Source organism: Coturnix japonica, chromosome 2 (assembly GCF_001577835.2).
Source record: "Coturnix japonica isolate 7356 chromosome 2, Coturnix japonica 2.1, whole genome shotgun sequence".
Lineage (NCBI taxonomy): Eukaryota > Metazoa > Chordata > Aves > Galliformes > Phasianidae > Coturnix > Coturnix japonica.
Window position 1 is genome coordinate 122,354,559 of NC_029517.1, and position 288,358 is coordinate 122,642,916.

The 288,358-nt window shown below is 44.5% G+C and overlaps 2 protein-coding genes across 3 annotated transcripts in view; both read right to left on the reverse strand.

The window, feature by feature from the left end:
- Nucleotides 1–81,129: 81,129 nt before the first annotated feature.
- Nucleotides 81,130–229,863, reverse strand: EXT1 (exostosin glycosyltransferase 1). Its single transcript, XM_015856181.2, is given in 12 exon segments — nucleotides 81,130–81,448; nucleotides 83,273–83,444; nucleotides 84,426–84,586; nucleotides 88,868–88,957; nucleotides 91,656–91,751; nucleotides 92,443–92,561; nucleotides 93,825–93,957; nucleotides 98,845–98,964; nucleotides 102,905–103,012; nucleotides 106,729–106,822; nucleotides 228,806–229,658; nucleotides 229,661–229,863. Coding segments are annotated over 12 exon segments (2,226 nt in total). The 5' UTR covers nucleotides 229,755–229,863; the 3' UTR covers nucleotides 81,130–81,262.
- Nucleotides 229,864–246,226: 16,363 nt separating this feature from the next.
- The window catches only part of SAMD12 (sterile alpha motif domain containing 12), a 168,413-nt gene continuing 126,281 nt past the window's right edge, over nucleotides 246,227–288,358 (reverse strand). For both annotated transcript variants that reach the window (XM_015856215.2, XM_032442891.1), the window contains exon 5: nucleotides 246,227–254,725. In XM_015856215.2, coding sequence (XP_015711701.1) covers nucleotides 254,703–254,725 — 23 coding nt within the window. In that variant the 3' untranslated portion in view covers nucleotides 246,227–254,702. The remainder of the gene's footprint in view (nucleotides 254,726–288,358) is intronic.

Consider the following 288,358-nt stretch of genomic DNA (forward strand, 5'->3'; position numbering starts at 1 on the left):
GTGTAAGACCAAAAACATACACTTTGACTTACACAGATGAAAGCAAAGGTAGTATACATAATTCATTTGCTACCACATCCATAAATAAATATAGGATCTGGTCAGAAAGATGATAGGTTTAAGGAAAAGTGGCAGTTCTTTAATAGTGGAACACTTAAATTATTGGTCATGAACATGTGCTGAAAATTAATGTTTTAGTTAATGAAATGATGCTAAATGTAGAGTTTACAAATATCAGCAAACTGTATCTATATAGATCCTTTAAAATTGTATTTGTGCGTCATTGACTATTAGGCTATTTCTACGTTCCAGATTAGACAGAGACCGGATAAGCATGCAGACAGTGCTGGGAGCAGAACCAAAATGCAGGATGGCTCTGCTGTTGGATTATAAAAGGATTTAAGGGTTGTGGTGGGGTTTTTTAGGGCTCCAGTTCTGCCAGGAATGGAAGAGGGGCAGTGGAGATAGACAGGATGTTGAATACTTTGGTGCATGTTCACGGGAGCACACCAAGTTGACACTCTCAACAGGGAACCATTAGTTCTGCATCTTTGTATGCAATATAACAGATACTGAACGTTCTGGTCAGTAAGTGAATTGAACCCAGCATGACATGCTAGCAGTGTGCAAGGGTCCAAGATCTATTTACATACAAAAGACTGAGTGCAGAGCAGGTTTGTGTCATGTTCAGGACAAACACAAAGAGTTTACCTCCTTTTGACTTATGTAGTGGTGGCAAGGCCACATCCAGAGTGCTTTAATAAACCATGACTGTTTTTGTTGTCCTACAGAAAAACCTGTCCTTATCGTAGTATTTCTTACTTAATGAGAAACTGGAGACTGTACCCAAGTGCTATTGAAATTCATCTCTGTAAATAATGGATTTAGGTGGAGAGCGTCAGTCTGATTTCATAAGAACCAAGATTTCATCAGTGTGCTGGTTGGCTGCAAGAGCCAAAAAAGACTGCAGCCAAAGGATGACTGAGAACTGGTGTGAAAAACAAAGTTTCAGATGTAGATTTGAGGATTAGAAGTTAAGGAAAAAATGTCAAAAAAGAAAAAAAAAAAAAAAAGGATGCAATGACAATAAAGGACACCGAGTCAGCTGAGGCTTACAGGGGATGGATTAGTTTAATTACTTCTTGCTAACAAAGGAAATGGGGAATTATAAAGTAATTTACAGATACATCAGTGCAGAGAAATATTTGAGGAAGAAAGTGAGTAGTCCCTTCTCTTATTTAACAGCAGTGAAGTGATATGGTAGAGCGTGTGAGTTTTCAAAGAAAAGCATTTGCTGAGTTGGAAGGTTATTCTATTTTTATAGCAAACTGGCTGATCTACACTGATTGATGTTAATGAAAGTGACAAAGTTATATACCGATGCCAGTTTTTATTTAAGAAAATATAATGGATAAATGGATATCATCTAAGAGTTAAACACAGTATAGTCAAACTTGTATATTAAATCTAGTTTTTAGGTAAATTTTAAGGATTTTTCTTACATTATGTTTAGGGATCTGTTCTGGTATCTGTAATAATGCTATATAGCAAATAACACTACTAGGAGCTGTGAGGAGTGTTTGCACTGATGTGAGTGTGGTCAGGAGAAGAATATGTGTTTTACAGCACTTCTCCCTGGACTAGATCCAGTAACAATCATAGACATATTTGAGGCAAATAAACAGAGGCAGATTTCTGTGTGTGTGCTTAACACTGGGACCATCTCAGGTCACTGTGTGCCTTCACGTTCAACTTGGAAGTTTCCTAATTGCTTAGAATTCTGCTTCTGCAAATGCCCCTAGCAGCTGATATCAGATAATCACTGTTGAGGTTATATAAACTGTGCTCTTTTGCCCAAATCTTATAAGAAGCCTGATGTACTTGACCCTCTTCAGTTCCTCATACTCTCACTTTCCCTTTTCAAATGACTGCCCCTAGTACAAGGCTGTAATGTTCTGAAATAGAACTGAAAATGAATGGCTGAAAAGAGAGTATTACATGTCTGTAATAAAATCAGAATCATTTAAGTTAGAAAGGACCTTCAAGATCATCAAGTCCAATCAACAACCTAACACTGCAAGTCCACCAATACACCACGTCCCTAACTGCTACATCCACATGTCTCTTAAATACCTCCAAGGATGGCAACTCCACCACTTCCCTGGGCAGCCTGTTCCAATGGTTGACCTCCCTCTCCATTAATGAATTCCTCCTGATATCCAGTTGAAATCTCTCCTGGTTCTGCTCATTTCCTTGAGTGAAGAAGCCAACAGTTACCTCAATGTAGCCTCCTTTCAGGTAGTTGTAAGAAGGTGATGTGGTCTCCATTCAGCCCCCTCTTCTCCAGACTAAATAAGCCCAGTTCTCCCAGCTGCTTCTCACCTGGCTTGATCCTTTCACCAGCATCACTGTTTCTCTCTGCTCAGGTTTCAGTAACTCACAATCTTTCTTGTACTGAGGGGCTCAAAACTGAATACAGTGCTCAATGTGTGGCATCATCAGTGCAACATATAAGGGGCCAATTGCTTCCCTTGGCCTTTTGACCATGCTATTTCTAATGCCGGCCAGGATGCCATTGACCTTCTTGGCCATCTGGCCACACTGTTGGCTTATGTTCAATTGGCTGTTGACCAGCACCTTCAAGTCCTTTTCTGTCAGGCAACTTTCCAGTCACATCCCTGAGCTTACACCACTGCCTGGAGATATTATCAAGCACGTGAAGCATTTGGCATTTAGTCGTATTGAATACATACAATTAAATGCAACCCATTGATCCAGCCTATGCAGATCCTTCTGCAGAGCTTACCCACCCTCAAGGAGATCAACACTCCTGCCCAACTTGGCACCATCTACAAACTTGCTGAAAGTGCACTCGACTCCCTCATCAATATCATTGATAAGGATATTAAACAAAATGCTTTCTCATGAAATCTTGAAAAATAAATTCAGATTTGCCAAAATAGAAAGAAAGATACACGAGTTTAAAGTCGTCTAAATAGCAGTGAATAGTAATGTAGCTGTTTTTATCATCATGTAGAGATTTTAGTGGTATTTACAGTGATGGAGAGAGGAAAGAAGATCATGAAACAGCCCATTACTAAAATATGATGTTGAAGTGAGAAGATTTTCAACAATGAGAAAATACAAAGAAATAGAACAGCAATAATGAAAAGTTAGCTGAGCATAAATCGGCCCTAAAATAGTGTCAGGGAAAGAGGATTTGGAAAAACACATTTTAAACTTGCATTAGAGATAATTGGGATGCAGTCAGGGGGAGAAAGCCACTGAAATTCTAGGGTGCATGACCAAATGCTGCATGGTAGGGAGTATAAATGAGAGGGCTCTTGCTCTGAGTCCAGTAAATCTGCATGAAATACTGCATTAGTTTTGGGGTCAGCATGTTGCTAACACAGTGAAAGAGAAGAATACCAATGTGCTACTGTACCAAAAAAAAATCAATACAGTAACTTCTGAAAGCCAAAACAAGGCTCAAATATGGAAATTCTTGGGTGAATGCATAGGGGAGATAATTACTTAATGTGATTTGGAGTTGCTGTAGCACAGAATAGTGAAAGAAGATAAGCATTTGCTTTATTTATTTCATGAAACGCTAAAAGGGGGATGGGGGATGGAGGAACTCTTGATGCTAAGATTTAAAATCTTAATTTCCCCAGGAGTTTAGAAGATGTTTCTTGGGTTACATGGAAATTTTAAAACTAAACAGCACAAAGACTAGCAAAACACACTGAGAAAATGCAAAAAGCTCTTGCACTGGGTAAAGCAAGAAGCAGACTAAACTGACCTTAGTTTTATACCTTTAGGTTCTGCAGCTCTAAAGTATCTGTGCATCAGATGACTATTAGTCACATGATGAGCTCCTGATGTCACCTGCACTGGGTGCCATCTGCAAGCATTAAACAGGTTTTCAAGGTTTCTTTGTGATGATTTGTTGCTGAAATTCTTCTTCAGGTAAAGTTGTTTTCATGGAATTTCTATTACAGAGGAATCAGAGCAGAAAAGGAAATGAAGCAGTAGCTGCCCGCCTCCCTACTCCACATCCCCAACCTCCCACCCTTAGCTTTGGTTCATTTCCTAGTGAAGAACTGCTCTGTGATCTCGCTACAAAGCTGAAGAAGTAACTGATTCCTGATTACTGTGTGTTGACCCAGCAGAACTTGTGAGGTCGTTTACTGAAGTGAAACGTGAGGCTGTTTATCCATCCTTCCCAACTGAGATCAAAAACAACTGCAGCACTTACACGCCATGCAATGTGAGCTCTTGTCATGGTCCACACTGGGAGAGCGTGTTTGTTCCAGTGCAGAGACAGAGGGTGACTTGAGCATGTGTAAAATGTGACTGCATTTGGCCTGGGCTATAAAGCAGCCATCGTGGTATTAATTGCTATGTAAAGCACGTGCTGCTTGAGCAGCATTTGCATATGCCACGTATGTTTTTTTGTTCAGTGTAGGAGGCTTAAATTACTTTCTAGGAAATGACAAGTTTTTTTTTAAAAGGTCTTGAATAGTCTGAGAAACTGCATCTAAAATGCCCTCCAGCCATCACAGAAACTGAGTAAAGGATGAAAATAGAATACAGGTGTTGCACTTTCCACACAGAGAAGAAAATGGTTTTTTACATGTGTTTACTATTGCCACAGTCCCAAGGTCTCATCATAGTCATTTGGGAGCTTAGATTTCATAAAAAATATTAGCCCCGCTGTAGCATTTTGAAAGTAATAAGTTGATGCAAGGTAGATAAGGCAAACACAATTAGATTTATTTATTTTACAGCTCCTTGAAGTAGCAGAAACTACTATATTTTAAATTATCTTTACAAAACCAGAATGGAGTCAGAGTTAATTCACAGGAAGAGATTATGACTTTTAGATTTGAGCTTTTGAACTTGAACAATTTAGCTATTTTTTCCTGCTGAACAGAAATAAATGTAGAGAAACCGTAAATCCTTCAGCTCTGTGTGTTCACGTCACAGAGCAAGGACAACGGGAAATTTCAGCCTGCAGATACTTTGAAATAAAGCCGTGGAGCAGATTATGGGATGTGCTGCCATTTTTCTACCTGCTAATACAGCACCTACCAGAAGAGTCATTATGACAGAACAGAACCCCAAGTGGTAGTGTAAGTCAGTCAGTAGTATGCACTCATGGCCACGTTCTGTTTTGAGGTACAAGTATTTGTTCCTGAAGTTGGTTGGATCCATGCACCATATGTGTCAGTGTAAAAGACCTTTGCGTTATGGTCTCTGTACTTCTTAAAAGCCACTAACCACGGACATGGAGTAAATGAAAGTCTCTTTTGATCAGGCCTATACAGCTATGTCAGTAGAGGTCTCTATCTGCACAGGTGAAGATATACAAAACTGGTGTGTGTCTCTGTTCCTGAGAAGCAAGCTAGACATAGAGGAAGAAGTAATGACAATAACAGAGGAAAAAATTGCTTCTACAAAGACTGGAGGGGCTTGCTTTCCTTTTTTCCAGATATTCTTGTTTGTCAGGCTTTTATTTCAGTATGTGAATAACTCATCCCTTTTGTTGCATGCAGATTTCTACTTGCAGGTCCAAGACAATCTGCATTTGGAGTTTGAATTCAGGCAGTTGAAAAACTATCTGCAGAGTGCAAATCTGAACATGGAGTGCAACTGCCCAGGAGAGCGGTGATACATCATCTCCAGGGTTTGCTGAGGCCTTATATTTTAACAGTGTCAGCCTTCCCACTCTGTTGCAAGCAAAATTTACACCCCTTCTGTCTCCTAAGAGGAAAGGAAATAGAGGCGACAAAGATGTTCCCAGAGGAGTGACTAATCTTTACCCTTCAGGAGTTCTCAAGGATAGCCACCTCTACTAATGATTACATACTTGTTTTTAAAACAAGAAAAAAATACAATAAATGCAAAGCTGTTAATTCCATTTCCCAAGCGTTCTGCAATGCACATCATTATCTGTTCAGCTTGCCATAGTCATTACCAGATAGAAATTAGGTCTAGCAATGAATGGTCAGTGTGATGCTGTCAGCAGTATACACTTCAATTTTAAATTTAAAACGGAGTCTGTTGTCTGAGTATATCAGCTATTAACTTTACTGTCATTGTCACAAAGCCATCAATCTCAGTCTGTCCCAAACCCATTTTCTGTGTAGAGTCAGCCCATCTTCCTCATTTCCTACACATGCAGATTTTAAATCATCCTGTAAGCCTTGTACTGCACCAAAGGTTTAAGGCTGTAAGAGCTGGCAGGCTGCTTTTTGTTGTTGGGGTTTTTGTTTTCAGTTCTTCCCCCCACCCCCCCAACACGTACATTCAGTGTCTACTACCAGATGACAGATTGCAGCTATTCTCTGGACTGGCTCATGCCAGAAACAAACAGGAAAACAGAAAAGAAACCTTATAAGCCGATATAAAGTGGATGAAAGCCTTATTCCACCGAGGCTTGTGGCAAATGCCATTGAACTTAATTTACAATTAATTGCTAGAAAAATTGTTTTAGGGAGAGCACTCAAAGTGGCCTTTGTAGGCAGGATCTTGTACATTTTCGAAATGATGTCTACTTATACAGCATCAAAGCATATGAGATTATCAGAAATGCCCTAGTTGGCTACCCTCTAGTTTAATAAGGGGGAGTTTGTTACCAAAGTATTTTAAAACTTTATGAGTCTTCAGTTCTGGATTTTGCCTGTCTTTCTGATCTAATGGTGTCCAAGAACATTGACTTTTATGGCCCATAAATTTCCTCAAACTTGCTAGAAGGGCAAAGCTTAGGAAGCATATATATGATTGGAGAGATACAGCTTTGATGGATGGACTATCAGAGGGATGAGGAATTGCTAATTCCTATGGGTGACCAAATTCATTGCAGTCAGTGGCTGAATGTCCAAATGGAAACCTGTAATGAGTGGTGTCCCTCAAGGGTCCATACCAGGACCAATACTATTTAATGTCTTCATTAATGACACAGATGGGGGGATTGAGAGCATTCTCAGCAAGACTGCAGAAGACACCAAGCTGACTACCACACCAGTATTATATCAACTGAAAGAGAGTAGATTCAGGTTGCATATAAAAAGAAAATTTTTATGTTGAGGATGGTAAGAAACTGGGACAGTTTCCCTGAGAAACTGTGGCTGTTAGGAAAAGGTCACACTCCAGAGGGTGGTGGGCATGGAACAGCCTCCCTAAGGCAGTGGGCATGGCCTCACACTGCCACAATTCAAGTAGCATTCGGACAGTGCTCTCAATGACTGGGTTTGAATTTGGGGTGGCTCTGTATGGAGCCAGAAGTTTGACTTGACTTGATAATGCTTGTGATTCCCTTCCAACTTGGGGTAGTCTACAGTTTTACAATCCTACAGTGGCTGTGATAGGAAGGGTCCCTTGGATAGAAACATGTCCTGATCTTCAGTTTATTCTAAACACAAAATCCTTCAAGCAGGAGCCTCCTTTAAAACTGCGACAGGTAAGTTTCTGCCTCTTTGTTCCATAACAGAAAGCTGCTTCATTAACCAGCAAATCACAGTGAAAACTGTGAAGGGACAGATTTGTTAAATACAATAATTGTGATGTTGTGTTACATCAGTTCATAACACAGCATTTAATGAAATACGGATAATTTTGGTCATTTACATGTGCAATTACATTGTTTTTTTTTAGCAGTGATTGAGCGCACAGTGCACTGTGCTTTTGTAATGTACTTGAGTGCCAAGCCAAATATTGGGTACTTGGAACCTGAGTGCTCCAAGAGCTCTTTGAGTGCTGCGTCCAACAACTAAGGTGGCAGTATTTGTTATAAATCTTGTGTCCAAATCCCATTCCACCTTGTAGATATTTATATTATTGTAATGAAGTGCTGAGGTTTTGCGTGCAGGAAATCACAGACTTGCTAAGCCTTAATGTCACTGAGCAGTTGTAAGATAGCGCCTTGTAAGTTGTAAGAAGGCCCACTGAATCAAGGTGCACTGAGTATTTGTGCCTTCAAACTCTGCCTCCAGGTACAGCGAACTGCTTCACTGGTAAAAGAGCAGTACAGTTATACTGGCCCTTAAATGTTGCATTAGGCGTGCACGAACACTCGGGATGTAACATGATAGGCCCTCCCCTGCTCGGTTATGCATATGTAGAAGGATGTATGCATATGTAGAAGGGGTGTAGACGAAGCAGATAGCGGCTTATTTAAACCGCTAACACACACAATAAAACGCCATTTAGCTATTCACCATATTGGTGTGAACGTGTAGTTAAATGGGCCCCGGCTGGAGGAGGCCGGATTCGCGGAGGCTTAGCCCTTGAATCCTGGCGTGAAAGGGACCACTGGTAACACTTAAATCTACGCTACTGCTCGCATGGTAGCAAGGGCTTTCTCTACAGTCTTTGGAATATCCATTAGCATTGCATTTGGTCCTGTAACACTGCTTCTACTGTGAGAATTAATCTCCGGTTACGGGCCTGGGCCTGAGACATAGTTGCAACACCTTCTCACCAGATCTTTGCCAAACTGCCATAAAATATTCCATTAGACAAAAGGCACTACACACCCTCGTTTTTACATTTTCTTCACGCACTCCAAACCAACACATAAAAAGCCAAGTTCTGTAACTCTTCATGACAAACATACCTGTATAGCAACAGCTGCACACATAAAATTGCAAACCTAAGCTTCTGTTAGTCACATTTTCTGCAACTGGAAAAAAAAAAAAAAAGAAAAAAGAAAGAAGAAGAAGAAGAAAATATCTTTTACCAGTGGAAACAAGCATTCTTGGCTAAGCCAGTAGACCTGTGATGCCTGACAGGACTCCAGTAGCTGGCTGAGATCCTCCACCAGTCCTTGGAAGGATGAGCCTGCAGTGCCACATCTTCTAGGTCTAAGTAAGGGAAAAAGACAGCTAGGGCCAATTATGACAAGAGGCTCTATGGCAAAACAGAAGGGTCCTGGACTTAGCCTCAGCAAGTTGGGTAGGGGTTGTGGAGTAGTCAGAAGATGTAAATCTCTTGTGGTTTTGTGGGTTTTTTTTGCATCTGGTAAGCTTCTCTGATTTGAAAAACAGCACTGATCTGTCTGTAAAATAAGAAGGATAACAGTACTTAATCGTAGGCCTCTGCATGTTATTGGCTGTTGAAGTCTAGAAGTAGGTTGTAACTGTGCAATGCATGAAGAATGCTGCTGTCTCCAGTGGCTTTAAAAAATGAATTATAAATACAAGCCTGGAGCTCTTGAGTGGTCAGTGTGATATCACTGCCTAAGTTTTAACAGTGCTTGGCCTTATCTGAATGGCAGTGTCACACTGGGGCAGGCAGGAATGTAAGAGTTCATGGTCAACAGAGGAAGGTGTGTTGTGAGAAAGGATGTATGAAAACAGAGGTGCATTCCTTAGTGAGCTGCATAAAAAAGGCATTTCAGTTGTTGAGGATGGTATGGGGCACGGAGGAGACGATAAAGATATCACTGAGGTGTGATATAATGGTTGAGTGGGAACGGGAGGAGGAAATATTGCAGCTGGTGCTATAGGTCAGAGCATTGTTCTGGAGGATCTTGAAAGAAACTATGAGTAGTTTAAATTTAATGCAGGAGGCCAAAGGAAAACGATGGAAGAATTCAGAGGTGCCACTGTTGAGGCAGTTGATTTACTGAGGCCTTTGAAATAGCTTGCAAAAAAAGCAGATGAAAATGAAGAGGAGGATCAGTAGCCTTGAGGAGAAATGATCAGGATGTGACCACAATTTTTGTCGTATAGCTGACAAGGGTGAACCTGAGAGAGTTTGGTAGAGCTCATGGTAGAGTGATGGATCTTGTCTCAAACAGGGAGAGACAAGTCTCAGGAGGTTTAATTAATGTCTAGAAGTCCTTGTGTGAGATTGCTCAGTGTTGCTATGCCCAGAAATTTCTTGAGAAATAGAAAAGAAAAGGAAAGATGGGCACGATTCCCTGATTTCCAAAAGAAATTCAGTAGGAGTGGTATTCTGTTCTTGCCGTCCAAGCAATGAGTATTTGCACCTATTGTCTCCCTGTGAGTACAAAGCTCAGGAGAGATCAATACCTTTCTTTTTGGGCTTCTAGAGGGTTCACTCTGAATGATGTTTGAAAGTGCAATAAATCATTATGGAGAGGTAAAGTATGAGTTCTGTCTTGATTTTGTATTGACTTCTTATTGACAAGCAGTTCTTCCCAAAATGTTCATTCATCTCCCCTTAGTAAATGCAGTGTGACAGTTTCTGAAGAGAACAAAATTATCATGTATTATTTCTGAATGCAAGCAATTTGTGGTTTGCATTACTCAGTCAAAAGTGTGTGCCAAACTTCTGCAACCAAAACTACCAAACCAGGCAAGTTTATTGGGCATATTATAAAGAATAGGGAAGAAATTTTCACCTCACCCAAATAACCTGGCATGTATGGACAGCCTACAAATAAAACTGAAGGTAGAGCAGATTAGAAGGAGAAGAAAAAGAATGTTAATTTAACAAAATATCTGAATTTGATGCAGAGAGCATGGAAAATAAGCAGTAGGTGCTAGAGAGGATACTAAGCAATGAAGTTTATGAACTAGTGGGCATAGCTGAGGGAAGGTGGGCTGACTCTTGTCAATGCTTTAGATGTCAGTAAAGAATAATATAGCCTGCACAAACGATGAGATGCATGGTGACTGATACAGGTGTTTTCTCACCGATGTGGTGTTTGCAATTAGCACAAATATGGACCAGAAGAAGTTATGAACAGGATGAATACAGTGTGGCATTTTTGTTCAGGAGATCTTGGAAATTCCTAAACTCCTGTACAAAATGAATATAAATTTGTGATAAAAAACAATTTCAGCATTTTTGTTAAATGAAACCTCACAACTCCTTAGTGAAGCTACAGAACAGTAGATGATGTGTTTGAATGTCGGCTGTAGTCTTATGAATTTTCTTACTGTAATTAGTACCAGCCATGTCATGGGCCATCCACTTCTCTTTCCCACTTTGGTGCCATCTGCTCAAGGGAAGAACATAAACAGAAGTTGGACTGAAAATGCAAACACTTCTTGAGGTTTGGGCCTCAGTACTGTAGCCCTGAGTCATTGTTTTAAAATTGGCCATCACAAGAATACAAGAAAAAACTATCCTATGAATTATGAAACCATAAATAAGACATTTTAGTCAGTCCCTAGGCAGAACTAGTTTGCTCATTAATGATTTTTGCACTTTTCTTTTGCACACTACATTGATCCTTTGGCTGAATCCTTGTGTTGCAAGCACACAGACAGCTGGGTTTGGATGAAGCAGGTTCAGCTTTCCCCAGGGATCCTAGTGAAAGCTGAAGCCATAGGCATGCATGCAATGCCTGCTGTCTCCAGAGGCTGAGCCCTGAGCTGTTGGTTGCAGCCCACCCCACCCCACTGGATGAGCTGCATGCTCCTTGTTGGAGATACCTGTAGGCAGATAGGTGCAGCCTCCACCCCTGCATTGCTTCTAGCCTCAAGACTGACCACTGCCTCTTATGAACAGCAGAATGCTTTATACCCAGGATACTGCTGCAATCCCTTTCCAGCAATGTTTCTAGCACCCACACGTTCCCAATGCTGGCTGGATGAAGATGGCACTTCAGCTCTCCAGTCTTGTACACATCCTGCTTTCCACAGCCACGAGTTTCCCTGCAGCCTGTACCAGCTGTGCTAACTGCTCCTCACCATTGGTGAGAGTTAGTGCCCCATTCCTCTCCACATAGAATCATAGAATCATAGAATCATAGAATGGCTTGGGTTGGAAGGGACCTCAAGGATCATCAAGCTCCAGACCCCCTGCCAAGGCAGGCTGCAACCTCCATATCTCATACTAGACCAAGCTGTCCAGGGCCACATCCAACCTGATCTTGAATACTGCCAGGGACGGGGCATCCACAGCCTCTTTGGGCAGACTGTTCCAGCACATCCCCTCTCTTATAGTCCTCTCAGAACTGCACCTGCACTCTCAGGACTGCATCTATTGACCCTCCTTCCATTTAGATTAGATTCATTGTTGTTGAGCAGTAAATAAATCTTCAAATGAATCAGTCAGAAGATGAGGAATGCTTTTTTGACTAACCTACCCCTAATGCTTTAACAGCAAAGCTTTTATCTTACAGAACTGGCGAGTGCACTACAGAGGACAAAGGCTTGTTAGCAGAAAATATTGCACTACTATGTTCTCTTTGGCAACTCCACAGCAGACAGCAAGGCTTTATAGACATGCATGTGTCAAAGCAAGCCGTGCTGCTCTGCTGAATGCAGCCTGCTGGGAGTCGGGAAGGAGCAAAATTGGAGATGGGTCTGGGATGAGGTATTGCAATCTGCAACTGTCCCACATGGATTATTAAAACAGCGCTTTTTGATATAAAAACAGTGTGGAATTGTCAACACTAAATATGTCAGTCACAGGTAGAAACTGCCTGGTGTCCTGCCATTACTATTTGCATGAAATCAAAAATAGTAGGAGGAAATCTGCCCACAGCAGACTTTCAATTTACGTCAGCCTGCCAAACTCCTCAGTGACAGAAAGCCGCTGTGCGAACACTTAGTCATCTCCTTCATTTAACATCCAGTGGGTGTAATGTTTGGCAGCCCAGCCCTCAGAAGAGACAGCCCTGGCATCTCATTTTAGCACATTATCCCATTATATTGCACACTGTAGTATCCTGGTGTAAGGAAAGCAATGAATAGCTGCATTCTGAGGAACCTGATCTAGTGGTAATTGTCCCTGTTCATTGCAGGGGAGTTAGACTAGATGACCGTAATAGGTCCCTTCCAACTCAAATGATTCTATGATTCTACAATTCTTTGATTCCATAACTGCGCAAGGGGCAAGCAGTCAACTCTGGCCTGTCTAAGGCCACACGAGTGCCTGTAATAAACAATTAACAAAGGAGCAAGTCAGGCAAGGGAAGCACTGACACTGCCTGAGCAGAATGGGGGCACATGTAGATAGTTGCCAGGGACACTGGCTGGACCACACCATGGCTCACAACTGTCCTGGCTGGTGCAGACCAGAAGCTGCCCAGTCCCTGAGCTGGAGGGTTCTAGGAATGCCCTCAGGCTGGACTTGAATGTCTTTTTAGACATCAAAACTCATTCCAAATTTGACCCTATCTGGAATGAAACACAGGTTTTCAAAGATACCTGGTGGATGCTGGGTACAAGTCCAGAAAATACTGCACAGTACTGATGGGAGATGTTTGCTAAATCATCATTTCTTTTTTAACAAAACCATCTTCAGGGACCTTACTTGTGACCTTAGATGCTTAATTTTTGTGGAATTTAAAACCCAAGGCCCAGACAGACCCTCAAGGGCACCAAGCTGTCACTGAAATTCATGAAGCTGAGAAGTAAGAGGGAGATTAAGACACCTACAAATAAAGTACCACAACAGCTGGTTTCAGACCTCTCTGGTGCAGAACACAAAGTAAAAGTGGGAATATAAAAATCACAGCCACTCCAGTGAATGAAGCACACCCTGAATCTCTTTGTCACAGGGGCTGGCTGGCATCAAGGGACCTGCATTGATGAGGTTGGTGCCACAAGCAGACTGCATACTTGGAAGGACCCTGGTCTGTTCCTGATCCCAGACTTTGGCTGGATGGTCTTTGGCAGACCAAGAAATAGCACAAGCCAAAGAATTTTCCAGAAACCGTTTGGATGATTTTAAAAATCTTGGAATTGAATTTCTGTTTGCCTAGAAGCTCCCTGGCACAGTGTGGTTGACCAATGCAAACACACTCATGGGCACTATGCAGTATTCAGGAGAGAACAGCACTGACAGAGGAGACACGTCCTTCACCTTCACCAGGTGCCTGGTGAGAATGCTGCGCTGGCTCATACACCCTTCTCCTGCCCCAGAAATCATAGAATCATAGAGTCATAGAATGGCCTTGGATGAAAAGGACCACAATGCTCATCTAGTTTCAACCCCCTTGCTATGTGCAGGGTTGCCAACTACCAGACCAGGATGCCCAGAGACACATCCAGCCTGGGCAATTTCACAGCCTTGAATGCCTCCGGGATGGGGCATTTACAACCTCTTTGGGCAATCTTGAATCCTAAATAACTGTGCATGCTGTTAATTTCTTGCTTGTTCTCTCAACCTTGGGCAACTCTCTGCTTTACTGACCATCCCTGCTATGTCTCACTGTCATCTGCCTCCAGGCAATTTACAGGGAACCTGAACAGCATGCAGCAGAAAATCCTGTGAGAGCTTTGCTCTGCTAAGCAATAGTGAAATCCCTCACTTCTGCTTTGTGACCTTTAAAAATAGGAATAAGGTACTTAAAATGTTATCCTGAGGAAAACCGGATGGAGCTGCTGTGGTGGCTTTGAAGCCTTGTGACAGTTTGTGATGATATAAACATCCCTGAAGTTCCACACATGCTCCAGGCAAGGAGGTGGATAGTTTTATTTACAGCAGGCCTACAACCTGGTCCTGGTAAAGCATGTTTATTAACAAGCCTGATTTCATTGGCATTACTCACTGCTCCCCAAAAGACTGAGTCCACTGGGCAGAATACACCCTAGCAGATCAGGTAGCAGATGAGTCATCTTTTCCAAACATAAGACAGCAAGCCATTAAATAAACACATTAGTTAAATTAACTACCAAAGTCTAATTTTTAAAGAACCTGGGTATAACCACCCCCACACGCTCGCATCTCTGGCCTAATGCTGTCCCAACCCATTAGGGACTGCTTTTCTCTACAAGTGTGGCTGTGTGCAGTGGATGGACTGGTGAGCCCTGCAGGGTGAGCATGGAGAGGTCACATCTGTCTGCTCTGCTTCCTCTGCAGCCTGCTCCATGTCCATGGGGTCACAGAGCAAATTAGGGGGGAACTGTGCTCATGGAGTCTGTGGCTTAAGTGTAACACTATGATATTTCCCCACAAGTGTTTCAAATAACTTTCAAGAACCACTACAAAATCTTAAGTATTAAATTAATGAAATAATATTTACACTGGGAATTCATCCCTGGGGAATTATAACCTTTATAAAACCCACACAGAAGTGTTCTCTGCAGGAGTCTCCCAGTGTTTTATTCCACATGTCTCTCTAAAGACCAAGCAATAGGTTTCTGTTAGCACGCAGTCAGCCAGATCTCACCTGTAGGAAAGCCCCACCTACCTTCAGTCTGCGTTGTTCTCATCAGATTATGTCCTGCTGCTCTTTGCTGGCTTCATCACTGGTGGCCTTTGTGGTAGGGACTGGACCCATCAGCAGCGTTCTTGAAGACCTCATGCAGCACCCACTGTGCTAACCTTTCTAGTTAGCGCAGTGTGGCATGGGCCCTGTGGGGCTGTCCGCTGGCCTGATATCACATGTTCATCTGGGGACTTCTGATTTGGGGTCATCCTGAGCAACAGCGAGGGCCCATTCTTCAGCAGAACTGAGGATATGAATATATATAATGTGCTCATTGTCTGTGAAAGTCAGAAAAACGCATAGGATATACACAGATGGTGTTCACGGCTGGAGAAAATAGAGCTGTTGAGGGAGTTTTGATGAACGTGTCGTCGCTGCATATGGATGATGCGCCTTTCAAAAGAGAGAGCTGTGTGTTTTGCATGGACTTTTGTTGCGTAAGGTGTCAGCTTCAAAACTTTAATGAAGCAATTTTTTGTCTGCCTTTTCCCCTCAGCACTGGATTGTCCACAAGACAAATTTTTTTTCCCATTATATTTCCTTCTTAGGAGAAGTCTGTGCAGTTGACAATGACACTTGAGATCCCTACAGCTGTAGCCCAATTTTGACAGTATTGTAAATGAATTACTGGACCAATTTAGGCTGTGCCGTTAGCCACTGGTCCCATTTTCACTGTGATTTTGATACTATCTCTAGTATCCACTTCAAAGCTCTTTATGGGCTTGTTGCCATGCAGTTTGACGGTGTGCATTCCCATTGAAATCCATACAAGTCTAGCACATGGGCAATTTCACAGCATGGAAATGATGCTTCCAAAAATGTGCAGTGTTGATATCTTTCCTTGGGCATGGGGCCCACTCTCTGCCTTCTGAGCTGAGAAACACTCCAGTTGTAGCAGCAGTTCTGTGGAATTTATTTAAAGAACAGATTCCCAGCTGCTGCAGACTTAACAGCTCCGCTGATTTCTGTTTCTACCTGATAAAATTACAGCTTGTTTGTTTGTTGGTTGGCTTCATTTAAGGTTTGAATGGTGCTGATGATCCTCATAAGATACATTCCCTTCTGCATCTTCTGTTGTGCTGAGTTAGTTTGAGCTGTCACGTGGGAACTCTTCATCTTAAAGGAACTGTTTGGTGAAATCTTGGCACACAACAAAGGGAGGAGGGTGAAAGTCTTCGATGGGTCTCCAACCCCAGGCCCCCAGTCAGCTCTCCTTCAGCTCTCTAACCAGTGCTGATAAAACAATTAGTGTGTGTTCTGGGAATAAAACTGCTGACAGAGCTCAGCGCTGGGAGCAGGCACAGTTAGGAGTTGTTACCGACCATTTAGCAGGGCGAAACACACCACAGCAAATCAGATGCAAAGTGTTGCTGATGTTATTCTGTGGAGCCATTCCATACAGGATTCTCCTCCACACAGTTTGACTTCTGCTGTCGAGGGGCACAGCATGCAAGGCAGTGGAGAATCAGACTGTGTCATTTTAATATGAAGTTTTAGCTGTGTTTCACTTCAGTAGTATTTCACAGGAGGCTTCTATGACTGACAAGTACCGTATAAATAAGATATATTATCATTTCAAAAGCATAACCTGTAGATTGCTCTCTTGTGCTGACTACAACATTTGCTACTCCTATTCTTCCTCAGCCATAAATACCATGAATCAGTGAAGCTGCTGGACACGGTGGTTTTAAAACCAGTCTATAAACTAAGCATGTAAAAGAGGTATATAAAATGTAAGGTAGAGTACATATATATATACATATATATATATGTCAGTTACTCACTCACTGTCACATATTCACTTGGTACAAAGCATCAGTTTCTTCATTCTCAATCATACACTTTCAAGAAATGTAAAAACAGATCACCAGTAAAAGTAAATCAAATGACTCAGTTGCCCGTGTTCCATGGACTGTGATATGCTCTGGCTGTCAGTAGGTGTCATGCAACACCACAGTTTTTAAACACCTGGCTTTCGGGAAAATAAAATGCCCCTTAAACTGTTCATCTCCAGATGGGTTTGATTATTTGGGTTTTTTGCTTTATTTTTTCAGGCCACAATAGTCTCATTTGGATGTTGACAAAGTGTAGTGTGAGTATCCACTCCTGAGAAACTGCAGGTAATTGTGGGTATATTTGTTTCTGTATTTGGTGGTATTTAGAAAGGCGGTAGGAGGCAATGCAGCAGACAAGCAGGAGCTCTTGCCGAAGAGTCCAAGCACCAAAGAACCAAACATAATATCTGCTTATCTCTATATTACCTCTTCTTTCCCCTCTTCTCCTTGTGCCCACAATAATCCAATACCAAAATCTTTTGTTTCTGTCATAGCTGCAAATGCAGCTCAATAATGTCATCACACAGATCTGCCAGCTCAAGCTTTCTCTAATCCAATCAATAAAATGACCACGCTATGCTCCCTTTTTTGTTTTAAAATTGAGGATGATAGCCTGACTGCAGTAAATCCCAGTCCACTGCTAAGAAGATCTCAGAGTATTCTGTTTGGTTGCTGATTTCACAGCCTGGTTGTACACAGATCGAACCCACAAATGTGGCAATGAATCTAAACAAAACAATAGCCTAATTGTTTGGGTCTTAGGCTTATGGCAGCCCTCAGAAACTTGCTGGATGCCCTGGCCACAAGTTGTGAGAGTGTCTGGGTGAGTGTCTGCCATGACGTGTTGGACTGATATGACAGACCACAGCAACTTACAATTCTGTGCCCCAGAACCCACATCCACCCACAGCCCTGAGAAGTTTGGACCACCATGAGACAGAGCAATAGGAGTGGTGGATGAGCTCGGCCAGGTGTTTGAATTCCAGTTCCCCCTTGCTAACTCCTGATAACGCTATGAATGTCTATTGATCAGGAAGGAATTTTTCTAGTTGGTCCTGCAATTGAAATCTCATTTGACTCACTGGCGTGAGGCTATCACCAGGTTTTGATATGAAGAGAATGATTTTTCCTTTCTACGTCTATAAAGGAGAAAATTATTGCAACCCTTTTTCTTTTTTTTTTTTTATTTTTTCTTTTTTTTTATTTTTCTTTTCTTTTTTTTTCTTCTTTAAACAGCTTAAATGCCAAAACAGCTGGGGGAAGCAAGTCTGAATTTGTCAGACAGATAGCCCTCATTGCAGAGAAGTGTCTTGGAGTATTCCGGTTAAAATTGGTTTTGATTTGCCAGAGTTAAGAGCTGTTGAGAACTGCACACGCAGTAAATGTTTTAACACTGAGAGTGCTGAGCTGGGAGCTCACAGGGATTCATTCACTGCTGCTGCTGCTGCCGTCACTGTAGTCTGGATGAGTTTGCTGAGACATGGGATTGTGGTAGCTCTGGGGTCTGTTAACCAAAGAGCTGATGGGGCCCTGGGCAAGAAGGCAATTGGAGTTAAAACCCTCTTGTAAAACCCCTCACAGTCCCTGATGACATTGTATGAAGAGCTGGGGGAAATTTGGGGTGTATGGATGAATGGAATCTGAGGAGAAAACTCGGCCTGGTTGAATTCTGTCAGCCCCATAGTTTGAATAGTCTGAAGTGTCAAAGTCCTAGAGAAAAATTCAACGTGACTACTCCAAAGTCCCAGTTTAGTCTGCACTCACCAGGGAAGCTGACCTAACCCTCCATTTTGCTCAAGAACCAAAATGGTGGTTTTTACACACAAGGTATTTTGTTTTTACTCAAAATTCTACCCAGAGAGAGAAAAAGTGCCAAAGTCCCCAAAGGGATGTGACCTCTCAGACCTCCACCAAACACACCCTCAGTCAGAGCGAATTGTTATCTCCTGTGTGAAGGTGCACTGACTTGCGGAGATGCCATGCTGGTGTCACCAGTAAGGCAACAAAGTGCTCTGACAGCGTATTGATTTTGCACAACGTAAAACACTTCATGGAAAGAGAGATTTACTGTGTGACTGATAGACAGATGGGCAGGTATCTGTGTAATCAGGGAAAATGGAGTCTACTAGCAGCATTTTATTTATGGCCTTTTATTGTGCAAACACTGAGCACCCAAGAAGGATTGTTATTTTCTTTTTTAAAGCTCTCAGAACAGATTCCTGGTACCATATGCAGTACTGCAGTTAGAGAGCTATTGTACTGAGTCACTTGGCATGATGTTCTGTTAACTGGTGTGTAGCACTAACAGCATATACGACTTGTGGCCAACTCTTGACTCTAGTCAGAACCTCTGTGGTAGCTACTAACAGCTCAATGCTGTAGCTGTGATCCCTGAGACGAAATCAGCTGCTTCCCCAAAGTGCACATAACCTCCTAATTATGACATTCTTTCTGTGCCCTGTATATGGACATGGCTACCCATCTATATGTCTGTTCCCTGGTGGTGATGAGGGAGAAGATGTGAATGGTGGTAATGTAGCTGTCTGTATTGTTGTCAATAAAATCTGAAGATTGATAAAAGGATGCAAATAGGGAGCATTCCTACAGCAGAAATATATAGAGATGCAGGCGCGCGTGTGTGAGAGAAAGACGGAACTGCCTTCATGTGATGCATTCAAATATATATCTGTTGTATACACCATTTCCAGACATATCACAAGGCAGCAAGAAGAGGAGGGTGGATATGAATTTACAGAGATAACCAGTTCTCTGAGAATGAGCAAATATGTAAATACAGCAAATAGCTCAGAGCAGCAGAACTAATGGAGGCTGTTTTCCTACGAATTTGTTTCCTGGCTTGACTACAGAGCACATAAAAATGTGTGAGCTTCAAATAATGATTTACCACAGTGTCCCTCTTTCATAATGGTTTTCTAGCATCTAAGAGTTAGACAAAGCTGGAGCAGCAGTCTTTCCTTCAATAGAAATGACAGCTTTCTTCTACTTGGCTGCATATTTTTATTAAAATTCTAGGGACTCAGTACCTCTGAGATTGCCATTCCCGTGTCAAATATGGTTGAAATTAGTCAAGAGGTTCAGAATTTATTAGTAACACATATACATATATACATGCACACATGTGCAGCATATGCTTTCATAAGCATGGGCTCATAGGAAGCCAAACAAAGAAGAATACACAAAAATCTCTCTGATCTCTAAGTTGTGCATTCCTGGTGTAAAGCAGAACAGCAGAATGTAATTTATTAAAATTTTTGTCAGTATGCTATTAATTTAAAATCTAATTCTTTCTGCGAGAGATAAAAATGTGCTCCTGTCAGGAGTTAAACAAGAGGCAAACGTGTAACTATTCATAGTCAGAGGACAGTCATGTGCCTGTAGCCCCATGTCCTTTATTGCTCATGCTAAACTATATGCAGGCAAGGTAGTTCTCACATGCACAAGACAAAATCAGGGCCATCAGATAAGACTTTGATGAGATGTATCAGAATGGAGCCGAGCAGGCCTACTAGGATGTTAAGGATTTTTAGCAGTTGTATTTTGAGCAAAGACTAGAGCAAGTTGGCTTGTTTAGCTTAGCAGAATGGAGACGGAGAAAGAATATGGTTGTTCTCTATAAAAGTACCAGAGAGGCAAGCATAAGCACTGGAGAAGTGCTAGCTAAATGTGGAGACTACTGCTGGCATAAAAACTCATGTCTGTCTAAAATTAGACCAAAAGATGAAAGAAGCTACCTAGTGAGCTGAGGAGTTAATTTCTAGATCCGCATTTTAACAGAAGTAGAAGAAAATAACAAACTTATTTTAAGATGTAGCTTAATGAAATATCACCAGGAAGGTGTCTGATGCTGTGGTATGTGACTAGCAGAACTTGAACTGTACAGGGTGTCATTCATCCTCGTGATGTTCTAAAGGGCTTCATTTTACAGTGAAGAATCTGTAATTTGGGGTTGAGCTTTATAGGATGTTGGACAAGCTGTGTGCCATTGGGTAGGTCTGTGGTACAAAAACACATTCATCACTGAAGGCAGATGGGGACATACCTAGAAATGAAGGGGAATTTAGGCCCTTTCACCTGTGTACCATATCAGGTTGTACAGGATGCAAGTGTCCAAGTGATGTGTCACAGCCCCATCACTGCCCCAACTTGGTACCATCTCACCCCCTGCTTAGAGTCTACCCCATTAGCAGCAGGCGCAGCACTCCATCTCATTCCATTACTTAATCATTTCCTTCATTCATGCCCTCTTTGCTGGGCTTGTGAAATGTGTATAGCCTCAAGTAGCAGAAAGAACTTGACTGAAAATGTATATAACAGAATTCTGTACAAGAGAGAAGTGGAATCTGTGGAGGACATTAGCCATACTGACAGTGGTGCTGGACACACATAATTGAATGTCACTGAGCCACCCAACAGCATTCCAAGTTACACGAGTTTGATTTCTTTTTTCTGGATGCAGCTAAACAGATTGATGGGAGCCTGAGGGGAAGAAACCAGAGAGAATTATATTCTGACTTGCACCCAAGATGCTGAGCCTCACCTTCAACCAGACTCCAGCCTGAGATTGCTTATCCCAATGTGTAGGTGTAGAAGAAATCTTATTCCTAATGTGGCATACAGGCAGTAGAGCCTGCTGTATTTCAGCCTGTCTTTACCAGTAGCATAAATCTCTTCTCTTATAGTACAGAACATCTCTTGGAGGCAGGAACTCACTGACCACATGCTGCAGCAGTTGGAGAGGCATGCCTACTAATTACTGGCTCTCTGCAGTACTTACATCAACATTTGCTGTTGCAGATAATAATAATGAGCCATAACGTGGATCAGATTGCACAACCAATAGCTTCCTTCCTACTTACTGGGTTTTTTGTTGTTTTTTTTTACATTCCACCCTGATCACCTCCCTCATCCCTGAACCACAAACATATGCAGGCCCCAGATCTGACAAAAACTTGCAAGTTGGAATGAAGGAAAACCCTTTCTGGAAGTTCATTTGCAGATACACATATTTCCTTTGAATCAATCTCCATTATTTCAAAAGATATACTTGGGTTCATGTTCCACAAGGCATAGCAGGCTTGTCTATAACAGCATGGGGAGATGTTATAGAATAATTTTCATATATAAAGTGAGCAGGAAGCTTTTGTAGATCACAGGAAAAGAAGACTGGTCTCATGTCCTTCTAGTTCTCGGGTGTTACTCATCTTTATTCAGACTAAAAATGTATCACAAGAACTGAGGCTGCACTCAGTTACCAGAGTAAACCAGTGAGATCTGCTTAAATGAATGGAGATCCAATGGAAATGTTAGGAGAATGGAGGTTTTCTACTGTTAGTTCTTTGTGGTGACCTCCTTTACATCTTCTATATCTTTGCAAGCTCCTCGCAGATGGGCAGTATAAGCAAAGGCTGGTGAACTGCAGAAAGCTGTGCTGGGTGCTTCAGAACCCCATGCCAGTCTTCACTGTCCTTGCAACAGATATTTCCCTGTGGATGTTTTGCAGATTATTTCACACTGACTAATGTCTGTGGTCTCAGACACTGTTGTTACAGTGAATGTTCCCTTCATTGACTCACATTTCCATCCATGTGATCTTGGAGAAGTCACCTGTCACAGCATACCAGTATAAGAAATTGCCAACCCGTGTGGGACAAGGCCCAGCCAGCAACAGCTCAGAACCTGCAGGGTCTTCGTGCAGTAAAAATGTTGTATGTAACATCAGAAGGCCCAGCTCTCATCATCTTTTCATGTATTACACCAAGGCTGATCCCCAGTGGGTATTCTAAGCCAAATTCTGGATCCTTCCTCACCAGAAGACTGCTTCCTCATGACTTTTCTACCCAGTGTAACAAATCACACACCCTTCTCTTCACCCATAAGCCTGTGTGGTCTCCCCACTGCCCAGGCAATGTGTGCCAGCAGTCTGGAGGCTCCCAGATGCTCTCAGCAGCATCTCTTTGGCTACAGGACAATTCCACGATGCACGCTCACCTGCTGGTGCTCAAAATGATTCAAAGTACACCATTTGAAGCATATAACTGCTTTATTTTCTAGTCTTGCACATTTTCTTTCTCTGTGGCTTTGATTAATACTTCAAAAGTGCTACTACTACTGAAATAATTGTCAGCATCTTGACTAACAACCCGAGTTTTCAAGCTTACGAAGCTACCACTGGTTGCAATGCACCAGCCTGAAGGGGCATGTTGTCCAATAACCAACTTCTGAGCCACAGCAAGGGAAGAGCACACTCACACACACTGCTACTGCCACAGAACATCCTCCCTGCCTGCAGCAGCTCGGGGAACACACAGTCTGTGCAGGCAGTTTTTGTATGAATGATAATGTGATATATGCTCTCTATTTTTAGCCAGTCACTGAATATAAGAAGCTTCTAGGATTTTAGTTTACTCAAGTAGGAGGCAAGAGGATTCTTAGACATTATTTATTTCTATATATAAAAGTACTGTTTATTTCCCCCAATGTATTCTTATTTCCCTCTTATTCTCAAGGTTCTCCATGCCAGAAAAGTAAATACACCTGTGAGTGAGGAAATCTTTTCAGTTGAAACTGATGACTTGCTGAAAAAACGTGGTAAAATGCTCTCTCGGTTGAGTCTATTGTTTCTTTCCTTTCAAAATGAAAATATGTATTGATGAAGGTTGTTAAATCAGAAGATGGGTGGTCAAGCCACCAGGTGAACAGTCTTAGTTTGCCAGCTGTTTTCCCATATCCAAGCCAAAGCTGTTAAAGGTGACAAAGAGGAGTGTCAGTAGGAAACAAAAAAAGCCTTACAGCACACAACAGGAATTACAGTGGTCCTACCGAGTCCAGAAATTATGCAAACTGCTTTGAGTGTCATTTCTTGGCACGTCTCTATTGATCTGCTATAAGTGCCATAGCATAGTTAAGTCAACTAACTTGTAATACCACTCAGTTTTCAGCTTTCACTGACTTCAGAGCTTAGGCTTATGGGAGAGGGGGAATGAAACAAAGCAATAAAAAAGAAGAGACTTTATTATCTTTTCAGGGGATTAGATGTAGAGACAGAAAAATAAACACTCAAATCCTGGCACCAGGTATTGGGTGACCTATTTGGAGAATTTGTAAGGCTGGAAGGACTGGAAAAATGAAGTGGAAGTCTTCCCCCAGTGTAATAGGACAGTATCTGTAAGCATTTATTATGTCATTGTAATTTCACGAACAATGTGTATTAACTGGTACACAAATCTCCGTAAGCGCTAAATGAAATGTTAAACATTATATTCCAAAAGCTTTATCGCAAGAGACATTTTGTGACATCAGAAACTAGTTTTCCTTCCACTCAATTATCTCTATTAACTGGTAATGTATACTGAATCCTTGCCATGCGTTTCATAATACTGATCCTCATTAACTGAGTAAACAGAAATGGAACCTCATTGGCAAGGCACTCGAGTGACCAGCAAGCACAGATCCTGCTGGCGTGGGATCATCTGTCATCAGCCTCTACACTGTGGCATGAAGCTAGCATGTAATTAATGGGCACACAGCGTGACCAGGGCCATGGAGAAAGTCTGGAGCAAGAATAGCACTTCCACAAAAGCCAATGGCTATCGCAGCATTGCTTTATAGGCAGTGTTTTATGGTATCAGGTGGATTTCAATCCCCCAAAAACCTGGAGTAATTTATAAAGCAATACTACATAAAGCCAAAAAGCGCAGAGCACACAAACACATAACCTGCTTTTGTTTTCTCTCATACAGCAGTGCAAAATTGAACAATTATCCTTCCCTTGAAAGACCTGAATTATAAATGACATTTCTACATCTCTGCAAATGGGTAATTCTCACTTTGTCATGTAGTGGGCCTGGTGCTTATTAACTCTGACCTCATGTACAAAATGCTATCAAACCAAGGACCTGGCTCAGAAAAACACTGGAGCATCTGCTTAGCTTTAAATGCCTCAATGAAGTTGTTGCAAGCAAAGATCATATTTAAGTACTTTGTGAAGAAGGGAAGATGTTACGAGCTGGGCCCTGCTCTGCAGCCATGCAACAGTAAAGTAGGGAATGCAGCTTTGCGGGAGCAGCCCCAATGCCAAAACCACCGACTGGTGCTGCTGGCCCCTGTTCCCTGCTCAGTGTAGCTGTAAATGCGCTGCTTGAATCTCTTCTCACTTCTGTAAGTGTAATTCACAAGTAAGTCCTCCGAGGAGGGGGCCACGCAGTGGAAACAGGAGAAGCCAGGCCAGCTTTTCTCTTTGTAGCTATTCCATAAAACCACACCAGCTCTGGAAATAAAATCTCTGGGAAAAAAAAAAAAAAAGTTTAAAAAAAAAGTTTAAAAAAAAAAATTAAAAAAAAAAAAAAAAAGGAAAGGAAAAAGGCTTCTGTAAAACTGTCACATTCTGCAGCTCAGAATTTCCTACTGTGCTTCTTTCATCACCTCCTGATCGCCCCTCTGCTTTGCAGCTTATCTAATTCTTCCTGAGGTTGCCAAGCTCCGTTCTCCCCGACACCACCTCTGTGTCAATGTGTAGCCTGCAGTTACACGCAATTTACAGCAGTGTGAGTGGGCAAGTGATGAAATGGCCCCTGGTGGCCCCTTCCAACCCAGCAGCAGGCAGCTCTGACTTGCACAGAGCAGGGCTCACGCGTGGCAGCTTGTCCCCATGGGCTGGGTGGTGGAGGCGCGGAGTCCATGTTGGGATTTATTAACGGTGGAGGTGGTGATGGCAGCGCTGTTCTTTCTGCAATTTGCATAAAATCTGTGCAGAAAGAGGGAGAAAAATTGTGAACATCTGGCTGTGCCCATAGCCGGTACAAAATTCTATTATCGGGTTGGCACAAGCCTGTGAGCGTGGAGCCGCTAAATAATTCATTAAATTAGCAGAAGTTACATGTGGAAGATGTACACTAATCTAACGCAGAGGAACACTGTTCTCTATGGCAGAACAAGCATTACAACAATGAGGTGTTCGCCACCTGATGTCAAACCAAAGCATGGAAGGATCTATTCTTCCCCTAGTGAATTGAATTTGGGATAAAAGCTCAGAGGAGGCTTGTTGCCCAGCCTCCTGAGTGCTCATCCTGCATGGAAAGGGACAATGATGGCACAGGGAGGCTTTCAGACGGGAATATCCTCAGTCACGTCATTGCACTGAAGACAGACCCTGCTCCAACAACACCAAGGTCGTAGAATCATAGAATCATTTGAGTTAGAAGAGGCCCTTATAGGCCCTCTTGTCCAACTGTCCTGCAATGAACAGGGATACCTACAGCTAGGGCAGGGTGCTTAAAGCACCATCCAGCCTGACCTTGCATGCATTCAGGGATGGGACATTCACCACCTCCCCGGAAAACCCATTCCTCTGCCTCACCATCCTTATTCCAAAAAATGTCTTCTTTATATCCAGCCTACATCTCCCCTTTTAGTTTGGAACTGTTTCCCCCTGTTGTATCACAGCAGTCACTGCTTGAGAGTCTATCTCCTTCCTTCTTTATAGCTCTCCTTTAGATACTGTAATGGCTGCTATACCTTCTCCCTGGTCTCTTCTCTTCTCCACATGGAGCAGCCCCAGCTCTCTCAGCCTGTCCTTGTAGGAGAGGTGTTCCCATCCCTTGGATCATTTTTGTGTCCCTCCCTGGACGCACTCCAACAGGTCCACATGTCTCCTGATGTGCTTAGCAGGGCTAACCCCCAGCATATCCTTCCCTGCATCACTCTCATGGATGCTCAAGAAGTGCTCATCCAGTCATGCCCAGCTGTTTCTCCTGCCTTGCACTCCTCCATCATGTGGGTTCCCACATCTCCAGCTCATTGGATGGCGACTGCAGCCAAAGCACAAGGCTTGGTAGGGCAAAAAGCACTCCCTGGGGCCAGATCCAGACCACCAGGAGCCCAGGCTGAGGTTCTGAGCTGTCTCAGATGAGCTGAGAGCAGGCCTTGATGCCTGCAATCACTTTGGGTGCTCATGGGATAAAACCATAAAGCAGCAACAAGAGCATAACCAGCAATCGAGCTGGAGAACCAGACAGAGTGGCACAAGCACTGGACACTTATTCAGGATTAATTCAACTGCCACTAATTTGCCCAATGTACAGAATTTGCATATACTCTGGATTTGTTTTATTAGCTTACATACTGTGTGGCATCAGCTCCCTGTAAAGCCCATTTCTCATCTCTCCACAAGATAAATTTTTTAAGCCTTTTTTTTTCCCCTTTTTTCTCCCTTCATTAATTCTCAGGCAATGAAATCAAGTACGGTTCCTTCTATTGTTCTGCAAGCAAGTGTTGTGAAAGAGACCGAAACACAACATCTGATCTCCACACTACCTGGGTGAATGCTGTTCTCAGAAAGGACAGTGCTTTCATCTTAATTGCCAGCCAGCACTGAAAGAGCTGGGGTTCAGCACTTCAGTATAAATCAATGATAAAAAAAAGCAACGTAACAATTTACTAGAAAGAGTGTCTTTTAGTGTGGGTATTTTACAATGCTCCAAAGGTAGGAGAAATACAAAGCCTACTTGCTCCACCAACACAGTGGTTATAAATCCCTATTATGCCAGTTTCCATCATTTTAAACCTTTTTTTCCTATTCCCGAGCAATTTGCAAACAGCATTCTGTTTTCTGATAAACACTGAAATATGGGCACCTTGCAGTACTCAGTGCTGGGGAGTTTACAAATGAGCCGTGCAGAGCACTTGTAATTTAAAACTTATCTTTTAAAATACGTACACAGCTCCGAGACCGTGGAGCTATAACATATCACCCTGAATAGGCGTGTGATTCACTGTAATGCATTTAATGTCAGGACTTTCACTATTTAGCATAGAGCCTGGCCGGTGGGGCTGGCCACACTCCAACGGGGAGAACAGCAGGAATGTTTCTGCTGTGGGTACCTCCGTTCCAAACTCATCTCCCTGCACTCGCGTAGGCAGATTGCTCAGCCCAGTGCAATGATTAAAATGCTAACAAGGGGACTAATGATTTAAAATATCCAACCCTGCTTTGAAATAGCTTAATCTCAGAGACAGGAGAGAAACTGCAGGTCTGCAGCGTGCAGGAACAGCTGGATCCACAGGTACCAGTGAGCATCATCTTTCCCAAGGGGAAACATCATCACACAGAGAGCTACAGTGAGAACTGCTTTTAAAAAATCAGTCTTAAATTTAACAGGATTAGTGTATCTTGACATGAAAGATGAATCTCTCTGGCTGAAACGTTCAGATTTTATAATACACAACCCAGCCTTTTCTGTAAGGTTGTGGTGATGGAGTATTTTGAACGTGTACCCAGAAGCCAATGCAAACCACTCACATTACCATTTGAAGTTGACATCCAAACTTCTCCAGCAGCTGGTCCCTGTATCCAATTAGTTTTCTTGACAGGATTTAAATATTATGTTGTTTTGGTTTTTAATTAAATATTGAAGAATTACGGTGACGTGGTGTGACAGACTGCTGCAAAATAATTTACAATATCCTGTTACATTGTTATTTTAAAACAATTTTCTTAGCGTGTTTAATCTTCTTAAAACCTGCTGCTAAACGAAATTACTGTATTTTGCTATACATCAAATAATGATAAATGGCATCTTGCATCTACATGTGCCTTCCATATCCAAGGAGCACCGATCTCGCTCCCTAGTTACCTGCTTCCTTCTTTCCCTTAAAGAGAAAAACACTGCTTTCCATCACAGAGAACCTGGGACTTTTTAAAAGGAGCCTCAAGGGGATCACATATATTACAAATTGAACATGCGCTTTTACCATCAAAGAGATTAAAATGGACATTAAGAAGACTCTGTACAAGCCTTCTTTGTCCAGCAGCTCAAGTAAAAAGGTGCCAATTCATGTGTCAGATGTCTTGATGCAGCTTGTGCATTGGCTGATAGATGAATCACAAAATCCACTATTCAACAGCAATTAGGTGTGTGAAAAATCAGTAACACAAATTCAGCAAATTCAGCTGCAAAAAACTAGAAAGCACAATGGAATTCCTCATGTCAGTGCAACCCAGCACAGAATTAACCTGGGACAATTCAGAAATAGCAGATACTGTGTGGTTTGGAAATGTCTGTAGGGCTGGGTTGGCGCTTCTTTCCAAGCTACTGAGCAGTGCCCATCCCCTCATTAGCCAGGCTGTGATCCGCACTGCTCATCCTTCCATGCACCCTGTATGGTATGTGTAAGTATACCTTCGTGTGATCAGTACTGGAATACCACTGGTTATCTGAATAGCATTAGAATTTAATTTTTGGACCTTTTTCTTTGTTTGTTTGGGGTTTTTTTTTGTGCTGAACCAAAGGAAAAACAGGAGAACTCAGAGCACGCTGCACATTTTTCAAAGGTTAGGAAGATCTTTTTTCCAGCACGAGAAGGAAAAAATGCAGAGTTAATTTTGACAGCATAGACACTGCTGCCATTGTACAGTCAGAAACTCGAACTTCCCAGCTGTCTTGCTGGCTCAACACTCCATTAAATGTTTGAAAGAGAAGAATACATGCTGGAGAGTTTGTTTGGAGGAATAGCTCAAGGGCTGCTTTGGACTGCTTTACCAAACAAGGTTTGGAAAGCCACATTATTATTATTGTTGTCATTATTTCTGTTCTCCCCTTTATAATCTGCAGCTTCCAGGGATGTAATGACACACTGCTGTTTCTTAGTACCACAGGCACAGCAAGTGAAACTCAGGCCATTCTCATCAATAGCAGCAGCTAAAAGCACACCCCTCCAGAGTCATTTTTTAGATTTCCGAGGGCTGCAGCACACAGATGTCTGAGCTGCCTCCCTCCTCCCCAGCACAGGGACTGCCCAGGCAATGTCAGCCTGCTCTGCTGCTGGAGGGGAAGCTGTTCAGAGTTAGGAGAAATCATTTGTGAGGTGGTGAAGGAGATCCCTACAAAGTGAGATTCCTTTGTGCAAACCCACTGCTGTGTGGTACCCAGCCAGACTGGTCACAGCCAAACATCTGCTCTCCTGCAGGTATCCTCAGCTCAGGATTTAGGATCTACTAATGATGCAATAATATGAAGCCATGCTACCTGCTGGTTTAACAGGTCATAAGGAGGGGCAGAATTGAATTTGCTGTCTGGTTTGGGGTTGACAAGACACACACTGCTTGCTACAGTGAGCAGTTTCAAACTCAGCAATGCAGTTCTAAACTTCAGGCCCAAATGCAAGCAAGACAGAAGTATCCAGGGAGCAGTCTGAAGGCCACCACAAAAAACCCACTCAGTGCCACTCCTATCTAGTGTGACGTAAGTGACATCTGTCATCTACAGAATAAAGTACCAGCAAAACTAGTTATTTCACTTCAGCTGCAAACGCAACAGTACAAAGACAGATCACGATGTGGGAAATAACAACAGCACAGGGAAAAAACAGGGAAAGATAACACTTTAATAATATCTCTCCTGAGCATCATGGCCTTCCCCAGGCACACAGTTCATTTTCTTTGTATGTAACTTCAAAGCATCTCTGCAGAGCTGGGCCATTGCCCCCTGCAGAGCTGCCATCCATGCTAGTGGCAGTACCCTGCATATGGCACAGGTGACATCTTCGTGCTGGGACTGAGAAGAAAAGCTTTACTCTCTCTGTGTGCCCCCTAATATATTCATCTTTCAAACTAAGCGACTAGCATTGCTGCCATGGAAGGGCTTTGGGGAGTCCATGTGACGAAAGCTTTAAAAGCATGAAGGGAGCTATTTGTTTTTATGAATCCCAAAAGGCTGTTCTTAGAGTTGCTCAAAGGGAACATGTGCAAAACTTAAGAAGAAGAAATATTATTTTTCAATATGGTATAAAATATTTATGGTCTGCCAGTGATGGGTGCTGAATGATTTGTAGATATTACCATGACAGTGCAGTGGAGTGCTTAAGGATGCATTTCACCCTACATAGGCAATCATCAGAACAGTATATCAGCCTAAAAATCTCCTGTTAGTATGGATATCAACTGCATCTGAAAACAAATGCCTGCGTAACTCACTACATATAACTTACCTTCGGGTTGTGAGTTTTTTAAATATGTGCATACATATTTAATCCGTTTCCTGTTGGGATAAACTGATGTGTTTTGTCACTCAAGAAAGAAGAATCAAAGTTCTAATTTACACTGCATGCAGAAAATTTGGTTGTCTTTCCCATTCTTTACTTAGTCAAGTGGGTTGTACTCCATCCTGCCAACTGAAGAGTGAAAGCTTCTCCTTTCTATTAATCTTGGGACAGAGGGGCCTGTGAAAGAGAGAGAGATTGAGGGAAAAGATACAGACACATGAAGAAAGGCAAAGGTATTGAGACTCAGCAACATGTCTAAAACCTCTTTGCCTTGTATGTCTAAATGAAAACAGTGCTCTAACAGTAAGAAAATAACACAATAAAACTGCAGTTTTAAACAAAGGCCTCATTTATGTGTTAAGAATGTTGTGTAGAATTGCATATAAAACTCTACAGCAACTCTACAGCAAAGCTGTTCTTATGAGTGCATTGCCCAGTAATAGAGCTGGCCTTCTGGATGCCTAATTACAAGGCTTTGGATTATCCACAGGGGTGAAGCCTGAAAGACCAGGATCCCCTAATGACAGATCACTTCACCCAAACCTGACGTGCAGCCGCCTCTGATATGGCTTGTGGAAGCATTTAACAGTATGCAGCAAGATAACTCAACTAAATTAGGACAAGAAGTGGAAAAAGAATAATGCTGCCAACGGGAACTCCTGAGAGACCGTAAGTAGGCAGATTGTAACTACCCAAATTGTATGCGGGCCAAGGAATCAGGGAGAACTTGTCAGCAGTACAACAGCGACTGCATTTTTGCAGTGTTTTGAAGGAACCAAAATCTGGTCTATCTCTGATGCCTCGTACTAAACTACACAGTCCCCTTACAACTGGCTGGGCTGGGAATAAAGACTCATCTGTGCAGAGACCTGGGAGTCACCACAACAGCTTGTAGCGGCTACTGGGACGTATCCTACGCACCGGATGACCCAGGTAACCCTGTCTGGCTGTGAGCTCTGGAGGGAGGATTTAAAGCTCTAGGAGATAATCTTTGCAGCTACTACGATCACTATTACTTTTCCAGAGCATGCTTGCTTTATGGACCTGTCTGGGGTCATTAAGAATTCTCTGGATTGTTTGAGACTTTTAAACTCTTTGGGTGCCTATGAATAAATTGAGCCCCATGAAATCATAGCCTAAAGGAAATTAAGAGTCTGAGCCTAATACTAGATGCACGTCTGAAAAAATCTATGAGTGCGCCAGCAAGCTTAGATGCCCTCCATTCATATAAAATTCCTACTGAGTATTTGGTTGCTTTTTATCATTTTCTGTTGCTTAGCTTCCACCTGAGAGCATTTAAAATGGCAACAGCAGCAGCACTTTAGCTATTGCGGCTAGAAAGCATCAATCTCAACCTCTCAGACACAGAGAGACTTCAAACCTTTCTGAAATGTCCCTTTTGGCAGCTGTTTGGAGCAGCACAGAGAGCACGAGAAGGAATGTGTGTTTGGCTCCTGAACACCAGGAGTGGTGGTTTAGGCCCCCCACAGTGCACCAGAATACAGATTAACACATTAGTGAGAAAGATCCCTCTAACAAACTTCTCTTCAGCATCAGGTTCTCAGCCAACCCATTTTCATTGAGTCTGCAACTCTGTCCTTCTGTTAGAAATGGAGTTCACTAAAAATACTGGGGTAAAGTTATCTGTGCAGGAGCTGGTCAGCCTGGCATGAGTTCCCTCAAGACCTTTGTTTCTTTAACCTTGCTTTCTTTGAAATAAATACAGAGAACTGTGTGTGTTTCTCAGAGAAAACGAAGCTGAACAAAACCTTAACTGATAAAACTGTACCAAAATAAGATGGCACTCGCTTCTCTACAGAGTAAACATCACATGATAGATCCTAAGCAGTCACTTAAGTCACCGCTACAAAGCTTTCTGATACTTCTGAAACAAACCTATGCTGATTAAAAATCTAACTACTGAGCTATTTAGCTAACTTGTCGAATGGTTGGCTGCAACACTTTAATTCCTGTATTAAAACAAACCACTTTGGAACTGGAAAGCTGCAATGCACTCCCATACTACTGGAGACATCTAGGGAGCTATTGACCTCTGAGCCTGATGCAGATTCCAGATAAATAAGTAGGAATTGTAGTAAAAATAGAAATAATGAATGTTTGAACTCATACAATGAACTGTTGGAAATCAGCAGATTTTATAAAGGTAAATTCCTGCCTTAGGAATCCCTGACTGGTCTTTGAAGCAACTAACGAACATGAGAGTAAAGGGGATCCTGTTAATATTGACTTCTTTGCCAAATATATATTTTCTTTTTTTATCATTGTTTCACTGGACACCTGATAAGTTAATGAGAGAAGTAGCAATTTTTCCTTGTACTGAAAATCCCTGATGTGAAAATGGCTAAAAGCTGCTGTCAGTATTTGTGTAAGTTTGGCTTGTTCCTACAGTCTTCGTTACGGAAATGTCTTCACTCTTCCCTACACACACAAGAAGAAAAATCTAGGTAAATCTTCAGTGTGATCCTCTTTATTTTTATCTAGCTCTTGATCACTTCATCGCATTTCATTGATAAGGGATCATCATCAGAGTATGAAACAAATTCAAGAAAGAGGCTGAGCATCCTTTTCCCAGTTTTTCTTCCCACCAGACTTCAGTCCTCCACCGTTAATGGCAGCTTTCCTGCCTCACTGATGTGAGGTGCTCTGACTGCAGTAATGAGGGACAGCAGACACCCCATTTACCGAAAAGGCAGGAAAAATATGTTGTAGGCATACAGAGATGCTCTGTTCCTAGGTTTTATGAGAGAGAAAGAACAGAATTTACTTCAGCAGAATGCTTTAATGACTCCCGTGTTGAGAGCAAGCTAAAGAAATGCTACCTGGAAGCATAGCGGTGTGCAGTAACACACTGACAATGAATCTCTCTTTTAATATGATCACCCGTGATTCTGCTGACATAGCTCTGTGAGCCATATTTCTGTGAGCCATTAGTAATGGAGGAAAGCCCTGGATTACAATTTCCAGGCTCTCAGAGATACCCAGTCATGACTTGATATGGCTTCTATCCTCCCACTACTGGCATTAGCAGCCTGGAAAGGAGAACGAAGAACCCTTCAGAAGTTGTTTAAGAGAGAGCCATGGGGAAGCGATATCCATGTGAACTCAGCTATAGCTTAAGGTCTAACTTTGTTAGCAGGGATTAAACAATTTGCTTGATCAGTATAAAGAAGAGAAGAATTGCCTCAATTAATTTAGCCACAAATAAACATCTTCTATCCCTTGAGATGCTTTTGGATACCCAGGACAAGCATGTGAGGCTGCCAGATGAGGCTCTGTGTTTCCAGGGGACTCATAACTTTTGGAGGGGTAGCAGCAGAGGTACCAAGGATATCTGCAGTGGCACAGTGAATGGCAATGTCTTTTTTTAAAGCCACTGAGTGTTTCAAGTTAGTCTGAGTTTATTTCTGAGGACCAGACTGACTGTGGAAGCCTGCCCCACTGGTCAGCATGGACAGGGCCTTTGGCCCCCACAGTGACAGAAAAGCTCTTTTCATAGCTGCAAATCATTGCCTGCCGACAAGGCCCTTCAGCTCTATTTCTATTTTGCTTCAGAAGTGTGCTCTGAGCTACTTTTCTACACTGTAGACCAAATACCTTTTATCTCCGGTCCAGCATCTATGTGAAAAAATAACAATATACATGCTTCTCCTCTGGGCTACAGCGACTGCTCAATGCAGCTGTATTTCAAGGAGCACGTTTCAGAAACCAAAGGAGAATCAATGACAAACTGCAAGCAGTGCAAGAGCCGTTTCTGTTGGATGGCCTTCAGCACTCATTGGAATTATTATTTTTTTCTATTTTTACTTGATTTATTGTGTTTTAATGTAAAGGGTTCAGAAAATCACTAGTAGATAAGTGCCCTGGAAATATAAATATAAACATGCATTTATGGCCCTACTTTTAAAACACTTCTTGTAAGTCAAATTTTGTGGCCATGAGAAAGGTTGCTAAGCGCATCTGGGGAGCCTGAAGTGAAGCTGGGGACCTCTGAGAAAAGCTCATAGTAAAAAAATAGAGGTTGGGAAATTTCAGGAAGTTGTAAATACAATTAAAACAAAGAAAAGAGAGTGACAGTTGGATTAAAGTTAATGGTTCAAACCTTCACACTTGCTCATGAAGGATATAAATGATTTTATCAGGAAACAGTGGAAAAGGAGTCGACCAGTCTGCCTCACTTCTGAATCAACATGCAGAGCATGAGCTGTAGACCTTAAATTAACTTCCATTCCGGGCCAAGAATCGTCACCTGAAAACCATGGTATAATAAGGAAAGGGCGAAGGGGAAAAAAGCCTTGGAAACATGAGTTTGTAACCTGAAATCTGATTGAAACGCACTTGGTTTGCAGACTGGCCCAAAAGAAAATATTGAAGGAAGCTTGAGCTGACTTGAGATTTCATTTCAGACCATCTCTTTCAACTCCCTCCTCTACTACTTGGCCATGTCTTACTATGCTGCTGCTCTTCTCTCAGTGATTTCAAAAGCAGATGGCTTTCCTCCAGGCAAATGCTGACTACAGAGCCAAGGGAGAGGCCACTGAGGAGTAAAAGACCTTGTGTGTGCTCTGCATGGGGAGGAAATTGTAACACTGCCCACCTGATATGGAGGGAGATGGGAAAAAGAGGAGGGAGCTGTGCAAGCAGGAACTGAGTAATTCCAAGCCTGGCATGGAATGTGAATTAAAACCCCCAAATGGCAACACTTCGGGAAATGGTTCACAAGTGTAAAGGTTCTGGTTTCTTCAGGGAATTAGTAACACAAAAGTCAGTTTGATTTTGCTCCACAGAAGAGAAACAATACCTAGCTGACAAGATAGCTCCAAGTACAGGAGATGACTGGTTAGATTACTAGGAACAAAGAAAGCTGTGCTGACAGCAAAGTTTCCTTTCTTGTGTCTCAGGCTCTTAACAGATGTTTACTGAGAGCACTTTTTCCACTCTGTCTTTTCAAAAATCTACTTCAAAGAGTTCGGGATTCATGGCCATCAACATAACAAAAGAAGCAATAAACTTATGCACATAAAGACTGGCATGTCAAAAGCTCCAAAGACTGAAGCAAGCACTACAGTTACGCGCTTATACAAATAAAATTCTGTGATCCATTTCAGTAAGTTATTTTTATTTCATAGGCAGTGTCTCCAAAAACCACATCTTATGAAGAGAAGACCTGAAAGATCCCGGGTAATTGCTCAAGGAACTGCTGAGTGGAATCCCCTGGGAAACTGTCCTTAGCGCATGGGTGCAGAACAGTGCTGGCAGCTCTTTAGGGACACCTTTGATTGTGCAATGGCTCTCCATCCCACAGCAAAAGAAGGGGAGACAGGCGACTGACAAGGCTGCGCAAGGACCTGCAGCTTAAACTGAGGGAGAAGAGGGAGATGTACAGGAAGTGGGAGCAGAATTGTGTAGCCTGGGAAGAATACAGGGCTGTTGTCCATGTGTGCAGAGATAGGATTAGGAAAGCCAAGGATGGAGCTGAACTTGGTGAGGGATGTGAAAGATAACAAGAAGGGGTTCTACAGGTACATAGGCAAGAGGAGACAGGCCAAGGAGAGTGTTCCCCCTCTGATGAAAGGTAATGGGCTGGCTTCCTCAGACATAGAAAAAGCTGAGGTACTCAGTGAGTTCTTTACCTCAGTCTTCACCAGTGGTCAGGCTTCTTGTGTCTGCCAGGACCCTGAGCCTCTAGGTGAGGGTGTGGGGAGTGGTTTCTGTCCCACCGTAATGATGGGAAAAGTCCAAGCCCTCCTCATGAAATTGAACACGTATAAGTCCATGGGACTGGATGATATCCATCTTAGGGTTCTGAAAGAGGGCCAGTTTTCTTTCATATTCTTATCAGTGATCTTGACAAAGAACCTTTGGCAAGTTTGAAGACAACAGCCAATTTGCAGGAGTGTTTTACATGAGTCTCTACCTGAGAGAAGGAAGACTCTGTGGAGGGACCTGGTTAGGGAGGATTGACAGGCTGCATTAAATTGTATGGTATTCAACAAGGCTAAGTGCCAGGTGCTGCACTTGGGTCTCAGCAATTCCATGTAGCACCGTAGTTCTGGGAAAGAGTGACAGGAAAGCTGTCTGGCAGAAAAGGAACTAGAGGTGCTGGTCAGCAGCCAGCTGAACATGAGCCAGCAGTGTGCCTAGAGAGCCAAGAAGGCCAGTGGTATCTTGGATAGCATAAAAAGTAATATGGAAGCAGGACTAGGGTAGTGATTGTCCCCTTTTATGTGACACTGATGACACCACACCTTGAATACTGTGTTCAATTTGGAGCCTGTCAGCACTAGAAGGATGCTGAGTTGCTGGAAAACATCCAAAGAAGAATAACAAAGACAGTGAAGTCACTAGAAAACAGTGCTGATGTTGTTTTTGTGGTTAAAAAGAGTACTGAAGGAAGACATTATTACTCTCTACAACAGCCAGAAAGGAGGTTGTAGTGAGCTGAGTGTCTGCCTTGTTTCTCAAGGATGCAAGGAAGTGGTTCAGAGTTGCAGCAGAGGTTTTGATTGGATATCAGGAAGAATCTCTTCATGGAGTGAGTGCATTAGAACAACATTAGCATTAGAACAGGTTGCCCAGAGAAGTGGTAGAATCTCCATCTCTGGGGGTGTTTAAGAGATATGTGGACTTGACACTTGGGAAACTTAGATTTATTGGTGGATTTAGTAAATTTAGATTAATGATTGAACTTGATGATCTAGAAGGTCTTTTCCAGATTAAATAGTCCTATGATTCTCCTCTCCTAGTTTTGTTTGGCCTAGTGTACTTTCTGTTGTAATAAGTAAGCAGATTATTATTATTACTATTATTGTTATTATTTACTATTATTATTTTGCACACATATGTAGCACCATATCTACAAAGATAGTCACTCCATTTTACCTTGGTTTTTCAGTTCTAGAAGCAGAAATACCATCTTCATGAAGATAGACCAGCATTTTCAAAGAGATCACTGCTTGTCAAAATCCCTCACTGATATGAGTTCATTTATCTTTTTTGTTTCTATTTCCACATTTTGGCCTAATTTAGCATCATCCACTAGCTTCACATAAGAACTGACACTAAACAAATACTTCCCAATTTGTTACCCTCAAAAAACATCCTCTATTTTTAATGAAGGAGTGGCATTGAGCAAGGACAGCCACTACAGTGGCAGTACACTTCTAAACATGAAGAGATTTTCGTAGGAAGGGAATCCATCTGCAACAGCCACAAAGACTTGTGAGGGTCATGGATTAACTCAGGTTTCAGATGAGAAATCAAATTATGTTTATTGTCCTATTGTTACGCAGAAAGCTGCCTGTAGCTGCCAATGGGTGCAATAGAAGACCCCAAAATTTTAGTTATGCATTATCAAAAATGGCTACTGCATTTCAAGAACAGAAGTCATCTCTCTGGTACTCACATCCAAGGTTTTGAATTCAGTCTGGTAGGTCACAGGTTGCAGCACAACTTTTGTCCATACTGAAAGAATGGCCATCGCGATAGTAATCTGTTCTGAATCAGACTTGCTTCAATCTCTGGAGCATTTCCAGGATAATGGCACATAACCATGTGAGAGGTACAGTTGTGAAGTAGCCAGAAGATCATTAAAGCAAAGTCCACACTCATTAAAAAAAGGAAAAAAAAAGAAAAGAAAGAAAGAAAATATGCTGCCCTTACCTTATTTGGTGGAAAATTGTATTTGTTGGACAGCAGCCATTTCTGTCCAGTAAGTGCCATCTGCTCCATTACTCGCTATCACATAGCAGCTGCTATGCACACAGTTTGAGCAAAAGAGGGTAAAAAGCAGACCCCCCAAAGTGCTCCATGTAAGGAACATGATAATGACCATCAGCATAGCAGCACTGTAAAAGGTAGGGATGATTCCACCTAGCCTATTTACGTGGATGTTAACATTAGAGAGAAATTCATCCCCAGTAGTGTTCCTCCCTCCCTCCATCCATCCATCCATCCATCCATCCATCCATCCATCCATCCATCCATCCATCCATCCATCCAGACACTCAGGTACTTAACCGACTCTAGTTGCCATGATTAGTTTAGCTGTGAGCACTAAGGCATGCAGACAGAAATATGATACTACCAAGACATTGGATTTATGCCAGTCAGTCGTAAAGGCAGGGGAGTTAGAAAGTATTTTCCAAGTGAGGAGGAACACATACATCTGGGTAAGTTGGTGCAAGCAGGGAAGGATGGGCAGATAGCCACAGCTTCTGAGGCACACTTATTATTTTAAAGTATTTTTCCTTCAGTATGTCTGTCGCAGCCAAATGTATTATTTTCACATAAAACTCATTCCTTTCAAGGAACTGGTTTCAAGCCACCTCTTTATAAATTATCTGGAATTCTCTAGAACAGTTTCACTGTTTGGGAAGTGCACTGCAATCATCTGGAGTAACAAGGTCAACTCACATAGAAGTATTTATCACAGAAATTCAGTATTAAGATGGTAATAAGCCTTGTGCTCAGCATTCCTTTGTCTGAGAGATTCTGAATGCCACCGAAGAGATTTACTCTCAAGAGCTAAACAAATGCCTGCTTGTATGAAAAGTTCAATAGCTATATAAAGGCAGGCTATTGCTCCTCTAGTGCCATTGCTCTTGTGCTGTGCCCTTATCAGCAAACAGTATTTACCCATCTTTGCACCTGCTTTGAGCTCTTAGGGTACAAAACGAATCATCAGAGAAGGAAGAAAACCAAAATGGCAATTAATTGTCATGGTAAACAGTTGGCCAGATTCCTACAGGCAACAGCCTCTTCTGGCAGGCAAAGCTTTGCAGATTTGTGGGTATTGTCCACGTCTACTTTGGTCCCCATACCTGAAAAATTACTTAAAAAGGAAAAAACAGGGTAAAAGACTGAAGAAAAAGCTCCTTGAGAGCATGACTTGTCCCCTAGTAGTGCAGGATTTATCTAGTGACACCTTTTCCTGAGGTACAACCAGGCATGTGTTGTGGGTCCAGAGTCACCATGACACAGCCCATGTGAAGAGTTACAGACCAGGTTCAGGCTCACTAGGAGATTCTCATTTTCCCCCATTACCTGCATCAGGAGTTCAAACAAGTGGCTTAATATGCTTTCATGTAGCTAAAAAAGGCCACTTACAAACCCTCAACCCCAGCTCTCTTGAAGGTAACTCGTTCCAGTACTGCCAGCTTGCTTTTGCATTTAATTTCTGGGCTGTCCTTGACTGAAACAAATAGACATGCAGAAAAATGTCAGTTTTGATACTGTTGAACAATTCTTGGTGTGATACGGAAACCTGCTGAACCAACTGGAAGCGAAATTCTCCTTTTACATATGGTCCTCTTCTGCTGTAGGCAGGTGAGTAATGGCTTTGGGCATCTTTCTGTCACTGGAAAGAGCATCGTGCTGAGCAGCCAGCCGCTTGCTGGGCCCAGCCTCTGCTTTACATCCCAGCCCTCCTCTCCTCACCATGGGAACCTGGAGGAACACAGACCTCCGGGTGCCCCAGAGAGAGACACGGGCTCAGCCCAAGAAGCAGACCTGGCCAGCAACCGCGCTGTGCTGCAGGTCACACACAGGGCAGACACCTCCACCAGCCAGCCAGCATGTGGCTCTCTGGCCTCAGCGTGCCTAGGGAGTACAGCTGGGAAGTGATGGCTTCCAAAACTTCTCTCTTGTCTATCTGGCAACAGAGGAAGCCATCTGTACGTAAATACTGGAGAGGAAAGAATTCTGTAGCCCTACGTGCTGGGGGAGCCCCTGGATGCCCAGCATCCCTGGTAGACATGGGGCCACACTGTGCCCACCAGCCCTGCTCAGAGCTGCCACCCAGCACTGCTATGCCAGCACATCAGCTTTCAGATTCTTGTCCTTGGGTGCAGAAGCTGAGGAAGCATTATATTCAGTCTTGTCACGAGGCAAGCAAACGGGTTAATCCATCACTGCCATGCGGTATCACTGGCTTTCTGTTGTTGCCTGATTTCAAAACAAGACTTAAAGCTTTTCTGACCCGGACCATTAGTTATTACCATGCTCTGCTCAGCAGCCTTCCTCAAGCATTTCTGCAGCACCTGCAGATAGTTTTGATGTAGTGTAGCTACGGTTTAACCACAGGTTAACTCAGAAGCTCTCCTTCCTTCTTTGCAGTCGGTTCACTTGCTTACTACCTGGTCTCATGGCAATTACATTCCTTCCCCTTTTACTTATCAGACCCTGTCCTTTCCTACCTAATAGATCTATCTGCCTGTCCAGAGGTTTCAGAAATAGGATATAGGAATCCTAACCAGCCCTAAATTTTATCTTAAGCCATACTATTTGTAGAGGTCTCTGTTGCTTGACTTGAGAAGGTTTCACAGACGTTTAAAGTAAGGATTGTCAAGATGTCTACTTTCAAACTCCAGAAGATTGTTTGGGTTGGCACTTTTTAAAGAATACATTTTTTAGAAAGAATATAATAGTTGTACAACAGAAAAAGTTGACCGAGGCTTATCACTGCGGAATTACTCTTAACAATAGGGAGCTTGGTTTTCTGTAAGTCCACAAGTCATATTATTTCCTACTCAGACAATCAGTGGATATTCATGAAAATCCCAGAAGTTTTATACATTGCAGGAAGGATGATTATTCATCCGAGAATCCCTGCTGAGCATATATTTTCTGCAGTTATTGTCCAAGCTCCCTACAAACTCCCCATGCATCCTTATAAATCAGGTGGAGGCTGACACAGGAGGCTTCTCCTGATTTATCAGCTGGCTATCTCTGCAATCTGGCAAACTACCTAAGCCCAGAGAATTGCTGTGATTTCCCAAGATCATTTACAGTGTGTGTATCCAAAGCTCCTTCTGAAGCCCTGTACCTTAATTAGAGAAACCAAAGCATTTCTCTGAGTGTTGGTTACTAACGTTTGATTTTCATGTTTTCAGTCAGCAAAAATACTGTAAGCTATAGATGACAAACACTTGTCGAAACAACAGAAAAATGCAGATACCATCAGTAGATGAGTTGGGATCACATATGTGGTCTGCATTGTATGCACTTATAACTGGCTTTCATTACAATGAACATGTGCAGTTTAACGCATTTAAAGATAATCTGTATCACTTGCTAAACACGTTCCATCAGTTCTACACCTATGCAGCTAAAGGCAAGTGTTTAAACATTTGGTTAATGCACCATATGTCTAAAATATTTCGGTTCCATCTGACATGTTAAAAATATTTTTATTTCAGTGGTAGATCACTGAGTGGATTTATTTCTTCTAGACCTGGATATCCCGTATCCCTTTTTGCCACAGCATTCCTAGACCTGCCTGCCATGATGTCTTAATTTTTTGGCTCACTAATCTAATTTAATCTAATGTAATTGGTTTGGCAGCTCTATTAACTTTCTTCTTTACTTCATGTAGGTGCTAAATGAGGCAGAGTGTGTGCATGGGATGTGAGGCTGCCGTTTTCCACTTGCCCATTTTAAAAAATGATGGCAATTTTCTGGACAGGGGCAAGAATTGTGGGATGACATGACCCCTGTTTGCAACCCACCCAGCAGCACACGAGGCATCCTTCACGACAGATGAGCAGCAAAGCCTTCTGGCAAACCATGGCACAGAGTAGATGAGGATCAACTTTGCACAGACTGCTCTGAGTGACTAATATGCACGAAAACCGTACCTCAGGAGGAAGAGGTGTAGTTACACAGCCAAATATAGAGACAAAGAAGACAATACAGAGATTGCTCAGGGACATGTTTTAGTGGAGGGTTGAGTTAGGGTAGTATGGTTAGGTTGTGGTTGGACTTGATGAACTTTAAGGTCTTTTCCAACCTGAGCAATTCTATGATTCTGTGATAAGAGTCTGTCTTGCTTCATACTAGTGAATTTAGGTTTGGTAATGGCTGCAAAACCTCACTACTGCAAGCTGTGCTTTGGGTTCCTCATAGCATATTCTCAGCTGATGACTAGTTCTTCACACATAGCTTGCACTCTGCTTTGAAAAGGTGTAGCTCCCTGGAAATTCTCTGAGGACAATAATGTGATAACACACTAAATAAGATGCAAAAGATATTATAAGAAATATTGAAACAGTAAGTCACCCTAACTGTTTTACAAGTTGCAGTTCTAAAAGAACCTAATAGATTTTCCTTAAACTTCACAGAAATATCCTTCTTGGTTCTGAAAGAAAACCCTTACGATTTCCATTCTGGATCAGTTTTGTAAATTAGAATTATAAGGAAACCAAAATGAGCTTTTATTGCTGAATCATCATTATCCAACCTCACAAGGAAGATTTGTTAACGTGATACTAAGATTGAAACTGGTGTTCTGATTGCGGTGATAGCAAAACAAATCCTGTGCTGATGTAACTTAGCTTAGATCCTGGGTGCCATGCCAAAATGTTGCTTCACCCAATGCCACAATCATGTTACTCCAAGAGATAGATTAATTCAGATTCAATGGATTTATGTCAAGAGAGAATTTAGGCTAATATTCCTCTCTCTCTGCTTTCTAAGATGAATTTTAAGTGGTTTTTGACTGATTTTATTTATTGACTTCCAATAGAAGGCCATATTTACTGGAAAAAGGAGAACGTCAGCTTTTCCTCAGCACAATCCAATTCAGGTGATTGTCAGGACACCATTTGTCCAAAGACAAACAGTTTCCAGAACTATGGGACAGTTTCTTTGTCATAGGTCAGGATGCAACTGCAGCTCCTGACAGGGTGGAATTTCCAAAAACACATCTTTGCTCTTTTTGGCATCAACATTGATTTCATTCATCAGCTTCAGTGGGAAGAATTTTGAGTATCTACAGCTTTAGGCTGCAAAGGAGGAGTAGGAATTTATCTACACAAAAGCCTGACAGACAGGTAAGGCAAGCAGTAGGTCTAAGTGGTTTTGTCTTGGATGGAGGGAGGTGGAACAAACTCTTGGCTCGAACTCCCTACTGACCTCTTTGCGCAGCACTGTCTGCTTTGTTGCCTTCATCTCATACTGATCCCGTGCGAGGAAAGAGTCACGTTGTGTGCTTCCTTCTGCAAGACACTGCTTAACGCAAATGCCAGAAAATGAATCCTGATAAAGTAATCAATCAGTTTAACAGAACTGTGTACGAAAGGGTGATGTGAAATTATTGCCTAACCTATTAAAGGAATAAGCTTGCTGTAGCCCAATTATACCTTCATGATATACAATAGCTCTGAAGCAATTCCTCAACAAACAAATAAAGCTGTCATGAAAAAAAAAAATCATTGTTCATCAAGAGTTAATATTCAGTAAGTAATGCTTCTCTCAGGGTCATATTGGTAGTAACTCAGCATGAGATTAAAGTAAATTAGAGGAAATCTTCAATGCATTTTGCCATTTTCTCCTTGTTGACCTACCAAATACATACTTGAATCCCTGAATTACACCAGCAAAGGGTTACTCAATGGCAAACAAGATTATAAACTGATAAATAGAAAGAATATTCTTTATGCGTGTGCCAGTTTGACTTTGTACTTTATCAAAGTAATTTTAAGAGTTAGAGCAGGTAAAACTAAATACCATTTCTTAAAAAAAGAATCCTGATTTGCACTGATGAACATGAGAGTGGAGTCTGGCGTGTTGTCAATATGAAATATTCAGACTCCAGACTCCTGTATTCATCTATAATTCTGTTTGTAGTCTAATAAAGAAACTGGGAGGTGAAATAGTCCTAATGATTTTCAGCATTAAGAAGCATTCCCTTCTCAATCTTTGCAGAAGAGGCATACTAAAATAGAAAGGGTCATAGCACAGGCTCTTGGTTAGCTAAGCAACAAGTGAAAATCACAGGGAGAGAAGGTCATGAAAAAGGTTTAAATATTGATTGGATGGCCAGTCTCTCATTCTGGAAAGTTTAAGCTGTATATTCCCGTGAGCTTCAATTGCTAAACCTTCTCTAACATATCTTCCAGGCTCTGCAGGCAGCTGTATCTCTCACTAACTACTCATCTAATCAGGCTTTAATTAGCATGGTTTTCTTTAGAGAAAAATTAAAAATGACCCAATAATACATTGTAAAATGTGTATATTTTATGAAAGGATGAAATACAACAGATTTCAGAACTGCCATTTACAAAATGAGTGATGCTTCTTCTCCCTTTGTGGGTTTTTGTTTCGAGATCAGTGGAACAATTGCTCAAGAAAAAATATGATTCCTGAATCATTTAGCATTCGTTTTAAGGATAACAGGTTCTGCTTCTGAGCAATTAGAGGTATGATCAGAAATCACAGAGCTGCTGAGCAGGGAAAGGGAAGCTAGTTATAATTCTGTTCCTTCACAACAGGATGAAGAACTGCTGTATAATTAAGATTCCTCAAGCTTTTATGGAAAAATTTATGAAATAAGAACATATCTTCCATAAATTTCTGGTCTGTTTATTCTACTAAAAAATTGTGTTGAAAAAATATTCACCCAGTCTTGACTGCTCAACTTGTTTGTGAATCAGGCTCAGCAAGTAGTCAGAATGCTGAACATAACAACTGCAGGACATTTTCAGTCTGTGCCTATGACATGACCCTATCAACTTAGGCAGAAGAGACAAAACAATCTGGGCTGGCAGCAAGTGAAATGGGGAAAACGTGCTTCCCTAGCATTGTCTGCCCTTACCCTGCCTCCACAAGGGCTGTCAAATAAACACTGTATGAATTACAGGCTCCCTTATTTCAGATGGAATATTTCAGAGCCACAGGCTTTGGGAAAGCAAGGCAGGTCAATAGGTACAATAAGAGTCTTGGAAACATTCTCCTAGTAGAAAAGTGGCAATGATTGAGGTCATTTACCTGAAGTCCCATTTCACGCACAGGAACCAATTAGCTTAGAATGGCTGCAGTGGTTTCTGTCCTTCAGATGTTGGCTCTGCCCCTCTTGTAATATCACATTTGTGCAACAGTGCTACCAGAGCTGTTTGTAGAGCATCTGAACCCTATGGCACAGGTCATCTGGAGCAGGAACCCTACAGCCAGCTGACAGCTGGGATGAAAAGTGAGACCTTAGTGAAGGCAGGAGGGGCATTTATGTTCTTCCTCTCTCAAGTACACTCCGGAGCTGGAGGTGATAGAAAGGGAATAGCAATGGAATTAAACTGAATCAACTAAAATACAAGAGAAAATTCCTTCCTGGATTATGCTGTGGATGTCTTTGATGCCACAGGGCACTGTTGAAACTAAGAAGGCAAAAAGAATTGGGTATGAATATTGCTTTGCTAAAGGTGATGTAAGTTGACTCTTAATTAAAAAAGTAATAGTCTCGCTCTTACTTTGAAGTCTTATTTCATTGCTGGAGCCAATCTATAATAATTAACATGAGGAGGATGCCTTAAAGCAGGAGCCATCACCAGTGGAGGGCTTCTAACACCTTCTGGCCCTCTGCACTGCCTACTGTGCTCCTTGCCAGACCCACCTGGCTGGTCCTCAGGGTCCTTTCCTCACATTGATTGCAAAAGGAGAAGGATACAGTCACTGGCTGCGTGCAGCAAAGCAAACTTCAACCTAGAATGAGTAAAGAAGATTTCACAGAGGAAGCAGGTCCCAGGGACGCCTCGCTATCTCCACCTTTGGAGAAGGTATTCAAAATGAGCCTGGGCAAAGCTCTGAGCAACCTGGATTAGGTTAGTCCTGCTTTGAGCATATTGGCCCTCCAGTCATATGCACCCTACAATCTTATGTACTTCACCAGAGAGCCAGATTAAATATCAGTACCACTAACATTAATGAGACTTGTCCTTTGAGATTATGGAAGAAAGAAAGAAAGAAAGAAAGAAAGAAAGAAAGAAAGAAAGAAAGAAAGAAAGAAAGAAAGAAAGAAAGAAAGAAAGAAAGAAAGAAAGAAATGCAAAGGAAAGAAAGAAAAGAAAGAAAGAAAGAAAGAAGAAAGAAAGAAAGAAAGAAATAAGAAAGAAAGAAAGAAAGAAAGAGAAAAGGAAGTGAAGGAGGAAGGAAGGAAGGAGGAAGGAAGGAAGGAAGGAAGGAAGGAGGAGAGGAACGGAAGGAAGGAGGAAAGAAGGAAGGAACGAAAGGAAGGAAAGAAGGAAGGAAAGGAAGGAAGGAAGGAAGCGAAGGAAGGAAGGAAGGAAGGAAGGGAAGGAAGGAAGGAAGGAAGGAAAGGAAGGAAGGAAGGAGGAAGGGAGGAAGGGAGATGGCAGAAGGGAGGAAGGGAGGACGGGAGGAAGGGAGGCAAGGGAGGAAGGAGGTAAGGGAGAGGGAGGAAGGAGGAAGGGAAGGAAGGGAGGGAAAGGGAGGGAAGGGAGGAAGGGAGAAGGGAGAAGGGATGAAGGAAGGAAGGGAGGAAGGGAGGAAGGGAGGAAGGAAGGGAGGAAGGGAGGAATAGGGAGGAAGGAGGAAGGGCGGAAAGGGAGGAAGGAGTGAAGGGAGGAAGGGAGGTGAGGAAGAGGTACAGGGAGGCAAGGGAGGAAGGGAGGGAGGTGAGGAGGGAGGAAGGGAGGGAGGGGAGGAAGGAAAGGGAGGGAGGAAGGAAGGCAGGCAGGCAGGAAGGCAGGCAGGAAGGCAGGCAGGAAGGCAGGCAGGCAGGAAGGCAGGCAGGCAAGGAAGGCAGGGCGATATAGGAAGGCAGGAAGGCAGTGAAGTCAGGAAGCAGGAAGGCAGGCAGGAATAGGCAGGCAGGCGGCCAGGAAAGGCAGGCCGGCAGTGCAGGCAGGCAGCAGGCAGAGCAGGCAGTAAAAGGCAAGGCAGCGAAGGCAGCAGGCAGGGGAAGGCAGGCAGGCAAGCAGGCAGGAAGGCAGGCAATGAAGCGAAGGAAAGGATAGAAAGAAAGACAAAGAAGATGAACGAAAGGAGAAAAGAAAAAAGGAAGAAAGAAAGAAGAGGAGAAAGACGGAAAAGGAAGAAACGAAAGAAAGGAAGAAAGTAAGAAAAAGCAAAGGGAAGAAAGAAAGGAAGAAAGAAAGGAGAAAGACAAGGAAGGAAAGAAAGGAAGAAGAAAAAAGAGAAGAAAGAAAGAACAGAAGAAAGGAAGAAAGAATAGAAAGAAAGAAAGAAAGAAAGAAAGAAAGAATAGTAAAAGAAAGAAATGACAGAAAGGAAAGAAAAGAAAGAAAGAAGAAAGAAAGAAGAGAAAGGAAAGAAAGATGAAGGAAAGAAAGAAAAGGAAGAAAAGAAAAGAAAGAAAGAGAAGAACAGAAAGAAAAGAAAGGGAAAAAGAAAGAAAGGAAAGGAAGAGAAGAAAGAAAGGGAAGAAAAGAAAGAATAGGAATGAAAGAAAGAAGAGGAAGAAGAAAAGGAAGAAAGAAAGGAAGAAGAAGAAAGAAGAAAGGAAGAAAGAAAGGAAGAAAGAAAGAGAAAATATGACTCCCCAAAGGGAAAGTCATTTGAATGGGTCCTGGGCTCTCTGGGTGGAAGAAGAGCCAGTGCTGGATGCCACCAGCTCCATACAACCCATGGATGGAGGGAAAGAAAGTCATCAAAATTGTGTGACTGCGCTAGGGATGTCTATCACAATAGCTTGATCCTTGACTTTCTAATGGATCTACTTTAGAGAGTGAATGGAACTAAATAAAGATAAATCTTTGCATTCTTAGGGAAATGGGAAAGAAAGTAGAAACCTTTACCTATTCAAGAATGCTTTCTTCACATGGCGTACNAAGAAAGAAAGAAAGGAAGAAAGAAAGGAAGAAAGAAAGGAAGAAAGAAAGGAAGAAAGAAAGGAAGAAAGAAAGGAAGAAAGAAAGAGAAAATATGACTCCCCAAAGGGAAAGTCATTTGAATGGGTCCTGGGCTCTCTGGGTGGAAGAAGAGCCAGTGCTGGATGCCACCAGCTCCATACAACCCATGGATGGAGGGAAAGAAAGTCATCATTGTGTGACTGCGCTAGGGATGTCTATCACAATAGCTTGATCCTTGACTTTCTAATGGATCTACTTTAGAGTGAATGGAACTAAATAAAGATAAATCTTTGCATTCTTAGGGAAATGGGAAAGAAATGTAGATCAACCTTTTACCTATTCACAGATATGCTTTCTTCACTATGGCTACCAAAAGGCAATAATAATCATCCTACAGAGACTGAAGGAAAGTCATCAGTGTACATTGTTCCCCATTTGACTTTTCATCATTTCTGTCTTTCTCCTGCCACAAATCTCCTGAAAGTGTCTCAGTTCATTAGAGAAAGAATATAATTAAGAATCATATGGAAACAGTTTTTTTAAGAGTGTGAGCTCTGCAAGTTTCTGATGTATCCTCTGGAATATTTTCCAGATCTCAGAGTTCCACTGGAATGAAACTGAAGCTGAATTACTTTTCAGAGACATCCACAAACCTACACCATTTTCATTTTATTTCGATATTTTGCTGCTGTTCCTACTGACCTCAGAAACTCATCCCTCCAGGCCATGGGATGAGCATCTCTTCTGTTATTATTTGAAGAAAAATGTTTGTTCCATATTCTTAAACAGGGATGTGATAATAAAACAGGTTTGTGTGACTCACGGAAATCAGCAACTGCAGTTGTTCTCATAAACAAATAAACATAAAATAAAATAAAATAAAATAAAATAAAATAAAATAAAATAAAATAAAATAAAATAAAATAAAATAAAATAAAATAAAATAAAATAGCTGGATAAATCTGATCGGCAGCAAATTTCAGTCCACATGACTTAAAAGGGTCATCTTTGTCTTTGAGTCTCATGCTCCAGAGCTGCTCAGAGTAAATTTATTTACAACTTTTGATTTAAAAAAAAAAAATTGCCATCTTATTCCAGTCAAGGATCTGTCTCAAATCATATAGAAAAATAACCTATGAGTATTTTTGAGAGAGTTTCTTACCTTTTTTATTATCTAGAAAAAAAATCATTTATTCTGTGACCTTCCCTTAGAAAATTAGTTACCCAGGGTGAGTAATTTCCACTGAATGCATTTTCTCCATTGTGGTCAATAGCAGAAGCAGAGAGCAGATGAAAGCAGATGATAAGATATTGTAGCTATGCTGGTAAATTTCCCCAGCAGATTGGAATGGCTGCTTTATTTCTCACAAATACTACATTTTTAAAGCAGTGCTACATGTTTAACTAGGTTGGGTAGCACAGCTCGCTTAGACCATCACTGCAGAGCCATTCCCGAAGCTCTCTAATGTTGAACCTAATGATCTAAAATTTCACAGAGGGAACCACGGGCTATTTAGTGGGTCAGTGTTTCTGTTGCTATAAAATATTTATACACAAACCAAAATAATAAATATAATTTCATGAATAGAGCATTTACCATGAAGGAAATTTCTGTAGCCTGGGTGTATTTATGGAACACCTCCTGCAAGATAAAAACTGTGACTGGTGGGAGTCAATCTTTCTCTCTCATGTCATTCTGAGTGCATGCATCACACTGGATGAGCTACATTCATTCTACCTCTTGGTTTCTCATGCCAACAAAATCATCCTCGTGACAATAAAAAAGTCTTTCTAATTTTCATACCAATTCCCATAACAGTTGATAATTTTTTTTGTTTCATTTTGAAAAGTCTTCATTAACTTGTGACAAGCTGGAAAGGTCACCAAACAATTCTGAAAGATTTGTCTGATGACTTTTCTATTGTGCTGGAGAGTAACATCTTTATTTTGAATCCATGAATAACAAAACACATGTATTTTTCTTTCCCCACAGGCAGACTCAAGATCATGAGCACTTGGGATTTCTGCTTCACATTGGAAACTTCAGTGATTCATTTCAAGCTCACTATTCACCCCTTCTTTTTTCATTCAGAAATAGAAACAACGTTGACTGAGCAGGCAGCCGTGAAGACCTTCCTCATAGAAAGTTAGGATTTATAAGTACATGACAGAATAACAGTTATTTCAGATAGTCACAACTCGGTATTCAGTTGGTCATCCAAAGCTTTAGGCCAAAAGACATCTGAGACAACATGTTCAGTAGTAGGATAAGCATAAGTTCTGAGGGTTTTTTCAACATCTTGTAATGAGCATTCTGGGTACTTGCAAGGGACATCTCTGCCTGCTGTAGGCTGAGTGGAATGGGACATCTTCCTTCCTGAGATCCACCAGCATCCATTTGACTTGCTCAATGCACGAGTGGGAACCAGGTTAGAAACAGAGAAATCCCAGACTGGCGTGAGTTTATGAGTCCAGAAGCAAAATGCCTGTGGCTGGGATGAGGAAGGGGACACCTGTACTGCCTACAGCACGCTGCTGAAACGGTCACCCACCTGGGAGACTGAACTTGTGGGCTGTCTGGCCTATGCACTAGCTGTTGGTCAGCAGGATCCATCAGTGTCCACAAGGATGCTGAGTCCCCTCATACAGCCACCAGGACAGCTCTGAGAGCAATGAACAGTGAGGCAAGCAGACTCATGTATGGGTAGTCATGAGAAGTGACAGGCCTGGGCATCTCCTCCCAGCTGCCCATTGACTGCTGTAGAGCTACAGACAAAAATCTTTCCTGTTTGAATGCCAGACAATGCCCTTTACAGGAGGCTTTATTCTGTGGTCTTCCTGGGTGGCAAAGAGCTGGAGGGAAAAATACTTGTCTCCTGATGGGAATTATTAATGCCTTCCTTTATGAAATGAGAAAGCCAAGCATAGCCAAACCCTAAAACAAGCTCCATGACCAGATTCAGAGGCTGCCACTGTTACTGGGGGTGCCTCCAGCAACTGCATAAACCCTCAAACTTCATTCCCTGTTGAGGATGGACAATGTGGTGGATTACAGAAAGTAATTGCACTTCTTTCCAGTGATCAGCTCTGCCAGGCCATGAAGGAAGCAGCTACTGCCATTTGGCACGTCCAGAAAACCTGTCAAATAATCGTCTGCAGGAGTGTGGAGTCTAATTCCATCAGCCTGCTTTTAGAAAAAAAAAAGATCTCTGTAGATCTTATGTATATATACACATAATCTGTCTTGCATGCCTGTGTTTATTTGCAAAAAGTATAAAGGTACATCATCAAGTAACAGTTGGGAATACTTAAAGTTGTCATGTCTTATTGTTTAATCATTCTTCTCCCCTAGCAAAAAGAAAACTGGGGGAAAAAAAATTGAATACAGAAGAGAATAGAAGAGGAGAGGAGAACAAGAAAGAAACGAGACACTCCATATCCAACAGCAGGACAAGTTTCTTACTAGGCCAAAGGAGGAATCAGGTTATGACTGTATCTCTAATTTAAGACTAATTGCTTCTTTTTTCTCTTTTTTTGTACACTCTGTGCCCTGTTCTCCCAATCTTTTAAGAAGAACACCTACCAATCCACAAGTATTCTGTGAAGTATTCCGTGAATTAATTACAAGGGATTAATCAAGTGGTTTATCAAATGGTTTGAAATACTCCAAAGAGTATTCTGAAGAGCTTCTGTTCCATAGCATAAGAGCAGCCTTCTACGCTGCAACTAGAATGTCTAAGAAAGGAAGTCATGTCTGAAATAAGCATCACATGGAGCTGTGACCCTAAATGATTTAAATACAAGTACCAACAAAGTTAAAATCATACCAGAGATTTCTTTAAAACAAAACAGAACAAAACACACAGCAAAGCAACAAACAAACCATGAATGAACATCTGTGATTCTTCTCTAGGAAGGAAATTATTCTTTATTCCACTTAAAGTTCAAGAAAACAAGGCTAAAGGTCTGGTCCCACCCTTTCAGAAATACTCTTCAGCCTTTCTCCACAGCTGTCATCAGAGAGAATCACTTTGTCTATGTTTTGGCAAATGCTCAATACGAGCAAACACGGTTTGGTAGTTCAGTGTATTTTATCTGGGATTTTGTTATGGAAAAAAAAATCAGTTGACTTCAGAGATGCTGTCCAAATCCCAGATGAGCTAACTTAACTTAATGCCGTTTTATGATTCTGTGTCTCCTATGGCCTAGATACATTATTTTGCCTTCTCTTCTTCAGACCATTGCTTGAAAAATGGGTGAATTGGTGCTATCCTCTTGAAAAGGTTTTGTGCAAGACCATACCCTGCCTTTTGGTAACTGGGTGATCATATGCTTATAAAATAGACAGCAGTGCTGCATAGTGGTAGCAGAACTTCTGGTTTACTCCATTCCTTCACATTCCCTAAATAGGATAGAGGAATGGTATTAAAACCAAAATGGAGTATTGTATATTTGCAGGTTTCCTAATCCGGTTATTTGATTTCCTGTAGTCAGCATATCTTATAATAGCAATATTAGAAAATAACTTAAAAATAGAAAAATACTGAGACTGGTGCCAAAAATAATTAAAAGTCAAATGTTCTCATGCTCCTGCTAGGTGGAGTGAGGCAAATTCAGATTTAAGGTAATTAAATGTGAGAATTTGAGTATTAAAAAGCAGCAGACACTGCACTGATGATGACACAGAGAACCTGCACCATGTATGTAACAAAACAAACAAACAAAACAACAAAGAAATGGAAACCCCACAACCAAACAAACAGAAATAGATAAGGAAAGGATGAAATGAAGACCACACAAGAAATTCAGGTAAATAATAGAAATTCTTTTTTCAACTGTATAAAGAAGAGGTCAAAAAGGAACCATTACAGTCTTCCAGAGGTAGAGAAGCAGATACCAGATTCCAGAAGAGGTGGGCACTGGGGAAAAATTAAATGAACTTTTTGCTTTACTGTTTATGAAGAAGGAGGATGAAATATTGCCAAAAAGAGAAGTGCACTTTCCTGAGTAAGAAAAATGGAACATAAGAAGAACTCAAGGTCAAAGAATTTAAAGTGATAATGAAAATATATTCTGAAAATGTTTCTGAGGAACAAATCTGTGGACAGAGGGGGAGCTTTGAATGTCATTAATCTCAGCATTAACAAAGGTTTTGATACAGTCTCTAACCATCATTAGATCATTGTTCTTGCATTCAATTTAAGACAAAACGGTCTGAATGGACGGACAATCGGACAGGTAAAACTTACCATAGAATCATAGAAACCTTAGAGTTGGAAGGGAACTCTGTGGGCCATCTAATCCAAATCCCTTGCAAAGAACCAGGATGTCCACAGGTAGATCAGGATGCCCAGGGCCTGATCCAACCTCACCTTGAAAGTCTCCAAGGATGGGGCATCCACCACATCACTGGGCAACCTGCTCCAATGCCTCACCACCCACACTGTAAAAGATTTTTTTCCATATATCTAACCTAAATCTACCTGCTTTGAACTTGAAGCCATTTCCCTTTCTTCTGTCACCATGGACCCCGCTAAAGAGTCTGTCCCCTCCTTTTCTGTAGCTCCCCTTTAGATACTGAAAGGCTGCTATTAGGTCACCCTGCAGCCTTCTCTTCTCCAGGCTAAGAAGCCCCAGCTCTCTCAGCCTGTCCTTGTAGGAGAGGTGTTCCATTCCATGGATCATTTCTGTGGCCCTCTTCTAGACACGTTCCAGCAGATCTATGTCTGTCCTTATTTTGATGGTTGGGCTCAGACAACAGTGGTTAATGAGTTGTACTCTGCACAGAAGATGAGTGGAGTGCTGCAAGGGTCTGTATTCTGGGATTGTCCTGTTTCTCCTGAATTCTATACATATTTCCAGTTTATCCATTACCTGGAGAAAGTATTCAAGTCCACTTTTATCAGGTTTGCAGAGATGACATAAAGGCTTGCTGGAGGGCTGGACTGCCAGAAACCATATGAAACTCAGCAAGTACAAATGCAGTTAATTTCAGCTGGGAAGGCAGAGCCCTACATTGATAGAGGCTGGTGCTGACTGGCTTTACTGAAGGCCCTCTGGAAATCTGACAGACAGTAATGCCCATGAGACAGAATGTGGCCTGGCAGCAGAGAAAGCACACAGCCTTTGGGCTGTGCTAGCAGGGCACTAACAGGAGACAGAGGAAAGGATTATCTGCCCAGTCAGTACTTGTTAGAGCACACCTAGACAGTTTTAACCCCCACAATATAGGAAAGACTTGAAAAACTGAAAAAAAAGTTGGTAGGAGTTGGAGCACTTCTATGTCAGGAACCAGACTTGTTCAGCCTGAAGGATGGCTTTGGGGTTGACCTGACAGCTGCCTGCCATGACCTATGAAAACGTCAACAAGAAGATGGGGCCAAAATCTCATAGTGATGTATTGTAGGAAGATGATCGACAAGAAAGTTTCACACTGGGAATGATGAAAACCTATTTTTTCCCCTGGAAAATAGTCAGGCATTGGAGGAGGTTACACATAGAGCTCCATCCAAAGCAGAGACAGTTTTCCTGAGTTCAAGGACCCGATGATGATAACTATTTTGAAGATACATCGATATATCCATGGGCACGTTCCCTGCAGCGAAGACCTGTGATTCAGGTTTGGAACTGTCTGAGAATTATTTCATACTTGTGGAGAACCCACCAGAACCTTGTGAAGAGCAGCCACCAGAATACAAATCACTTAGAAAACTTCTATCATTTTTACTAGATTTTTCTTTATCCCTGGTCCGTTTCTGCTTGCCATGGAGAGCTACTAAAAGCAAACACATCAACTCTGGAAGTCTCTAACATACCCCAAGTTGCTGAATGCTGTCATAATATTCTGAAAATATCACTACTTTCTTGCCTTATTCCCATTAGGGACAGGACTTCGTGCTTAAGAGACCTTTTTCTCGTTATCTTTTGCAATCATTTTACCAATTAGTAATAGTAATAGTAATAGTAATAGTCTCATGCAGGCTGGAAGAATTATTTTTATTTCTAGCCATTAAATAAAGGGGGAAAAAAAAAACCACCTCAGTTCTGATAGTTTAAGGACTTTTTTTCTGAGTATATTTACTAGAAAAATATTCTGTTAGATCATCAGGTAAATGCATCCCACAAAAAAAAAAAAAAAAAAAAAAAAAAGTGTGTGTAAATAATTACAATTCAAAGCAGCAAAAGAAGATAATAGGTCCATTCCCAACAGATCAGCAAACAGTATTATCCAAAGATTACTATTTAGGTGCGAGGTCATTCTCAATAGTGATTCCATTTACCTTCCAGAGACTAACAACGAACCATGCTGCAAGTCATCATGAAAGTGTAATAAAAAATACACATTCATTAACCTGCAGAAAGGAAACAGGAGAAGATGAAACATGCTGATGAAACAAAAATAAGTAATCTAGCTGATAGGAGAATGCAAGGTGCTCCAAATGGACTTACTTAACAAGTTTAGGTAATAGGACAGCAGCATTCTAAATGAAACTCAGCTGTACATGACAGGGTTGGGAAGGGGGAAATAAATGGTCTTAGAGGTCCCTTCCAACTTAAGCCACTCCATGATACTGTGACTCTGTGCAGTTGCAGTTTGTGGAGAACAGTTTAAAACTACTTGTATGCATTTATAGGCTTGGAATTAGTTGCAACCTCCTAAGAAAAATATAAGGGTATTACTCTGGACAGCTCACTAAAGACATATTCAGTGTGGAGCAGCAATGAAAGAAAGGAATAAAATGCTAGGGGATATTGAGCATGGAACAGACAAAGAACAGTACAGAGAACATTGGAATCAATGAGACACCCTCAGCCTTGCCAAATCAATAGGCATTTATTTTGCATACCACCTCTCCTGAAATCCACAGCCCAAAGCGCATTGCAAATAAAAGCAAAATAATTGCAGAATTAAATAATAGCAAGAGGAGATAGATCTGATTCTCTGGTTACAAACTGAGTAAAGAGCAAAGAGCTGAAATAAAACCTGGGTGAGAGGTGTAGTTCATCACCACTGATGGAGAATTCCTACCGAGAGAAGATCAGAGACAGAACAGAAGATCTAGCAAGTAAAGGAAGATAACCACTGCTTGTACTGCTGAATGTACAGATGTAGATCACAGCATAACAGAATTGTAGAGGCTGGGAGGGTCCTCTGGAGATCATCCAGTCCAACCCTCTGCCAAAGAAGGCTCCCTGCGGCAGGTTACATAGAAAAGCATCCACGTGGGTTCTGAATATCTACAGAGAAGGAGATTCCACAACCTCTCTCAGCAGCTTGTTCCAATGCTCTGTAACCCTCAGTGTAAAGATTTTTTTTCCTCATGTTCATATGAAACTTGCTGTGTCACTGTTTGTGCCCATTGTTCCTTGTTTTGTCACTGGCCACCACTGAAAAAAAGCCTGGTCCCATTCATTGTACTATCACCCTTTACATGTCTATAAGCATTGATTAGACTACCTCTCAGTCTCCTCTTTTCCATGCTGAACATTCCCAGGTCTCTCAGCCTTTCCTTATAAAGGAGATACTCCAGGCTCCACATCACCTTTGTAGTCCAATTCTGGACTCCCTCTAGAAGTTCCCTATCTTTCCTGAACTGAGGAGCCCAGAACTGGACTCAGTATTGTAGATGTAGTTTCACCAGGGCAGAATAGAAAGGAGAGGTTCTCCCTCTCATTGGCCACTCTCTTTTTAATGCACTCCAGTATATCATTGCCCTTCAGGGCCACAAGTGCACACTGCTGGCTCATGGCCAACCTGTTGTCCACCAGGACACACAGGTCTGACTCCACAGAGCTCATTTTCAGCAGATCAGCCCCTAACCTGTACTTATTCTTCCCCAGGTGTAGGACTCTACACTTGCCCTTGTCCAGCGTCCACTGCTCTCTCCTCATCTACCCAGCCATTCATGATATCATAGAAGGCCACCATATTGCTAGAGAATGATTTCCCCTCACTGAAACTGTGTCGACTACTCTTGTTAAACTTATCTTTCAGATAAATATATAAATTCAGATAAACTTATCATCCAGAACATCCAGCATCCATGGACTTGCATGCATTGAGTTTGCCTAGACAGTCTCTGAGCAGATCCACCTCATCCAAGGAGAAGCCTTCCTTTCACTAGACTCTCATAACACGGAGGTCTAGGACTCCTGAGGGACAGTCTGGTAAGTAAAGACTGAAGCAAAGCGGGATTCAGTAACTCCTCCTTCTCAGTGCCTCTGTTACCAGGGCTAGGTTGGGCAGCTAGGTTTGCTTGTGAGTAGGCGCTCACACACAGAGGAAAATCTATAAATAATTAATTACCATGCTCATAGCTCCAGGGGAATCATAGTCACCACTCCAGTGTTTGCAGGGCTAGACCTCAAGCACAGCAGCCAAGGTTCAGAGTCAGCAGTTTCAAATTCCTGTGACAATTTTTCACATCCTAAGTTTTATCTAGGTTTTTTGCTTTGTCTATATGCTTTGGGGGTTATACACTGCTTCTTTATGCTTTCTGTATGTTTGTACAGAATGGGAGAAACTGTTAAACAAATAAGCAGAACAATTCTGACAGGCTTGGAGCAAGATAGCTCAATATCTAATCTGCCAAGGCCTTGGCATACATATGCAGTTTTACAGATAGTGATAAGGTGGATTTTCAAACTCAAAAGAAGGAAAACAGTGGAAGAATACTGCTGAGGTAACAAACAGGAATAGTAATGGAAATCTCGAGTGAAGGAGAGAGTGCTTTAATGCTTCCCCACTCAGACTTTAATAAATTTGGCTAAAAATGGTTAAACTTGGATGAATGAAGCCAGATGCACAGGGATATAATCACACAGAATCCTTGTGGAATGGTTCACATTCATAGTTTTAAAGGTAGAAAATAATCACTATTCCCAGTAGACAGATGATGAAAATAAGAAGAGAGGAGGTAAATAACATCCACAAAATCTTAGAGTCGGATGTTAATACATGAGAGAATCAAACTCATCTTGTAGTGGCCTACCAACAGGTTATGCTGCAGAAAAGTCACTAAAATGTTCTACTGTTGACCATTAATACTCTATAATCGTGATCTGAAAATTTCCAATCAGAGGTGAGATATAAAAAGGTGAATTAGGAAAAAAAAACCACTGTCTGGAAAATGGCATTAAGTTGGGTCACCTCATTCAGAAAAGGTGCAGCAGAAACAGAACTGATCAGGAAAGAACAAGAAGATTGAATGGGCACTGCTGAGCTTTTGGGTTGTAACTCCAAGAAAGGGCACAAAAGTCAATGCAAGAGGGAAAGCTGGATAGTGCGGGAAGGAGAAATGGAGCTGTAATATGCTGAAATCACAACTTCAGTCTAAGGCAATGAAAATCTCACTCACCCTTTTCCTACACATCCTACCCTTGAGGTCAAGTGCTTGCTGTCAGTCTCTCAAAGTACACATTCAGCTCCACTATATAAGCAGGAAATTAGTATAGTGGGTGCATATTTTATTATCACATGCAAAGTAAATTTAAATATGCTAGGAACATCTTTTGTTTTAAGGGAATTTCAGACTGAAATAATTGGGGGGAAAAAAAGGGGAGGGTGGGGGAAACTCCTTATGAAAACTGGATAACAAAACAAACACTCCATTTTTGTTTCTTAGTAAATCTTCACATTTATAGAGAGGAAATAAAGTGGGGAAAAAAAAATGTTGAGAAAAGCTGAATTGTTCCTTAAAGAAAGAAGCCCTGGTCTAAATTAACTTTACATAACAAAGAGCTGAACTTAAATCTTTTAAAGAGGTGGAGGACTGAGACTCAAAAGTCCAAAGGAGTCCTCTTTAAATAAACTCTCAGTATTGTTTACTTCCACTGTCAGTGGAGGAAGAGGACACGAACTTAAAATAAAACAACAAAACAACAACAACCTTTAAATAATTTTTTAAAATAATATGAAATTATTTAAGGAGATCCTATTTAATCAAAGGGAAAGTACCAGCTTGGTCACAGCCATACAGGTGACTGGTCGGGATGAAGCTCAAGAAGAGATATGGATAATCCTTTTCCTAAAGAAAAAAGTCCTATTTATGCAAAAAAAAAGAAATAGATGTTAAAAAATCTTTACGCAGTTGAATTGAAAACTATGTCTTCCCCATCAGATCCTCTGCTTCCATGTTTAACGCTTGTTCTCTGCTTTCAGTGCTGGCGTAACTTCCATCCCAATGCTTCCCTCCTTACCTCTTCTCATAGTAATAGCACTGACCAGATTAATTTAACCTGAAACTACTGTCCAGCTATGAAGTTTGCATTATCTTCAGGGTGGTAAGTTCTTGTTGACTGTCCTGATGGTCCTTTGGGGAGATGAATCTGGATTGTAATAAAATGTTAGTTTAAAGTCTAAAATACTTCAGAGCCCTTTTTTCCCCACACACAGCTATTGGGAGTGGGCACCACTGCCAGACATTAGTGGATAGAGTGGTGCTTGATCACTCATGGTCTCCAAACATCTGCAAGCCAGTTTGACTTCTTGAGCAATTAAAGGCACTTTGCTTACACTGTTGATGCTAAATGGCTCCTTCTTGTTTGGTGTAAGATATCGAAGCCAAGAGGCTCACTATTGCAAACTCCAGTATTTTTCACTGCTGTCTGAAGGCACCATCCTATTATTGGCAACATTGGATACAAGAGGTTTTTTGGTTTGGTTTGTCTTCTATTTCCCTTTTCCTGTCTAACCTGAATCAGACCCAGACCCAGGTTCCTGACTCCTTTTCTAGATGACTTTTCAGGTAAGTGTAACTGCTGCAACACCTTTTGATGCTGTCATATCTGGTACCAACTCCTCCCTAAACATAACTCATTTCAGCTGTATCACACTACTTGTTAAAAAACAAGCAAACAGCAGCAATAACAAAACCCTAAGAAATACGCAAATAAATTATTCACCTTGTTAGTCAGTTGAGCAAGGGATCTGGAGCCCATAATGTGATACTATACAAAAATATTTTCACAAACCAGAAATATAGTCTTAGTGCAGGACCTTCAGCTGAAGTCCCCACCATGTCAAGGTTTCCATTAATATACTTTATACCACAGGTATTCAAGTAAAGAATAAGGACAATCAATGTTTGACTCATTAAGCAGATTCTAGACTAGATGGAGCTAACACAGCTCCACGCGGCCACACCTGATCAAGAAAACACCATTCCAGGAATGCAGACCCAGAATGGCAGCCCATGGTCAGCGTTCTGGGTACTCATCTGCTCCTCTTCTCCTTTTCTTTCATATTAATCCTGATAGATTCCTTCTCATTTCAGAATTTGAATAACTTTCCAAAGAATCAATTGCTTAGGACAATTGCAGGAACAAAGGAAAAAAAGAGAGAGAAAAGTTTCTGTAGATCAATTTCCTTAAATATACGAGATCGTATTTGGGTTTGGAAAAGTCTTGATGCTTCTCAGTTATGCAGTAAAACTGAACAGGGAGGTTGAAAGATTGCCCAAGGTCACAACATGAATCAGTATCTCAGACTGAGTGAGGCATCCAAACATGTGAGCTCTGATTTTCGTCATCAAGCTATTAGACAACACTTTTTATTTCCAGATACTATTGATTTACACCCTTCTACTTCTGGAATCCAGCAGGCATTTTGTTAATTCAATATCCAATAGCTCATAATGATCCCGCTAAAGATAGACTGCTACAGGGCAGCCATGCTCCATGCAATGATTGCATAGAAGTGTGATCAGGAAAGCACTTTTCTCCTGGGACGTAATTCCTTCAGTCTCCAGAACTTTTGCTCAGCTAAGTTTAATACACATGTGGAGAGAAAATTCCATATTCTCAAATTACATTATTTCCACAAGTTTTCATGGGGGTGGTGAAATTTAAAGTGGGATGTTTCTAAGACTCTCCATGTCGCTAACACGTAAATCCTTTCCTCTGAAATAGAAAGAGGGAGAAGCAGCTCAGGTGGCACAACCCAGGGATATCTCCTTAAAGAGAGAGTAATGTAAAAAGAAGGATTTCTTTTCACATTTTTCATTTTCCATATTCTTTGGATGACACAACATGTCAGCCAGCATCGTTCCCATTATTTGCCACCGCGGAACCTGACACGGTGACTCAGAGCCACTCAGGGCATGTGACTAGCAGCCATTAGCACAGCGGAGCTGCTAAAGCAATGCTCTCATTTACACCTGCCTACTGTATATATGCAAACCCTGCAGCTGCATGCACTGCAAGTTAAGACTTTGTTAGCGGATCCAGAAGGAACAATAGCTAGAGACAGAGTCCTTTTCAGCACTCCTATTTCTTTCCAATTCTCATTCTCAAAATGACTAAAGATTTCCATTAAAGCATCAAAATATCTTTCTAGGAGTAGGACCAACTCTGCAAAAGATAAAGAAATAGAAACTGTATAAACAATCTTAGCATTCAAAAGCCTTTCCAAGCCAATTGCAGTATAATGAATTCAGTGTAAATTTGTGCTGACCTTGGATCTAAAATACTCTCCTTCTGCCAACGATTTGCATCATGGATATTGCTTTTGAGTCAGGAATACAGTAAATTGCAGTGTGTAGGTTTTAGAGGATGAAAAGAAAGTAGCAGCTGAGTCTCTGCTCAGTGAGGTCTGCACAGCCAGGAGGAGCTCCACCAAAGCCAAAAGAATTTCCTTCTCCCAGTTGAGGTAAGTCTTACACAGGGCAGAGAAGGCTGAAATGGCATCTGCTTCCCTGATGGCCAAATGTCTCCCTGTGAACCTGTGCACACCTTTGTGCTTAGGACTGGGGTGATGTACATCCAGGCATCGCATTCCCCACACGTGTGAGCAAGTGGTGAGATCCAGAAGCAGTATGCATGAAACAGAATGGAAAGGAGGAGAAAAATGTTTTCCAGCCTCTGCACTGACAAGTTCTGTTCACTGTGCTCTCTGAAAAGTTCACAGCTGCCAACATACCAGTGGGGTTTCTATGATCCAGCCAGCTGCAAAGACAGCACACACAGAGCAGGGCTGCCTACAGCTGCCAGCAGTGACCATTTCACTGGGGGATCTTCCTCCAGCCACAACAAGGTGCTGAATAGTCCTGCTCTGCTGCGTGCTTATCAGTGTTTTCCTCTTTTGTCCTCAGTCTCACACTGTATCCGTTTCTGAGGGCATTTCCAAAAGTCCTTCCCCTTCATAACCCCCATATGAAATAGGTCTTATAAACAGGACATTTCTTGAGTACTTTCAGAAAGCTGAATGTTGCTGCACAGCACCTTGTGCGCACTGAGCACTGCAGCCCTATGGGGAAAAGAATCTCTGAAATGCTGGAAGGACTGAATGCAATTGATAATCACAGTGTCTTGTAAACGCAGTTCCAGAGAGTCAGTCCCTACTGAGGGGCTGCGTATTTCCCGTGCAATACGAAATCAGCCCAGGTATTTCCTCTTACAGGTTGATACAATAGATCATAAGTTGTAGTTGCTATTTTTTTGTCTCTTCTTAACACGTGCAACTATTTAGTGATTTACTCACACTATATGATCTTATCTAGCTCAGCTGTAACAAACATCATCTCATATCTGTAGAACACCTTTGTCCCATAGGAGCTGAAAGTACTTAACAGAACTGTACTGTTTTCCTGGATAGACTTATTTTTATTCAACAAGATCATAACGTGCCTTGTACAGTCAGAAAATCTTAAGTGAATCTTTAGATGTGTCAGTTCTTGCCCAAGAGAATTTCAGTAAATACACCTCGATCGTTGATTCATGCAATTCTGGACCTCTTCCACTTTATTCTGAAAAGTCAATATTTTTGAAGGATTCAGTGTAGGAATGTTAGTACAGTACATTGGTAAAGACAGCTCTTCTTCTGAGGGGATATGAATGCTAGCACCAGTAAAACACTGTAAATATTAAGGCAATATTGCTCATGACAGAGGAGTAGATAAAGTAAAATGAGGCCCTGACAAAGCGCATGCGTTGTTTATTGGGCAGGTGCTTCCAGCAGCATAGATGGCTTTCCTGCTACACAGTGCAACTCAAGGGAAGTCAGCAAACACAGAATGGTTTACAAATCTGTGCTGAACTTGCTAAAGGCAACTGTGCTAAAGGCATACCCCACACCTCTCCCAGATTCTGGATGATCAGAGTGCTGGAGCACCATGGAGGCAAAGCGAGGTGGGCATTGCATTTCAGCAGTGGCAACAGCAGTGTGAAAGACAAACCATGTTCTGGATGGCCAGCACAGCTGTCATGCAATAAAATGAAGAGCATTTCGAGGACATGGGGTTGTTGGAGCAGGATGTGGAGCAAGTCCAGAGGAGAGATACAAAGATGATCAGTGAACTGCAGCCCCTACAAGAACAGGCTGAGGGAGCTGGGGCTCTTCAGCCTGGAGAAGACAAGTCTTTAAGGCAACCTTACATCAACCTCCCGGTGGGGGGCCTACAGGAAAGCTGGGGAGGGACTTTTAAAAAGGGTACATAGTGACAGAATGAAGAAAAATGAAAAAAAAAAAAAGTGTTAAACTGGAAAAGAGTACATTGAGACTGAACATTAGGAAGAAATTCTTTACTGTGAGGGTGGGGAGACACTGGAACAGGTTGCCCATAGAAGTTGTGGGTGCTTTTTTGCTGGAGTCATTCAAAGCCAGGCTGGATGGAGCTTTGAGCAACCTGGTCTAGAGGGAGGTATCCCTGCCTATAGAAGGCAGTTGGAACTAGATGATCTTAAAGGTCCTTTTGAACCCAAACCATTCTGTGACTCTATAATTCTGTGATTGAATCAGTTCACCCGCACAAGTCAGTGGATTATGACCAGGGAATTCTGTATGGAGCTGAATACTGGCTTCAATATGTTGGAAACAGTGATGACAACACTGGAATGTCACAAAGTTTGTGCCAGGTGAGTTTCTGAAATGCTCACACAGAGCAGAAAGAACAGCATGAAAAAAATATTATTGAAATTAAATTTCATTTCAAACAATGAAAGCAGTTCTTTGCAAGAAATGGAACATTCATGTTCAGTTCTCTCTCTCTGCTCCTCAAAAGGATATCTTAGGTGCTAACAATCTTTCTAAATGGGGAGGAGGGCAAAAGACTATCAACTAAGACTTGATAGCTAGGGCTGAAAACACTGCTGCTTCTTCCTAGCTAGCAGGGCCAAAAATCACGTTTTAAAAGCAGGCACTACTGGAATGCATTCAGCAGTGCCTGTGGTTCAACACAGCTCATCAGCACCACAGACCAGGCCTCCAGGCAGCAGGAATGGGATTTACAGTGAGGATGAAGGCATTTGGGAGCTGATTGCTTGAAATAGCCTCTGTGACACTGATATTACAACTAATTAATTGCTAACCTTCAAAATTACATTGATTAGTGACTGACAGAAAACCTAGGAACAACCTCAGACCAGCAGCCCTGGCTGCCTGCCTCTTTTTTACTCCCCCCTACACGCCTGCCTTCTGTTGGTACCATCCTTCTCATGGACGTGTGCCACTCCTGGCAAGGTCCATTCCTCAGCCCCCCAGCAGCCTGCACTGCCTTCAGTGGCTGCACAACTAGCTGGGCCAGAGGTCGGCAGAGCTGCTGGGTGGTGATGCTGATGAGAAGGGGTGTCATATTGTGCTGATGAGCAGCTGGAACTTAGTAGAAAGGTTGTTCCTTCGCCGTAAGACCAGACAGAGGGTTTGAAAGCTTGAGAACTTGCCTGCTTTCTTCTAGATATTTTAATTAGTCTGATAAAAGAACTTCTCCCTCTTGTCCTCATCTCACAAGAGACATAAGCAACAGCAAATTCCAACCATGTGATGATTATTTAGTTTTAGATGCAAATGGATTATGCTGCTTTATATGAGATGCATAGGAAGGCAATAGCACAGCTATTAATGACTGGAATATTCCAACAATTGAATACCCAAAAACGTGATGGAGCTGGTTGTACAGACACGTGGCTTCAGCTCTCAGCTTCATACAGGCTTTGCATGTGGACCAAACAAATTCTCGACTCTTGTATATAAAACAAGACTTGTTCTCATACCATAGAGGCTGGGCAGAACCCTTGGCACCAAGGCGCTGATGTTTGCAGAGTTCTTAGCAGCCACGGGTGCAGAACTCTGCTGTGGTGGGAGACCCTTCTGTGCTGCTGCTGGCTGATATGTTTGAAACAAGCACAGGAGTATTTCAGAGAAACAGCAGCAAAGTGGCACATGAGGAAGGCAGATCAATAATTCTTGTTCAGCATTCTGGAGAGCAGGGCTTCAGGTGGCCCATCCCACAGTAGAAGATGACAGGAGGGCCCCTGGCACCCACCATGGTGGCATTGATGGGACCTGCTGTCCTATGGCATTGGAGCTGAGGCAGACCCCCAGCTGCCAACTATTTTTGCCAGGTGCAATAGTAGCCTGCTATTGCTGTCAGCAAAACCTGAATCTAAACTCAGCAGAGATTTGCTTATTTCAGTCCTTACACACACTCTTTATCACAATCTGGTGGTTAAGAAACTTTATACCTGAGATAAGGAGGATTTCCATCACTGGGAGCCAGAAGGTTGGAGTTTCACTCTGGCAAGTACCAGCAGGGAATTTCCCTGCCCTAATGAATGTACAGACCAGGCAGCAAGGCGAGACAGAGACTACTGATGTCATGGAGAGCATGAATTAATATCCCCAGTCATAGATAATAACTTTATTCATACTCTAAGTATATTAATACAATAGTTCTAACCTGTTCTTTGCTCTCTGTTCAATGAGCAAAGAAGGGACAATCTCAGGCAGTCAGAGTTGGTGGCTGAAGTAGACAAACCCCACTGGGAACCTGGTGAAGAAGCTGGGGAAAGTGTCTCAAAGCAGGAAGCCATTGCAGAGCCTTCTTGGGGCAAGCAGTAAGGTACTTCTTCCCCTCCTCAGGCTGCAATAAGCAGGTGGATCTAAAAGAGCAGAGAATCCAGAGCAAGAGCTTTGGCTCAGCACAGCCTTTCCCTTTTGGTGAAGAGGGCCTTTTTCATGGTCATGGACCATGGAAGTCTTGACTCGTGTTTCCAGATGGCAGCAATTTAAGGGGCCCAAGGAACAAAAATCACAAAGATTTCTGTGCAATCTGGATCTACCACTTCTGGGACAGGCAATGTGTACCACAGGGCTGGACTTTGGAGAGATTTCGGAAAGGGGCTGGGGGGATGTATGTTATCAATCAGTGCTCTGATTTCTGCATTGTCACAGTCACAGTGCAGCAGCAGATCTGCATATGTTAATGCCATTGGGGTCATTGTGGCTGTCTCATCTGCCCACCTGTATGAAAGAACACTGTTGGTTTTCCTGTTGATGCCCCATCCAGCCCAAGGCCATGCAGTTTGGCAAGAGCACTTTCTTTGACAAGCCAGCCAGCCCTGATTTACAGACCCAAAGTGATGGAGACTCCCTCCCACCCCAAATAACCTGTTCTGATAATGAATTATGAGAAGAAAGGGAGCAGTTTAATCAACGGTATTTGTGTAGGATGATTTTACATTTTGAAACAGTGCCCAATGCAGTAAGTAAATTGCCCCCTGGCTTTCATAAACATCATCTGTACACAAACATTATCCAGATCAACGGTATGGCAGGGAAATTCTCCAGTGTGAGATAATGCCATCTCCTCAGCAGTAAGAAAGGTACAGCAGTACATACCAGCTGGGAAAGAGGGAGAGACGACAAGCAGCAGCCAGCTGGAAAATGACTGTGTTAGGGCCACAGCTGCTTGGGTCTGTCTGATTTAAAGCACCAGCCCCAGCAAGGCATGCTGAGGAAACGAGTCCTGTAGGAGAGTATCTTCAGACCTGGGAAAATTACAAAGCACCCAGAGATCAAGCTGCTTCTGTGGGGTGCCTTTATAATATGGCCACCAGCAGGAAAGATGTCGGAAATTAAGTTCCATCTAATCAGATGGAACTGGCAATAAAGCCAGGACTACTCCATCTATTTATTTATTACATTAAGTCCAAGGGAACAAGAGCCCTTTTTCTTTCTAAATTGGGATGTAGTAATAGTCAGCTCTTCATTAGTGCTTTGTAACCCCCATCTCAGAGTGCTTTGCAGAACTGATGGCATCATTCCTCTTTTACTGGCAGAGAAACTGATGCCGAGAAATTGAAGAGTGGTTTGGCCAAATACCTGTAAGAGTCCGGTAATTGATTAAAGAAGGTAACGTGGCCCTGCTGTCTCCTTATCCTTTCCTCGTGTTCTGTCATGCTGTGCTCAGTGGGAGAAAAGCCCTGACAGCCTGCTATGAATCTACCACCACCAACAAGGTACAGTCAGACTGAGTGATGTATTTTGACCACAGCCAACTCCTTGTCTACATCTGTGAAGACAGCAACAGCCTTCCCCAGCATGTGATAAAATCATCATTGAATCATAGATGGCTTGGGCTGGAAGGGACCTTAAAGATCATCTAATTCCAACCTCCTGCTGCAGGCAGGATTGTTCCCCACTAAGTCAGGTACTAGATGAGACGATCCAAGGATCAATATTTTGTTTGTGAACTGTAGATTAATCTAATTGTGTTATAAGAAGATATGTAGAGCCCAAGTGCTTCTATCTTAGGTTATGTGATCTCTGAGACAAAATCACAGAATCACAGAATGACCCGGGCTGGAAGGGACCTCAAGGATCATGTAGTTCCAACCCCCCTGCCTGGCAGGGCCACCAAACATACACATTTACTAGATCAGGTTGCCCAGGGCCCCGTCCAACCTGGTCTTGAACACCTCCAAGAACGGGGCATCCACAACCTCCCTGGGCAGCCTGTTCCAAAAGATAGGACACAACTGCTTTTGGTCATTCAGTCATAGCTTTAGTCACCCGTGTTATTTTCTAGGACAGCAAGACTTATCATCTTGTGGTAGAGAACAGAGCAAGGAGGATGAATGCTTTCAGACCCTCCTGCCTACCACCCTGCTCAGACCAAGGGAATACTGCTTCCAGAAGCCACACCTCCCCCACTGACAAGCAAAGCAAGGGAAAGAATTAAAACCCTCAGCTTGCAAACTGGGACTTCAGAACAGGTGTCATAACCATCAGAAAGATGAGCTTTAAAGCACTGGGTCACTGAGGAGCCACAAGGTGCCCAGCCATCAGCAGGTCTCAAGGCAAAGTATGCCGCAAGGCTGCAGCAGAGCTGCCCTCCCTCCAGGAGCTGTCCCAGCTGCCACCAGCCACCTGAAGCCAAGCATCTGCTCTGAGTAGCCCTGTCTGGATCACCGCAGTAGGAAACTGCCCAGGAGAAGCTTTCATCCTGCTTTTAAAATATGAATGGTTCTGTCCGTGTGAACTTCGAACATCCTCAGATACCTTTAAATACTGACATTTCTTCTTGCAGCATCCCTCTGTTGAAAACAATGGGAAATTCATTTCCACCTGGTTGTGTCAACTGAGCAAACAGCTGCTTCAGGCACTTGAACAGAGCAGTCCTCATCTTCCATCAGCATTGCCAGGAAACACTGAGCGCACTGCTATCAGCTGCTCCATGGTGGACAAAGGGGTTAATTTCATATAAATTATCTGGATGTGAGCCCAGTACTAAGCCTCGTGGTACAAGGTATGGACATAAACAACAGGCATTGCTCCCAAGGGCTCCCAAACAGCTCGAACTTCCGATGGCTTTTTTTTTTCATGATTTTTTTTCCCTTTTTATTTTTTTTATTTTTAATGTGCTATGGAGTGTCCCAGTGGAGACAGCTGTCTGATGAGCACTTCATGAAATTCAGTCCTTATCTGCAGGTGTTTAAATGGGAGCTGAGCCTTGGGGGAGAATCTCACTTCTGCGCAGTGATGGGCGGTACGATGGCAGGGAGCCCATGTCAGGAGATCAGGGATGTGATCCATCCTGGGCCATGGCAGGAGCCTCATGGTGCACCCTGCAATGCTGGAGGGAAGAAGGAAGGACCAGGACCCCACAGCTGCGGTAGGTGGGCAACAGTCCGCCATCCATGGGCATGAATTTGGCCAACATCAAACACATGAAGAGCAAAAAGACACTCCAAAAAGAAAGAAGTTGAAACATTGCATTGAGCTGCCTGCAAAACATGTTCTGTGCTCTGGTAACAGACATGCGGGGGCCAAACGAGGCACGTTCTTCTGTTTGTCCTGCCTCCTCTTTCTGTTCTCTCCCTGTAACCAGACTGATTGTTCGTTAGTCATCAAACGTGAACTTTTCCAAAAGAAAGGGGGGAAAAAGAGCCAAGATGAAGAAGCAGACAAAGAAATGGGCTTGGTGGCAGGGTTGGGAAGGTGGGTGTGGGAGGCCAAGGCTCAGGGACCTCCTTTCTGTCAGCTCTCATATTCTGGAGTGTTTGAGCTACTTATGGCAACAGGGAGAGCTTCTGCTTATGGCACAGCAACAGCATAATGCAGCCTCTGTCAGAATGCTCTAGATGCTTTCATTGAATGTATGATCACAATGGCTATAGATGAAAGACTTTTGCTAGGAGAATATTTCCTTCCGAGGGCAAGATGTATACTCTCGGCACAAGACACATACTAGGCATTAAGCACAGAAAATCCCATTTTTCAGCTGCTGAGAGCAGCTCTGATGTAGCAGAGTACACATAAACCCAGGCAGAGTGGGTTTACAGCTGCTCTGCGTTACCAGGCTGGCACAGAGCAGCTGGAGTATGCCAGTACAATGGCCCCTACGACGTTCTTGAGGCCTCGTCAGACCTCGTTTTATGAGCACACTTCAGAGGGAAAGGGTGGAAAATGTCCATCATGAAAAGAAATACAATGAAATCAGTTAAAGACGATGATGCGCTCTCAATGTAATATTGCACAGTCACGAGTGTTTTATGGGAAACCCTTGGAAGTCGGCTGCTTTGGAGCACAGAGGAGAGAACTGAGGCTCCACAGTGCTGCAGTGATTGTATCCAGCAACACCTCCTCAGCCCAACCCGTGTTTGAACACTGACATTAATTATGGAGTGGAATAAATGGATGTGCTGCCTACTTCTGCATACTCATGTACTTCCTAGCACCATGTCAAAGGGTTTCTTGCTGCCTGGAGTTACATATGGAAGGTTCATGACTCGCACATGATTTGCAAAACCTCCTAATGTGATATGACTTAAATTTGAAGTAGTGTGAATTGGCAACCTGATGAAGATGGGCAGTCACACTTCCATCTGTGGATTAGAAATACGAAGTGAAAAAGAAAAACTCAGCACTCCAGTAAAGGAGGTTGTGTAAGCACTTGAGAAGAAAATAAAAGAAAGGAAAAGCATTTTTGTGCATGGAGAATTAATCCACACACTGACCTTCTGCCCGCTCTGGATCTCACACAGCAATACAAAGGGAAATGCGGCCGCAGTGCAAATGACACAAACAAATTCCTGCAGAGGAAGCTGTTCTGATGGAGACATCCATTCTGCAGACCAAACCCACCCTGCTCATACACTTTTCCTTCGCGCAGCTCACAGCTCCTGCTCTGTTAATGGAAAACTCCCGCGCAAAGCATAGCACAAAATCAATGGGTTCAGGTTTGAATTTCTCATGCACCCAAGCTGCTATGCCTTGGCAATGAGAAAGCCTTTGGCTTTGCATCTCACCCAGCCCACACTCAGCCCTGTCTGAAATATCCACAGCCTTCTGATCTACTGCACTGCACCAGGCAGGACTGATGGCCGTGGGCCTGAGCTATCAGTAAGGCAGAGTTGTGCTGTCGGGTAAGAGAACAGATGCTGCCGCCTGCCTGGCAGAAAGAAGAAAAGGGAAGCCACAATAAGGGAGAGAGACAGTTATTATAAGTTTGACTAGGGACAGAATTAAATCAATGCAGTAAATGGCACTTAATGCACTTTAGTGACCCAATGCATTTACTTCATCATCCCGTGAGTGGTGCAGCTGGTCGCATTTGATTCATAACACATGAAAAGAACCAGAGGCCATGTCTGGGTAGCCTTGGGATGCAAACTAAGTTCTCTAGGCACCTCAGTTTTTCAGTGTTCCTGCATTCACACACACACACACAACTTTCCTGCATGGCACACTGGACTCAATAGCACCTTTCAGAGGTCACACTGGCACTGATTTAATGTTCCAGCTGAGTTTGCCTTGCTGTGATCAGCAGTCGGGGCTCCAGCCCTGCATAAATTCTGACAGTTTCCTTGTTTTGATTTGACTGAAACAGCATTTTATTTTTCTTTTATTTTTTCAGATCAAAATCCAAGACGCCTCGGTACAATCATAGAAAACTAAGTAAGTGTTGAAATGTGCCAGCTGCAGAATGCATTGAGACTTCACTCACTCGCGTGGCATCGGTCCATATACAACCAGGCAGGCTGTCCTCAGAAAGCTCAGCCCGCAGGGCTACGTGAAGGCATGGATTTCTTCGTCTACATGACACCCTGGGGAATACCCTGTGCCAGAGCAATGGGGATGTAAGAAAGGCAGCACAGTCCTAGAAAGACGTTGGTGGTTGGGAAAGCTGAGTTCTTCTTGTCTTGGCATAACTTTGCTTGCTTTTTTTTTTATTTTATTTTATTTTTTTCTAGCCCAAGAAATGAAGTAGTGAGGATTTCTAACCCAGCTCACTGTGAGTGGGCTGTGCTGTGGATACCCCATGGAAGGGAGCCCACAGGGTCCAGCAGCTCTGTGCACCCGCTGCCATCAGCATCCCTGGGATGACATGGATGTCTCTGTTCATTGCAGGAGGGAGTTGGACTTGATGACCTTTAAGGGTCTCTTCCAATTCAAAGAGTTCTATGACTCCAATTCAAATTGTTCTATGACTCCCTTGCAGGGCAGCATGCTGGGACGCTGCTGGTGAATGGCAAAATTCCACACTAGAGCTACGTGCTGAGGACATAGGCAAGCTCCAGGACAGCTGGAGTTGCAGACAGCATGTATCCATAATTCTAATGAACTGGGACTCAGCAGGCTGGGGTGCCCGTGCCTTACAAGACCAGACCTCGAAAGTCAGCCCCTCTGTTACACAGGGATAATGATTCTGAAACATTTTGGTAAGTGGTTGTGACTGTGATATTGTTATTGCTCTGTGTCACCATAAATCATTATGCTTTCCCAAGCCTTTCCTTCATTTAGAGGTTAAATAGAATAAATGAGTGGAGAAGGTAATGCATGGCATGTGCAACAAGATGGGAGTTAGGACCACTCCCCCTTACCAGACCCATTCCAGAGTTCCTTCCATGTGATGTAACACAAATTTACTCTAAAATTAAGTGGCTTTGGGACAAGATACAGTCCCAAGGTGACCTTGAGCCATTATCACCCCAAAACCACACAGCTGGGAAAGGCCTATGGTCTTCTGTGGGATACAGCCTGGGGCTCAGGGCTCGCATAAGGATGGCTACAGCTATTCTGGATCCATTCCAGTTGCTGGGAGCAGAATTTGGTCCTACTGTAGGAGAAGGAGAGAAAAATATACATTGGATTTATTTGCCTTCAGAGCGAACTAGACAGATTTCAATACTTAAGGGGATTGCATTTAAATCATCTGTGGATTTTGAGAACAACATTATTGCTTGGTATCACAAGCAATTCCCAATTTTTAGATCTTCTTGAGCTAGACTCAGTTTTAGTCCTAATGGCAACAATTCTATTACTGCTGCGAAGGAGATGGAATTACAATGAACTGGTATACATTTTCCCTAAAAATTATAAAGTGACAAATCATAGAATCATAGAATGGCTTGGGCGGAATGTTTTATTTCAGCTTCTCTTGAGGATTTGCTGGGTATTAAAAGTAATCTTAATGTAGTCACTGGCTGGCATTAGCATAGCGCTTTAGCTGCTGTTTCAGGAGGAGCAGGGGATTGTGTGTTTCCTTGTCAGCTTCTCACAAGATGCTGCTCACATTGTAAAGACGGTGTTGTTATCTAGTAAGATCAAGACATAACTGAATAAAATATATGGTAATTTCATCCTCTGAAAGTCTAATCCTGGTCATTTTCAGGATGAAAACCATCCACCGTCTTCAATACAAATAAGGGGGATTTACACCATTTGAAGCAGAAATCTGTTTCTCTTAGCTGTATCAGCCCTTCATTATTGTGATTTAAATTTCTGGTTCTCAAAGCCCATCTTAGATATCCCTTCATCGTCCATTTTCCTGTTTTCTTCCCAATTCCCTGCCTCTCTATCAGCAATAGTCACACTGTGGGTATGATGGTCAGCCCACCAGTACCTCACCTCCTTCACTGCATGGCAACACAGTAGCCCTAGGTGATGAAATGGTAAAAATGAGGCAGATCTTCAGAGAAACCCTTGTACCCACACAGCAGGGAGCAAATTGTGGGAGAAGTAAAAATGGAATATTTGAGTATCTGACCACAGTGTTTCAGGTTCGTATCTTCAAAAGAGCAGAGTAGCTGCAGATTCTTCTGTTTTCACTTCTCAAAATCAAGGTGCCATGAGAGGTCCTGCTTTGTTCCTAAAAGTTCAGGACCTTATCTGTCTTCTCTAAGGCCAAATAAAGAAAACCCGTGGACCTCAGGATGCTTAATAAATGCAGGAACTGAATGTGGACCTCCTTCAAAAAGAAACGAATCCTGATATGTGCCCCTCAGTCACCAGCCACTGTTTTGCCCTGTGTTTGTTTTGTGATCACCAGCGTGCCTGATTTTAAGCAGAGAGAATGGGAGAGATTAGAGGAAAAATACAGCCAGGGTCAAAATTCTCCTTTCTGCTGCAACTTCAAAAGAGTGTTTGGTTGGTGTTTTTTTTCCATCACTACCTCAGCAGCTGTTGGTAATGTTTTGTTCTTGAAATACCTCCTTGTGAAATTTCAGGAAATCTCATATATTACTTTTCTAGAAAGATGTTTGGTCCTCAGTGTACTTCACCGCCACCAGCATAACAATGGTTAATTACAGACAGGAGGCAGGAGGAGCTGAGGCTGAACAGAGGAGCCTCTGCAGCAGGCAAACACCCATCCGTTCTTAATGCGCAATAGAAATGCAGGTAATGTGCAAAGCAAGCTGTACTACCTGGAGCAGGCAGCTCATAAAGCTCGTGTACATCCCTGAGTGCAATGCTGGGAAACAAATGTGCAGAATAAAGAACATCATGCAGCGACTGTAATGTCACCATCACACGGCTCCAAATCTTGAGCAAAATCTGTCTCTCTCCAATAGCGCTGAGGATACAATTAGCTCGTAGCTTTAGAAAGGGAAGGCACAGACTTGTTCCTTTTCCTTCTGCTATACATTTTAAAGGGAAAATAAGACACTGATCAGTGCCAACTCTCTTATCTACCTCCATTCAGGAGACAGCGCAATGAGACTCAATGAGATTTTTCAAAATAGCCCTACAGTCAAAAGTGCATTTAGCGTTGAAATGATTATGTACTAAATATTTTGGGCCAGACCCTTAAGTATGAGTAAGCGAAGTCCCAGGGACTTCCTGGCCTGGCTTTCATTCATTCCAGCGACCTGTTTTCATTCCCAGTGTGGTGGCTTAGCACACAAAACTGACACCGAGTGTGGGATGCCCCTCATCCAGCATCTACATCTCCAGTGAAGCCCATCCTTCTTTGTCAGGTTGCTTTTCTCTGTGCCTCTAGGAAGATGAAGTAGGCTTAATAACCTGAGGCCCAATTCAAGTGATTTATTTGGAATTTGATGTCCACTGACTACACAGGCTGCCAGAGGTGCACAGCTATAGCAGAGGTTTGATTCATCTCAGGTTTGCAACTACCTTCATTTTCTCCCCTTACCTCATTTCGGTTCATACCAGAGCACACAAACTGGATCCTTTTCACGTGACATGAAACCACACAATGCCAAAGTACAGCCAGCGCAGTCCACCTTCACTTCTAAATCTTGCCCTAAGATGCTCTTAGTGTGAAGTTACTACAGCTCCACACCAAGTCTGTGCTACTTGCTAACATAAGCAGCAGCCTTCTGGGAGCTCCTGCAGTTGTAGTGCCCTGTATCTAGTCAAATGAATTCCATCCCAAGTTGTTTTGCATAAATAACACAGCTACAAGACAAGAACTGAAGTGTTGAAGGAGTGAGAGTGCTTTCTGGGGTTGTTTTCAGGGTGACATATTTTGCTCGTTTTCTGGCAAGGAAGAACCCATAGCCAATCCCCAACACCAGTGTCTGTTGGGATGCTCTGATTTGGAGGTACCTGCCCTGACCCAGAAAGCCAGAAGCATGATGGACAGGATGACAATTTAAGGATCTCTCCATGTTCAGATATTCTGAACCCCAGAAAGGATAAGGCCAACCCAGGACATCTCTGATGGGAACAAACCAATGACAAATCCCACAGATTACCAGCAGTGATGTTATCAGGACCTTTCCCACTGTGAGAATTGTCAGAGCAGATGCTGGTGCCTATATAGCAGGTCTGCAGACTGTCAGCAGAGAGAAGCCAGCTTGTGTAAGGTGTAATTTCCGGCTACAGTCCGTGTCCAAAGTCTGTGAGGAGGACGATCCCTTAAAATGCTTTGCTCTGCCCCTTGACTATACTGGGAGATGGTGAGGTCCAGCTCTGACAGACCAGAGTGCTTTGTAGGTACCTGAAGTAAGGTGGGATGACTGCAATCTGCAGTGCCAAAACAAAAACCATGGGCCAATACTGTAATACATTCTCAGCCTCAAGAGATCAGCCTTCCAAGGTCTTGGGCTGATGCAGCACTTTTTTTCCTCTACACAATCATAGTGACTCCTATCAAAAATTAGTGTTACCTACCAACGAATGTGTCACCACACAGAGATACTGTCTGACCTACAAGTAGCACAGACAGTTTTTTCTGTCCCTCAGGTAAGACAGTAAACACCCGTCAATCTTACTGGACCAGTTTCCACTGTGTATAGATGCTACATCACGTATATCATCTGTACAACAGATGGATACATACCAGCATCACTCAATTCAAGCTGAGGAGAGAGCAGATACAGCAAAGTGTCATCCATTTCATTATCCTCAACTCGAGGAACATGGCAATCATTCTCCCAAATGTGCATTTTCAACAGCACGAGGAACAACTGTTATTTTACCTTAGCAATAAAACCACACCACAACAGAAATGTACGTCCTTTATTAACAACTTTTCAAAATAAATCTGAAGAAAAAAAGTCTTTGGTGACACTATCTATAAAAACAACCTATTTTAGATGGCAAACCTATGATGTTATACAGGGTAATGAAGTAAACCAAATTATATGGCTTTTTAATTTCTCACTCTCTCTTTTTCTCTCACTCACACACTTGCTTTAGGTTTAATTGCACCATGTTCCAATAGTCACACAAAGAGGGAGAAACACTTTAAAAAAGATGTGGCAGCACTATGAAAACATTGGTAATGCATTAGAAAAAATTTCTCCAAGATGTACATTCTGTACAAAATAAGATTGTATTCCTTTCTTTCCTTCTTCTTTCTTTCTTTCTTTACATTTGTCCACCTCTGAATTCCCATTCTCATTCTCCAAACACTATACATATTGTCTCTCAAAATAAATATACAGGATTATGTACAAGGTCACAAGGCCCATTGGATCATTTCTAACTCACTTAAAAAATCACAAAAAGGGTGGGAGGGGGCATCCTGAAGCCTCTGATGAGTCCCATAAACCCCCCTTTTTGAATTCCAACTTAAAAATGTGAGTGAAGACAGACCAGTGGTATAAAGGCCAACTTGACTTGGTTTTAAACAAGGGTGAGAGGCACAAGACCTGGGGAGAAGTTCCAGCAGACACCAGGAAGGCCCAGGCCCATCCCTGCCAAACCCCAGCGATGCCCATTAAGACAACCCCACAACAGGCTGCACTTCTGGGTCAACCCAGAGCACAGGCAGGCACCGATCCCCCGGTGCTGTATGTTTAACTGGAGGAGTTAGCAGAAGGGCTGTCCATCCATTCAGGTGCTACAAACACTGAGTGGCCTTTCATTTCCAAAATAAGGGGAGAGAAAGAGGAAGACGCTGCATTTTACACTGTGAACATAAAGGTTTAATGAATAAAACTACTTCTAGCTGCTTCTGTCATTGTCTCAGCATCAAATGATTGCTTCCATTCTTGAAACGACACCTTTTGGTAAACGAGTTATTCTAAAAGGCGCTCATTGGTGAAAGATTAATTCCTTTGTCAAGGTTGGCTCTGAGAAAGAAATTGGAATCTGAAGGTGATCAAATCCACCGTGTTTTCAAATGGAAAAGATCAAAGCGCTCGATAGCCGTGCATTAGCACACCACTGTGTTCATAATGGAATTGTTGCGAAGCTTAAACATTCACTTTTGGAAAAAGCTATGGTAATAGCTGGAGTTTTTCACAAAATAGAAAGAGGGCAAAGGAATCTCACACAGGCCCAAGGGGCTGCATGGAGCGCCAGGCACTTTCTATCTTGGAAGTTTGCTCCTGTATTTGTATCTCGTTTTTCTCGTTACAAAACCCTCCCCCAGCAACAGATCTCATCCAAATTATAACTGAGAAGGGTTTCTCCTTTTTTATTTCTATTTTTTAAATAAATAAATTCAATTAAAAAATCACCAGTCCTTCCAAACTCTACTCCCTACTTTTGCTCTGCTTTGATGGTATGGACCCGTTCACATTCATCCATCCATCTCACCCTTGATTAAGTTAAGGTCAGTAACCTTTACAAAAGGCCACATGCGAAACGCTCAGTCAAGTCATCAGGCATTCAAGTACCTGTAAAGTAAAGGCTAACATAGCCTGCTGTTCATGAACAATAAAAAAATAATATAAAAAACTACAAAAGGAGCAACAAGGAGTGAACCTTGTTTCAGCACCATCTGAATTAAGTGTGGAAAAAAAGGATAAAGAACCATTAGCTTGCACGTAGGATGTAATAGAAGGGTGACTGTGCTCACTACAGGAACAACAGGGCTATATCTGACACGGACAAGAACAGGAGGCCTGGAAGCACACCCAGTGTCCACAGGAGCACTGTCTGACAGCACCCACACCAGGTATACCAAGCCGAGCATCTACACTGAATCTGCATCCAGTTCTTCCCATAGGTGCCAGGGCCACTGTCCTAGCAGCCATGAGGTACATTCCTTCCTAGGGAGATGGGTCTGCCTGGTAACGTGCTGCAAAGGGGAATGTGTCATCTATTCTGAGCCTTCTGCAGCTAAGCCCGTTATTGTTTCTTGTTTAATTAGTCATCTGTAAACAGAAAGGACCTCAAAACTCATTCATACAGCTTTAGCACAGTCTCTCTCAGCCACCCTGAAAAGTGATGGTGACACAATGTCTAACAGCTTAAAAGCCTGGCCTTACTTGCTGCACTCCAACACTGACGAGCTGCCCCTATTGCTAAACAGCCAAAATGGCATTAACTGAAAGGAAGAACTGCAATTCTCATTTTATGTAGGGATTCTCTTTCCCAGTCTCTATCCCCAGCAATGCTGAGAACACATCCACACACCCTGCCTGCCTCACTCAGAGCGTGGTCTGGGAAGATATATTCATGTCCCTGGAGGAGCTGCCTGATTCTGAAGAGGACAAAGTAGCATGGGAACCACTTTATGAAGTAGCAGCTCACCATATAGACAGGAGGACAGCCTGCTCACCTTCCCTCCCTGGTCCTGTCTACCACACATCTCTCCATGTGCTGATTTAACTCTCTAAAATGGCATTACAAAATGGAGTCAATCACCAGCCACTTTTTTACCCCAGGCTGGAAGCAGGCACAAGGTGAGATTATGGCCAGGGCAGGAGCAGATGGAACTGGGGAGGTACCTCTTCCTTCCAGCTGCACTCAGCCACTGAGTCCCATGAGTGCTCTGTCCAGTTCCTGTAACGATTTGGTTCAGATTCAATGCAAAATGTCAAGAACCTGATGTTCCTGCCCTAACTCGCTGTGCTCTGTTCAAATATTGCAATACATATGCAAAGCCAACCACACCTCGCAAGTCTTTACATGCCATATTGCATACAAACATCTAGCAATATGTACTTTGCAATTCTAAAGCAACTTTCAGTTAAGGATTTTGATTTTGCCATCTCAGGAGAAATTGTTTAAGCTTTATGGCATCCCCTCTAATACTAGTAGCTACTACTCTGACAAATGAGGACCTGTGCATGTCTTGGTTAAGGAGGTTGCTTAAAGCTGTGCAATATATCAGTGTTTGAGCCTAAACGAAATGTTAACCTTGGTGTACTCCTTCTAATTATATCACAGAAACCTAGAATCATTTCATTTGGAAGGGACCCTAAAAGGCCATCTAGTCCAACTGCCCTGCAGTGAACAGGGACACCTACAGCTAGAGCAGGCTGCTCAGGGCCCTGTCCAGCCTGACCTTGTATGTCCCCAGGAATGGGACGTATGCTACATCTCTGGGCCACTTGTTCCAGTGCCTAACCATCCGTAGTGTAAAGACATTCTCCATCTACTCTTCATCCCTGCTATACAACAGCCTGATGCTGAGGAATGAGGTATAGAAAGGCTTGCTGGTCCTTGCTGGGCACCCTCACTATATGCTTTTGCTCTTGGGGTGGTTATCACTACAGTCCACCTCAGAGAGATGCGAGACTGTGAAATGTTTTTAAAGTGCTTGTTGTTTTAGCAAACCATCACAGCACATTCCTGACCCTTTGTTTTCACTCTTCACTTGAGAAAACACATAAACAAGCAAAGAGTTACAGAAAAGTAAACAATTGAGATATTCCAACTTAAAAAATGCTTCCATCTGAAATGATAAAACCACATTGGAGAGTGAGCTATGCCGGTACTTCCAAGGCAGGCTTCGGCCCAAATTACCCTGCCTCATGCAAGCCCGAGACGACCTGCTGCTGCCAGCACTGATCTCTGACAACACGTTTCACTTCAGGTGCAGAAATCCAGGAGGGAATTTCTCCAACTATTTGCACTTCCCTTTTTGCACCAACAGCCCTTCTGCCCTCCAAACGGAGCTATTTCTGGAGACTCAGTGGCTGTGGCCTAGTGGCAGCACTGCCTGCAGCCATGCTGCTTCGGCCATGGGACAAGGCCTTGCTGCGAGCAACTTGGTGCTCTTGTGTGCATGAAGGCCTTGCTGCCATGCTGCTCCTGGCATGGCTGCTCCTCTCCCTGCCCAAAGCCAGGCCTCAGCCAGCAGGAATGACACGCACTGCAGGCTCTCTGGTTTTCCGCCCATCCAAAGGAGCTCTGCCATAGCGGCCACAACCGGCTTGTGGAAAACGAAGAAAAGAAATATTACAAAAATCAGCAGTTAAGGAGAAACATAATACTTCATTTCTGTCCTGCTTGTGCTCAATTTGTTTCTGAACCCGCTGCATTTTCTCCCTGTGAGATTCAAGCATTTAACGTTGCAGGGGAAAATGAATGTAAATTGCTATGACAATCAAACGCATGAAAGGAAGAAATGGCAGCTTTGAAATATTCACAACCAACACAATTTTGATTAAAGAAAGAACTCTGTTTTTAATAGGTGTTTTTTTTTTGTTTTTGTTTTTTTTTTTATCATTAAAAAAGTTTAAACCTGCATAGCAATCATTTCAAAAATAATTATTTAATGTTCCATAATGAAACTGTACACAACCTAGTCATGAGCGACAGGCCTGCCGGGCAGGAAGCAGTCCGGAGCCGCGCACCGCAGGGTGCCGCTCGCCATGTCCGAGTGTGGCCGGGCTCGGCACAGTCCGGCTCCATGTGCTGGCGGCCATGTGGGGCTGGGGCAGCTCGGCCCCCTGGGCAGCGCTCCTCAGAGTCGTTCAATGTCTCGGTATTTCTTCCTCAGGATGGAGACCTGGTCTTTAAAGAGGACAGGGTCGAGCCTCATCTGAGAATGGATCAGCGGCATATAGCCAAACCAGCTGGCAAAAGTGTTCATGCAGCTCTGCCGTTGGGCGAAGTGGTCGGGGTCGGCCCAGCGTGAGGCCCGGGATGTCTGTGTGGAGAGGAGCAGAAGTTAAACAGAGGCTGGGAGACAACAAAATGGCAGCAGAGGGTGGGCGCCTCAGCCAGGGAGACACAGCATCATGCAGCTGCAAAAGGGCTTGGTAGCTCTCCTGCTACCAAGGTGACACTCCTCGGCAGGCCTCCCATCTCCTGCTCCTGCCAGCCTCACCCCATCTCACTATGTTTTGGGAGAGAGCAAGGCATTAAAAATCAGAGAGAGGAGAGGAGAGGAGAGGAGAGGAGAGGAGAGGAGAGGAGAGGAGAGGAGAGGAGAGGAGAGGAGAGGAGAGGAGAGGAGAGGAGAGGAGAGGAGAGGAGAGGAGAGGAGAGGAGAGGAAAAGGGGGAGGAAAGGTTAAGTGAGAAAGGGAAAGGGAACAGGATAGGAAAGGAAGGAGGAGAGGAAAAAAAAAAAAGACCTGTAGAAATTGATATGTATTTCATGTGGATCATAACTAAGGTCAATTGAAGTCCATACATGCCTAACATTACTTGTTTGCAAATGTCCAGCAGGGAAAAACAGAGTGCTTCCACAAAGCTCACCCTTCCAGACCAGTGCGGAAGACAGTACTGTTTTATAGACAGAAAATAAATGGAAGTTCCACATGATATCACGATAAACTCTGATGTGAGAAAAAGACCACAAATTGCATATATGTACAATTCTATGGACTAATTTTCCAAAGTTGAGGACAGCTATAATTTCAATGAAAGTCTATGGAAACTCAGCATCTCTGAGAAAACATGACCTAGCAGCTTGAATGCAACTATTGTTCTCTATCTTAGACTACGTGTATGAAAACAATAGAGCTATTATTTAAGGGAGGCTATAAATGCTGTGAAACTGCTCCTTTTTGTTTTGTGTCACTTCTCATGCATCTCTACAGCACTTACGTTTCTACTACACGTTAAAAATAAATAACAATTCATAAGCTCAAAGTTTGTTAATTAAAATGTGAAGAAACTGATAAAGTCAGAGAACCGCCAAAGGATTGTTGTATCAGACTTAATCTTTATCCAAGGCCTGTCCGGTTCAGCACAAGAGGTAGCTTATTATGTGCATCGATTACGGACTCTTGATTATCCAGAGTCACTAAAGGCAAGCTAAAGCTTGTTGCTAGAGGATTATAGCAGACATTTTGGTCATTAGCAATGAATTTCCATATGACTATTAATCTCTGTCACAACACTGAGTTTATGTTAATTTTTTATTTGTCTTTCAAGGAATTATGAACATAGTCCATTAGATTTCCCAAAGCTGCACGAACAACTTGTCTTTAGGAGAGAGTTATAGTTCATGGATGATTCAAGCTACCCACACTTAAAAAAGAAAAATGATTGTTCAGCCCTTGCCAAACAGCCAAAGAACATTGCTGCGCAGTGGCACACAGATAATGGATTCTACAAAGTGGCATGGCCACTCTCCTGCCAAAGATAAAGCAATGCTAATAGGAGAAAATGTGAAGGGAAAAAGAAAGCCTCTTCATTCTTCCTGACCCCTCCTCCCCATAGCAAACCTGGAAGTATTGATAATAGACATGGTGGCAGTGCAGACAGGAGATTATTTAGGACTTGTTACTGTTTGGAATCTCTATGAGCAACGTAGTGTAAGAAATTATGAAGCAGGTGAGCCTGCCAGTACTTCTGGATTTTCTTTCATTATACGAAGAAAATCTATAGTCTTCTTACAGCTCTGCCAAGCTAAAAACTGCAAGAAATAGCCATAATGTTATTCATTCTGTAAGTCTAATGTGGAATTCAAAATGTTAAATTATTAATACATCCCAACAGCTAAAATATGCTATGGATACATACCTGTCCCATCATGGTCTCTTTATACTGTTTTTTCTGTGTTACTTTGATTGGAGGCAATTTTGTCACAGCCGACACCAAAAAGTTCATTAGAATGTCCTCACAATTGGCCAGTTGGTCCACCATATTCTTTAGGCTGGCAGGCAGGTAATGAGTGTACAGGTAGTGATAATATCTAAAAAGTAACAGTAGGATTATTAAGAGAAGCCACTGGGCTTTCAGGGATTATGAATTCCAACTGAAGCAGAAATTTTGTCCTCTGCTCTGCATACACCAGATCTGTTCTTCAGTCTGTTCTTCAGTCCTCTAACAGGAAGGGAGAACTGGTTAGTACCTCACCTACCCACACCAGAACTGTAAACTGCATTAATTGAGGAACAAAAGATACAGCTTTTTAAAGAAGAATGGGTTAAAAGAAATAATGCAGACCTATGTATCAAGAAGAAGGACAAAAAGCACTCCTATTGCTATACTGTAGTAGCCAATACTGATGAATTTATCCCCCACCTTTCTTTTCAAAGCTGCTCAGTCACAGAAAACTTCATTATATCAGCCTTCTACTGTCCTCACTGTTCAAACTATTCTTAGGACCTCATGTCATCCCCTATGGTCAGTCTTCTCCTCTGCTGGGATTTGGAATAGGTACTGAAGAACATGTTGACTTTTTCCTAGCATCTAGAGATGCCTTTGGTCTGCGGAAGTTCTAACAGGGTTTTCCTCCAATATGCTGCAATATACTGGCCTATGGCACGTCCACTGCACTGTTTTTTAGAGTAGCCAGAAGACTTTGCAGACTGCAGCTGTCAGCCAACACATATCCAGTGCTGGTCTGGAAGTAAACTCCTTTCTGCTATGCTACAGGCCATTCAGTCGAGCAGCTTAATGAATTTGGGAACTCTTTGAAGTGCGTAATTCCTGATGTTAAAAAGAGCAGTCCGACCGCCTCAAAATACAAGTGACTTCAAAGAGACCCAACAAGCGCAATAATGATTACCAGATCCCCAGAGCTAAACTGAGAACTTAAATTATTACCCCATAAAAAGTAGACCCATTTATTATCTTCCCATTTTTTCCCCTCCCCGGAAGAATGCCTTTCATTCCCCACTACCGCTTTGTTTCATACGCAAGGACAACAGCTGATGCTTTGGGTTCTTACTTGTGGTAAATAGCAGCTCCTGTCAATACCATGGAATAGTCATTAGTCCACTTGGAGGTATAGCCCCACCTCTCCTTAGTGTTGTCCCAGAAGTGACTGCGAGCAGGGTACCCCACAATCCTCTCTGGAAAACTCTGCCAAACTGTAAAGGCAAAATCCACCTGCAGACAAAGACATAGGCCAAATCAACACCAAAACTGTTTCAATAAATGTCAACAAAACAAAATATTACCTTGCCACTAATTCATAATTCAAAATCTTGGAACTGTTGCAAAACATTAATTCTATGTATTCATCAGTAAATTAAACTGACTGCTTGACATTTTGCCCTATAATTATGCACATTCTAATGGTTTCTATTAAGGGGAGTCTAGAGCATCACAGCATTGCATTAACATTTTCAAGCTTGCCCTTTACATATCAAACCTTTTCAAGTTACAGAAAGAACTGGTGTAGGTGCATGCATTTATACGAGGGCTGCTCCAAAAGTAATGCCTCCCTCTTATGTTGTTGGTCCATGAAGCTGGAGGTGGATATTGGTGGTATGGTGGTAGAGTCTGAACCTTGCAATCCAATATTCCATTCCCTATTGTTGTCATGCTGCAGATGGCAGCAGAGGGGCAGTCTGACAAAATGACAGGAATATGAACTGTCAGATTCAACATTAGGAAAAATTTCTTCTTCAAAACTCTGTTTAGGCACTGAAATAAGCTGCCCAGGGTGGTGGTTGAGTCACCGACCCTGGAACTGTTCAAGAAACACTTAGATGTTGTACTACTGGACATGGTTTAGTGGGAAATACTGGTGGTAGGTGGACAGTAGAACTGGATGATCTTGGAGGTCTTTTCCAACCTTGGCTATTCTATGAAAAAGGTGTTTGATACGGAAGTGCATATGAAACAAAGGTGTGGAACTGAATTCCTCCATGTAGAAAAAATGGCACCCACTGACATTCGTCAATGCTTGCTGAATACTTACGAATTTCAGAAGGTGGATGTCAGCACAGTGAGGTGGTGTGTGGTGAAATTCAGAACACTGATGTGAAAGACAAGCCACATTCTGGACAAAATGTGTCTTGATTGGCTCCTCCACATGAACTGGCAGATTACAACCAGGGAACTGTGTACAGGGCTGAATACTGGCTTCAATGCATTGGAAACAATGGTGACAAAGTTGGAATGTCATAAAGTTAGTGCCATGTGAGTCCCTGAAATGATCACACCCTACCACACCCAGCATATCGTCAGGATTTGGTGCCTCCTGACTTTCACCTGTTCAGTCTGATGAAAGGTGGATTGCACAGGCAATATTTTCTCATCAACAACACTGTCACATTGGAAAATCAGGAATCAAATACCTTAAATTATAGGGGTGGCTTGGTGAGATTAAAACAAGCAATCAATGTGGATTTCTTTTATTTTTTTCCACCTGTTTTGAGCCTTTAAGGCACTTAGAGGTGGTACCTTTAAGATTGTATGTATGACCACAAGGGTTAAAAAAATAGCTTAATAAAAGCAGAAGTAGATTCCACGATAGTTAAGTGGCTTTAGGAGTCTGTGCTTTAAGAAACAGATTTTACTGTATAAATCACAAGAAGATATTAAATGCTGACATAGAGTTTCTTTCATTTATTTATTTATCTCACTGAAACTACCTTAGTAATTCAAATATTAGACAATTGAAAGGTTGATACGGGATTGCTGCCCTGGAATCCCACCAAACAAATACCAGCTGTAAGAGAAAAGGGATGGTCGGGGTAGTTTGCAGAAGGCTCATCAGCATTTCATTTGAAAGGCACTTGGTAAAAACACATATGGAAAATTTTTTCTCATGTTCAAGTTGGTTGTCAGTCCTGTCACTTCAGCTTGGAGCTCCAGATAGATTAAAATTTTAACAGATAAAGGCAATTCTAATTGTCTCATTCAAAACCAAGTGAAAGAGAGACTTGTTTCTGCATTGCATAGTTCCCTCTGTTCCAGAGGGACTTAAAACCTTGCTCAAAAATGCTTGGAAAACCTTTCAAGAACACAGCCAAATCAAGGGGGTAGAGGTTAGACAAAGAATAGCTGCAATGAGAACAGTCACATTTTGTGTGATTATTGTCAGACTTCCCTCATTTACAAGCACTTCGTGAAACAGAAGAGTCACACATGTACTGGAGCACAACTAAGGACTGGGTACTTTCTTTCAAGTTGTTTCAAGGAATCTGAGGCCAACTAGAAAGACAATGTGCACAAACCAGTTATCGTTTTGATAGTTCTGATCTCAACCAAATCAGTACCACATGAAAGTGCTAAAGGTCTTTTTCCCTGTAAAGGCTCTGTCCTATAAAGCCTGACATCTGTTTTCTTTCAAGATGTTTGAGAATCGCAAACTTAAATAAAAAAGCAGCAGCGCTCGGTGTCTTCACTCACATATTCAAGTACCTGCCCATGTACCCACTAAACCAACCATCCTAACACAAAAAAACAAACCCAAACCTGTCCTTATCCTGCGTAATTTTGCCGCACTGATACTCAGCTGATCAGCAGGAAAAGCCAATCCGGCTGCCAGTCTCTTAAATCCCTGCATCATTCCTAACTCATGCTGATTTCTAATTACTTCCCACACAAACATCCCCCTGTGCACATGACAGAGCTCTTCTCAAGAGGGCAACCACAGGCTGCTCTGCTGCTAAGGGGAAACTGTTACTCCATAAGACCTGGACAGGGCAGAAGATGCATCTGGCAACTGCTCCTCCCAACAGGAATGCGATCTTGTTTGACCAATTGCTTCTTCTGGTCCCTGAAGCTTTGCCACAATGACCACCCATGAGCAGCCAGTTCTGAGGGAAGTTTCATACCACACGCTTCATGTCAGTGTTTCAAACAGGCTGTTTCTTTGTGTAAGCTACATGATGAGAAGTGAAAGAGTACAAAGAGCCCAGTTCTTCTCAGAGAGCCACCAAAAGCACAGGGGCAGGAGGCTCAGAGCCAAAACCTACCATGCAAACATGCAGTACCGTGCTTATAGAAGGGAAGAATCCCCCCAAAAACGCATACGTTATTTCACACAACAACAAATACTTGCATTTCAAAATATTCACTGTAAAATACGGCCAAGTCAAATGAGAAACACTTTGTTTCACATGCACTCCAGAAGCCCAAATGACTACAAAGTAAGAATGATGATAAATACTAGGCAAAAAAATGAAGTCCCAAATTCTCCTGCAATACACAGGTTGGACTGCTGTACCTACCACTTCAGTACAATGAACCGTGGCAGGTTTGACCGGGAGCAGCTGAGACAGCTCCCTTCATCCTGAACAAAAAGCTGCTTAGGATCTCCAGCCCCAGGACAAAGGTCTTTTTTTTGTCAGCTGTGCACAGCTTTGCACATAAATGACTTGGGAGCAGCTGTACTCTTCCTCATTTTGCAGGAGCAACCAGGATGTAACCTTGCTATCACATAGGTTCAATGCCATTTGAAAAGCAGAAGAGGGCTACCACGACTCCTTCTGAAGCAGCTTAACCACGGCACAAGAAAACCATACTGGGGAGAACAATTGCAATCTCATCCACTTAGAACAAATTCAGTGACATCTTCAGGTAACAGCAGTGACTGGTGGCATTTCCTCACTAGCAGCAATTATATCAGTGAAAAGTCCACATCACCGACAAAGGAAGCACTATTTATAAAGGTGAAATGAGGAGAACGGAATAACGACGGACATGGGGGGAAAAAAAAAAGGGAAAACAAAAGAAAATCAATTTTTTCAAGCTATTCCCTGGCCGTCATTAATAATGTATTTCCCAAATATTGCACTCTATATAAACTGTCATCGGTTTCCCCTGTGGTTCTCAGGAAGAGGTTCCAGAAATCAATACTCATCCCAGTTGTAAAAATTGCTTTTCTACAGTATTTTTCTTTCTTAGCGCTATCTTCCTCTTAGCACAAACACTCCAACACCTCAACTAGCAAAGATCTCCAGCTTTAAGGGAAGACACAACAGTCAGCAAGAAAACAGTCCCCAGCAAATGCTGTATTAGATGGCAACGCTCTCTTTTGGAGCAACAGCAATCCACTGCTGATGACACCCCTTCTTTCCCCACCTACATCCTATTGGTAGCACAGGGGGGAAAAAAACCTACCCTAATCAGAAAAGTGAGAACAGAGTATTAAAGTCGACTGCTCTTGGCTGCCTACACCCGCCCGCAGCTATGTTACTAAAATAATAAAGAACGGAAGAACCATATGCTAATGACGAGCCAATTAACCGAGGTGAAAAGCTCTTCTGATGGCAGGCAGTGGCAGGGTTTCTGAAACAAGTGAAAAACAGAAAATCTGAGGAGTATCACAGGAAACCTCTTAACATTTGGCCACTGGCAAGAGAAGAGCCTATCTGCTGTGCTCAGGATCGGCCATGGAGCAAGGCAGATTCTCCAGATGTCAGAGGCCCTTACCTCAGTGGTCGAAAGCACGGTGTCCTCATCCAGGCTTAGCACTGCATCTGTCACTATGTTGTCGTAGGGTAGGAAGCGACTGCTCATAACCTGTGGGTATCCAAGACAGGTAAAGAGAAGAAAAAAAATCACTTAAAGGACTAATTTCCCTGGGAAATACTCCATTTCATTCCTCACTCCTATGGCCTTTCATCTGAGGCACATTGCATGTCTGTCTGACAGAAAGGACCACTCAGCTCATGAGGGAAAGACTGTCATTTTTGTCACCCCAGCAGTCAGTTTACACCCTCTAGTCGAGGAGTAATTTCTGTACAGATCTCTTTCTTTTGAGTAGGCTGCCTTCCTTATGTGACAAACTGTCATGGTCCACACTGAGAATTAGATGTACCAGAGCTTCCCTGGAAGCTAGGACTGTACCTCTGCCCTCCCATGGGATGTGAGGCTTAGAGCCAACAAAGTGCTGACAAAAATTCTATAGCACTCATAAAGTTACATCTAGGAAGCCAAGAAGTACAGGTTGTGTGTGGAGGAAATTATGCTGCCAGGACTCTACCCCTGTAAGTGGCACAGCTGTATCTCCAGGCACTACTGCTGCATCAATAGGGAGCTGCTACCATGAGATGCAATGCAATCTATCCAAAAAGGAGAGTATACTAAGGAACGTGATAATCTGTTGGGCTTCGTTTGCAGCAAGAATTATGCTGTCAGTGTAGCATTTCTAAAAGTCACATTTTTAAGCTATAAATGTATGAAATCCATGTTTTCTTTTAAAGTATGGCAGGATAGTTCTCACAGCAACAGGAAATGGATGGGAAAGTGAAATAAAAAAGATAACAGCAAGAGATGAGAATCCATACGGTTTCTTTACAAGACTAATTAGCACCTTCTGAGAACTGATGAGTGGTAATAAGGACACGACGCTATTTGTTTCCCTCATTTGCTAAGAAAAATAGCCTGGGTAGATAATAGACTTCCTTTCAAGCTTATTATGCCAAGAAATCACTACAAAAAGCAGGCCTGCTTAGGGGAGATCACTTTCTGGAAACAAGGACATAGGAGTTTTTCATGTAGATCACTATGGACACAGCCAGTTCTGTGTCCCTTGCAGCCTGTTCAGAAGCAAGACCCTAAATCTATGCCTCAATTCAGAGAGAGCTCTGCCTCCATGTTCAGGAGGTTCACAGTGTCTGTTTGAAGAGCATCTCTTCACTGCTGTGATGGTCCTCACTCCAGGGAGGCCATGGCTGTGAGGGAGAGGTGAGCTGGCAGGTGTTGGTAGTTTTTGCTTTGCTTATGTGGAAGCAGAAGACCAAGGTCCTCACCCTATTCATTTATAGACCACAGAAAACAGTCAGAATTACCCAGATGTTTTTTTTAGGTAGTTAAAATTCCCTGTTGTAAAACGACTGTGATAATCTTGATTTCAAGGATGGGAATGCAGGTTAGGTAAAGGCAGACCTCAGTGATCCCCTGCACGTAGTGACTGTGCCTGCCAGTACGCTTCAGTTAAGTCTGAAGATGAAAAAACCAGCTCCTTTGTACAACCTTTGAACTGGACAGCTCTGGCTCTGCACACTTTGTCCAAACAAGCAGCTTTTCTGCAAGAGGAGCCATTGGCGTACGTTGGGATATTACAGAGATGAGACTGTCCACTATAAACACACCTTTGTGTACTCAGGAGACTCACTTGTAATCTAAACAGTGCCCGGGCCAATTTCTACAAATGCAGAGGAATCGGTCAGAGGTTTCCTCTTCTATCTCACCTCTGTGAGCCTTCCAGAAAGGACGAAAAAATGTGCAGCGTTCCAAAGGCTGAGAAATCACTACAGCCTTTCTCAGTCCTGGAGCAACTCTCCTGATACATACATATGGCTAGCTTAAAGGCACAAGCCATTAGATGAAAACTTTGCATGGCCCTTGCTCTCCCCTTGTCAAGGTGACTGGGGCAAAAGACTAAAGATAGGACTATGAAATCTCAATAGGATTGTACAGCCAAAGCAGCTGAAAGTTCTGTTTGCAAACACAGAGCTTGAGAGCCAGATGTTAAGGTGGCAGAGGGGACCAGCACACGTGTGTCAGTCAGAGCCCAGGAGCCCACAGAAGCAGTCCTGCTTCTCTCAGGCCTGACTCTGGAGAGGAATCATCCACTTCAGTGTGGATATTTAAAAGAAGCCTCTTTTCTCCTTTAGGTGCTGTCTGATTCAGCTTTGTGGAATTGCAAACAAACAAGTCTGTTGCACAGCAGGAGATGACACAGTGGTTTTATTTCCAAGAAAGCGACTCTTTTCCCTTCCTTTATTTCATAGTGGGATCCCTGCGCTGACAGAACTATCCTACAGGGCCATGAAAGAAGGTACTTTCTAAGGCAGGTTAGCACTATTCACTCTCATCTCTTCCTCTGTTTTTGAGTCTGTAGCTGATCACCAAGCCTTGCCTCTGACTGCTAAAACCCAGTGAATCCAGCTATATCACCGCTTCCATGCACCTGCAGGGAGGCAGAAATCTCCAAAGACAAGGTCAGAACCACCCACTCTCAGGACCACATTTCAAAATAGGGCCCCAACAGTGAATCTCAGGTTGCTGGCACTGATTGCCATGCTGAGGATTTCTGAGAGCATGGGCCATGTGCATGAAATATGACTCTGTGACCACGCTGACACAAGGGGCCAAGGAAATGGACTGTCACACAGTTGGGAACTACAAAGCTTTCATCAAAGCAGTTGGAAAAACAAATTAGGGTCCCCTCAGAGAAAATATGCAATCTTTTATGATGCTTCTGTCCACTTACCTTGCTCTCTCCTTCAATGACTATGACAGGCACAGAAGTGGCAGGCCAGCGGTGTTTGGCTGGGAGGGGTTTATCACAATTCCATAAAACAATAATCTGAAAGACAATATTGGACCACGATCAGATACTGTTTGTTGCAATGCAGTCCAAGCTGTACAGACTCAGATCTCCAGACTTTGAATGTCCAGACTAACAAGAACCATACAAATCTGTATAAAAACAACACTTCCTGCAGTAATTTTATTCATCCTGACTATATACATCCTCTTAAGTAAATATAATCTGAACAAGACTCAGGAAGTCTCAGTTTAATCCAGGTCACATGAATGTCACTGTTTTACTTTGGTTAAAATACTTGTGATTCTCCACTGTAAGAGGGTGCTCCCACTGAACTCCCTGAGGTTTCTTTAAGGGAAGCCAGAATCTTGGCACTGCACTAAGAGCCACAGTAGCAGGAAAGGTAATCATGCAGAGACTCTTGAGACACAGACATCCTTTTGCAGTTTGCAGCATACAAAAACCCGATCTTCAAAGTGCAGTCATTGTTCTACCTGTCTCCTGAAACAAAGGGGTTTCATTAGTGTCTCTGTTCCAACCACATTATACTCAGAACTTTTGTTTCCCATGCATGCAGGTCACAGACACTAGACGTCTCAGAAAAAGGAAACATGAGAACAGAAACAAGGGTTTGGAAGTAGACTGAGAAGACCTGAAATCAATAGGCTCTATGCTCCTGGGACACTAGTTCTGTCTCCAGTGTAACTGACAGTCAAACAGTGCTGCTTACCTGTGCACAGTACTGGGACTTGGCTACAGCAACCAGGAGTTTCAGCACAGGCTGAGACTGGGAAACCAGAGGAGTTACTGCATGGATAACGGCAGTGAATGTGGGGAGAGGCTTCAGACCTGAAGCAAACAGATATGCATTCAGTAAAGACAAAATTGCCCTATTTAGTAGAGATTAAAGGACTTGGAGATGGTAAAACAACCCATGCTTAATGCAAACCTTCCAAATCTTTTAGGTCATCTCTTTAAGTCATGGATCAGAGATGACACTTCACTTTACCTCCCACCTCTTCTGAAACAGCTGACTCCAATGCAATTACTGCCTCCTCTTGTTATTTCCACAGATGTGCTGTGATCTTTCCTTCCTCCAGTTTGCCCCACAGGTAATACCCAGTTTGCTCAACTGGGTATTTTCTTTTTTGACACTGGCTGCCTAGTTTTGCTGCCTGGCTCTGGATACTTCCTACAGATACATTTCCAGAACTATGTTCTGTTTCCTCAGTTCTATTACAGCCCCTGTAAGGCTTTTACACTTTCTGGATCAATCCTATCCACGTGCATCTTCAGTTACCTCCTGAGCTGATAAGTCTGTTTACATCCTTGCTTTTCAATTCTGATATTTTTGTCTTGCTGTGCTTTACTTTCCTGCCTGAAATAACAGGTCGTACTGGCTTCTGCCCTTCAAAACTGCTCTCAGTCTTAACTACATTCATCTGTGTGGGGTCATAGTCACTTTTCATTAAAATTCCCACAGAAACCTCCTTCTCCTTCTTTATCATGGTAACTGTGAATTTTTAGCAGGTGGGCAGCACAGAACCACATAAGTGGGATGGCACAGCCTGAGCCAAAAGTGGAAGCAGTCTCATAAGCAGGATCACTTCAGACTGCAGTCACATTCCCCCACAGAATTCCTCACTGAATCTGTTTCAGAAAAAGCCCCGGACCTAACTCCTATTCATTCCTTCTACTGGAATCCATGAGAGGACACGCAATGTGGAGAATAAATCCATACCAACTATGCACTCCAATTATAAGTGTCATGGGTAAATTACCACTTTTCCAATTTGCCAAGCACAAATAAACAAAGTAAGCAAAAAAAAACTATCCCTCTTATGTCCCCTTGGGCCACGAATGGGTCAGTAACTGAGGCATTAATTACTGGCAACTGAAAAGTATGAAGGGACCCGATTTTTTTAGGAATAATATTTGCAAGCGAGAGGCACAAGATGCATGTTGATGAGTCAGAGACGTTCCAGTCTGCAGTGAGCAGGGAGCGGAAACAGAAATCATTAACTAGAAATGAATGGTAAGTCACCTGGCACATCCTATTCAAGAATCAACGATATTCCAAATACCACTGCAGTGTAGGAAGAGTTCACTCACCGAGATTAGCATAGTAGTAAGGAAAATCTCCCAGATATGAAGAATACTGTGGCAGTACAAATAACCCTCCAGGATGTTTGTTCCATATTAAGCTGTTACGTGATATGTGCTTAAATATTCTGTCCTGAATAATCTGGAAAACAAGAGAGGCAACGACTGTTAAACAGACTCTAATAGCCACTGGTAGAAGCTTCAAGGACTCCAAATGACTGGAATCATCATTCAGTTGGCAGAAAGTTGAGGCACACAAATTCTGAGACATTCCTGCTTAATATCTCTCAAAATGACACGGAACCGATAGACTTCAGCACCACTCCAGCAGCTCAGGCTTTGTGCAGTAGGCTTTGGAGCACCTCATTAGTCTCTGTGGACGTGGGGACCTTGCAATTCACTGCATTCCGTATTTAAAGTCAATTGTTTCATCTATTAGAGTTAGTTAGTGGTAGTACACCTGATTAGTACATTGTCAGTTTTACTATCCAGAACTCACACAAGATAATTATTTTAGGATGGCATTACAAAGCCACGTATTATTTTGAGATAACAAGAGCATTCAAAACCACAAAGACGTTGGGCAAATCAAGCTGCACTAATTATTCATTTTTGCTTATTATAAAGGGTTATTAGTATTCAGATACATCACTGATTCTATGTCTCAGTTCTGCAACAGCTCCTTGTCTGAAAAAGATATTTTAGCAGCTCTGCTGCCTATCTTTGTGGAGGGCCACAAACAGAGATTCCCAGACTTTTAAGAGCAAACCAGTTGACTAGGTCACCTACTTTATCATCTGGAATACCATAGGCCACAAAAAAGATACACGGACATATAATTAACGTGTATTTATAAAACTAATTGCAGCTACTTCAGATCAGCTGCCACTATGTAAGATCCAGTCTGGCTCTTACGCCAGCAAGAGCTTTCCCAAACGTGCCGCAAAGGCATAACAACATTCAGCAGTGGGAAGTTAAAACGAGACAAATTCAGCAGCCCAACAAGACACAATCTTCTAAGTGCAATCTGCTGTTGGGCCACACGTTCTTACAGATTTGCCTTCCTTCGAAACATGAGAGATTGGCAGGTCTGGCAACAGGATATTGAGAAGGGCTGGGGGATGCTGAAGGGAGAATCCTCTGCTAAGACAGCTAAGCAAGATTTCCTTGCCTCCTTCTGCAGCTCATCTTCTGGGATCTCCTAAGGAGATTTCACGGAATTGGTGGTTTATGTATTGCACAGGGCTCAAATGCCAACAACATGCTGGTTCTCTCTGGCCGTAACCTGGGCTCATCTGGGTGAAACCCTGTGGCTCTGAAGCTAATCTGATCCCTAGGTCCATTCTGGCCTTACAGTCTATGACACCAAAGAAGGTCTACACCTACAGCATAGGAGAAACAAAAGCAAGCCAGAAGACCTCAAATAACAAAAGGCAAAGAAAAGCAGCTGCTCCAGTCTAAGCAATCTAGAAATCTATGCAAACAGTTGAGTTCAAGGACACTTGGTGAGTACAGAACAGCAGATCAGACATCTCCCTGGAATTCCTGATTGCCGTTACAGAATAAATAAAATGAATAAATTAAAGCATTAGTTTTCTTGTGCTAGACAATCCACTGCTGGTGGCCATGTAAGTACAGTTAACTTGGGGCAAATGTCAGGCGTTTGTATGCTTGACTTGATTTTGCCTACAGTCAACTAGCATTACTAACACGCAGCAATTTGCTGACATGTCCAAGTTAATTTAACTTATTTTTGTGCAGGAATAACAGACTTAATGACCATATTTCCATCACTGACAAGAGCGGATCTGGCTATTTGGAAAGTGAGGTGTATCAGTTGTCAGACCTCCTGCATGGTGGGGGCAGTGAGGGAAAAAAGAAATTGACTGCCGTTTTTCCATCTGCAAGTCATACTCCTGAACAAAGACAGAACCTAGAAAGCACGTTTTTGAGTGTTTACCACGAAGCCTAAATACTGCAGCTCCTTCCTCCTTTTTTCTCAGAACAGGGGCATAATCAGATAAGGGGAAGTCTGTGAATTTACATGGTCAGGAGGTTTTCGCAGACGGTGGAGATTTCCACTGAGCTGGTAGCCAACAAGGCTGCAGGGGAAACACATGGCTTGCATTCAGCCCTGCCTCAGCGCACCCAGAGCGTGAGCGGCTCTAACACAGAGCAGACCCTGATGGCACGCAGAGTACACGGCCCTGGGTGCACTGCAAGGAATACAAATCTCCTGACCATAGGAGCTGGCCTGCACCATACATCACGGCTCACCAACAGGGAGTAATTTATCACACTCCTGGTCTACGTAAGAAATCTAGCTGTCTGCAGTGATAGAGGGGAGAAAAGGCAACTTGGCAGAAAGAGAGCAGAAGTGTATAAAAAAAAGATCACATGGGGGATCGATCAATTAGAATTCAGAGTGCACAGTATTACCCATGTTGCAGGGACAGACAGCCGCTATACAGTGTCTCCAATAGTGAGGCATGACAGGAAGTTTAATAAGAGAAGGAAGGTGTTATGAACTCTATTGAGATCTCCCCCCCCAGCTTTTCTTTTCTTTTTGAATTCATTACTAATCCAATATTTCTGTCTCCCTCACCTTCACATTTCAAGAAGTTCCCATACTACCTTAATCGCTGCCTCTTCCTAATATGCCCCAGCCAAGCACCACACATTCCTTGTATGCCTTTTGTGCTGTGCCCTCCCCTCCTCTCTCCTCCTGAGCAGAGCTCTGAGCATGTTGCACAGGTTCTTAGTTAGGTGTGTGTGTCTGGGGATTGTTTTCATAGAAGAACAAGCTGAAAACGTGCAGATTCACTGGCACATCTGTGTGGATGGTGGTGTTGCTGGAACAGACCCACATGAACACCCATCTCTTAACCCATACCATGTGAATGGCACCAGGCATCTCCTCTGTGCCTGCAGGAGGTCTTACTGGCCAAGCACTTCAAACCTCCCATTTTGGGCAATGAGCCCTTTGGCTCAGGTTACTAAATGCTGTGAAAAGGTCAAGGACCTGAAGATGTGATCTCATGTTTCCACATGCGTCCAGGATACAAGGCAGGTATCCTTGTGGACACCTGAGCTGGTGAAAGCTTTTGCTACACTGATAACCACATATGTGGACATGGCACAGCACAGAAGGAAGCTGCAGGTATCATCAGAGCACTCTAACATCACAGAGTTACAAGAGAAGTTGGAAAACATCAGCTAGAAAAAAAATATTCTTGCTGGGAACTTAAAACTTAGGTTTTAAAAAGAGGATAATGCATTGCTTGCAGATTACTGACAGTAAAAAATCACTCTCAGCTGTTTTATTCCTTTCCTAAGGAAAATTAACTCTGGACAAGTTAAAATGTGAAATGAGTATCTGTTCATACAAACAAAGCTCCTTGTAGCAGTCTTTTCAAATCTTAAGAATCTTGAATAAAACAAAACAAAACAAAACCCCAAAGCCCTCAAAGCAAAACCACCCTTGCAAAGAAATGGAAAAACCCAGAAGATAACTTCAACACCAGGTGTACATTACTTGGTTCCATTAAATTAAACCTTGCAGGAAGATTTCTGTTTTTCTTTTCCTCTTTTTATTTTTTGCCTCTGAGCATGAACTCCAGCTTGCTGAATATCCAGCTGCCTGAGCTTTATTACAGGTGTTCCTGTCCCCTGAGCATCTACGTGGGTCACTGTTGTAGCTGGTCCAGGCAGACCTAAAATCACATCTGTGTGCACTGGAGCGTGATGTGATGGACTCCAAGGCCATGGGGGCTGCAGGTGACGTCCCTTGTGATCAGCCCAGCACAGGCAGGAGTGGGACAGTGAGGAGAGCTGTGCAGCCTTGTCCTCCTGGCAATCCTTAATGGGGTGTGTGCAGGGAAGGGGCTGATGACGGGCACCTGGTTATCTCTAGGAGTACTTCTTTAAAGGTGAATTAGACTCCAAGAGCTGTCACGTGGTCCTCCAGCTTTGCTAATCTGATCTTGTTGTGGGCTGTGATAATTGCCACTACTTCATCAGGGCTCATGGGGAGACTAAGGATGAAGAGCTGTTTTCATTATGCAGCATGAATGAAACAAGGCAAGGACAGCTATGCCACAGGCTCCAAAAACGTTCTCTGTCCGATTTTCTTCACCAGCATAGGAAAATCTAAATGACTGTCTTATAGCAGCTGGAAGTGAGCCTGCCATGGGCAACAGCCACCAACATAGCATGAAGTCCTTCACAGTCTGCAGGGGAAAGGGGGATTAACAACCCTGCAGAAAGAGGGCTGAAACTGAATTAGAATTAGCCTAAGACAAACAAACTGGCACCTACAAAGCAAGCCCCTTTCAGTGGTAAGAGTGTGTCAAAAATTTTAGTGCAAAACTGCAAAACAATTAGGAGAGAAAACTGCTTTTGAAACTGTAGGTTGGGCCCTACTTCTGAAGAGCCTTTTATCTTTCCTCCGTCCCTTGAATTCAGAAAGGATTCTCTCCACATTCTGGATCATCTGTCTCCCTGTTTAATAGCAGTCTAATTATGATTATTTATTAATATTTTATAGAAGCCTTTCCCTTATCCTGTGTGTGAAGATAAAACACAGTAACTTACCAGCCCTTATGTTCTTTCAGCCAGTCCGACAGCCCCATCACAAGACATCAAGATGTTATGAAATGGTCAAGAAGCTCCACAGCCTATTTTTTCCAAAATGAATTCTAGAAAGGTTTCTTTAAGAAACATATCCACTACCAATGACAAGGACAGTGATTCGTAAGCCATAAAGCCTTGTGAAGGCAAGATCACACATGACAACTTTTCCGTGTGTTAGACAGCTCCCATTCTTCACTGTGTCAGCTCTCTAATGTGGAGACCAACAATGAAGGAAGTATTTCCTTAGGGAAGAAAACTTATCAAGACACCGAGTGTTTCTCCCAGTGACCAATTGCATGTCATGAAACTCAAGGTCTGATGCTGGCTGAGCACTGGAGCAGCTGCACGGGTAAGGAAACCTCGTCTCTCTGCACAATCCCAGACAGCTTTTACTCACCTCTAGTGTAGTCAATACAATCTTCTCAACTGAAGAAAAATAAGCCTCCCACAAGAACTGTGTCTGCTGTCTAAGTGCTAGGATTTTATCCTGATGGATAGACCTGATTGTAGAAGGAATCTGTAATACAAGATGTAATATAGTCAGAAGCTTCAGAAAACAACGCAGTCCCATCAAATTAATATGCTGCTGACAAGCCCTCTCCTCTATTAGCAAGCTGCACAGCTTCAGCGCTCCCATCCAACACGATGTGTGTGCCAACAGCTAGAGCCCTGATGGAGATACAGATGAGACGCAGCCCTTTACAACCTTTGGTACTGGCACACTAGAATATGTGATTTTCTTTTTTTAATTTGCTTTCTCTTGGGTTTTTGGTTGTTTCTATGGAAGCAAAAACTCCCTCCCCCCATCGCTCCCCAGCACTGCGCTGTGGCACAGTGAGCGGCTCCTCCATAAATCCCTCACACACAGCTTTGCACGGACTGGCAGTTCAGCAGACTGGAACCTGCAGGACTCTGGGTCCAACGATAATCCCTACTCTCAGAGTGTATTAAAGGGATCTGGAATTGCATTTACCACAGCATGGCAGCACTAAGTACCCTGAGGAAAACACAGTGACATCTGAAGCAACACTCCACTTTTTGGGAACCTGAAGATCAAATTGCATTTTACTCATTATTGTGGGTGGAAAGAATAATGTCTCTCGCAACACCTGGTATTCACAAGGGAAAACACTGCTTCCTTATTCCCTTCTCCGTGAAAGCAACATTTTAAGTTGCCTTACAAAGAAAACCGTATTTGTCCTGCTGCAGTGCCTTGTGATCGAAAAACAGGACTGCTGGCTGGATCACGAGAGGGCTTCCCTTCTATTTCCCACCCCCACATCCCTCTTCCACACTGGAAGGAAGCTAATGAGCATACATGCCACTGGTTAACTTCTTAGGACCTTGACCATGGCCTCCAGTACGATACTTTGACAATGCAAATTGACATTATCAAGGGAATTTAAGTGCAATTTGCTTCAATTACAAGGGCTACTCACGGCACCGGAAAGGCCTCTAAAATATTTTGCACATCTGTGCTCTTTCTTCCAGGAATGAGGAGCTGTGCCTTTGCACCCATTCTTTTTGTGATTCCGAATTAGGTCACTTTCAGACAGCCACTTTTCACAGAGCTTTCAGCTCAGATGTGAGCTGTAACAGCGGATACCTTGGCTGTGTGATGCTCCTTGCACATCCCAGCTCACCCTCAAATTTAACTGCAACCCAACACATCTGCCCTTCCCTGGTCAAAAAACCACTTTCCTTATTCCTAAAACATTCTGAGAGGTGGCAATGATTGTTACTTGGTTTCATGTGCTCTGGAATCAAACAATTTCCTATCACACGTTTTGTTTGAGTTGTTAAGAATTTGCATGCAGTGCATTTCCACAAGAATCAGTATATTTTTTACTGCATTGCTTGCATTTGGGTCTGGACGGAGCATCCCAAAAGACCGTGAGTCTGCAGTGCAGTGTCAGATGTGATCATCTTGATTCTGCTAAAGACACTGTTATATATAGGAAAGAATTTGAGCTTCCAAGAAAGTAGTGACTGTAGTCAAGAGGAAATGTTCAGGGTGCTAATGGCGGTTCATTCGCCATGTTCCCTGTATGTCTTCAGGTAAAACCTTCCCTTCAAAAAAGTATGAAAAACAGAAGCCAAACCCCGGCTTTCATACACGTTTTATTTTTTTTTAACCAACCACATCGCTGTTGCAGAATGGTGTTTGACTGCATCTGATTTTATTCAAGGAGGGGGATACTCTTTCTTTTCTTTTCCAATAAGCTCCAGTGAGTACTGGGATAATGAACATAGCAGCTCTTGTCAGCCTGGTCTGGTGGTTGGTGACTCTGCCCATGGCAGGGGGGTTGAAACAACATGATCTTAAAGGACCTTTTCAACCCATCATTCTGTGATTCTATGAATCCATACCAGCTGTCCACAGATACATATTAATCATGCCCATGATCATTACTAAAACAATCATACAATCAAAGCCACTTCACAGTGGCATTACAGCCTCTTTTTCTAAAAACTTAAACATTTAATCACATTATTTATAGCCTTGCATGTGTGTACATACATGTGAGAGCAAAAGAAGAAATCAATCCCCATTCACCACCATGCCCCCTGAATGCCAAGGCCGGTCGGCCTAAGATGGGTACTGCAAGAAGTCAGGGTTTCACAGACCAGCCCACGCTTGCAGTCCTGCAATGCCAGCACCAAGGATAAAAAAAGGCCTTGGTGCCCACTGTCTCACAACAGCTGGAAAGGAAAATCAGAGCTCCTCTTTTAACTGCATTTGCTTATTAGTTATTAATCTACTTGTCCAGATAGACAGGTGGGGAAAATGATGTATTAATACTAATCTGGCAGGATTACACTGGAATTACTAGAACTGGATGACGTCTTAATAAAAGGTCATTTCAGGAGTAAGTCGGGGGAAGGGAACAACCACCTTGCAAAAATAAATGCAGAAAGGCTGGATTAAATTCTCCAAGCGCTATGATGAGGAGAATATGCAAATAAAAACATCCGAGCTGCTCTAAAACAGGAAATGAAAAACTGTAACATAACAAAAACATTTCCCAGAGCAGACATTCAGGCCCTCTGCCAGCTCTTTAAAAACACTGTTAATAATGGTGCAGTAGCTGTTCAATATGGAAGCAGCTGTGAGGAGAGCGAACGGCATGTTACCGGAAAGCATGAAGATCAGCAAATTATTATCATTTAAAGAGAGAAATAATTCTGCACGGAAAAAAACACTCTGTCCACTGAAGCAAAATCCAAACATCTTTCTTTGGGTTACAGCTTGTGCCTCATTATCGACAACAGGCAGCACTTCACAAGGCTTGCTAGGCCAGCTCTTCACAAATATTTACATCTTCAGACAAGTAAAGCGGCATCTAATGAGACTTTTAAAGGTACTTCAATTTCTGGGTGCCAACCCACCTGCACCTCTGAATGCTCCTCTCCATAGATGGCAACAGCTCACCACTTTGGAAACGAGTTAATACTAACAAAACCCTTCTTCCCATGGGACCAGCCAGTGCGCACAAGTGCACAGTGTGCTCTGCAAACAGCACGCTGTACCCCAAAGCTGCAAAACTCATGTTTTGTAAAAAGAGTTCTAAATGTTGTCCTGTCCTCATTAATACATTTTTAAGAGGTCAGGAAGAACATCAGTGGTACTGATGCAGAATGACTACATACGAGATGCACAGCAGCTATTGCAGATCTCGTAGGTCTCAGCTTTGGGCTGGGCAACGGAGTTCCAACCAATGCTGCTTTGAGGAAAGCAATATTTCAAGGACTTTTCCAAATATCAACTTCTCTACATTATTTACAAAACTATAAAGACTTCTAAAAGACCACAGCATCCACCAGGGAAACAAACACCCAGTGGATTTAAAGACAAAAGCAGATGCTGAAGGTAACAGGGCATTTCTAGTTCCTCAGCTCGCTTCTGTTGGAGAGATTAACAATGAAGCGATGTGAGCACTGCTTCAGAAAGAAGTGCTGCATGTTCTGGATGTCAAAAAGACTCAGGATCTCCTTCCCAAAGAACTGCCAGGTATTAACTCTGGCCTGAAAGATGGTTCTGCTGAGGAGGCCTCCAGGCCTGCCAGCCATTTCTGCAGCACTGGCAGAGCCCTGAGGTCCAGCTCTTTCTGAAGGAGGAGAGCAGGAACTGCCTTCGGCTTCTTCTCCTTCCCCACAGTTCCAGCTCCAGACAGCCCTGCTTGGGAGAGGCATCCACCAGAGAAAATGTCAAGCTCTTGGGCAAAATAAAAAAGCCTCCTGCGTTCAAGCATGTGGCCTACTCGCTGCAGTGACCTTCAGGTCAGAGCACAAATGATGTCATATTAAATGAGTTCATCACTGGTGTGACACAGACAGTGCCTTCACTACAACAATTCTTTTACAGCTCTGACCTTTTGGATTCATCTTCCTTGTCCATTTAGGCAGAGGCAGACAACAACCAACTGATCTACTGATGGTTGCCATCTTTTTCTTACCTGTAATAGCAACCTCTCATCCCCGATGACGGCAGCCTGCTTCCAATCAATCACTTCTGAGAACGGCAGTTCCCATCCATTGCTGAGCATCACGGGCACACAGGCAGCCTGCACAGAACCACTGCACTCGTTAGTGGGTGTACCCCAGCCCAGCCAACAATTAGCACAAGCCCCAGTGCAATTACGGTTTTCTTCATGGGTTCTTCCCGATGCTCATGCAAGGTCATCAGAAGGCAAGGCAGTAAGGCAAAGAAATCAGAGACCATATCCCACATCCCCACGGTTTTCCTTTTTGGGATTATTTGAGTTAAGCAAAAAGGGAGCTGGAACGTAGAGTGGCTTTTAAAATGTGGTGCTTATGCTAACAGCTGAGGGCAAAGCTGTTCCAATTCTGTAAACATAACCCCAGAGGATTTAATACAAACCAACGGCCTTCAGTGGCTCTGTGAAGAATTCAGCAGGGACCTGGCTCCCTCAAGTTTCATAACACTGTGTGAGACAACACTACAGAAAGTGCAGATAATATGCAGGTCACTCCTAAAGTAATGCCTCCTATATATTTCCATGGAAACTACAGTAGATACAGAGAACACAATAACACTACTTGATAGAACAAATTCTCAGCTACAAAACACTATTTTTCAACACAGTTACCAACATTAGCTTTACATTTTTGCCAGTGATGAATAAGAGCCTGCATGCCATGCTTTTAAAAATCTACGCCAGTGGAAGTCACCCACTGTCACATCCACTGTTTGGTCTCCACAAATGTTCAACAAGTGTCAAATATATCACTAGGTGCCATTTTTCCACATGGAAGAATTCAATTCCATCCCTTTGCTTCATAGGCATTTCCACGTCAGATGCCATTTTGTCGAACTGCCCCTCAGCTGCCATCTGTCACACGGCAACAACATCTAACCGAGTATTGGTGGGAGGGTTCAACCTCTACTGCTATACCACCATTTGCCCCTGACATCAGGGGCCAGCATCACAGAATAGGAGGTGCTACTTTTGGAGCTGCCCTTGTATTTAATTCCTGATCACTTCTTCCACCTAGGAGGAGTGAATTCCCCATCCTGCTGGATAACAGCTCTCTGAGCAGAAGTGACTGCACCAACACAACTCATTTTCCATTATCTGCCTATAGAAACAATAATTGCTCTTGGTTTTAAAACAAACAAAAATCATGTAAGTTTAGTATCTATTTCTAATCAGTATGGTTTGTCTAAATTATTTTATCTTCTATGAGTTGTGTAAAGTCCTCTACACTGAGAGCAAGTTGGCAAATATTGGGTAAACAGCGCCGTGTTTCCATAAACGATCACCACGACATTCCCTTTAGCTGTATGACAATGTAAGATTCCAGCCAAAAACCTGCTGAAGTGATGAAACAACCTGTTACCGGAGGATCTGCATCAGCCTGTGCTTTCGTTCATTTTCTTTGGATAAAGCAAAGCTTGTAAGCTCTAAATATGGCCCAGACTGAGGTCTGTCCCCCTGTATCTTCTGAAGAATGGCATAAGGGGCAACTTTACAGGCTGCTATACCTTCCTTTTAAACATATACAGAGGATCTTAGACTAGCCACATATCTGCAATACAGCAGTGCTTACAATGTGTAAAGAACTGTGATCTTCTGTGAGAAAATGACATTAGTGCATGAAAAAAGGCCAACCAGAAAACACTTAGCAATGTGTTTTCATGTTTAAAACATTTCACTAATGTGGATTATGTTTTTCAACATGCCCTGGAGCCAGACAGAAATTGGGAATTCATCATAATCAGTGTATACTGCTGCTACCCTGGCAGCAAAATCCTCAATGCCTGCATTTTATCATGGCCGACCTGAAGCCTCCAAGTTCTGAACAGTGAGGTATGCTCTCTTGCTTTCTATGCTTTCTTCTCCTGAGAAGATTTATCTAACAAGAGCTCCATGACTTGTTGCCCACTCAAGAAAATTGCTAAGTGGTGTTTCTCAGAAGGATCTGAAGCCACTTGTCATGCCAAAGAAGCCAGTCTGACTTTTCTCTCTGAAAAAGCTGGAGAGGGAACAGCACTTTGAGAGCTCCTTACGTCCCCTACGAAGACAGGCTGAGGGAGCTGGGCTTGTTCAGCCTGGAGAAGAGAAGGCTGCAGGGTAACCTCATTGCAGCCTTTCAGTACCTAAAGGAAGCCTACAAACAGGAGGAGAGTAAACTCTGTACTTCAGTAGACAGTGATAGGACAAGGGGGAATGGTTTTAAGCTCAAAGAGGGAAGGTTCTTCACAGAGAGCAGTGAGGTGCTGGCACAGGCTGTCCAGACAAGCTGTGGATGTCCCATCCCTGGAGGTGTTCAAGGCCGGGTTGGATGTGACCCTGGGCAACCTGGTCTAGTACCACATCTGGAGGTTGGTGGCCTTGCCTGTGGCAGGGGATTTGGAACTTGATGATACTTGAGGTCCCTTCCAACCCAAGCCATTCCATGATTCTTTGGTTCTGTGAGGGGCTATTTAACTTCACCTGAGTAGAGCAAATAGGGAAATGACAGTCCAGAACCTGGATCTCTGGTAGGTTAGAATGTGTTGATTTTGTAAGCTAAATGTGAGTGTCCAGTACTTCCAAAATACTCTGATATCCAAGACAGCCATCCAAGGCTGGAAGACATGAAAACACCTAATGGGAGACTTGAATCCTTCAGGAGAAGCAGTGGAAAGTTAAAAGGGCTTAAAATACGGCATCATATACCTACATGCAACCTACTCTAGCTGTAGGTGTCCCTGTTTATTGCAGGGGAGTCAGACTAGATGGCCTTCTAGGGTCCCTTTCCAACTCATATGATTCTAGGATTCTATGATTCTAAGAGAAGAGCTGTGATGCCATTCAATAATAGCTTTACTGCCAACTCTGAGGCACTTCTCAAACGGCAGAACAGTGCCTAAAACAGTGCAGGACTCCATACAGTGTCCTCATCTGCCTCCTCTGTGACATCAAGAAATGCCCCAGCCTTCTGCTGGGAAGAAGTGCCTTTTGCTCTGGCTCCTACAAGCAGGCAATCCAGATGCAAATCTCAGAAGGGAGCTACAGCATCTGTACACGTGAACAAAGCTTAGGACTGCAGGGATAAGCTGACACTTGCAAATAAAAACAGGTCACGTCTGCATCCGGTGTAGGTCAGTGTCAGTCAGCCTGGGGACAGAAACCTGATCATCATGCTGCTGAACCTGGCTGCTACAGAGACCCAAGAATCCCACTGCATTGCCCTCTGCTGCTGGTCAACAGTAAAAAAGGGAGACTAAGAACCAAAAACACTTTCAAAAAGTGAAGAGGAATTGGGTGCTGTCCAAAACATGCTGCAAGCACCCAGAGATCAGTCTACATCCATCTCTCCATGATGATTCCATCTGGAGCTCTACAACCTCCAGACCACCTTCAGAACGCTCAGCAAGCAGCTATGAAAGCCAATGCAGGAGCAAGTCTGTTTTGCCTAAGCGACAAGGAAGAGCTATTTTACTGCTCCAAGGCTTGTTTGCAGAGGTCACCATCCCCATGGGAAGTCTCACGGCTTTACAAAATGCGGCTGTAAGTTGGTCCAACCTTTTGGCTTCACCATATTCAGGGAAACATTTTTCCTGGAGGTAACGCAATTCAACCTTCAGATGAACGCAGTGCTCAGACCCTCCTGGGAAGAAGCTGCCAATTGCTCCAGAAGTATGAATAGAGGCTTTCGCAAAGTGGATTACTGTCCATGAGGGAAATGAAAGACATTTCCCTCCTCCCCACCCCCCATGATTGCATGTCAAATTGCAGCCAGCGCAGCCAGTGCTTTAAGCTGCAGCTCTTACCTGCAAGGCTTCTAGAAACCTGAAAGAGCCAAGCCTGCGGCCACGGGGAACCAGACAGAAAGTGGCATTGTGCAGCATTTCACGGTAATCATACCTAACAAGAACAGGGGAGAAATGAGAAAATTCAATTAGCAGTGAGTCCTAGAGTAACTGGGCATGAAAATGCAAACAGCTGTTGAGACACATCTGGATAAAATCATCTCTGCCCCAGGAGCCCACCTCCAGGTCAACCAGCTCCCTGGGTGCATGCGTGCACACGCGCACTTGACCCCCCTCAATCACTCTTGTCCAGCCCCAAGGAGCAGCCTCCATGAAAGAACACTAGGAGAGCAGTAAGGACACTGAGAACCAAGGAAATAATCTTGCTTCTGGAAAAAATATGCAGTATCTACGTACGTAAGTGTGCGTGAATTCTAACAATAAACTCGGATTAAAAGCTTTTATCTCAAAGGCATTGTCACAGCACCCATGCGAACCTGATTTCTATCCAGACTTAGTCAAAGTCATGCACAACTGTGTTTGTCCCTGTTTGTACACAGCAAAAAACATTCCAACTGCCATACAAATCTTCCTTATCAACCAGGCACTGAGAGAGGGGGAGCGATACAATGACTCTCTTGGTAGTTATTGTGAAGGGTGGTGAGAAGAGGAGGGATAAACTGCTTTTTGGCAATTAACCACATAGCCGCAATGACCCCCGCTCCTCTGAACTACAACTTTAAGATTCCTCTGTTTATTTTCCCGACTCCATCAATCACTTCAAAACCACTTACCAAAAATACACATCAAATCCTAACAGTTTCCATCCAGTTATTAGCTAATTGTACTCCTGGCAAACCTGAAGAACTGCAAATGGCACTGACCTTGCTGCAGCGCTCAGCTCGAGACAAAAGGATCAGGACTAAATAACCTTTCCTCCTAAAGGGCTTCCGAGTCTCCAGAGACAGATGTGATTTTGACACTAACTTGTGGCACTGACATTTCCTAACAGTAATAATCTAATTTAACCACAGTCTGCAGGCACAGCAAGTTCTTTGGATTTGTGTGTGTGTATATATATATATATATGTATGTATCTCTATATGATTATACTTATATATAAAAAAGCCCAGATCTATGTTAGTATTCTCACCCAGGCCAGACAGATGGGAGTAAGCCAATTTTCAATTATAAGCTCCGTCTTTAAGAAGAGACATCTTGCAAAGGCCCATTTGCTTAAACAAGCGTGTACAGCTAATTTGCACAAGAAAAGGTCACTGTGAATGGATTAAGATTATCTCCACTGAGAGTAAAATAAAAACCCTCGTTGCATTAATTAAAACTACAAAACAGACTTCAAAGTGCGTTCTTTAAAATCGTATCTCAACTTTGGTTAAAACACATACATACACATCCCATGCGAGTGGCATGGAACCATTTATCAGTGTGGGACACTGATAGTCACCCACGTCCCAGCTCTACAGTCAGCAATTACACAGCATATGGGGCGTGGGGGGGAAATAAATGTCATTTTAAGGAATTCATTTTCACACAGTAGGTCTGAGGCTCAGTGCTTTCACTGTACATTGTATGACAGTAAATTTTAATAAACACCTAAAATAGAATACCCTCAGGGCTGGAATACACCAGTCATAGGGCTTATTCTTGGTGTATTCTAATGATAGCTATCATTAGCAAGTTAAAAATGTAAAATCCTGATAATATCCCAGAATGCAACAATATCCACCAAATGTCGGTGGCAGAATCAGAGCACAAAGGAAAGCAGAGAAAGAGGTCAGTGGAAGAGAGACCTCCATACGTCAGTGGCGTTTTGTACTGGGCCCTCTTACTTTCATATCCGATTTGCTGATGTTAGGACAGAGTTTTGGAAGAAAATAAAAGGATTTTGTTGACCATTTCCCAAACCAAAAACCAGTTAGCATCTTGCTCTCATTTGTGCTTTTTAAAGCAGAACCTGTGATTTATTGCCTAGCTCTGGAATAGCATGGTTCATGGTCATCAAGCAATTTATCTACATCATGCATACAGAGAGAGAGCGCCTCATCCTAACCTTGATGTATGGGCACAAAATTTCCACTCACTTCGGGGAGAACCTGCAAATATAACACGAGCAGACCCAGAGTAAAGCAATATCCATCAGGAGATGCTGCAGCTCGTGCACTGCACCAGGCATCCTCCTCATGGACAAATTTCTCTGCAGTTTCAGCCTAAGTGTTTTAAGGTCACCCAACACCACCTCAAAGTGCAGTACAGAAGGACTCATTTCTGATCCCCCTTGGCAAACACCTATTTCTTTGAAATTCTTAAAACCAACATGCTAATTTTTCTGCTGCTGATTCGTGGGCAGCATGCAAAGCCGACCTAACTGACTGGCAGCAGACAGCCCTGCATGCTTAAGTACAGACTCAGAGAAGACACTGGCTACAAAAGCATCACGCGGGGAAGGATCCTACTGACCATGTGGCAGACACGCAGCTCCAGGGCAACTGCAAAGCAGAGCTGGAGGCATCTGGCACAGAAGGCCAATGGAAATAAAATCAGCAATAGCAGGAAGTATAAAGGCTCGAGTACAGACGGGGCTGACATGTCGATGTGCTGCTGCAGGGCAGCAGGATGCTCCTTCCTTTGGGGCTATCTGATCCAGCTATTGATAGCATTGCACCCACTATGGGCTTGGTCACACCTCTGTCTTCAGTGACTGATCCCAGTGAAGCCTCTGGGAGGCAATGAGCTCCTCCACAGCTGGCAGGGGGACTTAGGCTTAAGGAGCAGAGAAAACAGCCAAGGTTTAAGGAGGCTCTTCCAGAGCCTTCTTTTCTTGTCTCCAGTTCTGCTCCCGGAACCACTCACACCCATCAGCCAGCAGCATTTGAAGGCCATGGGGAGGTTTGGTTGCAGTGCCGTGGATCCTCCCAGGCCACAGATTCTGGCTCTTGAGGATGGCTCCACACAACCACAGGCCCCACTGGCCTTAGCTGCACCATTCAAACACGTTACAATCCAAAACATACGTGCTTTTAAAAATGTGAGTTATGGTTTTAAAACTAAAATAGCTGCAGAACTAACCCACATCCCTCTTAAGGATCGGCGCTGTGCTTTATTAACTTTCAGGCTTCCTTCCACAATGATTAAGCGCACCACACTCACAACTAACACTTTTTTTTAGTCAGCATAAACAAATAGCTCTATTTGTAATCAATTCTAATGTATTCACACTTTAATTGAAAATCCCCTCCCTGCTCCCACCCATAGCTGGGAAATCACAGACGGCCCCATCTATCAGGCAGGTGCGAACACCGCAAGGCCGCATGTGCCGCTGGCAGCCAGGCGATGTGCCACCCAACACAACGCTCCTGCAATGCTGGCTTCTCCATCCGCTCCTTTCTCCTTCTGATGGGCCGACCCCATCCATCAGCATGCGGTCGGGCTGCCTGGGATTCCCGTTTCCCGTCATCCCGAGGAGCTCAGCCGGCGGCTCTGTGGTGACTCAGCCATGCCATGCATTCCTCCGCGCAGATTAAGCATTTCCCCATGTCACTGAGCTCCCATAAACTACCCTGGGAAACATTCGCACTACCAGTTTTAAAATAAACTGTTTTTTCTTTCCCAAAGTAACATTGTCATCACCACTGAGTGAAAAGAAGGCTAAAAAGGCAGCAGGCCGTTTAGAACAGCACACGTGTCCAGCTGCTCAGCCATAACAGTTATTATCCACTGTACTTCACAAAGCAGCACACGCCTTTTTTGACTCAGTCCTCTGAATGCTGACATGGGCCACCACCACCAGCAGGAAAACCTGAAGGACAGATGTGTGCTGTGTATTCCAGCAGCCAGGCCAGGCCATGCCACCACCAGCATCCCCGCTGCCTCCCGCACCTCTGGTGACACAGCACGTGCTGCAAGCCAGCCCTACGGTGCCTCCATCAGAAGTCAGATGGAGGAGAATACAGCAGCAGAAACCGAAACAAATGCAGTGGCCTCAGCCCAGCAGTATCTATTTTAACAGTGCCACATGTAATCCATCTTCTGGAAGATGCTGGAGCTCATCTTGGCAGGCAGTATCAGCGCATACCACTGGAGATGTCAGATGGGACTGGAGATTTTTTTTCCCTCCCTGAGCCAAAAATTGCTATGGCACTTCACCAAGTATGTCCAGGGCTCTCTTCCTGAATCTGTGAACCCATGGACGCACAATGCATCTTCCAAAAGAATCTGGATCAGCAGAAGTGCTATGACAAAGCCAGACTTGAAACACTTAAAACACAAGGCTAAACGGCAGAGCATTCCCTAGTTTTCCAATATATTAAGTTTCAGCCATTAACCAATTGGCCACTTTTCCGTGGGTGAATTCTTAATGCAGATGGCTCTGAACTATTGGCTGGAGAGGCTGAAAAGAAACCCACTTTGTCACACGAGGCGTCTCGTTGCTTGGTTTCCATTAAGGCATGCTGGCTTTTAAATAAACTGTCAAGTAAAACTTGGCACTGGAAACACCAAGTGAGTAACTGTCTTTGTAGGAAACCTGACAGCTCAGCTGTGTGTCAGACTGAGAGCTGCCTGCCTTGGAGCTCCAGGGGCTCACACACCCTGCCTAGAAGGGTGCCGTTGCCGTGATCTGCTTGGTTTGGGATTTATGGCCACACGATGCTTTCAGGTGATCTTGCTGCTGGTTAACAGGCTACTGGCCGACAGTCCATTTCCCCCTCTGCAAGGACTGGTTCTGGAATTAGAAAGTTTGGAGGTGCAAAAACATAATTGGAAAACTTTTTTTTTTTTTTTTTTCCTGCTTAAAGGGCTAATTGATTTCACAGGTGTTTAATTATCATTTGCTGTGAGATAATACCTTGTAGTGCCATAAAAAATGGATTTAATTTTCGAGTGCTTGCAAAACCATTGCCAAAGCCAAGTTAGAGCTAAAGCTAGATAATTATTCTATAAATCAAACACACTGCCTCCTTTCTTTGAAATTTTTAATACTTGGCTATAATGATATCTGACGACCTTGAAACTAACATAAAAAGGATTTTCTTGCCAAGTGCTGACAGGCAGCCATTGGAGTGCTTCTTTCAGCCTGGCTCATTACTGCAGACGCACCCAGCCATGCTGCCCTGGCTGCAGAAGGGATGCTACAGTCAAAGAAGAGTGACAGTGTGCATGAGCAGTGCTCTCAATGTGCAGGTAATGGCTGAGTCCAATTATGAGCATGGGCTGGGACTGAAAACGCTGCAATATTCACAAGAATGCTGCAGATCTCTGTTAGACACAGCAATGGACACCAAACTTTGCAAACATTCAGCAACTCATGTCAAGGTACAAATGCTTTTCTCCTTTCTATGCAAGGAAGCGTGCCAGCATCTCCTTTAGTTCAGAAGGCTGGATTAACCAAGAAGAACAGGCAAGCATAGCTTAATGTAATGACAAGGGAGCTTTGTTGCAGTTAAGATGGACAGTAGCCACTGAAATCTAAATCATCTTTAGAGTCTTCAATAGCATTGCAGTTGTATTCAGGTCACTTCCATGTTCTGCACAGAAACACTAGGATCCGCAAGGTGTTAACATCAGTGTACAACCTAACAAATACAAAGCGTTTTAACGATTCTGTACCATCAGACACTTCATCTAAATATATATGCAGAAGGCACTGTAAATCTCTATAGCTCATGTAAAGCATGCACAAGGTTCAGCCCGTCAAAGCTGGCCCACTGGCTGGTGGTGCAGGGCTCACACCACTTGCAGCAAGCAGTTTTATGTAGGGATACACGTTTTCTCACCAGTGTCACTTTGCGTTTGAGGATAATTGCTTATTTAACAAATGTGCCCAAACGTGTCCATAGCATGTCAGAGCCCAATCCTGGTTAGCCTGAACTAGTGGGAAGTGCACTGCCCCACAGCAGTGGGTCAGAACTAGGTGTTATTTAGGAGGCCCCTTCTAACCTAAACCAGTCTATGACTCTAAGTTGCTGGACAGGGTGAAGACAAGTCCAATCTGCCCAGATCCTCCATCTCTTCAGGTGACATCAGGAAGGCAGATTCCTTCTGACAGAATTCCTTTAACAATAAACTACACTTCGTATCATTATGCGCTTCTACCTTGCCATTTCTCTGGAGATCACAAAGTCCTTTTTGAATATTTGAATATAAAGCACCTCATCGTGTTGGTGGAGAACAAAGCCACACTTCCATCCCACTGACAGGGAAGCCTGCAAAGAGCACTGGCACAGGCACACTCACTGTGGTTAGAGATTGGATATCTCCTAACCGTGGCTTCAGGTTAGGCTTCTGCTAAGCCATCCCCAGCATTTAATACAGAAAAATGCAGAATTAAGTTGAAAGTAATACCTAACTCCTGTCAATGCTTTGAACAGAGAGCTCATTTTTAAAATTAGGGATATCACATTCTCTTTCAGAGTGAATTTATTAGGCTTCAGCCTCCTACCAGTGAAGTGGCATCAAGCACTCGCCCTAAATAGTCCCAGCTGGCCCAATACCTGACCTCAAATGCTCTGACATTCCAGTCACTTGGCGCTGCAAAGCCAGTTTCTTATTGATTTATTCTCTAACTTAATAAAAAAAAAAAAAAAAAAGGAAGGAGAAAAAAAACCCAAAACCTACTGCTGGAATCGGTTTGGATTAAAGACCCAAACAAAGAAAAATTCATCCCACATTTTCGGAACAAAGAAACAAATTTTTGCTCATCTGCCACTCAGTCTAATTTTGAGATTAGCGGACATACCTGCAGGCCTCTAAGCACAGAGAAAAGAAAGGCGCATTGTGAGACCTCTCACCCGCCAACACCTGCATGCTCTGAAGCCAACCATTCCCCACCGCCTGTCAAAAGAAAGGCTTCCAAATCTTTCTTAATTATTTTTAAATAGCTCTTTATTGAAAACTCACAGCAAAAAAACGCTGAAGAGGATCAGTTTTCTAGAGTTTCAGGCTTGAATATCTTGGGTTACTGAGTGCTTTCACTAACTTAGAAATGGCTGACCAGACTGAAAAGCCTGGCAAGGATAAATATGGATAAAATCAGTGCTTAGCACCCATTTACACCACAGTCCAGCAACCAGACCCAGTGGTGTGCTGACTGGCACAAAGAGCAGCTCTTCCCAGCTCCTGTAGGATTTGGACAGGACCAGCAGGACAGCAGAGTACACACTGCTGAGGACTGAATTGGAAGAGGCTACTGTTCTCTATTCTCGCTTTGAATGTCTGGCTGAACCCTTTACCAAACGATTTAAAATAGTCTGTATGAGGCTTATCATTTCCTATTCAGCTCCACAGATTTTCCCATTATGGCTATCGAGCTCCAAAGCGGCTTGTTGGCATCTTTAAAAGTTATGGTCCTCTAGATGCAGCATCTAAAAATGGAAAGCAAAGATGCGTAATACTGCCTCTAATTATGCAGGATGTCATTTCTGTGAATGACTAGATTTATTTCCAAATTGAAAATAAAAAAAGAAAGAGGAACCCTACGGAGGAACTGCTGGCAGAGCCCCCACGGTGTCTAGGAATGTTGACCCAAAATGTGACCAGGCTTGGAGGAAAAATTAGTTCAGCAAATCCATGGAATAACTTTGAATGAAACAGAGAAGTGAGTTATTTTTACTCATAGGAAGTCAGCTGCAGCTTAGTCCCCATGAGCGGTAACACCACAACACGTCCAAATCCTTCAGCATTTAGGTTGTTTATTAGTTGCTTTTTTGCCCTTATCTCAGGGACGCAGAGTGTTTTATTTCTTTTTTTTTTTAATAAATGTGGTAAAAATACCTCAAAAATAGGAGTAGGTCATAAAGTAGGAACAAAAAGAAAACTCTAATTCCATGCATTTAAGTTTTGCAGCACTGAAGTTTAGGGTAAAATCCCAGCACTGCTACAGCCCAGGAGGGTTTCCTGCAGTGGACAGCAGGCCCTGATCTCCTGAACTTAATGAGCAACAACTTCTGCAATAAATCTGTACAGGAGTGCAAACCACAGAAGGGCAGTAAAGTCAGCAAATTTATTTCTTATTGCAGTCAACAGTGACTACTAAAATAATTCACATTTTCAAGCAGAGAGAAAGCAGGGAGAGAAATACAAATGCACTGACAGTTGTTTTTCAGTGATGCCTTCCATTCCTGTCCCTGGCACCAACACAGCACTAAATTGGGCCCAGCTAAGAAGCAGGGCCGTGCTCCTCAGCAGAGCCACAATGTGATCTGCTGCTCACAGAACTCCTCTGTGTTCTCATTTCTGCTGACTTAGTCAACCAAAAGGTAAGTTTTCTACTATTTGCTCTACTCAGCAAAAAGGGCCGCTAGGAGAACACAACCCCTTTGCACCTCTGCATCATCAAGTCCCCCCTTGGAGCAGGATTCGTCTCTCCCTCCTGAGCCAGACCAAAGTGCAATCTGCACCCAATTCGATGCACCTGGAGAACTGCAGATGGCTTTTGTTAGGCTGCTTTGACTTCTCATTGGATTGTTTATGCAACCTCAGTGGTCCTCAATTGACATCACACTGGATCAGGGCAACTTTATTCCAGTTAGCACAGCTGGAGAGGGTCTCACTCACACTCCCTAATGTTGGCACATGGAACTTTAGGGCTCCAACTTGGGCATGCAAGACCACTGTCTGAAAATGCCACATGCATGTGGAAGCATACCTACATGTACATACTTCTACAGTGGATTTTCATCTTTTTCAAAACACAGGTATGACATGGAGGGTAGAGTCAGAGGAATAACCAACTAAAATAACTTGGAAAACTCACTTTGAAGGAGAGAGGGAAGTCCATTTTAAAAACCAGCCCACAGAAGCACGTGGATGGTTGCCCAGTTCTGTGTAGTGCTTTCCATTTGCTTTGTATAGGGAGGCCATGTACCTGCTCAGGGTGAATACCTGGCTGCTGATATCTGAATCTCCAGAGCATCAGTGCAGTGTAAGGAAGCTGAGTTTGCCTGGACGCAGCCCATGTTTCTCACTCCACATTGATGCCTGTTACTGTGCTCAGCACCCAGCACTGTGCTGGATCATCTGCTTTAGGTTTTAGCATTCCTGCCCCACTGGGCAGTGTATGCCTGAACATGCTATGTCTGTTTGCAAGCTAATACATTATTTATACAAACTATTCAGGCATAGCTGCAAAGATATGAAACATTTATCAACAAAGGGGCTAGTTTGTCATTTTAAAATAATTATGCTTCTTTAAAGAAAGCAACAAATTCAGTTGCCCCGGAATTATTTATTAGATTGCATAGACATGAAAGGACTCTCTCTTTCAAAGGGAGGAGTCTCTACCCCCAAATAAAGCTTTCATGGAAGCCAGAATACAGCCAGGCACCTACACCAGCCCTACTGGGATGCATGTGGTGCAGGCCCAGCACCGCCTGGCCAAACTCCTTAGCTCTCTATATGCTCCCTGCACCGCACTGCCTCTTTATTCCTCCTCAAGCACACCAGTCACAAGGACAAATGGAACCAGAAAGGCATCAGTGTGGAAGTGCACAAGTCGGAAGGACCTGTGCTCTCGTGCGCTTTGCAGCTTGCCAAGGAAAACGTGACAGTCCAGACAAAAAAGCTTAGGATGGGATGCTAGCAGTGTCCAGATTAGAGGAAGGAATGACATCTCTTCAGCCAAGTGTTAACAGCTAGCAGATGGAAGGAAATACTTGCCCTCATGATGCTGACTATAGCAGAGACCAAGTGATAACACACAACTTCTTTTTTACCCAGGTGTGTTAATTCTGATATTAATTTTAGAATTTGTAATATGAGCCTATTTCCTTTTTTTCTGAACCTTCCAGAAATAAGCACAGAGTAGGAACAAAGATAACCACAAAGGAGGCTTTTACACTGGGTAACGCTGGCTTACTACCTCTTGCAAGCTGTACCTGTGGCACCCCACTCAGGCTGCTGAGCAGGCTGCCAATTCCCTGCTGAGTCTGGGCACTGTGTGCCATGTCCCCAAGGGGACAGGAGAGCCAGCCAGCTCATACTGCAAACTTCCCTGCAGCTGCTGTTCCTCAGCTCCCTCTCGCAGACTCCAGATGGTTTCTGATACAGGCGCCTTCCTCCAGCAGTGCTGGGCAAGTCAGGAATTTCTGCCAACATCAGAGGCTGAAAATGTGCCGACCTGGAGCAGGAGTTTTTAGGCGTCCTCATGAAGTGCAGACAGACATCTTGCTTATATAGCTTAAGGGACAATAAAATGCAGTAAACCAAAATGCTCTGTAGTGCTTGGCATCTAAAAAAAGGCATTCTGCTTCAGAAAGTAGCAATTCTGAAAAGGATTACAGGGTCACCACAGACAAGCAACTCAAGGCTGTTAGACAGAGGTGAATGAAGAAGCCTTATACACATCAGCCAAGTACAGGGAAGACATATTCCCTGTGTAACCAGAGCTGGTGAGACAGACACAGCAGAAAACATTCAGTGCTAATACCCTGCACCTTAAAGGATGCTGAAAAACCTGAAGACAGAGAACAGGTACAGAAGGATTATTTAAGAAGCTGCAGTACATGCCTTGCTGAGAGAGGCTTAAAGACCTATGCTTGTTCAGCTTATCAAAGAAGAGAGTAAGAAACAGCTTGATTTCGGCACTGAGTGTCTCTATAGGGAGAGAGAGGAGATGACAATTCTTCAACCTGCTGAGTAAGGGCACAGCACCGATCAGAAGGTGGAAGTTAATCACGAAACAAACATCAATAGGAAGCTGTCTTCACATCCCTGCTGCTGGTGGCTTTTCCACAGAGAGATCTCCTCAGATGGGCAAGGACTGCTTTCCTGGAGGATGAGCACAACTCAGCCCCTTTCTGCATTCAGTACTAGGGGTAAACCGGGTGACCCAGAATGGCTGTGATGTGCAGGAGATCAGACAAAGTAATCTCATGGTCCATCTGGCCTTCCGTTTTCTGTAAAAGCTTCTAATATCTTTTGCCTTCTGACTGTCCAGAGCACCAAAACGCTACTTCCAATATTTCAGCATGCAAACTTCATCAAATTAGATTATTGCTGAAATGTGTGGGGAAATAAAAAGGGACAGCAGCTTCTGATAAGCAACCCCTGGATGGCGTTAGCTCACTCTACTGAACATTAGCAGACTGAATTAAATAACAAAAAACCTCTAGAATCTCTGCTCCTTCAGACCAATGCATTCAAGTTACTCAAAAGCTGTTTCTCTGATGAAAGTACAATCCAATGTGACGTGTATGTGGGTCTCAAGTTTGTGCCATCTCAAAAAAGCCCCCTGAAGGAGTGATCTGCATGGATGGTCATCGGGACCAGAGCACTGAATGAAAAGGTTCGCTCTTCAGTGACCAGGTTGGTGAAATGAACTGTGCCATTCATGCATTGACAGGGAAGAAGGAAGAAAAAATGAACAGGAAAATCTGACGACTAGGTGGAAATTTTAAAATGCTCTTTTTAATGGATTACTGAAACCCTCCGGAGCTCATCTGCAGATACTGGAAACAAGAATGGATAAACCTAGAAGCCCAGGGATTAGCAAAGTCATTACGACAATCACATTTTCCTTATGCGGAATATTTTGCTTTCTCCTCCCTGCATCTTTCAAAGGTTTATGATCTCTGTCTGGTAATGCAGCCAGCTTTTCCACTGAAATGCACCAAGTCCTCTATAATTTACTTGGAAATATTGGCATTTATTATCCTTTGCACTGAGCAGTTCTGTTTAAAAGTATTTTCCCCTCACTGAGTAAGGCTCCAGCAGAGGAGGACTGTAGGAGAAGAGCAGAAGGGCAGATCCTGGCCTGGCTTCAGCCTCTCCATGCTTGGAGTGGTGGAGGCCTGCAGGCCACCATTGGGCCTCAGCACCCTTCTCTTGAGCTGTGCTGGCTCTTACCCTATCGAGGAGCTCTGTCTGGGCCAGAAAACTGACCAGGGGAGGAGGCGGGCAGCCCCAAGGCACAGTGTGGAGATGGCTGTGGTTTACAGGGCTTCCTTGCCTCACTCAGCCCAGCACCCTTTGTAAGCCCAGAGCAGTCCCGCAACAGCCAACATGCAGTGCGGGGAAGGAGAGAACAATTGCTGCCTCAGCAGATTCCCTGAGATAGTCATGGGAGAGCTTGGAAGGAATTTGGAAAAAATGAAGCTTTTGACGCGATACATGACTGTACTGTCTGTCCCAGCACTGCCACAGATGTCAAAGCCTCAGCAAACAGTGCCTGAATGAGAGATGGGACAAAAGCTCCACAGAGGAGCTATAGAAGAGTTGTGACAACATTAACCCTTTCTTCTGTGCATTTTATTACAGCCAGCATTTTCTGATCTTATCAACCCCCAGACTCCTGACAAATGTGTAGACTCATCCTGCACAAGGACACCCGCACAAGATGAGCGCTATGGGGAACCACCCATGAGTCTTCTGTTTGCATTTATCAAAGCTGAAGGAGAGCATCCCCCTTGCCTGGGATCTGCTCAGGGATGGGGTGCAGTCACACCCTGGAGGTTTTCAATAAATCTGTAGGTTGGACTAGATGACCCTAGTGGTCTTTTCCAACTTTAATTATTCTTACTTCACCTCTGTTCTACTCACATTCAGGACAGGCTACAGGCAGCTCAGGACAGAGGTGGATGTGCTGGTGCACAGAGCCTGGACGTGGCAGTGCCATGCTGCTTCCCTGGCCATACAGCCAGGTCCTGCTGCAAGCTGTCCTGGACCTGCCTCGTCCAATTTAACCTCCAAGCAGCGCAGAGCCCCATAATCCCCTGTGTGCAGATAAGGAGGTAACGCTGAGGACAAGACAGAGTGGGCTCAGGGGATGGCCAGACGCTGCGTGGGAGCAAGAGCCTCGAGCTGGAGGCTGCAGCTGCCTGCAAAAGGCCAAGCTGGGTGTTTGGTTGAGCAGGATTGCAAGGCCAAGAACCACGCAGGGATATCCTCTTGAGCTGGTCGGTGTCCAGCAGTGGCCAGGTCCCTTTGGGTCACAAAGGACAGGACAGCAGCCTACAGCCTGGCTCTAATCTCCACGCTGCTGAGCCACACCAGGAGTTATATCAAAGTCAGTTTTTGCACTGGACTGTTTGTTTGCAAGAGCCTTGCTAAAGGCCACCTTCAAACCCTGAAAGCATGCGGCTTCTTGCAGCAGCCCTATGACACACAATGCTGGTCTTCAAGTGCCCAAAAGAGAGCACATGAGCCCGGTGGGTTGTTGTGATGCTCTCTGCCAGGGGACACAGCACAGCAGAGCGCATCCCCTGCCACCTCACCCCGCTGGCTGCACAGCTTGAAAGATCTGGCTGCTGTTTTCACACGCTGGCAGCAGAGAGGCTGTTACTTTGTTCTGTCTGCTGCTTAGAAAAACACACCAAGGTCAAACAAAGAACATTACTCGGAGGCTCTTCCCAGCAGCATCAGGGTTTGGGTGCCAAACAGAGGTTACACCAGCAGGAAAAACGCTTCTGCCTCTGACGTCTGTATGGTGACCCCGAACAGAAAGCACAAGGCGAGTTTGTGCTTAGCCCGAGGATTGTTTGCAAAATGATCAATGACGCACGCAGATGGGCTCTTGCTTGCCTTGCTGCACACTGCAAACATTGCTTTTAACAATGAGATTTTGCTGAGCAGTTCTGAACGCACCCAAACTGGAATGCTCGAGATAAAATTGCAAATGGGAAGAGACAAGATCCCCAGCCACCCTCCAGGAGGGACTGAGTGGTGAAAAACAGATGCAAGGAATGTCACCTAGCATCTGCTGTTGCCCTGAAGCTCAGCACCATGTGTAAGCTGAAAATCCTTTTCCACTCAGACTATAGAGCAATCCTGGTTCTTCTAGTGGGAATTCTCTCAATTTCTAAACAAGATCTAATCAGAGCTTCTGCAGGGGTCAAAGTTAATAACAATACACAAGCACCAGTTTTGCTTGCAGATTGCTCCAAGTCTCCAAACGGAGCACAACTGAATTCATGTATCTGGTAATGAGGTGAGGAGGGCTTAGGAAAGAAAGGCCAATGGGCTGATTCCCTGCTTTGAGGTCAGCTGGACGATGGTGGCCAGATTCTGCTCCCAGTTACTCTGGTGTGAATCTCAGCAGAGTTGCTCTGGATTTACACCGATATAGCTGAGAAAACAACCTGTCCTGTCTCAGCTTTCCTTCTTCAGTGATCACTCTTCTAAATGCTGGGATCCATCTTAGACCTGCTTCTCCCCGGGAGCTCCTGCCTTCCCTGCGCAGCTGGTTTGGCAAGTGCTGGGCTCTGAGGGTTTCCACATGGTTTTGCAGATGCATTCAGTTGCAAGTGAAGGAACTGGAGAGGCACGGCGCCTGTTGTGAGCGCAGCCACTCAGCTAACAGGTCCTAACGGCCCTACCTGGGTCCCAGAAAAAAGGCCAGCAGCACCACAGAAATTACAGTGTAATGTTCTGCATTTAAAGTGGAGGGGTTTTAATCTTTGGCACCAGCGAAAGGCTGTTTTTCACAGAGTGATAAAACCCTACAAGTAACACTCATCCCCAAACTATCCGTGTGGCTTTTGCACACATCTGTTTCTCTCCTGTCCTCAAGAGATGTCTAAAATCTAATTAACCAATTAATTTGCAAATGTATTCTAATTTATTCGAGGCAGATTTTCTTAGTGTTAAATTATCTGACAGTGAACCATACGCTGCACACAGGAACAGGACTTCATTAAAATACCAAAGGTTACACAAATGGAATAGAAATTATATTTGTACTACAGTCAGCACATACTTACATCTTCTAATGAGAAAATGTGTTTGTATTTCCCTATTTCTAATTTGTTTTTGCATGTTTGGTGTAAACCCGCTGTTAATACCTCAGCGATACAAAGCTACCACACCTTGTGCTGAAATGTGAATGCTGCAGGAGTCCCCGTATCTGCTGAGCTTGTGAGAGACTTTCAGCACAAAACTAAACCACAGTCAGGGCTGGCACAACTCATCTCAGTCCAAATGATGCCCCGGTTCCTTCTCTATGGAGGGGGCAGAATCACGACATGGATTTGCCTCCCACAGCAGGAAGTTCTTTGCTGGGAAATCTCAAGTCATCACTGACAGCACTTGTGCAGAATGTGTCTGAAGGGAAAAAAGAAAAGCTAAAAGACGTTGCTCCAGATTGCTGCACTGAAATGCTTTTTTTCCCCCTAACTCCAGTTGTGTGAGTACAAATACAACAGCTGGTTCCAACTCTGCCAGCTACTGGGGTGACTGTATCATTCACCATGGCATGGCATCAGTCACAGCCACGCTCCACCTTCTTGCGGGTGCAGGGGATGTGCTGTTGTGCTTGACAAAAAGAGCCCACAACAACAAAAACACCAAAACCCTCCTGAGTGACCAACTATCTGAGTACACGGCACAAACAAAAATACCCTGCCTGAAAACACTGGGCCCAGAATTACCTCTTGAAGACATTAATACCTAACAGCTGTTTTCTTTGCTTGATGAGCAACTTAGCATTTTATTACAGTTTATTACTCTACAGTTCCACCACAGTCAATTAAGACCAAGTGACTGTTGTTCCAGGCGTACATTTACATAAGGAAGTAGGCATGGCCCAATGCTGGGAGATGAGTTAAATCTGTAGCACATTACAACAGGAGGGACTTCTCTCACATCACAGAACAGGTCAGTGGCTGAACTAGGAGCCGCCTGGGCTCTCAACACTGCAAGCATCCAGCTGCCAAGATGCACCCAATGTGATATGCCCAACACGATGCAGCCAAGGAGCTCATACAAACCCAGCATGATGTTTGTAATTAGCCACGTCTAGTCATTAACGGGGCACCAGACTTTGCCTCTGCATAAGCTTCTCTAGCAGCATTAAGAAAGCAAGAAAAACATGAAAGGAGTGAGACAAATGAGTAGGCAAGGACCCTGAGTGCGACAAGTGACAGTGCTCATGCAGCCTCACATGCACCCAACCAGAATCTGATCAGGGTCCAAAGGCAGCTGAGTGATCAAAACAGTGTCACAGTAAGTGCTGAAGTTTGGCAAGGACACCAGATCCGGTCCGATGGGGAGTACACAGTAACCAGCAGTGCAAAAAAGGCAAAACATGCAACAATAAGAACAGCCAATAAAAATAAGATGGGCTTAAAGTGCTAAAACTTTTAAATTTTTTCTTAAGCTGCAGCTTACAATTAAGCTGTGGAACTAATTGTTTCTAAATAGAATTGAGGCCAGGAACTTCTGTGAGATCAGAGGAAGAATGAGCAGTAGATAACGAGAGTATCACAGCTCTGTTATATCCAACACACAGAGAGCCAGGGATGCACAAACTCCGTGTTTCCAGGGTGCACCTCAGCCCAGAGGGAAGAAAGAAGCTGGCCCTGGGGAGAGGATTTATGTAGTCACCCCTTGTGGATATTAACATCCACATACAAGTCAGTGATAAGGGAACACTCCCCAGCTGTCCACACTGGATACCGCTGCCTCCTATTTCCCCAGGTCTTCCCTTGGAGATAAACCCCAGGAGATGAGCAACTCCAAAGGGAATGAAGGAAGTTGTCAGGGGACTGCAGAGCAGACAAAGGACCTGAAACCAGATTTAAGACTTTGTCAGATGTTTGGTTTTTTTTTTCCTGTACAGCTGTATGTGGAACATGCAACCACATGCTCAGCTCTGAGGTCAGCAGCACACGGGCTGGCTTTGGCAGTGAATTGAACTGTTTGAGTTTCCGATCGTGGCTCGTTACGTCAGCAGAACCTGTCCACACAGTCCCACACGACCAATTATTCTTCCCAAAAGATTTATTTATCTTTGCTCATATCCAAACCAAAGAATTAAGCTGTGCAGAGCTATATTTGCTTGCTGTGCTGGTCACAGGCAAAGCTGCCTCAATCCACTCAGGATTGAAAATGAAACTCTTGTGACTTCACAAACCAACCACTGAAACGTCCCCATAAAGGATCTCAGCTATTTCTAGCCTTTGCCTTGAACCTCTGTGGTTGAAGACCTTTGAACCCTCAAATAACAAGAGACTGCTGGGTTTTTCCCCACTTAGAGGTCTTCTTGTCCTGTAAGTTGCACGTATTTATGCATTTGTATATAATGTACCACTTAAAAACCGTGCAATTAGACAACTCTTCTCTGGTTTTCTCATTAGTGTGCTGCTGAAGTGTCCACCACTGGCTGAAGGTGCAAAACCTGAAGACCTTAAAAAACGTTGATCAAAAACAGCTCCTGCTTTAGCGACAGCTTAAGCTATTAAAATATATTCAGCATCATCTGCCTTAATGTCAGCCACAGTAAATTACTGTCCTGATACAGACGATCGCAGAAGGAGAGCACAATTTCTTCTACATTTTTCATACAAAGCAGATGACACTTTCTGCCTTGCTCGAGCAGGGTCTACCGCTGACGCTACATTTCATATGCGCACTGTTCTCAGCTCGCCCCTCAAATGGCAGCACGCGCTCTCAGATCTCCCTGACAAGCTTTAGCTTATTTAATACTCGCTCAATATTTTCATTTTAGCTGCTGGGAGAGGAAAATAAGGAGGGGAAAAGTCTGAAATTGTCACAACACCAAAGGGCATTGCCTATAATCATGCAGCCATGATTTAAAGCTAAGTGACAGTCTATAATTGAATTGTCTGGGACTGCCTACGGTTTATTTACTGAATTCAAACATACTGCGGGGGGGTGTCAAAAGAGTGCAGGTCTTTATTTATTCAAGCAGAGAGGCGGGCACTAATGCTCTGTGTACCTCTGGTATCGAGGAACCTTCTACATGTATCTTGCCTCCTACATCAGCTTCAGCAGAGTGGAAGCAAGGTATCGCCTTGGTAAGGAGGGGGAAAGACAGGCCCACCTGCATGAGACTCCTGAGCTGGAGGCGAACCAATGAAGAGGAGATTCAGGTTGGCTCTTAGGGGGAAATCTGTTAATCGGAGGGCTGTGAGGCACTGGCACAGACTGCCCTCAGAAGCTGTGGGTGCCCCATCCCTAGAAATGGTCAAGGCCAGATTGCATGGGGCCCAGAGCAGCCTGAGCTGGCAGGCAGTAGCCCTGCTCAAGGGAGGGGGGTTGAAACTGTGTTATCTTCTAAGTCCCTTCCAACGCAAGCCATTCCATGATCCTATGAAATCTCCCCACACGTGAGCTTCAGCAGAGCCCTTTCCCAAGCCTTCGTCACTATGCCTGCCTTCTCCTGGGGCTGCAGGTGGAATTAAATATCCTCCCGTAAGCCAACACAGCTTCTACTTGAACCTGCACAAAGCTTTTCATGCTTACAGGGATCGCTTGGCTGCAAACAGCAGTGATGAAGCATCACCGAGGTTGGGTCCAAGCTCTGAGCTGATAGGACAAAACCCATCTCCACTCTTGGGATAGAGGATGTGTCTGCGGCAGCCCCCGAGCCCAGACAGATGAATGAACACACATGGAATGACAGGGACATCTGTCTATACAGAAGTAAGAAGGGAAGCTGAGGCCACCAACGCATTTATCACAGAGGAGCTAACACAGTCTGTTCATCTGAACCACCGCAATATGTTAGTAACCATGCAGGCCAGCAAAGGGCTCTGCTTTTCAGGAGTTGCAGAATAGAAGAAACTGTTCTGTTTACAACACTCTTTTCCCAGCAAGCACACAGCCTAGTACTTTGGGTACTTCTATGATGCTTGTATACAAAACTGCCCTGATAAGTCCTTGCCCAGCCAGGTGAAGGCTGGGACATGAATGAAGGACTTGGCTTGGAGGCCCTAGGGCTCACCCAGCCCCACAGCTGGCGCTCCTGGAAAACCCCAAGGAGGGAGAAAATACCAAGTGAATGAAGCCAGAGTTTTAGAGACTTGTCATTCACAGTGTGGCAAAACTATGAGTGGGAAAAAAATAATTAGGTCCCAAATCTGCATGAGAAGATTTTTGTTCTTGAAGTGGAAAACTGTTCCTACAAGGTCTATTTCTGGAGATTTTCCTTCAAAGAGATCAGAAGAAATCTTCATGTTGAAATCTCTCAGTGGGAAGTTTTTACAGGAACCGCACTTGAAAGGAGTGGTGAAAGAGCAGAAGAAACTCATGAACACCATCAGGGCTGGGAATCCCATCGTGTGGCTGCAACTACGCGTGGCTCCTCCATCCTCACAGCACGGTGTCTCTGTGTTTGGGGATAATAAACTACCTACAGGACTGCTGGCCATTTTAATTCTCATAGAGCCTCACAGCTTTCAGCTCTCTAGAAGAGAAAGAGATGAGCAGTTTCTTTTTTGCCTTTGGGATTATAATCAGGGTAGGAATCACTCCACCACTTTGTGAAGCCAGGAATGTCTATCAGTCCCGTGATAGCAGATGCTTGATTCTGGGGTGTATTTTAATTTCCCAATTGTTTTTTGTTGCTGTTTTTTAACAGACTGCAGGATCATCTTCTAGATGAACTGGTTTCGGTTCTCAGGCCAAAGCCCAAAACTCAGAGGTTTTGGTTTCCACTGGAATGTTTTGAGAATCCCCTGAGAATCCTCCCTTACGCTCCCATAGCATGATTTCTGGAAGGAAATGATCTGTCTGTACCAGAAACAGCTTCTGAATCATCTGCCGCATGCTTCCTCTTTCACACAGGGAAAATCTCGTCCTTATTCCTTTCACCCCCTTCAGAAAAATGTACTGAATGTTTCAACACTCCCCATGGAGAGGAATTTTAGGAGCCTCACGCTCCCAACTCTGCCATCAGCATTCACCTGGTCACTGGATAGAAAATGACGACAATCCAAGATGACTGCAAGAAAAATCATAGAATCATAAAGGCTGGAAAAGGCCTCTAAGATCATCTAGTTCACCTATCAACTCATCACCACCATGCCCACTACAACATGTCACTCAGTGACATATCTATATGGTTCTTAACATATCCAGGGATGGTGACTCTGCCACCCCCCCTGGCAGCCTGTGCCAGTGCCCAACTACTCTCTGGGTAAGTTTTTCCTAATATTCAACCTGAAAATGTAGGAGCATGGCTCAAAGGACACATTTCTGCCCATCAGCCCTCACATGGCTTCAGTTTCTCACACTTGCCCAAGGCAGCTGAGGCAGGCTGTTGCCCAGCAGCATCCCTTGTGCTGGGGACTGGAGTGCCTTGTAAAGATCTGCTTGCTGGTGTCTCGATAATGGCACCTCATGTTGCGACTGGGAGACTGTTCAGAGACGTGTGACATTTCATGCTCTCAGAGGAAAAACAAATACCACAGAAAGGCTCAACACCAACAACTTGACTTTTCACTCTGCACCGATTAAGAAGAACTAAAAAGGTTGGAGAGAAAAGATTTAGCCACAAGAAGAGGCATCACAGGCAGCTCTGCGGCTCAGCCCTATGGCATCACCTTGTGCTGAGTGTGAGAGCTTGGGGATGGCCGGTCCCCAGGCTTTATGGTTCTGTGAAACACCATAATAACCAGCAGTGGGAGGGCCTGGCTCCCAGACAGCCTCCCCTCCAAGGAGAGTATGAACACTGCCTAATAATTCAGCATCTCAGTACTCCTGCAGACCTGCCATCAAGTGTTTGCTGAGGCTCAAGCTCTGGAATATCAGCCTGGTTCTACAGAAAGCATTAAAAGGGATTTAATCCCTTTTTCCAGCAAGAACTTCAGCCCAGAAGGCCAACTATCAGCCCAGAAAGCCAACTATATCCTTGGCTGCATTAAAAGAGGAGTGGTTGGCAGGGATTGTTTAGCTTGCAGAAGGTTCCAGGGAGACCTCATTGTGGCCTTCCAGTACTAGAAGGGAGCATATAAGCAGGAGGGGGAATGGCTGTTTATGAGGGTGGACAGTGACAGGACAAGGGCGAATGGTCTTAAACTGAGACAGGGGAGGTTTATGTTAGATATTAAGAGGAAGTTTTTCACATAGAGGGTGGTGATGCACAGGAACAGGTTGCCCAAGGAGGCTGTGGATGCCCCATCCCTGGAGGCATTCAAGGCCAGGCTGGATGTGGATCTGGGCATCCTGGTCTGGTGGTTGGTGACCCTGCCATAGCAGGGGGGTTGAAACTGGATGATCATTGTGGTCCTTTTCAACCCAGGCCATTCTGTGATTCTATGATTCTGTGAACTCAGCGAGGCAGGGCTGCCACAGTGTGTGCTCATGGCACAGTTCCAGCCCTTCTGCTTTCCCCCATCGGTCGGTCACTGCCTGAGCCCAGAGTATGTGATTTCATGGGTTAGAAAGAAGGGTCCAAGCAAACTAGTTCAGAGAAATGAACCAAAGCAGCAATTTATTTCACACTTAAATGGTTCGCTGCAAGTAACAGGCTTTATTTGGACTTTGGGAGATAACTGGGTTGGTCAGTGGCTGAAAAATCTGGCTCATGCCCTCACGGCTCAATTCCCACTCAGCAGAGGCTCGTTCCTCTCTAACCTCAGCTGTGGTGAGGTGGGGATTTGTGGGTATGTGAGGAAACCCCATGCTACAGCTTACTACCAGTAACTATTGCTCTGTCACCATGCAGGAAGGCCTCACGTTGTGCTGCTTACCACAGGTGCACTGGGGACTGCCAGCTTTTGCAGCTCAGGAGGGGAAGTAACAAACATCTGATGGACTGAAGCTGTTTTTTAAGCTGTCCACGTTCTGAAAGGCTATTTGGCAGTTTGCTGTGTGTTCAGAGACTTGGGCTTTACTTTGCCACACTGATGAACTAATCTTTTAAATCTTCTGTGTTTCAAGGCACTGCCCATTACTACTGATAATGCCACAGATTTTCAAATGCTGCTAGAAAATAAACCTGTATTTCAGGCAGGGTGCTGGAAAACACTAAGAGCGATGGCCAGCAGGAGCCAGGCTCTTCTGCCAAGCCCTGAGATGGACAGCAGGGACATGTGGGTGAATATCTGCTGCATGCCTGGTCCTGCTGGGAAGCAGCGGAGCTCCAAGAGATCCACAGCACTGGGGCTACAAAGTTCCTGTGCAGCAGCAGTGCTGGGAGTTGCTAACTGCAGTGCGGGGAGCGAGGGCTGAACATGACCAAGGTGCAGTAAACACCCCTGTCAGGGCCTGAGCATCACCCAGCACCCCAGGTCAGCCCAGAGCCTCCCAGCAGATGTCAGTGACCAGCTGCCTGCTGACCTTCTGGTTGTTTCTGTGATGGCTGCACCTCAACAACTCAGCTTGGAAGGGCAAAAGTGTGAAACAGCAAACAGAGACTTTAGACGCGCCATTTTTCTTTCAGAAATATGCTTCTCTCATTTTATATCAAGCTTGAAAACAGCATCTCAGTAGGCTTCTGCTTACTCGAATAGAGGTTAATAAATTACTCCGCTTGAAAAATGTCCATATGTTTCAGACAGTGAGCTTCTGCTTGAAAGTTCTTTTAAAATCTGTTTTCACGCTGATGGAATAAAACCAACTGCTTTTTCAGCTTTTTTTTTTCCCTCCTGGCAGTACCTCTTAGACACCACAGAAGCACCCAAACCCATCCATGGCAAGCACAAGCAGTGCCGCAATTAGTTGCAGGCCAAAGCACACTAAGAATGTGCCCTCCCTGGTCTCCTTCCCCAGAGCCTCCATTTCGCAGCATCCATGTGCTCAGGCTCCCTGAGGCTGGAAGGCTCCAGCCAGCAGCACAGCCAGGCATGCATCCCCATGGTACCATCCACTATGGGACAAAGCTGTTCCATTAGGTTACTCCTGCCCTCCAGCGCGGCCTCCCCAGGTGCTCAGGACTTGTCTGTGGAGCCCAGCATCCCCAGGGTGATGGGGACAAGAGTGGCTATGATCTCAAAATCAGCACATACATCCTGAATGGAGCTCATCACGCACAGATGAGGCCCATGTGGCTGAAATCAGAGGTCTGGATGTGCCAACTGCATTTTTCTCGCACATTCTCTAAAAATACAACCCACGGTTCAAAGAATAATTGCTTAAATTGAGAAGAATGCCTTTGTTTGAGTTGATCATGACAAAGCTCCGCTGATAATTTACATTCGTCAGGCACTGATGATGCACTGAAATCAACATTTTTAGTGAAAGTACCGGCTTGGGCATCTTTTGGTGAGAAGTCAAACTCTTGTTCTCTTTGGTTTTAATATTTTAAGTGGTGGAAAAAGTCTGGATTTCTGTTCAAAAAGGCGGTTTTCAAAAATGAAGTTAAAAAAAAGGAAGCAAGAGCTCAGAACCAAAATGGGGTCATCTGGCCTTCTTTTATTTCCTGTTTTCTTCAGCTTCAATTTCATTTCTGCCTCAGAGTCTTCCTATATTTCATGATCATATTTTCCCATTAAAAGTGAGTTTCTTGTTGAAAGACCACTCTCAGAATCGTGGGAGAGGAACTTAGCGTCAAACAGCATTGGATAAACAATCATCTTGACTACACACAGCATCCTCTCACATTTTTATGGTGTAATTCCTTCCCTTTCAAGTGGTCTGATAGGAAACTTAATGAATAGAAAAAATATTCTTTCTGTTTTTCTAATCTGTCAGTTATGGAAGATGTTAATTGCACCACGTTCTTTGTAAAATGCCCTCAGCGTTCAATGGAACGTGTCCTTACAAGTTGTGATTTCTGAGACAGATGAGCCAGAGTCCTGTAAGAGAATTATATGCAGAATACAATGGGCAAAGAGTGTGACTTATGTGCAAACTGCCAAGGACCAAACAGGAGAGATACTGCTGCTAATAATCTGTAAATAAAGGGAAAGTGGCTTTTTCGATTTCGCAATTAAGCAAGATAATACTTTCATCAATTATATTTTTATGTGACATATTCCCAATATGAAGATAATAAATGGTATTATGCCTCTTGGTTAACAGCTCACAGAAAATCCATTTAATTGTTCCTGCCCTTGAAGAAAGTAACACCCTTTGTAAACCATCCCCTACATCATAAACACGAGCATACATTCCTGGAGATGCAGCTCAGCATGGCATGCCATCACTCACTAACTAGTAAAGTCTGAATCCCAATCTGATGACACACCTCTGCACAAAGGACACAGATCCCCCTGGAAAGCAAAGCCAGATTACCAGGTGCCTGGGGGTAGGTGATGACTGACACGTGCAGCACAGGGACTGACCAAGGGGCAGCAGGATGAGGAGATTCTCCTTTTGGGGGAGGTTGGTGGTGGTTTGGTAAAACGAGACAGAAAACACAAGCTAGTGCTGCTCAAGGTGAGATCCCAGGCTCTGTGTTAGGGCACTACTGCATAAATGTGTTCTTTGTATATATACATCAGAGCAGGCTGCCTCCCATCCACCTAGCCCTTCCACTTTGTGTAAGCAACACACCTTACAGGCTGGGTGCTCAGCAGCTATTTCTAGAGCTCCCTTTACGCCATGAAACGCTTCAGCCCTAAATTTCATCCTACGTATTTCGGTTTCATTTAGGTCGCTGTTTTACATCAAAGCACACAGCGGCAGTCAGCCGCAGCCTCATCCATCTTCCCTGCCCAGGGTTTGAATACGACTGACGTGCTCATGGTTTGCTGATTGCCCATTCATTTCAGTGCCGAATGACGCTATTGAATATTCCAGTTAGAACCCAAAATCCCGAATAGAAATCTCTTAAACGTTTCAGAAGCTGGGTGCTTAAGCACCTGAGCCTGCTGAGCAACTCCTGCCTGCTCCATACCTTGTAGTCATCAGCAGCAGCTACAAATGGAACATCTGAGACAAACCAATTCTGATAGTTTCTCCATTTCCTTGAAGGGAGATGCCTGAACACCAAACACGCTGTGCTGAAGGCCGTGCTTGACCAAAGCCACCTGCCCAAGAGCAATGCCACTGCCTGATCTCTCCAGCCCCAGGAGTGAGTTTTCCCCCCCTAGGCATATGGTGCCAGCCTAATGGAAAATCAGTGAGCGCCCACCTGCTTCTAGGCTTTAATTTCACTCAGGTGGGTGATGAGAGAACAGCTCAGAACCAAGAGCCACGACACAGAGTAACAGCAACTGCTGTTCCACAGAGCTTTGTAAAGAGGTAAAAAAAACCCTGTATCTATTTTTTCCAAGGCAGGTTGCTTCCCATAATTAGTGAGTCAGCTCTGCTAATAAAGATTACAACAGGGCATTAAAACAATGCTGAAGATGGAAGTATTTATGCAGGTCAGTGGGGGTTTTCCTAAAACATTTTGATTACAACTTTAACTGCACTAAAACACATGCAAAAACCCTATCATTAAATTTAAACAGCCTGATGATATGCGGTACAAGACTATGAGAACTGCAAATAAATTGCTGTAATCTGCCATGCTGTCACTTACTCCTGCTCCTCAGCAGCCATAATTGACTAATAGGATAATAAGGTGGCAGCTTACAAAAGCTGAAGACTGTACTCCGTTGTTTTAAATGCCCTTGAGGAGAAAATACTCCAAGTCAAGAAGACAAAGTGGCCCGATTGCAATCACCTCCCTTGATTCAACATACCCAAACACTCCTCCGGACTCCTGGATCACTCGGTGTAAAAGGCAATGCCATCCCTGCCTGTTTTGCAAGGTGACAAATGTGCCGGTGTCTAACTTTTAATAGCTCTGTGTTTCCGTGCTGCCCTTGCTCATGAGAACACTGATCCTGGCTCCTACTCCTGCAACCACAGCAGCAGGGAGAACCCAGCCCCATAGCCCTGCAACCTGGCTTGGCTGCTTCAGGAGGAGCCCCTGGTCCCTGTGTCATTGTGGGGCCTGGGCATGAGAAGTCATCTGTTGCTGGGTAGGGAGGCTGATGGATTCACTCTTCAGTGCCACTTACAGAAGAGTAAGGATTTAAGAGTGGACAAGGCATTCTGCATGCAGAGCAGAGGCCAATCTAGCTCAGAAGAATCACCATCTTCCTATTCACTGAATCACAGAGTGGTTCAATATGGAAAGGATCCTGCAGATCGTTCCGCTCTGCCATGCCCAGGGATGCACCTCCCACTAGACCAGACTGCCCAGGATCCCATCCAATCTGGCCCTGAACACCTCCAGGGGTTAGGAATCCACAGATCCTCTGGGCAATCTCTTCTGGATCCTCATAACCCTCTGAGTAAAAAACTTTTTCCTCACATCTAATTTAATTTGCTGTACTTTAAAGCCATTCCCCCTTGTACTACCACTATGTTCCCTGATAAAGAGTCCCTTCACCTCCTCCCTGTAAGCCCCCCTAGGTCCTGGAAGGCCACAACACAATCTCTCCAAAGCTTTCTCTTGTCCAGGCTGAACAAGCCCAAATCTCTTAGCCTGTCAGAGAAAAGTCAGAGATAGGATTCAGTTATCAAAGATGGGATTGCTGTGGCATCACCAAAAGCTAAGAGTTGGGATTAGAAACTAATAAAGGGGCTTTTTTTTTTTTCAGGACTTACTTCCCTTGGTTTAAGACTAAGGATTAACTCCTAATTTGAGCCGGCGCCTTTAACCTCATCTAACGAGAAGGCTGGAAAGGACGGCTGTTTGTCCACAATTCAGACTGTTTACAGCACAGCACAGGTTCTTAAAAAGAAAACACTCCTCAACAGTTTGCTATTAGGTTCATTTGTGCATGCAGTGTCAGCAAGAGAAACGCTATCTTTGACTCTAGGCTCTAAGAAAGTTTGAGTCTCGGTAATAACTTTTCTTTAATAATGCAAATTACCAAAAATAATGAGAACATTTGCATGCTTCCTCAACAAAGAGGGGCATTTCAAAGTCTTGGGGAAAGGCCCTGGCAATAAGAAATGTTCTTGTTCTCATGTGTCAAACTGCTTTGCTTTTCCTCTTTCCTGCTGACCGAGGGGTTTCACGTTGGAAATGCTAATTGCGCTCCCATTTGCCATAGCTCACCCTCTTGTTCTTACTGTCTATAGAAGCCTGCAATTCACCCAAATCCCTGTCAACCACAGCATTCACTACAGCGCATCTATATGCCCACACATGCTTTACCCAGGAATTCCTCCACACATCCAGATGCATGAATCACCACAGAATTCATGGCAAAGGCTGAAATCTCCAAAGTATTGAGCTGAAGAAGATGAATCCTCTCGTTTTTCTCTCTTCTGCCACGTTCTGAGCTTTATGCTCATGCAATCATCAGATTAAAGGGTTGGTTTTCACAAACTTTGAAATGGAGCTTCTTTCAGAGCCAGAAGATCAGAAGGTAAGGGTACCTCCTATGGAGGCACTGACTCTGCCTGGACAGAATAAAGAATCATGAAGGAAGCAGACTCACCTTGGCAACACAAATTGACTCAAGAAGTTCCTAAGAGGCCAACTTTGTAACAGGAGGCTCTATGTCAAACCAGGTATCATCTGTCAGCCCGTACAAACCAGCATGAAACCAGAAACACGGCTTATACTCTATGTCCTGTGCTCGGGCTAATTGAACAGAAATGCAATCAGCTGAAGCTGCCAGACCTAGAAGAAATGAGTCCTGTTGGGTGATCTGGTTGCTCCCGATCTGACAGGACTGCCTGGCACTCTGATGTGAACGGAGAGTAAAAGCCAGGTAGTTCAACAACACTTAAACTACCCCTACACAACATCATCTATCTCTCAGTCTAACTGATTGTGATGGATAATATCTGTGATAATGGAGTGGAGAGTCTTGGAAATGCTGTTCAAAAACTTCTGATTTCCTTGCAAAGAGAAGCAACAAGTCAAAGTAAAGATTCCAGCTTCTCCGTTTCAGCAGAGCTGATTATTTACAACAGGAAGCTCTGAAATACCTGCTAACTCCCAGCGTATCACAGAGAGCAGAAGAAAGGAATGAATAGCACTTTCTAGACCCTAATATAATGACAGCTGGGAAGACACCGTGGGAAATGATTTCCAGGGGAAGCCCTGGTTTGCTTTGTTATACAAGGAAAAAAAAACCCACCCAAATTTACAACTCTATTATGTTTCCCCCAATCTTCACAAAACTTTGTGATGGATAATAGGGTCTTCAAAACGATCCTAAAACATCTCTTCAACAAAAGGTCGCTTGCCTGTACACAGATCTATCTGAATGTATTTATGTTGATGTAATATGCACTCTCCCGCTCCAGAGGAAAGGTTGCATTCAGGGAAAGCACTTATCAAGATTAAATTTACATTTTCCGAGATTGTCAAAAAATGCTTTTTGTGAAGAACAACTGCAGAAGCCGCGTTCGCATTTAGAAACACTGCAGAAAGCCTTTTCTGAAATAGGCTTTGCTACTCCTACAACTGACAGTGCTGGAAAATCCACAAAGGGCCTGACTTACTGTTTGTAAAGAGAAGTGTTGATGGCTGTGAGATTAAAGAAGTCTCAGAATCAATTCCGAATTTAACCTACGTGTAAGACAGGTTCATACGCCGACTGCATGCTCGGCTACATCTCTGACTCAGGACCTGGAGGCACGTCTATGCACACCAGCATGCACAAAACACCCGTTCTGCATTTATGTAGGTCTCAGCCCAGGAGAATACGCATTTCTTACACGTGGGCTTGCCCTTTCACATTAGGAATGTATGCATGCTCTTAGGGACGTGCATGCAAGAAATTCATGAGGTTGCAGGGGGAAAGGAGCTCCCGAGATTCACATCCATTACAACACAGTTTTCTCTTAACACAAAAGGCAAAAAAACAACAAACCCAACAAACCACCAACCAACCAGCCAAAAGAAACGCAACGAAATCAAATGGTTACAGCAAGGCTCAGAAGCAATCTCTGCTGTTCCAATGACCTGTGATACAAAACAGAACCAAACTCAGAGCAGCTCTACTCCTTTCTCCTTCACACTGAGCTGAAGGCTCACGTCCTCATTTCGGATAGGGGCATGTATACTTAGAGCAGGAGCCATCAATAAAAATACTCTCCCCAGTTTATCAAGTTAAGTTGTGTTGTTCAGATGATGTTAGCAGAGTCATTTGCCGAATGGGTTGTTACAGCTCAAAATTCCTGACTACAATAAGAGAGTTATTGGGCAAATTAATCCTTTCTAGGCTGTGCTCTGCAATATCAACATGTTGGCTGGGCTGCAGCCTGCACTGAACCTATTCCGGTGTCCTGTGAGAAATGAGTCTGGTATGCTCAGTCCATCTTCCAGAGACTGAATGTTGCTGCACCGCAAACATGACAGCCTGGTTATTCTTACCCTGGCTGGCAGCGATCAGCAGAGACCTCAAAGACTGAGCACGCCTCAAACCAGCAGCCACTAACCACTGGGAAGAGCCTATTTGCAGTGACAGGGAGCACTGCTGCTCCGCTGACAGATCCAAGCCTTGGATTTGCTCAAGAAGAACTACAGGCAAGCAAAATGCAGAGAGTTTGCTGTATCACTGCTACCTGTGCTACGGCTATAACCCTTTCCTAGAAATGTCATTAATTATGCATTGCTGAAAATGAAAAGCTAAGAGTCATTGCTTAAAAGCATTCTCATTTCGAATATTTTTTTGCCACTTGTAGGCATTAAACATTCAGACTTGAAGTAAATAATTTGAGATTGCTATCACATTGAAGAGGCCCAGTAAGCAAGGAACAGCTTCATTTTACATTGCTTGTTTTGTTTTTGCTAGAAATGATTTCAGAAGTGTAGAAACGTGGTGTGCTACATTGCCAGCATCATAGTTCACTGAGATAGCTTTACTCCTCTCATTTCTGAATGCACTGAGGATATTCTCCTGCGTCACTTTAAGAACTACGTAACTTCACTGCCAAAACCAACAATAATAAACAGAAAGACAAAGCTAGGATATCTGCTTCTGTGCATGTGTGTAAATATACAGCAGGAAAGAATACAGCAGCCTTCTCATCCAACAGCTCCCCGTAGCTCTAAAAAAATGATTCCCTGAACTCTCTTTCTTGGCCAGATTTGATTTACCTTGATGAATATTCCATAAAGCTCTTTCCTCCTTTCCTCACAAGGCAGAGAAAAATCAAAGTAATTAAAGAACAAGAACAGCCTCCTCCTGACTAGCGATAAAGGCTGATTGCTCTCACCAACTCTGTTACTTCTGAACAGAAAGAATTGCGTTTCGGCCTGCGTGAAACTCTGCCCTTGTCTTCGGCAAGGAACAAACGCTGACTTCTGGTGTTATGTCATCTATTGCACCACTTGGAAGAGGCAGGAATAAATGACAGAAGTGCTATGGGACGAGATGAAATCTGTTGTGTCTGGTGGCGGTGGCCCAGGTCTGAAGGTATGATGTGCTCAGTGCCACCACTGGGGCTGCTTCTCAGCCCCATGACAGCACCGCCGCAGCATCGCCCTTTGTCCAGGTTGTGTGAGCAAACACAGGTAGAAGGAATTTAAGATCAACCATGCTGCTGTGCTGCTATCAGCTATTTAGCGTGCAGAAAGCTGGGAGAGGAATTCTGTGAGAAGAAGGTCACATCTGCTTCTTTCCATGGTGGTCTGACATCTCAAAATGATAAATTGGACCTTTCCTCTGCCCTTTCTTCTCCTTCCTTGAAGAGACAGCCTGCCAAAAAATCAAGGCTGACCAGCTCCAGGTTATTTTGCTGTTTGTCAAATCAAACCCCTATCAGCAGCCAAAGGGAAACGAAATTGAGAAAGGACAGAAGGGGTATTTTTATAAAAGTAGTTAATCAGGTAATACACACATACAGACAAAGCAAAAAAGCAGCACTTGTGGCACAGTGCAGAATCCTTCCTCCAGAATCATAACTACACACCATGGAAATGATTCAAAAACAGACCAAGATGGAGTTTGGTGCCAAATCCCGGCTAGCAAAGGTCCATTAATCACTGAAACACTGGTGACACACATGACTTCCCGAAGTATGGTCTATACTGTATCAATATCATCTTGCTACTGCATACATTTAGGCTCCCACATGAGCCCAAAAACACAGCACTCTCAGGAAGAATTATCTCCTTTAATATCCATAACTATGGAACAGGAGAGATCTAAACCCCAAACCCGACCACTTTAATTGCTGTATTGTCTGCAACGCTGCAGTGAGCTGAGCAGTCAGACCCTAAACCTCTGCCATAAATTCACAACAAAAATTCCTTCCCTGTTATGGAAGTATCAGTTGATTTATGGTCATAAGAACCAAAGTAGGCAGGTCAGGGAACTCTTCCAAGGTGGCAAAGCATTGGCACTGGCTGAGTATTGATGGCTGATACCTGACTTCCCTGCTGAGGCAGGAGCTGGTTCACGTGCTCTGGTGAGCACACAGGGCCAGGAAGGGTTCTTCTTCCACAGACACCCAGCCATGTTGCACATAGATGATCTTATAGGTCCTTTCCAACCTTGTGATTCTATGATCCCCTTCAAAAAAGCCCACCCAAAAATACACATTTTGAACCGTTACTGATGAGAAAAAGCTCCTGCCTACAAGCTCAATGTGGCTACAAAATGAGTGGAAAGAAAAAAGTCCACCTCAAAACCTGTATTAAATATTGATGCTGGTACACTTAATCCCGGGATGATATGAGGCATATATGGGTGTACACATGTGTGCTCAGGCACTTTCCAAAACCTCTTGGCAAAGGGTCTTTCCCTGGTATCTGTTTAGAAGAAAGAGACTGAAAATGATGGCTGCCTCCTTCCAAACTAGCGCTGCTCAGAGCGCTGGAAACATGGAGAGACTAGAGGTTAATGTTTTTATTAATTAGAGTACAAAGAACTCTGGCTTGTCCCTCATTAGGGTGTCTTCGGGAGGTTTGTCTTGTCTAGCCAGGCAGCCAATGGAGGACTGGGATGCTGCAGAAGGGCTGGGAAGCTTCTCCAGCAAGTAAGTACAAGGCAAGGTTGAGCAGCAGGGGTTTCAAAGATACGATGTTAAGATAAAGGTGGTGGCTGGGGTTGTCTCACGTTGCTCCTGCAATCCCAGCCTGTCACAAAACCCTTTCGCTTCAGCCTGGCTGGCTTTAACAAGGCTGGCAGGGTGTGAGGGCAGGCAGACTGGAAAGCCATTAGGGAAGCAAGCAGAGGGAGAATAAAATGGAAGTGAATATTACAGATTAAGATATTTAGATATAACCCTACTATCCTTAATATGCCAAATCAAACCTCATAGGATGGACAAGCCTTGAAATACACAGCAATGGGAGTCAGGAAACTGGTTTTTTTCTATTGCAGAGCAAAGTTTCAACACTGAAAACTTAACCACTCAGATGACACAAACATCTTGGAAAGTCACCTGGAAATCTCCAGACCTGACTGAGACACACACTCCTAATGAAACACCCAGACAAGGGGCTGCTTGGCAGCGGGGAGCTGCGTGTTGGTGCAAGGCCGGGCACTGCAGCACGCTCACGCTGCTGTGCTGCGGTTCCTGGATTCTCATTTTTCATTTCTTGTCCTCCTGGGAAGACAGCTCAGACAGGGTCTGGCCTTACCCTGAGATAAACCTCCTTGTTCTTGTCAAAAGCAGCGCTGTGTGAATGACAGCAGAGAGAGAGCAGTATTTTAACTCTTGCTCTTAAAAACAGATTAAAGTACTGGCAGCACAGTGTTGGCATAGCACAGGTTGCACAAAACTAACCAATATCCAGATCGACCAGACCACTGGTACTTAAGCATCACATGATATATTTCTATATGCAGCTCCAACAGAGTACCATCAAATTAAGAGAAGATTAAAAGTAAAACAAACTGCCCTCTGTGAAGTGACTCCTTGCAAAGCACAGCACTGCTGCCCACCACGGTTCTACCTGGCACAGTCGTATCCGATTCCTCAGCCGTCCCTGTGAAGAATGTGTCTGGGATTTTGGCTGTGCCGCGTCTGCCTGAAGATCAAAACACGCTTCTCAAAACATTACAAAATTCCAAATTAAGTAAATAAATGCATAAGTTGAGGGTGGAAGTATCTTGGAAGTACACCCGAGAGTGAAGTTAACGAGCAGCAGAATTAGAAATAAAGCTGATCTCTAGATTCAAATTTCTTTTAAATTGGAGGTATTTTGGAAGTCGTGAAGAAGCCGAGCCACTGGGATGCAAAAACAAGTATCTATTTCTTTAAATTACTTTAAAAGGTAACTTTATACATCAGAGCCCACGACTGTTCAAGTATTTTCAGAAAATTTGCTGAAAACTCATTAGTATGCCTTTTATAGGGCATACTGTAGCCTGATACACAGGCAATAGCCATAGGTACCACATTTGCATTTTCATGCAGACATTTACATGAATAAATGAAGTGTTTTGTATGTCTGGATTCCCATTTAGACACAAATCCCCGTTTTCAAGAACACATTTTCAGGAGGCCGCTGAAAGCGCAGCCTTTAAACAACGCCTTGCTGCAGCAGCCTTCACGCTGCGTGCCACTGAGCTGGCAATTTTAAACTCATTTTTCCTCCCTATCTCCAGGGCTGTTCAAGACCCTCTGAGTATTTTAACCCCCTACAAGCACGCCTCTTTCCCCACGGCAGCACTACAGCTTCTAACTAATTCATTCCTATCAAAATGAATCTCTCCATACTCTTTTTTTGCATTTGCTTCATCATTTCCAGAGCAGCTCCAGTGAGGCCCACAAAAGAATCTTGGCCACGTGTCCCAACCATTAAAGAAGGATGAATGTGGGGGGAAAAAAGGAAATTAACAGAACTGTTCCCATTGCCCTTCTTCAGGAAGGCTTTCTTTAGCACCCAGGTCTCCCTGACTGCGGCTGGGCTCTGCTGAGGGTCTCAGGCCCGCCCAGGGAGGGCTGCTCTGAGTGCACAGGCCGCCCAGAAAGGCTGTGATGTCCCATTGCTGGAGGTGTTCAAGGCCAGGCTGGACGTGCCTCTGGACAGCATGAGCTGCTGGGTGGCACTCCCATGGCAGAGGGCTGCGGCTCAATGATCCTTAAGGTCCCTTCCAACCCAAGCTGTTCTGTGATTCTATGATTCGGGGAGGGTGGTCAGGCACTTAAGCAGGCTGTGCAGGGCAGTGGTCATAGCACAGAGCTGCTGCCAGAGTTTAAGGAAGGATCTGGACCGTGTTCTGAGATACATGCTTCAACTCTTAGGTTACCCTGCATTGTGCCAGGAGTCGGACTCAGTGATCCTCATGTCTATTCCAACTCAGGATATTCCACGATTTTAATTGGAAAAACAGCCCAAATACTGCTTGCACAGTAGACAATATCATCAAAGTGTCACCACTCCTCAGCCAGGGATGGCAGCCCATACTGCTGGCACAGTCCTACTGGCACGGCGAGGGACACGCTGCCCGGAGTCCTCCAGGGGCTCCAGCACTATCATGGCAGCCGCAGCAGGAGCGTGTCTTGACAGCAACAAAGGGAGCGTTTTCCATCCTGTTAGTTCAACCCTATTAGTTTAACGAAAACTAAAAAAGCTCCTTTTGTCCACCAAGACAAAAGCTTCAGACTGGCCCAGGCTGCTGGCTCAGCTGTTTTAGTACCGTCCTCGTTCCAGTGCACGCAAAGAAGGCCTGGGCTCCTTTCTTTCTGCTCCCAGTGTCTATATGCTTACAGTGATTGAACCAAACTCACCACTCTCCCACTCTCTCCTTTCCTTGTGACCCAACTGCCACCACCTCCAAGCTTTTACTTCCCTGTGAAACGTTTGGAAAGCGAGAGAAAAATTTGTTGCTAAAAGAGAAAAGAGCACATGGGAAGAGAGAAATCTCCGGGAAACAGCAGAGCTTCCCTCACAAAATGAAAAAAAACACAAAGCGCCTTCAGATATTTGGCATTAGCCACCAGGAGGCAGGCAAATCTACTCCAGATCCTGTGGACCCAAAATGCAACCTGACAGCCATGCTGCTGCTCAGCAGGAGGACAACTGCACCAGAGGGAAGCAGTGGAATGGCTCCCAGTCTTCAGGCCAACTCTGATTGTAAGCAAAAAATCCTCCCCAGAGGAAGTTACTGGGAACTTATGGGAAATGATGGCACAGCCTGTAATCACAAGAGACTACAGCAGGCAAAGCACTGGGTCCAGCTCAGACAGATCTGGAAGGCAGACCCTGGCCTGTGCCTGCTCCTTTCAGCTGCTTTCTACTGTGAGCTGCACCTTATAGTGGAGAAACTGTGTGTGACCACTTACTTGTGGGCCAGAAAAGGCAGCAGAGAATTATCTGCCCCGCGTCTGGTGAGCTCACCGAGCAGAGCTCCACGATGGCTCTGTGAGCTGAGTGTGACTGGAAAAACCCAGCAGAAAGGAATGGAAGGAACCCAGTGCCCTCCTAGAGCTCACGCACAATGGGGTCACCTGCAAGGTCTGCCCAGGCAAACACAAAATGCACACAAAACCTGTTAAAAAATTAATATATAACTATGGAATTGTTGTGAGCATCTGGATAACTATGGTGCACACATCGTATGTATCTTCTATGCGGAGAGAAGGCACTTGAAGGTAGCCAAGTTATCTTGACACAAAAAAGGTATTTATACATAAATTACAGTAACGTCACCCCTGCTAACGAGGCTGTCATCCCCGCCCTGTGATTTACTGTGATCTTGTAATGGAAAAGCTTCATTTCCTTGACACCTGCGCGGTAATGGGGGTGATAATTCCTCACAGCCTGCCATAGGTGCCGGGCAGGCTGGGTGCACCAGCCGGTCACTGCTGCTGCCCTGGGAGCAGCCAGCGGGCGCCTGCCCTCACAAGGCAATGGGCTTCAAGGAAACACCACCACTGCGGGAGTAATTAAACCACGGGAGGTTCGGCTACAGGCTGCAAGTGGAAATTAAAGTGATGCAGAAGTGAGGTCTTTCTTAACACATGCGTCAAGCACCAGCCTTGTTAGCACTGCTGTGCATTTCCGTTACAAAACAAAGCGCTTTTTGATACGTCTGTCGTGATCCCCACACTATCTCCCCCTGTTGGAAGCGTTGAGACCTCCCACGGGAGTAGCAGCTATGCATGATGGAAGGAAACACCACGGGGCAAGAAAAGCGATCAATGGCTGAGGTTGGCAGCAACCTCTGGATCCATCCTCTCAAGCAAGGGCACCCAGAGCAGGAGGCCCAGAACTACATCCAGGTGGTTTCTGGAGATCTCCACAGCCTCTGGGCAACCTGCACCAGTGCTCCGTCACCTGCACAGCACAAGTGCTTCCCACCCCTCAGGGGGAACCTCCCAAACAGACAGCACTGAACAAAGCAGCAGTAGCCTCAGGACTCGAGGGTCTGTGGCATGCTGCTCCAGCAGACACCATTCCTGGCATTCCTGCAGAAAGGCTTCAGCTTTCCTTTCCACACTGGGTTCCAAACCAAACCTGAGATTTTAAGAATGTGACCTTGGCCCTTCAGGTTTTTTTCTTTCTGTTTATGAGGTAGTAAAAAGATATTTATCTCCATTTCAAAGCAACGCACGTTTTCTGTGAGCCTAAAATTTCCAGCGTGGCAGCAAACTGACCCCATGGTGAAGGTTATAAACTCAGCTAAAGTTATGGGAGTTGGTGTAAAGTCTGTATTTATGCTAAGCTGGAATTCAAACTTCCTTAATTAAAATACCTGATGGGTAAGCACTGGGACCAAGCACCAGCAGTAAGTCGACGTGCTGAGTCTTCTCCAGCTGGACTTCAGCACAGAGAATAACTTGGCTGAAGAACAACAGCAACACAGTTGTGCATTCAAAGTCAGAAGACCAGCTTGATGCACCCAGTCTGGGCTTGCATCTACACAGTGTTCGTAGACAGGGAGTCAGGTAGAACAACAAATGTTCTGCTGCTATCGTCCTCCCTGCAAGACCTGGGTGTCTCACCTTAAAGCAAAGAAAAACAACAAGAAAACTGCAAAGTAAAGAGAAAAAACCCTCTGTTGGAAGAAAACTATACATTCTGATTTTGTGCGAACGTATGTAAAATAAATCTGTCAAATAACCTGACACCTTTTTATTTCTTGGAGCTGTAACGGTGTGATGGTGTAAATGGTGAGGCCAGCTACCTCCAAAGCAACCTTTGCAGAAAACATGAATCATTTTCCACAGCCAGGCTGGCAGTACTCAGAAAGCCACACCTGACCAGGAGTTCACCGGGGCATCACTTGGCTTACAAGCTGCTGCAAAGCAAACTGGAATCATGCTAAATGAGTGGGAATCCCTTTGGTTGCATTGCTAACAAGAAGCTAAGAGAAAATTATCTATTTACACCTCCATGTAACATCCTCTCCAATCATCTAAGCACAAAGGTAATCAGCATTTGCCGGTGATCGCTGTGTTGCAAAGCTCATGGCAACCTCACGCTGGCCTCCTGGGTTATATAATATGCTTCAGAGAAAAAATAATTATCACTGCAAGCCTAAACAAGTAGAATAAACAGGAGAGCTGACCAAGCGGCTGCAGCACTGCCCAGCAATTTTATGGAAACAGAGTAGCTGCTACCACCATGACTTTAAAGCAGATAAAAAGAGGACAAAAATGTATGAAGGTAATTTAGCACAGGACATTGTGTATGCAAAGCAGATGGGTGATTAGCTATTCAAGAACCAAGCTCCTCTATCCAGTAGCCTAGTTGCAAACAACATCTTCCTATTTTGCTCACTCACACCCTCCCATGGCTATCGTGACAGAGGCTTCTTGAAAGCCCTGGCTCTCCAAAGTGACAACTGTAACTGACTGATGGAAGCCTTTGAGAATAGTGAGACTTCACATTTATCCTTCAGATGCACATATGAGACATGAGAACTGCCATTCCAAAGCACTGAAAGGCTACAGACAAGAATTAACAGGGAAATCACAACAAGATGTGGCTCAGATAGGAGACATGCACATCACAGAAGCAGTGCGGGTATGGGGCAAGGCAGGAGCTGAAGGTCCTTTCTAGCTCTGCTTCTCTGGCTGACTTTGCAGTGCTACATTAGTTGTCTTCCTCACAGGCAGCTTCCACATCCACAACATGGAAACAGTGGTACCAATCTCCTTTGTAAAGCTCTGAGATTTACAACCAAAAAGCATTCTTTAAGAATTTCCTTATTGCATGCATATGTGGCAAAAGCGCAGTTTATGGAAGATTTTCTGAAGTGAGCGGTCCCTGTTGTAATGGCACTCAATGAGGGGTGGAGAGCCACTAATTAGTGTACAGCTTTTCAGAGAAGGACTTGGTGACTGCAGTGAATCATATGCTGAGCATAAGCCAAAACATACCCTACTGTTGGGGAAACAAACAAACAAAAAAAGAGAGAGAGGAAACCCCCAAATTCCCCCACAGGCTGGAAGGCACACACAGGAGCACAGCCTGCAGACACATTAAGTCATCTTTCCACTGGTGTCAACAGCTCGTATGGCCCCAGCTGATGGAGCACTGAGTGACGCAGCAATGGAAAAATGCAGGGCAACTGAGCTCCCAGCAGAAGCCCAGGAGAGGCCACGCTGTATGCAGGGGGAGGAAGCGTCCTTGAATGAGAGAACTGTGAGGAAGGTGGTGGTTTGTGATGCTGAAGGGGCAAAGAGAACGAGATGGAGATTAGCTGGCCCAATGGGGACTACATTTGGCTGCCCTGCAGCACATGAAGGCCCACCACAGACAGAAGAGAAGCAGAGTGCTCCTGTTCAGGCAGTACAACAGGTTCCACCTCAGTCAGGTCACCAGAGCGGCCTTCACCTTTCTTCAGGATGAACACTTTGGGTCAAAACATTTTCCTCCAATTCTAGGAAACCCGTTGGCTGAAGCAATGATGAGAAAACACATTTTCCCCCGCTCCCTCCTGCCCTCCCTCCCCAGCTCCTGCAGCTCGATCTGGGCTGCAGCTCCCTCCCTCCCCTGCTCCCTCAGGTATTTCCTCAGCATCAGCTGCAGCAGTTGTAAATAGAAGCGGGTCAGGATGCGCCACCTATTCAATATTTGCACCAAAAGAGGTCAGGTGCCCAGGGAACTAAAAAGCCCATTTCCTCCTGGACAAGAAGCATTAGCACTTTCTTAACAAGACTGCGGCTGGTTAAATTTAGCGGCTCGGCACACACACTCACAAGGCCGCGCTGGCTTTTCAGAAGCCCATCTAGCCTCGAGATCGCCGCACCTCATTTCTCTTTCGTATAGTTGCGATAAACCAATTTGTCATTCATGCCTGAACATCTATCCTGTGAGTCATGTCTAGGCATAAGGATTTTTTAAGAGCAGTGTCTGGGGACATGAACAAAAAGGCCATTAATGGCAGCACAGGCCAGGGACAGTCACGGCTTTAACTCACCCGGTTTATGAAGGTAATTTGTTATCAGGTTATTGGCGATGATGGTGGATATCACACTCACATTGCAAATATGAAGAAAGAAAAAAAATCAGACATTCGAGAACCAGGCAAACACTAAGCTGCAAATGAATAGCCCTGGAAAATGTTACTGAAAAATATTATATATTCTCTTTCCTAGAACGGATAAATCCATGAAAAAGAGGCCAGGGCTGGAGAGCAGCTCTCCTGCAGTCTCTTTTTTTCTCATTTCCCCATTGTTTCTTAATACTTCATATTCACCAAGTGCAATATTAGATTATGACTGGCATTTCTCTTATGTGGCTTATATTAGAGAGGGGCCCAAGCAAGAGCCAGCTGGAAGGAAGATGGGAAAACATTTCCCAAAATTTTTCATTAAAAAAGTATCTGGTAGAAAGTCCACATCTGGATTTTGCTGCTGAGACTTATCTCTATCTTACTTATTTCAAGCCTTTTATTGTTTTTGCATATCTACGACTGAGTTTTCCTTATGCACGTGTCATTATGCACACTCGTGTTCCCAGACACTCTTGTAGCCAATAAAAGCCTTTTCCACATAAAATGGAACTCTGGTCTCCATTTACCTCCAGCCCTGCTCTCAGTGCAATGCCCACTCACTCTTCAAGTCACCAGTTAAGCGGGGCACTACATTATTCAAATTTCATCCTAGAAGGTGCTGTCATTTTAGTAACAAGAGAAGCAAAAAAAGCATACAAATACACTGTATGAGTGTTTAACTATATTTTAACCAAATTTTAAGTTATTTTGTACCAGGGCATATAACCAAACACCTCAGAGGGAAAATCACTATGAGACGTGACAATAATACCTGCATCTGTACCTGTACTTACAAACATATTTTGTATCTGAGCATATATATCTCAAATGAAATGAATGCTTTTCAATATTATAGTTAAATTATTACCCGTTATTTGTGGAACTTTTCCCCCTAATTTTCCATAAGACTCAGTGATTGAAAACAACTGCCCTGCCAAGGTCTCCTTGCTAATGGATGTGTCAAAATCCCAGGGGTAAAAGAAGTGACTGAAGCTAAGCACATTACACTGTATTTCTCATTCATTTCACAGCACAGAGCTGAAGCTATTTTTTAAGCCATATGGTTTTGCTATACTTGCAACCTACAGCTAACACTATACTTTTAAGTGCATGAGTAGGCATTTACATACACAGAATACAAAACTCAATCTCCTGGTGCTCATTTACATATATATCTTTGTACACACATGCGAGATTTATGCATAATGGATGCACTTAAGAAGCCCCTTCTGATCCTTGAGATATTGCCACCTCCAGTAATATGCTTCATGTTGGAGTGCAGGCAGGTATCTCTTCGCTTCCTACTCCTTCCACATACGACTGGAAGACATAAACCGGTCTATATAGGCATTACGTATTCATAATATATAGTGCATTTATACCCAGAGAAGTGCTCCCCATGCATCCATTTTGAGCTGCCTGTGCACAGATTGCTGCATACATCACCGGTATGCATCATAAATCAGTCACCCCTAAATTGAATCTCCGCTGCCACAAGCATATCTTGTATGAAGATGTTATAACTCAGCAACAGTACAATAACCACCTCTCATGACCTACTAAAAATTGTGTGCCCCTATTTGCGACCTTACTGCCTTGAAAGTTGATGGCGCTTCAAGTTGTCGCGTTCAGTTGCATGCTTGTGCTTGGAGTCAGACCATAATGTCTGAGAAGCCAATGACTGTTAGCTGACCAAAATTACCACAGGTTCGGGGGACAACAACTACACCAGCACCTCCTGAAGTCACCTCCTGACCTCCTGCCTTGCCCATGGAGCCCAGCTGGGGGTGTGCTGTCTTCCTGTCTCCATGCTCCCTCTCCGGATGTCGTCCCCCAGACATGGCTGCTGCCTCCATTCCCATGCCCAGTACAGAGCAGAGCAGGACAATCTCTTCCTGTGACTGGCCAGCACTGCTGGTCCTGATGCACTGAGAAGGAAGAGAATCTCAGAAGACACCAAGGAGATCATCAGAAGAGCCAGGCCTGGCACCCAGCACACTTCTGCTTGTTCCATAAAAGACAAGGACAAACGCACAAGTAAATAAATAATGAGTGCTGGCAAGATGCTACCTTTTGTTCTGGTTGTTCATTCATGAGAACAAAGCACCTCCATGTGCAGGCTTGGCTCTCCTGAGCTACAACAACGCAGCCAACAAGAAAAACAATGAGGGGACCCTTCCCAAGACTGACTGCTACGCGGCAGGGCATGGACGATGGGTCGGAATTTGATTCGGCATTTGTCTTCAGCAAGCGGGCGAGCGGGGTCATGGCACACCAACGTAACACCGTGAATATATGCTGGGGAGAATTACAAGGCTGTAAAACACATTGTGGGGCCCAGCTGGCAGCGCATAAAACAGAAGGGTGCTCAGAGGGTTTGCGATGTCAAAGGAAAGCTGTGAAGTGTTTACAACTGGGTTCAATGTCACCGTCTTATTTCTCTTTTGTACAGCCCCGTTACTCAGATGCTGCAGCTCAGGCCATTTTTACATTTCAGGGCTTTTGTGAAAGGGTCATTGCTAACTCGCCACCTTTTCCCTGAACTACATCGCCATAATTTCAGCGTTAATTCCCACCCATTACCTGATCTCACAGACGGCTGTGCACATAAATATTTGTGCGTGCCAATCATGCTGATTCAATGCAATTATTCAAGTATGTAAAGACAGGAACAAAGGTATCAGCAAACAGGATAAGAGCAAATAGCAAATGATGTATCCTGTTCAATACTCTTTAAAAAATAAACACATGATAAAAGATACAGTGGCAGAAGCACTGTTGAGACTATTAACTAAGCACAATGCTACGTGATCCTTTATTTCTTATTGTTATTACCTGACTCAGCTAAGGGAGCACGTTAATTAAAAATATGATGAGAATGAAAGAGAAAAGCAGAGGGAGAAGTGGAGGGGAGGGGGCTGTGGCTGCCCAGGGCACCACTGGAGCGGCCACTGTGGCTGGGTCCCATCACTGCCATGTCCAGCAAGATGAAGCTGGTGATCTGTGCTGCAACCGTCCGCATTGCCAGACATGCGTGTCAGCATCTCAAATAATTACATGTCTGCATCTACGGCTAAGAAAGCATACTTACTGTGTTCTGAAAGCATACTTATGCACTGGTGCAAGGAGAACTTGCAAAGAGAGATCGGGGAAAGATTTTCCTTTTTCCATGTGTCGCTTAAAAAGTAACGTGGAAGAAAGAGCTGGGGAACTGAAGGGGGAGGGGGAGGAAACAAGCATCCTTGGTGGGGCTGCTGCTGGCCATAGCCCCTGGACACAGCGACACAACCTGTGGGAGAGTGGTGGGTTAAATGCCATTTAGGGAACAAATCTTTTTGCAGTTCTCAGAAATAAGGCTGTCCTTTTCCTTTTTCCTTTTCTTTTTTCTTTTTTTTTTTTCTTTTTCTTTTTGGAAAGGAGTAATTCTATCTGACTCCACGGGAGTGATTCCTATTAGAAATGAAAGGCTGTGGAAGGAGGGAAAAGGCTTAACATGTATATTAAATTTAAATACAGACATTTGACATTTGGAAAAAATTAATCTGCAGTATTTAACTGCAGAGCTGTACAAATTGGTGCTTTCTGTTTACACAGAAGGCTTACGCAGTCACTTCTCATAGTTCAGTGGATCTCGTAGTTTAGCTTTTAACTCTATTACGCTTATTTTTCTGCTATAGAGCGGAGGGGTCCAGGGTGTACGGTGTAAATTACACTTGGAGCAGAGTCCTCCAACCATACTGGGAACAGCTTAAGGAATTCCTCAGCTGATGGCCAGGATGTGAGAGCTCTAGAGGAGAAGGGTCCAGAAGGAGAACAAGAACCACAAAGGCTGTGCTGTGAGCACTCCTGTACCCTCCAGATGCTGGGCTGAGTTGGAGGCCCTCTGCTCACCCCACTGCGGGCGCTGCTTCAGATTTAGAAAGAAGTGAGAAAAGTGCAATCTAAACAGACCAACCAACCCCAGTGTCATCTTCCTTGCTCTGTAACTGAAAGCGGATTATCTGCGCGCTGGCGGAAACAGCAAGACAGCATCTCCCCAACAACAGCGCGGGGCGTCATTTATCGCCCATCCTGCAGGATGATCAATCAGGCCCTGTTTTGGCTGCTCATAAATTTATCGCTGCAGATAGCGTGCTGTATGAGAGAGAGGGGAAGAGAGGAAAGGAGAGGGAGAGAAGGCAAGACCACAACGCCACTTATCCCCAGGGCAATCTCAACAGCTTTTGGCAATCTGATACAAATTGTATAATAAAACCCCAACGAGCACCTAATGAAATTTGAGATGTCAACACAGAAAGGTATTAATGTATGAAAGAATCACATCGCTTCTCCTTTTCTTTAAGTAAATATTAGTTAGAAAGCTAAGATCTAAAAAAACCCAACCTGTCCTATGAGCCCAGCACTTCCAGGAGGTGCTCAGCTCAGGGCGATCCGCACCACCCGCATGCAGCAGGCCTCGCACAGCAGGGATGTCAAGCTGTCAGATGCACAAATCTCCACCATCAGTCAGGCTGATTAATATTTGAATAAAACCCCTATCTGTACATACACAGGGAAATATGTGCAAATGAGATATAGCAATGTAAGGGAGATTAGAGATCCTGTACAACATGAGATTACAGATATTGCTTCTGCCTGGGGTCCAAGGTCAACATCACTTGTTCTGCCTTATTTCACTACATGCGGGTAAAAGTGTGTCCTTCGGCAGCACGCTAAGGGCCCTTCAGGGCTTTTTGGTCTCCTTCAGCACCAGGAGATAACACAAGTCCCTGGCACTGACGGTGTTAGGGTTGGGTTTCTTTTGGCCGGGATCCAACACAAGCCAAACGTCAGATGGCGATGAGATGCTCAAGTATTCCCTGGATGGGAAACACAGGGTCTGTAAGACCCCCTGGCAGACAGGGCCCTGCATCTCGCTGTCCATGAGGGAGTCTGCAGCCCTGCACAACAGGTAGAGGGACATGGTCCTCAGCCTTGGAACCCCCCCACAACATGGCTTCAGGGTCTAAGTATAGACGGGGCTCTCAATTTAAGAGCTCATGTAGTGCTTGCTCCGGGCTGCTTGTGAACATAGAGAGGCTGCCGGCACATGTGCCAGCCCTGTGCAAAGAAAGACACCAAAAAATGGCCCAGAGCCATCCAGTAGTCAATAGCTGGCAACAGCTTTAGTTCACTATCAGGCCCCATACCTGCCAAGGCAGTGCTTCCACTGACCTTCCTAATCCTTGTGCTTTTTATACACATTGGAGTGATGTGAAACACAGAGCTGAAGTCAGTCCTGGGAGTCTCCATTCCTCCAAAACCTCATCCTGTTGCCACAGCTCATTGTCTGAATGAGAGTCAACTCTCTCAGTCAACTGGATCCGCTCTGAGTGCGTCCCTCTGACAGAAGGCCAAGGCTGGGGATTCAGGGGAGACGAGGCCAAATCCACCGCCCTTCATGCCAAAACCTTCCAGCTCCTGGCACCACACTGCTGGCCTTCTGCAGGACAAGCGCCGAGGTCCATCAGCCCACATAAGTGGATGTGAGGACCCAGAAACCCACAGCAGCATGCTGGTGGCACAGAGCACCCGAAGCACCACATAAAACCTCATCAAAGCTCATCCATGCGCAGCCAGCCCCAGCTCCACATTCATCCCTTGCCGTGGAACTCCAGCAGTGTTGTTTCCGTTTCCCTCGCTGTGATTTCAGGCAATGTCTGTTTGCAACAGAAAGGGTCTTAAAACAACAACAAAAAAACCCAACCCACAGACAGCACTGTTCTTCTGCAGCTTTGTTAGTGGCCCGCTGGCCTCCAGTCAGTACAATAAGATCCAGAGGAGGATGCAAAGGTCACGTTAAGGGTGCACATCTCCATCGACTTCAAAGAGAAAGGCAAAAGCCCCAGCAGGTTTGGGCAAAGGATTGCCTGGAGGTTTCCCTGCTGCAGGCACTGCTCCTTTCCCAGGGCCCCGGCAGCCTGTCAGCATTTCAGCATCGCACTGCCACGCTGCAGCTCAGCAGCTCCACTCTTCCAGTACTCCATGAATAAACAGATATACTTTTTTAATTGTTCTCATTGCATTTACCAGCATATGCTGGACATATGATGTACAAGAACCTTTCTAGACCTCTGGATATCTGATGTGCACCAACCTTCCTAGACCACAAACCACCACGTCTGCTTCCTGATATGAGCAAGCTCATTGAAAACAAAATATGCACTCGAGGCAGGGCATCCTGTGCTGAAAGGCTGAGGCATTGCAATCGCTTCCTCCCTGAAAAAAAAAAGCAGCAAAGATGAAAACCACTCTGACATGGAGCTGCCTGACAAGGACGCTGTTTGTTCAGGCATCCCAACAATCAGACACATGTGTGCCCGCGCTTACCACAGCTGCAAACCCTGCTTCAGCCACACTTGGCAAATAAAGAGCAATCAGAACCAACTCATTATTAGCATGGCTAATGGCCCTGTATAGCTAATCATACAGAAAGTCAATTTTCAATTATTTTGCATGGAAATTATCTATCACGCTTCACTCCAGTGCCTTTTCTTCCACACAACTTTGAAGGGCAATGGATGGGAAACAAAAACTCAGAAGCATTTCAGTGTCTGAGGTGTCCACCTCAATTCCATTGACTTTCTAAGTATTTAAGACCCTCCTGCAAATCCCACCCTATGTGAATATACAAAAAATTAAGTCCTAAATATAATATCATATAATATAATATGTATATTATATTATATACATAAATATAATATGTATTCAGACAAATACAACAGTCTGAAAAAGAAGCTCGACATGGCAGCAGGTCCCATACTCTGAGCACAGGCTGCCTGTCAGTCCTGGTCTGCCCCTGATGGAACCCTGCAGAAAGGCTTCACCAATTTCTCTGCCTGCAATTTTTGCCTGCATGCGGAGGATAATAATAACAAGGTTTTATCAAGTATAAAGGGGTTCTGTTGGGATTAGCGCTTAAGAAGCACAGAGTGAGCTCAGTGTTACATTTGATTAGGAGCCGGGCTCAAACTCCAACACGTAGGGTACGTAGGAAAAAGGGGATATGTAAAAACCACCATTAGAAAAGCCAGGCTGCAACAGAGGAGCTGCTCCACATGGCCCTGCAGGACCATCCCAGTGGAAAACCTTCCTGCTACAGTTTGGCTTTTCTACGTAAGATTTTCTCCTCCTATCTGTTTTTTTTCATGTGATTAACAGCTTTATTAATTTAACAGCTCCTCACTTAAGAGGATTCCACCAGCTTATTGGTAGGATCCTGCCCGGGAAGCACAGCTTGTGCTGCACACGGGAAGGCAATGTAAGTTCCCGGTAACCTAACAGCTTCACGCAGTACCGCCGTTAATCGAAGACACACAGTAAAAGTATTCTTCCTAAACTCATCGAGCCATTAAACCGTCAGCTCGGCCCCGACACGTGATGTATGGCGCTCAGCTGGCAGGGCCTGATTCAGCAGGAGACCCTGATTGAAGGCGCCCGACCCTTCACTCCCCCCTTGTCCCCTCCTCAGCTTCCAGCCCTGTCTGCCCACTGCGCTGGGGGAGCTCATGCCGTCCTCCTGCTGTAGGAGCATCTGTGACAACAGCAAAAAGCACTGCACCTTGGGATGCAGTGTGCTTCAGTGTGCATTGCAGCATACGCTCAGAGCCAAGCACCCAGCCAGGCAACTTGTAAATAGAAAAAGAAAGCATAAAAGTGAAGAACCCCCTCAAATCAGGCAGGGCCGGCTGTGCAGCACAGCACACCCGGTAGGTCGCGTGCAGGCGGATGGCTCAGCATGAAGGAAGCCACTGCCATGCTCTGACTCACAGCTCTGAAGGCACTCAAGGACGGCAGCAGCCTCAGCCAGAGCTCACAGTGATTGCTTCTAAAGAGCTAATGCCAAAACTATGAGCAGCTCGTTTGCAAGTTTGTGGGAACCGGGTGGCTTTTTTTTCCGTGAGGAACATTAAATGTGACTCAGACAGTGACCTCCTTCCCTGCTCTGGAGGACGGCCATCTCCTGCAGCCAGCTCCATGGGTACCACGGCTGTGATGCTCAGTGTCCTGCTGGGCACCCGCATCCACACAGCACTCATATGCTGGAGCAAGAAGGATTTAAGAAAACCTTTACAGTTTTGTAATGATATCAGTGGTGTGGGGAAGGAGCACACTCCCCACTAAAGCCTGCAGATGGGGCAGAGCAGCTCCACGCCATCTCAGCTGACGCCAGCAGGCTCCCAGGGGCTGTGCCCCGCTGCCTCAACCTAATGGGGTCAGCTCTACTAGGCGGCCCCTTTCCCATCCATCATTCCCCGTACTTAGGGTCTCTGAAACACCCAGCACCGCCACCCTCCCTGCCCTCAGGTTCACATGCTCGCCCCAAACCCTGAGCTCCCCAGACCGGCCAGCTGGCCAGACATCTGGGACTGGATCATCACCACCCTGCACAAACTTTTTGTTTTCCCTGCCTCAGAACATTTCCATGGCAACATTCTGCAAGCAGAGTGTCCAGCATTGGTGAGTGTGACCCCTGGAGCAGCCGCTGACCACACGCCTTCTGCAGGAAGCCCTGAATAGGCTCCTGCATACAGCAGTTGGTGCTCCACATTTCAGTGCCTCCCTCTTGGGACAGCACTGGATGTTGTGAGCTTTCCTCTACCCCTCCTGCCTTCCTGACATTACTCACGCATCCAGGGACATCTACAAGCCCCACCACACCAGCATCCTGCAGCACTTGTAACAGCTTCCTCTGATCAATTTTAACCACAATGACTTCTTACTCACAAGCGTGAATTTATAAAGAATGCCCCCAAATGTCACTCTAGGGTATAATTTTGCTTAGTAATTAGTTTAGGCTTAAAAACAGTACCAGCGAAGCTCAGTTGTAACATCCCTCCCCGCTCTGTCCTGTAATGAGAAATCTTTCTCCGATGCAGGGCTGGAGCTGTTGCAGGAGCCAGATAAGATGCTATCAGCTTCTCCTCTTATTGGGAACTGCTGCGGCCATGCATGCGAAGGAGCCTCTTCCCATGTGCAGCAGCACAAACACACTACATGCTCTGAGGATGCTCAGCAAAGGTGCCCAGGATCAAGCTGCTGACTCACCTGCAAGCCCAGAGCATGCGGGTGATGCCCTGTGCCCCAGGACATGGCCTGTGCCCCCTGGACAGCCGTCCTTCCCCTTCCCCTTCCCAGACGCAAAGACAGGCAGAGCGCAAGCTGCCAGATGGGAAAACACAGGGAAGCACACAGTGCAGACAGGACAGCACACAAGACAAATGGGATAAGGAGAATACACTTTTTCCATGGACGGTGTGATCTTGGCCAAACAAGCATGGTAGGATTTGAACAGGTTCACAACCTGTTTTAATAAACAACAGACTTCGCTCCAGAAGAGAAAATGTGCCTAATAATTAACTTTCAAGTTGCTTGGTGGGGTGTTCTGATGATCCCTTGCTGCCATTTGGCATCTCTGCATGGGACTTTCTGGGCCTGACTCACAGCTCATTATGCAGCTTCCTTACACTGCCATAACTTAATCCACTCCAATAAACTTACCCATGATTTACATCACCTCCAGCATGAGAAGCACAGAGTCCTCCATCACTTCCTCATTCTTAAGCAAAGCTGATTTTTTAATTCAGCTAACTTGTGCTCAGCACAGTTTCCCCATCAGAAAATGAGACGAAGGAGGCTAATAGGAGGATTTTTTTTTTTATTATAGGGAAAGAAAAAGGCTGATTGAAGACATTTATGGCATGCTCTCATTATGCTCTCATTATGGCACGCACTAAGAACACTGTCCAACCCACTGCCAGCGCCATGCAAGGCATGGACATCCCCATGAAGGAGATGCACACACCTGCCCAGTGCTGTGGCACCAGATGACCGGCTACAAGCTCCCCAGTTTTCTCCCATGGTTGTTTATGCATTTTCTGCTATCTCCAAACAAAGCAACTGACTTCAAGCACACTACCCTGGGCATTTTGAATAGCAATAACACCTCAAACAGCTGCCAGTCATTCAGTTCTTTGAGGACTATGAGGCTTGCTTCAGTGATCTCTGCTGTAACCTCCCCATATAAAACAGCTGTGTGTTGGCCCTCCCCATGTACGGGCACTGGCACTTCAACAGCAGAACCAGCTGGAATGTGCTACCACAGGATGCAGCCTCATCTTGCACTCCTCGGGATTAAAAGAAAACAGCATTGAAATAGAACATGCCTAAAATGTTTTTGCTTCTGTCTAGACTTAGGCATCCAGAGGGATTAATCAGCTCCTCCTGCCCAAGCCACGCACTGCAGCAAAACACTGCTGGTGTGGAAGGGATGTGCTGCACCTTGACAGGGGCACAGGCCTGGGGCGTGGGATCCTTCCCCGTGCTTGGACCTGCTTACATAGGATGGAATCACAGCAGTGCTTCCTGGGCACAGGGAAAGACAAACTGAGTGCTCAGAGCAGAAGGGAGGCAGTCCCTGTGTGCTGCTCAGTGCCTCACAGAACCACACAGAAGCACCGAATGGTGGAGAGGGGGAGGGACCTCAGGGTCCATCCTGCCCACCCAGCCCCTGCAACAGCAGGGCAGGTTTTGGAGATCTCCAAGGAGCAGACTCCGTGGTCACTGGGCAGTGTTTGCCAGTGCTCAGCCAACAGCACAACGCATGTTCAGGGGATGCCTCCTATGTTCCAGTTTGTGCTCACTGCCTCTTTTTCCTGTCACTGGGCACCACCGTGCAATCTCCCTTCAAGTATTCATGCACAGTGATGGGTGCCCCTGACCCTATTCTGCAGGCTAAGCAGTCCCAGCTCTCTCAAATTCTTTCCACAGCAGAGGTGCTCCAGGCCCTCCACCATCTTGGTGGCTCTCCAGTATGTCTAGGTTTCCCTTGTACTGGAGGGCCCACAGCTGGACCCAGCACACCAGGTGCGGCCTCACCAATGCTGAGCAGAGTGCAGAAGCACCTGATTTACATGAGGCCAAAATGCCCCCAGCAATCTCTAGAGCTGACAGCTCTCCCTGGTGAAAGGGCAGTTTGGGGCAGCGGGACACCAGAACCAACCAGAGGGGCTGGGCTGGGCCTGCAGCCACCACCAGGATTCCCAGTGAGGGCCGGAATGGTTTAACGTGCTTAACCACGTCTCCATTGGAACGTGTCCCGTCCTAATTGCAAACTGATCTCAGTAAGATAAGGCTATTGGGATTAGGTACTGAAGTGATCTCATCCAGTTAACCAGCTATTAGCATGAGCTTTGTGAAACCCGTGGCCAGGAAGCAGCCCAGCACTGGCTCTGCCAGCCCAGAGCTGCTCTCCTGCAGATGCCTGTCCCTGCTCAGCACGGCAGGCTGAGCAGTGAGAACATGTCAGGGCAAAACGAGGAAAAGCACACACGTTAAAAAGAAAAACCAAAACAAAACAGAGCTGCTCTTGCTGTAAAATCTCACCAGGAACTTTTTCAATAGGTATCAAGAGCTCTCGAGCTCTTTTAAGATGTAGGAAGTGGTGGGTGAGGAGGGCAGGGGGAACTCGGCAGCACGTCACAAAGCATTTGGATTAAAGCCTTTTGGAGGGGTGGCTGGAGAGTGTTTATGAATTCACAAGAATCCCTTGTAAACACAAAAACTCAAAATGACTCAGAGAAACCTGACTTATGAAATTGTGTTAACTCCTGCGTATAATGGAAAACTCTGCGCAAGGAAGACATCTGTGTTGATTTAGGTACCAGCGAAACCGAACGTGTTCTGCAAGTAGCAGCATTCCAGTAACTAACACCACAAAAAAGGGGCTAAAAAAGCTCCCGTCACCTTACGTTGGATTTGGGTCTCGGTTGCACAGACACAAATGCAGAGGAAACACTACTGACTTCAAAGGGAGCGGAGCTCCAGGCTGACAGCAGGCTCAGAGAATAGCATCTGGCCTTTCACCTCCAGCTGAATATGTGAAAGACACACACACAGCAGAAAATGGAAAGACCCAGTGCTACGGGATGCACACAGGTCAAGGAGAGCCCTATTGGTTTGTAAGGACAGCTCGCTCCGAGTGGCTCAGACCCATGACTGAGCAGGGATGCCGTACCACGAAGAGCCACATAGTCCTGCTTCCCTCCACTCTTCTACCCAAGGTCAGCTCTCTTCTGCATCCGAATCAGCCATTTCCGTCTCTGATAAATTTAAATCACAGGGAACATTTCAAATCCAACCCAACCCTCCTCGCAATTGGTAGATGTCCAACATAAAACTACACCATTCGGTTAAAGGACCTCAAGGAAGTTTATGAGGGGCTGTTGTACATACTTAGTGAGAGCAATGGAGGAACTTTAATGGTCAGTATTCTTGATATTCTGGTTACCTGGTTAACATTCATGAATGTTAACTCATGAGAAATCAGCTTTTCTCAACAAAAATAACTTCAATAGGTAAGTACAACTTAAGCATCATCAATGGCAGAAGGTAAAGCGTACATTAGAATGTTACAGGTGCATCAGGTATTTAATACTCCAAGCTCATTTTTAATACCCAAACAATGATACAGATTTCTCACAACTGAACTCAAGTGGGGATCCAAACATGCCAGCCCCACACTGCCAGGTGGGTGCTCCCACTGTACTCAGCAAAGCAACCTCAAAGTCCACACACCGAGCAGCAAATCTCAGCGTGCTGAAAAGTGTGACTTGATCTGGAACAAAAGAATGTAATTAAATGGTCTCTCTCAGCTGACAGCTGTAGATGGCCATCTTCCTGATGTGACAACCTCTGTGACAGCAGCAGTCCGGAATCAAAGAGTAAGACAGAAGAGAGCGGTGTAGGAGAGTAACAGGGATTATACAGTGTTCCCCGTGTAAAAAAGCTTTTTGTGATCAGCAGTTAATGGTGGGAGAGGGGGAAGGGCTGCAACCCTCTGCTATAGGCAGGGATGCCTCCCACTAGAGCAGGTTGCTCAAAGCCCCGTCCAGCCTGGATGGGGCACTCACAGCTTCTGAGGGCAGCCTGTGCCAGTGCCCCTCCACCCTCTTCTCAGCTGGTGGTTCTGAAGATATTCCACATGTTCTCAACGCACAAGTTATCGTACGGAGCTTTTTTGGGGCACTATCTCACAAGGGTGCTTTAACATCCCTGGCTTAACTGCTCCCATGTTGCTTTTGCTTCAGAACCTCTGCAAAGAAAGACGCTAATTAGCTTTGACTAATTCATGAAGAAAAAAGCTAATTAGCAATCCTCCAAACTTTGGATGACCTCTCCTCCTGATGCTTGCTGTAGGAGCCCATGAGCATCCATAAATTCTTGCCTCCGTGTGAAGGACAAAGAGGAACAAAAGGGTAAATAGCAATTCTAGCTCAGGGTCACAATGCCAGCAGCTCCGCTTGGAAGCTCCTCACCAGCAGTGGGAATAAGGGTGGGCCAGCTGAGGACAGCAGGACCAAGGGACATGCACCCAACTGCTGATCCCTCCCTGCTGGGCTCACCCCACTTCAGGTGGGTAAGATGGAGTCGAGAAAGAAGAAGGAAAAACCCAAACTCAAGAAGGATTCTTCCCCTCCCCACCCCAGTGGCTGGTGCTGGTCTGCAAAGCACTGTCCTTTCGGGGTGGGGGGTTCCTGAAACGCAGCACCGGTGTTTGACTCCCAGACAAGGGCTGCATTTGAGAGGTGAGCTCAGTGCTCTGCGAGCAGCACTCAGACACATGAGAAAGCAAACCCCCCCCCGTTACAAATTTCAGCTCAAAGTGAAACATTTACCTTGGCATGAAAAAAGCCCAAACTATTCTTTCCTAAAACTTTCCCAGTACAATCTATTTGCTTCGTGAGACATCTGAAGAGCTTACATTGGCCGATGGCAGCAATGCTGCGGTATCAGACAGCGCTTGCTGAGGCTGCCGTCCACTCGGGTTGGAATTTCACAATGTTTGCGCTGGAATCCGCTCATCCCATCCCAAGGTTTCTCTCTGATAACATCGCAGAAGCCATCTGCTTTAACTCTGCATTTCATGGCTGAATTTAGAACCGAAATTACTGAGAAACGTATGTGTTTAAAAGGCTTCAGCTTCACGATGCCCAGTTAAAATAAATTTGAAGACATGATTAACATTGAATGCATTGATCTATCTATTTATCCGGGAAGATGATGTTTTAATATACCCAGGCTGAACGGTAATTCATGTGCAAACATATTTGAATTGAAAAATGAAAGTCAACTATGAATTATTCTATGATCCATCACATCTACAAAAGCAGCTCTGGCCATTTCTCGCTGCCTAAATCACACCAGCATCCCTAGAAATACAAAGCGATGTGTCTAACAGGGCATTCCAGCTTTTTCTGGCTCATTTTTGACTTCTTTCTTTTAATGAGCTCACTCAATTCACACTTGATTTCTTTAAGAACTGCATGTTTGATATCCGCTTCCCCTGCAATTCTTAAGAATGAAGATAAAATTACCACAGCTGAAAAAGGACAAATAATTGTCTCTCTGCTCAGCCTGTTTATTTTGTATATGCTCTGCTTCCCCGTTTCTTCTGAATATCTGGCAGTTTCTTTGTTTTCTGTGTGTTGTTTTCCTCATAGCAACAGAAGAAAGAGCAGGGATAAAGAGGGAAAAAAAACTTCACACGGGAAAATATGAGCTACTCTTGAATCCCAAGAACTCGGTACACTCAGAAGAGCTAATTAACAAACTAAATAACATACGCTGGAAGCAAACGCTGACGCACAAACACAAAACAAGGAATGAGAATGTAGGGGTCACGGCAAATCAGAACGTAAACATGAATCAACAAAGAAACGGCGCTTCATGAAACAAAATCTTCATTTTTAGGAAAAGGAGTGGCGGACTTAAAAACTGGGAGATAATTGCTCAGCCAAATTCCTGTGTGGGGGCTCAGACAAGGCAGATACAACAGCAGGCAGATCTAAAACAGACCAGCCCCTGAGTAGAAGAATAGAAGTCACAACAGATTCAATAAATTTACCCAATGATCAAAGGATAAGAGAATTAGATGTACAACATCCAAAGTAAGAGAAGGCTGCAAAGTGGAAAAGAAAGCTAAACACAAATTGAATCTAAACTTAAAAGTTCAAGATTCTGATATCCAAACGGGGATGGAGAAAACCATCTCCGGTTGTAACAAAACACATTTTATTTGGGATCCAAGAGAAAAATAGCTCAATATTAAGGGTAGAGAAACACAGGAACCAGGCCTCCTGAACCTGCTGCAATATTAACTACATGGAAGTTTTCAACAGCAGCTTAGACAAATGAGATCAAGGCAGGATGACTTCTTGTCCCAGGGCCAGAAACCGGATCATTTCTAGCACATGTGTGATGTTGCTCTGGGATTCTTATGGAAATGAAGTCAGAGAGGCCAAGGAGAGAGCAGCAATGCAGGTAGCAACATCCCAGGGCAGAACAAAGAAAGCAACAGACAAAGCAACATCACCCTGCCCAGCAGCTCCTCCTGGCATGGTAATGGTTTGTGTTTGACAAGACTTTTATTGCGTGGCAATTGCTGACATTATCCCGCGCCAGGATCCTTGATGTTTGTCTTCACACCACAGAAATGCATTCCTATATTTAGCAAAAACATCCCAATCTGACAAATAAATGTTTCATCGGCCATCTCGATTAGCTGGGATGGCAGAGTGCAGATCTGCAGTGTGGACACCTATCTATTCCTGACCAAACTCCCCAGCCAAACCGCAGGGAAGTGATACTGTGGGTCCCTGCCTGATCCATGGACCAGAAGTGACTGCACAAGTCCCGGGTTCCCACCTCACGGCTGCCTTGTGCCAGGAGGCACCAGGCCGAGCTGTCCTCATCTCACTGCCCCCATCTCACTGCCCCCATCTCACTGCCCCCATCTCACTGCGTGCCACACCTGATTCCCCCTTTAGGCCCAGATAAAATACCCATCTCATTATGTCCACTCCATTCCCGGAGGTGACTGAAATAAAAAGCTGCTCCGGCAGAAAAGCTTAGGAAATGAAACGCTGGGGAGATGGGGAAAGAGGAGAAAAATAGAAATCAAGAATAACAAAAAAACCCCACTCAACCAGGTGGATGGAATGAGTCCAGAACTACTTACAGCCTCAGAACTGAGAGGGAAAAAAAAGAGAAGAAAATGAACACCTGGGCATATTGTGAGATTATAAGTGTATTTAGAATGGGTGTCCTAAGAATGATACGTCTTCAATAGGAACCACGGGCTCTTTCCCACAAAGATGGAACTCAGTTTATAAGTTCAGGAAGAAGCATTTATTTATGAAGATTGCTTTTTTCCTTCTCTGCCAGAAGTAATGAAGATCACACTCAAAATCTACCACCTGCACACGATTGCCGGCTATTTAACCACAATCAAAATACACTAAAAAATGCAAATGAACTATGTTGAAGGAAGCCCTTCTTTCCCCACCTACTGGCAGATGTACTGGTCCGACTGATGGTGACCTACTACAACCTGCCCTTCAGTTTTCAAAGCAGAAAACAATCTGCCCAAGCACCAGGTGACCAGCAAAGCCGTAAGAGCAGGGCGCTGACCTCCCAAACCCAAAGCTGTTCCCCATGGCAGAGCTGCAACTCTGCAGCACGAGGCAGGCGTGCAGGTCCTGCGGTGACCAGCAGCTGGTGTGAAACCCAGCCCCACGAGGAGCACAACGCGTGCTCTGCTCAGTGAGCACTCACCGAGGGGGGACACAGTGCCAGTGTGGCGTGGTTTTGTTATAAACGAGTCGGAGTGAGTTGGTTGAGACAGTGAGGTATGGGTGGTGCGAACAGGCCGCTCCCCACCCAATCCAGGAGCTGAAAGCACCTCTTAAAAAGAGTATAATCTGTTATTAATAAATCTTCAAAGGCCTGCTGACATGCCCAAACACACACAGAAAATTAGATCTTGCAATTGCACAGCGTTCAAGGCTAGCGCCTGCTACCAGCCAGCCAGCATGGAGAGCAGCAGAGGATGGCCCTACAGACACACGGACACGGGCTGCCCTGAAACCTGCCCCATGCCCTGCCCCTTAGCTACCTTGCCAAACTTCTCGCTGTTTTGATATCACATTTTCCTACTTTTAAGAATCTGCTTCCTGTAGCTATGGGAAAGATCTATGCAAACAACCAGGGGAAGCTGACGACACCGGGGGAAGAGTGAAGCTGGCTGACAAGCGTGAAAGACACCAGCTGAAAAACAGCCATCTCTTTCCTTGGAACTCACGCAGCTGCACTAAATTCCTGTAAAATAGGAACAAACCAGTTCACACACACACATCATCTGCTGCTGCTGCATCGCTTCCTTTACCTGCACCTTAACCTCAGCATCCAGAAAGGGCATGGGACAAGTTCCAACATGTTAACTCAAAACCCAAACAGACTTTGTTTCTGGCTTGCAAGTATTACATCATTGAGACTGGTGATGCTAACTAGTGGAGACCAGGATGTACGGTTCTTTAATCCCAGAGGCTACTTGAAAGTAAGCTTGGGTGATGATCTTCAAGAGTCAGCCCCTCATAGCAGCTCAATCCAAGCCCCCTGGCACATCCTTTATGCCAAAGGCTGTAAGACAAACATGTATCAGAGATAAGGGCCACTTTGGTGGTGGGACTGCCTGTTTCTGTCCTAAAAGTTATGAAGAACTGGGCTGCTGCCACTCACCAGGGATGGTCCAAGGTAGGAGCAGGGATATGGGCATGGGAATCAATAGGCGCAACTTCACTGCCCGTAAATATCTTCAGTCACAGTGCTGCTGTCCAACACACATTTCTTTTTCCTCCCTAATAATCCCGTCACAGGATTCTTGGAAAGATTAGTTATAAAGCCCTCTGTGGTGCACTTTGATTTAATCAGGTATAGTTTGAATATTCCAAGGTGTATTAATTACCACTGCTGCACAAGTACAACTGAAGAAGCAAAATGTTTTCCGTATGCACAGGGTGAGTATTTGTTTAAAACATTCTAGGTTTCATTAGGAACTAATCAAAACAGCCTATGATAGTTATGCAGGAAATACAAAAAAAAAAACCCTACCTGCTGCTTAAGTATCCAGTTTTCTAATAATATTGCAGTAATGTCTTGACAGATAATTGGCTTCTCAATAATAATGAAATTCCTTATCTAAGTTAGTAAAATTACCTACTGGTCTTTTAAAAAGACAAGGAGAGCTTGGGAAGGAAATGATAATTCTCCCCAGCACGGAGAGATTTAATCAGGAAGATAACAAAAGATGTATCACCTGACTTCTATTGGAAATGAAGTGATTGAAGGAAGCCTTACAAAGGCTCCCCCACGTGTGAAAAGTGATGCCAGTGCCATTTTAAATTAAAATTTACAACAAAGCAATTCATAATTGCTGGGTTGTTTCTAATGCCCCGTTTGAAGGTCTCTGCTGGTGTAACACCTGAGTTAAGTTTTACTCTAAGGTAGAAGTACATACTACATTTTCACTTTCTTCATTATTAGTATTTATTTATTTGTATTTGGTTGTCCCAAATCCAGGACCCTGTGACACAGTGACCCAGTTTTCCAACTCCCATCCACCCAACCTTTGAGAAGCAAAGCATTTTAGAACAGGGCAGCCTTCAAGACTCATTATTTTGCCTTAGGATGGAAGCAAAACGTCTGTAGGGACTATCAAATGTTCTTACACTGCAAAGAGTGCAAAAACCCAGCAGTGAACAAGCCGCCCATGCAAACCTGCGTTTCCAGTCTTTGTGGCTTCAGTCCTTCTGCAGGTTATTTTCAAGATCTTAGTCTTCAAGGTGCCCTGTTAATTATGATTGCTGAGGAATACAGATAGAAGATCCTGCTCCCAGCTGAAGCGTGCACCCAAGCTAGATTCAACATTTCTCAAGGCTTTTAAAGGAAGCCTTTTTAAAACTTCGGATTTTACAATAAATTAAGACAACACTCTGTATTTATTTTTGCCAAAACATTTCTTTCAGTGTTAGTTCTTTTAATGTGATGGTATTAATTCTTTAATATGAAGCTAAGCCAGGGCTTTAATACTTCTCATTAGAAACACATCCAACTTTGCCTCCCTATTTCCAAGAAGAGCACAGGCTTTCCTCTCTAATCTTTTCTTAAATGTTTGGCAATTTACCCCACCTGGGACACAACAGAAGGAATCCCTGGGTGAAGTCTTCAGTTTTCCTAACAGTAAAACGGGAAGAAGCACAAAGCAGGCACTTCAATGTAACCACAGGAGGGGCTGGAGCTGTGGGGTGGGGAGAAGACAAACCTAACTCCTTAACACTTCTAGGTAATTCTCTGTGTGCTGCGAGAAACTGAACAGTCAGCTAAAACCACCAGCTACTAGCAGAGTACAGATGGTATCAGTAGAAACTACGTAATTTACTAATTGTGAGAGTTGTGCCCTTTCGTGGAAACAAAACTAAACCAGACATACAGAGCTGGTAATTTCTAAGTAGTGGAATTTGTTTAATGTTCTTCTTTATCATGCACTGATAGGAATGGGTTCTAGCAACAGAATCTCACGTCAGAGCCGGGCTGTGGTGTGAGGCTCCAAGTGATGCATCCTCACTGTGCAGATGACAACCACAAGCCCTTTGGAAAGCTCCAGCTGCATAGAGAAACCAGCTGCTTTCACTCCTATGAGTACTGAGACAATCTGAGTCCAAAAGCTTGGTCCAGGTGCATCCTCCTCACCGGCAGGATAAGCAAAGTAAGTCTAAACATGGTAAGTATTTGCAAGTGGCCTAATAAAAAAGACACTTGTAGCTCCTGAGTGCTGTACAAACATATATGACTCAGAATCTGTTCTTCTAGAGGACTTCCTGCCTGGTGATTTCTGTGTACTTTATTAACATTCAAGATTCACATATGAGCATTATCTTCATTTCACAGGTAGGAAACAGAGATATTTATTGAGATAAGGCACAGAGAGGTGAAGCGACTTGCCTGGGGTCACATCAAGGTTTCTGGCAGAGGCACGATCTTTCCAGATCTTCTGAACTCTGGGCCTCTGCTTTAAATTACCAGCCCTCGTCAGCTTTACAGCACCTCACCCTCCCTCCTGCAGCCTGTTTGCTCCGAGCGAAACGCATTCATTGATGAACTCTAACTTGTTCTTAAACATTACTTACGGACTGCAACTTCAAATGAAAATCCCTGCACTGCAGTCATATTTTACCTACCCTGTTATTCTAATTGAGTATTGAGCAAAGTGGCTAATTAGGAGTCTTCAAGGGACTGTTTGTTTAATTTTGTTTTGGAATGTGTGCTCGCATAAATGCCATACAAGAAAAAGTCTGGAGGCCACAATCATCTGCAATGTAAAAATATTTCGGTTTCTGTGAAGTTTTCCCTCCCCTGAGGGTTCTAATTCATCTCCACTAGTTGATAAATCAAGTTTGGAGCACCCTCCCCCCCGCACCGGTGCCTAGCAGAAATATGACCCTCTTCTTGTCCAGGCATGCAGACAAGTGATGAATCAGACTTTCCCCCACAAAATGCTGCAGCTCTTTTCCTAAGGCACGCTGCTGCCTGAATAACTCCGCTTTCCCTACAGCGGGCTGCCTCTGTTCACTGTGAGAGAATGAATACAAGGGCTATGGTCTGGATCTGACCAGAAGGTTACTGAGTGTTATCCAACTGATATCTACAGAGAAACACAGGCTGCAAGAGCACCCGGCGCTGCACGGCTGCTGACAAATGCCAGGAGCTTCCTGGTGCCACTTCTCACACAGTGTGTTCCAGCACCGTGGGTCAGTCAGGCACAACTTGCTGCTGCCTGCACCACCCTGCAGCCTCCAGACCCGCTCCATACACTGGAGAACCTTTTAACTGCAAGCATTAGCATTCATTATGATCTAAATCACAAGTATTTCAAGATACTTTCAACTCAGTAGATCCCTAAGGCAAGTGGATTTCCCCCAGAAAGTTTTTTCTTTCCCTTCAAAGTGGAACAGAGCCAATTTCTCTTTTTCCCTATGAAGGCTGAATTTGATTCAAGGAACAGATTTAGGCTGTTTAGAAGTGTGAAAGAGATACACAGCGAGTTGTTTTTACATATATATAATTAAGAATGAACTAAAAATTGGCCCATGTGCAGCACAGTGTCCTTCCTACACTACTGAGCAGTGTAAAAAGGACAAAGAGCACAGAGGGACGGATGCTGCCCACAAGCTGAGTACTCGGAGCTTCCTCTGCAACATCTGCTTTGCTACTGTGCATGCTTCATAGCACGCTGCAGTCAGGAGGGGGGCAAGATGATAAGGGTAGAGAAGGGAAATAAGCTTGTATATGTTCGAACTTCCTACAGAGTGCTTCCCATTCTTCTCAGTTTGCTCCTGGATGAGGTTTTGAGCTTTTCTTTGAAACTGCCTGAAAAAAAAAATGATTTTTAGGAAGGATGAGCAAAAGCTGCGTGCATTGGGAACAGAAGCTCAGTGCATCCCATGGCTTCACTGGTGTTAACTGCTCATGGACTGTACGCAGGAACTGGTATCTAAGAAATTCTGTACCAAATTTGGCAGCCCACTGTAACATGAAACAGGCTCCCAATCTTGAAAAATTCTTCCACAGCCCTGCTCCCATTTCTTCCTTCTGAGCAGATACTAAGCAGACTCTTTTCATCTCCCCAGAGCTGTGTAATAGAAACAGAGTGCTGCAGGATGTATGCATCTTCAATTGTTTATTTGGATCCCTGTAATCCAGGCTGATTTACACAAGAAGAAGGGTCCCTATTTAAGCGAGCTTGCTTCAGTCCATCCCTACCTCACACTTGCTCCAGAACAGGACTCCTGAGCCCCATGAGCTAATGCAGATGTCTGAGGGATGAACTGGGAAGGAAGACTTAACACAAAGTCTGCAGGCTCTGAGCACAGGGTAGCCCAGCTGTTATGCACAGCTCCCCGTGACAAGGGGAGGGCCGCTGCTGCGGCTTCCTCTCTAGAAGAGCGTAAGCATTGGATTTACACGGGAAGGGAGGTCAGGCTCCCACATGAACATCCCCTGGTTTCGTTGTGTTTGGTGCTGAGCAGTGTGAGATTGCTGGTGTAGCAGCTGCTGTCCCGTACCTGTGTGAGCAGCACTCTGCACGTGGCCATGATGGCATTTCTGCTTCTCAACCGGTCAACTTGGCCTCGATGGCGTTAGCACAAGGAATGGGAAACTTGGTGAAGCAGTGGCCAACCTCACTGAGCTGCATGCGGTGACTGCAGGTGTCCCAAAGGGTGGGTTCTGAGTCTCAAATTGAGTCAATGGCACAACACCGAGCCCACTGTTCTCCTTGCAAGGCCTGGCACAGGAGGTCCAGAGGGGATCTTCAGCTTCCTGTCCACTTAATGCCAACTAACTTCAAAAATTAATCAGAGAAATTCACATTAATACCACTCACAGGGAAATGTAATTACGGTGTGCCTAACATTTAATTCAATATGGTTACCGAGTCTAAAAAGCATGCTACTTTCTGTATGAGATTGCTTTACTATTTATTAGAGAAAAGGTCTCTCTATAAAATGATTGTTATCCAGCTGCTGGAAGGAAAGAGCTGGGGCTGCTCCCATGGCATGGGAACTGCTCCACCATTTGCTCAGATGAGATGCTCTTTCTGAACACTAGACAAACCACAGGCAGAATTACGCCATTGGTCTTCCACTTCTTTAGGCCAATTGCTGGAGGACCGCTGTGGAAGCCTATCCTGTACTGCAGTCCATCTGCTCTTCTGCTCCGACCACAGCTCCATCCACACTCCAAATCGTGAAGCCTGCAGTTTTAGCAAGGTGGTTTTCTTTTTCCTTTTTTTGCTTGTCTAATAAATGTCCTGTTAAATTTGAGGTTGCAAAGCTGTATCAGATGGCAGCGTTTTATCAGTTTGGCGTTCTTGCTTCTCAGGAACTGAATGAGTAGCAGTGGTGACAGAAGACTCACCTACTTGTAGACCTCAGCAGAACTCACTAATGCCTTTTAAATTAATTTGAAAGGCTGTCTTGGCACTGAAAGGCCAGACCTTCCTCTTTTTAATTAAAAAAAGAAGAAAAGCGGAGTGAATTTATGCCTTAATCTTAATCTCCCTTTTTGGTCAAACAACGCAGCTTTACTCACCGCTAGCAAGTGGACTTTTTTTTTCCAAGCCCTGCCCTTCGCTCGTAAACAAAACCAGGCAGAGCTCGGTCTCATTACAGCCTGCACACAGACACATGGTCCTGCTGAGAGGGCAGCCCCATGCAGGGCGCCGCACAGCAGCAGTGGGAGCAGTTGTCTGCGAGTTTCCTATTCCAGCAGAGCCGCCGCTCAGACATGGCTGGGGCTGCTTGGAAATTCCATTTTCAAGTCCCAGTCTGAGGTCTGTAAAACTTGGATGCCAACATTAGCTATGGGGTGCACCAGTGCATGGCAGGCGTGCAGTAAGCAGAGCTGCGCCGAGTGCAGCTGAACTGGAATGGTGGATGTGAGCATCTTCCTATTTGCTCCTTGGTTTTGGATTTTGGCAAAACATGAGAAATTCAGCAAGTGCTTTGCAAGCGGTCTATAAACAAATAAAATCAGGACACAAATTAACTCATTCCTGTGCTAAGTGGTGCCGATCTTCGAATTTTACGACTGTCTTCACAAAGTTTATGGCTGTCTCAATGTAATTAGAGAGGAAACAGCTTTGAACTCTGCAGTAGCATTCACAAAATTAATCTGGATCTGACAGACGTGCCAGACCGTGCATCGGCACAAACATCATTTCTCCATACACGGATCAGACGTTACAGCAGGTCTGCCAGCCACTGACAAGGGCAACAACCCCGAGGTTTTTATGACCATGAAGACTTGGATAATTGCTGTTACTTACAAATAGAGGCTCCAACCACAACCTCAGATTTTGCTGCTGTCGTGTCACATTGCTGCTCATGTGGCTCCATGTAGGATGGGGCAGGTTATAATCCCAATATAGACACAGCTCCCAAGTGCCTCTCACGTGGCAGCCCCCATCAGAAGGGGCCATTTGCCATGAGCAGGGGACTCTGGCCAAAGCCATGGACATCAGAACGGCAGAACTGCTCACTGCCCAATCTTACCCACTGGCTGCTCTTCCCACCTGAGCGATGGGAGGACATTTGCGCAAAGCTGGGCACGTTGATGCCTCCCCGCAAACTTCCTCTTCATTTATTATTAAAAAAAGCCAACAGCCAGGGCATAGAAGCCAGAGAGGCCACTCAGTTTGCACTCCACTGCTTCCCCCTTTTTCATCAGCAACGCAATGAATTTAGGGCTAGCGGGATGCTGGCTGAATCAGCCGCATTGTCTGCAGCCTGAGCTGCCTGGCTTCTGGCTGTGGCACAACCTCCTCGCTATTGGGAGGCATCTGTTTTGCATTCATTTCAAAACGGCTCCATTGTGGTCCTGGGCTTTTCTTTAAACCGCTTTTATCGCAGGTCTTATCAGCTTTTGTGAGGCCGCACAGCCCCAGGAGTAATGGATGCAGGAGGAGGCAGGGGCTGCACCAACCCGGGTCTGAAAAGCTCCTCCTGGATGTTTTGGGATTTGGGGTGAGAAAGGCATAAGCGATGCAATGCCTGTCCTGTTGCTTGGATACTTCCGAACTAGTGAAAGGAGCTGAATGCTGCGCTGCTGGCAGGCGCTGCTCACAGCAGTGTACAGAAAGATGTACGGATATTTGGGAGCCCACAAACACAACCAGCAGTGTTTGTGTCTGAAAAATGTGAAGTGACCCAAATGAAAAAAAATCTCTAGAAATCCACTTGAAATAGAAGTGTTTCAGCTCTGTGCTGCAGGCCATTTCTCAGCGAGATGCCACTTTTTACTTCAAAGGTTAGTCCTTAAAGCTAAATAAAATATTTATGTTATCCAGCACGAGGCATGAAAATTTTGTTTTGCGCATTTCTGCACGCAGATTTGAAATCTGCCTGTAATTTCCTTTCTGCTATTTGAAGGGTTGGCTCTGAATATTAAGTGCTCATTAGTACCAACGTTGAAAAACCAGCAACCAATCCCAAGGCCAGACCCAGATATTAAGTGCTGGGTCATTTCCTGCCTCGCTAACAACTCTTCCCCCAAACTCAAACTATCGCATCAGCTCTCCTTGGGTTCTTTTCTTTCTCTATCAGAGGGCATTGATGTTTATGACACCCATGACACGAGGTTTACTTCAGCCCCACAGAGACAGGCTGTAGGCTGTCAGACCCCTACATACATGCACGTGGCTGATAGGAACACCAGTACCCAGCTTACCAGACAGATTTGTTTTTCTCTATTTATACCAATATATCAAACATATCCGATTTTGTTTTCTTGGTTTCAACCAACTCAGTTAACAGCTCACTGCATGTACAGCCTAAATAAATCTCACAACATTGCCATTCCATTTGTTTAAAACCCCAGCTTCAGAGCCAGCAGCTCCCAAACCAGAAATGGAAATATATGTTTACTCATCCCTTACCAAATTTAACTCTGCTAAATTCAGTGTTATTTTGCTACTAATTTCATTCAGAGAAAGAAAAAGACCAAGGCTTTTTATGTCCCGACTTCAATACTGAAACTCCGGCTCTCATCAAATACTGGAAAAGAAAAGCACCATAAAATGCTATTGTTATCCATCTACTCCCCATGCATTTGGTAGCAAAAACTCACCTTTGTTAAGACTACATTTTCCCGTTGGCTTTTTATGTGTAAATTTAATGCTGTTTACTGACCTCACTCCTGAATTCCATACCTGAGAGGTGACCTTAGCTCTGACAGCTGTGAGCTGTGTGGACAGGAGCAGCACATCCTCACCAGAATAGCTGCTGGAATCCATCAGGTAACAGGTTTTATTAGAACATTATAATTGAAATAAATAGAAATAAAGATGATGAAAGACTCTTATTATCTTCAGTGTAAAGGGCCACAACCCACCTTTAACCTGGATCAGATGAGAGAGAAATCCCTCTCTGTACACAGCAGCTGCCATCCCTGCCAAAGCAAGCCTGGAACTAGGAGACGCTTAACGAACCAGAAACTCCCGTCCATGTCGAGGTAGTGTAACCAAATATACTTCATGCACAACACACAACAGAAACCTATCTGGGCATCGTCCGTGTTGGCATATGCTGGCATGTTAAATAAAACCAACTTGGTGTGACAGTACATGTGTGGGGCCAGCATCGCCTCGTGTTTGCCCAGCAGGCAGACGATCAGTCCCATCTGAAGATAACTCTGAGAGAGGGCTTGCCTTCACAAACTGCAAAATGAAACTGCCCTCATCCTCAGAAGCACAAATGAATTATCCAGTAAGTAAACTGTTACCACTTGGGGGATTCAAGTATTAGAAAGAAGCTACTTGAAGCCAATAGGGGGAATCAAATATTAAGTAATAATGTATTAGAAGTAATAAATTAAAGATGAAACATGCTTTACTATTTCAGTCAGAAGAACTTTAATCTGAAATTTAAAGCCACAGTCTTTAATCAAGAAAAATGCAACTTAACTAAGGACAACCAAGATAGCATTAATCTCTGGATTCGGTGCTGTGACTGGGACAATTACAAAGGGCCAGGTTTAATCCCATGTGAGGTTTGATCTGGCACCATCTCAGCCCGGTGAGCTACTGGAGGTGGATGTGACCTCCCAGCACATACCAGGCTATATGTGGTGACTTGGGGCCGGGGCAGCCTGGTGGACTCGGGCCTGCAGGGCAGCGGCACAGCCCAGCCTGCACCTCCACATTAGGAGATAAGCATGCCTGCAATCTGTTCCACTTCATGCTAATTACAGACAAATCCTGTTTAGTCTACTCATGAGAGTAAATTGATTTGCATGGGATTATTTCCAGGGGTAAAAGGGATTGAGGCCGCTCCTGAGGATTTGGGGCTTTGGGGTGAGACATCGATGAAGTCCCCATTGGGTGGATTTCGAGTGCTTCTGATACCGTGTTAATTGATGCTGTGTTAATACAGGTCACCAAACGTGATAGATACCCTCCCTCCAACAGCCCTACATAATACAACTTTTTTTTTTTAACTTTTTGTTTTTAAACAAGAGGGTTAGTTTTACTACTGCAGAACTTAAGTTTTGGTTTGATTAGCGAAGAGATCTGGTTATGGTAGATAAGTGCAGACATTTTTTCTAAGGTGTTCCCTAAGGGGCTGCCATCTTCAGACCAGTTAACACTTTTGAAGGAGACAGATACAGTACTACCACGGCTTGGCCAAAGCCCTCCCTGTGCCCCACTTACTCTGCTCCTCAGGGACCCATGCATCTCTTTTAAACAAGGCACAGCTTATGTGCCTCATACATTATTAGTGCAGCATTTTCTCCCCAGGCTTTCCAAGCTCTCTGTTCCCTGCAGAGCCACTGTAGACACTTCATAGGCACCTACTTTGTAGCCCCTTTGTCTTAGGACAAGATAATCAGTGCGGGGCAGATAATGCCTCCTGCATGATGGCTGGGGAGTAGGGCTGTTGGCTTCTGCAGTGTCGCTACCATGGGGTGCCCAGTGACACAAGGAGGGACAGCTGTAGATCTCCGGTCTCTGTATTTCAACTTTCTGGTATTTCTCCATTTAACAAGACAGTGTCAGCACTGACAAGAAGAAAAAGGAGGATTTAGTGTCTCTCCTGTCATGCTACAAAGCCGAAAATTTCACACCTGCAGCACCTCCATCTTTCATCAAGTGCTGTATTAGAGTGGCAGAATCAATCCCTGTTCACTTCATGGGTACAAACCCAGTTTAGGGTTGCACTTAGTTTAGCAATGTAGCTATTTTTCTGCACACAATGTTAGCTGAACAACAAGAGGAGAAACTGCACAGTTTCTGTATGTATCTTTCTCCCTCAGCAAGGAAGAACAGCAAACATGGAGGATTTGGACAACTGAGTTTCAGTTGAGGTGTTAACTAAGGTTCATGCTTGGATGAAGCCTTCTAACACAGAAACCTCTCTGGAGCCTCGCTGTTCTCTTATATATGTCAAAATCTTCATTTCACAGGTCCAGCCCTGTGGGCTCCTCCATCTCAAAACAGGTGTCTGAACAGCATGGTTAACACAGTTTGCTCAAAGACCGCTGAATTTCTGCATCAGTGTTACTAGATTCATGGACATTACCTTGGATGATTCTCATTCGGATGTCTAAATGGCATTGAGACTGGCCCAAACCCTGGTCAGGGTGCTGTTAAAACCATTTTGTTTTGGCTGGCAACATTTTGTAATGTTTTAACTGTAGCACTGGATCAAAACAAAAGTCCTGTTGCTCCAGCTCTTGGAGCTGGGTGGCTCCAGAAAGAAGGGCTGAAGGCAGATCAGCCTCCCCTTTAACACTCAGTAAATGTCAGGTATTTACAATGGCATCACTGCTCTCAAGTTTCTAAGGGCTCTCTGATACAGACACTCAACCACAACCAGAGCTTGTACACAATAAATGCTGTGTTGTTGTTTTTTGCCTGCCCCTTACAGCACTCAAAGCTTTTAAAACAGAAAATTCTCAGTCAGTTTCAAAAGGAGGGACAGAATTGCCTTAACCCAGCTCCTCTTCCCTCCCTGTGATCCTTGCTTGCTGTTCCGTCAGTGGCTTTGGCAGTTTTTCATGTTTGCTTCTTGTCTTTGCTGCAGCCGCTCCTCTGCCAGCTGGGACAGGAACCATCTCCTGGGTGAGCACTTGCAGGGATGTAGGAAAGCAAACCCAGACTCCCTGCAGGACCCTGAAAAGAACAGGTCCCCTAGCACACAGGGCAGCAGCTGCAGGACAACATACCATGGTCCAGGCAGGCTCATGGCTCCTGCTCTGCGAATCAGTGAGCAAACAGACACAGGACCTGTAAACACAACCTGGTAGGCACCACCAGCTCAGGATAGGATGCAACTGGGAACCCATCTCCTCCCTGCCTACCGATGCCTGTGGGCAGCGTGTCTGCAAACCAAGGAGCCTCCAGGCAAGGAGCCAAAGTAATAGGATGTGGTCCTGACTCTGCAGGCCCTCAGTTCATGGCAGCTGGGGATCTGGCTCCCTCAGCCATTTCAGTCAGCACCAACCCCCCGCAGCATCTCCCCCTACCAGAGAAGCTTATCTACACCAGTTCAGCCTGACTTAGAAATGCCTTAAGGCATTTGGCTTTGCTTGATGGTGGGTGTATCTGGAACCCATATCACAGACAGTAGTGACAAGTGAAACCCACAATTCCCAAACTTAACTAATTAGAAGAATAAGAAGAATTCAAGCTGGATCAGGAGAGCTCCTCTACTAACTCACTTTATTGCCTGTATTGACCAGCACAATCTGGCCAAATCCCCAGTGCAAACAAGCAGTTTTAGCCAATACCGTCACAGAGCCAACAAGTCTTAATTTGCTACAGGAAATGCTCATTTCACTCTATCTTGTGCATCTGGCAACGGCCAGAATGCATCTAACTTAGTCAACAGTCAGATGTGATGAAACACAGCCAGCATTTTTCCACTGGCATAACGCAGAGCTCAGCAGACGGGCTGAATCCAAAATCTGAACACCACTGAATATCAGATGTTTCTACATTCATTTTCAATTAAATGTTTTTGTGCAGGGCTCAGAGACACAAAGAGGCTGTCTAGAGATACGCTACATGGCAGAAGATACATAGAGCAAAAAAACAACCAAAAGCACCTACATGAAGCACAGGACTGTGCCAGTAGCGCTGCAGAAAAGATCTCTTCTCCTTGCAAATCAGATTTCCCCCACACACTCAGATACTCAGAGAACCTGTTTATTTGTTTATTTCTTAAAATTTCATGCTTTTTTCTTTTTTTCCAGCTGCCCAATACAAGTAATCAAGTTCTATATTAATTAAGTTGCTCCCATCTGAAGCATATTAAAGCTGTCTGACCCACATTAGATCAGATCCCCAGTATTTGCTGTGTATTTGGATAACATTTTGTAAACACACGATATCCTTCCAGCCCTGGTCGGAAAGGAGCATCGTCCTCATAGGTGCCAGAGCCACTGCCAGAACCTCGGCGCGGCAGCTCCTCCCAGACCCTTCCCCACCTCCTCCCTCCATACACACAGACTTCAACATTCCAGGATGGGAAGAAAGGCACGTAAAGACTGGGATAGTTCTCCTCCACTGCTGGAAAACATGACTAACAGGCATCTCAGATGGCCTCAGAACGGACTTGTTCTCCCAACAGAGCAGAGCTGACTGCTGATGTGGAAAGCCCAAACTCCCAGCAATCGTGTAATGTCTGACTCATCCCTCTTGGCATCATTTGTTTTCCCCTCTCCTCTTTGCTTCTCTCTTCCCTTGACCCCCAAAATAGATAACCTTGGGGAAAAACAAACATAGCTGCAATTACATTGTATTTTAAATTCTCTTTAAAATGTTCTCCATTATTCTTCTTGGTCAAAGGAAAAGAGGAAGAAAATGACCTTTCTACCTAAAACAACACTTCCAGGATCATTCAGTACTCAGAAATACTCAGTCTTTCATACCAGTTGGCTAATGGGACTCAGTTTATATGAAGAAGTAATTACCTTCTCTTCTGTTTTCTAGAATAGCACACAGAATGGCATCAAATCCCCTTTGTTTCTTTGTTAGTTGCCTTTTTCAATGACAATAAAATCTGTGTTTAATACCAAAGCATTTAAGTTCATATTAAGAAAAGCATTAGAAAAAGAAATAAAGAAATACAGCTAAATATTTAATTTCCTTAATCAGGGACACAGATATCCATGGTCAAATAAGGGGCAAGAAACCAGGTCTCCAATGGAAGCTGACATCCATTTCTCTCCTTCATGTCACCTCACCCCCTTGCAGGCTCCTTGCCCTGCTTGCTGGCACAGCACAAGCGCCCCAGCACCACAGCTCAGATGCACCCCACCACACAGGCCCACAGGTGTGCCCTGCAGGCCAGCAGGGCTATTAGCTATGAGGTTAGTTATGCAAATAAGTGAAAAACCCCCAAAATCAATGCTGAAGGTAAAGTACAAAGGGGATTAATTTCCAAAACAGCCGAGTATTTGAGCAGTATCCAAGTCAGCAGCAGCATCTACAAGTACTCAGCACATTTGAAAAACCCATCAATACTTTGATGGATTATTTTTTCTGCGTGGAAATGTTACTTTAATGTAATTTCCCATGTGAATTCAGAACGACAGGATACATATCTTTCTTCTGATCCAAAGCAAAGTTTTTTCACTTCTCAAAGCCAGCTAAAAATACCTATAGCATATGAATGCAAATCCGTAGAAAACAGAAATATAACCTCCCTACGTAGCATGAAGCTTTTCCATGCAACTCACCAGGACCGACAGAGGGCTCTGGCATTTTCAGTTGTGACAAAAATGGTGATGATTCTTTGGCAAATACGGGAGGATCCACAAAATTAATCCTTAATCTTCCTTCTGCTTCTTATGCTCAGCGCATGGGACACTGCCTTCCAAGCAGCCTTGGAGCAGGCTGTGAAGGAGAATCTGCCCTGTGGTGCAATGGAAGTTTAAACAATTTAAGTAATTCCCCGCTCTTGTCATGGAAATGGAAGATGGAGGAGAAGGGGACAAATTTATATCCATAGGGAAGAAAGCCAAGAGCTCTCTCCTCCTTAAAGTCATGCAATACTGCCTATGTAAAATGTGCGCTGCAAGAAGGCAGCAAGAGAAACTTCATTTCCAGGGCAAAGAAGTACCTGGTAGGAAGAAGTAGTTGGAATGAGGCTGGCGTAGATTGTGTGAACGTAATCCTCAAAGCTATTTCCAGCTAGGCAGCAGTAATGAGGAAGAATCCTTCAACTAAAGAAGTGGGTTACTATCTAGGTTTACCAGCTTCTGCCCTACACTATAGTGGGGTTTTTTCTTTGTTTCTGAGTCTGATATCTGTTTAGGAGCAACTGTTTCATAACTAATACATGACCAGCATTTGCAAACACTGTTTGCTTTTCAGACAGATGTTGCACTGTAATTCTGTCCAAATGAGATTTTTGTTTTCTCATTTGGGCAAAAGCTGATAGGAGCAAAACAACCGGGGCCACACAAAATCTGTGGGGTTCTGATCAACTGCCCATACAAGATTGGCTGAAAGCAGTGAGACTGCCCAGCTGCACTTGCAGGCCAGACCAAGCAGTAGCTCCCCTCCCTACCACAAAAAGAGGAGATGAGGGGAAAAAAACACCCCCATGTGCCAGAGAAAAGCGATGGGACTCAGAAGGTCGCCTTCCTGCACAAAGAGGAAAAATGCTGCCTCTTACGCAGTATGAGATAAATTAATCAAAGCTGGAGAACCAGCAGCTGCTCTGCAGATGGCACTTTCCACATCTTTACTGCCAAACCGGCCAACTCAGGACTTCTTACTTCCCTTCATCTTCTTGGGCATGGATGGGACACAGCAAGCAATTTGTGTCGTCATGTCCTCACATCCTGGGAGTCTGGGAGCCTGCAGAGACCGACAGCTCTGGGGTCAGCTGAGCAATGGATCTGATGAAAAGCAGATGCCATGTGATTATTTTGGGCGGCTTCCACTAATTGTAACCCATGCAAATGTGCTTTATCTTACACTGAAAATCCAAACTAACAAGAGCCCAAAGATACTACTGCACAGTTCCTCTCACACCATTAAAGCTGTACAAGTGGGAAGACCACTGGGCCATTTCAACACGAAGAGCTCCCATTTCTGTCACTGTAGTAAGCCTTGCCCACAGAGATCAGCACACTGTTAGTTCAGGCTCTTCATCCACCTAACTGACAGGCTTCCTCTTACCAAGAATAAAGACTCTATCAGAAATTCTGATTAAATGTGTGTTCATCCTGAAGTTCCATCCCAAGCCTCCACCCTCATGAACACAGCATCATTCCTTCCTATATTATAACACAACAGCTGCTGGGTTTTTTTTTTAAGCACTGTTTCACATTTTCTGTAGGAGCCCCTGAGTTACGTAACAGGATCTTGGTCAAAAACAAGGAATTTTAAACATCTTTTTCCCCATGTCTGCATGGTGATTTTAAAGGAATCTAAACCACGAGGCTCTGTTAAGCTATGAGTTCCCATTATGCTATGTTTGGAAGAAAATGCTTTCTATGAAGTGATGTAGGAGGCAGTGGCAGATATCCAGGCAAACTCACTTCTTTGCTACATATGTGGTCATTTCTCTGTACAGAGAAATCCAAGTGACCTCAATTTTTGTGTCTAAAGTTCAGTTTTCACAATTTTTTAAACACATGACCAACCCAAATGCTTTTCAGACCTATTACATGCAAGAATCCCAGGAAATTCCATTTGGTTTACCCTTTACTTACAGAGAAAGCTTCGCAGATGAAATTCATTTCTCTTGAATTCCTTAAACAACATGCGAGCAGCCCAGGCTTCAAACACTGCTAATTATAGGTAGCAGGCCCTTTTCTATTTACATGGTCAAGTTACAATTTACTGTGTGGTTTATGAACTACCAAAATTCCTGGTTTAGCAGATAATGCTTGTGGCCCTGCACTGTGAGAGGGGACCACGATGGGGTTAAAATATATGTCAAAGCATAGGATTATAGAATCATAGAACAGCTTATGAAAGTCCCCAACAACTCAGGCTGCCCAGCGCCCCATCCAACCTGGCCTTGAGCACCTCTAGGGATCAAGAGAGACACTTTAAGTAAGGTACAGTAAAGGTTACAAAGTGAAGAAACGCCAGGGGCACAGTCCTCCCAGTGTTTTTGTTTTCACACTGTGGGTTTCCCACATGAAAGCTCTACCTGGGCATCACGAGGGAGAAAGTGCAGAAGCGGGAGCTGCATAGAAATGTAACTTGCTGTCCTTTGCGGGAAGCCAAACCAGCCTGGCTCCTTGGGTATCAACTTGTGGCAGAAACTCTCAGCTTCCCAGGTCAGCAGTTTACACATCACTCACGGTACTGAGCACATCTTTCAAGTCAGGAAAAAAGCCTGAAGAGCTCCTGTGCAAGCGTCTCACCTCAAAGCCCTTTTCCTTTGGGGTCAGGCAAGGAATGACACGGTTTCAGATTCACAACTGAAACTGTACTCTTTCCACACCCTTCCACCTCTAACTCTGCACAATACATTGCTTTTCTACTATCAGAGAACTGAGTCCTGTACTTCCTTATGCTCCAGCATCGCTCCCTGGCAGACAGAGATGGCAAAAGACTACAAGCACAGAGCTGGATGGTTCACCCCACAGACACCAGCCCCCAAGCAGCCCAGGGATGGTCATGTGCACCTGAAAAACCCCAGGAAAGACAAACCCCAATGTGCCAGGTAACACAGAGAGCCTTTTTGCACCACAGCTCTCTCACTGAACACAAGAGGCATGGCAGGGCAGCTCAGAAGCAGAGGGCCAGTATGAACGATTCCAGCACTTCTCCCCTTTCCCAAGTGAGCCCTGACCAGATGCTGGGAGCCATTCCAGCTCCATCTGTTTGAGAGTTTTGAGTTGTGCAAAATACATTTTATTTGAATGTGTGGTAATAATGACCTCCAAAACCCCATCCTTCCTCTCTCAGATACACTAGCTGAAAGCCAGCGCTCATGTATATTAACACGTTCAGTATCATGAGGTTCACCTAAACGCTGTTGATGAAGGCTAATCCATACAAATTCCCATTAGCACTAACAGTCATTTCATGACCTAATTGCTGAGAAGCACAGTAAAATGAGAGAAGCCCGAGGCTCACTCCCACTCTCACCCATCCCACACGCACCCACCCTCATTAGGTCTCAAGCTCTCCAAGTTTGGGGTAGGTCAAGTGTCAAACTGAAGGCTTCTTAAAAAGTTACAAACTGCAACAGGAAATCTCTCTGGTGCTTCAGTAAAGTGAATTTTCTGTCCTGAGGTAATAGCAGATCAGAAAGTCTGAAAGACTTGAACTTTGCTGAGAGTTATTTTTTGGCATTCTTGTGTGTCCATCTGCGTGGCCTGTTTTAACAAACCAAACACAAACGCTGGCTGGGCTCAGTTTCTGTATTTCTCCTTTTCGTCGGCCAACCCATCCCATTTTACCTACTTTTTCAATGGCAAAATGGAGACACAAAAGCTGATGAACCGAGTGTTTTCAAATGTAAATCTCAGTTCTCCGTTGAAAAGGCAGCAAGCAGCCTATTCTCCTCCCACAGGATGCTCCCCCCAATCTTTGCCTCGTTTCAATTCATGTCCTAGCAGACACTGAGAAGTACTGCAGTGCTCCATTCTGGGTGACATATTATTATCGTAATACACGTTATTTGTGTTCACAGGCACATATTTACAGACTTTTCCAGGTGGCACACGTTATTCACTGCATTTTCTTTTGCAAGTAAATACCCAGCTATGGCACGAACCGGCACGGGGGTTATTTCTTTTCGCTCCACAATGACCTTTGCAGAGGTCAAGGTCATGAAGCAGAACCTGTGCGAGCCACAAAATGCATCAGAAACCAGGGAGGGGCTGAGCCGGGAGGTGAGACAGGCAGACATGCCAACAGCATTTGCTGGGATTCCCAAAGGAGCCAGCTCCTTCACGCTCCCTGGCCTCCCTAACCCAATATCGATATTACAATCACACAGCTCCTTTCTCTTCCTGTCGCTGCCCCCCTTTCTCTCCGTACCCCTGAACCTGATGACTGGGTCTCCTGTGCCCGGTTTGCACTGCTGTGGGAGCAGCACTCCGCTGGGGACCGAGACAACAGCGTGTCTCATGCCATCCATCTCAGGCTACAAACTAAGGTCAAGGCAGCCAGCAACACGCCAGACAACGGAGCAACGCAATGATAGGCATCATTTACCAGAATTATTCATCCCTTAAGACAGAAGTAGTGTTTGTGCATCCAGTTACCCACAGAAAAATGCTATCCTCAGGCAGACAGAATGAAGTCACATACTTAGCCTTTGAGGTAAAGGAATTTTTCATGTGAAGTGTCACCGGTAATAGATGAACAACAAAGCACTCCTCTGCTCTTTGATGATGACGCTATTTAACGCATTGCAAGTACTGCACCAAATACTGCCTTTTTGCTTGCTGTAGCAGTGAAGACTGACAGAAATGGAGGCCTAAATACATTCTCCTCTGAAAAGGCATTAAAGAAACTGATGTCAAAAGAAAAGAGGTCATAATTGCATACAACACAATTCCATGCATATCGAAACCTCCATTAATTTCTCCAGGAACTTGCCTTACTTTCAGCAAACCTTTGTCCTCTGGGCAGCCACAGCTCTGGAAGCTCAGCAGAGAATGGCAAGAGACACAAAGCCCTAAGTCGGCAGTGGGCCCAAAGCACTACCTAGAAGGACTAGCCACACCTTTGAGCTGAGATTGCCTGCATTTACTGCTCCGGGCACCTCACACCAGCAACAAAGTGAGGAAAAGTCAAAAGGAGAAAAAAACAAAACAAAACAAAACAAAAAGGATTATTTGTTCAGTAATTTAACAAGTCAGAGATGTAGGAGGCACCAAGTGACTAAGGAAACTGAAGTCTGCTAGAGCAGCTGATAACATGTATTGAAAACAGCTCTCTGCCACGTTTTCAAAGCTCAGCCTGGATATAACAGAAGAGTAGAACCAACTCAGGACAGATCTGAATCCCCGAGATGAATAAAGAACAAGAGAGATAAGGCCAAAGCATGATGAAATCACAATTTATTTTGCTGAGGGCGGGGAGCCCAGTCTTTTCCCACTGGCCTATTTCTAAAATAAATAGGAAAAATTAACTAACAGTCACAAGCTGCAGAAAGTTTGACAAGCAAACAGATTTAGCCAAGGGTTCCAGACTCCAAATTCTAGCAGCTGGCACTGGCATCCTTCATCCCCTTCTGGCTCGCCTCTTCCCAATTCTTCAGTGTCTCTAAACATTCAGAGAGAATCATATTTTAGGCTTAGGAGTTTTGGAGCTGAGGAGAATCCAGACCTCCTCTTCTTTCCCACATAATGTAACAGATAGACTTAATCTAGTTTCCACAGCAGGGCTCCCTGCCAAAATATTTAGTCACTTTTAGTCTGTTTGCTTTTGATACAATTATGTTTCTGTTTTGTCATAGCCTTATCTGATTCATTGTGCTGTTTGTTCAATGTGAGTGTTACCGAATGGGGTTCACCGTTCATGTGCCTACTCCCAAAGCCCCCCAACCTTCACCTCCAGAACGCACCCCCAACCCTCCCTCATCCTCACACACAGAAACGAGGACGGATGTAGAAAACCACCATATGGAAAAGCAAACATGACCATGATACGCCATGAAAGAAGACAATGAGATGTTAAATGTGGAGCAGTACATAAATAGTAGTTTCCAGGCTTTTATTGGAGGAGAAGATCAGATCATCTAGCATTCTGTTTTGGCAAATTTGTGTCAAAATGACAATCCAATTCCAGCAGCATACATAAAACCGCACAATTATTTAGCACTGTACAGACTTTACATAACTCTTGAAGTTACTGACTCGATTCATTTTCCTTCCCGCTATAAGACAGATTAATCTGAAATGAATTAAGACAGGCAACCAGAAGTAATGTTACTATAGCCAGTAAACATTCTTTAAACTGCTCTATCACTAAGCTGCTTAAAATCCTCACTATCATCGTACGCTGCATCTGCTCAATAATTACTGCCTCTCAAACCAAGGATTAAGGATCCACACTGAGTACGGCCACACAATGCACACAGTGGAACAGGTAGCCGGCAGTCCCAAAAGCCAACTTTTCATTTAGTGGAACACTTAATTCTTAACACACAGCATGTCAGCCGCACAGCCGGCCATGCCCTGGCGCAGGCAGATGCTCTGAAGCCTCAGAATCGGAATTCCCATCCCATTTTAAGAAGGGAAAAAAAAGACATTATCTGCTCACCTTCGGATAGGTTAGTTTCCCACCGGAAACCAACCGCAGATTCCCTGGCACCAACAAAGGCTGTGCTCTGTTATAGGAAGCAGAAATAATTCACTAAAGAAAGAAAAAACTACGTTACCAAGGATAGGAGTGTGTATCATAATTACAGTTTACCAAGGTCGACAGTGCACAGAGTGGGGTGGGGAAGGAAGGAATGATTCACTGAAAAAAAAAAAAGAAGAAGAAAGGCTTTACATTTTGACACTAAGATAAGAAGCCCTTTGGGAAAATGTCTGCTAATTCCTGCTGGACTGCGGTGCTGCCGTGGTTTAGTCCTCTACACCTAAAGGAAATGAAAGTGTTTAAAAACAACCCCATAACTCCAGACAAGCCGAGAATAAAAGACAACCTCCACCCACAAGCACTTTAAGTTTAGAAAAGGTTTCCAGCTGCACTGATAATGTGGCAACTGTGAGCTTAGTTTGGATCGCTAGAAAGGAAATCAGTGCCACGCAGTGTGAAACGCCGGGTAGGTGAGGTCAGATTATGGCTGTATGCAAAACTGCACTGCAATAAGCGCACTAACTAAAATCAAATGAATTCCCCAAACAAAAATCCCAGACGGGCATAGAGCACAGCATGGAATAAGAAGAAAGAGAAATGTGTTTAATAGGAATGTTTTCAGTTCTAAGTTTAAAATTAAATTTCTCTCAACTCTCTCAAAGCCAAAGAAATATTTATCTCCAGGATCTTAATTCAGCGATGTCTCAGTCTGTGTAGTGAAAGACAGCAAAGAATCAAAGGGAGAATTAATTGGCAGTGCAGCAGTTCCCAGTCTTGATTTGGTCTGTCTCCTCCAACAGCATCTTGCACATACATGTCCTAATACCTGACATGGAAGGCATGTGAAATTTGCTTTCAATCTGCAAGAATGCGAGAACACAAGAAAACAGCTGTCTGCCACCTGGGCACTTGTTTATACTCTGCTTATCAGATTGTTGGTCTTTAAAAGTTTAAAAAAATTAAAAAGAAATACAAATTAGTCACACAGAACTTTGAGTTACTGAAGAGAACTCCAAGACTACTGGGAAGCTTTCCATCTCTTGGCAGCATTGATTAGAATCAGAATTTCTAAGGTTGGAAAAGCCCACTAAGATCATCTAGTCCAACCATCCACCTACCACCAATACTGTCCACTTTGCATCCAAATACCCAAAGATGGATTCCTTCAGAGGGAAACAGAGCTGTACTGTTAACTCTTCGCTCGCAGGATGTTGTGCAGCACATGGACCCTCTCCTCACAAAAAGGAATGCAAATGTCCCAGAATTAAAATCTCAGGTAGAACCAGAAATGCATTTCAACTACGATTCTGAAAGAGATTCAAAAGAATCATGGGGAACGCAGCCCTACGAGCTGCTTTTTCAAAGGCAACTTGTACAATTTAATATCAAGTAAAATTATGAATGGCTGGGTGTGTTTCAAATATGCTATTTAACAAATCAAAAGCAATGGACCATGCAAATGCTTCAAGAAAATAGGATCAATGAATGATATAAAGTTACTTAGCCGGTGCTCAAAGTAAAAGAAAATTAGAGTCTGCAATGAGAATATTTCAGAAGAAGATAATTGTTTATGAAATAAACCCTCTCTTACTGTTGCCCCCTCTCTCAAATCAATATTTAATTTGGGATAAAGTTCAAAACTCTGTAAGGACTCCCGCGTGGAATACCATTTTGTCATTACCCACTATAAAGAGTATCTATTATACAAAAGCCCCAAAACAGTTCAGCCCCAAGCTTTTGATGAAGTCCTCCGGCACGTTTATCCCCTCACTTCTGTTCCATGGCTTAAGGCATTTCAGAAAGGGCTGGTACGGACATGGCACGGCACAGAGGAACTAAGGAGATCACCCAGTTGCTGCTGGGTGGCCCTGCAGTCGCACTGAAGCCAGCACAGGCGCAGTGGCAGCCATTCTGAAAATGAAGCTTGGCAGCGGGCAGACGGCTGACCCAGTGATCCGCTGTATGTGCACAAGTGTGCTCCGTATGGGCACTCCTGGTGACCTGCTGTGTGAGCGGTGCTGCTCTGCTACCCCAGAGCATCCGCTGATGGCTCTGCTCCTGCCACATCAGTTTTAGGGTGGAAGGATGAGGAAGCTACTTCTCATCTGTGTTTCGTTTATGCTTCCGAAAATCCAGTAAGAGAATTTCACTGCATTATATGAGCAGGCAGAAAATATTCATCTGTGTTTTTTCCTCCAAATATTCAACCGCAAAGCATTAGACAAAAGACGAGTAACTAATCCTTGTCTAAAGTAGCTTGATTTGTCTAAAATACAACACATGCCCTCTGGCATGAACTGCTTCAGTTCTCGGGGGGCTGAAGGTTACTTCAGGTTTCAGTAAGTAATGGAATAATTATATTACTGGAGGTTTAAGTAACAACATCTACATAGTTCAAATATCTTCCTGAAACTGCCTGGTGATAAACTACATTACACATCCTCCAGAAGGCAATATATTCCGAATGCTCAGACAATATTTATGAGTTTCTTTCAAAGGTTTCTGATTTTATTTAGGGTGTTCAAAGTGTGTAGGCATAGTCAAAGCAATACATTTAAAACCCCGCCATCAATCATTCACTGTGCAAAAGCAAACTTTCATTAAAAAGAAAGCCCTTAATTGGTGAGAACTTCCTGAATGTAAACTGTCACTCTGGATACCACCTTTCGAGCCTTTCTTGTAGCAGATGGCCATAAACTTGCGGCAGGGCGGGCACTCGGCTGCCCCAACCATCCGGCTCTGCATGGCCAGCTCTGGCCCTTTACAGCTCTCCCACAGAACCCATTTGGGGGACCCCAAATTCAGCATCTCTGCACCTGATCAGCAGAATCCAAGCCGACTCACTGCAAACGACTGGCAGAGAGACCCAAGACTTCTTTTGCCGTTATTCAGATTTTTCTCTAATGCACGTTCTTCAGCTCATATATTTAACCTGTCCTTGTAAATAGGTGTTTATTAAGCTTATGGGTAAAACAAGAGTTAATAGAGATTTCTAAAAGGCACAAACTGATGGGCGCACCAGAATGTGAAAACCAATTCCCACCACTTCCTTCCCTGCCAGTACTTCTAAAGGCCACTTCACACCTGGATGCAACCATTCACATTTTAATTTACGTACTTTGATTTCACCGACTGAGGTTGATTCGCCTTCAGGTTCCTGGCTGCCCCATCTGAGGAGTCCTAAAGCACTCTGACACTGCCCAGCAAGGCGCCCAGCAAGGAGCCTTTCACATGCACGGATCCCCAGGCCAGCTCCAGGTGAGCTTTCCGGTTGGCCTGGAGTAATTTTGCAAACGAGGGTCAAGACAGGTGCTGAAAATCACACAGAATGGCTGAATTCAGAACTTCTGAAGGCAGGGAAAAGTCTGCAGAAGAAAGACAACTTTAACATAACTGTAATTATCAATACAGCCCCAGCATTATTTGCAGGTGCTCCAGCAGAAGGTGCCTCCTCTCTCCACGCTCAGCTCCCAGAAAAGAACAAAACAGTCTCACCTCAAGGAGCACAGCACTGACCCACCCTCCTGCACATCCCACCTCTTTATGTTCTCTACATAGAGACCACTGTGCTGTAGCCCATGTCCCAACTATCTATCAGTGTCACAGAGCCTTATCATCTGCCAGAGTGGCCATGATGGGCAAAAACAACTTCCAGGGCCAATGTCACTACTATGAACACGGAGGGAAACTTCCGGCTTCCAAATGACCACAGCCCATAACGTGATGTTCACCAGCCCAAAGTACTTGGATATTTTAATATATATTGCAGTTTATGTAGTGCAGGACTGAATGAATATGGAATGCACGAAGAATGGGGAAGTCCAAGAGGACTAACGGCTGTAGACTGAAGACCATTCTGGTGCTAAGTGGAGGGAGGCCAATAGTGCCCAGCTCAGTCCCCAGCATGGCACGTACCAGCAATCCAGCTGGCAGCTTGGCGGTGGCAGAGTGCTGTGGGATGGCCACAGGTCACCCGCTGCCCTGGCTTGTGGAACCAAGAGGCCTGCATGCATAGGCACGGCTGCCTGCCTCCGTGCTGAGGTGGAAAGGAAGCGTATGCAGAAAGCTGACACCATGTGTCATCCAGGAATTCGCTTCATAGCAGCCCTGTGATCAATGGCCCAGGGGAGTGGGCTTTGGGGGAATTATCAAGGAATGCAAAGGCAACCAGAAAGCTCTCTCTGAAGTCTCAGGGCAGTGAGTGACCTGCCTAAATGCCAAGGTGACAGATGCCTGTGTCCGGGCGCCCGGCCACTCCTGCCAGGGCACAACAGGCAGGCTTTCATGCACTGCATGGGATACATTTCAGTGGGCACATACCAGCACTGAAGGGCTGTCAGATAGCTCTGTCAGTGCAGCCAAGCCTTTAAATAGAAAAAATGAGAACTTCTCTTTAACATTTATTTCAAATTCCTGCAAAACCAATTTTGATGATGAAATCACCTACAGGGACTTTGTTTCCTTCCTTTGCTAAAGTGACAGCTTTCAAAATAACATCTGCAGTCAGGTGCATCAAAAGCAAACCTCACTTACTGGGTTTTAGAAAGCCTTTGTTTGTTCACTGGCGTTTGTTCTACATGCTTTAGAATACTTCCTCTCCCTCTCACTTTTACGCTATGCATCCTGCAATGTGGTGACCAATGGCGTATTTACACACCAACCTTTAGATGGCCATGGGGGTTGGCCTGGAACACCACACAGCCCCTGATATACCGAGATGCGATGCTCTGAAGAGACAAGAAAATGAGTTTTCTAGTTATTTATGTAAGCAATTCAGAAAGCACATCACTGGTTTCTCATCTCAGAGAGATTCTAGTTTTTTGTGGAGACTCTCCAAGGACAAAGGTTTCAATTCCAAAACTACACCCAGGAAAAGAATAGCGAAAAACATGAAAATCCCATAAAGCTATTTCAGCAACAAGAAGCACTGCACCAGTTGCTCATGGTGTAACTTCCTGGCATCCCTGGCACAAACAAGAGCCGAGGTCAACCATGTTATGATGGCTGCATTTACTGTTTGCCTGACATCTGCAGAGCTCCTGATGGATGCTGCACTGCCCATGCCACATGGCATCCTACCCCCAGCACTGCAGCCACTGCCTCCAGAAGATGAAATGCTCCTGCTGCTACACTGAGGCAATAATGACACACAGGAAGAGTGGAGCTGCATTTCCACCAGGCAAATTAAAGGTAAGACTCGAGTTCACAGAAAGGTTTGAAAGGAAAGGACACCAGGCAGCACCTCCCTCAGCAGCAGCCCCAGCTGAGCCCTGCCCTCCCAGACATGTCTTGGACCCACCTTTCTGCAGAGCCCCAGCCTTTCGCCTTCCTTGTGAGGAAGAGAACTCTCCCTTTTTCCTTCCTCTTTTTTCCAAAAATCCCCTTGCATTTTGGGCGCTCGATTTACAGCAGTTTGGCCCCATGCCTTTAATTTGAAACCCTTACTGTCTCCTCACAGCAGCTATCCCCATCTCCCTGCTGTTACTTCCTCAGCTCCCAACCAAACATGGCTGCACTTCCAGGAGCCCATAAACAGAAATGAGGAGTGTTAATTGTGCTGCTCGCTGCTCCCTCAGCCAGCACTGCCCTCAGACGTGCCTCCCACTAACAGCATATGAGCCCCTCTCTACGCCCTCTGAGAAAAGGGCTGGGAAGCTCCTTTGCATCTTCCCTTCATTTCCAGTTTCCTGCACTGTAATTAACGCCAGCTATGGCAGACAGATAAGTGATGGGGGAGAAAGTGTCAGCAAGGAGCCGACCTCGTGCCAGTAACAACAGGGTCCTTCCCAGAGCCGCACTGCTTGGGGCAGAGGTTGGCCATTACCGGCCATGTGAGCCATGAAACCCAAAATCACTGCATTGTAAATGTAAAGATTTACAAAGGACACCACAAACAGCTCCACCTCTGTGGTGACAGAAAGGACATACTCCATCTGTCACCTCAGCACTGGCACTAATGGCCTGCGAGGGGCATGCAAATGGAGGCTGAGGGTAGATAAAACCAGTGGGTGTGGGCATTTTCTCTACAAAACCCAAGTCATAAAGCAACAAGAAGAAAATCTTAGCATCACATTTTTAGTAGCAGCGTCTTACTACCGAAACGGTTCCCATTAAGCACAACTGGAGAATTCCAGCACCCAGGTATTTCTGCTCCTGAGTGAAGAATAGTGCAGTTGTTCCCTGAAAAACAGGCAAAACATGTACATGTGTAAAGTAAAGTAAAGCAGGAAAAAAAAAGCAAAGCATTAAGTAAAGCAAACTGAGAGGTTTGCAAAGATTACCAGGCAGGGTAAATGTACCGGATACCCAAAAAAGCAATTAATGGGAAAAAAAAGAGTGTCTGTACAGAAAAAAAATGAGAGGCAGTACAGACTTCGCCCTTCTCAATGTTTCTAAGGAATACCATTGCGAAGTTTTGACAATTATGAAGCACGTTAGCTAATCACGGAAATTCATCAAGTGTGTCATAAGTGACAAGGAAAGAGCACTTGACTGCTAAAATTGGATGAGCCACAAAACCTCCTGACAATCACTTACATAAATCACAGGAACATATCCATCATTTGACACAGAAGGTGTTTCCAGAGAGTAATATTTTCATGCCAAGAACAAGAAAGTTTGTATACCTCATTTGGAATCACAGCATATTTTGATCATTACCATATCCAAGAGCTTCGATGACAAAAATTGGTTACGCTTTTGTGGTTTGAAACTAAAATATGTGCAAATGAAGTGGAAGAATTTCATGTCCACACCAAGGCAGCGGGAGCAGGTCAGAGCTGTGTGCCAACAACTCAAGGCTGTCACTTGCATATAAGTAGTGGGGAATGACAGCAAACACACGTGCACATTTTAGGCAACGATACTTCAATCCAGTAAGCAGCAGCACATCACAAATGTTAATCCTAAATGGTTTGGTACATTACTGGAACAAAAGAAATGTGGCAGAAGGTTTATTGCATTTTGTTTCAAGGGCTGTACATGTGATATTACAACATATGAAAAGTCAAGCACACTCCAGTGAAAGCAGCTGTGATTCTCTGCTTTCAAGCACCAGCTTCTGGTTTTGCATCCATAACTGGAAATGTCCTAGTTTATTTTGCTGGCCATTTTTTAACTCGTATCTCCCCCACTTTCCCCCAGTATTATTCCAGATACAAATTTATAATGTCATCAATATGAAATTTCACTTCTTCCTAACACAAATTAAAAACAGAAGAAACAACTTGCAACTTTTCTTCCAAAAGATGAAGCTCTGGCTCACCAGTACATCCTTTGGTGCTGACTGCAGACAGAACTGCTCTTCAGACACTGGGCTGCACCCAGCCCAGAAGGGACACCCTATGTATCACTGCCATTAGAGCAGCTGGCTGCCTTCTTATTCCATATATCCCAAGTGCGTAGAAAGGAGCAGCACATGGACTAACATGGGTTAGCAGCTGACCTGCTCCAGAAACTGATACTCACACAGGGCATGGGTTTCCCTTCAGAAAGGGGTGGCACAGGAGACGCAGAAGGTTGTTCTAAGTATAAGGTAACAGGAAGATGCAAAGAGCAGCAATAAGACACATACCTCTTGACACATTATCCCAAGAAGGAACTACCTGCCATCCACAGCTTCTTTCCTTGCTTCTGCAAATACTTTTTTGCCTTATTCAGTGTCTGATAGTAGCTCTCAATATCACACCCTGGAACTTTACGTAAGATTATGCTTTGTCAACATCCCATGGACTCTGAAGATATCAATGACAGCTTTATAAATAGCACACTTATTCTGTTCTCTACCACTCTTGAAATGCTGTCAAGAGATACACCGATAATTAAATCTCTCAGTACATGAAAAGACATCCCTCAGCCAGGTACAATGCATATACTCCAGCAGTACAATTAGTCTGAGATGGCATCCTAGATTCTCTAGCTCACAAGGTCAGATGAGATGGGAAGATGGGAAGTAACACCTATTCAGCTGTGACCATTACTGGTACGCATCTGTGAATATGTTTGCTGTGTATCTTTCCTTAAACCTTAAACTTGCATTACTGGTAGAAGGAGATGAAGATTAGATTTTATAAGTTCATAAATGAAATACAGAATGTTTAGAAACAGATTAATAGAACTGTATTTCACACGCCCAGCAAGACGAGTCGCTGTGCAGCAGTTCTTAATAGCTTCATGTAAAGAATTCTACATGGTTGCCACCTACTTGACAATGCAATAAAAAGTAGGTTGTCCCAGGAAAAGTAAGGCATCTGCACGTAATACCACGTGCAAGTTACCTTGGTTACCAGAATCACAGGCAGGTGGATAGTTTAAAAACAACTTATCTGCAATGACTTTAAAACAGTATTTGCCATCAAAAGTGCTCAGCTCCATTACCAGCTGCGTACCTGTGTGTAAGCAGCAGCAGCACTGTAAGCAGCCGCACGTCTCCAGCAGTAGCAGCACTGGCTAAGGCCACACAAAGGAAACTAAGAAGTCACTGATATTTGTACTTGACTCAGTGTATGTGACATTACTTCGCAAAAGTGGATAAATCTGAAATCCCAGATCTTTGGATGACCTGCAGAGAACGCAATATAACACAGCTCAGTAATTTTGCTGTTTACCTCTCCACAGAGAGAGAATTACATTTCCCTGCACACGCTGTGATTTATAGCGTTCTGTTTCGTTTGCACTTGTAGATTCCTATTAAGACCATTAAATCATATGGCCACTGATGGACCTCAATTAGCACTGAAAACACACAGGAAAAGCTTTGTTAAAAATAAAGTTAGCTGACAAAAGACATCCTTGGATCCAAGTTTTCTCGTACAACAAAACAAATAACCTGATGAAACAGAATACAATGGGAAACTAGTTCCAACCTTAACTATAGAGAAACACCCCAGCAGTTCATAATGAGCACGGACTGTCATTTATCCTGAATCTCAGAACAAGGCATTGTCCATCCGCTCCATCAGTTCTTTGTTACCAGTTCCACAATTGTTTGCAAGCAGATTAAACCCAATTAGCAGTTTTTAGGAACAAGTATCCAGCCTTTCCTAGGAAACATAAGGAGTTCTTTGCAGAGAAATCGGAAGGTCTTACTGAATTCCCTTGCATTGAACAAGTAGTCCATGCTCTTTCCTTACCGCTTCCAGCCCCAGAGGATGGATTTTATCACATTCACTTTACTCGGGGTTGAACCCTCATGAAGAGGCTCAACGGACAGCCTAGAAGGAATCTTCGTTCCAGAAATTCATTTGAAACAAGGATGTAGGGCAGGGTGTGTGAAGGAGAGCACCAAAAAACAGAGTAGTTCCTTCTCATTTTGTTTCTCGCAAACAGCTGAAAATCAATTCAGTTTAAAAAAGCTTGCATCAGTTGGCTTAGTCTAAACCCACGCAATATGCTTCTAATTAGCGTAAAAGTAATTCTCCATGTATCTTTAAGAACGGATGAATTCAGGAGTAAAACAAATTAGTGCAGTAAATGCACAAAAGGAACTTATAAAACCAACAGTAAAGTACCAATGCTAAAAACCCCAGCCGCAGGGCACAGCATTTTCCCTCCTGTGCAGCCCTGGAGGGAATGGCAACTTAATGTTCTAAGCAGTGCATCCCGAATCAGACAATGCTGCTCCTTTGCAGAGATTATGGGAAATTAGTAACACAGCCAAGGACCATAAAATGTGAACGTCCTAAATGCTGAGCTGCTTTCTGAAGAGCCAGCAGTGGGAGGAAGGAGCCTCGTGGAATGCCAAGGAATTAAATTTGCCTGTCATAAGAATGCCATAGTTTTTGTTTTAGATGGAAGGATACAAAAAGGAGTGAGGGAACGTAGCCAGGCTACAGCCCCCCAGCTTAGAAAGAGGCCTTGCTAATGACTGTCATTTTTCTTTTTGCATGGAGACTGATGAAACCACGGCCTATTTAGACAGTGAGGGGGAAAAAAACCCCAACATTCCAGAACAACACAGGTACATTCTTAATGCAAGCAGTGGCAGAGGTTGGTGATCCAGCAATAATTAGCAGCAAGGAATTATGAAGAAGAAAAAATATACAAGTATTTGTGTTCAAGCCGCCACAGGGAACTTCTCCCTTTTCACACGTATTCCACCATGAAAAGAAAAGCAAAACAATCAGTGTTTAAATTGCAATAATGTCCTGTCAATTAAATACCCAGTCTCCCTATGACTGAAAGCAATCGTCCGTATTCCACTCATAAGTGGCTGCAAGTTTGCATTTTAATTTCAGTCTTCTACACCTGACCTCTATTTATCAGACATAACACGGGTGTTTGAGAAGTAGCCAGGATGCATCATCTCACCATGAGAAGATACCATCAGGAAAGAGCAATACTTGACTCAGAATTACCATCTCCTTGCAGAGAAAAGGCCATGTCTCCTTTACGAGGCATGCAAATCTCTGTCCAGTTGAAATAAACCAGCTGACCTAATTAGCAGACCACAAACCACAGGACATAGGAGGCAAAAGACTCCCTGGTGCATTTGCCTCTCCATCGGTGACTAGGACCATCCTAGGATTATTACTTTAAAAATGTTCCAGAGAGGTCACAGTCTGACTCAATATCTAGAAATCTAAGCCTTCCCTTTCTGGGTATTTTAATAATATTACACAAATAGTAAAAAGACAGTACTGAAGTTGATTTAATGAAGAAGCAAGAAGTTAATTTCTTCAGCAAAACACCACCATTGGCAGGCATGCTCCCAATGACTTCCTTCTACATCTTTCCACTGATTTAGTGCATCCGTGTTAGCAGACAGAAAGAAGATAAAGATTTATTTGCTCATAAACACCTCTCAAGTCAGCAGCAGACAGCTGCCCTCTGTCTCAGGGAGAAGACTGTAATCTGACTGGCATACTGAATGTTTTTGTCAATACAGATTGGACATATTGATGTGTGCTGTTTCACATCCCCCAGCAGTACCACTTCCCCACTCCCATGGGGCTTGACATGAAATCTGACTTCTCCTCAGGAGAAAATGAAGTTCACACACACTCACATACGTACACGTGTCTTCGATCCGTATAAACTCAGGACACAATGAACGATTTCCCATCTATTATTTTTACCCTAACATTTGACAACTGCAGAATAGAACCTGACCATTAAAGTAGGATGCCTACTGAACAAATAACCCCAGTCAAGCATCTGCCCAGACTTTTCTCCTTTCAGAGTGGAAGAGAAAGAGCTTTGGATTTAAAGTTTGCAATTCGGAGCTCACTCCAGGCCACCTCTTCCATATCCTTCCACCAGCTGTAGCTTTTAATTGAGGCAGGCTACAGCGAACCAAGTCATACAGTTTAGCAGATCCAATAAAATCATCCAGATGGGAAAGATCCTTTCTCAAATGCCTCGTTATCTTAATTAGATAATAGTTTTTAAAGTTGGTTAGTTCAGGCTGCTAGGAGGCAGACACACACACATGACTCATTTGAATGACTCTGGGCAAAGTTCAACTATGTCCTTGCACCTGCATCTGATTTAGCATGATTGTCTCTTGTTCTTTTGCCACTTGCCACATCAGCTCCTTAAGGTTATGCAATTTCCTAAAGTGGGGCAAATCTCTACCCTCCATTTCTCTCCATTACATTTATCTTTGGAAAAGGTCTTCTTTGCCTTCTCTGGATCAAGTCCTTTCTTTCAGCCACCTTGCTATTCACACCAAATAAAAGAGGCTGCACATGCAAAGCAAGCCAAGAAAGGGGAAAAATAAGTCCCAGATGATACAGGAAAGTTTTACATGATTACAAAAAGTTTCCAAAAATTAATAGCTTTCATAGACTAAGCTGCGTCCTACATTAGCAGAACGACTTGTTTTCCATGATCTCCTTTGGTCTTTTGAAGCCTATAAAAGCAGCACGTTTCACATGGCAATTTGCTGTAGGTCTGTTAATTTTTGCTGCATTCTTCACAGAAAATACTGCTCTCTCCCTTCACAACAGACGTTTAAGGAATGTCCTTCTGTTCATTTTCTGTTCCACACATTGTAGATGTTCTTCTCTAAGAAGAGCTCCACTAAGCACAGCAAGCACACACTGAGGCAGTGAGGCTGGGCAAGAGAAATGTACTTAAAGTTGTCTCAGAATAACACATTGTAAAGGCAAGACACTATTGCAGTCACAATATCCACAGTTTATACATACAGATTATCTGATGAGAGACAAAGTTGCTAAACAAAATTCTAGAATTTCCTTAGGGTCCGCTGCTGGAGTGAGACATTAGCCATGAAACTCCTGCCACTGAATTTCAGCCATCTGAAAGCCAGGCACCAGCTGAAGGCCAGCTATAAAGGCAGCTCTCACCAATGCCAGGTTTGGCATATCCGAAAAGGGAGACTACAGAAGCAAAACGGGAGCTGATCTGGTGATGGAAGCATAGCAGCAGGCAACAGAACTGCTCAAACTCACTTCTTTATGTGCAAGAAGATGCTTCCCAGAGGAAATAACTCACTTTCTTCTGTACTGAGGAAAAATGATAGAGCAGTCATTGATGAGTGAAAGGGAGGAAGTAACACAAAAAGAACTGAACGCAGCCCAGAGCCTATTGTGTAAACCATCACTTTCAACTTGAGAGTGCTGTCTAGAACTGCTGCCACTGGGCTAAGTAAGCTGCACCAACTTGCTGTTACGAGGTCACAGTGTAACACAGTGCCATAAAATGGCTCTATGGTAAGTTATGATGAAACAAGACCAGCTGCACACAGCACACACAGAATTCATGACAAGCATCCAACATCAGGTCTGTCCTTTCACTAAAGAACAGTAGTAGGATAAAGATAAATTTACTCAGTGCATGATCACTCATTTTATGTATCAGTCCAGGGCATGTAAATCCAAGGCGCCACATGAACAGCCTGTAACAATTTATCACCCATAATGATATTCTAATACATATTCAAACCTACAAATCCTCCAAAGTAAAACGGAAATACATAAGGCTCATATGCAATCACTGGAGCAGTGCTATCTAGAGACCCTAGTTCAGCTGCTGTCAGGATTCAAAGAAACTGCCCCAGCATAAAGCAGTTCCAAACCTAAGGGTTAGTAAAATAAACAGTATGTGGATATAACCCACTGGGGAAAACACAAAAGGTTATTTCAAAGTTAAGGCTGTCTGTATTGAGCCAACACCGGGTCCATTCTGTGCTCCAAGATACTGTCATCCGTATTTTGGCCTATGAATTTTTGTTGTACCTACAAACAAGTACCAGGCTCAAGCAAATCCTCCATCCAGTGGAGATTGGATATGGGGGTGATGATTTCACAAAGCTCAAGGCACACATCACATCACCGGGAAAGATCTCTGGGTTACAAACACCTAAACCAGAGCTCAATCACAAGCCATGACGACAGCACAACCAGACCCCAGCAATGCATGGCTGCTGCCCTACCACCTTGCCTTGGAGCCACCCCCAGCCACGCTGTGTCTTTGGAGGTACAGTCAGTGTTCCACGCTATGCCCGCACTGCCCTGAATGGCTTCTTGGCCATGTGTCCCAGGCAGGTGCTGCTGCATGCCCTGAAGAAGGGGGACATCTGCTCTGGGGCATCCCCAGGCAAAAAGGATGTGTGACTATCCACTGTCCTATCAGAGAGGTAGGTGGGAAGGGAGGAAGCCTTATGGGGAATTTAATGAGAAAACAAACATGCAGGCAGAGTGAACTGTGTCTGAAATAATTGTTTTTGCCTTTCAGGTGTTAACCTTAAAAATGAAACAACGCTACAACTATATACTGAAGATTTCAATAGAACTGGAGGAAAGGGCAAAACAAACTCATAAACAGAGCAATTTTGGAAAGGGAATTAGCTCTCATAAAACGTTAAGCATGCTAAACTCTAACATGTTGATTTTCTAATACAAATGTAAATTTTACTTAAAACTTAATTTATTTTCTTTGCATTTCTTCCAGCATACATATTACAAGCAAGTTGTTGCTAGTGGGCTTACTCAGCTATGAACACTACACTAACACTATCAGTAAGATCAATCATGCACTAAATTGCTACTGAAAATATACTGTCTCTTCTGGCTTTATTTCTCCACATGGTTGACCTGCTATTTTCCACTGTACATTTTTTATGTAGGGAGTAACTGCATTTTGAAGTCGCCTCCAACTTAACCAGCGGCTTCTGCACAAGGGTCAGCATGAAATATTTTTTCCCATGCTTCCATGATACCAAAAGCAATGGCCAATACGAACCGCGAGGCCTTGGTCAGCCTTTGCTTCAGACCTGGCTGGTTAACCAAGGCACAAACAGCCTCTGAAAAGGGACTGCAGTTATTTGGGTCACTAGTCACTGACAGATGTACCAGCAATATTAATCCTCCTGGCTGAAGAATAGGCTGATTTCAACCACGACTTTCACTTTGAAACTAATTAAACAGTAATTACGCTTTAAAAAGACACAACAAACCACGGTACTATAAGCAAAAGGATCACTATCAACAATCAAAGGCCATCATTTGAAAACAGAAATACGCTTAAGAGCTCACAAAGCCTCTCCTTGGCTTCAATTTACCAGTGAGAAGTCCAGGAGGAACCTGGGTGTCCAGCCCATGGAGCAGATGAGCAGGTGATTGTGGGGCTGCAGGGACAGCTCTGCCAAAGGTGCTTCTGATGCTACAAACACAGGCAGACCCAGCAGCCACCTTAAAATACCCAAAAAGGAAGTTTGATTTTCTAGCAGTGTCAGTCAATATTTACCTTAGCGCTCTAAAGAAATTTTCTGAAGAAAATCTGTTTACCTCCAGTGGGAAACTACAACACGAGTCTTATAGACATCTTCATTTTAGCTGAAGGCTTTGAGGTGTTGCATTCCTTTGGGCTTACTCCTAGTGGAAATTCTTTAGATGCTGAATTTAAATGGGCTTTAAACAAGCTCCTATGCTCTCATTCCACTGTTTTCTCTCCCTGGCAGTTACAGCTGCAGCAACAAGGCTGGTCCATCAGCCACTGCCTGACCTGCTTCTAACAGATGCTCTCCACGACCTCTCCCAACATCAACAGGAACTTCAGGCATTTTAAAATGAGCCCCACAGCATGGTTAACACACAGATCTCTGCCGTAACACCAGGGCTATTCAGCAGCCTACAGAAAACAGCGCAAACCAGAAAAAGGAGAAATAGAGACTGTGGTGGCATCATATCGAAAGCTGAAAAGCAAGCACTGCTACTCATCATTTCAGCTTTGGCTCAGCAAACCCTCAGCTTTCACAACACCAAGCACACGGGATTTCATCTTCTGTGGTCTTGAAGACAGCTGATGCAGAAAGGGAAGCCTCCGTATCACTTTCGGTTCCCCAACTCTGCTAATCCTTACTGTAACCCTGACCCAGCCCCTCACTGCTGCAGCTGGCAGCGTGGGAAACATCACACCAAGTCCTCGGACAGACGAGAGCACTGGAGACCACGTCTGGACTGTATGTGTCTGCATAATGCTGAGCCATGCTTAATTCACCAACCAAAAAGCTGATTAGCAGTTTCAAAGGCCTGCCACAAGGCTTAATTAATCAGCATCTGCTTCTTGGCTCAAAGGTACTGAAGTTACCGATGCAGTCATTGGGTTTCCCAGAAACTAAGGGTGAGGAGGGGACACGTTTTGCAACATACAGCATAGCCAAGAGCGCTGCCATGTACAGGTGAGGACTGTCTCCTTAGGGGAGGGAGAGAAACATCATGGCACATCAGGAGGGAACCAGCAGTGAGCAGGGCAACCTGCCACACATGGGCACAGCCCTTAAACTTTCAGCCTCTGCAGGGGTGGGCACTGACACCTCAATGGCAGATACCTCTTGGAAGATGTGTTATCTTCCGTTTGCAATAAGAAATTACAAGGGCACAAACTTGCAGGTCTAAGTTGACAAAAATTGTCTAGCAGAGCTGAGGTTTGAATTCACTTCCAATCCAGGGCTTTATCTATTAGGCAAAGCTGCCCAAAAAGATTAGCTCTGTTTCTGCGTCCTTGCTAAAATAGGGTTCTCCACGTGTTGTTGTTTTTTCCCCACAGTGACCCAGCTCTATCTCATTACTGTTTCCCTTGGAAACAAAAACGTATTTTGCAGAGTTTCCTCTGGTTTGCTTTTCTTTCGTTTTTTGAATAATTGCTCCTAAAATTAAGTAGGTTTTTTTTTTTTTTGGTTTATTTAGCTCTCTATGGCTCCTTCTGATAAATGCAGAATGAAAACCCAACGGAATTTCTCAGCCACGCTGTTACTGAACAACCATCATCTATGGGCACCAGCACAAGGCACAGACCTGACCCTGGAGCAGAAGAATGTTGCCTTGTGCTTTGGGTAGCTGATGGACCAGCCATACCTTGGGTTATTTCAGGCTTTCCAGGCTATATTTTTACTCTTTCCCCTAGTGCTGAGGAATTCCTTCCTAAAAATCACAAGCAAAACGGGTAGTGTCCTGGACATCTCCTGGACATCAGTCAATAGTCCCAGTTCTGTGCCAGTAAAGAACGTATCTTTGTGTCTGCAGCCTCACTGTGGGGAGGAAATGATGATATATTGGGGAAACTGGCTTTTTGAAGAAAATAATCCAAATAACTTTTCTGTCTGCAGGCTTTAAGTCCCCAGGGCAGGGTCAGGTTGGATATTAGGAACATGTTCTTCACCAGACGGTGTCCAGGCACTAGAACAGGCTCCCCAGGGCAGCGGTTGTGGCTCTGAGTTTGCCAGAGTTCAAGAAACATCTGGACAACACTCTCGGTCATATGGTCTGATTTTTGGGTGGTCCTGTGCTGAGCCAGGAGCTGGACTTGATGAACCTTCTTGGTCCTTTCCATCTCAGTATATGCTATGATTCTATGAAGTCCCAAGGTCACCTGTTATGGTAACTGAGAGCTCTGGCCATGCCACACAGGACACCCTACCTGAATGACAGGACCCGATGTGAAGGTTAGGCAGCTTCCTACAAGGAAACATGGACACGCACAGTAGAGAATGCATCTTACTGGGAGATAACGGCATGCTTACGTACCAGGTGACCTTATTTTGGTAGGACAGGAGCTGCACCTATGTCTGAAGGACACTGGGACCTTGCCAGAGCAAGGACTCCACTGTTGCCCCTTAATAGAACTGCTGCTGGCCCCTGCTCCAGGGCCAGAAGTTATCAGAGGAGAATGTCAATACAGAAGCAAGCTGGAAGTATTTTCCTAAGAATCAAACAGGTTACACAACCACACTCTCAGTCCTTGGCTACTGAACATAGCAAAAGGACAGTGGCAAAACCAACACTTAACTTTAAACAGCAGGCTGTGAAGCTGCAGCTCCCCGACCACAGCCTCAGGTTCCAGAGCCAGGAGGTCACTGAGCCCCAGCCATATTCCTGACTGCTTCGTCTCTTTGTAAGTAATTACTAAAAGACCACAGTATGGTCTCAAGTATGTAAGAAATGAGGGACAGCCTATGACAAAACTTTTGCCAGACTGCAGCATCTGTGAAAAGTACATCTTGCAGCACTGCTTCTCTTCTGCCAGAATTGATACAATGGAATCTATTAGTCCTCACTCGAGCTTATTTCGTTTTACAGCCACTAACAGTTATGAAACCATGTATGAAATTCAATGAGTAACATACTATTTTCCTTTCTTTTTAAAATATAGTAAAAATAGAAGGCAATAAAAGTCTAATTTCAGTGTGTCAAAGTTCTGTACAAAATCAAAATGAAAATTATTGTTCACTTACAATTCATCACTGGTTTGCAGAATGTACATATATCCAAATCTCAATAAACATGGCATCACAAGGATGGTAGAAATGAGAACTGCATGGGACTGGCTAATGAAGAGAGAGTCCAAGCTTCAACCTTTGTCTGGCTGTAAATCTGTGTCCCAGAACCTCAAACCACACGTGACGAATGGTGATGGAAATCCAACGCACTGCTTGAGCTGCAATGAACTGCACAACTAAATGTTTTCCATCCTGTAAGTCTTCATTTTTTTGGAATTAATTTTGAATCCCGTGCTGCTGAATAGATAGGAAGCAAAAATTGAGTTCAGCATACATTGCTTTCCTCTTCTCGGAGATGAAGAAAAGAAAGAAGGGATTGGCAAGACACATTTAAACTCTAAAATAATCCTTTCAAATGACATTTTGCCAGGAAATTCCCTTCAATGCAACACAAAAGAATTAATACAAATAGACTACCCTTGTAAAGAGAATTGAAACATTCCCATTCTCTCTCTGGCGCTAAAACCTTTTAGCAGAACCACTGTAAAATAGTTTCATTCAGGAACACAAGCACAATACACCAGATTTTTTATCTCGTTTCAGAGATACCGAAGCCCTTAGTGCTCTAATCCCCCCTCAGCAGCCCACCGCTCACAGCCCGCTCAATCCCCAGCTCGCACCGCTGCTTCCCTTTCCCCCCACGCTCCACGTGCCCACTGAAGTCTTCCCTTTCACTCTCATTCCTCCCCCAGACCAAAGCTCATTTATTTCAAATCATTCTTGTAGACTCCAGTTTGAGCAGGAAGGCACCTCAAGCCTTTTCTCCTGACACAGGGTGATGGGAGGATGCATTCCTGGGGTTGCAGTGCCACGGAGGAGGGCTCATGCTCTGCATGGGGCCAGACCCCAAGGCACCAACTGGAGATAGGTTATTTTTCTCCCAGTTTACCCAATAAAGATACTGCAGAAAGTTGAGCAACTGGCCAAGTGAAATGAAGGCTCTTAATGTTTCTGCTCCCTCAGGCTTTGCTTGCTTCCCCAGGAGGAAATCCTCACCAGTACAGGAGGTCAGAATGAAGCTGAGATGCTGCTTCAATCCACCTATGAAGTATTTGGGCAGATACATGAGATCTAAGTGATGTCTGGGTCTCACATAACATGCTTTTACTGACAATATGATCTGTCATATTCATATTCATATGCATATTCATATTCATATGCACAGCAGCCTCCCTTGGGAAGATGGGGCCATAGGCTCCATCCGCTTGGGATACTGGAGGCCAAGACTATTTAAAGAAGGAGAACCGGTGTTTGGAAGGATTTCCTCCTCACACCTCCAGTCACCACAGCACAGATTGTCTGTAGACTTTTCAAATCTTATTAAAAATAAAGGAAAATTAATTTCCTACCCTGTAATTTCAGTAGGACTGTCTCATATTCAACACTCTGGACTGCAAGCATCACTCCTAACCGAAAGCAGCACACAACCACTGTGGTCAGCAGCTTTTAGAGATGGGATCCATAAATCAACATGCTCACAGAGCCTGAGACTTGCAGTAGATTCATGGTGCTCTCTCACGCCCACAGGCCATTAGCCACAAGGCCACCTAATAACAAGGACATGGTGGCAATCCCACGGAGAGGCCAAGCGGCCTACATGCACATGGGCCTGCTCCAGCTTCATGTGAGGATGGGACCAAAGCAAACCCACTGGGTGAAGGAAATCTGCAGAGCTGGCATCTCTGAACTGAACTTTACCCTAGTACAACATCCAAAACAAGCAACTGGGAAACACACACATTTTCCAGGCAAACTCAGTATGTGGCTTTTCCACAGGCAGTGGAAACAGAAATATTTGTTCTTCCATGAAAGCACCACCTGTACCTAGTCTGACTTTAAACACAATCCTAAACCCGTATGCAGATGCATACGGTCCAGGTACAGCTCCCAACCTCAACTCTGAGTTCAAGTGGAAGATCTCCCTTTCCTTCTTTTCCTTCCTCTTGAACGTTTCTTCTTACAGGAGACTGAGTCAGTGGGACACCTGGGGACCAATGGATTCTGGCACAGAATCAGAGCCTCAAAGCCAAATCCCACCGTAGCTGAGATGTTGCTAGGTATCTTTGTAATTCTGCCCAACACCTCATGTTTCGGTGCTGTCAAAACGACGGTGTTCCCTTAGCACACGGATGCCCCGGGTGGCATCGTTACTGTGCTCTGGGAGAGCAACACAGGGAAGGTAACAGGGGCTGCTGCAGCATAGCCTCCTGCCTAGGAACCTGCAGGGTGCAAGGAGTAAATAGGGAGATGATACACACAGAAACAGGGACGTGCTACAGTAATTAGATGGGGCAGCTCCAGTGAATATCAACGTGGCTGCATGCAGTCTGCATTTGTTAAAGTGCAGCCAAACAAGTTTCAAGAGAGATTTTTTAGCACGTGTGTATAGTTTGCTATCAGCAAGGGCACAAAGATTACCAGCCTGAGTCCCGGGGACTCATTAGCTCCAGCTATCGACCCACAAAGCAAACCTCATTTTCTGGGAAGAGCTGCCCAGGGTCGCCCATGCTGACCCACACGGCAGTGGGTTTTGGTCCCTGCCCGCAGGCACGTCGGCACCGCTGCCTCCCCAGCCCTCCAGCAACGCCGGGATCTGATCCTCCCTTTGTGTGAGGGTACTCATTTGGAGGGGGGTGATGGGATACTAACATCGGGGTTTAACTCAAGCACACAAAAGCCAGGAAATTCACAGCTAGGGCTGAAAATGCGTGCTGACACGGCAGCATTATCTCCTGCCATTAAGCCTTTTCTGGCTCTTTTGGCACAACCGCCTCACTTAAAGCCCGCGTGTCAGCAGAGATTTTCAGGCTGCGGCGTGAGTTTCTTTGCTCAAGTCAAGCTACTGGTGTTGCTCAGATAGATTCCTCTGAACACCAGACGGACTGAGCGCACACACTCACGCTTTTCCTAGAAGCGAGGTTTCCCCTTCATCCTTCCCAGCGGCCAGAATTCGGCACAAACCACCCCCCAACCCCTGTCCCTGCATGGGGCACACAAAGGGGACGGCTCCGTCCCCACCGTTAAACGCCCCGCCAAACAACAGCGACTCGATCCCGGTGCGCTGCTCCGGCCCAGCCTGTTTGCAGAGCTGAGAAATGACTTAAATTACTGAGAACTACCACGAGATCCTATCTCACCGGGAACAAAATGAGCCAACTTAGCTCTCTAAAGCAGGCACTTTAGAAATTACAAGCTAATCTAATTAGAGACTTTATCTTGTCTGTTACAAGCCACTCGTTATAGATTTACCAGCAAATTAACAAAGGGGAGGTGACTTCCATTGGCCCACAATACAGCCTCGTGCAATGGACTTGCCAGAAGGAGCTGCCATCAAATGAAAGGGCTGGGTTGGATTTTACAGCTTGAAAGACACACAGCATCTATAAATAACTGAAACCGTGTCTCTGGGCAAAAGGGCCCCTGTTCATTTTTATGACAGGTGTGGGGAGAAGCGCTATGGGGAAGGCAAGAGAATGTTACAGGTTTATCTAAGAAAGAAGAAAGCCAAATGAAGCTGAGCAAAGCAGAAGGATGCCTTCAGGACAGCAGTTCCAGGTGTGCAGGGGCAGGAGCTGTGCTGTTCATACACCAAAGGGATGAACCCAACCGCAAAGAGCAGATACCGGTGACAGATCTAATTGCATTCTGAAACTCTACAACGCACCAAAACTAAAGTTCCCGTTAATACAGTATAATATAATAGAGCTGCTTAGGAGGATTTTTCCAGATGAATCTAAGCCATTTTAGACGATTACACTTCAGCGGTTTCACAACCACTCGAAGCCTAAAACTAAATCGGTAACAACACCGTTAGCATCAAACAAGATCAGCCCCAGTTCTGGTTCACCAGGCAACCACAGCAATATTTGTCTTATCAAGAGGAGGCCAAGGTACAGTCAGAGGCAGACACGTTCCTTTTGATGGCAGTGACATCATTTTGACAGTAAAGTGACAGTAAAAATTTGGCAGGCGATAAACTCCTCTCCCTAAATGCCGCTGCAGCAGTAATAGCTGTCAGGAGCACGCAACGTCTCGTGGCTTTACAGCCTTAACCCAAAGAGCTCGCATCTCCGTGCATTAATCTGACTGGCAATCAGAAGGTCACGGCCTGCTTCCCACCAGCTCCATGCAGAATCCATTGCAAAACCCATCAGCGGAGAGAGCAGAGCTCCCGGGGAGGACAGGCCCATTAGTCTGCCCCCGCCGATGAGCTGATGTGAGCCCGGGGGAGATAACCCTGGTCCCAAACCCACGTGAAACCGGGAACCTCCAGCTGAACTCACGACATCTTCCTCACAATTAACCACAAAGAAAATAGGTGAAAATGGGGGTGGGAGAGTCTGCTTGGAGAGAGAACCCCACAACTCGCTGGTAAGCAAGAAAACAAGCAGAAAATAAAATCCAAGGCCACAAGACATCCCCCTCCCCCACAAATATTTTATTCCGTAGATGATGGAGGGCTCAGTCAGTCAAGATCTGCAAATTGGTAGGCAGCACATTCTGTGCTGTCTGTCAGTATTACACATCCTAAAGGGCTGAATAAATAATTGAAGAATAAATAATTGTGCCAGGGCTTTGTCTCATGGGCCATTTTTATAGATTGCTGTCTAATGATAGCACCATCTGCGACACTCTGCATTAATATGGGATAAAATTACATAGCGCTTTGTTTGCTCTGACACTGTGATGTTATGATGTCTCTTAATATTATCTCGAATAAAAGGCCAGAACAATGATGGAAGTGTCCCAGTTGTTAGGAAACTCTCGTTTAGGGAAAACCAACTTTAAGCAATCAGAGATGTTCTCCCGCGGGGACGGGCCAGGGAAGAGTGGGAAAGCCTCGTTGTTTCCAGTGCACATCGAATCAGTGTAATTAAAAAGAGAAGAGCTTGTTAGCGTGTTTTTGTTATTCAAGTCCAATTCAAAGGCAGTAGGTTAAAAGTGCAAGACTGCAAGGAGGCAACCCAGCTCCCCCAGGTAAGCTGCACTCAGGCCTTGTCCCTGCCTAGACACAGACAGAGATAAGCACAGGCTCTCAGTCTCTAATTCCAAGGGAAATAAAATGACTCCAATCAGTTTAATCTGAAATAGAAGCACACCGTGGGTGATGGGGGATCCCTGTGAGGAGACAAAGGCTGTTTGCATGGCAAAGCAAGCAAGCTTTAGCTCCATGATAGGACCACCACCTGCTTTCTAGTAATGTGTTACTCTCCTTAACAATTTTCTGCCCAAGAATCTTTCTTGCTTTTATTTTTGGAAAGAAAAGCCTGAAACCACAGTTAAATATTCACCTGCAATACAGCTTCAAGAGGTCTGAGCTTTGCTGCTCTTCACATCCTCAGGACACAGACAGTTCTCACCTGAAGCTGCAAAGGCGAAACATCCTTCTCTCCCTCCCCCCTCCCTTCCTTCCACAGACACACAGGGTGACAGGGACACCAGCAGTGTCCCCTCCACCCTTCACTGGATGGCCATACCCGCGAGATGAGCAGCTGCTGGACTGCTGGGTCTTCGCAGACAGGAGTTAATTTGGAGCTGAAGGAGGCAGAAGAAATGTATTTGCTGCCTCAGAGCTATCACTTACCTGCGGAGCAAATTGTGAAATTTTAAGTAGGCTCTGCAGAGCACAGCCTCATCACCCTTGCAAACTCCCAAGCCCAGAACTGAGCATTTCAATTTTCACATCCCAGCACAGCAGCATGCGAGAGATGTTTGGCAGATGGAGCTCCCGGGGTTACCATACCCGTAATGTCAGGGCTGCCATAGAAGGCTTTGGGAACCAATTTGCAAAACAAGGGTTTTCAAACTCTCTGTGGATCAAATGCAGCAAGAGACACAATGGACGAGAGCTTGCCATGGGATTTGCAGAATAAAGCCTTCCGGATGCTCCAGTCACCAGGAATCCACTGAAGGCAAAAGCCTCTTGCCTCCAAGCCTTTCTCCTACTATCAGCAAAATCTGCTTAAATCATTCAATCCCGCCCTGCCACCAAACCAGCACAGGCTGGTCTGGCCTTTGGAGGCTGAGTTGTAACTGGATTAATAACTTTTAAAAAAGACCTTAGCAGGAAGGTGCCTGTACCCAGTACAGCGCTTCTCCAGGCAGATCACCATCACATCTGTGCCTCAGCCCTGCAGACGATAGCTGAAATAACAACAGCATTCAGTCCGGTTTCTCTCAAACCTCGGTAACCCTAATGTGACTTGCTCCTAAGCTCACAAATGCAACACAGCAGCGGTGGGAAACCATTTCTGCAGAAGGACCAACTGGGGCTTTCAAGCATAGGTGAGCACCTACACATTGACCAGAATGCACACACATAGAAATGGCAGTTGGTGACTCACATAAAACACCCAGGCTTTAGCCCCAGACTTGTATGAAAGGAAACCTACACCAAGAGCCAAAACCAACAGTGGCAGCTCTGCCATCCAGCCTCATCGATTTGCCTTCTGGATGTGTTTCCAGCACTCCCTGTTACAGACTGTGCAAAGGCGAGATAGCACAGATGCTAAACAATGAGGCCCTGTGATTTATGGGGGGGTGTATCCAGGTCTACAAATCAAGTAAAACAAGCTCAAGCAAAACAAGATACAATTGAGAGGTGTGTTCAGCACGGGTAATGTATTGATAAGCTTCCACTCTATTATTTTCAGAGGTTGCACCTAAACATCTCCTAAAATAACTTCAGCTGTGGGGACATATTCTTCTTCCTGTTGGCAAAAGGCAACTTAAAAACAAGAAAAAATGACATCCCTCTGCATCTGCAGCACAGATAAAGGGGTCTGTGCCCCATTCTGGTGGGGTTTTGGCCACTGAGGGCAGCTGCAGCACTCGAATGAATTCCACCCCAAATTCCATCTGAAAATGGCACTGTGCAGAGCTCAATGAGCCTGTGAAGGACGGAGCAGGAAGGAGGAGGAGAAGGCTGTTAGGCCTTGCAAACTGCAGGAAAAAATGAGGGAGGAAGAGAAAAAAGAATGAAGAACATATTGAGACCTAACGGTATTAAGATGAAATTTTCACAGCTACAGCTGAAAATGGGAGGGGGTGCAGAAGATGTGAGCTGTGCATGCTGGCCGCTGCCTGCTCAGGGTGAAAGGGGTTGCTTTTATCAAAGGAGAGCTATCAAAGAAAATACTAACAACAATACAAAGTACTGCTCTTGGCATTAAATATTCATGGCAGCAGCTACAGCACGGCTAATGGAAAGTGTCCGTAAAGCCTTAAAAAACTTTGTTAATGCACAGAGACTGGCAGAGGTCACAGCACGCTGGGAGCAAATTGGGAGCCATCGAACAAAAATAGTTTGTCCCTTTTCGAAACAGCACTAAAAAGCGTTTACTGCAGTCAGACCAAACCAGCTGAAGGCAGGAGGAGGGTTATACATGCTCATTAACACCGCTCTAGGCAGCTGGCTGGCAAAACCACATTTTGCCAAAGCAAAGATCAAATCAAGACACGTGTTACTTTGTTCTGCCAGGGGATCTCAAAGCTCAGCACCCACATAAAGAGGAGATGGCGTTAAGAAACCAATACGTTAGCCACATTAAGAGTTAGTTTTTCTGTGAAGGATTTGAAGACATGGGGGTCTGTCACCTGGTTCTGTTCATCTGCACTGGGTTATTTATGTCCTACGGCTTGCTCAGCTTCCCAACTATTTGTATAAAACAAGCATGCCCTCTTTAATTTCTTAATTAAAAATCAGAGTGGAGAAAACACGTGATTCACTTCCAGGACACAGAAAAATGGAAAAAGAAACCACCAACACATGCAAACGTTTCCTAGAAAGTCAACAACTGGCCTTTTCAGGTTAACATGCACGGCATTCCTCAGCCTTATTTTACATAGAAAAGGTCACCATCCCTTTTCCATCCTGAACATCATTAACTCTCTCTGTTCTGCAGGCTGCAATATCTACCTTCCACAAACCAGGCATAAACTGTGTCATTCCCATTCCACATGAGGTCCCATTCACCACTTGGCCAACAATTTATTTCCTGGTTTCTTTGTTTTTAATTTCAAAATCTCAAGCTAATTAACTAATATCCCTGCACAGACTTTCCCTACACACTGCTTTCAGTGTAGATACTACATACCCATACCTTTAACATGTTTTGTGACTGTTATTAAGTAAGGCATTATTATTAAAGAAGCCAGACCAGGCGAACAATCTGAAGCCCCAATCACAGCACAGAATTCATATTCAAGGCATTTCCTGATGAAGTTGGGCACACAACAACATTAGATCACAGTGTCTCAAAATAGTGTTTTTATTTATCTAGACTTTACCACAGCAATAAATTAAATCCAACCAAAGCCAGAAAGCATCAGAGATGCCGTTATCCTCAATAGACTTACATCAGGGATAAACATCACTTGCAGTACCCAAAGGAAAAAAGTGCCCAAAATAAGATATTAAGAGCCAAATTAATTGGTGACATAAGCAGGTACAAGTACATTGAGTGGAATGGAATAGCTTATGCCTGCAATGAAAATAACCATAAACATTTAGCATTTTCTTCCTCAAGTCTTTGTTTAAACAAATCTGAATTTATTAGTCTTCTGCTGAATAAATATGATAAATTCCTATTGAAATTATCCTCTGGTGAGCAGCAATAAATACTTGGCAGTATTCTTTCAAGTGAGCCATTATTTTCATCTGGCTAAGAGCAAATCCAGGTTTTCTGCACACACAGATGAAAACCATCTTCAGTGCAATAGGAGAGTGCAAAGCAGCACGGTGCTGCCAAGGAACAGGGAAACCTCCCCAAGCTCCATAACAAGTGGAGTAACTCAGACACTCCTTGACAGAGTCCATGCTGTAACAATACAGAATATGTCCATACATAATGTACAAGCTCCTATTAAATGCCAGAGGTCAAAACTTTCAGGGCTTAATTTAATAGTGAAATATGCACTGAATATCAGATCATGCAACAAGGACAGGGGGGTCAGAATAACCCCCCATGATTCAGATGGAAACAGAGTTTCCATCTCCTCCACCTGGACTGTCACAGCTCCATGGGGTCAGATGAGATTCAGCCATAAGGTGCTGAGGGAGCTGGCAGAGGCAACTGCCAAGCCACCTTCCATCATCTGTCAGTAGTCCTGGTCAACCTGAGAGGTCCCAGAGAACTGGAGGCTTGCCAGAGTGACTCACATCTATAGGAAGGGTCATAAGGAGGATCTGGGGAACTACAGGCCTGTCAGCCTGACCTCGGTGCCAGGGAAGGTTATGAAGCAGTTTGTCTTGAGTGCTATCCCATGGTGTGTGGGGGACAACTGGGTGATTAGGCCCAGTCAGCATGGGCTAGACAGGCCAGATCACTGTGCTGAGGTCAATGGGATGAAGATAACAAAACCAAGTACCAGGTACTGCACTTCGGTTACAACAACCCCATGCAGTGTTATAGGTTTGGGGTGGGATGGCTGGAAAGCTTTGCAGAGGAAAAGGATCTGGGGATGCTGGTCAATGCTCTGCTGAACATGAGCCAGCAGTATGCCCAGGCAGCCAAGAAAACTAACGGCATCCTGGCTTGTATGATATATGGCTTGTATGATAAGGTATGCAGCAGGACTAGGGGGATGATCATACAGTGACGGTCATTAGGAAGAGAAGAAATCACTCCTTGTCAAACTGATCATCCAAACACACAAACACACAAATTGTTCCCATATAGGAGAAAAATAAATGCATTTTAATAACATCCAATTTGTGCTCCGTTACACAAACACAGGTCTGTGCATCACCTCAGCACTTCCCGGTGTCCTCCAGCTGAGGTATTTAACAGATGGGTGTTGTGAGCCACTTAATTCTAGAGGAGATAAAACCCTTTTGAAGTTTCGGCTCAGGAAGTTCAGAGGTCAGGCTGATCGCCTAATGTGCTCTTATACGAGGATCCAAAGCAGGAAATGCCTCCTCTTTTAAACTTTCCACTGAAGATATCATTTATGGCAAACTTTTAACCACCATTGGGTCTGTTTCACGCAGCAGTGCACAGCCCTGCACCTCAGCATGCTCAGGTACGATGGGCACTTGGTGGGGCACAAACTACCAGATGTATCACACTATCACATCATCACACCTCAGGTATTTGTTTAACAAAATGGGAATCAGTGAGTGAGCTCACGTAAGATCTGATCTTTGCATCCCACATGCATGCTGCACTATCCACCAACAGAAGCTCTAGAACTCAGCTCACCTCACTGGCTGGCGGTGCCTCCTCATTGTCCAAACCCAAGAAGTGTAACCCTGCTCCTACCAAACACACGTGGGAAGAAACAGAGCCAGGAGGGAACAAAAAGCTGCTGCACCGAGTGCTGCTTTGCAAATTCTTAATTCTCTCCTTCCTTCAGGCTTTCACACACATTGTTTATCTTTTAATCCAGGAGCCTTACACAGGGAAGAACCATCATTATAACATAATCCAGGATCTGGGCCAACATATGACACAGAGTAGCCCTAAATCTCCTAAAGCCCTTCAAAGGAAGCAAACCCAGCAAGCCAAAGTTCAGGCGGTTCTGCAGCACTGCAGTTTATTTAGTCCCAAAGTGCCACCCTTCTCAGCAGCCTGGTGGTCGCTGGCATCAGCTCCTGCTGCCCACTCCCAGACCTGGTGCCCACCTGCAGACCCAGTGCCCAAACAGCACTGCCAAGCTCTCAGGTTCCCTGTTGCAACAGGGCCTTATTTTAGTGTTTAAAGAAAAGTGTGTGTGGTTTTTTAAGCACTTGTATTTTCATGGCTCATACAACAACCATGTCCATACTTAAGGAAACATTACAACACCCACAGCTTCTTCGCTTTGGCTTTCCATTCCCACAGACCACTCAGGAGATGACCGCTGTTCAGGTAACTGCAGGAACAAGGGCTTAAAGAAAGTCACTGCAGCTGCCCTGCCTTGAAAGCCTCTTTCCCTCCCCCTCCTTCCCATCTGTCTTTTTTCCCTCTGAGTATCCTCACCCAGGAGTTGTAAGGGAAAGCAGATATAAGAATACACCATTGTCATTAATGAATTGGCTCAGTCATGCTGTTAACAGCCCCATTTAATTGTACGATAGTTTTTGCTTGGCAGCTTCCTTCACTATAATGTAGTAACAATCCACTGCACTGTCCCAGATGAACTACCAGGGCTCAGTTTACCATGTCGCTATATTCTTCACACCAACTACCCGAAATTTTATCCATTTGCCTCTTACACTTCTGTAACCAAGCATATAGTCAAGGCTAGAATAGTTAGTATTTATCTCAGCTTTCATGACCAAAGCACTGTAATAAATACTACTGCACAGGGGTATTTACCAGCAGCATCCTCCCCATGGGCAAATCTGCCATTAACCATGTGGTGAGGTGTCCAAGCTGGTGGGTTTGGGTCTATTGATACAACTAGCCTATCAATAGCAAGACTCAGAGCCCAGAGCAGAACCATAGAGCAGTCTGGGTTGGAAGAGGTCTTAAAACTCATCCAGTTCTAACCACTGCCGTAGGCAGGGACACTTCCCACCAGGTCAGGCTGCCCCAGGCTCCATTCAAACTGGCCCTGGATCATCAAGCACCACCCTTCTTTCTCACCACTCCTCCCTGTTCCTGTTACTTACCTTCCATCACTTAATATAACCAGCCTGTCCAAAACAGTAAAGCCCAGAAGAAATCAGGACTTCCATCCTAAATAACCGTGAAGACTAGTTGTGAATGGCTCCGAATGTGGCCACAGAAAGTCACAATCTCTCCTCAGTCTCCCCTTGGAAATGCCCCATGGCAGCAGGGACAGCCTGGTGCCCCAACCCATAGCACAGATCTGCCCCCAGTGCTCTGCCTGCCCCTACAGGGAGGGAGATTTATGTACATGCTGTGCTAAGCAAGGGAGGCAGCTTCATATGGCACCTCTCATCTGAGGCTCACAAAGCACTTCTAAAAATTCAGTATCCCTGTTTTGCAGACAAAGAAACAGCAAAATTACTCAATCCAAGCAGCTGGAGAAAACAAAAGCCACAGATCTGTGTAGCGCTGTAGAGTTTTTCTTTTCTTCGTGCTGTGTCTGAAGGACAGCAAAACCTTTTTTCACATTTTTACTAGACATGCCATTTTAAAAGACTGCATTTTGGAATGTATATACTCTTTTCCTTTACATTTCTTTATCGTGTTAATTGATCCTGCCTGCCAGCTTTGCAGGAATCAATCCAGCTGCACGGGGCAGGCGCGAGCTGTCCCTGTTAACAAGCCACCGTGGGCTCCAGCCCAACCCTATTGGGAATCCATAACAGCAGCTGCTCCCATTGGCTTCAGGGGGAGTGGAGAACCTCCTCTAAGCTGAGGAAAGTGATCCTATAGAACAGGAGATGATGAGCAAAACCAGAGATGGAATCACTCCTGTGCTCCCAGAGACAAGAAATACTTGTAATTTCCAGCTATTTAAATGCAATGAGGTCAGAGTCGAAGAGAAAGGTCTGGTACAATTGATCCCAGAACTAGGAAACAATAACACTTTGGAACCAATATGGATTTTCTTTAACAACAGTGTAACAGGGCACGCTGCAAAAACAGCAAAACCAGATAAATATAGAAGACCTGTCTTCCACTGAAGAGCCAAGTGCTGGAGTCTCTGTTTACATGTACATTACCAGCGACACCATGCACTGTATCAAATTACAGCGTGATTTCCATTTCAGTGCATGCAATTCCTCCCCACTACCCCCACCAGTCTCACGAGGAATCACACTGCCAGGAACAGCAAAAAAAAACATCCAAACACCTTTGGCTATAAACGCAGCTGTCTTGCCTTATTATAGGATGCTTTCCTTTACAGCACAATGCACCCACACACAGCTAACTGGAAAAGATTGGTTTCTTCCTCCCCTCACATTAAACATTTGCCTCAGTATCCCTTTCCTTTTCACTGCTTGGTAAGAGACAGCTACCAGCACCACTCTGCTACTGCTGCACATCCATACTCAGCTGCTGACATAAAGGAGAATCGCAGCACAAAGACAGGGAAGGCAGCTCCGTGAGAAACATGAGCTTTGTTTCTGCTCTGTGCAGCCTTCCTGGGCAGCCCGGTGAGCTGGCTGGGCTGTGGCTTCCCAAAACACAGCACTCATGGCACGGCTGCTGCTGGGCTCCCCAGCCCTGCTGCTGGCCCGGCACAGCTGGGAGCCAGAGGAAGCTGCAGCAGGGCTGGAAATAATAATAAACATCATAAACAACTTGAAAGTAAATAAATAAAACTGTTGGGTTTGTTTCCCCCGCTCATGTTGATGGGAGCACAGCTCTTTAATGCATTGAACTTCCTATAACAAGCCTCGCAAGAGACCTAAGCTGCCCAATGTGAGTCCAAGCCAGACCTTTCTCCTCCACCCCACAGCTCAACATTCATAACAAAAGAAGAATTTGAGTTGTAAGTGTCATCTACATAAAGGTTACCTGGATACTTTGAAGGTAAGAGAACATGTGCAAATGGCACAGTTTCACTTATGTCACATCAAAAAGGAAATGCACCAAAAGCTTGACCCTACAGGTAACAAAAAATAATATACAGAATAAACAGAAAGAGTCCACATCACACCTACAGCACAACAGAAGCCAGCAGCTCAAGTTAGGGGACACTTCTCCCCCACACAGTTATGCTGGGAAAGTAACACCCACTGGACACACAAGGAGGTTACATCAGTGGACACCCCAACTGTAAAATACAATTGCATTGCTGTGAATGCAAAGCAAGGCTGATCTCAGAGCATTCTGCGCACAGACCTGCACACTTTCCAGGGAGATATCTCCCAACCCTATAAGTTAGAGAAGTAATGCCCCAGGAAAAGAAAATAACAGAGTAAAACACATTCCAGACCTTTCACTAAAACTAAGTGGAGCATTATGCAGTAGGGGAGGGGGTCAAGCATCTCAGACCACTTGACTCTTGAATAGAAATGCATTCTGCAGCCTCTGGCACACACAGCACACTTAGCTCATGCAAACGAGCCTCTGCTGCCAAATGACACGTTTACACATCAGCCTCCAATCTGGCACCATTCTCTGCTTCTTCGGAGGCTGCTTCTTAAACAGATGAAAAACTTCTGGCCACAGACTACGAAGCAACTCACCTTCAGTTTACCTCCTAACACCTCACTGCTGCTGACGGCAATCAGCTGCCCACAGACCCAGAGCAGCCACAACAGTTCTGTTTAGAGACAACCACAGCCAGCAAGCTGCCTATTACTCAGCATCCCCAGGTCAGCAGGCAGGGACGAGACAAGAAAAACGCATTTCAAGGAAAATGCATTTTGAGGGAGCGATGCCAAAGCAGGGCAGTGAGAGGAGATGGACAAGGCTGGGGCTGGTGCTGCCCAGGAGAGCCCTGTGCTGCTCTGCTGGGCCATGCTCAGGGAGCAGCAGGCAGCGCTGAGCCTCTGGAGCATCCACAACCCTGTCGCATCACTGAGCGCTTTGAGGCACGCTCCCAGCCCCACTGTTTCTAAGAGTGAGAAGAACAAAAGCAGCTGAACGCTACAGTTCAGAATTACAGGGCTCAGCTCGCAGAGAGAGCAGCGCTGAAATCGTGGTGGCTTTTGAGAAGGTTACAACTCACATAAAAGCTGAGAAGCTGTTTCCTCTCCTATCACTCTAATTAATTGTGCAAATGAGAACAGGCCCTAAGTGAATGTACTACAGAGCACGACTCCGAGGCGCCTTGCAGCCCTGCAGCTTTCAGCTTTCAGCACCAACACCCAAAACTGCTCACTGCTGTATTCAAGAAAAACAAACAAACAACAGTCTCAGACTGGGAGTTTTCCTCAAGGTTTTTTTCCCCGCTACACTTTACCTTTAGAACAGTCACAAGCCGTTAGCATGTCTCGCTTTAATATCTAATCGGTTAAATGATCCAAATATACTTTTTCATAGGAAAAGAACGCGTGGGAACAGGTCACTACTGCACAGCAGGCTCTGCAGTACCACTGGAGCACACTAAGAGGATGAAGGAGCACTGCCCACCTGCTGCTCCTCACCCTGCACCCAGCCCTGCAGGACGATGCCATCACTCGCAGGCACCTCCTCCTCCCCATGGCACACAGGGCTGAGCCAGCAAGGAGGATGCTCAGGAAAGCTCCCCAGAGCCAGCTCATGTTTGGTGGTGGTAAAGGGTTTGGTGGGATTACAGCGGGGGCAAAGCAAAGCAGAAGGGCTTACAGAAACATTGACCTTCACTCCTCCTTTGGAACGGTCTACAGATTCCCCACTCAGACTTTACCAAAGCTTTCAAGTAAAAATCCATTGTCTGGGAGGGAAATTCTTTAAAAGAGACATAAAACACGTCCTCCCCATCCCTGAAGATGCCCCAGCGCCTCTGTGAGCGCACTCACGCTGGCTCACACCCTTCCCAGAGGAGCTTAAAACCCTGCATAATTGATGCTCTACCAATTTGGAGAGGGGCTGGAGCCACACAAAGAGACCCTTTATCTTACAAACAGAACAAAACGAAGCAGAAACGAACTCATTCTCAGGCTTATAAAACAAGCCTTTACAGATAATTATGTTTTATTACTCTTCATTTTATGAGAATTGTGTTATACAAAACAAATACCAGATGCCTATTTGTTTCATATTGGGAAGGGGGGTGGGGAATGAATCTCTTCAAGCACTGCCGTGAGCAGCGCTGCTTTTAATTAAACACAATAAATGCATAAAAATTAATGCTGTTTGGAACCAGCAGGTAGGAAGCGAATGCAAGAACTGTAGCCACTAAAAGAGCCTCTTGTCCCCAAGCTCCCATGGCAAGTGCTTGGGGCCTCCAGCTGGTGCTCTGGGAACAAGGCTCCTGAGATGTGATTCTCACTGAAAAATTAATACCCAACTCTGCAAATAACCAAAAGCTTTAAAAAAAGGAGTGAAAGAATTTAATGGTACTGCCACTGAAATGACACACGGACTCAACAAGGAAAACCCGTGAGTTAAAAATAAGCCAGCCACGCAGCTTCAAGAGGAAGCTATGGGTTCAAATGATGGAAGATGAGGGAGATAGCAATGAAATACAAAGGGATTTCTGACAACTTTTAAACCAAAGTAGCAGCACTGACATCTCAGTACGAGCTGGATTCTTCCACTTGTGCTAAGGCTGACACAACAGTCCTCCAGGAGCGTGCAGGACCCAACCCCACAGCAGAAACCAGGGACATGCATTGGAAACATGGAGAAGACAACTGGAGGGAGGCACGCAAAGCACGCACAAGCACAAAAGCAGGAATTGGACACAGCTCCTCAAGGAAAACAGAACATGCCCAACTCCTCAGCAACAGCCAGATGTCAGCGGTCCACCCCCAAAGAAGAATCACTAGGAAATTCATTTCCTATTTGCACTGGTGGTTTCCTTTTTCATTTTAATTGCATTAAGAGCCGATCATAGAGGGACAATAGATGCTTCTTTCTCAAGGCCAGTACTAGCTGTGCATTGTCAATCCAGTTTTCAGCATCACGCCTGATACTGCTTTAATGCTAACATTCTGCAAAGAGGCTGGAATTGTGTTGGCAGGATCGTGTTCCAGTGGGAATCTTCTTCTAGAAAGATTTTGTGAAAGAGAGATTTTATAGACAGTGCAGCAGCAAATGCCAAACACGTAACAGTGGAATGGTTTCCACGTTGAGCTGCTCATTTCCAGGTTTCCCTACACTGTAACTGTTGAGAGGGTCTCCTGTCCTGCCCTCCACCAGTGCCTAAACTCAACCTAAACCATCTCCTCATTGCATTTGTTCACAAGTATTCACTGCATTCTATACTTTATTAGTCCAGTCGGTTAACTGTGAGACCACTCAGTACAATTACAGCAATGGGTGCACTGATTATTTTGAAACGTGGTTATCCCAAGGATAAAGGTGAACAAGAAGCATCGTTGTAAGCAGTAACTGCACTACCAGGGCAACCTGGGGCCACATCAACACCCCCAAGCCCATAGCTCTCATTTCAGACACAACACGGATCTCACTGCTAATTATTTTACCGTGACCTGTGGCAGAAGGGTTTTTCATTAAAAATGAAACAACATCACAAATCCTTTTCACTATGAAGGTTTATTATAGGCTGCTGGAAGCAACCACCCGAACAAAAGCAGAAAAGCTGTTTTCATTGGAAATTCAGGGATGTTTCTACACACAAAGCCAAAGGACATGCATTCTAATCATTGCAATTCCTATTTCAGCTTGCAGTGCCTGTGGCAGCTGGTTTGCCAACAATGCAAGGGGAGTACACCGGGCTCCTGAGCTGTGGGTGTTGCTGCATCCCCAACCTCCACCAGAGGCTCATGTGTTCCAGCGGTCCACCTCTTCCCTCCATCACTTCATGCAGTCACTTTCATCTTGCCACAACAGCAGCACTACGAAAGGAAAGGGGGCAGTGGGAAGAGTGTGCTAAAATGAAGCAAAAAGAGGGTTATTTGGGACTGGAAAAGTCGACCTGACAGAGGGATCTGGCAAGAGCTGACACTGCGAGCTAAAGATGAAAGCTCTAAGTATGGGACCTGTGGTACATGTATGGCAGTGGTGGCATGATTCACATCAGGAAAACACATCTCTGACACTTCCTCAGCATCACTCCCATAGAAGAGACAGATAGCAAACTAGGACTGCTAAACTTAGCTCAGATTTCATATTTTGTCAAATACGCACGACAGCGCCTTGAGACACGTGGCCAAGCTGAAACTAAAACAAAATGGTTTTTAAACCTTTCTTAAATGGATCCACAAAGCCAGCTGTGCAGCCCAAGAACATGCCAAGTAGTAAAGGGGAAGAGAATGGCAGCCTGCATCAAGATTTGCAGAACTGGATTTATAAAAAACGCAAGCGGGGAATGAAAAGAGAGAAATGAAAATGAAGAATTGCCTAAAATACTTCCCTGCAATACTTCCCACCTTCAGAGATGTCCCCTTAAAACCCCCACCTGTTCCAGTCACCTTGCTGCTATCAGGTTTTTATTACTCTTACTTGGGAGAAATGCTCTGGCACTTAACATGCAGGAGCGGTACACGGGAATAGATCCTGCTGCCATAGATAATGCGGTTCTAAGGGAAACCCATCAATTGTTAATGGCCATGCAAATTGTTGAAACTAGAGAGTTATTCACAGTTATCTCACTGTGATTTGGTAAGTGTCCATGCCTGATGCGATCACTCACTTGATATATTATTGCGCTACCATTCAAGCAGCGGCCTTACCTTTCGGGTTTAGGGGGAACAAGAAGTGTGAGAGGACGGTGAAAGGCTGCTATTTGTTTGAAACTATTTTAAGCAGCCACACGTACCTTCTCGTGCGAAGGTTTTACAGCACAGTAAATCTCTCCCCGAGACTACAGTCGTGACTTACTGAATTCCTTAAACCCTTCTGATCAGAAACTGAAGACGTTTAGTGCGCAGTTTCAGACCCTGCTCTTGCAAAGCACCTTCTAAAGTTTCACCCAAGCACACGGTTCCCACATCCTTTGCAGCACTGGATCTTCAGGCTGCACATTGCACACTTGTACATTTTCTGATCAGGGTTTTCTACTGCTTATGCAAAAATGTGCTGACACTCGGTGAGCTACAGGTGTTTCCTCCCATCCATAATGCATTCACTCTCTTTCGGCACCAACTTAGCAATTATTAATTTTCAGCATTACTGCAGCTCCAACATATTAGATGCCTTTTGTCGTTGCTGTTGTTGCTTCCTGCCTGTGATTTATTACTTTCAGAGAAGCGCAGTTTGTTTCTTCATTTTGTTTGTTCGTTTACAAACAGCCCTTCGGGGGGAAATGTTATTCTTCTTTATAAAGTAATTCTGAAATCGCAAGATAGAAAATAAATCCCGTAATTATGTTTCTCACTGGGATTAGGTAAATTATATTTAATTAAAAAAAAAACCTGCTAGCACCCAGCACAATGGTTGGTGGCAAATCAAGGAGATGAAACATGTATGTGTTTATCTTCCCGCTGCAGCTGATGGAGTCCCTGAGCAGGAACACCCCTTCCGACCTTCTCAAACACAGAACCAGACACAAAAACAAGGACTCGTCCTCCCCTCCAGACAAAGGTTCTGACTCCCAAATGTTGCCTGTGATTTCATTCCTGCAAACTGAGCAGGGAGAGGTTTGATGGGCCATGGAACTACGTGATTGCACCGGCAGTTTGGTGCTGTGATGGGCACCTGCCATTGTTTGCAGGGAAAAAGCTGTTCAGAAGAAGTCAAGTCTTGATATGGAGAAAGAAAGAAAAGCGAGATTTGTAACTAAACTCCCTGCAGCCGCATGAAGGAAGCACTTGGTGCTGGCTTAGCAGGGTCACACTGACCCCAGAACTACTGCTAGTTACCATGCTAAACTGCTTCCTGCACACACTTCCAGCTGTAAACGCAGGAACCCACAAGGAGAAGCGCTCTGCAGCAGCAGGGACTTTCCACAGCTTCTCCTTGCTGAGGGTTTGCAGTCACACTCCCGTCCACGTTCCTGCACCCAGCATGATGCAGTCACGCTCATCCTGCAGTGCTCTCACCAGGTTGGCAGCCTTTGGGTCCTACAGCTGTGATGTTCTAGGGAATCATATATAACAGACATGTCCAACCTGTGACCCACTGATAGCACTGTGGTTGTGCCATGCCCCACGCATTCATGGCAGCAGCTCTGCCTCTGCCCCACTGAGAACCTTGAGAACTCACTGTGAATTGCAACCACCGCCATCACACCAGCCTGAGGCTGTAGTTTCACAAATACAGGATCAGATATCCCACTAGTTTTACTGTCCTCTTCTTAATGTGTTTTAATAAGTTCTGTTACTTATATACATTAACTTTGTTATACATTTTATGAAGGCTGCTCTGAAAGTAATGCCTCCTACTCTACTACGTTGGCCTGCGACATCAGAGGACATTAAAGGTACAGCAGCAGAGGCTGAACCTTCCCACCAACATCCCGTTCCATGCTGTTGTCATGTAACAGATGGCAGCAGACGGGCAGTCTGACAGAGCAGAGTCTGACATGGGAGTGCATATGAAGCAAAGGTGTGTCACCAAACTCCTCCCTGCAGAATAAACTGCAACTATTGACATTCATCGGTGTTTGCTGGTTGTTCGTGGAGACCAGACAGTGGATGTGAGCACAGTGAGGTGGAGCATTCCAGCAATGGCCACAGCAAGTCACCTCCGCAGGCTCTTGTTCATCACTGATGAAAATAAATAGTTAATAGTGGTGACTGCTAAAAAAGTGTTTTGTAGCTGAGAATATACTGCATTAAACAGTGTTATTGTGCTCTTTGTATCAGTTGCAGTTTCCACGGCAATACTTAAAAGGCAATACTTTAAAAGGCAATACTTTCAGAGCAACCTTTGCAGATGCAGCTCCAGACAATTCCCCTTCTTTCAGTGCAGCCCAAGCAAGACAAAAGGTGTGACATAAGGACGGATGGGCATCTATGCTCTTCTGCAGCCTCAAAGAGCTGATGGTGAACAGCACAAGGTCCCCCACACCTACTTTAAAACATTTTGGTCTCTTTTCAGTAGTGAGTGGGGACAGGACTAGGGGTAATGGGATGAAACTACAGCATAGGAAATTAGTTCCGCATGAATGTGCGGAAGAACTTCTTTACAGTGAGGGTGACAGAGCACTGGAACAGGCTGCCCAGGGAGGTGGTGGAGTCTCCTTCTCTGGAGATATTCAAGACCCGACTTGGACACCTACCTGTGTGACGTGGTGTAGGGAGCCTGCTTTGGCAGGGGGATTGGACTTGATGATCTCTAGAGGTCCCTTCCAACCCCTACAATTCTGTGATTCTGTGATTCCGACACACATTTAGGACCCACCGTCCACTTGCAGCCATCAGCACTGTGCTCCGTTCTGCCAAGGAGCTGAGCAGTGATTGATCCCATTGATTCGTGTCAATGGGCTGACACAGCCACATCGAGCAGCGCTAATTTGGTGGGAGGGGAACAGAGCTGCGCTGCCTGCAGCCCAGCGTCCTGCCAAGGTGCTGCTGCAGCAATGGGACCGTGCCGGGATCACGGGAGCAGCCAGACACTTCTCCTGACCGTGTTTACAGCCAACACGCTGTCGAACGCCTAACTGTATAATTATAATCTATTACAATTATGCAAAAAAGTAACATTTCAGATAGGCCTTCTCATTTCCCATTCTTAGCACTGAATACTTTTGTTTTGCAGCCAATCAACTAAATTAGCTCTAATTCTGCTTCATTCACAAACACAAAGAGTATATTAGAGAAAAAAAGTGAACAAACGGGAAATTCACTTAGGAACATAGGAATTATTCTGTTTTCATCTGTCTCTGGAACAGAAACCAGGGGGAAGGAAGCCCACTTCAGCACAGGCAGCTCTGCAGAGTCCTTCGCAGCACTGCGGAGCCCTCAGTGCAGCACCAGGACTGGCAGAGCCTCAGCACCTGGGTGAGCGATGACACCTGGAGCCGGCCACAAGAAGCAATGGGAACTAAAGGGGTCGTGTATTGAAACTTACCGTATACTGTGATCTGGGAAACCTGAAAAGAAAAACCCAATACAAATTTGTTTTTGTGTGGCGTCTAGAGAAAATGGCACCTCCTTCCTCTCGTTATTGAGGAGTCCCAACCTCCACAACTGGCTCAAAGTTATGTTTCCTTATTCCCATTCACAGTGCTATTTTAGAAAGTCGCATCACATTTGAAAGTCATTTAACTGCAAACGCTCGCTGAGGCTCTTTCTCAGCAGAGCAGCTAGGCACAAAATTCTGCTGAGCAAGTGCCTGGATTTCTGAAAGCATTACTTTTCTTTCCTCATGTGAAACAAATCTCCTCTCTTTTGTTCTCATCTTGAATTCATTCCTCCCGCTAGGTTCCTCTGCACAGCCCCGGCGTGCCCGTCTCTCACCCAGCTGTGTGCAAGCCACCTCCCACTGCAATTCCAGCTCAGAACATCCTCCTCAGCCTCTCCCAGTGCAGGAGTTCAAGCTGTCTCAAACAGCAATCTGCTCCACACACAGAAGAAAGTAACATCCCCAGCATGCTCTGCCTTGGACTTGCAGCCCCAAAGCACAGCAGTGAGTGTAAGCTGGCCAGGACACCCATATGCCCCAAAACACTAAGCATCCTGGAAAGCTGCAGAGTGTTAAATATAACCTAAAGTTACACATTCCTGTGTGCTGAACTCATCTCCCTACAACACAGGACAGGAATATGCAACTTGCATCATCCCGCAACTATAGGCAAGTCCTTGAGAAATAAAGCCACCAAGGCAGGATGCGGCCATCGCCTCACTTCCAGTTATCCATGTGCCCACCGACTGCTTTCCTCTGGGTATTACAGCCTGTGTTTACCAAAGACCACAGAACTCTGGATTTGCTGAAAGAAATCTCACAGTGAGAAAGGGAAAGCAATCACAGATAATACTCCAGAAATCATCAGATTACAGCACATTCTCTTGACTCACATCTGTTGAGTAAATAAGTGTTTTATGCCCACCAGTCTCATTTACTTCCCTCTCAGTCGGCTGCTGTTTTCCTCTCCAGTGGACTGTTCCAAGGCTGTATATGTACATGTACACAGATTATTTCCAGCAGAGTCTGAAACTTGGGTTTCAGTCTGATCTTCCAACACTAGGTTGGATGCAGTAACCTCCTCAATATTGATATGTAGTTACGTGCATTTATCCTTCTCTTGGGGCTAATGCAGGGTATGGGAAGCACATCCTTAAAATCAAAGAATCATTATGGCTGGCAAGACCGCTAATATCATCTAGTCCAGCCATCAACTTATCACCTCCACGCCACTCAATCACATCACTTTGTTACTGTTAGGGTAGTATGGTGAGGTTGTGGTTGGACTCAATGATCTTTAAGGTCTTTTCCAAACTGTGCAATTCTATGATTCCATGATTCTATCCACTCTTTCCTTGAATGCCCCCAGGGACAGTGACTCCACAGCCCTTAGCAGCCTGTTTCAATACCTCATCCCTTGTCCTGAGAAGAGTTTTTTCCTAATACCCCATTTAATCTGCAACCTTGTTGCAGGCACCTTCCTAGGGCACAGCCGGTCAGTCCGGGCTGGAATCATGACTTCCAGCTCAGTGTTGGGTTGGGTTCAACAAACTCATTTCAGGTTTAATTCTGCACAACATGGAAACGATGGCTTGGACTGTTATTTTGTTTCAGTTTTCTACTGCCACTCAGTGATAACTGTTTATCATTAGGTTATCCTGCAACACCAACATTTCTGCCTACAGAAAAAGGACCAGCCCAGCCACCTGCTGTAACAGTTTGTCACCACGCAGCCTCGGGTTAAACGCTTGACAGAAGCGATGTAGAAAAGCCTGGAGCGAGCAATTATAATAATAACTTACCCCACATGAAAGCTTAATCACTCAGTTAGGAGGGAGGCTGGATGCACCCACAGGCAGAGTGCATGACCCTGTGCAAGCAGCCTTGTGTTCTGTAGGATGGATGGACACCAGAGCATGTGTGGGATGGATGGAAAGCATTCACCTGCAGGGTGCCAGCACAACGTCCCCTTATGGTGTGCATCAATGACAATTACCATCCTTATCTCGGTGGCTTTAGGGGCACATGCACTGCACCCTAAACTCACACCTTTTCCCATCTGCTCCAAGAGACACATTAGGACACGCTGATATGCACTGAGCAGGGGGAGGAACGTGTTGCAACAAATGTGCTTCACCAAGGTGCGCTGAGGCAGGGGAGCTTTGTTGTTTACCTGCTTACTGCTCTTTGGAATAAATACATTGTAGAACAGGCACATTTCCAGGTCCTTGAAAATTGATATGAAAATAAAAGAGCAGCCTGATGGGGTCAGGTCTCTGCAGGAGCCAAGACGCTCTGGGAAAACGCCCAAGGTCTCTTAGCAGTTCTTGAGTTTCTCCCAAGCCCCAGAAACAGACGGGTGATATTTGGGATCCGTGGGCCCGTTGTGTCCCAGCTCAGCTCACTGCTCTCAGGGTCAGATCCCGTTCCAGACAGACAGCACAGAAACTTCTCAGCCCTGTCCTGAATAGCTGCATAAAAGCTGACCTGGAACACCATATCAGTAACGTACCTTCATATTTTAATACAGTGCACCAAAGCTCAAGATGTTGAAAGAGGAATTTTGTGTTTGTTCAAAGCACACACATACATGCACAGCACTGAGATTCCCATCACACCTCCAGCAGGGACGCATGAGCCTTCCTGCATGTTTCCGTGCCGGCCCCGTGAGCAGCACTCACCCCTAGTGTCAGGTATTTCTTTATTTTCATATGTGTACATAAGCCCCGGTGGAGAGGAAACAAAACTGAAATTGCTTTTCTTCCCACTGTGCACTCACTGCACACCCCTGTAACCTTTGCTCGGGACAGTGCTTTTATGGCAGGAGGTGCAGCTGTGATTGACACACGTTCCACCAGTAGAGTGCACACCAGGTAAGCCTGCAGTGCACCGGGGATTACAGAAAGCAGCCGCACACATGTGTCTGGCTGGGTGTTTTCCCTATAACACCCCACACAACCACGGCAAAGGTCCCTGGGCGCCCTGCAGGGCTGTCCCAACTATAAGCACGCTTTATGCCAGCGCCCAGGCAGCACCAAGCAGGTCTATGGATGGCCACTCCTTACCAAAAGCCCTCAGTCTCCTCTTGGCAGTCCAGTCCCATGCTGTGCTGCCCTGTTTTCTGCTTGGTCTCACGCTATACACACTTCTTGAACACTGACTGCTTGAAAAGCATTACATCTGTGAAGAAAGCTGAGCTACACTCGGTCTCCACCACCCCAAGGAAGTTTACAGCTGTCCAAAAATGTTGCTTACCTTCTCTTCTCCTGCCTCCTCTCTTTGATTCCGTTCCTTATCTGTTTTGGTTTTTTTTTCCCCATCACTTCATTGCTGGCATTAACTACAACTATCCTGCACAGATCCGGGTATAAGGGCATTGAACAACGAGCCCTTACACTTTAATGTACCTCCCTGCTATGCACCCCATGTTCTGCAGGCAGGGTTGAAGGCAGCCATCAGGGAACGCCGCAGACAACAGCATTTATTCTCCTAGAAAGATCCCCGTTCTGGTGTGAATCCATGCATCTGCCTTGATTAAATTATCACATTCTACAATTACTTTCAGTATCCACAGCTATTTCTGTTGCCTTCCAAAAAAATAATTATTTGGAACCAGTTGAGCCTGTACACGAATTCTGCCTTTGTTTAAAACACATTGTACGTATGTATATATTTAGACCGTCATTAAATATTTAAGAGGCTGTCTTCAAACTTCAGCAGCACTGCTTGCTCACTTAACCCTTTCTGAAAGGGAAAGCTCAAAGCTAAAGCCCTTCTGAGCAGGAATTTGGGAAGCCTGATGGTTCCAGCCACGGTGTCAAAGTCCAGCTCTGATGGAGCCAAAGGCACCGCGGAGAAACCAGAGGTTTTCTTCGTTTTCCTCTAAGTTCTCTTTGCTAGTAGTCTAATCACAGTAATGCAATTCATTTAGGCCTGTTTTATCTGCTGAGATGCAAATTAATTAGCTGTAACATACAGACAGATCTTCCAGTACAGTTCAGGACAAGGAGTCTAACACACACATGGCATCCTCACCTTCCCCGCTATCAAAAATGCTTTGGCATTTTCCACAGGTGAGGAGGGTACCTTTCTTTGCTCTGTCACATTCCTAGAGGAAGGAATATATCCTGCAGACACAGACCTTGCTCAGTCTCAATGCTGACACTGTGAGCAGATAGATCTCCATGATGAGTAACGTACAGCGTGTGCTGCACTGAGGGTAACAGAACACACCCCACCTCACTGACATGAGATTGACCACTTGGTCAACCCAGCTCAGTTAAGCTCTGCCCCTCACATCAGGCCAGCACCAACGCTCACCTCGGCCCTGCAAAGTGCTGAAGCACAGGAGCAGCAGGGTGCCGTGTAGCCCTCCCAGTCCTACATGGATACGCAACAATGTGCATCTTGGAGAAGGCGCTTATCCCTTCCCTGATGAAAACCTCAAAGACAAGCTGTTAAACTCGAGCTGAAAGAGTTCCACAGAAGCACTCTGTGTATGGCTCTCAAGGCCCACAGTTTACTCAGACCAGCGAAGGTCCAGCTTAGAGATGTTTCCAAGCACACCCAGTGATGGTCAGCTACCGGGGTAGGCTGAGCAGAGTCCTTCTCAGCACTCACATCTGAGCCTTATGTCCAGCAGAACAGTTACCTGCCCTTGGGATGTGACCTTGTTGGCTTTATGGAGCCAGGCAAACTGCACGTGGGGTCAGTGCCCTGACGGTGAAGCAGCACTGAGCATCAGCAGATGGCACGCGTGGCTGCTGGCCGCACCGAGCACCACAGAGGGATGCTCCCACCAGACACCAGTAACGGCTCAGCACGGCGTCTGAGCGCCAGGAGCTCAGTGTGCCTCAGCTCTTGGTGTCATCTCATTTGCTGCTGATCATCTTTTTTCACTTCCTGCCTTACCCGGCGGCGCTGCGAGGGAATGCTGAAGCCACCAGCAGCAGAGCAGGGCTGTGTGCCAGCAGGCAGCACGGCGCACCTCTGGGGGCTGTGTGTGCACCCGGCAATGAGAAACAGGCAGCAAAGGGCAAAGCTTATGAGGAGAGCCATGTCTTGTAATAGGACAAACACTACGGCTGGGGGAAAAAAAGTTCTTACTCATGTCAAACAACAGCCGGTGTTTGTTTTTGTGACAGCCAGACAATGGGGAGCACAACAAATAATGCAGACCTTTCCTATCTCACATTGCTCCTCCTGTGCCAAACAACAGCACAACCTGAGGCCACAGCTCTGCCCTCCCGGTGCCACTCCCAGTGCGACCTATGGGACCCCATCACCAACAGCGTGACTTCAGCTCAGCATCTCTGCACCGCTTCTACTCTTCACTCTGTATCCCCACTGGGTTTTTTCCACGCGTACATCATTGCATCCCCAACCACTAAAAGCTTCCCAACATCAAGAGGCAGTAAACGCCTGCCCAGCATTTAGCTGCTGCCTCCCCACTCCGGGACAGATTTCCCAGCACATTTCGCTGCTCTCAACCCAGTCCCTCCCAGCCCCTGTGGTCACTTTGGGTGTAAAGCGGGCGGCCGAGGGAAGTTCTGCTCAGTGCGATGCCACAGGAGCTGCTCCTGCTCCTCCCCACGAGTGTTTCCACGCCCGCTCACAGCACAGCGCATTCAAAGCCCTTCAGCAGCCCCACCACGCTCTGCTGGCTGCACGGCACAACGCCGCTCCTCAATTCAGCTCCTCCTGCAACGTGGAAACTGCTCTCACGGAAAACTTCACACGCATCCAGCCAGCAGCAGCACGGTGCTGGTTGGCATTCAGATGGGCTGCACTCAGCTCAGTCAGCACCGCAGCGCTGGATGGAGGTAGATCCCCACGAGAGCTTTCCCCAGCAGCTCTAAGCACAAACCTGAAAAGCATTTGGGAAGGTAACGGCGCACAAAGCTCACACAAAGATCAGGGACAGCCAGGAGACGAAGCGCTAAACACAAACCGTGCTCGCAGCACTCGCGCATCCCCGCACACAGATGCGGGCATTCGCACTCAGGTATCAGCACAGCGCGTCCCTTCCCTTCGTGCTCCAGCCAAGAGCTGCGGGGCCATCACGGTGCGGACACCCCGACCCACCCGCAGCCCCGCGGCTCGAGCGCTCACTTACTTCTCGTATTCGGTGTTGTCTCTATCGCAGCGCGAATCCTTGTGCTTTTGCCAGTCTTTGCCGTGCTTGCAGGTGGTCAGGAGGACGACGTCCTCCCCGTTGTGGACGTGATATAAGGCATTCCTGGTGTCTGACCCTATCCCTGTCAGGTACCTTTTCCCCTTGAATACCAACATGTACTTCCTGAGAGGAGGGATGGTGTTAAACCTCAAAAATCCCTTCTCCCCTCCTGTCCTAGGGTGATCCTTAGAAAAGAGCGGAATAGAAACATCAAAATTGGGTCTGAAGTTCTCGGTGCTGATGCTGGCTTTGGCCAGCATGGCCTGCCCGATGTCGAAGCCCACGTCCTCGGTGTAGTCGGGCCAGGTGCCGGAATATAAATTAAAAATCAAGTGATTTCTCCCGTTGTTCCACAAGTGGAGGCTCTGCACTTTGGAGCGGAGGTTGTGCACGTACTGCGGGGAGAGCTGGTCCCGGTCCAGCGTGTCCAGGCTGAGCACGAAGAGACACGCCTGGCTGGGGTCGGAGGTGTAGAAGCGGGAGCCCTCGATGGCCGCCAGGACGTTCTGGTAGCTCTCGGCGATCTTCTCCCCCTTCTGCTGCGGGTACACGTAGACCTTGAAGCCGTTTTTCCGGCAAAGGGCGAAGTCGAAGCAGGACTCCATGCGGCAGCGGCGCCCGCGGTACAGGCCGGCGCTGGCGTCCCGCCGCTGCCGGGGGGAGACGCGGCCGCCGCCGCCGCCGCCGTCGGGGCCGGGCTCGAAGGGCCGCAGCGCGTCGGGGAAGCGGGGCCAGGGCCGCTCTGCGCCGGGGCCATGCCGGCCGCTACCGGGCGGCGCGGCGCGGCGCGGGGCCGGGCTGCCCGCAGCTGCACGCCTCCGAGGTAGAGCAGCAGGGCGAGACAGGTGCCGGCGGAGAGCAGCGTCAAGTAGCGTTTTTTGGCCTGCATGTGTCCGGCGGGGGTCCGGGGGGCTGCGGAGGAAGGCGGGGGCGGCCCGAGTTCGCCGGGCGCCGCTCTCAGCTCCGCTCCGCCATCTTCCCGCCGGCAAACACTTCAAACTCTCTTCGCCCCGCTCCGCTCGGCTCCTTTCCCCAAGCCGAGGGCTGGGGCCGCGCATGTGGGCGACCGCCGGAACTTTTCGCCGCCGCTGTCTCAGGGGCGGCGGGCGGCGGCGGCCCGGCGGCGGCCCGGCGGGGCGCCCCGCATGCACTCAGGGGCCGGCCCCCCGCGCGGGGCGGGCACCGGGGCAGCCCCGCTCCCGCCTTCCCGGCCCTCTCCTCCGCCACGCTCCCGCCTCCCCGCCCTCCTCCCTCCCTCCCTCCCTCCCCTGTCCGCCGCCGGCTGCCGGCCCGGCGGGGCGGCCCCAGCGTTCACAGCCGGCGGGAGCCGCGCCGCAGCCTGACGAAGCCCCGCATCGCCCGGCGCCCCCCGCCCGGGCCCCGGCTCCGCTCGCTCGTTCTCCGCGCGGCCCCCGGGCTGGCAGCGGCTCCCGATCCTCGCCGCCTCCTTCTCCGCCTCCTCCTTTCCCCGCCCCTCCCGCCTTCTCCCGCCTCCCCCGGGCCGCCGCTCCCCGCTCCCTTCCTGCCCGCCCGCCCGCGAGCCGCGACCCCCGCCTCGGCCGCCCCCCGCGCCTCAGCCGCCCCCGCCCCGGCCCCGCCGCGCTGACCTCATCCAGCCACGCAGCCCCGCGCCCCCATTGGCGGGGCGTCACGTCCGGGGGGGCGGCGCTTCCGCTGCGCCCATTCATAAGCCGCCGCCGTGATGCTGCCGGGGAACGAGCGGTGGGTTGGGGGCTGGATCTCGGATGTGTATACCGTGATGGGGTTGATGCGTCCCTGTGGGCTCAGAGTCCTGTGGGGCGGACGTGGTCCGGTCCGGTCTCTACCGGTGGAATTTAGCAGCCCCGTGCGGTTCGTGTTGCTCCGGGGGTCGGCTCGGGCCTGCTTGGGGTTGACCCGGCCCCGCCCGCTCTTGTCGCCGTCCCGTGCCCGGCCGGCTGCGGGGCGGTTGTCCCAGAGCCATTGGGTGAGCGGTGCTGGGCTGTGCTCAGTGCCCGCACTGCCCTTCGCTACCGCTGTGCTCGGTGTAAGCGGTCACTTAAATGCCTCCACTGTTGGGAGCTGCCTGAGCGTCCCTCACAGCACATCATCTCTGCTCCTTGGCACCCGGTTCTGTTTTTGGCAGCCTGCTGTGCTGGGAAAGCCCTGTTCTCCCGGAGGCAAATCCTTCTGTGCCAAGCCCCAGGGCAGGGCTGTACAGCACCACAGGAGCACGGTGAGCAGCCCGGCTTGTTGCAGACTTGCCCGTGCTTGGGATGCTGTGTGAGGGGCAATTGCACTCCAGGTGGCTGTAAGTGCCTCAACTGCGTGTGCTCAACACCAAGCACGATGGACTGTGCCAGGGACCCCGTGCTCTTCTATGCTTCCAGGTCTCCTGTCATTTTTTCTTGTCCCCATCCGCTCCTGTGGATCTGAGAAGAAACTGCATGTGTGTAAGCACTGTGCCTCCTCACTGAGAGGGACAGCCTGCCATGGAGGGCACGGTGCTGGTAGTGAGTGGGGTTGGGGCTGCAGCTGGAGCTGAGAGGAGGCTGCTGCCTTCCACAGTCAGTCATTTGCAGGGAGGATTGCTGAAGGAAGGAGACCAGTTTGAGGCGGAAGAAAGGAGTGAGAACGGTAAGAAAACGTCACGTTCCTGGAGTGAAGCGTTATTGATGGCTGGCAGAGATTTGAGTCTGGGGGCAGAAGTTTTGGCCTGAGACATGATGGTGAGGAAGCAGGATTAAATATTAATGCGCTAATTAACCCTGTAAGCCTTCCCTGCAACATTTGTCACAGCCCACATGCCAAAACTGGGATGCTGCTGAAGAAAAAGAGGTCAGCTTCTTGAAAGGTGAACTCGGGCTGCTTGCAGAGGCACCTTCTGTCAAGTGCAGGAAGATGGAATCCCATTACTGTCTGCAAATTAAGCCTCTGGGGACCGGTTTCAAACAGAAAGCAGCCTGCAAGCTGTGCTGTCTGTGCCAAGGACTGTTGCAAGCGGATTTTGAGGATCGGGTGCTGGTGATCCCATGGTGTGGAGGAGCTCCTCGCCACCACAGGAAGGACATGAAAGCCACTGGGCTTCCTGCAGAGCTGTGCCACACTGGAGGTGCCGAAGCCATTACCAGCTTCACAATAAGGACTTAGTTAAGTTTTAAAATGTCTGGATCTGGACGCAGGCAGAAACGATGTCATTTTACAACACAGAGAAATAAACCTCTGCGGATCACTGCTGCTCCGCCTGTGCTGTGTGATTGCTGCGAATGGCCCTGGATGGCACTGTGCTGGGCCAGATGTGCCTGGGGAGATGTCTGTATGCCCCTAGCAGGGCTGTATAGCTGTGGCGATCACTGCTGTTTCTGAAGGCTGCCTTTGCCAGCCCACCTTTAACTGCTGTTTGTTACTGTTGTGGGCACCGCAGGTGCTGACAGGACCAGCAGACCTGGCTGCGGCCTGACAAGGGCTGCAGACCCTTCTGACCCCAGTCCTTCACCCTTTGTGCACCTGTCCAATCTGCATTTACCACCCCAAGTCAGATTTAAAGAGGTGAATCAGAGAGGACACTTTCTGGGTCTTCCTTCTGGTGACCAGGTGCAGGCTGTTACACCTCCAAATTGCAATTGCACAGAGTTCCCTGTTCAACCACTGCCTGACTGGTTGACCGTGTGGTCCACAGTACCTTCCACCTTCCTTATGTAAGAATTCCTTACTGTTTTGCACACTTGGAGGCACCTTCCTTGTACCTGCTGAGTAATGTCCCTGACTCACACAATGGACATTTAATGTTCCTCCATATCCTTTGCCTCTAGGGTTCAATATTGGGTCTTGGAAAATGCTTCTTGGATTGAAATCCACGTAAGAGGAAATGCTGTCATGCTCTCATCTCTAATTAAACTCCTTAGTTTTTAATCCAGTAACTGTGCTTAAAGTGTTTGACTATGTAGGACAGTGGGAGTGACCCCCATGGGACCACCCTACTGAAACTGCTTTGCTGTGGTCCTTGTGAGCAGGATTTGAGCACCTTCATCACTTGAGCATCCTCTTGTTTCCTGCACTTTAGATCACATATCAATGTATGCATCACTTTTCGCCAAGCTGATGTGAGAGGAGACCCTTAGTGCTAACTCCCTGACTTCAGGACCCATTACACCCCCACAGTGCCATGAACGTGCCTGGGGTCTAATTCACTTGGGACCACAGTGAGCCTCTGGTAGGAAAATCCTCCCACACCTCAGGGAAGATGCTTCAGTTCTTCTCCCTGGCCATGGCAAGCCAAGCATCTACACAATACTCCTCCATGCCTTATTGTCCCCATGAGAAGTACATGGCTCCTACATCTCTTAGTAAATCTAATTCTCTGCGGGGTTGTAGACTTGCTCAAGTACCCAGCTCTCCCTGGTCTGACCTGTCTCTTTTTTTCTTCTTCTTCTTTTTTTCCACTTTGAGAAGTGCTGTGCTCTGTCTCAGCCTTGGTGAGGCCGTGCAGAGCCTCAGCTGGGCTCATTGTGCCATCAGGCTGTCTGTGGGCCTTGGGTTTCCCGCTGAGAGGGGCTGATGGTGCTTCCCTGTCTGACAGGACACCATGAGTGATTTATCGCTGCTGTCGGGTGTGTTGTGATCCTTGGAAGAAAAGCAGCATCAGAGCACAGAGCAGCTGAGATACTTGGAAAGTCTCAGTGATAGGCATGCGTGCTGTTAAAGTGTGTCACCCATTGCTTAATTAGCTCTGACTACCAGCCTTTGTGGCTTGTCCATGACCAAGTGCAGCCAGGATTCCCAAAAAGCTGAGAAAACCTTCCAAGGGCCTGAAGTCATGGCATGAGGAGCCCAAAGGAAAGCAGCGTGGTTCTCATGGGTGCTGAGCACCCACAGATCCCACCTCAGGTGAGGTGAGCTGGATGCTGGAATAAGCTGCCCAGTGGGCACAGCCCCCAGCTGCGTGAGTTCAAGAGATGTTTTGGCAGAGCGCCTGGGTATGGGGTTTTGGGTGTTCCTATGTGGAGCCAGAAGCTGGACTCAGTGATCCTTCCAACGTAGGATGTTCTGTCATTCTAGATGTACACACAGGAGCTGATAGCAAAACCCCTCCCTGAGAACTGTGGGAGAAGCGCTAACTCCTTGGTGACATCTCCCCACCTTCTAATGGAAGCAGCCTCACTCAGCGCTTGGTAGCACCGGGTTCAACTTCAGAAGGCCTTTCTGATGTCTGCTCCCTGCTCTGTGCAGGTCAAAGGTTGGTTTACTCTGCCTCAACTCTTCCCCGGGGTTGTGTTGCTTCATCGAAAAAGAACAAAGTGGGGGGAGTGGAAATGAGGCAAAAACAAGGCACACTTTCAAATAGTAATTTGTGCAATGGTAATAATGCATTAAAATTATTTCTCAGCTTGGAGCAAATTAGAGTGATCTTTGCACCACAAATTAATACTAGCATTATGGTTGTTTATCATGTCTTGGTAATATCACATGGGAATAAAAATATCAACTCTTACTCGCTTAAATAGCCGAGATGTAACTATTTGAGCTTCAGCACCGCAACAGCTGTTTCTCGTGTCCTCAGAAATAATTGGTTGTTACAGAGGCTGTTTAAATGTGAGGAACTGACTTTGGTTTTATAATTAGTTTATTTTAAAGGAAAAACATGACTGCCCTTTGTTAAAGAGGTGCAGATTTCAGGTGGGATGGAGGGGCAGCCATTCAGGCACTGACTTATGGTGACATGAAGCAGACAGTAAAACCAGAAGCTTTGTGACACTGGGTTACTGATCTCACAGCAGAGCTGTGCTGGAGGAAAGCCAGCTTTCCTGAGCGTGCTGTGGGGTCAGGCAGGTTTCGGGACGGAGCAAGGCTGGCTGTGTGAAGTGGCTGTGTTAGCCATGATGGTAGTGTTTCATGGGGTCCTCAGGGCAGGTCCTGTGGTTTTAGTGCATATGTTCATCAGCGTTAGGTCTCTGGGTGCTGCCAAATTTGGCAATGCCTGAAACCCACCAACATGTGGGTTTGGACAAGAGGAAGTGGTTTAAAATGAATAGAGGGGAAATTTAGCCTGGATATAAGGATATAACTCAAACAATTCCATGATTCTACGTAACATGGTGGGGCCAGGTAGGTCTGCCTGTGCTGTCCTGGGGTTGTGCCAGCCATTCCTGACCTCATGCATCACCAGAGCATGCGTTGTGCCAGCCGTGTCTGACCTCCTGCATGCCGCCAGGCTCAGCCAGCAGCACCAGAGCATCTCAGAGGCAGCATCCAGAGCTCTTTGCAGGAGCACGCTCTGTCTCTGCAGCTGCCTGGCGTCATTGGAAGAGCTCCCTGCGAGTGCCGGCAGCCTGCACAGAGCCCATTTGTTGGTTCTCCTTCCTTCAAGGAGTGATAACTTCCAGATTTACTCCCTTTCTAACTGAGCATCTTTTGAAGTGGGTGTAGAACTATTTAAATAGCTTCTGTGGAGGTGGGATGAGAAATTGCTCTTATTCCGTAGTCTGCAATCAGCACCAAACAAGCACTTTTCTCCACTGCACACACAAACAGGCAAGCAGCTGCCAGCAGCCTCAGCACTTTAGGTCTGATTTTCTTCTCGCTGCTGTAAGGCGCGAGGAATTCCACCGACATCAATGGAGTTTCAACAGTGTCATTGTAATTTATTTTTAATCCACTTAAGTCTCTATATTTGTTTGTTTGTTTGTTTACCAGGGAGTGCCCAGTGGCAGCATTCTGTGAGGAGGTGCCTGGGCAGTGCAGACCAGCCCTGGGCTACAGCATTGGTTCTTCAAACAATTTAGAATCTGGTGAGTTGGAAGTGGCCCTTAAAGGCCATCAAGTCCAACGCCCCTGCAATAAGAAGGGACACCTACAGCTAGAGCAGAAATACACAACACAATGATGGGCCATCAGAGCACAGCGAGTCTCTGGTGGCTCTCAAAGAGCCCTGTACCCAACAGGAGCACAGCCAGGCATCCCAGCAAAGCCCAACAAAAGTTTGGGCCACTGCCGAATCGGTTCTGATGCTGGCAATGTGTGGTGTGTTCGTGCACCACTTTTATTCCTTTTGGAGCAAACATGGGTGGCAATCTGATTAGCTTATGATTCACCATCTGGCTAATGTCCCTCCTTCCCCCAGTCCCCACCTGTTCAGATAACTACTACGGTAGTGTAGGCTGTTGACTTGAAATAACTTTTCCAACCCCTTTTGTAAATGAGCTCTGGAAACTGCTCTAACTTTCGTCCACGGGTGGAGGTTGTAATGATTTAACCTCACTGCCAACAGCTCAGCCTGATGCAAAACTCCACGTGGGCACTGAAGAGCCTTGACCAAGGCTGGGGTCAGATGTGCTGCTTCAGGAGGGCTGGGTCTTCAGCCCCAGCACTGTTCCTTCCAAAGGCTGTCACCTCTCCAACACTGCCATACAGGGACAATGCCACCTCAACAGCCCTGGGGACATGGCTGAGCCTGGCAAAGCTGCCCAAAAGCAGTGAGCACCCCAGGTGGGTCAGGGCTGGCTGCCTGCACTCAGTTGTGCTGAGATCAGCAACTGTGAGCCCACCTTTGGTCCTCCAGCCCCACGCCACCACTCATCCTTCTCATCCTTCCTGTTAAGTCAACATCAGTGAGTTGCCCCCGTGGCCCCCATGGGCCCTTTGCACCCATTTTAAACAGATCAATTGGGCTTGGGGCAAGTTCACAAAGGCCTAACTTATGTAAGCAATGCAGCACAAGAAAAAAATGGGGGTGGGGTGTTGGGGGGGTGGGGGAAAGGAATGCTGGTTAACAAAGGAATGGTTTATTTAGAACAATAGAATAGAATAATAACATCATTAAGGCTGGAAAAGACCGCTATGATCATCTAATTGAACCATTAGCTCATCACCACCATTTCTGCTAATCTTCCTCCCTCAGTGCCACTTTTATTCCCAAACTGACCAACATACTGCAAGAGGAGGGTTATAGTTTTGAGGATCTCATAACAGATACATGCCAACTTCTGCGCTTACACCCTTTAGAAGACCGTTAGGCAGCCTATCCCAACCCTTAACCCTGTGCAGTGAGGATGACATGGCCTCCAGAGGCCACAGTGAGAGGAGCAGCTGTGGTCAGGAACTGGCGTTAGCGCCAGGGAGGGCGGATGCTTTGCCTGTGGGTGAAGGCAGTAGGTTTGCCAAGAAAGTGCCTCTCCATAGGCGGTGTGCTGATTTCACCCCTGGCAAACAGCATTAATATAATACATCAAAGCTGGGCACCTTAATAGGAAACCAAGGGAAAGGATTTGCTATACATGCTAGCTACTTTTCAAATGCAAATGTCTGTCTTAAATCAGATTAAGACAGAAAGAAGCCTAGAGAATGCCAATAATTAATATGTGATAAAGGAATAAGCATCCAGGGCATCAAAAGGTAAAATGCAATCGCAGAGATAAAAGTGCCCCGGCTCCTCTGTGCCAGCTTGCAGCTGCATGGGGCGAGCAGGCACCAGCTCCATTCCCACCTGCAAGGGCAGGGGAAGATCACCATGCCTGAGTGGCTGCTGCTGCTGTGCTGCGATTTGTGCTTCAGGGGAGCAAGAAGATCCACTAGCTCAGACAGAGAATTGGGGCTGCCCAAGGTTTGCGCAGTGCTGCTGCACCTGGATCTGCCACTGTATTGCTGGGCTTGGCCAGATGGGAAAACCAGGCAGGGAATATATGACTCCTTCAGCTCCCATGTAGTAGGAGAAATGGTGGTGGGTGCCAGCACCCCTGAGAATCTCAGTGTTCAGAATCTCCCCCGCCACTGCTGCTGGCTGATCTTGGAAATGTTTTGCATCGTTCCTTTGCCTCTCGCTCATGTGAAGAGCAGACTTGGTGTTCCCTGTTCCCCTCTTTCTGCAGTCTTGTGTATTTAGTTCTGGGCACAGCAGGTGTCTTTCACCTGTCTTGAATTTTGAAAGACTAATGGGCTCTTTCCAATTCCTTACAACTCACATAGGTCTGGCATCGGTCCCTCATGAGTCCCCTGTTGTCTTTCCTTCTTCCACTAATGCTGAATAAGCAGCGCTTCCTCCAGCTTTCTGGAGCTTGTGTAAGGCACCCAACTTCAGCTGCCTGTTGTTGCCCATCGATTGTACCGGAGATTGCATCAGAGATGAGTGTCAGACATGAGCTGCCCAGATGGCAGATGACATTGCTGTTAATGTTTGAAAGCTCCTCCGCCCACATCTGTGCGCTGGTCCCTCAAATTGGAGGGTGCTTATCGTACCAAGCTGGTCTTTATTTTTAGCCCCAGATACCAGGAAACAAGCGGCATTTATTTCCAGGCATCTTAGGAGATGTATTGCTCACAAAGGTGCGCAGACTTCCCCCAGATCAGAAGATAACTTAAAAATCAAATGAACGTGGAACGGCTGCTGGAGGACTTCGAAGGCCAGCAGAGGAGGTGATGGTCTTGTGGATCTTCTGAGTGAGTTCATATCCACTCCACCAGTGGTCATTCAAGCATGACCCTACCAACTCCTGATAATGTTTGTATCCGCTCTACCAGTGGTCATTCAACCATATCAACTGTTGACTATATCCAGGCCTTCTGGCAGATTGCTGGCATCAGCACGGACTTTGTATTTGGCTCTTTCCCAAAGAAATTATTTATCACTCCAGCAAGCATTATCCTGAGCAAGTTTAAACAAATCGTGTGTCCATGTTCAGGATTTTAATATCGAATCTATGAAAGGTCTGAATTTCCATGTGGCTTCGGGATCCAGACAATTCAGTCCTTCTAATTAATACAATATGACCAAATATTACAGAGGCGCTTACCAGCCATAGTCAAAGTGACCTCTGAGATGAAAGTTACCCTGGGGAGGTGTGGAAGGAGCTGCTGTTCCTGAGAGCTGCTTGTGGCTACTGTCATACAATCATACTATCATACTATCATACAAGGCTGTCATGCAAGGCTGGTGGCTTTGGGATTCACCTTCACACGCAGGTCCCTTTTGCTGTAGTTCTCCCAGCTGGAGGGAATGAGCTGAGGTTGAACACAATTTGGGCTCTGGCTTCCTTCCCAGGGGGGCTACTGGTCGACTGCAGCCCAAGCCCCTCTCACCCCAGGGGTACACATCACAGCAGCCTCAGCCAGGGCAGCCTTCTGCCTCCAGTGCCCATCACTGGCATGAGTTCTGCTTTAGCCTTGCCTATTGCCCCGGCCCATGACAGCTTTCGTCCCTCTCACAAACAGCCAATTACTTAGTACTGTTCTGTGTCCTGAACAGTATTTCTTCTTATAACTTCGTTTTTATTTAGTGCCTGAAGTTCTAGATTAAATGCCATCTCCTAGCAACTGGTATATTTTTATCTTTAGTCTGCTAACTTTTGGTACTTGAATATTGCTTTCCATTCATTGTGCTGTCTCAGATAAAAAGAGAAAACACGAGTTTCCAGATACCTAGCGGTATTTCCATTTGTTCCTTACATTTACGCACAGCCAACTTTGCAGCCACTTGTTGGGTGCCTCTGCAGCCGTGCTCTGGGGAACAGCCAGGTCCTGAAAACCCGATAACTTGGTGTGGATGGAGTCATCCCCACAGGGACCTGGCATGGCAGCGGGATCCTGCTTCCTTTTGGCCTGGAATCCTGCAGTGTGCCTTCTGATAGCGCGTGGGCTTCAAATAGCATCAACAAACAGGGTCACCTCACTTCATTTCAGCCAGCCTCAGGCTGCACCTGAGGAATCCCGAGCCTCCTCTGACCATCAGCAAAGGGGAGCACAGGGGCTGGCTGTGTGTGGCTGGGGTGGAGGCTGCCTCAGCAGAACCGCAGGTAGATCTTGCTGCTGGACAGGTGAATCCAAGACCACACCTCGGCGGAGCCCATCCTTCAGCTTGCAATCTCTTGTTCTCAAAGCCACATCACTTTTCCATCCATGCAAACTTGGCTTCAGCTTTTTTTTTTTTTTTAATTTTTTTTTCTTGTTTGCAACAGTTAAAAATTGGATTTATATGTAATAAAATATGCTGTCCATGAGGATTAAAAAATAACAAAAAAACAGCTGATGATTCGTGACTTTTATTCCTGTAACTTCTCACTTCCAGAATATCCATTTGACAATCTGTGAATCATAGATATCAGTTGGGATGGATATACTTAGCTCTGATCTGTATGGTGAGATGTAAATAACCAGTTAATTAGAAGGAATTTATCTCTGTACATCACTGGTTCCCCTCTCTCCCGTTTCCCCTCCTTGTGCTTCAGCTCACGGCTCGCAGGCACTGGCAGTCACTGCAGTGCACTCAGGGCTGCTGACAGCTCTGAGGCCGAAGCTTCCTGCAGAAATGATGCAGCACCGGGATGAGCTACAACTGATGTTGTTCATGGGGTTTGCAGTTCATTGCTATAAAATAGTTGCTTGCAGTCCTGTGAACTGTGCTGCCCCAGAGACAAGGACTATTGTAACATCCTGTAATAAAGCTCTGTTTTGCCCTGTGAGTGAATAGTATAAATTCAAGTCAATATCTTTCCTATTTAGATATAAGAATGTGGTGTGGGACCATGTCAAAGGCCTTTCAGAAGACTAGGTTGATGACATCAGTTGCTCCTTACTTTGTCTACTGGTGTCATCACTCCATAGAAGGCCCCCAGATCTATCTGCCACCATATCTATGGCTTCATTTCCCTAGGAATTACCTTATTTCTCACATGTGACAGTCAGAAAACCAAACCAAGATGCCAGGAAGACAATCTGCTTCAAGCTTCCCTCCCAGTTCCCCCCTCTCCTCCCAACTAGTGGCTTTACACCATCCTTTTCCTGCCTTTAAGCCCAGGGTCAGATTAGGAGACCGAAGTGGTCCCTTCTGAGTTTAGCATCAGTAAATCTATGAAAGAGGAGCTTTAAACCATGATGAAGGGCTGAGCCCTTGGAGTATCACTTGGAAAGCTGTGAGTACCTTGAGATACTGACCTTTAATGTTGGGATTTGGGGGTGTGGGAAATCTATTTCAGGAGATTTTTATTTTTTTTAATGTTTATTTCACCTACCTTGTTTTGCAGGCAGAGGCTATCAAAAAACTCTAATAAAATATTTAAAGCCCTTTAAATATCCCTAAAAGAGTCTTTTCATCTCGTGTGCTGCATAAACAGGCTTACGTGCTGCTCAGTGCGATGCAGGCATCCCCGTTTGATGGCTCCACAGATCCCAGGGCCAGCAGGCTCCCTGAAGAGCCTTCCTCTGCCCTCCTGCATAATGCAGACCATGGAGCTTCGCCCAGCAATTCCCACAGCAGTACATGAGCTACATCATGTAGAAAGACATCCACACTTAATTTAAAGACCTTTTTTGGTGATGGAGAATGTGCCATATCCCATGTCAGCTCCTTCAGCAGTTAATTACAAGGCTATTAAGGAGAAAAATATGCCTCATTTTCAACCTGATATATATTTTTTTTAGCTTCTGTCTTCCCAGCCCTCATGCTTTTGTCTGCTGGAGTAAGTAACCCTCATTGCTCCTTCATATGTAGATTCTTACACATCATGATCAATTCCTCTCTTATGCTCCTCTTTGATAACATAAATGGATTGCACTCCTTTGGGTCATTGGAAAATACTCTTTCAATCAGCCTTACAGCCCTTCTCCCAACCTTTCTTAGTTTCTCGACATGATTTTTAAGCGTTGACAGCTGAACTGGACTGTTCTGGTCTCATTAATGTCAGATACAGCGCTAATACTTTTCCTTCACCACTCAATACTCCCATTTACACATGCTAGGGTCATATTAGCCCCTTTAGCAAGAGCAGCACTTGGTGAACTCACGTTTAGTTGGTTTATCCATCAGAACCTCTACAGCAAACAGCAGGGGCGAGCTTCCTGAACATCCCCTTTATGAAACCTCCCATGGGATCACTCTTCATTTGCAACTCCTCTTCTGAGACCTGTCGTTTAACTGCCTCTAATCCATTTAAAACCTGCCTCATTGATTTGTTCACAGTGCTGCCACTCAACACAAAGCCAGCAGCAGCACGTTGCCCCTGGGATCTCCTGGACGCTCCCCAGGGACTATTTCTATGGAGATGGGTGACCACCTTCTATTTCACCAGACGGGGGACACAAGTGGGTGCCACTTTGTGCTGAGGGTCTGCTGCATCTTCAGTCCTGCCATGCAAAGCAAGGAGAGCTGGAGCAGAGCCATGAGCTCTGGAGCAAACAAAGAAGGTAAAGCTGGCTGACAGCGACGGCAGAGCAGAGAGCAGCTATTCTTGTGGTTGGATACCCAGCCTCTTGATGGCTTTCAGAGAGTATTTCAAGACAATATTCAATACGCAGGGGGTCCCAAACCATGGCTGAAGATCCCATGGAAATGCCCCGCTGACTGCTTGACTCCATACTGCTTTTCTGGTGGGTTTAATTTAAGTCAGATGGGGACGGCTTTGTGACTGGCGACCCGAGAGATGCTGAAGGCTGAGGGTGGTCCTCAGTCCAGCACGTTTGGGTAACGTTCCAGGCAGTCTCGTTTTTCCTCTTGTTTGCCTCATCCCTCGGGGGGATGGCAGTACATGATCCAGAAGGCCCATATTTTGGGGGCAGGAGGCAGCCTGTTATTGGACTAATAAGGCAGAGGAGGAGAAACGTTCATTTCCTCTACCTAAGGCACAGCAGCCCGGGGGAGCAGAGGGAGGGCAGCAGAGCTGCTGGGGAGCTGTGGCTGTGGCCAGCAGCAGTTGGGCATTGGGGGTCCGAGCTGCTGAGGCCTCTGGCCAGGTTGTGCCTCCCACAGCCCTGGTCTGCGCCTGGGACTGAGGGGTGTGAGCACGCATAGCACAGCTCTATCCTTCATGTTCTGCATTACAGCTTAAACAAAGGCGGAAAAACCCCGCGTTTTCCCCGAAGTGCTACAATTTCTTGCTGTAACAATGACAGGCAGAGGCTTATCTGGCCTTCCTGTGTGTGGGAGCATTTTCATTGTGCAAACGCTTACAGCTGCACTTCTCATCCGGGGCAACTTCTGCAGCTAAATAAAATAGTTGGGATGAGTTAATCAGCTTCGCACAATGCTTCCCAACGTTCTCCAACAAACAATCTGCCTCCCACGTTGTCTCCTTCCATCCCGCAGCGGGCAGAGCCGCGGAGCCCCGGGGCTGAGCGTCAGGCACCGACCGCGCTCCCCGGGCACTCCCTGGCAAGCTGAGCAGAGCTCGAGCCTTGACTCGCTCCGTGCCCTGCAGCGCTTCCTTTCTCTGCGCTCAAACTCCCCAGCAATAGAGAAGCTTTTCCCCAGATCTGTCTTCAGGCACCGGAGATGGCCACACACATCCCCAGCCTGCCCTCTGCCAGGGGGGATGGGGCTTTAAAGGCTTTGCATCACTGGCAGTAAAATCCCTCATGTATGGGCCCAAAACATCTGTTTTGTTTGTTTTGCTTTTTGTTTTGTTTTTGTTTTAAACTTGTATTCATCTCTTGTCTCAAGCCTCTCCACCAGCCTGCACTTATCCCCTGCTTGTGCTCAGCAAAGACCTAAGAAAAGCCTGACTCCAAAGCATGATCCTCACTGTGATGCTACAATGAGCCTCCATGAGGCCGTCTGTTCCACGATTTTGGTACTGACACTGATTCATGCTGCACCTCCAACGTTGTGTTCAGTTCTGGACCCTTCACCAAGGCCCTGGAACGTGTCCAGAAGAGGACATCAAAGCTGTGAGGGGTCTGGAGCACAAGTTTTATGGGGAGTGGCTGTAGGAGCCAGGATTGTTCAGTGTGGATGTGACTCAGAAGAGACGTCATTGCTCTCTATAACCCTCTGAAGGGGGATTGTGGTGAGGTGGGGGTCAGCCCAGATGAGGAGAAGTCCCAAATAACAGCAACAGGTTGCACCAGAGGAAGTTCAGGTTGGATATTAGGAATAATTTCTTCTCTGAAAGAGTGGTCAGGCATTGAAACAGGCTGCCCAGGGAGGTGGTGGAGTCACCATCCCTAGAGATGTTCAGGAAATGCAGAGATGTGGCACTGAGGGACGTGCTTTACTGGGTGTGGTGGGGATGGGCTGATGGCTGGACTAGATGATCTCAGTGGTCTTTTCTTTCAAATCTTAATGATTCCATGGTTCTATGATTCTATGTCCAGCTTCATCCTCAAAACCTCTGCTGATGTGGAAGTTGTGCCACTGTTCTCAGTGTCAGACAGCTCTTCTCATGTCGAGATGAAAGCCATCCCAGTGCAGTCATACTGGAGGGAGATGCTGACCCCACAGAACAGCAAGATCTGTGGATGTGCCCCAGTTCCTCAGCTGACAGCCTGATGCATTGAATTAAATGAGCCGGAGCATGTCTGGAATTACTCATCGCTACATAGTGGTAGGTTTCTACCTCCAAGAGGTAAAAAAAGAAGAGCTAAATTCAGTTCCAGCTGAAATGCAAAGTAATGGTAATTAACAAAGTTAACTCTTTGCTTCCTGTTCAAGTTGTACCTACAGGAAAGTCAGTCATAAAGAAATCTCTGCAGTGTGCTCAGTGAAGCATCTGCCTCTCCTCAGGGGCTGCAGTTCTCCATTCCTGCAGGTGGCTCCTCCCACTGTGACAGTGTCCCCATCCCTGGAAAGCTGTGAAAGTAATATTCAGCCTGAATCTTACTATCTATCTGCTGCTTCAGCCCATCACTGCAATATGGGGGTGAGGAGGAGACTGATCCCCTTGTTGCCCAAGGACATAGCTGCAGCAATTCGACTCCCTTCTGTCCCCTCCTAAGCTCTTGGTGCCATTTAGTTAACACAAAACAGCTTCCCTTGAAAGCATGTTTCTCACATGCAGTGCTTTGGTGCATTTCCCACTTGATGTTAACAGCAGTGGAAGGCAAGGAGTTCCATTAGATGCAGAAAAGCAAGAAGGCAGTGACAGGGCAATGGCACAAATGAGGTGAAGGAGGAACCAACCTCAGACAAATCCAGGCAGGGCTGATTGGAAACCTCACCCACAGAGGGGCTTTGGAAGCATCAAAATGTGCTGAGACCCCGACAGGTCAAGCATGATGTGGCAAGAGCTGAATGCCAGGACTAACAGCAGCAGCTTCTTTCTTTACATCTGCACCAAGTTGCCTGTTCAGATCAATCCCGCTTGCAGCACAACCTCTGAAGCAGCAGCGTCTTGGCAGAGTTGTAATTTCTCTGTTCAGTCTCAAAGTTTAGCAGTGGCAGCTCAGCACGGTTCCCATTTCACATTATAGGTCAGGAGGTGGGATAAGAAACAAAGGACATTGTTCTTTTACATGCAGCACGTCAGGGTTGGGACTGGGAGCTTCGCTGATGTCTCCTGCGCTTCACTACAGACTGGAAGCATTTGCTCCCGTAACGTGGCTTTGCTCCACTTTAGCACAGGGCAGCCTGGTCTGATGGGTGGCAGCTCTACCTGTGGCAGGGGGCTGGAACTCAATGGTCTTTAAGGTCCCTTCCAACCTAAGCCATTCTCTGAGTCTCTGATTCTTCTCATTTCCTTCAGCCCAAGATGCAGTGTGTACAGTTTAGTGCTAAAATGGAGCTTTCTCTGCTAACATATTCTTCTCACTAACAAAGTTTATGGAGTAGAAAGCTTTTAAAAGATGTAAACAGAATTTAGTAAATTGCAGCCCAATCACAAGATGTTACAATAAAAAGCATGAATTCTCTTTTTTTAGATGACAATTTATCCTGACTTTGTCAGTTACATTGCACGCTATGTAATTTCATTCTATTATTTTGTGTTAAGCCCAGTATTTTCTGTTTGACCAAAATATCTCATCAATCTCTACCTTACAAATAAAAGAACACTCGTGGGTATGGCTGAAAACAACAACAAAAGCACACCAATATGGGAGAACACAGAACCACGATGGGATTTCAGTATTAGAGCTTATGGAACTACTTCAGCCACCAACTTGTACATTGCTGCTGTGCCCCCAGTGCTGATCTATTCAGGGAATAAACGGGGGTGTGTTGGAGATGGGATGATGTGCACCCCACCCAGTACCTGCATCTTTCATGCTCTGGACCCCGTAGGAGATTTGTTGAGGCCCTGGAGCTTGTCTGAAGAAGGGCAATGAAGCTGTGAAGGGTCTGGAACACAAGATTGCCACGAAAGTGGCATTGCATTGGAAAAGGCTGCTCAGGGAATGGTGGAGTCACCATCCCTGGAGGTGTTCAAGGGTATCTGTGGCACTAAAGGACATGGATTAGTGGGCACTGGGATGGGCTGATTGTTGGACTAGATGACCTTAGAGGTTTTTTCCAGCCTTAATGATTCTACGACTCTGTCCTACTGCATCTACAGGTGCGTTGCATTCCATGACACCCGCAGTGCCGGGCAGCGAACTCCTCACATCCTGTGCTGGAGCCCCATGAGCCCAGAACAGGCGATGGGTCAAGCCCTGAACTTGCTGAAATCAGACAAAATCCTTTTACTCTATAATAAAAACTCCATGTTTTAATACATTGCCATGCACAAATGAAGTCCAACGATGCGGAGTACAAAATCGTCCAATATACAAAATGATAAAGCAGATATCCAAAGCTTCCAGAGATCATGCCCGAAGATACCAAAAACTTGATATTGATTTTAATTTCATCATTTATTAGAATTCTTCCCTCCCACCCAGGTTTTATTTCTCATTGATTTTTGAAAACAGAAGGAATTAAAGCAGAAATACAAAAACCGTCGGGTGGAATTAACAGCGATGGCCACTTTGTGTACTAAAAATTAGATTGCATGATAATTTCAGTTCTGGGAAAACAAGCACTGCTGTACAAGGAACACCTTGGATGCCTGGGGAAGAGCAGCGCACATCCAACGGAAAGGCACACTTTGTTGTTATGCCACCTCGCTTGGCTTCATCTCTAAAATGCTCTCATAGAGGACTGGGAGTAACAGCACATCACGTTTTAACCATTTGAGTGCTGCCATCCTACCAGATTTCCAACCAAGTTAACATTAAAAGGAGGTTCCAGGGGAATTTTCCTGGTGTGTGTAGCTCAGAGCTGAGCCTAAAGGTGGCTCAGGTTCCCTCAGCTCCTGTCCATCACCAGCGGTTGGGACTGTTTGGTTCTTTTTATGGGCCACAGATCTGGGGCAGCCTTTGGAGATGATGCTACAATTCCAACTGTGAATTTCCAGCTCTCCTCAAAGATTGGCTCAGCTAAAATTAAATTCAGCTTCCTGAAATGTAGGAGCCAAACACCGGCCAACACAGTGTCAGACTGATCATGGGTGGGTGTCTCTGTTGTCTTGTCCATGCTCAGATGTGAACAAGGAATAACAACCATGAGGCAGGTCCATATACCTGGAGCCCCTAGAAGAACCTGAAGGCAAAGCCAAGTGAATCCCAATCCAAGTACAAGATGACCCAGCTCAAGGCAGGGGTTCGACTGGATGATCTGGTGTTATTTAATGGTCATTTCCAACCTCAGTCACTTTGATTCTATGACTTCAGTGCTGGCAACTCACGCTTCCAGCATCTTACTCCATGCAATTCACCGTTACTTAGGGGAAGCCTAGCACTCAGCAATGACCGCCAACAGCAATGAGTTTCCCTGGCCCTGAGTATGCAAGGGTGGTCTGTCTGTCCATCCATCTCCTGCCATGGCCCCAGGACAGGCTGGTGCAGGGCTCTGGGTGCCCCTCATGGCCCACTTCTTTCTCTCCATCACTGGAGCTGAGCTTAGCAGGGAGAACGATGAGCATCCCACGGGCAGATTGTTTTATTCTCTGCACACCTTTTTGTTGCTTACATGCAGTTGGGCTGCAATATTGGTTTCCCTGCTTTAAAAAGAATAAATCTGGATGTCACTATTTAATTTGGTAACATGATATTAAATAGATGAATTCTAGGCAAGTGCCTAATAGAAGTAATGTGATTACAGATATAACAACAGTTACATGGGATTTTTTTCTTTTTCTGAAAAGGTATTTAGATATACATGGAATTAAAAGCAGAAAGGAGCTTTTCATCTCATTCTGACTAAGCCTGTGTTACAACAGTGCTGAAATCCCACTTGCAGAGAAGAGGCAGCCCTTGTGCAGCCATCATAGCACTGCTCCACTGCTGGCACACAAACCAGCAGCCCCGCAAATGTACCTGACTGCAGCTGGTATTGACCAGTGTTCCCTGAACAATAAATCTACGCCAGACTCATTTTCTTAGGATTTCACACTGGATTAGAGCAAGAATCCCCAAAGATCTTTATCTTCTTAGCTATGTCCCTTTTTGTTCCAGCTTCTTGATATTGATTCAATACCAATTTGCAGTAAGTATTGCTTTTATGGTTTCTTTTGCCTGCATGAACTGTTTACCCTCTAAAATACACATCCTATTTTGTGCTATTTTCCTCAGCACAACAAAGAACTCTGAAAGGCAGCTCATAGCTTTGTGCTTGCCTTGTATCTAAGAGCAGCAGCTTCATGAGACCTGGATAAGAAGCCGAGCACTCCTGCTTATTTTGAAGGTCCAATATTCAAAGCAGCCACCTGCAATAAGGTTTGCAGTGCTCACTGCTCCAGGTCATCCCACTGAACTCATTTCACATAGAGAGCTTCATTCACCAGCTGCGGAGGGACTCACTGGGGCAGCGGGAACAGTTTGCTTCATACCTTGTTCAACTGCAAATCAACACAGTGTAGTTCTCAATCAGCACTTCAGCTCCTCTGCTGGCTGTTGGGCATAAAACCTGTTTCATGCCAGCAAAATGGTGCCTCCTTGATCAAGTGGCTCTCACTGCATGCTCACACCGGTCATGTGGGTGCAAGACTTTATCCCAGGCTGTTACTATCGAACAACAACAGACTAATTATGTATGGCAGCTTTTGTTGTCCTTTCTTGTCCAGTTCTCTTCTTTAATCACATGCAGAAGAGCCTTGTAAATGTGAGGAGATCTACTGCAGCCCCCACCAGTTACAAGTCAGTTCATAACTCTCTAAGGCAATATTGTGTGAAAGCAATGGATACAAGTGGGCCTGCTTTCCTTTTGTATTTAAAATTCATGGCATTTCAATTCAGAACTTTGCATCAGATGATCCAGTGATGATCCAGGCTGAGCTCTTACACAGCACACACCTCACTGCTTCATCCAGGGACTGCTGAACGGAGCCTACATTTCCATTTGAGGTAGAGCTTATTGACTTAGAAAAAAGCTCTGCATATACTTAAAGACCTTACATGAAGGAGAATGTGCCAGATAACCAAGTAAGTTGTCTCTATGGGTAATTATCCTTCCTGTCGAGCATTTGTGCTTAATTTCTAGCCTGAAATCTGTTTCCACCCAGTAGAGCACATCATTCCCTTTTCCTCTGAATGAAAGCACTACCTGCCCTTAGCCAGCACTTCCTGCACAGGTAGAGGTTGTGATTGCAGGCAGATTGAGTCATCTCTTCACATCGTCTCTGATAAATTAATAGCTTGAGCTTCATTAGTCTAGCACTATAATAAGAGCTGTTTTCCTGCCCTTGAATGACACTGCGAGCTGTAGAAAATAATCTTTCCAAGTTGTCAATATATGAAAGATGGGCACAAATGGCTCCGTAACATCACTGTTGCCAGATCCTCCAAGTCCTACTGATGGTCCTCCTCAGAGATGACTCTGAGCTCTTGGGGGTTGACGGTGAGTGGATGATGTTGACCTTCATGGCCACCCAACTCCAGACACATTCCCAAGCCCCCAAGGAGGCTCCCCTCCTCCTCTTGGCTTCTGCATTTGCAGCACTCCAGGTTCATCACCATATCATGGCACACACCTGGCTTTGTCATCTGTAAATGCTCCAACAGTAATGTTCTGTTTCTCTGGGAGGAATATTGATAATAAAACATACCTTGGAAGAAGCTCATTAGGAATACTCTCACTGATGATAATGTCATATTTGTAACCATTTCTTGTGAGCTAGCAACTAATAAGTTTTAATCCACTTAGCGTGGTCTATACTGATGCTGCACTGTGCTCTTTTATTCTTTATCAGAATCAAATGATCTATAGGAGGCTAAGGATAGGATGTCAGCAGAGCCTCTTTTATCAACAAGCCTTTGATATCACAAAAAATGATAACAAAGTTATTTGACACAATACATTTCTATAACAATCATTTGGAGGGGTTTATCAATTTTTAATCGCTTTAATGATTGCTTCATATCAACCTTTCTATGCTTTTACCCTGGACTGATAGGAAGCTAATGAGCCTATAGTTTTCTGTGTCAGCTCACTTGTGCTTCTTAATTATTGGTTTGGGGTTTAGTTTGATTTTGTGTAATTTAAAGCTTTTTTAAATGCTTCTAAGTTCTGAAAAATCTTACTCCTAAGTTTTCCTACACTCATATATCTGGTTGTGTGAACTGAAGAATATGTTTGGATGGTTACTGCTTAACATTACCCATAATTTCCGATGGAGTAGGAGGAATTGTATTTTAATGTGAAATTTGACTCCCTTATCCTACTGCTTTCAAATACAAAACAAGAGTATTTGTTGGTTTTCACATGTTCACTCAATATCCACCATGCTGTACCCAATATCAGAATCACTATGACAGGATGATAAGGATGCAGAATGCATTTGGTCTTACTAGCCCTGGCCTACTGGCCGCTGACCTCCCATGCATTTTTTGGCTTCCCACATCAAACATCTGCTTTGCTTACTCGCTGATTTAAACTCACACGCCTGCCTAATCGCTCATACATTACGTTGGTGGCATTTCTGCACTCCAGATGGCTTACTTGCATTTTACCATAGGAGGCTGCAGGTAATGCTGGCAATACCTCCCCCCAGTCATTGATTTTCATTGCAACAGAGGACTTCTTAAATTAAAATCTTACTGACCAGTTTGCATATACCCGGGTCAATCAACACAGCCTTACAGCAGGGCCCTTCAAAGGAGATTCGGGCTGCAGAGAGTTAAAAGGGGATGGGGGTGAAAACTGCAGGATTTTACTCTGCTTGCCTGAAACAATTTTGAATAATTGAGATCTCGTGGCTTGGTGGAGGGCGGAGGGAGGCTGCTTTTGGCTATAGCACAAAATCCCTCAGGACTGGCCCCACAGCTGGCATTAACCAACACATCTCAGGAGAAGGATGGAACAGTCTGTTGTAGGTCTGCTGGGGGCCTGGCCTGGGGTCTTCTGAAAATGTGGAACAAAACAAACACAGAATTTTGTCATTAATAATGGTTTGATTTCCTTAATGACACTGCAGCTGCTTTCAGTCTGGCTGCCGAGAAGCAGACAGCCAGGAAGGAGCCCATTGCTACAGCATGACACAGACAGACCAGCAAGGCTAAGGGGCTTGCAGAGCTCTTGCATTCTCCCCTCCTGGAGAGCTGTGTTCTCCCTAAGAGAATAAGTGATGGGGAATTCGGGCAAAGAAAGCCATGCAGATGGAAAAAAAGCAAGGACTAAACCAATGCAAAAGATGTTTTCATTCACAACATGTTTTCTGAGGTGAGCAGTTCCTTCAGTTTTCCTATGTTGCCCTTGGCATAATTTGAAGCACTGAGGATGGCTGAGTCTCTGCGTGTCCCTGCCCAGAGAACAGCGGCCGGGCGCTGCACAGGGATGCTTGCTGGTCCTTCATCTCAGAGCTGTGAGCAGTGATCAATGCAATGGTAGCACTGGGCTTTGTGAGTGTATCCAGCTCCACAGGGCTGATAATTGCTCTTTTATTAAAACAGCATTCGTCTTCTACTCTTTTGCACAGAACTAATGGCTCTGAGCATATTTAAATTCACTTCCTTTGCCGGAATAACTTATTCACTCCCTTTCATGTTGACTTGGTCTTTGGCACTCTAGACATAAATGATTTATTGACTGGAGATAAAGCATTGTTTCCACAGAACTGTTCTTGCGACCCAGGCAAAAGCGGATGTGTCCGCTCTTAATAAGGTGTTCAGCATAAAAAATGCAATAGACTTGATTGTCTGCACTCAAGAGCCTTTCCGAGAATACAGTACCTGCCCCCATTCACGATAACAAAAAAAATCTCCCCCACATGATTATTTATATTAAAAAGTTTTCGGAAGAATACGCTGGGATCCAGATAGTTGTTCAGTAGCTGCAGAACAATTTCATAAATATCCCTGAGGAAGCATGGCCTACTTTGGGAGAATAACAGTGATTAAAAACATCCAAACACGACGAATAGTTAAATACAAGCCAAAAAGTACAGTGATTTCCGTATGGCTCCTGCAGACAGTTACACATGTGAGGAGTGTCGCGGGGCACAAGGGAACTATTCTTGCTTAGAGTCCTCCACATGCACGGGCTGTCTGTAGGATGGAGACCTACACCGCTGCCAAATAAGCTTGGTCCATGGGCACCTACAGCAGAGCTCTCACTGAGTTTGGCTACATGAAGGCCTGGATTTATTTTCACATTTCTTAGGGCCTGTAACACTGGTTTTCTAGATCACCATAGCTAGAATCCTGGGAAGCTTTGAAAACAATCTGTTTTAATGGGAGAAGTGCACACATCTAAATTCATGACCATTTACTGGAAGATGTTCAAGACCAGCACTGCTACAAAAATGCTTCTAGCAGCTCTTTGCCTGGCTCATGTTTTTCTCATACGCCCTTTTAAGATAATGCTCTCTGATAAACTCTTCTTTTATCATTCAAATTACACCAGAATTTTTCGTTGGATAGTAGAATAAGAGAATTTCTACTGCTGAAGTACAGCTTTAGAAAATCCTTTTGAAAATAATTGATATCCAAGTTGGGTTTTTGTTGGCTTTTTTAATTGCTGTACCAACACAAAATTGGTGTCAGTTGCCAGAGTGTGTTCTTAAAATTTGTAACAGAAAGAGCTGTAAAATTTACTGGAGCTTATAATAGAATTCTGTGAGGTGCTCAGCCACTTCTCTCTATAGGGATCAGATTCCAACCTGCAATGCTATGAAAAGCTCTAAAAAGTGCAAATGCTGCCGTTGGCAAAGATTCTTACCTCATAATGAGAACTTGTACACCAATAAATTTAAAATCCAAGGGGCCAGGATTTTCAGAAGGAGAATCTAAAGCTTACTGCTTCACACATCTGGGAGATTCACTTGAAAACCCATGGAAAGACCCAAACCGCTAGGAATCACTAGCAACTTCTGAAAATCTTGGCCATCAATTTCCTTCTTGAACAGTAAAGAAGTATTTCAACATGCTGAATCTGAGATGGGTGGAGAGATGTCAGCTAATCCTTCACTCATCTGAAAAAATTACATTTTAAAAATTACACACTAAATGCATTTATCTGTTGATTCTACAGGCACCCTCGCAGGCTGACGCTGAATTCTCTAGCAATGAACTGTACAATAGTTTTTAAGTCTCATGACACAGGAATTTGCTCTAAAAAGGTGCCTTTACCTTGATGCAATTGTGCCTTCTCTCCACCGCTGCATCTTCCCACCGCTATGGCACTTCACCCACAGTTTGGCATACACACCAATAGCAACTATACGGTATCTGCCTATTAGGTTGGAGAGAATGAGAGTTTTTAAACATACAAAACACTACCTTTGATTTTAAAGAAATAAGGAACAAATGGATAAGTCCCCTTAGCATGTTGATGGCATCAGTTCATTACAAAGAGGGTGTCGAGAAGGTCCTGATGTTAGGGACAGACATTAATTCCACTAAATCCCTGTGGAAAAAAACAGTACCACAGCCAGCTGTGATACAGCCAGTGATGAGGCCAGCCATTCAGAGACTGAACAAAAAACAATGCTCAGATTGAATGCAACAGTCTTGAGCCTGCTACAGTATATTGAAAGGCTTATTAGAACCGTTTGCTTATTCCTGTTTCCTACCAAAATATGCTTTTGGATAGAAAGTGGAAAAAGTTAACAAAGAAGTCTGCCCTCTTCGAAGGGAGTGTCTTGCTCCTTAGAAGTATAGTCTTACTCATTACCTTTTTCACAGAGTTTGGTTTGGATTGTGATTCCCAAGTTCTGTCCAAAACATAAATAGTGGCCAGCATAAAGAACCCGAATCCTTCCAGTTTGTTCTGTTTCTAGTGTAGACCAAACCCTACGTCCAACTCACCTCTGAGAAGGGTGCTCTCCCTTTCCTCTCCCTCACTGAGTAAGAAAACACATTGGCATACCAGGAATGAGAGCCTCTGATATCTGCTGGAGGGGAGGGAGAACAGACACAGTGTCCTCAGCTGACCCTGTTCTTGGCTACCTCTGTGACAGCTGTTCTGCAAGTCTCCACAAAGTAAGTCACACCTCTGCCACGTGCAAATCTATCTACACAATGTACTGTGAATCAGTGAAGGTATGCTAGTAGTGGACTTCACTTTGGATGCAGTCTCAGCACAAATACTGAAACATATCCTCAGTATTTAGAAAAGACCGTTGTATATATATATATGGACTGTGCTAATTCTGTGCAGAAAGCACGCATGAAATGCTGATATTGTTTAACGGAATACTATTAGACTGCAAAACTAACACATACAAGACTTTTACATTCCTATCAGGGGTGTAGTAACGTGAACATATCCACGGAGATTGGAGAGTTCCTGTAAGTTTTTCCTAAAACATCATGCCATCTGCATACATAATAAAAGAATCCAGTAGTTGCCATGCTAAAACAGGACTTCTAGTGAAGGGCATAGGCAGTCCCCTAAAGGGAACCCAAAGTTATGCACAGTGATGAAAACTGGAAGAAATTTTCCAGCTAAAGGTCTGTCAATGACCATTTTGAACAAATTAGCACTGGATATTTTGCACCACGTTTTTACTCCACAGCAAACGAGGTCTTCTCAGAATGCATCGTCTTAAGTGGGCTGATTTTACTTCAAGTTTGTCTTCACTCCTCCAAGGTCACCTTCTGGCAGTGCCATTGATTATGGGTTTTTTCATGAAGGAAAGTTCATTTTCATATCAAGTGGCAGGACAGCAGCTTTACAGGCTGGAAATGTTTATGGAGAGCTCTCTGCTGGGGCTGTAAGAAACAAAACAGAAAACCAAAAACAGACAGTGAGTATAGACCAGAGTAAAGGAATTACCATGTATTTCAACTACATGTTTGCGCTGAGCAAATGCATTTCTGCTGTAAAGATGAACTACTCTTAGAACATATATTATGACCCTGGCACTTTCTTTAATCAACTTTACTCATCAACCAAAAAAACTCCGTGCTTAATCAATTTCTTAGATAAATATAAAGTGCAGGCCAGCAATCATTTGTCTGATTTAACAAATGCTGCTTGAATTTTATTGCCTCATCTTAAAGCACTGCTCACTCTTCCTCCAATCTGAGTCCCAAAGGGTCTGGGTCTTGGCTGGGCTTGCATAAACTACTGAAGCACCACAATAGCCAAATGCTGGAAAGGTTCAAGTGTCAAAGTACAGTTTGATGTTCCCTCACCACTTCTGCTGGTCAAGACAGTAAGACTTGGCCACTGCTCTAGTAAAGCACCTTCCATTTCTGTGGCACTGAAGCTGCTATTCCTTGCCTCAAAGTCCTCACAAAGCTGTACGTCATTCACACAACAAAAGATTAAGTGGAGGTTTCTTACAATTCTCTCATCTGCCGAACTCTTTGAGACATAAAGCAGAAAGACAAGAGATAATGGACGCAAGATTCAGTAAGACATATTCCAGGTAGATACAAGGAAAAAGTGCCCAGCAAGAGTGGCTGAATTTTGGAACAAATTACAGGCTGTGCAATCTCCACCTGCACAGATTGTAGAACCTCAGAATCTTTAAGAGTTGGAAGTGACCTTTAAGGGTCATTCAACTCCCCTGCAATAAACCAGGACACCTACAGCTAGATGTGGGTGCCCACAGCCCTGTCCTGCCTGACTTTGAATCTCTCCAGGGGTGGGGTATCCACCACCTTACCAGGCAGTCTGCTCCAGAGCTACACTTCCTGTACCATAAGAAACTTTTTCCTTATATCCAATCTAAATTTCCCCTCTTTTTGTTTGAAAACATTTCCCTCTGTCCTTTCACAACAGACCCTCTTTATGAGTGCATCCCCTTATTTCTTATAGCCCCCCTTTAAATACTGAATAACTGCCTACAGGTCTCCCTGGAGCCTTCTCTTCTCCAGGCTGAACAGCCCCAGCTCTCTCAGCCTGCATTCATAGGGAAGGTGTTCCATCCCTTGATCATTTTGATGGCCCTCCTCTGGACACACTGCACCATGTCTTAGTCTCTCCTGTACTCACTGCTCCACATCTGGATGCAGTTCTCTGGGTGAGGCCTCACCAGTGCAGAGCAGAGGGGCAGGATCACCTCCCTCACCCTGCTGGCCACACTTCTTTTGATGCAGCCCAGGATATAGTTGGTTTTCTGGGCTGTGAGAGCACATTGCTGGTTCATGTCCAGCTTCCCATCCACCAGTATCCCCAAGTCCTTTGGCAGTGATGTGCTCCATTCTTACATGCCCCAGCATGTACCGATAGTGGGGGTTGCAGTGACCCATGTGCAAGACCTTGCACTTGGATTTGCTGAACCTCATGAGGTTCTCCTGGGCCCACTGCTCAAGTCCTCAAGCATGTCACCTGTACTCCACAGCTTGGTGTCATCCACAAACTTGCTGAGGGTGCACTCAGTCCCACAGTCAAAGTCACTAATGTAGACATTAAAGAGCATTGGTCCTAGTACTAACCCCTGTGGAACACCAATTGCCACTAATCTCCATCTGGACATCATGCCATTGATCACCACTCTCTGGGTGTGATCTTGCAATCAGTTGCTCATCCATCGAACAGTCTACCCATCAAATCTACATATTTCCAATTTGGAGAGAAGGATGCTGTGGGCTACTGAGACAAAGGTCTTACTGAAGTCCAGATAGGTGACATCAGTGGCTCTTCCCTTGTCCATTGATGCAGTTATACCATCACAGAAGGCCATTAGGTTGGTCAGGCAGGACTTGCCCTTGGTGAAATCACACTGGTTGTCCCATATCACCACCCAGTCTCCCATGTGCCTTAGCATAGCTTACAGGAGGCTCTGTTCCATGATCTTCCCTGGCACAGAGGTGAGGCTGTTAGGCTGGTAGTTCCCTGGGTCATTCTTTCTACCCTTCTTAAAAATGGGTGCGATGTTGCCTTTTTTCCAGTCACCACGGATTTCACCTGACTGCCGTGGCATTCCAAATGTAATTGAGAGTGGTAAATACATATTCACTACTCAGCACAATTTTTGGGGTCTTTTTTTGTGTCAAATTCCAATTAGTGAGGCTGACTCTGATGCTGCCAAGGCAGTATTCATATCAACTAAAGCTTGGGCTGGCAGTGGCCAGAGCTCTGCTCTGCAGGGTGCAACTGGTGGGCTCTGCCATCCTGCCTACATTTACCTCTGAAGCCCCAAACCATTGCAGCTATGGAAATGAAGGACTGCTTGAATGGGGAATGGCTGCGATGCAAGGAAGAGCACTGAGTGAGATTTTATAAAAGATAAGTCCAGACCTTGCTATAAGCACCTTATTTCTCAGTTTAAATATGGTCTGTGAAATAGCAGAACAATAAAACTCAGTCTCCTTAGCTACTTTCTTCCTTATTTAGGCACATTCGCTCAATTACAGTGCTAGCTTTCATTTTGGTTTCCACAGCTGTACTACTTTTATTCTCAAGGACCTTGAGTGTGATAATCCCACCTGCACCTGCTGTCATCTGCTCCATGACAAACCCGCGTCCAGTGGCCAGAGAAAGGTGCATGTTTGAGACCCAACAAATGTTTTATCCTATGAGAGAACTGACAGGAAAGTTTTGATCCTTCACCTGGCATAGGGAGATAACTAACTGCATCCCCTGGGGCAGAAAAGGAAGCAATGGGGATATTAAGCAGGTGTGAAGATAAAGGGGAAATCTGGGGGAAGGTTTTAAACCTGGAGAGAGGAAAGCAGGTATGTAACCTCAAAAATGTTGGATTCCGGGTGAAGCGGGATTTTTGCAGCACTGGCAGAGATGTGATTGTTTCACAAAGGAGAAATAAGAGCTCTTTTTTGAGGCTAGATGGATAGCTCATCGGCTGCAAGGAAGGGGAAATTTGAAAGGCTCTCCCAAGCAATCAAAAATCTCTCTCCTATCCGCACACTGACAGAACTAAAATGAAATGGGCAAACTGGTGACTTACAACAGGTCAGGCCTCAAGATTCCCATGATGGAATTCCCATCATCCACTCTGTCTGAACCCTTGGCCTGTGCACATGCCTGGGTTTTACGTGACTCAGTGGGCCATGAGAAACTCAAGAACAAAGAACAGCAGGGACTGATCCATACCTAAGCTCCATCACACCATGGTGTGAGTATAACCAAGCCTGGAAGCAACCAGTGACACTGACCTTGGGAAAAGCAGTAATTCTGTTCAGCTCTGAACTTTGAGCAAGCAAAGCAAGGGGTTAGCATTGATTTAGCACATTTCTTCTAATTTTATCTTTCGAGGTCAAGATTTTAGAAGCACTTATTCCCACTTGTAACCTATAATTTTTGATGCCCAGATGGAGACTCCTCTAACGATCTTGGTTTTCTAACAGCATGTACCCAGCACTTTTGGAAAGTAAGATCTTTTTAAAAGGTATCACGAGTGAGCAGTTGTCTTTGAAAGCGTTGCCTTTGCCTGAAGGCTCTTGGAATGACGACTGCCTTTCGCAGTTTTGTAAGCTTACCGACTAACTTGGTGGCCTATGGATCTAATCTCATATGACATTTTCAAGAAGCTGCCATAGAAAGACACCAACCATTTCAAAGCCGTAGATGTATTTCATTTCTGAGCATGTGATTTTTTTCTAACTAGGAAAGGAACGCTCTTCTCGTTCATTTGAAATATATGTTAGTTTAGCTCAACCTAGCAGCATTGCCTATTTTCATACCCTCATAACTGAACAATCCTGATAAAGAAAACAAATATCTATTTCCTTTGGTATGTTTCTTCAACACTGGAACTAATTTTATATTATAAATTATAAATTTCAAGGCAGGACATTTCAAACATGAGACTGTTAGGAAAAACCCCTATTTCTAACATCCTTATAGCAACTATTACTTTCAGTGTGGTAAGATCTGCTTTCAGCTGCATTGACTAGTATGTTTCAGAAAGGCTGCAGGTCTCTCACTTCATGCTTCTTACGTAGCTTGGGACATTCCAATATTCTGCAGATTACTGCAGACTTGTTGCATCTTGCTTCTCAATATTTAGCAGCGTTGCTAGCTTTGAAAAATTTCATACAGTGACAAAAGGAAATGGTTGCCAGCTCATTCAGAGATTTACCCTTTTTCTTTATTGCTCACTGAATTATAACCACTGAGGTGTGAGAGCTAATGGAAATTAATGCAAAAACAAAACACCTCTTTGGGGAGCTACTGATCCGGGTCAACCACCAGAAGAGAAGGAGGAACGAGGATTACCAAGGGCTGGGAAATGCAGCCAAGGAGAGCTGCAGCAAGAACAGGATGGTTCCGCACTGCAATCAGTGCCCCAGGCCAGATGACACCGAGTTTGGTTTCATTTCACCATGAAATCATCCCCTGGCTGTTCTGGGCTGAGTGGGAGGACTCTCTGCACTTTTGTTCTCTAGGTAAATGCAGCTATTGTTGCACATCCTTATTACCTAACCCAGATAGGCAGAGTCAACAGTGCCAGAGCTCAAAGGTTACCTGAGGGTCTGCCCATCCTAGCCGGTGTCCTGCAGCCCACTGCACCCAGCCCCCAGCTTCAGTCCTGTGTTGTAGGGCAGCCAGACAAGCCTCAGGGCTGCAGGAGGACAGCAAGCTGCCAGGCTGCCAGTGTCACTGCCTCTCTGCTTCCATTAGATCGGTGCTAAGCAGTGACACATTAATCAATGGGCTGAACACAACACCCAGCAGTTAAGAAGGAAAACAGGGATGCGGGTGATTTTTGATCAGACGATTTTGTTTTGATTCCTGACTAGTCATGTGTTGGTTTGTCTTGCCTGACTTTCCCCTCATTACTAAAACTTGGTAGCTGACACAGTCTTGAAGGTTACTTAATGTTGTTTGTCAAATGCAGTGTCATTAAGGTTGAAAAATACCAAGAGGAAAAAGAGAGGAAATCTGTCCTTGCTTTTGATTTTTGAATGTTCTTGCCAAGCAGTTTTGGAGCAGACAGAAAAGGTGGGTCTACAAGCACAACACCTAGAGCTTCAAACATAGTAATCCGAGTCCCAAGCCTTTGGTACTCATCAATAAATCCATGCTAAATGATTGTAACAGCTACAAAAATATGGAATTAAATTGAGATGTTTCCTTTCAGTTCCACTTGGTTTTTTTTGGAATACCATTATGACATATTTTTCATTTTCGCCCCCGAGCCATGAAACGAGGTGGTTTGGTTTAAAGGATGAGGGACACAGATGTAGCACTACACGACTCCAGGAGCAGAAAGCTCTTTCAAACAAACAGCAGCCAACAGGGAATTGCTATTTCTGCAACTGTGAACTCAGGGTTTCTTTTCTTTGTTTAACACACTTCTTCTGGGCAGCATGCTTCCATAACCAGGCGCTCTTAATCCACGTTTTAATACTGGTCCATAAATATGCTACTGAATATTTCTGTATGGGATCTCTGAAAGAGGATGGCTCCACATGCAATAAACTCCTTGGTTTTATTTATGTATTTCTGCACTGCTCTCCCTGAATGGTCCCAGCTCCAACAAGGGCTGTAAGCAGGCAGCTGGCATGCACGGGACATTGCTCAGTGCAGTGGGAGAGCCATCATCAGCCACCACCTGCACATGGGAACGTGGGATCTTGGCTCACTTGTAGCCTTGCTCTCCAGATCAGTGGCAAATCTCATCTTAAGGAAGGCTTCAGGGTGGCCTTCAAAAGATAGAGAGGACATATCTACTGTCGCGTTATGCTGATGTATTTTTCTTCCTATATTCTCTTTTATGCTGAGACTCTAAGGAGCTCAGCTGGGGACACCCTGCTTTGAAAAGGATGCTCAACACTTCAAAACAGATGATGAAGATTCATCAGGGCTGAGCAAATCCTTTCTCCTATATTCTGACCAAAGAGAAAACTCACTTCTTGCTTGCGATGCAGGGCTCTGTAGCCTGTATCAGGCAATTCTGAGATGAAACATTTCTGTGAGAATGGATGTCATGGCAGATGCTCTCAGCAGGTAACCTTCCAAAAAGCCAATTAGTCAGAGGTTATCGCAGCTGCTCTGTGAAACACAGTTGGTTCACACAGAATGGGTTGAAAATGTAGTTGTCCAGAATGTGTTTCACTAAGCTATTCAGTGTCCTCAAATGGTCGGATTAGCCAAAAGTCTCCTCATGAGTCATGCACGATTGCAGCTTCCCTACTACAGCAGATCTCTCATCAACTTTACTAGGTTAAACAAAATGAGGACACGCATTGATTCTGTCTGCAGATGATTTATGCAGTAATTTCTGTTCCTTGCCTCTTCCTTCAGATATCTGAGTTCACAATGGACACGATGAGCTCCCTAATGGGCTTGAGCTACCACTCCATCTTTGTTTTGAAAAATATTCTAACAGCATTCTAGCATCTACTAAGCTTGATTTTATAGTGTTTATCTGGAATCCTCAGAAGGAAAAACCATTCCCCAAGATGTATGCCCTTTTCATGTCTAAGCCTAAACAAAATGTGACAATTCCCAAAACAAGTTAAAAGTCAAGTTCAAAAGGCTGGCAAAATCCTGGGAGAGACTTTCTTCGTTCAAAGCAGCTCATTCATCCCTACTCAGGATGCTTCATACATCTCACCACCTACCTGCTGCTGCAAACATACAAAGAAAAAAGAGATGTGCTTTTGCATTCCATAAAACATGATGATTTCCTTGAACTAACAAGCAGCTAAAATATTTTGAAAATTGCATGCAACCACTTCCTTAGTGTTTATAGCTTCTTTCAAAGAATTCTCTTGATATACCGCTAACTTACCCATCAATGCGAGCAGTGAACTAACTGTCCACCAGCATCCTTCTCTAGAGACTCAAGTTATAGAAAACAAAGATTTAAAAGAACATGATGCTAAGCAGGCTGAAAGTTGCAGCTGGTGCTGTTTGAAACTTCAAGTGCACCTGAGATTGCCATCTTCATACCCTCTTATGCATGTCTCTCTCATGTTTTGTCATGGCAAACTCTAATCGGTTCTTGATCTCACAAGTCCCTGTGGGGTGCTCTGCAGGAAGTGAAAAAGGATGTCACAGATGAATAGTCTTCCACAGGTTGGCTCTAAATAGTCATTTGCACTACATCGAGACTTTGTATATCCATTGCTTTTGTCTTGAGAGACTGGGTTTTAATACAAAGCACTGGGAACTGTGCAAACTGAGTGAACATTCAAAACAGCCTCAAGTGGGATCTCCAACATGCAAATAAGGTGCTGAGCCACACAGTCTGCAGTGGCCTGCAGTGGTTTGGTGGCTGCTCTGATCCCTACTTGGAACCTGCTCTTGCTTTTGTTCTGTGGCTTCTATCAGACACTTTCAAATTTATCCCACCCTAAACTGTGCTGCAGCTTTTGGAAAATAGTTGTGCCCGTTATATCACAGTATTACTTACTTAGGATCCTTCAGCAAAATATGCTTTAAGTTAAGAACATAACCAGAGGAAAACAAGGACTTTGCTAGAAAAATCAAAGTATTATAGCAGAAAGGTTTGGAAACTGGGGCTACAGCTCCCTCACTGCCTATGCAGAGCTGACGCTGGATTAATAGGTGGAACAAACTACCCTCCTTTGGGGAGATATTCACTGTGAGGTTCCCTGCAATGAAAGTTTTAACTCAGTTCTCATTCTGTGAAGTGATTAACCAAGTGAGAAGGAAAATTACACCTACTCAAACCACTTAAATGATTGCATGTGTGTGCATACATTTACTACAAAACAAAAACATAGATTGTGAAGCCTACAAAATCAAATTCTCCCCCAAGACATTGAACAAGCAACTTTATTTCCCTCATTGGAGGAATGAATTATAATATGCCCTTCTCCCATATTACTAAAGCATTATCACCATGTCTTCCCCATTCTTCTGCATGCAGCAGGGAGAAAGAACAGAAGATGCCATGTCATTTGTCACTTAATTTTCCCCTTCTTTTTCAGCATGTGGCCAACCACCTCACTTGATGAACAACAGTCAGCCTTAATCTGGAAAATAATTATTGCTGTCCTCGTGGGCTCTTCTAGACACACTGCCCAATCATTTCACAAACAAAATGCCTCAGTTCCAAATAATCTGTGAGAAGACATTGCCTTATTTTACAGTTCCTAGTTAGGCACAAAATGTTCCAGACTACTCTGCTGGCATCTGTCTGGCTTCTGGCTCTGACTCCAGCACTGGGCTGTTGGAGCTCCTGAGTTGGGTGAAAAACCTACAGAGAGAGAGGATTTGAGAAGAATGCTGGAATACATGGCTGGGTTTGGAAGCTGGAGCTCCAAGGAGGGCTACAAGCAGGACCCTAAAGATGCCAAGGAAAGTTTGGTTTCGACCATCTGTACAGACTCCTCAACGTGTTTTCACATGATGCCTTCTTCTAATCTGCTCTAAAGAGTGATTTTTATAGGAAACTGACTCTTGCTGATTGCCCACCTGACAGGAAAATCTGCTGACCTGTCACTTTACAAGCCAGCACAGCTTGGAAGTCTGGGAAGCAAGCAGTCACCATGTCATTCTCATCGACTTAGTTGTGACCAGACTGAGAAACTCTTCTTAGCCCTCCACAAAACCAGAAAAATCAGCATGGTGCATATGCAACTACGGTTTCTTAAAGTTCAACAAAGTAAAAGGCTCTTGGCCTAGTTTTGTAGCTGCAAGACCAACCTCAAAGAGGTGCTGCTACAGAGGAGAGTCTTCCCTAGGCAGAGGTTCCCTTCCACCCCATCTCTGATGCCATGACAGAACGTGCAGCTGAGTGCTCTGCAAACCCAGCTCATGTCCCTTTCTGGGTGGCTGCAAATGAAGTACAGAGATCAAAACGAGTTATCACCTCTAAAGAGTTCCCTGGGTGATGATTAAAACTTAGTCTTAGTGTGCAGCCACCAGAGACCCCAGATACCAGTAATAATGCTTCTGCAGAAGAGCCTGATAAATGAAGGATAAATAAGCGCCATGATGTCGGTACATTATGGCAGGTGGGCCATGCCTGCAAACCCAGCTTTACCTCCAAGGGAAGCTCATTCCTGGGAAGACAGCACACTCCCAGGTGACACCCTCCCATGCACCCATCACTGACCAGCACTTGGGAATGGTAAGTGCTCTCATGAGCTGCACCTTCGACATACCCAGTATAAATCAAGGGTAGGACCAATGGACTGAGTGGCAGAAAATAATTCAATACCAGGTAGAAACTGACCTTTAAAAGTCAGGCAGAAGGGCATTTCCACACTTCAGACAGAAGGATTTGGGGCTAAATGTCATATTGGGAAAAAGATTTTCATTCATCATCCTGATCCTTTGCTGGCACTTACTCAGGTATGGATGGATACAAGACAGTGAACTACACAGCAGGGCAGGGGCTTGGGCTCAGTGTTAAGATGAAGGCCTTGCCTGCCACATTACAATCCAGCAGACTTCCCTGAGCTGTCCAGCTAAGTAAATACATAATTGTTCTGCTTAAAGAAGAACAGTATCAAGAGAAGAGACAGCCTATCTCCTTCCTCCCTGGGAGCCTGTCTTTAAGGATAGAGATGGACATAAATATGGTTGCATGGACTTCTGAGATGATGACTCAGTTGAGCTGCTCTAGTTTAAACCCAGCTGGGTATCTCCACACTGCATAATGCAAGACTGGATGTAGAAGAGAGAGCAGTGGGGTACGGGTATGGGAAAGAACTTGCTCTGCCCTGAACCCTGAAGTTCACCTGGTGTTTGCACAAACTCATTTCTCCCATCCCAGATAGGCGACCAGTCTGAGCTAATTATCGAAGCTTCTTTGATGAGCAGGGGAGAAAGACGGTGCTTGGGAGAGTTATCCACCCTACTCGCTTGTCATATTGGATAAATGATTCTTTGGAAAGTCCTCTCTCCACTGATTATCCAGACAAGCTAAATGATTAGTGCAGAGCAGGTACCCAGCAATTAAATGGCAAACAAGAACTGACAGGAACTGCAATGTAATGCTTAATTTGATTGTAACAAATTCCAATTAGCATGTGAAATGTAGGTACCACAATGTTCAGGATTAGCATGTCTAATGCTTACATTTCTACTGAAATCAAGAATGATATAGATTCCAGTGAGGGACAAGAGCCCTACATTCCTTTGAGGCCGTGGATATTGGAATTCAACAAGGAAATTACACACTAAATAATCTTCTTAGAAATTTCTGAGATAATGAGATGCTTCCTGCAAACAATCTACAAAGTACTGAAGAAGTTTTTTAGAGAAATTATTTGCTTACTATTATTGGTAGAATTTTGCAGCTGGATATTTTATTGTGTCCATGCTGCCAAAGAGTTTCCATTTGCCGCTGATTTCATTTCTATTTGCAATATGTGAACAAATCAACACTGAGGAATTCACACCGGTATGTAAAACAAGAGTAAACATAAACAACGCCTTGTTTATTATTAAACACCTTTCATATTTTAGCTAAAACAGGCAATTAAGTTGGTAAGAATTTGCAACTGGAGAAGTTGCACCATTTTATCTCAGGCCAAGCAGTTTATCGCTATTCATGCACAGACAAACTTCCGTGCTTCAAAAGTGAGGGGAAAATATGTGATAGGATGTGGTATTTTTCTTCCAGTGCCAGAAATATACAGATCCTAATTACATTTTTGCTTCAAGGAAGGAAGGAAGGAAGAATTTCTGCCATTGGTGCATGAAAGAAATTTTGGCTAGAAAGACTATGGACAAGATTTTCCAAAGAAAAAAAACCCAAACCCCAGATGATTTGCACACCAAAGTCTCATTTAGAAGTCAAAAATACTTTGATTTCTAAGTTACTTGTGAATATTTTCTATGCTGATTCCTACAAGTCATTTAATATTTATCCTAAACAAGTGCTGACATATTCAAAAGCAGATCTGGGGCTGCAACAAGTTCTGGTAACCCCTGAAGACATTTCTAAAGCCTCACCCACTAGAGATTCAAAACTTCTGGCATGTCCATATGTCTGAAATCTTCAGTTTGCATCATGCATTTGTCTATTTAGGATAATTAAGAGTATGCCTCCGTGAACACATTACTGCGAGGTAACTGGGGTCTAGATTTACAGCAGAACAGATGCTCTGCTATAACTGTCCATGTGTGTGCCCTTACCCCATGTTAAATGCAAGGCAGTTTAGTGCCTGTCACTGAATGAGAGCACGCAACACGTTCAGCGTTCACACTCGATCTTCCAATTACCCCTCAGCAACTTGCTCAGGTAGCCGCGCTGTCATATTTGTTTTACACCCCAGCCATTATCACAGCCTGACCAGGAATAAACACAGGCAGAATGTCCTTCGCCAAGACATTTTTTAGGCTGCTTACTGTCACCTCCAATCCGCCCTTCAAGGAGTTTGTATGCAGCGCTCATCCCTGCGTTCTCTGAAGGAATTCAGGATTCTGGACTCTGGTCCAGAGGGTGTGAGCACTGGGGGTCTGAGAGAGCTGCAAACACGTTACATACCAATTTCCTAATGGCACTACCATTTCTCTACTACTTTCAGCTCCAAGATTACAGAGGAATATGATCTCACCTCGTTAGGGCGTAACTACAACATGCTGCTACAGCTCAGGCCTCGCAGCTTTTTCCAGCTTTCTCTGGTTGGACGGTCCCATGAGATGGCTGTATCTGTGGCCCTAACAGCATCCTGGATACGTGTCTGTGATCACTGGAGCACAGCCCATCAGCAAGAACTTTTGTCTTCGGCCTCTTGGCCCATACCCTGAGTTAGAAATTCTTTCCACATCTAAGTGGGACAAGCATGTCAGGAAATTACACCTTCTGATATCATTCAATGGTGTTTCTGTGTTGCACATGGATTTGGTTCAGTTCTTACACTGACCAGGCCACTCCACTGAGCACTTCTAAATCCAGTGCAATAAACCCACCTTGACCATCTATGGAAGCTATGGAAATCCATCTGTCAGGGATTTTCACCCTGCAGATACTACTGGATATTTTGAAAAAGTAACAAATAAAAAAGCTTTTTACTTCTGAAGAATTTAACCAACAAATAACCTGTGATATCTCTAATAAAAAGTTAAAACTTCTGAATTTGTCACATAAAAAAGTGATCTGGTGGTTTTGCACTTCTCTCCAGGAAAGCAAGATTTCTGTCTGTGAAAGGAAGATCATGGCTCTGCTTTCTGCACATACACAGTTCCGGGAGCACAACTACATGTGATGAATCATGTGCAGACAGCCATGGGCCTCCAACTTCTCCTTCCAGCCATCATTACTGCCCTTCTGCTGGGCCAAGCCTGCTGAACAGGACAATGGGACTATGAAATATGCCCCCGTGGCAAACAAGACAAAAGAGCATTGCTTGTGTTAAACCAATTCATGTCACTGATCTGCTTTAGAGCTCCAGCACAGCCCCAGAAGCCCTGGCAGCGAGCAGGCAGAATGACTGCAGGCAGCAGCAGCATCTCAGGCCAGATCCACCGCCGAGGTATCATATGGAGGAGTCATATCTTGTGACTCCCCGAATGCTGGCTGTGATCTTCCACAGAACACTGATGTTTAACTCAGTTTAGAAAGGTAATAAAGAATGAAGGTGGTGGCGTGCAAATGGATAGACAACACTGCAGATAACTGGCAGGGCTAATTCTCTTTTTAACTAACAGTAGGGACAGCAGACCCACTGGCAACAGCCAGAGTATTTGTTCAAATTATGCATTCTCTGACTTTCCTTTTGCTACTGGAGGACCCAATCCTGTGGCTATTTTTGGTAGTGCTATTTTGTCAGTGCCCAGCCATGAATCGGGGTCCCACTGTGCTATTCAAACACTTAACTAAAGGCTGGTTTCTGCCCAAAGACTTTGAAACTCAACTTAAAAAATCCCAGAGGTTTCAATGGCAGGAAGAACTGCATTAGCAGTACTTTCTTCTATTGTCTTTTATTATTTATTTTACTAAATATTGTTTACTTCATTTGCAGTAATTAGAGTAGAATAATGAAAAAAATGTTTTCAAGCAAAAGCCTGGAAGGACTCTGAAGCACTGCTGGTGAAATAACAAGCCATTTCAATGAAAAAAACCCATAAGAATTGAACAGCCCCAAATGGCTTCCACAGAGCCATTGTATGTGCAATACTGCCACAGCAGTATTGTATGCAAATATATAATTTAGTTATTTTTATGTAACCTGGTTATTTTGTAATCACAGAGGTAGGGTTTAGACAAATGGGACATATGCCATTTGTAAAGAAACAACCTGGGAAAAATATGCATTGCAGTTATAGTCCTGATATGTAAATTCAGATACTCAAAATACACGTTGTCACCTAACAGCAGATTATTCAGTTTCACTAATGATACTGATTTTGAGTTAAACTAGGCTATACGGAAATGGAAGCCTATATAGGCATGTGATATGCAAAACAAATTTTAATGAATAATGATGAGCCTTTGTAAAATGCAGTTCATTCAAGCCAGTCTCCCGAACCAACTGAAGACTCACTTCCTCCTTTTTCTGCAGACAGAGGAGTTCACCAGGTCTTTCACTACACAACTGTCACCACTGGCATGACAATATGTGGTGCTTGTAAAGTTGCACAACATGTTTAAAACTCTGTTTGTACCATAAGTGTGAAATACAGACAGGACATAGACAGGATATGTCTACAATGACCCTAGCTGGAATATGATGAGAAATATATATATATATATATACATACAGTTATATATCACTAGATTTATTGTGGCTGTATATATAAAATAATCATAATTGATTATGACTGAATACCTAAATTCTGCAGATCCAGCAACTCTTCCAATGGCATTCATCCACACCATCATGCTGAGATATCATTTGCAGTGACCTTTAAAGAAAATGCCCCCTCTTCCAAGAGAGCAGGCTGCCTGCAGGACAAGAGTCTTAGATACGAGCTCATGATTGAGTGGCTGATATCTTTACGCAGATCCAGCTCACCTGACTGAACATGAAAAATGGTTCTGAGACTGTGCTATCTCCACATGTCTGAGACTCTGATGCCAAGGCCTTTGTAACAGCCTCTAAGAGTTCTCTGGGAACCATCTTCTACAAAGCCAAAACTCAGACACAGCCTTCTGCACTCCTGACACCCACAACCTAACTGGATATCATCTCAAAATGAACTTCAAATACTGTGGTAAGGATCTGAATCTGCTCTGAAACCACACTGAGTTGTCTACCAAAGAGCCGGCCAAAACTACCACTGAAGAGGATAGTAAATAGCTATTTAAAATGTTGGTTTCCCCCGGCACAAATAGCTACATAGGTTAGATTACATTCAACAGCTTTACGCTAAAAAGCGGAGATTTATCTTAGATGTAACTAAGAAATTCTTTACTGAGAGGGTGGTGAGGTGCTAGCACAGCTGCCTCCATTCCCAGAAGTGCTCAAGGCCAGCTTGGATGGGGCCACCCAAGCCATTCTATGTGGAGGGCTTGGAGAACATGTCCTAGATACAGAAGGAACTGGGGCTGTTTACTCTGGGGAAAAGGAGGCTATGGGGAGACATTATTGCTCTCTTGCAGCATCTGAAAGGTACTTACAGCGAGTGGGGCAGGTCTCTTCTCACTGGTGACAGGTGACAGAATGAGGGGAAATGGCCTCAAGTTGCACCAGTTTAGGTTGGATATCAGGGAAAGCTTCCTTACAGAAAAGTTTGTTAAGCACTGGAATAGGCTCCTCAGGGAGGTGGTTGAGTCACCATCCCTGGATGTGTTTAAAAACCATTTGGATGTGGTGCTCAGGGACATGATTTAGTGGAGGGTTGTTAGAGTTAGGGCAGTATGGTTAGGTCGTAGTTGGACTTGATGATCTTGGAGGTCTTTCTTTTCCTACCTGAGAAATTCTGTGATGCTATGAACTCAAAGTGAGCTTGGCATCCTTGGGCTCATGTACCAACAAAGGACTTGCAGATGAAGGTGTGGCCTGAATTCACCCAACTATTTTTAGACACCTACTGCTGTCACGTAGATTATATCCATAGCCTTTCTCTATGGTCTGTGGAGAGAAACAGTTGCCTGCCTCCTGTCTGCAGCCCCAAATCTTACTGCTCTCAGACATCACTGCTGCTCAGCTGGCCACAGCAGGGACCCAGAAACCTGGGCAGTACATGAAGGTAGATGACATGGGTCTCAACCACAAGTGAGTGGATGAAGTGTGAACTGCACAGGTTCTACAGAGCTAAGGGGAAATAAAGCAACAAAACTATTTCAGCTGGCCAAGGCTGCAAGCATAAATCTGAATACACCCAGGGAACAGATTTTTTTGAGTAAGGTGGTGCCATTTTTACATGCTGATGAGTAATAACACACTCTAAAAATGTTTTATAGGATTTCATCGTGAGAGACAGAATGAGTTTGGAAACTTTGCCTTTTGAAGATCATGCACCATGGCAACCACTAGAAAGGTGAAAAACATTCACCCTGGGTCATTTCTGTGGAAGGTTCTGATTGTAGGTTGGCTGGTGCTCACTTCCCTGCATGGCAGCAGAATTACTGACTTTGCTGGGAACAGCCAAGACCCTTTACTTAACATCAAGTTATCACAAATCACTGTTAATTCTAGTGCTGGCTGTAGATTGTGTTAAAACCTTTATTAGAAATTTTGAAGACCGGACACTTGAAGGATTGGCATTAAGTTGCCCCCTGTTGATCAGTTACCCTGTTAATTTCATCTAGCTGCCTTGATTCTCAGATTTCTCCTTTCTCTAAATAAAAATGAAAATTTGATCTAGCTGTCTGCCAACTGCTAAATACTTTTTCTTCTGTGACTGCATAGCAAATTGTTCTGTTCTGCCTGGGACTAACAAAGCTCCTGTCAACCATCCTAAGTGGACAGCAGTTCTCAATCTTTCTAGTCTTTGGGACATTATGGTGTTGCATTGCAGTTTTTTAATGTAAGGAATAATTCAAACTTTTAGCCTCTTAACATCAAATGTGAAATCAAATTATATAAAAAAACACTCACTCAGTAGAAATACTGAACTCTATTTCAAGGTAGAATATTTAGACTGGGGAAGAACCCATTTCTATCCCTAAATTACAGATTTCATTTTGGGGTTTATTCCCTACAACAAAGGCCTTTTTAATTTTGAATGGTTTGCCCCAGTTTGAGCCACTGATGGCCCGGATGAAACAGCTACAACCAGGACAAAAAACCTGAGCCCTTCTGAAGACACCAGCTGTATATATGGGATGAACACTGTCACTCATGTTGATAGCTACATCTGCCCATCTATCCCCAGATTTATCTGGGGATAAATCAGAGAAAATACTCCCTACTAACAAATCCATTTATTTATTTATTTGGCTTTCTGATGCTTTTTTTGTCTCTTTGTGCTGGCACCTCCTCCTGCACACACCCACATTGCCAGCAGCTCCAAACAATCTTTTTTTCCCCCCTCTATTTCAGTTCTTCCTTTCTGTGTCATGATATATACCAGACTTTCCCTAGGAAGCCTGCATTTAGGTGTTTTTGTTCTGTCTCTCCCTATTCTGAGTAATGCTTACAGGAAGTTTGCTCTTTGATTTCAGTGGAAGACTGGAATGGACAAACACTGATACTTCATCAGGGATGATTTGTCTAAAAATGGAATGTCATCTCCATAACCAAATCTTTTTAAAACTAGTTTCAATTATAACCAATGCACTGAAAGCCTGCTGCCTATTTCAGTGAGTTTTCTGCTGTTTTTTTCATTTTAACCAATCCTGGCTTAAAACAAAACAAAACCATCACTGAGCAGTATGGAAAAATGACTTCACTTCTGATTTGCAGAAATGACGTGGCAGCCTCCTTTATCTTCAGGAGACAGGAAGTGAAAAACAATTCTGCATAGCTATCAGAAAGAACAAGCCTAGATATGTGTGTACACACATAGGTATAGAAATATAGATATATAGAAAACCCATGGCAATGGAGTTTGACATAAGTTACAAGCTAAACACATGCAAGCAGACAAATTAAGCAGATGTGTATACATTAATGTTGATATTAGATCTCTAAAAATAACTTCCCATTATGCACTCCTTAAGCAAGCACAAATTCTGTTAGCACTGCCATATCAATAGAAGGAATGAAGCATCTGGCAATATGAATTGTTGTTCTACATTATTTAAAACAATTACATCTTTATGCTCACTGAAATTCTTTACTGTTCATAATCAGCTTTCAGCTCTAAAATCCAAGTCACCAGGATACATACATAACTTATATCACGCTGTAAGACTGAGGCTGTTAAGGAATATTAAAAGGGAACCCTTACAAAATAATACTAAATAATTCCCTTCTAGTTAAGATTAAAATTATGGCTAAATGAGTAGAAGTTTGCTAATTCACTTTAATGACTGGGAGATCCATTGCAAATTACTGAATTTTTCAACAAAGTGAGAGACACATTAAAAAGCACAAGTGTAATTTATCACAAAATGCATTTTGCTCATTTATCTTGACAACTGTGGCTTAAATTACTTATGTCCCATCACACGTACTAGTAAATGCACTGTGTTCTGTTGTAAAAATAGTAATCAGTGAGATTTAGAGTGACACAACATCCGCTATCACCCTTTGCTTGGAGGTGAGTAGAAATCATTATTTCGTGCCTTGCCAATGCAAAACAGGATTTCAAAAAGGGCTTTCTTTTTTTCCCCATTATTTTTTAAAGAATGCTGAACCCCAATGCCACCTAAAGGATTCAAGCATCTGCAGTTCAGACTTGAGTGGAAAGAGCTAAGTGTTACCTCACTTAAATAAGTGCCCATTAAGGGCTTAGCACTGTAGTATTAGGATTCCCCCCTGGAAATCTCCATCAGTGCACATTAAAAAAACTCTGAACCTGAACTGAAAGTCACTGCAAGCTTTGCTTCAGCAGGCTGACAGACATCATTGAGTATTAAAGCTCTGCATCGATGCATCTTCTTTAAATGCAGGTAAGTTTTGCTTTCTCCGTGTTTCTATTTCAAGTCAAGAGGAACAAAGGAGGAAGCCAGATATTCCTTCTCTAAGCCACGGTTTGACTTTACAAACTTGCATCCTGGGCACGACCTCCATGTGAATAAGTGCAAATGAGAAAGGAGAAAAGTTAAAGCAGATTTGGCTTTAGTCATTCTTGGAATCAAGTTTTATCAAGAATATTAAGCACTCGGGGTGTTGGCTGGTGTTGCATCACAGCCAGCCCACGCTGATGAACACCATGTACTCAGGAAACAAGGCAGTTGGGCATCCCGTGAGGATCGGCGCGGCAGGCCTGCCAGTGCATGTGCTTCCATATGTTCTATCAAGTATACTGCAGCTCCGAAGGACAGGAAAAAAACCACAGCTCCCCACATCCCCAGTTAAAGATTAGTCTTGTGAAAGACGCCAGACTGACAGTCTGGGAACCCAACATTTCCCTACAATATTTACAGCAGCTTCCATGAAGGAAGCAACAGAACAAACCCTCCCTTTTCAAGGAAGCTGAAATCTTCATGGCTTTTGGTGTGGAGGAGAGGCAGAACCGTGTCCTGTGCAGCTCAGTCTATGGAACCAACGAGTCCAGGGTGGTACCTCTGAGGGATGCTGGGGATGTTGGCATCTGTAGCTAAGCAAGATATGTTACAGAAGATCTTTGGATGAGAGCTGAAAGACTTCTTGAGGCCTCTTACCTCCATTACAGATAGAAATCGGATCAGCCAGAGTCTGACCTTACAATTGGATCCACTCCACCTAATTTACACCTTAATTCATGATAATTATTAATTACCCTTAATTACTTTAAATCCCTAAATTAATGACAGTGCTTCTAACTTAGAAGTGCCGTTATCACTGGTATTAGCTGCCTCAATAGATGCTATAAATCCAGGCCCTACAGTTGCACTTTTTCACTTCAATACTCAACCAAAAGTGCTGAAAATCCTTCCTGTGTGCTGCTTAAAAAATGGCCTCGGAAATGCTCACTGTGAAATCAAAGTTACTCTCTCCTGAACATCATGATTAGCAAGTGAGCTTTAAAACACATCTGAAGCTTTACAAAAAAACCTGCAGCCCACAGGCAAGTTGCTCTGTGTCCCAGTGGCTGCAGGAGGGCTATCTGCTGTAGGACCGAGGGAAATTCAAGGTTCCAGGAAAGGGACACACTTCAGGCTCCAACAGGGTGTGTTTTGAAAAGCAGAGTCATTAGCCTGCAATGTAGGGAAGAGGGAGAGAGGGAAAGTGTGAAAAAAGATTTCCCAATAATCTCAGTGTACTCACCAGCCATGTGAATGAGCTTCCTGTATGCTGACTCATTTTTAGCTGTTTAAACGTGTTTCCTTAGAAATCTTCCTAGTTCTTTTTTTTTTTTTTCTTTTTTTTTTCTTTTTTTTTTCCCCAACGACATCAACTTCTCTAAACTTAATATGGTAATATGCAGTCAAAGACACTCAAGCATTTACTGTGATCATTTTTTTTCCTCCGGTTTTCTTCTGTCTTACTGAGCCTATGGAAACCTAACCAGTTTTCTTGTGGATGGTGCCTGTCTATGAGGTCCCTGAAAGCCCTGTAAGGATGCCGGTGTCAGACAAGACTGGAAATTTCTTTTGGAAATGACAGTGTTATGAAATGGCTTCTGTTGGAAGGGACCTTAATGCCCACCCAGTCCCATCTCCCTGCCATGGGCAGAGTCACTCCCCAGCTCAGCTGCCTGGGACCCCATCCAACCTGGCCTTGAAACACCTCCAGTGATGGGGCACTCATAGCTTCTCTGGGCAGCTGTGCCAAGGCCTCACTGACCTCTGAGTGAATAATTTCCTCTTAACATCTAACCTAAATCTCCTAAATCTTAGCTTAAAGCCATACCTCCTACTCCTAACACTATCAGACCATGTAAAATGCATCACCTCAGCAGTCCCTCATGGCCTGCTCAGCCGGACAGCTCTGCCACCTCCTTCCCTTGCGCCCTCCTCAATCCTGCTCTCCATTAGTTAGGAAGACGTACTCCAAAACACAAAATGAGTCACTTTCTGTGGTTCATAGACCTCTAACAAATACTCTGGAGGTGTGGGTCCAGTGTAATGAATTGAAGCCTGCTGACAGGAACGTGTCTTTTCTTGCTAGCCTCACACCAGTCCTTCACCATAATCCACAGACTCCCAGAGTCTGCTTTGAACAACAAAATGACTGTGCTGACATTTCTGGAGTGTGTGTGTGTGGAAGGGGCATTACTCTTCTAATTCCCATCCGGATCTCATTAGGATCAGAGTAAGATCTCAATTCAGTGTCTCTAGAGCACCCTGGGAGAAAAAAAAAAATGCTGTCAACTACAATTAGCTAAAGTGGAACTGCAGTGGTAGTTTTGTGCTCACAGCAAATTATTAAACACACTACGACTATAAATAATAACGAACTTGGAGAAGCAAATCTTCTTAAGGTCTGCAAAACCGAATCTTAAAATTTTAGGTGCAGTTCTCTAGTTAAATTACAAAGCACTAAACCTAAAATTAACTTGCTCTGGGCAATCTTAAAATAGTAGATTGCTGGATCTAAGCTTATGGGTGTTCTCAGTTAACTGCTTCTGAAGAAATATAGAAGTGGTTTATTACAACTATAATTACAGAAAAACTCTGCCCTGCACTTTTCTTGCCTGTCTGGAGGAGAGGAGTTTGGATACATCATGTGAAACTGAGCCCTGAAAATCAAAACGACGGGAATCAAAAATGCACACTAAGTGGGCTGAGCTATCAAAGCTGCTGGGACAAATCTAGCACAGCCTTATGCAAGTTTGTCTCTTATGGAACCACAGAATCCTTTGAGTTGGAAGAAACCCCTAAAGACCATCTAGTCCAACTGCCCTGCAATGAACAGGGACACATGCAGATACAGCAGGGTGCTAAGAACCCCATCCGGCCTCTTGATCTGAAAGACCACTAGTCAGTACAAATGCGCATACATACACACACATGGATATGTGCTCCAACAAGGATAACACACATTCATACTCCCACAGAGAATGAACTTCCAGAGCACATTTAAAAATAGATGCTCTCGCACACACATGCAGTTACTTTTAGTAGTCTCATTTTTTTCCATATTTCTACCTTCATTTTATCTATCAATAGTTTTATTTTTGTATAAAATCTGAGGCCCTGATCTTGACAATAAAATATACTACAAGAGATCACAGAATATTGACAACATTGTCAGTGTCAGCAGAAGATGAGAGCCAGGCTCCCCTCCACGAAATCATAAAACTAGGTGAAAAATCAATAAGAGAGATTGATTTGCTTTCTGATTTTTCAGTTGTTAAGAGTCACATTTCCAAGCTGTTCTCTCCAGACTGCGAAGGGCCAGAAATTTCTCTTTTGTTCCTTAACGAAAGCTGAAAACTCATGATTTTACATGACTTCAGAAGCTGTAGCTCTTTGAGAAATACCGAATATTGTCACAGACAAGATAAACCACATGATTGGTCACAGTTTTAAGATTTGGAGGGTTGAAAGGTGCCACCTTTAGCAGCAAGTCATGTTGACTGACTTTTAAGCAAGGCAAGAATTGCAATAAAATTTGGAAAATCATTTTTATGGAAGAAAAGAAAGAATACGGCTACTTCTATAAAGAAATCCAATAGAATGTGTTACAGATATTCTGTTAATGTTTCTACAGGGATTGGAGCAGTCATAGTTTATTTATAAATTCACCTTTAACCTAACACATATTTTCAGGTACAATATTTCTCTTGGAGGATTTTCATATGGAATCATATGTAGTTTCTGCTTTTGATTGCATCTAATACTGTATTGCAACATTTTATGATTAAGTCAGTAAACTTAACAATATTTAAACTGCTCTTCTGATTAGAGAATTTAAAATATGTGGAGAGTAGTCGGGTTATCTCCAAAAGCACTTAGCAATTTTCCAGCTACTGAATTAAATGAAAATGACAGATTCAGAGAAACGTTAGAGCAATTCTCAGTAACCAGATCTAAAATAAACCCAAACCCTCCCATGATGCTGTCTGCCCTCTACTACTTTTTCTTGTGTTTTCCTGCCTACTGATATTCTTGAACTTTTTCAAATTTCCCCTCATCAACTGGCAGCTCCTTCAAAATATCGGCAACGTGAGAATTAGGGAAAAAAAAAAAAAAAGCCATATCCACAACTATTCAAATCAAAACACACTAAAAGTGTTGATACTTTTCAAAGAACAGCAGCCACTTTTGTTAATAGTGACTTTTATAGTCAATACTGATGAAAAGATGGATAATTCTCCGAAAAGTAAGACTTCCTCCTACATAATATTTTTACATGCAAGACAAATCTTGAAATATGGAAAAGCAAGTAAAACAATAACAAATGAGAGACATGAAGATTCCTGGACTCTCAAGAAGATGAGTCATATGTTCGTTTACAGCTAACCTTGTATTTAATTGCTAGCAGTGAATATGGAAGCTGAAAAATAAAACCAAAACTACTGTCTAAACTTCCCACATCATTAAAAAGCAAAAGGATTTCAATATGTATTCCCTGGAGTTTGTTACAGTACTCAAAATAAATTAACAATAGAAAATAATGACGAAATTTAACAAAACAAGAAATGTCTGACTATTAACGACTCTTTGCCAAAACCTACCTTATGACAATGCAAAGGCCCTCTGTTCCCTGCAGCGCATCAGCTGTTTTTCAGCATTTTATGCAAAATAAATAAATAACAAATTAATTAAATAATCATCTGTTCCTCCAAGTACAGCTTTGGGGAATTTAAGTCAGTAAAACATTCAATGCAGAACCTTTTCGGTTCTCCACATCCTGTGCCAGATCTGGCCAATAAGGGCCTGAGATGTCTCAATCTAAGGAAAATCTAAGATAACCCCTGCTTTTCAAAGAACAGAAATGTAAATAAAACAAAAATATTAAGCTAAAAAACATACATTGTCAAAAGTAACAGAAAATATACAGTTGCTTTTGCCTAGGGATTGTTTAATTCAATAAGAAACTTGGAATAAAAAGAGACTGATCCAAATATGAGGCTGTATATTTGCATCGTAATATGGATTGTACTGTGTCAAAATTTTCCCATATACTTTCCCTTTCCTCATTATCTTCAAACCAAGCGACACCAGGAAGTGTTTTACAGGAATTCTGAATGAGATCAGAGTCTGTAGGCTGAACCCACTTGCACAACCTCCTCACAGGGCTTCTTGTTCTCACCAGCTGGTGTTAGGGTGGCATTGCTGGTGAGATGCAAACCTGCCTATTTGTAGGCTGAGTCTTTCTGAAAGGTTTGCTGACAGTACCATGTGAAACACGGAGCTGTGAAGCCGTGCCTCCTGTGCATGGACTTGGTTCTTCACAGCTTCAATCAAATGTCTGTGAGAGATAGCCATCCTTGTGTGCTCCCTGTCTTCCACCCCTCATATCACATCCCCACAGTTAAAAGCAACATTTTTATTGAGTAGTAATTATCATGCCATCTTGATTCTTTGGGCTTTGAGTTATACTTCAAAACAATATGTATCAACGGTGGTCTTAGGATTGTCAAGAGAGTACATATTATTTCTGCTACAGTAGTCAATGCATGAAGATCAGGGATTTTGCTTGAAGTAGGCATAACAAAAAATCATAGCATTATGAAATGGCTTGACTTGGAAGGGACCTTGAAAATCATCAAGTCCCAACCCTCTGCTGCAGGTAGGGCTGCCTCTTACCAGCTCAGGCTGCCCAGGGCCCCATACAACTTGGCCTTGAGCACCTCCAGGGATGGGGCACCCACAGCTTCTCTGGGCAGTGTCTGTGTCAGTGACCCACCACCCTCTGAGTAAAGAATTTACTCATAATATCTAATCTAAATCTCCCCTCTTTTATGGTTAAAATAAAATGGTTAAAAAACCATTTTCCTTTGTCCTATCACTATCAGATTGTGTAAGAAGTCATTTGCTCTCCTATTTATGAGCTACCTTCAAGTAATGGAAGACCACAATGAGGTCTGCCTGGAGCCTGCTCTTCTCCAAGCTCAGAAAAACACAACTGGCTTGTAACATTGCTGATTGACCTCGGTGTTTAACTTCGCTGTTTTCACAAACACAGAATGTGACATAAGAAAGAAATCTGGTTTTAACTGAAATCACTTTGAAAAGGCAAAAGTGAACATTTTCATGCATCATGTTCCTACACCATTCTAGGCTAACTTTGAACTAAGATGAAGGAATATGGGGATTGTTAACAATTTTGTGCCATTTTGGCACTTCTCAAGTAATAGGCAGTTCTTCATTACACATTTGGATCACAAACTACCCTGTGCATTTGGCCAAAAATCAGTTCTTTTTTGAACAGTTGAACAGTTTTCCTTGAAAATCATAATCTAAAGGGAAAAAAACTATGGCCCTGCTATTATTTAACATCAATATAAAATATTTTAATAGCATACAATGTCTGTGTCTCAGTATCTTTACAAATAAGGATCTCAGATGTTGAGGAGACGCTTATTTGTAACTCTTTTGAGTCTTTTCTTCTTTAAAAAATCTTTTCTTCTGCACTGCAATTAGGTTTATCCGTTTTCAAAGTTCAGTTAAGCTGAAAACACACAATGGAAAACTTGCCCGCACTTGTTAGATACGATTTCGCAACTGAGCTTAGGAACAATGAGAATCCTTTCATTGTATGCACAATACCTCAGCTTGGGCTGAACTCATCAAACTGCCTTGGAGCACTGGCTGTGAATGCCAGGAAAGCTGGATTTTTGAGATTTCAACCTTCGAAAAAGCTGCACTACAGTTGGGCCTATCTGGGTATAAACATGTATAAGCCGTATGTAAGCTTGTAGAAAAAGGAATCTAAATGTAGGACTCTAACTAATTGTTTTCATATCCACAAATGACCCAAAAGTAGCAAGCATGGGTCCACCTAATGCTATGAGACCTGTGGACTTCTAGCACTTTCAGGCTTATGCTTTCTAATTACAAGATACTGTTTATAGGAAACCTACTGCTGGAAATTTACCAAATAACTTCCCAGTTTGCCAGACTACCGAAGGACAAGGCTTAACCACACCATGGGAAACTAAAAGTGGATCTTTTAAGTTCTCTTAAGATTTAACAGACTCTGCCTATTTCCAAATAGGAAACAAACTCGAGCTCTAGTGACTTCCACAATTTGATGCTTTGATGTCCTTGTTTTCATGAACTTCAGCAATGGAAAATGCAAAGTCTTGCTCCCAGAGAGGGGCAGCAGTACATGAGGATAACCATTAGCAAAGCATCTCTGCAGAAAAAGTCCTGGGATCCCTGGTGGACTCTAAGCTGACCATGTCCTTGCAGCAAAGACCAACAGTATCCTAGGCTACAGAAGACCTGGTAGCCTGATAGTAGAAACGATGGCCAGATTGCCATGTGACAGACGGCAGCAGAGGGGCAGTCTGACAAAATGGCATCTGACATGGAAGTATGTTTGAAGCAAAGGTGTGTCACTGAATTCCTGTGCACGGAAAAATTTGTACCCACTGACATTCACTGATGTTTGCTGAATGTTTATGGAGGCCAAACAGTGGATGTAAACACTATGAAGCAGTAGGTGGTGTGTTTCAACAGTGGTGACGACAGTGGGTCACCTCTGCTGGCATAGTATTTTATGATCATGGCATGTAGGCTCTTGTTAATTGCTGGTAAGAATGGTGATGACTACAGTGAAAAATATGTTTTGTATCTAAGAATTTGCTCTCTCAAACAGTGTTATTGTGCTCTTTGCAATTGTAGTTTCAATGGGAGGCATTACTTTTGGAACAACTTACGTAGTAATCTTAGTCCTGGTATCTGTGGTTAAATTAAAACGTTTTACTGTACAAGTCAATGAATGTGGCTGAACAGTTGCTACAGCCACTGCTGGAGGAAAAGCAGTAATTTAATAAAAAGTAAAGTGATAATTATCCAGCATCCTGATTCATTTTAAGATACGGCATCTTCAAGCAACAGAACACACATACTCTTTAACTGATAACTGAAAACATTTCCTTGGGCTAACTAAATATCTAGTTGACTGAATTTTCATTTTAAAAATTGTGATATGATTCCCTAAGGAGAATGTTCTTCAATTATAAACATCCATGTTTCATTTTATGTTCCCCTCTCATACCTTCTGGAGAAGCCCACATGAAGCTTGTGCCAAAATCTCTCCTGAAGCAGACAGTGTTTACTTTCATTCATGCTTCTTCCATATCAAGTGTACATAAAAGGGCATTCTCCACATCTGGACAGCATTGCATGGTACATATTTTCAGCACTAGTGAAGCACAAAGTCACCCTAAACTATGTTCCTCCACCAATGACATTAGCCAGATTTCATACTGTCTCAAAGTGAATGCAGTTGTTCTTGACTTTCCGAGAAGGTGTTAGAGGGAATGTCCTCAGGAGTTGATCTATTCTGTCACTGGTATAATATGTCACCAATGGAAAGAAAGATAGGCCAAGAGGAGAGGATTTGAGTCAAAACAGGATCATCTCCTTATTGCTCTTGTTCTGACCTCATCCCGAAGGATTTCTTCCCATGTGTAGAGGGGACGTAGCAGAGGCAAGGCAACTAACCTGCATCATCTCTTCCAGGTTCATTTCACCTCAGTGGTAGGGGCCTCTGCTGTCTCTCTTCTCTCCAAGAAAAAATCTCTCACTTTCTTTCTCTGTGGAAGTTTTCATGCATGAGCAGTGTTGCAGAAACCCTGGTTCTTTATGTGAGATCTGTGTGCAAAGATCACGAAATCTTTCTGATCTATGAGTCCATATGCTGTCAACACTTGGAAAAATATCATCCAACCTCTCATCACATCACACTTTTTATGCCTGCCACCTGTTCCTCCTCCACTCTTGCTGGCCTGCAGTTCTTTCCTGCACTAAAAATGTTGCTGTGGGGGCTATCATCTTCATATGGCTTTGCCAGCTTCACCCTTGTACCCTAGGCATACCATCTCTGATCATAGAATCATAGAGTCACAGAGTATCCTGAGTTGGAAGTGATCCACAAGGATCACTGAGTCCAATTCCTGGCTTGTACACAAGACCACCCAAAAATCAAATCATATGCCTGTACATTGTCCAAGCACTTCTTGAACTCTGGTGGCTTGTTACCACAACGACTGCTTTGGAGAACCTGTTCCAATGCCTGATCACTCTCTTGGTGAAGAACCCTTCCTAATATCCAACCTGGCCTATTTCTGAAGCAGCTTTAGATATTGCTCAGATGGCGTGTAGCATAAAGGATGAGAAGATGGAAGGTAGGTGACACTTGCGCTGTGGGGATAATTGCAGGTAAAGGAAGAAAACTGAATACTGACCAGTTCAAAGGAGGGAAAAAATGAAGAAAATTAAGTTGGAAAGACATCCATCATCGGCCTGCATGCTAACCAAATTTTTGCTGATTTGTTCTATAAATCTTTTAACAGTGGACTTCAGAAGCAAAACCAAGTACCAGAGTCATATAGGCCTGTGTGTCAGTCTCTGCCTGAGATGAACTACACCTCTCTGGCTCAGTGCATAATGTTGGGCAAGAACATGCTACAAAATGGATTTGTCCCATAATTATGACCACCTCAGGGGCCCTGGAGCAACCTAAGGTGCTCTGCCATTTGAGCTGTCTTTGCATCAAAACTGAGGTGTCAGGGTCTTTAGAGAAGAAGCAGCATGTAATTTTTCACTGGCATGGAGCTGAGAAGCAGCCAGTCAGAAGCTGGGGGGCATTACTGAATCCCACGGGATGGACACAACTGACTCTGTTTGTGGGGAGGGAGGTTCATATTGAGGGATTTAAGTACAGTAAATAAAATACTCATTAACAGACAAGCCCTGTCTATTCCAAGCTGGAATTCCAGTGAATTCTGCAATGAACTTGATTGGGAAAAAAAATAATAAAAAAAAAAATCAGCCAAAATAAGCCCATTAATATTTGCAAATAATATATTCAAACCATAAAACCATTTAAAATCTAGCAGTACTCTTTGTTCTTCCCATACACTTTGATATTCAAATGCTTTAATCTCTGCTATGAAGCCTCCTAGGACAGCGCCTTACAGACTTAATTTCAGTACCATGAGCATAGTTATTTACTAAATTTCTTCAGGTCACAATGGAATTCCCTTAGGACAGCATTCATCTAGCCAACAGCAGATGTCTACAGAGTAGAACAGACAAGAGTTCCATGGCTACCCTTCTTTCTTCCACAATGGAGAGCAACAATCATCTCTGTTGCGCAGCTCATTTCATCTCACCTCATCTGGAAGTAGACATTTAAATTAGGCAAGATGAAGGTCACATTATTAGCATCTGCAGCTAAAAGCTCAAACTACTCTTCATGAGATCCAAACTGAAACATCACACAATTTCCCTGTGCCAAAAACTACCTACCTACTGCTACCTACCTACTGTTGAGCCGGAGAAATCATCTGCTAGGAAACAGTAACTGCATGAAGAATTTAGGATGTCTCACTCTGAGCTTTTTAAGCGTAATGTAACACTAACAATGTAACACAAAACAAACTATAATGAAACACAATCTCTTCATCAAGTTTTTGCTAGAAACGTAGTGGGATTGTCATAAACATTGCAGTCAGGATGCTTGTAATAGAAAGAACAGTTATTTTTAACAAGATCCTAGAATTACCAAATACCCTCTTGTCATCCATTTTGTGTCAGCTAATGGCAGAGACATGATTTAGAGAAAAGCTATAAAGTTATGTCACTGGAGCACAAAAGCAAACCCTTTCAGACACTTCAGGTGTCCTTCCTTCAGCAGGTGTACTCAGATCTACCTATTCACATCACCTGCCTCATGGCAGCTCCCTGAGTCCCAGTCAGATCAAAATGGAGCATTACGGCAAGACTACCATGGGCACAAAGGAGCACAGGGCTGGCTGTCCTCATGTCCTCAGATTCTTCAGTGGAACAGAGCTGATGACATTGAGGTCGTGCTGCATATATCTGTTCTTCAATGTTTTTTTCCTAATCATGGGGAAGGAAGTTCTTAGTTCTGGACACCGCTGTTAATTTATATGCTGTAGGTGACTATTTTTATTATTAATCTTCCGCACCTGTGCCCAGCATGTTGGATGGGTGAATTTTAAATAAATTACATTTTGCATACTCACTCCCTTTGTGATTTTATTATGCAAATAACGCTCATCTCTTCACCTCTGAAACCATCCACAAACCACAATTCCAAAGTCAGCCTCATTTATAAAAACGCTGATAAAGGCTGATCTTTTTAAGGATTCAATACAATAAGAACTGAATTCTGTCTCTTTGTAAGCTGGAGGGTAAATGGGAGAGCCTGCTGTTGTCACGTTTTTTCTTTAGTGGAAAATAGAAGTTTAATTGTAATTTTTATCTGTGCTTCTATTCTGTTGTCTCCATATTTCTACAGGTCATCTGAAATCATGTCTGTTCAACTGGCTGTGGTTATTTTATAATTTGCTGTGACACAATCTGCAACTCTGAAAGCACAAAACACAATCAGTTCTTGAGGTGGCTGGGGATGAATGAATCCCCAAGGCAATGGGGGACAAGCAGAGGAACAGGAGAGGCAGGACAATGTTCAGGACAACGAGAGGGAAAGTTGGCAGCTTTTGGAGCATTCAGATTGCTCTCGGGGGGCCTTCCCTGGAAATCAGCAGAGTTCTCAGCAGGATGTATTGAAAGGATATTGAGCACATAATCCTCAGCTCCTTCATAAATGTTGGCCCACAGCTGGGTCACATCAACTGCTGCAGAGCACAGGCAGGAGTAACAGATGCTACCAATACATAAATATGTTGGCTTTGTTAAGCCCCAAGTTTTGCAGAAGTAGGCACAGGCTAGTTCATTTTCACATTCATTTTTGTCGAGCTTTGGGTGGAGCAGAGCTCCCCCCACCACCTGTTTTATCTGCCGGTTCAAACAGCAGAGCCAGTTTCATCAACATTTGGGGCCTTATTTGCCTAAATGTGAACATTTATTAAAGGCTCTCAATGTATGCATGGTGATTATTTATCACCCAGAGCAAGGGTCAGTCATTCTTGGCTAGAAAATGATGCCTTTTGCTTGCTGCTTTCTTGACCTCAGCCTTGAAAATTATGTTAGTCAGCTGTTTGGGGGACTGAATACAGCCTCGCTGTATTGGATTGGGTCCAATTTCAATTCTAGAAGTTTTCAGAGGATATTTTTCTATTTTATTGGTTCCACATACTTTCTCCTTTGAGCATTTTTTTTCTTTTTTTCTTTTTTTTTTTTTTTTTTTTCTTTCTCAAATTCAGAAAGCCAGTCATCAGTGCTCCCAGCCAGGACTCCTTTTCTTTTTATTGTCTTCAGTTAATACTTTATCTTATCTTCTTTAATGAGTGCCCCATCACCTCTATATTATGCAAGATTTCTTTGGTGCTTCCAAACCAACCAGTAACTACCAGCCCCAAATACTCCCACTCTAATGATGAATCCAGCAGATCAGATAGAGATATAATTCAAAGGAGTGATTAGCAATCTTTGCTTGCACACACACAAAAAAACCAACTGAAAAACAATGAAAAGTGTACTTACATGATCTGTTCATATTTAGCATCAATTATGGAGATAGTGTGAAGTTGATAGATCTCAAATTTTAATTACCTTGAAATCTGTGGAGTAGTTTACTAAATGCTTTTTTGTTTAAGTCTATTTAATATAGTATTTAATTAGACTGCATTCTAGGTCAAAGTAACTTAATTTAGAAGTGTATTGCCCGTAGGTGCTACATAAACAGCATTAAGAACCCCTTGCAGGTTGAGATCATACAGTCATCGGCAGAGTTGCTTCCTTGCTCACAGACAAGCTGATTATTTAAAAACTTCCATTACAGAAAGTGAGAAAACACAAAAAAGTGCTTTGTGATTTGTACATTCTATGCACGCACAGAGCTATCCTGCTGCATGTGAGATACTGCACCACAAGACCAGCACACATCCTTAGATGAGTGGGAACAGAGGGAGTCAGAGGTTAAAGAATATTAAGTTGCACTCAAAAGAATTTTTCCATAGGACAATGAAAAAATCCCAAACGTACACATTGCTCTAACACAAAACTGGTAGCTTTAGAATATTCATAGGGCACTCATACTCAGCTTAAAGCATGTCATATTTGATGCACAACCCTCCAGCCATCACTTTACAATCTGTCAGTACAGAGAGTGCTCCAGCAAGGCCTTCGACAATTCCATACAGATTAAAAACATATTTAAACCCTGGCAGTATTTCCCCTTTACACTTAGAACATATTTTCATCTCCAACACCAAATGAAAACTGCCCAAGCTCATGACTATCCTGAGCCAGGGTCCATCGCTGTGCTCCTGGCCTTGCTTCCTATCCACTCAAAATGCTGCCACAAAGACTGTTCCCCGTTTCCTTGCTCTGATAATAACGGATTCATATTTGCAGCAGCAGACTCAGAAGACTGTCAAGGTCCCTCCAAGCACAGCCTATCTTTGCCTATCATTTCTTATTTGTTACTGAGCTATTGATCCTACCTCTGCCAGTGACACCAGCCACCACTACACAGTCAAAAAATCTCCGAAGACAATTAGATTTTCTCCCAAGACATTCTCACTTATAGGCACAGTTAGTTCAAAAAGCCTGCAGGGCCACACCTTCCTGTCTGCTTGAGAAAGCCTAGAAAGACTTTCCTCTAGTGCAATGTCCACAAAAACCTGACAGATTTGTTGGGATCGTGGATTATCATGAGAGCGATTGTCTTATTATTCTCTCATATTCACTTGGTGCATTTACCTGCTCCTCTCTCACATATTTAGCATGCAATCTTTTGCAATCTTTGCACTCCATATTCATAAAGCACCAAGTGCACTGCGGTGTTGGCCCACAAGGAGGGCTTCTGAAGCGCTGTCATAATACAAATAAGCACAAAGACATAACAGCAGCTCACGGAAAGAATTAATTTACCCTCTGCTTTTAGCAGTAGGAAAAGAGGACAGGAAATAACGAGGGCATATTGCAGAACAGACTACGTGTGCCAGTTAAAGTACAGGAGAGAGATCTTGCAGGAAGCCTCATGATTACCTTCACAGTGAATCAATCTGCATATCTGCAGATGGGTTTTGTTCTTCATGATGACACCTTAAGCAGAATCCAGGTCGAAGCACACTCAGACACCTCCACACAGGACTTGCCTCGTTACCAGCTCCTTCACCACCACTCCCTGTGCTGGGAAGGGCACGGTGCTCTCCCAAAAGGCTGCTCAGCTCTACATTGAGGTTAGTGCTCTTTGATTATCACCGTATGTTCATTTGTGATCTGTTGTTTCCAAGGATAAATCACAGGAACAGTAACACTCCATCAAGAATCTCTGGTGAGCACCTTGAGAACTCACTGTGAGTTGCAACCATCGCCATCACACCAGCCTGATGCTGTACTGTAACAAAAACAGGGACAGATATCCCACTAGTTCTATGGTTCTGCTGCTCTTTTTTTTTAATGTGTTTTAATAAAAAAAATTAAAAATTAAGTTTATGACTTTATATACATTAAGTATAGTACATATTTTATGAGGGCTGCTCCAAAAATAATGCCTCCCTTTTTATTACGTTTTTAAGTGACATCAGAGGCAGATGCTGGAGGTACAGCAGTAAGAGCTGAATCTTCCCACCAATGTTCCATTACATTTTATTGCCATGTGACAGATGGCAGAAGAGGGAAAGTCTGACAAAATGACGTCTGATATGGAAGCACGTATGAAGCAAAGGTGTGTCACTGAATTCCTCTGTGCAGAAAAACTTGCCTCTCTTGACATTCATTGGCACTTACTGAATGTATGTAGAGACAAACAGTGGATGTGAGCACAGCGAGGCAGAGCGTGGTACATTCCAGCAGTGCTGGCAGTGACAGCAGGTCACCTCTGCTGGTGAGATTTTTACAAGCACAGCATGCAGGCTCTTGTTCATCGCTGGTGAAAATGTATAGCTAATGGTGGTGACCATGTGGAAAAATAGTCTTTTGTAGCTGATATCAAGTAGTGTTATTGGGGTCTTTGTATCTGTTGTAGTTACCATGGAAATAAAGAGATGTTACTTTTGGAGTAACCTATGTGTTTGCAACCCCAGACAGTTCCTCTTCACCCAATGCAGCCCAGGCAAGCTAGAAGGTTTGATGTGCTTGGAATAAATCTATAAAGATTTGATACAGAATTCTTGACACTAGGAGGTACCTTGCAAAAATCTTGCTGTTCCAGGGAACACGTGTACAAAAGTAGTCCCTGTTTTGTTGAAGACGCAGCCATGTACTACTGCTTATTAAAAGGAAGCTTTGAGATGTGCAGATAGAAAATGTTGCAGTGCTGTGATAAATTATGCAAATATCACTTACATGGAAGTACCCTCTAACAGTGATCTTGTTTGTGTTCTCTCTAAATTTCCATCAGCTTGGAGTTTAACTAAACAAACACCATTCTTGTGTTATTATTTGGAGAGAGAACCCAGTGGGAACTTCACTTTTTCTCTGAATCATGTCCTAGATCTAGACTAAAACCTCCACCACCCACATTCCC